The 259,888-nt window shown below is 48.9% G+C and overlaps 5 protein-coding genes and 1 non-coding gene across 11 annotated transcripts; 2 read left to right on the top strand and 4 right to left on the bottom strand.

Moving 5' to 3' along the window:
* Positions 1-6,992: 6,992 nt before the first annotated feature.
* On the top strand, positions 6,993-29,939 carry CHRNB2 (cholinergic receptor nicotinic beta 2 subunit). The gene is made up of 6 exons (XM_033136023.1): positions 6,993-7,568; positions 17,488-17,633; positions 19,922-19,966; positions 20,539-20,648; positions 22,452-23,466; positions 29,705-29,939. Exons 1-6 carry the CDS (start codon positions 7,526-7,528, stop codon positions 29,873-29,875), a joined length of 1,530 nt encoding a protein of 509 aa, XP_032991914.1. The 5' UTR covers positions 6,993-7,525; the 3' UTR covers positions 29,876-29,939.
* Positions 29,940-41,340: 11,401 nt separating this feature from the next.
* Positions 41,341-79,767, bottom strand: ADAR (adenosine deaminase RNA specific). Of its 5 annotated transcripts, XM_033174279.1 has the most exons (15): positions 79,683-79,767; positions 62,510-64,124; positions 59,263-59,455; positions 58,066-58,223; positions 55,831-55,966; positions 55,412-55,623; positions 53,419-53,575; positions 52,985-53,156; positions 51,344-51,437; positions 50,521-50,640; positions 49,695-49,828; positions 47,762-47,944; positions 45,533-45,645; positions 43,326-43,453; positions 41,341-41,694 (listed from the first exon to the last, which is right to left on the bottom strand). In XM_033174279.1, the coding sequence occupies exons 1-15, from the start codon at positions 79,750-79,752 to the stop codon at positions 41,454-41,456; spliced, it is 3,726 nt and encodes a 1,241-aa protein (XP_033030170.1). In that variant the 5' UTR covers positions 79,753-79,767; the 3' UTR covers positions 41,341-41,453. The 5 variants fall into 5 exon arrangements, with proteins under 5 accessions (XP_033030170.1, XP_033030167.1, XP_033030169.1 ...); XM_033174276.1 differs by lacking the exons at positions 41,341-41,694; positions 43,326-43,453; positions 79,683-79,767 and adding an exon at positions 73,690-73,775 and having other exon boundaries at positions 45,502-45,645; XM_033174278.1 differs by lacking the exons at positions 41,341-41,694; positions 43,326-43,453; positions 79,683-79,767 and adding an exon at positions 73,695-73,769 and having other exon boundaries at positions 45,502-45,645; positions 62,510-63,927.
* Positions 79,768-115,079: 35,312 nt separating this feature from the next.
* On the bottom strand, positions 115,080-201,822 carry KCNN3 (potassium calcium-activated channel subfamily N member 3). The gene is made up of 8 exons (XM_033135821.1): positions 200,876-201,822; positions 184,419-184,514; positions 164,916-165,334; positions 142,250-142,391; positions 129,157-129,267; positions 120,876-121,003; positions 119,772-119,841; positions 115,080-116,076 (listed from the first exon to the last, which is right to left on the bottom strand). The coding sequence occupies exons 1-8, from the start codon at positions 201,662-201,664 to the stop codon at positions 115,780-115,782; spliced, it is 2,052 nt and encodes a 683-aa protein (XP_032991712.1). The 5' UTR covers positions 201,665-201,822; the 3' UTR covers positions 115,080-115,779.
* Positions 201,823-221,204: 19,382 nt separating this feature from the next.
* On the bottom strand, positions 221,205-231,096 carry PMVK (phosphomevalonate kinase). The gene is made up of 5 exons (XM_033174705.1): positions 230,897-231,096; positions 228,112-228,175; positions 224,820-224,972; positions 224,602-224,731; positions 221,205-221,507 (listed from the first exon to the last, which is right to left on the bottom strand). The coding sequence occupies exons 1-5, from the start codon at positions 230,980-230,982 to the stop codon at positions 221,371-221,373; spliced, it is 570 nt and encodes a 189-aa protein (XP_033030596.1). The 5' UTR covers positions 230,983-231,096; the 3' UTR covers positions 221,205-221,370.
* Positions 221,618-221,807, top strand: LOC117039334. The gene has a single exon (XR_004425755.1). It is a non-coding gene; the product is annotated as a U2 spliceosomal RNA (small nuclear RNA).
* A 3,269-nt stretch (positions 231,097-234,365) lies between the features above and the next one.
* On the bottom strand, positions 234,366-255,416 carry PBXIP1 (PBX homeobox interacting protein 1). Of its 2 annotated transcripts, none has more exons than XM_033135811.1 (11): positions 255,353-255,416; positions 248,664-248,807; positions 246,536-246,605; positions 245,804-245,865; positions 245,054-245,210; positions 243,533-243,766; positions 243,340-243,363; positions 242,067-242,137; positions 241,579-241,755; positions 236,554-237,599; positions 234,366-235,240 (listed from the first exon to the last, which is right to left on the bottom strand). In XM_033135811.1, exons 2-11 carry the CDS (start codon positions 248,724-248,726, stop codon positions 235,135-235,137), a joined length of 2,010 nt encoding a protein of 669 aa, XP_032991702.1. In that variant the 5' UTR covers positions 248,727-248,807; positions 255,353-255,416; the 3' UTR covers positions 234,366-235,134. The 2 variants fall into 2 exon arrangements, with proteins under 2 accessions (XP_032991702.1, XP_032991703.1); XM_033135812.1 differs by having other exon boundaries at positions 241,579-241,752.
* Positions 255,417-259,888: the final 4,472 nt, after the last annotated feature.

The raw sequence follows: 259,888 nt of genomic DNA, 5'->3' as shown, positions 1-259,888 counted from the left end.
AATAAAACAACACCATGGAAGGTTGGGTTGGAAATCAGCGGATAGGAGAGATTTGTTGTGATTGTGTTTTAAAAGGATTTGTAAAATTTGAAAAATTAATTTAAAAAGATTATTAAAAAAAATGAAACCAAAAGAAACGAGGGATGTAAAATGTGGGCACTGTAGTGCTGATGGAGAAAAGCTTCTCTTGGACTTGGTGGGACCGTGCTGTGGGTTTATTGATTTATTTGAATTTAAAACATTTACAAACTGCTTCTTTTTGTGACATATCGCCTCAATCTTCAAGCAGTGAGAAACTCCAGCAGTTCCACCACTTGCCCAGGGTTCAGTTTCCTTGGAACAAGAGGAGACTGTGATGCATTTGGGATAGGTAGATAGATATACAGGTGAAACTCAAAAAATTAGAATATCATGGAAAAGTCCATTTATGTAAGCAATTGTTTTCATTAGCTACTGGAGTTCAATGTATGAGATAGACTCATGACATGCAAAGCGAGATATGTCAAGCCTTTGCTTGTTATAATTGTGATGATTATGGCGTGCAGCTGATGAAAACCCCAAAGTTGAGATTGTTAATTTGGGGTTCTCATCAGCTGTACGCCATAATCATCACAATTATAACAAGCAAAGGCTTGACATATCTTGCTTTGCATGTCATGAGTCTATCTCATGTATTAGTTTCACCTTTTAAGTTGAATTACTGAAAGAAATGAACCTTTCCACGATATTCTAATTTTTCGAGTTTCACCTGTACATACAACCTGAGCGTAGGGTGGAGGGGGTCACAGCATTAACACCTCAGCAGATCTTGCTTTTCCATTGGTCACAGTTTTAGATCCAGGACAGAATGAAACACAGTCTCTCTGTCTGCAGCTTCTAGCATTCCACTTTTCAGCTCTCACACACAACGCTGGCAAGTACATGAAGCAGGGGGGGGGGGGGGTGGAAGCCCACTGAGTTGTTTTATAGCAACAGAGAGACACTTTGGGGATGTTAAATCGTGGCACTTAACTAGCCAGCCGTTAACTTGATAATGGACCTGGTTTGGCAAGCTTGCTCTTATATATTGGAAGGGGACCCCAGATGATATCCAGACTGAGCCCCAACCTCACCCGCAAAACACATAACAATTATTATTATTTTGAAAAATCTCAAAGATTGGTACACAGCATAAAAACGGGATCAAAAATATTATTAAAACTAAAACAGAAATACAGCATGAAACATTGAAAACAGTAGTGTAAAAATATATAAAAGCTTATAAAATGGGCATTCATATGAATTTATTAAAAAAAATATTTTGGGCCCAGGAAAGCTTGGGCAAAGAAGACTGCAAAATCGAAGAAATCGCAGATAGCTAAATGCAAGAATCACACCTATATGTATCACAGGATGGATAGCTTTTGAAGAACTAGAGGCCACTTCATCAGATGCATTATTATTAAATCTTGGTAATGCTTTCATGAAGAAATGGACATTTCTTCTTGTGAATTGCCCTGGGGTGTAGTTGTATGAAGGTGTGTAGATGCTTTCGATAAACTAAATGAAAACAAAGACCAGGCTGTTCATCTGGGTGGCTTCTTCGCTGATGTATTCTTGTGTCCTGCCTAACCCCCCCCCCTCCAGCAGCCAGCCCCCTCCCCAGGCAACCATCAGGCCTTGTTTGTGGGTTAAGCCCTGCCTGACCTAAATGGAGCCTGCTTTGAATTTGGCTGGTTTCAGTCTAGCTCCCCCTCTCCACACATTCCTCTTCCTGGCCAAACCCTAGGTGGTTTGGGGGACAGGGTTGAGTGCAATTTGTTCCAGTTGCCTGCTCAGTCAGGAAGGCTTCATGTTTGTAAACAAGACAGCACGCAAAATGGTATATGTGCGCCAGAGAAGCACGCTGAGAGATTAAAATGCACTGTTCTGCTGTCATGGTGTGCGTGTGTGTGTGTTAGGGATGTGTGAACATGTAAATTTTTCAGTTACAGGTAGGTAGCAGTGTTGGTCTGCCATAGCCAAAACAAAATAAAAAATAAACACACAAAAGCTCATACCAAGAACAAACTTAGTTGGTCTCTAAGGTGCTACTGGAAGGAATTTTTTTATTTTTTATTTTATTATGTCAATTTCTGTTTCAGTTTCTCCTTTCTCCAATCAGTTCTCCACATTTCCACATAAAAGCATCTGGAGTCCACTAAACACACAGACATATACCCAGTTACAGGTGGGTAGCCGTGTTGGTCTGCCATAGTCAAAACAAAATCGAAAATTCTTTCTAGTAGCACCTTAGAGACCAACTGAGTTTGTTCCTGGTATGAGCTTTCGTGTGCATGCACACTTCTTCAGATACACTGAAACAGAAGTCACCAGATCCTTAAATATAGTGGGGGAGTGGGGAGGGGTATTACTCAGAAGGGTGGTGGGAATGGGTGATAGGCTGATAAGTGTGGAAAACCTGTTGACGACTCTAAACGGCTGCAATTAGTCTTGCAGGGAAGGGGTGAGATGGCTAAAGATGGCTTTGTTATGTATAATGAGATAAGAATCCAATGTCTTTGTTCAAACCAGGTTTCTCCATGGTTTTAAGTTTGGTGATTAGTTGCAATTCAGCCACTTCTCTTTCCAGTCTATTTCTGAAATTTCTTTGTATTAAGACAGCTACTTTGAGATCTTTTATAGAATGTCCTGGGAGATTGAAGTGTTCTCCTACTGGTTTCTCTGTCTTGTGATTCCTGATATCAGATTTATGTCCATTTATCCTTTGGCGTAGGGTTTGGCCTGTTTGTCCAATATAGAGAGCTGAAGGGCACTGTTGGCATTTGATTGCATACACAATGTTGGAAGATGAGCAATTAAATAGTCCTGAGATGGTGTGTTTGATGTTGTTGGGACCAGTAATGGTGTTATCCGGGTTTATGTGGCAGCAAAGTTGGCATCTGGGTTTATTGCAAGCTCTGGTACCAGTGTCCATGTTGAGTCCTGTTTTTGTATTATTGTGGGTGAGGAGCTGTTTGAGATTGGGTGGCTGTTTGTATGCGATGAAGGGTCTTCCTCCCAGAGCTTGAGAAAGAGAACTGTCATTGTCTAGGAGAGGTTGTAGATCTCTGATGATGCGTTGTACTGTTTTAACTTGGGAGCTGTATGTGATGACTAGTGGTGTTCTGTTATTTTCTTTTTTGGGTCTGTCTTGCAGCAAGTTCTCTCTGGGTATCAGTCTGGCTCTGTCGATCTGTTGTTTAACTTCATCAGGTGGATATTTTAGTTCTAAAAAGGTTTGCTGTAGATCTCTTAGGTGAGAGTCTCTGTCTGTAGAGTTGGAACAGATGCGGCTGTAACGTAGGGCCTGGCTATATACAATGGATTGTTTGGTATGTTTGGGATGGTAGCTAGAAGCATGTAGATATGTTTGTCGGTCAGTTGGTTTGCGGTATAAGGTGGTGTCTATGTTTCCATCCTGTATTTTTATAGTAGTGTCCAAAAAGTGTATTTCTTCCATAGATTGGTTCATAGTTAGGTTGATGGTGGGGTGAAAGTCATTGAATGTCTTGTGGAAGGTGTCCAGGGTCTGTTGACCATGTGTCCAGATAATAAAAATATCATCAATGTAACGCAGGTACAAGAGAGGTTTGAGTGGGTAGGAGTTTAGGAAACGTTGTTCTAAATCTGCCATGAAGATGTTGGCATACTGTGGGGCCATGCAGGTGCCCATTGCTGTGCCGTTGATCTGAAGGAACAGGTCCTCACCAAATTTGAAGTTGTTGTGGGTAAGGACAAAATGACAGAGTTTCGTAGCAAAGTCTGCTGTGGTTTTATCTGAAATGGTGTTCCTTATAGCTTGTAAACCATCGTTGTGTGGGATGTTGGTATACAGAGATTCCACATCCATAGTGACTAGAATAGTATTGTTAGGAAGGTTATTCAAAGATTGTATTTTTCTCAGAAAATCTGTGGTGTCACGTACGTAGCTGGGAGCACTGATGGCATATGGTTTCAGAACAGAGTCCATATAACCGGAAACCCCCACTGTAATGGTGCCAATACCTGAGATGATGGGGCGTCCTGGATTTCCTGGTTTGTGTATTTTGGGTAGAAGATAGAAAGTTCCTGGTCGAGGTTCTGCTGGTGTGTTCATGAGGATCTGTTCTTGGATGTGTGGGGGTAGCTCCTTAACAATCTTGTTCAGTTCTTTTTTGTATTCTTCCGTGGGGTCTGAGTCCAATTTTATGTAAAAGGTGGTATTGGAAAGTTGTCTGTGAGCCTCCTGGATGTAATCAGTTTTGTTCATGATGACAACAGCTCCACCCTTGTCCGCCTCTTTAATTATAATGTCTGGGTTGTTCCTGAGATTATCTATGGCTCTCCTTTCAGCATGGTTTAGATTTTGTTGTAAGCGATGGTGTTTTCTGGTCACATCTGTTTGGATTCTGCGGCGGAAGCAATCGATGTACAGATCTAGTGTGGTATTGCGTCCATCAGGAGGGGTCCTGTATACCCTGTGTGCAGCTAACTCCACACAAAGGCTCACACAACTCAGACACATACACTCTCTCACACATAAAGTCATACTTGAGTTCCCCCACCAGAAGCACAACCATACAATACAAGAAAGGAGTGTTGATACAGATTGTACAACCGTGGCTTATTCACTCATAAGAAGAACCCACTGAATCAGTCCAATGACCAATCTAGTCCAGCAGCCTGTCCTTACAGTGGCCAGCTAGATGCTCCATTGGGAATCCCGCAAGCAGGACCTGAATCACTCTGCCTGTGATCTCCAGCAACTGGCATCCAGAGGCATGGTGCCTCCAACAGAGGAGTGACCGCTGGCCAATAGCCGCTGATAGCCCTCTCCTCCATGAATTTGCCAAATCTTTTAAAGCCATCCAAGTTGGTGCCCATCACTGCCTCCTGCGGGAGGGAATCCCATAGTTTAGCTACAAAAAGAAGTCATTTCTTTTCATCCGTCCTGAATTTTCCAACATTCAGCATCAATGGATGGAAGGATGACACACACAGAACTATCATCCTGTTACACACACTCTCTCTCACTCACACACACAGAAAACGATGCATGTAGGCTTCAGGAATTATTGTGCAGGTACCCAGAATCACACTCATGGGACCTCTTGCACATGATCAAGTCAATACACTCATGCATGGCTACTGTACATACTTTGCCACAGCGAATACGTTTTCCTACAGTAAACAGGGAGGGAATCTCTCCCCTTCCACTTCCACTTTCTGACTCTCACACACTACAAGGTGGGAAGTATACAGTTCTCTCCAGTGCCTGCTTCTGCTTACATACTATGTATGCACATACTGTAACAGATTCTGCCCGTAGAGTGTTTGCACTACATGCAGGTTCAATCTCCAGTATCTGCAACTTGGGCTGGGAATGAGCTGCTATCAGTTGGAGCTGAGTAGACACTACTCACCTAGAGATACCAATGGTCTGGTACAGTATAACTGCGTGTCCCATCAGTGAAGGGCCTTAGTTCAGTGTTAGAACACCTGTTTTGCATGCTGAAGGTCCCAGGTTCAACCCCCAGCATCTCCACGTAGGGCTGGAAACATCCCCTGGGGGAACCCTTGGAGAGCGGCTGCTGGTCACTGTAGACCATTGGACTACTTGAATATTGCTCAACTGCCTTGGTGTATCACGTCATGAAATTTCTGCCCATTGTAGCAATTGAAATGGGCTGTGCTACTTGCTGTATGATTTCTAATTGTATCTCGGAATTAAAATAGAAAGGCATTAGAATAGAATACAACACAATTAATTTAAAAAGCAAGCTGGTTTTTTAAAAGCCTTATTTATAGCCACATCAGATAACTGACCCACCAACTCCAGGTTCTCAGAGTGTAAGCACACTCTTTGAACTGTTGAGTGGGTTTTTGTAGCTTACTTAAGGACACAGTCACATGGATGGCAAATGCCATCCAAATACGATTTCATCCGGCACTCTTTTTGATTATATGAGTTTTTGATCTGCTGTTTATGTCTTATCTTGTGATGCTGCCGTGTTGCCTCTTCTGTACAGGTTTCTTCAGGTATTTTTCTTTATACCTTTCATCTCCTTACCTTATAGCTGAGCGTGCTCAATTCCTTTCGTCTTTTGTTGAATCATTTGTATACCCTGTCTGTCTTGTTTGTTATACATTTAATTATATAACATAATTTTAAGAAGAAAAGGAAGGAAGGAAGGAGCAGTAAAAAGGCAATTTGAAACTCAATATGCATATTTAATGCAGCAATGCCTCGGATCACCTGAACAAAGCCTGCTAACCTTTGGCGGTGCACAAATCACAGTTTGGGAGCCCCTGATGTAGACAACACTGAACCGGATGGACCAGTGGTCTGACTCAGTATAAGTCAGCTTCCTACGTCTCTTTCCCTTGTTTATGCATTTTTCTTTATCTCTCTCTCCCCCCTGGAAGGAGTCTCCCCCGGACTTGCACAAGGCGGGGCAGAGGGTGTTTACAGAGCATTAAGACTTTGTCTCTCCCACTCCCCATATGCGTACCTTTATGTCTGCGTGACAAAGGAAATAACACACACAAAGAGAGAGCCATCTAAATGCAAGCAAATATCTTAGCTGTATCTTAGCCCATCTTTCTCCCATCCTTCAGATTTCTACTCTCCTCCATATCCTGAATATACACCAAGCAATGCTCTTCATCAGGAGCGCTCGGTATAGGCCAGTCCTAAGGATGCCGGCGTGGTCCTGCCCATCTTCATCTCCGAGCTTCTGAGGCACTCGCTTCCGCTCCCCTGCGCTGAGAAAAGGGCAGCTACCCCCCCCCCCGCCTCTAGCGGCAGACGGCGGATGGGTCCCCGCGGACCTGGATCGGCCCGTGTGTTCCGGGGACGTAAGAGCCGGCGCTCGCCAGCTCCTCAGGGGTGGCCTCTGCGTCAAGGGGAGCAGCCGGAGCCAAGGCGCTGGAGAGAGAGAAGACGCCAAATGTAGAGAGCCTGGAGCATCCTGGCACTTCCCTCTCCCCCCCCCCTCCCGAGCATCATCTCGCCGCGGCCCCTTCACAGGTTCTCCTGCGCATCGCCTTGGCGAGCCAGGCGAGGTCGGGGCGTGGGTAGGTTGGTAGGTGGGTGAGTGAGTGGATGGGGGCTCCCGGGTTTTTGCGCATGGCTCTCCGGCGAGGCTGACGGTCCGTTCAGCACCAGGGACAGCGGCAAAGCGCTCCAGCACCACGGAGAGCGCTCCGTTGCCCCAAAAGAGGAAGCGCCGGCTTGGACTTCAGCACCACGGACAGCGGCCGAAAGGTGGGGGGCGACTTAGAAGGAACTTGGGCTGGGTTAGAGATTGCGGTGCCCCCCAAAAAACAACTCAAAGAAGCCTCCATTCTCTGCAGTCTCCCCACCTACACACACACACACACCCCTCATTCAATCCTAGGAGCTGCCGGAACCGCCTGCACCACTTGGATTGTAACCCCCCCATATTGAAGTGGGGGTGGAACGCGAAAGGACAGAGGCAATGTCTTTATTTTGAGGGAGAAGATTCCTCGCCCACCCGCTTCAATGGCTCTTCTGATCTGCCTCTGCCTCCTTGGGATCCTGAGAAGTAAGTGTAACCCCCTCCTTTCCCTATAGCGTTTAGGGCTCCCTTTCCCCAACACCAGCATCCTACTCTAAATGAAAGCAGAGGCTTTGTTTGAATCAGACAGTGCGCCCTTCCCTCCTCTCGGCTTCCTAGGGAGGGGAGTCGCTGCCGGTCGCGAGTACGAGCTTCTATTTTTATTGTGTCTCCAAATGATGCTCTTGAAAAAATACGTCAGTTACTCAGCTGGGCAGAGATTTGACAGGCCGCCGATGGCTTAGCGGGGAAGCCAGCTCGCCCCGTCCAGCTCCTGCCTAACCAGGACTTAGGGGCGGGCAAGGCGACTTCCATCTCAACAGGCCAACTCAGGCTGAAGTTTCCCTCTCCTCAAAAAGAAAAAAAGAAAATAAAAAAACGGGACGGGGGAGAATCTGGGAAGGTCATTTATCTGCCCATCCTCCATCCGAGGAACCGCACTAGGAAAAGCGAAAGAGGCTGGGGAGTGGGGCGGCAGGATGGGGGCTGAGATTAGGTTCCCCTTAGGCACGACTGTTTACAGCTGGAGGATAGCCCCAGGGAGACTCCAGGGGACTGGCTCTGCCTGACAGTCCAGCTAGCTCCATCTGTCTTCCAGCAAGGGGCAGCTGCAGGAGCTGGAAAGTTCATAACCCCAGGCACGATGACGATGAGAGAGAGAGGGAGAAGGGGAGAACCCTCGTATGCAGGAAGATCTTCTGAGTGATATGAGGATGGAGGAGAGGTTGATATGAGCACTAGATGGTTATCTGGCGGTTATTGGCCTTGGTGGCTGGTGCCCATTGGGGCTGGTGGGGCGGAAGGCAGGGAGCCCGACAGTAGGCGGAGCCAGAGCCAATGACAGGCAGAGCCAACTGATTATAGATTAGCTCCCATCCTCCTCTTCCCTGCTGAGTTCTTCAAGGGGCATCACTGAGACTAAGGATGCCGACAGGCAGGGCCACCCCTGGCCTGGTTATGAGTAAAAAGGCAGGAAGGTGGGGGCACACTAAGCTTGGTGGGGCAGTGCCTCCGCTTGCCCCAACTGACTAGCCTCCACTGGGTATTGGGTACTTGCAAGACTTCTATGAGAGGACAGTTGTACGGCAGTTGAATAGGGGATAGGAGCTTGCAGTCCTCCTGACATTGCTGGACTCCAGCTCCCATCATCCCTAGTCAGCCTGGCTGATAGTCGGGGTGATGGGAATCATAGTCCAACCATGCCTTGATGGGCACAGGCTCCCCACTCCTGTTGCAGAAGGGGCCCTTTAATAAGTTTCTGAATGGTGCAGTTGCACAAGCCGGGCCTTATAGGCCTAGAATAATTTGGCTGTTACTGTGATGGGTTGCTTTTAATACATAATGTTCTGGTTTACTTGGTGGTTGTTGTTTTTTTAACTGCAAGCTGGTTTCAGGTGGATTGCAGGGGGAGTGAGATATTCATTTTAAAAAACAACAACACCCCACAATATTTAAAATGAGGGAGCATCCAGAGAGGGTAGACTCCCTCAAGGCAGCAGGTTTAACACCTGGGTATTCTGCAGCTTCCAGTAGATAAATTAGATGCCTTATATTTAGGTTCTTGCTGTTTTGTGTTGACCTGTAGATTCCCTCTCCTTATAGATGCCTCACACACAACATTTTCCAGCTAATGACCTGCCCAAAGTCCTGTTCTTCATGAACATGATCCATCTCCTATTGTGGAGTAGAGCAACCTTGACACTGGATTCAACAGAGAGGAACCCTGTGTGTCCATCAAACTGCCTCAAACAAAGGCACAGAGCAGAATTCAATAGATTATTTATTAGATCAGGAATGGGGAATGTCTGGTTCTCCATACATTCTTGGACTCCAACTCCCATCAGCGCCAGGCAGCATGGCCAACAGTCAGGAATGATCGGAGTTGAAGACCAGAAACACCTGGTTCCCCCTACCTGCTCTAAAAGGAAATCCAGCCATTTCTCTAAAAGGAAATGCCTAGCTAGCCCATTTCGAGGGATAGTGCTTTGAGGGAGGAGTGGTGGAAGTAGAGAGAGAGAAGCAGAGAGAGAGAGAGAGAGAAACATTTCACACTACATTCTCTTCAACATCACATCACTCCTGATCTTATAAACTTCTGTCGCATTCCTGAGGAGGATCAGATGATGCTCATGCAAGCAGAACTTTAAAAACATTGTGTAGGTAATTACGAATTTGCAATGCCTGTTCTGGCAGGCAAATCCATTCCGTGTGTGCATTGTAGGAGGGAAACTTAACATCCTTTCCTCTCTCATGCATGTCAAGAGGAATCACAGTTAATCATGTAGTTGTGTGTGTGTGTGTGTGTGTGTGTGTGTGTGTGTGCTGTATGTACAGTTAACTCTCGGAGGGAATTCCAGCCCTGTCACACAGGAGAGCTGCACAGAGCAGCAGCCAGCAGCAGCAGCAGCTTCAGCAAGGAAGAGGGACGAACCACAGTTACTTGTGAGTTACTGCTAGCCTCCAGCATCCAGACTCCAAAGGACTCCAGGGTCCCTGGTGGCTAAGCAGCTGAGTCCATTGTCAGCTCATCCACAGGTACCATTCCCCACCTCTCTGCTTCAGCACTGCCCCTCCCACCCAAGTCAATTAGGGGATATAACATTTTCCCTAGTCTGCCCTGCAAGACTGTCATAAGGATTGCTTTAGATATGCAACAGACTTTGCCCATGTGAAATATGCTATACACGTACTAAGTGACAGCAAGCATCATTATTGCAATGTTTACCCAATCAGTCCAGTGTTGGGTAGCCTTTGTGCTTCCAGATGTTGCTGAACACCCCATCAGTGCCATCCTGCCTGGCCAGTGGTCAGGGATGATGGAAACCGGAGTCCAATGGCGTCTAGAAGGCCACAGTTTCCCCATTCCTGAATAGATCAAGGTTATTTGTTTGTATGTAACTACTTTTTAAAACGTGGCTGATTTTACCAATGACCAGTAGGTGAGTGTCTTCATAGACACACTTCTCTGTCTTCCATTCAGCAAGGAAGAAGCATTATCAGAGGTCAAGGACACATCATAGCCAGGGGAAAAACCCCAAGCCATGCAGGGTTAGTGAGGGGTGTGGTATGGGTGGGTGTGCATCTTGAGGAGGGTCCCAGGGAAGCCCGGAGGGATGCATATGGCCCTTGAGCCCATAGTTCCCAACCTCTGCTTTAGAAGAGAGTCGTTCCTGAAGACAAGAGGTCTTTAGATCTCTTATTTCTCTTTTTTTTTTGCAGGGATGGGGAACTTGGGGCCCTCTGGATTCCAACTCCCATCAGGCCCAGATAGTCTGGGGTGATGGAAGCTGTAGTACAGCAACATCTGGAGGTCCACAGGTTCCCCATTTCCTGTGTGTAAAAGAGAGAGAAATATTGTATTCAAATGTAGAGCAATGAAAGGAAGACGGAGGAGAGAAGGGTGCTGAGTGACAGGCAGGTCTTCTATGAGTCTCCAGGGGTCTGGACTGCCCTTGCATGACCTTCCAAGCACCACTGCTGATATTCCATAAGCAACATTCTATATTTGCATTATTGTCCCTTTTCATATGATTCTTCAAATCTCTTTCTGCCTCCATATGATTCTTCAAATCTCTTTCCCCCACCCACCAAACCCCAGCCCCTATGCAGCAACAACTCATGACTTCATGGGCAAGCTTGCACCATTCGTTATGCATCGGGTGTGATGTGTTATGAAAGGAAGCAAGGAAATGAATCATGGACCACTCACCCAGTGGTTTCCCCCACAGCTTCTTCCAGGCACAAAACACAGAGATCTCATTTCTCTATTCTTGTTGTCTCTGCTGCCAATATTCTATTAGTGCCATCTCTCAGTGGTACAGCATCTACTCAGTGGTACAGCTAAGGTGAATCCAATGGTTTGACTTGGTATAAGGCGGCTTCCTCTGTCCCTATGTTTTAGGGAAGGGCCATAGCTCAGTGAGTGGGACGCGGGTGGTGCTGTGGGTTATTAAACCACAGAGCCTAGGGCTTGCCGATCAGATGGTTGGCGGTTTGAATCCCCACGACAGGGTGAGCTCCCGTTGCTTTGTCCCTGCTCCTGCCAACCTAGCAGTTCGAAAGCATGTCAAAGTGCAAGTAGATAAATAGGTACCATTCTGGTGGGAAGGCAAATGGCGTTTCCGTGCGCTGCTCTGGTTTGCCAGAAGCGGCTTTGTCATGCTGGCCACATGACCTGGAAGCTGTACACCGGCTCCCTCGGCCAGTAAAGTGAGATGAGTGCTGCAACCCCAGAGTTGTCCACAGCTGGACCTAATGGTCAGGGGTCCCTTTACCTTTATATCTCAGTGAAGAGTCACATCCATTGTTCTGCCCAATTTTCTCTTCGGCTCTAGCCATGGTCCTCTCCACCCCAAAGGCTGCCCATAGGGAATTGCAATCCTTGAGTTGGCGAACATTTCCTTCTCTCTCTGTTTAAACCAGGGTTGGGGAACATTCAACCCTCCAGGACTCCAGCTCTCATTATCCCTGACTATTGGCCATGCTAGGGATGATGAGAGTAGACCACCCAGCAGCAGTGTCAACCTCGTGGCTGGTTTAAACTAACCAGTGTTTCCCTACGTTCTGGCATAACAAGGAACTCTGGCTAGTTTAAAAGCAGAGATGGAACCTTCCCCACCCCAGAGGCACCATAAGAGGGAGGAAGACAGGAGCCTCTAGCTTATGCCAGTTCACGCCAGAAACATTTAGCATTGCATTGGAAAGTGCCCAGAAGGTTCAGGTGTAAAAAAACAAAAACAAGCCTTGTTTTGGGTGTGATGCTTGAATACAGCCAAAACTGTCAAGCAGTCTGCCAAGAATAGAAGAAGCAGAGGCAGATTCCACCTTGCCAAGGCAAAGCTAGCATGGTTTGCCAGGATGACTGGTCATGCCCACTTGCTGCCACCTGACACAAGTAACAAAAGTGGGGGGGGGGGAAGAGAGGGTGAGAGAGGAGTGAGCTCTTCCCTTCCCCATGAATTAAAAGATACAATTGATAGGCTACGATCAGCTTGGCAGGGTGCCACAAATGTGTGGGCTTTGTGTTACAGCGGTACCTTGGTTCTCAAACTTAATCCGTTCCAGAAGTCCGTTCCAAAACCAAAGTGTTCCAAAACCAAGACGCGCTTTCCCATAGAAAGTAATGCAAAATGGATTAATCTGTTCCAGACTTTTAAAAACAACCCCTAAAACAGCAATTTAACATGAATTTTACTATCTAATGAGACCATTGATGTATAAAATGAAAGCAATAATCAACGTACTGTACTATAAAATAAATAAGGCTATTATTGTAGGTGGTAAAAATTAAAACCATTCTTTTTTCTTCCCTGCACTGATGATAGTCATTGTTTGGTTGGGGGAGGGGGGCTTTTATCCATTTCCGCAGTCACACAAATCAATCAATCAGTAGCTGAGCTGGGTTTCACACAGTCACAAAAACAAATTAACCGAAAAAGCCTCAAAAACAAAAACGCAAAATAAATAACAAAAACCAAAGTGCCAAACTTAATCCGTTCCAGAAGTCCATTTGACTTCTGAAATGTTCGAAAACCAAGGCACAGCTTCTGATTGGTGCAGGTGCACCGGAAACAATAGCTGACAACCGCATTGAACGTTTGGCTTCTGAAAAATGTTTGAAAACCGTAACGTTTACTTCTGGGTTTTCAGAGTTTGAGAACCAAGGTGTTTGAGTACCAAGGCATTTGAGAACCAAAGTACCACTGTACAGCCATGGTGAGGAACCTCTGGCCCACCTGATATCTTTGGACCCATCAGCCCCAGCCAGCTTGCCTAATGGTCAGGGATGATAAACGTAGTTGTAGATGATGGTTAGTTCAAAAGCTGGAATAATAAAGTATGGTTTGATCCTGGCTTAAGAGTTTTTAATATTTAATTTTAAACTGTTGGGAGCTGTCCTGGGACCTGATGGTGAAAAGGAGGTAATAAGTTTAAATCATCATCATAGAATTGTAGAGTTGGAAGGGACCCCGAGAATCATAATTAGTCCAACCCCTGAAATGCCATAATATGCAGCTGTCCCATTTGGGGATCGAACCTACAAACTTGGCATTATCAGCACCATACTCTAACCAACTGATATAATAATAATAATAATAATAATAATAATAATAATAATAATAATAATACATTTGGAGGGCTGCAGGTTCCCCATCCCAACAGAATTGGTGTTAAAGGATAATTAAATCGAGTTTTTCAAAGTAAAATCATAGAGTTGGAAGGGACCCCAAGGGTCATCTAGTCCAACCCCCCCACAAGGCAGGATTCACAGCTAAATAATCTCTCACAGATGGCCATCCAACCTCTGTTAAAAAAACTTCCAATGATGTAGTCTGTTTCCTCTGTCAAATGGCTCTCCCCATCACAAAGCAAAACGCAATGCTCTGGGCTTAAGGGCACCCTTCCTCCAAGAATACCTTCATCCTCATCACAGGCAGGTAGCTGTGTTGGTCTGCCATAGTCAAAACAAAATTAAAAAAAAAATCCTTCCAGTAGCACCTTAGAGACCAACTAAGTTTGTTCTTCGTATGAGCTTTCGTGTGCATGCACACTTGGTATCTGAAGAAGTGTGCATGCACACGAAAGCTCATACCAAGAACAAACTTAGTTGGTCTCTAAGGTGCTACTGGAAGGATTTTTTATATTTTTTTATTTTGTTTCATCCTCATCCTCATCCTCATCCTGCCGCCAAGTGATGCTGCCTGCATGAGCCATGCTGACTCAAGGACAAAGTTGGCACTGAGATTTGCGGCCAAGTAAACATGCTCTCTCTCTCTCTCTCTCTCTCTCTCTCTCTCTCTCTCTCTCTCCCCCGCCCCCGGCCGTAAAATATATTTTCTGTACAGTACATTATCCTCTCACTCTCTCCCTCCTTCGATCGATCCTCCCAACGACCTCTTTACTCAAGTCATGCTTCTTGTTTTCCAACGCCTGTCAGCCACTTCCCAAAATTGCAATTAAGCTGTCAAGGGAGCAAGCAGAAGCGTTTGCATTCACAGCCTCAACGGCAGGGAAGGAAGGGAGGAGGGCAGATCTGGATGGCAATGCCCCCGGGGGCAGAGAGCTAAGGCCGTGGGTAGAGTTACACATTTCCCCCCCCCCACCTCCCCAGCATCCCTCCATGCCTTTTGCATGCACACGAAAGCTCATACCAAGAACAAACTTAGTTAGTCTCTAAGGTGCTACTGGAAGGTTTTTGTTTTTGTTTTACTTTTTATTTTGTTTTGACTATGGCAGACCAACACGACTACCTGCCTGTAACTGGAACTATTATATTTAAGAGAAAGATCACAGCTCAGTGGTAGAGCAGCTGCTTCGCAAGCAGAAGGTCCCAGGTTCAAACCCAGGCATCTCCAGATCTCCTGTCTGAAATCCTGGACAGCCAACTGCCAGTCAGTGCAGACAGTTCTAAGCGAGATGGCCTGACTCGGTACAAAGCAGTTTCAAATGTTCCAGTGCATGAAAATGGAAACAAACAAAGAACCAGTTTGGTGTAGCAGTTAGATTGTTGGGATTCAGTGATTGGGATGCAGACCTGGGTTCAAATCACAGCTCAGCCAAAGAGCATACCTTTAATAGCTTTCTTTTAGACACCAGACGGAGCCTGTCCCATTTGGCAAAGATTTTAACAGTAGTTAAGAACCACCAGGGTCCCCCCCCCACAGTCCACACTCAGTGTTACTTATTTAGAGCAGTTGGACTCCCCCTTTTTAAGCCAAAGGGCAGCTTGTGGACTACAAATTAAAACAAGGCATTCCCTGCCTGCAGGCCTAAAAGCGATGGCACAAAAGGAAAAAGCAACAAGGAGGGAAGAGGAAAGAAGTAAACCCAGGCACCGTTTCTTAAAGTGTAACAGGAACTCTGATAATGAGGAGCTGGAATGGAAGCAGCTCAGGGGTAGGAAGAGCCAGACAGAGCTGGCCTTTCAGACGATGGAAGGAGCCCCACTTCTCATCTCTCCCACTAACGTAGCCTGCTGGAATGACTGCTGTCTGGTGGCAGTTGAGGGAGAGGAGGCCGTGATGCAGCTGGCCTTTCAAATTCTATTTATACTGCCGTTTTAATGTATTTCTGATGGCTTCCTTTTAGCTGCGCTCATCCTTACGGCGTATGGTTTGGGTGGTTGTTTTTAAGTGGTCTTTGTGCGCGAGGCTAAAAGGGCTTTTGGAGTTAAAAGGCACACACACTCCACTCACCAAAACCCCAACCAACACCAAGTGTGGGGATATAGGCACACATACAGGACACACACATAGGCACACATACAAGAACTGAATATTTCCATGTTGAAGAAGGAGGTGCAGAGGAGAGTTAGCAACAAGATTTTTGAAATAGGCCTCCTTTGTGACAGCTGGGCAGAAAATCTGGCTGGTGGCCAAATTCCTCCCTTGCTATGTACCACCAAACCAGGCCCAGCTCTACCTGTTGGCTTTCAGCCTGTTATCCAGCAGCTAAAGGCAAAAGGAGCCCAGGAAGAAAGAAAGAAAAAGAGTTGATAGGTGGGACCTGACTCAGATAATGCTGCCGCCACAATGAAAGCTGGTCCATTCAGGCTTTACCTCAACAACTTCTGCCTGCCTTCCATCAACTCAACCACATGCCTGCCTTCTCACTTACTCCCAGTTCATAGGGCGACACTGTCTGTCATCTTCCTCCTCCTTAGTCTTAGGAGGAGGGTGAAGGGGACAGAATTCGAGCGAGCTGGCTCCACTTGCCATTGGCCCTGGTGCCACGCATGGATTCGGAAACAGGAAGAGCAAGACACACACAGCCCCCATGCCTGCTCAGCTGCAGCCTTGGCTCTGCTCAAGGGCCGCTGGATCACAGCAGACCGTAATTCTGAGCAAGCTAAGAGCCGGTGACATTTTAACAGCCTGCCAAAATGGGCTCATGAATGCCTGGGGATTAGTTATCCATCAGGAAGCTGGCTTGGAAACGAGCCTGTTTGAGAGGCTGTTGCTTGTGGTCAGGGGAGCTGGTATGGCACAGCAGCCTCGTGGAAAGGAGAGAGAGAGAGATTCAGGACGGACCCCTGAACCCCTCCCCAAAATAGTGCTTTTTCGTACAAATGTTCATTGGCTTAGGGACGTTTCATGTGTCTTGAGGAAAGGACACTAGTGTTTCCTAGTCTTGGGTCTCCAGCTGCTTTTGGACTACAACTCCCATCATCCCTAGCCACTGGTCCTGCTAGCTAGGGATGATGGGAGTTGTAGTCCAACAACAGCTGGAGGCCAAAGTCTTGGAAACACTGAACTAGAAGAAGAGATGGAAAGAAGAGAAAGACCCGACCAGAGAAGGATGGCAGATCAAGTTGATGGATTATGCGGAAATGGCTAAAATGACCGGAAGAGTCAGAAATCAGGAAGACCAAAATTTTAATAAGGAATTGGGAAATCTTACAACCTATCTTAAAAAAAAACCATTGTAAACAGTTAAAATTGTTAGTAGGATTGGAATATCACTTGTAGTTTAAGGGTGAATTTTGGACACAATGGAGATGTAAAATATATGGATTATCATAAAAGACGCAGGAGGAAATGATCAACAGTAGGACCCACAAAGGGGAGGAGGGAAGTCCAAGAGATTCCATGGAATCTTGTTTCCATGTTGCACATTTGATATGTGAATGTAAAGTTTTAATCTAAAAAAAATAATGCTTTTTTTTTTAAAAAAAAGAGGAAAGACTGAACTAGAGGGAGAATTCACTGATATTTAATACAGCCACGGTAGCTCAACGAAACCCACGTATTAATAGGCAGTCAACGTCTGAATACCAGTCACTGAACATCCTGATTTTGGAAGCTGTATGGCTCACTGGTGAAAAGAGATAGGTAGGAATGTCTGCCTTGTTGTGCGTATGTTCTGTGTTTGCTTTACCCTGCCTGCTTCCTTCTCCGCCACCACGCAGGGACCCTGGGCACAGACACGGAGGAGCGGTTGGTAGAACATCTCCTGGATCCGTCACGGTACAACAAGCTGATCCGCCCGGCCACCAATGGATCCGAGTTGGTCACTGTGCAGCTGATGGTATCATTGGCCCAGCTCATCAGCGTGGTACGTACCAAAGAGGGGGAAGTGGCCAAACGGGTCAAATGCTGCTCAAAGCAGGGGTCTTCTTTCTGCAAGTCTGGAGAAAGCTTCCTCCCTGGAGCTGCCCTTTTAGAACCATAGACCTGTAGAGTTCGAAGGGACCTCCAACGGTCATCTAGTCCAACCCTCTGCAAGGTGGGCGTCACAGCGAAGCAATCCCCGACAGTTGGCCATCCAATCTCTGCTTAAAAGGAGAGTCCGCCTTCTGAGGGAGCCTGCTCCACTGCCGAACAGTTCTCACCTTGATATTCTGCATCTAGGGTAGCTAACTTGGTATCAGGGATGAGGGAACGTGGTGTCGCCCCCCCCCAAGTTTGTGGTACTACAACTCCCACCACCTCTGACCATTGGCCATGCTGGCTGCCGGGAGCTAGAGTCTGTGTTCAAAGAAGATCGGACAGGAGCTATCAGTAGCAACTGCCACAATGCCTCCTCGACCGAAGGCAGCAATGCTGCTGAATACCTGGTTGGCGGTTCGAATCCCCGCCACAGGGTGAGCTCCCGTTGCTCGGTCCCAGCTCCTGCCAACCTAGCAGTTCGAAAGCACGTCAAAGTGCAAGTTGATAAATAGGTACCGCTCTGGCGGGAAGGTAAACGGCGTTTCCGTGCGCTGCTCTGGTTTCGCCAGAAGCGGCTTAGTCATGCTGGCCACTGTTGTAAGAATTTAAGAGAGTTATCTAGATAAAGGGTTCGATTCTGGGTGGAATCCTGAACCTCGGCAGGACCTTATTTTGAAACCCCTGCTTGTGCGGAAAAGACAGAGACCAGACCAGAGTTCTAATGGAAAGCAAGGCGGCTAGTAAGCTTGATATTTATTGTTCTGTTGTAACAGGGTCCTTTTTCTCACGCAGGAGAAAAAGAAGGAACCCAGAACCAAGGCGTGCTTGCTCTTTTATAGAAATTTGAAATTGCCCATGCTGCAGTTCAAGCCCACCCCCAGAAGCATCATGCATACATCACACAAAAAGGCAGTCTCCAACAAATTTCAACAGAAATCTGAGAAGTTTGTTTTTTCTCCTGCCTGCCAATTTATATGATAATGCCTTATCTGGTTGCCTTTTCTGGGTAGCCTGGCCATTCCTTTGAGGTGGTAATCACTGTAATTCCTGAGACAATGGGAAAGTTCCCTCACCCCCTTCTTCCTTGCAGAGAAACATTTGGTAAACATTTGGTCAGTTTTGAGAGTCAAAATGGTGTCAGGAGTCAAAATGGTGTCAGGAGGACTGTCTGCCTCAGACATGTGCGTAGCTGTCAACTTTTCCCTTTTCTTGCGAGGAATCCTATTGGGAACAAGGGAATTTCCCTTAAAAAAAAGGGAAAAGTTGACAGCTATGGACATGTGGCCTATACATTCATGTGTGTGTTTGCTTGGTACACTTATGAACAATTATTATTAGATATAAGATCTTTAAATTCTTATTACACCACATGACCCAGAAGCTGTACACCGGCTCCCTCGGCCAATAAAGCGAGATGAGCGCCGCAACCCCAGCAGTGCTGTCAAGTATCCCGTTTTCCCCGGGATTCTCCCTTATTTTAAGCAGTTTCCCACTGCTCTCCCTTATTTTTTATTTCCCTTAAATTTCCCGTTTTTAATGGAAGCAGCTCCTCCCCTGCTGGCCAGGGACTGGGTGGGAAGACCTCGCCTACTTGGAGAGAAAAGTCTCAGCCCTCAAAGCAAGTGGGAGCCGTTTCCCGTGCTTACAGGGGGGTGTATTCCTCCCCCTGCATCAGCCCCTATCCGTTGCCGCCGAGCCCCTCAGCCGGCCAATAGGGTTAGCTGGTGGGCGGAACCTGGCTGCCTTTGAGCAGCTGCTGCTTCCTGTCCTGTTTTGATGGGATCAGACAAGAAGACGATGGGGCTCCATCGCGCGGAGCACATGGCTGCCCTCCTCTTTGCTCCACTCTGAGCCCGAGCCCGCTTGGAGTTTACATTGCTGCTCCGCCCACTTTTTGCTTCTGACTCCGCCCACCACTGACATGTGACTGTCCCCGGGATAGGTGAGACTGCTGATCCCTTATTTTCAAATCCGAAACTTGACAGCTATGAACCCCAGAGTCGCCTGCAACTGGGTCCCTTCACCTTTCCCAGTGTTGCTGGAAGCTGCAGGAGGGGAGATGGCCCCTGGGCTCAGGTGCTGCTTGCATCTGGCTGGCCACTGTGAGAACAGGATGCTGGACTAGCCATTGGCCTGACCCAGCGGGCTCTTGTCGTCTTCTTCTGACGCCTTCTCTTTTTCTTCCGTTGACAGCACGAGAGGGAGCAGATCATGACCACCAACGTGTGGCTGACCCAGGTAAGATACCTGCCACCACCCCTCTTTTTTATTATTTACTCATAAATAGAACCAATGGGCCCCTTTTTAATAACAGTGGTTTGCTTAATCTCTTACCTTCTGCTGCAGTTGAGCACTCTGTGGGACACTCTCTAGACTAGAGGCTCCAGCTGTTGCGAAATGCTGCAGTGGGACTGTTGATAGGAACAATCACCAGCGCATCATTCCAGTCCTCAAAAGCTTGCACTGGCTGTTCCTGTTCCTGTTTCGATCCAGGAATGGCCCACTTTTCCTTAGGATGTCCCTATTTCCATTAAATCTCCCCTAGCTGGAGATTCAGGCCCTCCCCCTGCCACCTGGAAGGGGTGAGGTAGAACTGGAGACTTCAGGTCAGCCTTGGGGATCTGGCCATAGCCGTCAACTTTCCCCCCCTTTATTAAGGGAAATCCCCTTATTCCGAATAGGATTCCTTGCAAGAAAAGGGGAAAGTTGACAGCTATGGATCTGGCCACCCTGATTGTGTCAAGCCCCCTCCCCCCAATCTCTCTCTCTCTCTCTCTCTCTCTCTCTCTCTCTCTCTCTCTCCATTGCAGGAATGGGAGGATTATCGCCTTATGTGGAACCCAGAGGAGTTTGATGACATGAAGAAGGTGCGGCTGCCATCCAAACACATCTGGCTTCCAGATGTTGTGCTCTACAACAAGTAGGTGCACCTCGGCATTCTTTGTCCTGGGTCTAACCCTTGCGGATCTGGGAGGACAATAGCGAACCTGCAGTTCATGGGCCCGCCTGGAGGGGCCCGCCTGGCCCCATCTTCCTCCTTGTCACAATGCCACGGTGTCGGAAGAGCTTTCAAAGCCAGGCGTAGGGGACCTTTGGCCTGCCAAACGTTGCTGGACTACAAATCCCATCAGCCCCAGCAAGCATGACTAATGGGCAGCGATGATGGGAGGTGTAGTTCAGTAACATTTGGTGGGCCAAATTTTCCCTACAGTTGTTTTAAACCTTGCCTGCTGCTAGATAGGGATTGAGGTGGTGTAAAGGCAGGTTAGAATCTGGTGCATGCTTGTGTGTGTGTGTGTGTGTGTGTGTGTGTGAGAGAGAGAGAGAGAGAGAGAGAGAGAGAGAGAGAGAGAACATGTATGTTTGACTGAGAGTGAGTGCATATGTGTGAGAGACAGAGTGACTGTATGTTTATTGGATCTGAGATGATTTTTTTTAGAAAAATATGTGCCGGAACTCACCCCGAATGCTTCCCTTGTTCTCTTATTATGGCAATGGCGCCCGCCTGAGAGGTGCCAGAACTGAGTTCTGGCTAAAACAAAAGCCCTGATTTCCTCATGGAACTGTAGAGTTAGAAAGGACCACGAGGGTCATCCAGTCCAACATGAAATAGTTTTTAATTGTTTTTATACAGGGAAGCGCTTTTATAGACCAATTTTCTTCTTTTCATTCTTTCAACTGTGGAGGTTTCTACTGTGAAAGCGCTCCAAACTGTGTTAGGGGGCCGCGATTCTTAAACAGAATCGAACCAATAAAAAAGCAGGTCCGGGTGGCCTGCATTATGATGAACGTGTGGATGGCATGGGTAGGGCTATGCGTTTGTGCATGTGTGCACACGGTGCATGATCTCTGATCTGTGCACCTGCACCGTCAGGCTTCGGGGGAATCGGATCCCTCCCCTGGTGGCAGTGAATAAGCAGATTGAATGAAAGGAGCTTTCTTACCAGTTAGTTTCTTTAATAAACACAGCGAGAGACAAAGGAATGCATACCTCTCTAGAAATGGCGGTGCTCCCAGTAAAGGTTTACCCCTCCTCCGTCCCCATTAATCTGCGTCACTCCTGCGTCGGGTAACCTGAGCTTGTTGCTGCTGCGCTCTCTGTTCTATCACTCTCAGAGCCCATCCAGTCCTAGGCGACGGGGGGTCAGGAATGCTGTCCAAGGACGCTGAATCTGCCAGCTATCTCTCTGCTGGTGTTTCCTCTTCTAGCTGTTCCTCACCCAATATTTTCCAGCTTTCCCCCTCTGGACTATGCCCCTTTACAAACCACTGTTCTAAATCAATACTGTCCTCCTGCCCTTGGGAAGGTTCAGGAGAAGGGGGGGCAGCTCCCACCATTCCTCCTCAGTCCAGCCTCTGACATGTACCTTCTAGACCAGAGGTAGGCAACCTAAGGCCCGGGGGCTGGATCTGGCCCAATCACCTTCTCAATCTGGCCTGCGGACAGTCCGGGAATCAGCGTGTTTTTACATGAGTAGAATGTGTGCTTTTATTTAAAATACATCTCTGGGTTATTCGTGGGGCATAGGAATTCGTTCATCCCCCAGATAGATAGATAGATAGATAGATAGATAGATAGATAGATAGATAGATAATCCGGCCCACTACATGATCTGAGGGATGGTGGACTGGCCCACAGCTGAAAAAGGTTGCTGGCCCCTGTTCTAGACCAACAATGAGCATTGCTTCTCCTTCTCCCTTCCCTCCTTCTCCCTTCCCCCAGTGCCGACGGGATGTACGAGGTGTCCTTCTACTCCAACGCCGTCGTCTCCTATGACGGCAGCATCTTCTGGCTCCCTCCGGCCATCTACAAGAGTGCCTGCAAAATCGAGGTGAAGCATTTCCCCTTCGACCAGCAGAACTGCACCATGAAGTTCCGCTCGTGGACCTACGACCGGACGGAGATCGACCTGGTGCTGAAGAGCGAGGTGGCCAGCTTGGACGACTTCACCCCCAGCGGGGAGTGGGACATCATCGCCCTGCCGGGACGGCGCAACGAGAACCCCAACGACTCCACCTACGTGGACATCACCTACGACTTCATCATCCGCCGCAAGCCGCTCTTCTACACCATCAACCTCATCATCCCTTGCATCCTCATCACCTCCTTGGCCATCCTGGTCTTCTACCTGCCTTCCGACTGCGGCGAGAAGATGACCCTCTGCATCTCGGTCCTCTTGGCTCTCACCGTCTTCCTGCTTCTCATCTCCAAGATCGTGCCGCCAACCTCGCTGGACGTGCCGCTGGTAGGCAAGTATCTGATGTTCACCATGGTCTTGGTCACCTTCTCCATCGTCACCAGCGTCTGCGTGTTGAACGTCCACCACCGCTCGCCGACCACCCACACCATGCCGCCCTGGGTCAAGGTGGTCTTCCTCGACAAGCTGCCCACCCTCCTCTTCATGAAGCAGCCCCGGCAGAACTGCGCCCGCCAGAGGTTGCGCCAGAAGCGGCAGAACCAGGAGCGGACGACCGGGAGCTTCTTCCTCCGCGAAGGAGCCAGGTCCTGCACTTGCTACGTCAACCCATCCACGGTCAAGAAGTTCGGGACCGGGAGCGGCGGCGATGGCGGGGGGAGGCCCTTTACGGAAACGTCGGAGCCGGGAGTCAACGGTTACCGGGACAGGCCGGGCCAAACGGTGCCACCACCAGGCCCCTGTTGCTGCGGCCTGGAGGAGGCTGTGGATGGAGTACGCTTCATCGCAGATCATATGAAGAGCGAAGACGACGACCAGAGTGTGAGTGTCTGGAAGGGAAGGGGCTTGTGGGCAGAGTGGTGGTGGTGATGGGGTCTTTGTGGCCTTAAGTCAGACTTGTAAATAGCATACCCGCCAACATTTTTCTGAAGGACATCTCCACTCCCATCATTCAGCCCGGATGCTGAGGTCCAGCTCCGAGGGCCTTCTGGCAGTTCCCTCACTGCAAAGAAGTGAGGTTACAGGGAACCAGGCACAGGGCCTTCTTGGTAGTGGTGCCCTCCCATCAAATGTCAAGGAAATAAACAACTGTCTGACTTTTAGAAGACATCTGAAGGCAGTCCTGTTTAGGGAAATTTTTAATTTGATGTTTTATTGTTTTTTTTAATATTCTGCTGAGAGTGGCTGAGGAAACCCAGTCAGATTGGTGCTGTATAAATAAATTATTGTTGTTATTATTATTATGAAGAAAATAAGGACGTCCTATTCCAAAAGAATACTAATAATACCCCACCCATTTGACTGTGCTGCCCCAAACACTCTGGGCAGCTTTCAACATATACAAAAACATTTAAAAAAACATTTATACAGGGCTGCCTTCGGATGTCTTCTAATGGTTTTATAGTTACTGATCTCCTTCGCTCGGGGGTCACTCCATACCCTCCAACATTTCTCCGATGAAAATAGGGAATCCTAAGGGAAAGTGGGACATTCTGGGATCAAATCAGAAACAGGGACGGCTTCTGCAAATCCAGGACCGTCCCTGGAAAATAGGGAACCTTGGAGGGCCTGAAATAAGCCCACAAAAAGTTACTAGCTTGCGCTCTCTCTGCCACCGCTTCTCACTCTGTTCTCCAACCCACCCTACTTGCCAACCCCACTCCCCCCCTTACCCTTCGCCTATTTCCTCCCAGCTCCTCCAACTGTCCCCTCCCCTCCCAGCTCATCCAACCCCCTCTGCTCACAGTTTTCTGCAAGGCCCCCCAACGAAGTTTTCCCCAATGCCTTTTAAAGGAGGGTAGGTGCTTCAGAGAGGACCCAGGTGGCACTGTGGCTTAAACCACTGTGCCTAGGACTTGCTGATCAGAAGGTCGGCAGTTCGAATCCCCGCAACGAGGTGAGCTCCCGTTGCTCGGTTCCAGCTCCTGCCCACCTAGCAGTTCGAAAGCACACAAAGTGCAAGTAGATAAATAGGTACCGCTCCGGCGGGAAGGTAAACGGCGTTTCCGTGCGCTGGGTTCGCCAGAAGCGGCTTTGTCATGCTGGCCACATGACCCGGAAGCTGTACGCTGGCTCCCTCGGCCAGTAAAGCGAGATGAGCGCCGCAACCCCAGAGTCGTCTGCAACTGGACCTAATGGTCAGGGGTCCCTTTACCTTTACCTAGGTGCTTCAGAGAGTGGTCATCATTCTAGTCCAACCCCCTGAAACTCAGAAATCTCAGCTAAAGCTTCCATGACAGCATCCTTTAGTCTTAATTTATTTTTACAACATATACATACGGTGGCCGTGATCTCTGGGTAACACACCCAGTCCACCAATCTTTGACATAAGGAAATAAGAAAAGCCCTGCTTGATGGGCGGGATATGAATAACAAGATTATTATTAATTATTATCTAATCTTGCATCCTATTCTCCAGGGAACTCTTGAGAATTGTAGCCGTGTGAGGGTCACAGGAGTTTCCTAACAGTTCTCAGCACCCTTAAACTACAGTTCCCAGGATTCTTTGCAAGGGGAGGAGTGTTTAACGTGGTATCGCAATGTGGCCTTGGGGCCTAAGGTTACCAGATTTTTTTCAATGAATCCGGGGACACTTTTCAACTTCCTATTAAATAGATGGATTTTGTAAATCTGGAGACTGTCCCCGGGAAACAGGGACATCTGGTAACCTTACCTTGGGCTATGTAGAACTTCCTTGTTCAGGCAAAGTCTACCTCTGAATTTCAGTAGCTGGGGAACAAACTCAGTGGTTGCCTTTAAGGGTTGGATTTGGACAATTCTGCCTGAACACATTATAACTCGGCGCTTCGTTCTGATCAGTCAGGGCACTTTCCCCACCATATCTCGAATCATCACCTCCTGAAACATGATGTACTGTTTGTTTGGTTTGTTTGTTTTTAAAGAAAAAGGCTGTGGCAATTTCCCATCCCTTGGATGTTTCCTGGGGGAGACACATCTCTTCCTTGCTTCCTCCCCATCTCCCTGCCGCCTCTCCTTTGCCAAGCCATGAGTCAGAATATCCTGTCCTTTTCTGACTTGTTCCCCACCTCTGAGTGCCGGGCAGCTGTGTTCTCCAACTGAGACACCGCCGAGCTCCAGAATCAATATTTCCCTTCTGCTCGGCTGGATCCCTGTGCTGAAGGCGCATGAAAAATTCATGTGCAGTGAGATATGGATGTAAGGGAGGGAGAGACAGAGAGAGAGAAAGAGAGAGAGAAGTCGGGAGAAACAGACTTTTATTTCTTGGAGGTTTGCTGCTTTGCTGGTGTAATAATAATAATAATAATAATAATAATTTTATTATTTGTACCCTGCCCATCTGACTCTGGGCAACCTTCAACATACATAAAAACACAATAAAACATTACAAGGGATGTTGGGGCTATTTTGGGCACTTGTCCAAGTCCTTCAGAGAGCCAGTGTGGTGTAGTGGTTAAGAGCGGTAGACTCGTAATCTGGGGAACCGGGTTCGTGTCTCCACTCCTCCACATGCAGCTGCTGGGTGACCTTGGGCTAGTCACACTTCTTTGAAGTCTCTCAGCCCCACTCACCTCACAGAGTGTTTGTTGTGGGGGAGGAAGGGAAAGGAGAATGTTAGCCGCTTTGAGACTCCTTCGGGTAGTGAAAAGCGGGATATCAAATCCAAACTCCTCCTCCTCCTCCTCCTCCTCCTCCTCCTCCTCCTCCTCCTCTTCCACCATCCATCTGTGGCCAGAGAGAGCAATGGGTCAAAGCTAGCCCCTCCTGCCTTCCTCACCAAAGCAAATCATTCATCTGATCTGGTAGCCTTGCCAGAAACTATTTGCAGAAGGAGATGCTCTATGCCCACTGGACCAGGGAGGTGTCAGGTATGAAGCAGTTGCCATAGGAACCGAGAGGAAGGGGAACCTGGAATGGCAGCAGAGTGATGTCACAGCCCCAGGCTGCGCTCTGAGGCTGCAGGTTTGGGTCCAAGCCAGCTGAGCACTGATGTGGGGGGGGGGGGGAGAAGGAGACTGGAGAGACTCAGGACGCTCCCTTCGCCACCCCCAGTCGGAGGCAGGAATGTTTCTGAATACCAGTTGCTGGAAGCTACTGGAGGGGAGAGAGTGATTTTGCATTCGGGTTCCCCCCAGGCATCTGGCTGGCCACTGCGAGAACAGGATGCAGGACTAGATTGGCCTGATCCATGGACTACAATTACTCAGAATCATAGGATTGTAGAGTTCGAAGGGACTACGAGGGTCACATCTAGTCCGACCCTCTGCAATGCAGGATTTTTTTGCCCAACGTGGGGCTCAGACCCACAGCCTTGAGATTAAGAGTCTCACGCTCTACCGACAGAGCTATCCGGTACAAATATTGATATTTAAAAAAACAGCAGAGTTTCAGCTTAGATTTAAGGCGGGGGACAGGGGACGTACGTACCGCAGTTTCTAGCCCAGCGGTAGAGAACCTCAGGCCTCGGGGGGGGGGGAGAATGTGGCCTTTTTATCTGGCTGCAGAATTCTCCCCAGACCACACTGGCTCTTCTTTGGAATTAAGAGTGTTTTTGCCTGGCTGGAATGTGCCCTTGAACTGTGATCATGTCTCTTGTTCGCCAGCATGGAGGAGGACGCAATGGGGTTTGTGAGTGTGACTGTAGAAAGAAGTCTATAGTGCAAAGGTAAAAACTTAGATTTATCACTATGCCCAATTTTTGCCCCGCTCACCACTGGTGTGTTGTTGTTGTTCAGTCGTTCAGTCGTGTCTGACTCTTCGTGACCCCATGGACCAGAGCACGCCAGGCACCCCTATCCTTCACTGCCTCCCGCAGTTTGGCCAAACTCATGTTAGTAGCTTCGAGAACACTGTCCAACCATCTCATCCTCTGTCGTCCCCTTCTCCTTGTGCCCTCCATCTTTCCCAACATCAGGGTCTTTTCTAGGGAGTCTTCTCTTCTCATGAGGTGGCCAAAGTACTGGAGCCTCAACTTCAGGATCTGTCCTTCCAGTGAGTATTCAGGCCTGATCTCCTTCAGAATGGATAGGTTTGATCTTCTTGCAGTCCATGGCACTCTCAAGAGTCTCCTCCAGCACCATAATTCCAAAAGCATCAATTCTTCGGTGACCAGCCTTCTTTATGGTCCAGCTCTCACTTCCATACATTACTACTGGGAAAACCATAGCTTTAACTATACGGACCTTTGTCGGCAAGGTGATGTCTTTGCTTTTAAAGATGCTGTCTAGGTTTGTCATTGCTTTTCTCCCAAGAAGCAGGCGTCTTCTAATTTCGTGACTGCTGTCACCATCTGCAGTGATCATGGAACCCATGGAACTGGTGTGTTGGGCCCCCAAAATGCAGCCCTCAGGGTGAAAGAAGGCTCCCCATCCCTGAGCCAGCCTTTATGATTTGCATTTTTTAAATTACCATATGTCTCGCTTAATAGAATAGAACTCTCTGAGGTTTTAAAGAAACTCTTGTGGGCAATGAGAAGTGAACAATAAGCAAATACTCTTCCTGGCACAAAGTTTCCAGCCTTCTTGTTTTTCCTGGCAAAGGATTTGGGTCTCCCCCTTGAGAGATGGCATACTTCAAAAAATAAAACTTTAAAAAAAAACCATGTAAACTTGTATCCATGAGAGATTGCCCACTTAAGTATAATTGGAAGCTGAGCTGGAGTGGAGGAGGAGTACGGTATATCCTCTATGTACTCAGAAGAAAGAAGAAGATCAACAACAGCAGGTGGCGCCAGAGCCAATGACAGGCAAGGACAATTGCCTCTTCTCTTCCTTCATGCTCTGTTCGACAAGGGCAAAACTGAGACTCAGGAGGAGGAAGCTAACAGCCAGGGGTACCCATGGGACTGGCTGTAAGGAGGAAGCAGGCATGTGGGGCCTGACCAGGAGAGTGGTGGCAAATTCAGAAGTGCAGGATCCCTTCAAGATAGTCACAGAAATGCCTCCTCATGTGCCCCTTCTCGGTAGTGGCGCCCGCCCTGTGGAACTCCCTTCCACCAGATGTCAAGGACATAAACAACTACCTGACTTTTAGAACAAAATGAAATTAAAAAAAATCCTTCCAGTAGCACCTTAGAGACCAACTAAGTTTGTTCTTGGTATGAGCTTTCGTGTGCATGCACACTTCTTCAGATACACTTTTCATTTCACATTTCAGTGAAATACATATTTCAGTGTATCTGAAGAAGTGTGCATGCACACGAAAGCTCATACCAAGAACAAACTTACGGTAGTTGGTCTCTAAGGTGCTACCGGAAGGAATTTTTTTATTTTTTATTTTGTTTTGACTATGGCGGACCAACACGGCTACCTACCTGTAACTGACTTTTAGAAGACATCTGAAGGCAGCCCTGTTTTTAATGTTTGAAGTTTTACCGTGATTTTAATATTCTGTTGGGAGCTGCCCAGAGTGGCTGGGACAACCCAGGCAGATGGGCGGGGTAGGAAGGAAGGAAGGAAGGAAGGAAGGAAGGAAGGAAGGAAGAAAGAAAGAAAGAAAGAAAGAAAGAAAGAAAGAAAGAAAGAAAGAAAGAAAGAAGGCTGGCTGGCTTTTTGGGGAGGGGGATTGTTCTGTGTGCTGAAATAAAGTGTACTTTTTCTCAGGGAATATTCCCTGAATTTTGAAGGGTGGAGGATTGCGCTCAAGGCCGTCTTGGGCGCCGGGCTCTCAGGGGTGCCAGGCCAAGAGTCCGGGGCCTGAGAGTTGAGTCCAGGGAAGAGCCCGCCCGTCGGTTGCAGCGCCACGGCGGGCTCTTCTGCGTCGCAAGTTGGGGGGCGACCGAGCCAGCGAGACACTGAGGCGGCCAGCCGGCTCCGCCCTCCTACGCGCCTGGGACTGGGCAACCGGGGGGGGGGGGCGCCAGGTGGATCTTTGCACCCCGGCGCCGCATATGCTTAAGACAGCCCTGATTGGGCTTTCTGTGGAGTGTGTGTCTGCTATGTTTGCGCACCCTAAGATTTTATAAAACCTAGATCTGGCACCCGTTTGGTCGGAAGTGGGCACACACACAGCAGGATGTTGCCAAGCCAAAAAGGGGTCCGGCTGACAGGTGCTAACGTCCGTATCCTTGCCCTTTTCCCAGGTGAGCGAGGACTGGAAGTACGTTGCCATGGTGATCGACCGCCTCTTCCTGTGGATCTTCATCTTCGTCTGCGTCTTCGGCACCATTGGCATGTTCCTGCAGCCTCTCTTCCAGAACTATGCCACCAATTCCCTCTTGCAGATCAGCCACGGTGGTCCCGGCTCCAAGTAGCCCCTGGCCTCGCCCTTCTCCTTTGCCAACCTTTTCGGAGCGAGCGAAGAGAGGCAGGCAAAGGAAGATTAAAGAGAGAGCGAGGGAGGATGGAGGGAGGGAGGGAGATGAAGTGGGACAGAGAGACACCCTACCCGATCCCTACTTTTATGGATGCCGGCCTAAGGTGCGCTCAGTAAGGGACCGCGGCCCCTTTCCCCTGCCGTCTGCCATTGCCCCTGGCTCATGCTTCAGTACTGAGAACGGAGCCTTGCTTGGAGAGAAGCGGGCCAGAGCCAAAACGACAATACTGGAATAGGTTGGTTTCTTTCCGGGCCGCCAGGATGATGCGGTAGCACAACAGTAGAGCACCTGCTTTGCATGCGGAAGGTACCAGGTTCGATCCCCGGGTTCCCCACTTAAAATAAAAGAGGGGGTGGGGGTGGTGGAAAAGGTTGCAGCAGGGTCAGGCCTGGTTGTCTGATCTGCTTATTTTAGGCGGCTTCCCATTGATCGGAGATGTCAGTTTCACGCAGCCAGGAGGAGTCAGTCCCTTCCAAGTGGCTGCGGCAACACGTCAAGTTCCTGGGCGGCTGTCGGTATGTGTGATGGAGCACAGGGGGCGGTGGGCTGCTTACCGTAGCGGTGAGGGTGAGGGGAGGGTCTTGCAGCCTCGAGGGTGTTTTGGATACGGACTACAGCTTTCTCCCCCACCCACCCCATAACCCCTGGCTTGTGCCAATTACGGGGAACCAGCTCCCAACTCAGGGAAAAATAATAATAATCTATGTGTCTATATATAATTAAATATACACATCGACACCTTCCATCTCTGAGGAGCAGCGGCAGATTGGAAGGCCACCCTTGGGCGCAACCCTTGGCAGGGAGAGGTGTGGTGTGGGGAGAGATTGACAAAAAAAGGACATTTCGCAGGGGGGCTGCTATGACCACCCATGAGATTTGACCAATACACCCACAAGGTCGGGCGGCAACCCCTGCGCAAAGAAGGGACTCCCAGGATCTCTCAGGACAGACTGATGCCAAGACCAATTCCCCTAACAATGTGTGTGTGTGTGGCCAGAGGCAATGGAGTGCAGACTGGTGCGCCAGCCACCCATGGACCGGTTCAGGAGGGGTCTTCCACTCTGGGCCATCACCAGCAGCCTCGGAAGAGAGACCAGTGTCCCCAACCCCCACAGAGCCATTGGGTGTGTCTTCCTGGCCCTCTCCTCCTCTGCTCCTTGAAAAGCCAAACGCTGACACCGCAATACCAATAAAATAGGTCACATAGATGGGAAAGATTCCTTCTTTCGGTTCAGCTGGGTGCGAGTGGTTGTTTTTTAAGTGCATTTCAAGGTTGCAGGCGGGGGAGGTCCCCTATCCTGCAGGTAAATAATAATAATAATAATAATTTATTATTTGTACCCCGCCCATTGGACACGGGTGGCACTGTGGGTTAAACCACACAGCCTAGGGCTTGCCGATCCGAAGGTTGGTGGTTCGAATCCCCGCGAGTGGGGTGAGCTCCCATTGCTTGGTCCCTGCTCCTGCCAACCTAGCAGTTCGAAAGCACGTCAAAGTGCAAGTAGATAAATAGGTACCGCTCGGGCGGGAAGGTAAACGGCGTTTCCGTGTGCTGCTCTGGTTCGCCAGAAGCGGCTTAGTCATGCTGGCCACATGACCCAGAAATTGTACGCCAGCTCCCTCGGCCAGTAAAGTGAGATGAGCGCCTAACCCCAGAGTCGTCTGTGACTGGACCTAATGGTCAGGGGTCCCTTTACCTTTAAAAAAAAAAAATATTGGTTTTCCACATCAAAAATACAACAAATACAACAACAGCAAATACTAACAATCAATCTAAGAAAAAGAAAAAAAAAGAACAAATATTAAAAACTACAACAACCAAATAAAAAGGAAACAAATACATACCTCACACACAGGAACACCAACACTCCAATTATTAATTATACTCTTGTTTCAAATCTAATTTGGGGGACTTCCCCCGTTCTCTCTTCTGCGTTCAATACTAATTTACTTTAGTAACTTTTCAAACTATTTTAACAATTCTTTCACCAATATTCATACTCTTCATCTCAACATCTTATGTCTTTTAACTTCTAAATATAACAATACAACATCACATTACAAATCTAAACTTCTTATAACCTTATCTAACTCTTATTTCCATAAAACTGCTGCTCTTAACTTTCTAACTTCACTCTGGGCGGCTTCCAACAAAAAATGAAAAATACATTAAAATGTCAGACATTAAAAACTTCCCTAAACAGGGCTGCCTTCAGGTGTCTTCTAAACTGTGAAGGCCAAACCAACATCCTGATTAATCTACAGATAATAGTAACAAGGGCTACCTTTGAAGGTGACCTGCAAACTACAACTAATCCAGAATGTGGCAGCTAGACTGCTGACTGGGAATGGCCACCGAGACCTTATTACACCGGTACTTAAAGACCTACATTGGCTCCCAGTATGCTTCCGAGTACAATTCAGAGTGTTAGTGCTGACCTTTAAAGCCCTAAACTGCCTTAGCCCAGTATACCTGAAGGAGTGTCTCCACCCCCATCGTTCTGCCCGGACACTGAGGTCCATCTCCGAGGGCCTTCTGCCGTTTCCCACATTGCGAGAAGTGAGGTTATAGGGAACCAGGCAGATGGCCTTCTCGGTAGTGGCGCCCACCCTGTGGAATGCCCTCCCATCAGATGTCAAGGAAATAAACAACTGTCTGATTTTTAGAAGACATCTGACGGCAGCTCTGTTTAGTGGCTGGGTTTCTTCAGCCACTCGTTTAACTATGCACTGTGTTAAAAGTCACTTCCTCCCCTCCAGAACTGCAATTCCCAGAGTGGTTTAATAATCCTTCTCCCCAGGAAACTGCAAGAATTGAAGCTCTGTGAGAGACGACCAAGGACGTCTTAGCACCCTCAGCTCCCAGAATTCTTTGGGGTCTTGTCATTTATTTTATATCTTAGACCTTATAATTCTCATAACAGGGGAGAGCTGTGACAGTTTAGAGTGGCACCATAGTGCTTTGAATGTATGGTGTCTAAAAGCATTAATAATAATAATAATAATAATAATAATAATAATAAGAAGAAGAAGAAGAAGAAGAAGAAGAAGAAGAAGAAGAAGAAGAAGAAGAAGAAGAAGAAGAAGAAGCAACAGCAGCCACCCAGGGGCCTAGCAAGGTAAATTGGTATCCGGGGGCAAAAAAATTTTTTTTGCCCCCTCCCGAGGCATGGGAAGGTCAGGTGGTACCCGGTGCGGAAAATTTCTTGTCAACCCCCCCATTGATCCCCCCCCCCGCAAAAATGGTTTTACATTATTTCATATTTTCTTACAAAGGAATAATAACAAGTAATAATAAAAAAACTTTTATTTATATCCCGCCCTCCCCGGCCAAAGTCGGACTCAGGGTGGCTAACATCAGATACATAACATTGGTATAAAACCAAACAATAATTAATTTACCTCCTAAAAACATCTCAAAATAAAATTAAAGTCTAATTAGATGGCTTTCCACAGGGTTAGGGTTGGGAACAGTAAGTGTTCTCTGAACTGAAATTTCAGCCTTCATGACATAGGAAAACAGCCAAGTGAACAGCTATTTTGGTGGAGGAGGGTCAAGATATTAACCGATATGCATGAAATTTCATATATAGCTATATAATCCCTAGTATAGTAAGATAAGACCTTCAGAGCAGGCATTAAAAAAAAATTCCAAAAAATTATTTTTTTCAAAAAAAAAAATCCCAAACAAAACTGTTCCTTGATAATTTGTCACCCCCTCCATTATGGAACCCGGGGCAGCCTGCTCCCCCTGCCCCCCTTGATACTCCCCTGAAGCCACCCATCTCTCTGGGTTCCCCAGTCTAATCCATTCAGCAACTCCCCCCGCCCCCATTGCTGTCCTGCAAACCAAAATACGTTTGGATTCTCGCCCTGTCCTTTCTGAGTCTCCGAGCTGCTGCATTGCTTCCTTCCTTCCAGCTGGATCTGCATACATCACCCCAAACACTTAACATGTGGTCGGCTCTGCCAAGCTGCCTGGATGGTGTCCCACTGCCTGCCCCCACTTTCATCCTCAAGACAAGGCAGGAAGAAGCTCACTGCAGAAGCACAATCTCCTGGCTCCCTCTGAACTGCAGCAGATGGCAGGCGGGCTGGCGAGGCGGCTTTCCACTTCAGTTCCACCGGCTCACACACTCAACCTGGCACGGTGACCCAGCCGCCACCATGCCGGCCGATCTCTTTAGCTGAGAGCAGAGGGGCAGAGAGACAGGGGCACAAGGCTTTGAGTAGCATAGCAGAAACACCAGCCTTTAGGAAGGGCGGCAGCAGAGCGATGGAGCCCCTGCAGAAGTTCCCACCTTCGATCCCCAACATCTCCAGGCAGGGCTGGGGGGGGGGGGAGAACTCCCTGCCTGAAACCCTGGAGAGTTGCTGCCAGTCAGTGCAGACACCACTGAGCTAGATGGGCCAGTGCTCTGCCTCAGTGTAAGGCAGCTCTGCCTCTGTTCAGCATGAGACACGTGGAAGCCAGGCAATGATAGTTCGCTAACAGCAAACAAACAAATAAAACCTCTGTGTAGAAAGCAGTCTACCTTTCAGGACCATCTGCTGGCAGCAGCGGCAGGAGAGAGGCCAGTTGCTCTCATGCCTTGCTTGTGGAAAACAGGATGTTGGGTTAGGATTCAGTGGGGTGAATCGTGGAAGCGTAAGCCTACAAGAGGTGCAGATCACCTTTAAAAGCTGTAGGGAAAGAGGTGGGCCCATTGACGAACCAAAAATCAAAGCACAATAGGTTTAACATGCAATATTTATATTCAAGGCAGGAAAACGTTTGCAGATTGAGGGCCTGCTCAGCAGCCTCCCAGGGCCCTCATCCCAGGGGCAAATTGGGCCGAAGCAAAAAGTCAGCAGGGCAGAAAATGCACAAGTAGGCTAGTTGCTGCACAGACACACACTTTTCCCTCTCTTAGCTTTGTCTAAAAGGTAAAGGGACCCCTGACCATTAGGTCCAGTCGCGGACGACTCTGGGGTTGCGGCGCTCATCTCGCTTTACTGGCAGAGGGGGCCGCCGTACAGCTTCCGGGTCATGTGGCCAGCATGACTAAGCCGCTGCTGGCGATCCAGAGCAGCGCACGGAAACGCCATTTACTTTCCCGCTGGAGCGGTACCTATTTATCTACTTGCACTTTGACATGATTTCGAACTGCTAGGTTGGCAGGAGCAGGGACCGAGCAACAGGAGCTCACCCCCTCGTGGGGATTTGAACCGCCGACCTTCTGATCGGCAAGCCCTAGGCTCAGTGGTTTAGACCACAGCGCCACCCGCGTCCCTAGTTTTGTCTAGTCAAGCTAGTCATGGCCAGAGTTCAAAGACATATCCCAGCCAGGCAAAAACACTCCTGGAGGATGCAAAGCAGGAGCTGTGAGGGGGCGTGGCTTGTTGAGCAAAGGGGTGTGGCCTCTTGAAAATTCCAAGGGCCAAATAAGAAGGCTGCATTTAGCTGCAGGGCCTGACCCCAACCCCTTCTTCCATTTATACCTCCTATCTTTCTGCGTGAGGTCGGCAAGGCAGCCGCTGCAAAAATTAACACACCACCAAAATTATATTGAAAAGAATGATTTATGATGATTCGAAAAGGTTGGAGGAGGGGTGGGGGGAGAGACATAGATGTTCAAAAAATTGTGGGCAGGGAGGAGAAGGAAGGGGAGAAGATTGTTGCTGGGCATGGGGGAAGGCCTGTGTTGCATTTCGTAAAATGGAGGGGAGAAGGTTATGGTGTAGTTTTCAGTTATCAGACCCCCTCCCTTCAACAAATCATTTGAAAAGAGCAGGGCGGTGGGTGGCCATCTCAGCAACCCCTTCATTTCCCCCTCTGCAAATCAAAGCACAGACTTGTGTTTCAATAACTGTGAGCCTTGCCTTCGTAATGGAACGGAGGAGCTTCTTTTGGTTAGCAAAGTTCTTTGACGTCCGCTTCAGCCTCTGATAAGGGACAGCATTCCAAGCGTTCAGCCAGCTTGTTTCTGTGTTTGGACCCAGGAGCAAAATCTTGCCTTCTACCAGCACCGTACAGTATTATGAAAATCGCAGGCTCCAGGCCAGGTTTCTGCCAGTCTCTGTTTTGATCACCCTAGCCTTAGTCAAAAAGGCCTCAATCTCCGCCATCAGAAACAATAAATCTAAGGCATGACAGATACTCCTGACAGTTCTGCAGCCTCACTGGGAACTACCGTAACACTAGCATTGCCATATGTCTGGGAAAACCAGGACATGCCCTCCTTTTGGGGGCCAACATGCCCATCTGGGTGGATTTTTTAAAGGAAATGTCCGGATTTGGGGGATTTTTATTTGGGGGTGGGGTGGGCTTCTTTTTTGGGGGGGTGGCGGCATGCACCTGCTTGGGAGGGCACTACGTCTCAGCAGCAGAAGCGCTGCAGTGAAGCAAGGCCGTTGCGGCGAAGATCAGGTAGGAGCTGGGATCCTGTCTCCACTCGGGCCGGCAGCAGCTCGGGCTCAGGTTGTTCTGCACACACACCTCTTTTCCTGGTTGGGATGTCCCCTTTTTTGTGAATCAAGATATGGTAACCCTACGTAACAGAGTCCACAGGCCAGGGCTTGGGAACTGGGACCCCTGACCATTAGGTCTATTTGCAGACGACTCTGGGATTGCGGCGCTCATCTCGCGTTACTGGCCAAGGGAGCCGGCGTACAGCTTCCGGGTCATGTGGCCAGCATGACTAAGCCGCTTTCTGGTGAACCAGAGCAGTGCACGGAAACGCCATTTACCTTCCCACCGGAGCAGTACCTATTTATCTACTTGCACTTTGACGTGCTTTTGAACTGCTAGATGGGCAGGAGCTGGGACCGAGTAATGGGAGCTCACCCCGTCGCGGGGATTCGAACCGCCGACCTTCTGATCAGCAAGCCCTAGGCTCTGTGGTTTAACCCACAGCACCACCCGCGTCCCCTAAAGCCCTCCTTACAGCCTCCCAAATATAAAACAGCAGCAGTCATCCGGATTATTACATTCACTCCCCCACTTTCTCTATCCCAAGGAGTTCAATGAGAGGTAGGTTAGGCAGACAGAAAGTGACTGGCCCATGGCCTCTCAGTGCACTTTATGGCCGAGTGGGGAATTCTTCCAGGTCCTAGCCTGACACCATTCTGGTGTGTCCCTACTGTGTGTTACTACAAGGTGTGACCAGAAAGTTCTGTGAATGGTCACAGAAATTGGACAGCAATAAATATTCAAACCTACGTGCCTTACAGGCCTTCAAAGTAGGCCCCCTCTGATACAATGCACCGTTGACAATGTTCGTAGAGCTGTTGGAAACTTCTGGAGAAGTCCTCTTTTCGTACTGCTTTCAGTTCCCTCGTCACAGCAGCTTGGACATGTGGAATGTTGGAAAATCTGTGCCCTTTCAGTGCGGATTTCAGTTTTGGGAAAAGAAAGAAATCCGGTGGGGCCAGATCAGGAGAATATGGAGGGTGGGGCAACTCAGTAATGATTTCACGTGGAATATGCAATTCTTCTGCCACCATTCGGACGGACAAAGGCCGATCCTGTATCAATAACTCACAAACTCTGTTGACATTTGCCACTGTTCTGCTCATCGATTGTCTGCCAGACCAAGTGTGATCTCCTATGGTTTGCCACCCTTCACAGAAACGCTTAAAACACTCACACACTGTCTTTCGAGTTACAGCTTCATCTCTGTACACAATTGTGAGCATTTCATGGGTTTCCGATGCTGATTGTATGTTCGAATATTTCTCGCTGTTCGATTTCTGTGACCATTCACCGAACTTTCCAGCCACACCTTGTATTACAAGTAATAGTAGCATTTATATCCTGCCTTTCCTCCAAGGAGTTCTAGGTAGCACACAATTTATTCCCATTTTATTTCCTGAACAGCTCTGCAAGACAGCTTAGGCAACTGAGGCGGGATTCGAACCCTGGTCTTTCCTTGGGCCCTAGTCCGACACTCTAACCACTGCACTACCAGTGCCTCTGGATCCATCCCTTTACAATGAATATTTGGACCCCCAGACATTCTGGCTGGTTTATCACCGATAGGTTCCCTCTAATTTAAGCCAACTTAAAAAACCCACAGAAGTTGTGTGTAAGGGCAATAACTTTTTAAAGCCAAAAGATCACAAGGTTCTCATTCATATACTTTCCCAAGAGGAATGTCTTTTTTTTTTTTTAAAGATGGAACCTGGTGTCAACATTTTTACAAGAACCTGCATTTAAACAAAAAAACCCACAAAGAAACTGCAGCCCATCTAATTTGGAGGCATTATTCTAAAGGTCAAGCAGAGTTTTCAAGAGCTAATATAATCCATTCAATGCAACCGCTCCTTGCTCCTTCTTACAACCCCATTTCTCATCCATCTATACAAAACCAGCATATTCACCTCCAATAATATTTGCCAGAATTGGTTTTTCCTTACTGCACAATGCAAACAAATAAATAAATGCTTTTATCAGCTCCTCCGACCCTTGGGCCTCGTTTTTGACCCTGCTGGGTAAACGCAAGCGGCGCGGTCAAGTTTAACCAGGAATCGGCGCTTCCGATTGTGACCCAGGGCTTGAAAACCTTGCCAAGCCATCGTTTCTTTTACCGACAGCATGGCAGAAAGATCCTCGATTATGTGCCCAACACACACAGACAGACAGACAGACAGACAGACAGACAGACACACACACACACAGCCTACCCCAGGCAGATAAACAAGGGGAATGAAAATATCACGGTGTTAAAAAGAGAGGTTAAGTGTTACGTGGAAGGAGGGAGGGACAGAAATATGGTAATGGGTTGGAAAAACCCATCCAACTTCATACCTTACCTATTAATGTACATAGCAGGAGAGAAGCAGCAGCTATTCTGAACATGGACTTTATTCTGCCCAGGGCTGCGCTCAGTAAAGGCTGGTGCATTAGGGCAGATGGGGCAATGCCAGCCCAAAGCCTTATTTCTTACCACCAGTCCAGGGGGCAGCACTGCCCATTAGCTCCCTCTTCCTTAGCCTCAGAGTTGCCCCTGTAGACGTCAGCCATGGGGAGGGTGAAGGGAGCTAGGATCTGCTGGCTCTGCCTGCCATTGGCTCTCTGGCGCCATCTACCTTTGGGCTCCTTGCCTTCTGCCCTATCCTTTTTTCTCTGGGCACCAGTCTTCGCGAGTGGCAAGGTGGAGGGACATGGGCTGGCAGCAAGGGGGGCCAGAGCTGGCAGTGAGGAGGGCACCGCTTCTTTCTCTCTGCCACCATTCTTCCCTTCCAGCCTCCCCCCCACCCAAGGTGGCTGCTAGGGAAACGGTTGCTCCTGCCCAGTAACAAAGCAATTGCTTGCAGAGGCCTGGGCTCCCTCCTCCCCAGGGCCATTTCAGCTTCTCCCCCCCTCCTTCCCAAATGTATGAAATTAATAAGCACATAGATCCCCACTCCTGCCTTAGAGAATCTCGTGGGAGATGGTGCTCCCCCCTCCCAACAAAAGAGGAACAAAAAAACAAAAAGATGCTTGCTTTGCGCCCCCCCCCCCCGGAAAAGAAAAAGAATCACACCAGCGAAACCAATACAGAAAACCTTTTTTTAATTATTATTATTTTCAGGCGGAATGTGATGACTTCAGTTGTCAAACGATGGTATCTAGAGGGGCAATTAAAAGCAGACTTGCCAAAAAAAAGGGGGGGGGGGAGGGGAGGAAATAACCTGAATTACAACAGTGGTGGGAGAAGGATCAGATTTGCCTTGAATAAATTTACATCTGTTTTATTATTATTATAATTATTACTATTATTTGCTCGCCAGCGCCTTCGCGACTGAAGAAGGAAATGAACTGTGCGTCATGAGGGACAAAGTGGGGGGGGGGAGGAGGGTTGGAGGAGACGGCTGCCGCCTTTCGACAGAAAAGAGTTTGCATAAAGAGAGCTCCCCAGTTAATGCCACTACATCAACTGCCCAGACGCAACTGATGGGGAGGAGAAAAGCTGGTGGGGGGGGGGGGCAAAAAAACAAAAAAATAAAAATCCCAAAAGCCTCTCTGGGCTGGGATCCTTTGCATTTCAAATGCACCTTTAGAAAACGAAAAACAAAGGCTGCTTGGAACATCAGGGGGAAGGATTCCACAAATAATCGGAAGACAAACCACTGCCGACTCCATAGCAGCCAACAGCTCGGATGGGGATATATATATATGTGTGTGTGTGTGTGTGTGTGTGTGTGTGTGTGTGTTTAAAAATTGAGGACTAGTAACTTAAAAGAAAGGGGGAGCGTGGTAATTGTGAGGTGGTAGAAGGAATCAAGTGATGACCCCGTGTTTAAACATTCATAGAAACCCGGTGATACGTTTCTAGGCTGGGCCGCCACACAGACTGCAGCTAGGACATGCTTGCTTGCTTGCTTGACTGCTCCTCCTTGCCTTTTAATACAGTGGTGCCCCGCTAGACGAATGCCTCGCTAGACGAAAAACTCGCTAGACGAAGGCATTCGTCTAGCGGAAGGCTGCCCCGCTAGACGAAAAAGTCTATGGGGCTGCCGAGCAAGACGAAAAATTTTCGTCTTTTTTTTCCCGTTTAGCGAAAGCGCGGCTGTCATTGCCGCTTCGCTAGACGAAAAACCCGCTAGACGGAAATTTTCGCAGGACGAATTATTTTCGTCTAGCGGGGCACCACTGTATTAAAAATTAAGATGCGTCTGGCTGGCTCTCAGGACAGCAGGTGTCAACAGGGAGGAAAGGAGTTTGGGACAATGTGGTGGAGCTGTGCGGTTTTAGCTTAGAATGACCTCAGAAAGGCTGGGCTGCGTCGCTGGGAACAAGGCGAATTATTCATCAGCATTCCAAAGATTCGGGGAAAGGGGAAATGATCACACATACACACCCCTGGCAATAAAAAAAAAACCAAAATTATACCATAACCCGGCAGTGCGATGGGTAAATGTTGTAGTGGCCCCAAAGGCAGAATTCTGAATTAAACAGAAAGGTAATTCAAGTTGAGAGGGGAAATCTCTGGGGTGTTCCCAGAGTTCACCTTTACGCAAATCCATGAAGAGACAGAACTGCTGTGGAAAAGACAAGTGTGTGTGCATAATTACCAGTTCCTCAATTCACAGCTTTTAAAAATAAAATAAAAGGAGGGGTTCAAAGAATAGATTAAAAAAAAAAAAAAGCAAGAGGGGACAAGGAAGGCGGCCTTTTGACTAACCAGAAGGGGACAGAGATGGGGAGAGGGTGTTGTCACAGACGAGCGTTGATGCTGGTGGATCTCTCTCTTTCTATCTCAGGTGTGCGCACTTGGATCATGTCTTTGCAATGTTCGTTGATAGAGTGGGGGAGGGAATTAAAGGGGAGGAAGACTCCCCCCCCCTCCTTCCCCAATGCTGCCAATTTAAATCGGAAGGAAGGCCTCGCAGCAAATCCATAACCCTAAGTTAACATTCCTGCTTCCATTTAAAAAAAAAAAAAAAGAATACACACAACCTATGTTAATAAAAAAAATACCCCTTTCCTTTCACCCCTCCCCCCGCAGCCAAAAAAAAAAAGTAAAATAAAATAATAAAAATGCACAGCTTGCTAGACTTCGGACGGGCCAAAGGTCTTCTCCTCTTGGGGTTTGCAGATCCAGCTCCCGTAGCCCATCTCCTGCAGGGCCCAGAAGAATTGCCGCTTGGCACTCTGGTACGTGAGGGCCGCTTCCTTGGCCTCCGAGTACACGGTCAGTTTCTGCAGGGCCTTGCGATCCATCTTGGCACAGAGCGATTGGAAGAGTGCAAACAGGTTCCTCTTGGAGACCCGGGACACGTCCAGTTTTGGTCTGAGGGGAGGAAGGAAGGAATGTAAAGGGAAAGGACTCCGGGAGGCTGGAAGGGAAAGAGATGCCTGCCCTGCAGAGCCCAGAGGGCGGCAGGTCTGTGGGATGCTCTCCCCAGGGAGGTTCGCCTGGCACCTTCATTGCACACCTGTAGACTCTTTAGCCAGGCCTTTGGCTGACTGACATACAATGCCCTTTTAAAAAGTGCTGCGGAAGTGGAGGTTATTGGGTTGCCTTTGTTTTTATTACCATATTGGCCAGAATATAAGTCACACTTCCCGCCCCCCCCCCCAAATTCCGACCGTGAAAAGTTAAAAGTGCGGCTTAAATTTGCGACCTTACAAAAATTGGCTTTTATTATATCGCTGCTGAAACAGACACATGGTAAAACGGAACAGGTGTGAGTGCCTGCGGAATTTTAAGGAGCAGCTTATATTCGGGTATTGTCTCCCCCCCCCCCTTGAATTTTAAAGGTGCAGCTTATATTCAGGTGTGGCTTATATTCAGGTCAATACGGTATGTATTTTCTATTTTTTTAAAATATTGTGATTTTATGTTGTGAACCGTCCTGAGATCTATGGGTATGGGGCAGGTCTAAAAATTAGATAGATAGATAGATAAGTAAAATAATAAGGTTTTCATTTTATTTCAAGGGTGAGAAAAAACCTGTGGTTCCTCTGGATGTCACTGGGACTATTGACTCACATCCATCCCAGCCAGGATGGCCAACGATTGAGAGGGTTTCCCAGCACCACTTTTGGTAGCTAAAAACATACATCATATATCAAGAAGTTATGTATTAAAATGCACGACATCTATACACACCCGGGTATTCAAAACATTATAAAACAGTGATTAAAATCAACGCTAAGCTACAAAGCAGACTTGAAATGCACGTCGGCATTCTGCGTGTCCGGACAGGCCTGCCTAAACGAGAATGTTTTGTAGCAGACAGGGGGGAAAGGGGTCCTGTGAAGATGCCCGCCAAATGTCAACAGGCAAGGAGTTCCAAAGTGCGGTTGCGGTTGCCGCGCTAAGAGATTGATTTCTGACTGCGCACTGCAGCAATCCAATCTGGAAGCAACTTGCACCTGGTTTGCAGCTGAACCAGGGCAGTTTTCTACCCCGGCACTTGAGAGGAACACCGAAGTCTACGATGGGAGCCTAAGTGCTTCGTTGTCCTCCTGGCTTTTCCACGGCGGTCACCGGTGCTAGCAATTCAAACTGGACGACAGAAAGATAAGAACGGGCTTATCTTTCATAAGAACGTGTCAAAACTGTTGGGGCCGTCCAGCTCAGTATTGCCTACACTGACCGGCTGAAAGAATGTGCGAGAATGTGGGTGTGTTCTCTGCTCTGCCTGGAGATGCCCGGGACCATCTTCGTGAAAAGCAAGTGTCCCCCCACCCACCCACACCAGGCGGTGGTCCCCCCCCCCCCAATTATTCACTTTTCTTATATCTCATCCAGTGTCAGTTTCATTGCTGGCCCCGAGCATGTGGATGGAATATGCATGAAAACGAAGGCAGCCAGAAACCTGCTTCCCACACCCACTGGAAGCAGCCACCCAACCATGCCTGAAGTTACGGTTACCCCTCTGTGCCTCCCCTCCCATAGCTGTGCCCCACTCTTACCCATCTACTTTGCCTTTCGTGCCATCCAGGACTTCGACTTCAGAGTCATCGGGGAGGCACCAGTTGACGCTGGATTCCTTTGTTTTCCCCGTCTGCCTTGCGGAGTCGTAGACGCTGACTCTGCCAACCTGTGTTGGCAGAGAGAGAGAGAGAGAAAGGAAGAAAAAGATAGCAGGCTGAATATTGTGTGTGTGTGTGTGCACGTGCGTGTATGTCTACACACACACACACACACACACACACACACACACACAGTGTATCCAGTGGTTTTCACCAGGACCAGGTTTCAACACTGCGATATATCTCCAGCTAAACATCACAATAAGAGTGATATATCACGATCTTTGAAATAAGGTGGGTAGCCGTGTTGGTCTGCCATAGTCAAAACAAAATCAAAAATTCTTTCCAGTAGCACCTTAGAGACCAACTGAGTTTGTTCTTGGTATGAACAAACTCAGTATGAACAAACTCATACCAAGAACAAACTCAGTTGGTCTCTAAGGTGCTACTGGAAAGAATTTTTGATTTTGTTTTGACTATGGCAGACCAACACGGCTACCCACCTGTAACTGGAACTATGGAAGGCACCACATTGAGCCGCATGAAATGGAAGTCCATAAATCTCATACCAAGAACAAACTCAGTTGGTCTCTAAGGTGCTACTGGAAAGAATTTTTGATTTTGTTTTGAAATAAGGGTGGACCTAGGTAGAAGCACTGGCTGGCTTCACAGTTTTCCCACATTGTGATTTTGGCACAGCACACGCACATCAAGATTCACGATATATTGCCAGGTCAAAAATACCACACTATGGCCTTCAAACCACTTTGGGATGATACTTCAATATAACTCCCAGCCCTGGTTTTCAGCCAAACCTAAGTTCTCGTTTTCTGCCATATTTACATTTGGAAAAGAAAGCTCTAAATTTGCAGGGCAGGAGACACTGGTTGTTACCATTGCAATGTGCTGTGTTGCCCTTGATACGGGCTCTTTTTAGCAAAAACTCCTGCCAATCCCAAGTCTTAAGGATAGGGCAGAACGTGTAAGAACACAAGGAGAGTCAGGCTGCAGGATCAGGCCAAAGGCCCATCTCGCGCAGCATTCTGTTCTCACAGTGGCCAACCAGAGAGGCTTCAAGGGAAGCCCAAAAGTGGGAGCTGAGCCCAAGAGCAACTCTCTCCAACTTCGAATACCAGTTTCTGGGAATCACGAGGCATTCTGTCTCCAACAGTGGAGGTAAGAACATGCCCTAGCAGTCATTGACAGCCTTATCCTTCACGCATGTATTAATTCTCTTTTAAAGCCATTCAACCCGGTGGCCATTCCAAAGCAACTACTCTAATCCAAACTTAAAAATGGAAAGCGTAATGCTGGTGGTCAACAAAAGAGGTTTAAAGACTGTCTCAAGGCAATTTCTTTATTTTTAAAATGTAGTATAAACACTGACAACTGGGAAACACTGGCCTGCGAGCGCTCTGATTGGAGAACAGCCTTTACCAAAGATGCCATAGGCTTTGAAGACACTCGAACTCAGGACAAAAGGGAGAAACGTGCTAAGAGGAAGGCACGCTTGGCAAACCCTCACCGTGATGAATTCCCGCCCGGAAACCAATGTCCCCACTGTGGAAGGACGTGTGGAGCCAGAACTGGCCTCCACAGTCACTTACGGACTCGCCGTTAAAACAGTGTTCATGGGAGACAATCTTACTCGGCTACGAGGGAATCGCCAATGAAGAAGGATTCTGCCACATCTTGCGACAGCAAACTCAGCAGACCATTGTGCAGAAGTGCGTTATTTTGCCTGTCCCGAATCTTCCAAAATTCAGGTTTGTTGGATGGGCCCAGAGTCTGAATACTAAGGAGGGAGAAAAGACTCTCCTCCCATCAATCCAATTGTCTCCACAGCGTGCTTAGTTATCTATACCTCTATAACGTCCCCCACTTACTTGCTTTCCCTCCTCCAAACTAGAATGATAGCGTTGGGAGAGCCATTCCCCGAGGGTCGTCTAGTCCAACCCCCGGCAATGCAGGAATCTCAGCGAGATCGTATGTGACTAATATTGCAACCGCATAGAGGAAAGGTCCAGACACCTACGCTTTGAGCACGACTGAACTACGGAAAGGTGGCATACAAATAACTGATGAAGAAGAAGAAGAAGAAGGAAGACAAGGAATTAAAACTGCAACGGGAATCAAACAGCAGTTACCTCCGGATGATTGATAATATACGGCTCAGGGAGTCCGGACTGGAATGTGTTGCCGTCTCTTGACATGCGGCAACAGATGGCACGCGTCAAGTGACCTTGACTGTACAAGTAGCCTGGGAAAGGAACACAAAATGAGGTTGATGGTACAGGCATTTATTTATTTATTTTTAAAAAGGAGCACATATCAGCTGCTTCATCAACCTGGAGCGAGGGCACCACCATCTTTGGAAGGGTTAGCGGCAGCTGCATCTTGGCAGGAAGGACTAAGGTTTAACACAAGCCTTGAGCACTTTGCAGCCTTTAAGACATTTATAGCCAGGGCCTGCTATGTCCTTGTCATGAGACGGGGGCTTCCAAGTTCCCAAAATGTAAGGTTCACGTGATGGTGCTTACGAGTAACGAAGCAGGAGCCCAAACAGTCTTTTGGCAGTTTTAATGTGCAAAACTATTTACAGTGCAGAGCTACAAAAAGCATGTCTGTCTCAGTGGCTGGCAGAATCCGGGAGCGGCCCCTTCCGGCTCCTTCCCCAGCATGAGCTTTGGCACCCCAAATCTCCTCCTACCCTCTGCGCAATTGGGGCGCCGGAAATGGCGTGCCTCCCTCCTGACCAGCAGGACGAGGTGAGGTGCTGGGGCTCTCAGCAGCATCCCTGAGCCCTCTCCTCTCCCGGCTGGCCCCTTCCCCTTCCTCCCCACTGGAGGTGTGGCTGCTCTTCGCACTGGAAGAGGTGCTGCTGCTCCTCAAAAGGCTTTGGGGGTCTCTGTAAGCTAACGGACCCTCCGTTCCCCTCAGCAGGCCAGGTGGCAGTTCCCTGACACAAAAGAAGGAGGAGGGGAAAAAACATGCACCAAAATCCCAACAGCCTCTTTTGCTTCCTATAGAGCAGGGGTGGGAAAACTGGGCTATGTGGATGTTCTTGGATTCCAGTTCCCATCAGCCACCAGCCAGCAAGCCTAATGGTCCGGGTGATGGGAGTTTTAGTACAGCAACATTTGGAAAGCCCCACAGGTTCCCCAACCTCTGCCCTAAGGAGAGTCATTTGTGGCAGAATTGCATCTCTGTGCTCTCGAGTCTTCTCACCGATTGTGCCCAATTTTTTTTACGACTACTGCTAATCAGGTATTTTACTTGTGCTTTGCCATGCCAGGGCAGGTTGCAACAGTTTAAATGTGCCGCATTAAAACTGGTTAAACCAAAGATTTCTTGGGGGTCTCTCTCTCTCTCTCTCTCTATATATATATATATGGACACACACGCCCCACAAAAAAATTATACACCACTTAATTTTGATTATCTCTAGGCAGTGTATACCAAGCCCTACAAATACAATCAAGATAAAACCAGCTAACCAACTGTAAAATCAGAAATGGTGTAAGAATGGCTGCTGGGATTTTTTTTTTTAAGTCTCCAGCAGATGCCAAAAAGTTTAACATGGAAGGGACATCTCTGACCTCAGCCAGGAGGAAGTCCTGCAGAACTGGGCCAATCATACTGAATGTGCAGCGACGTCTCCAAAAACCTAAGTGGCCAGGCAGGGATAGAAGGAATCAAGCACTCCTAAGCTATTCTGGACCCAAGTCATTAAGGATGCTGAAAATTAATGTAGGAGCCTTGAATTCAGCTTGGTAGCATCCTGGCAGCCAGGGCAAGGTTTTTGAGCAATGCACTGGCGACAGTCTGCCCCATCAACAATAGGAATTGTTTCTCTGGTGTCAAAGCTGCAGGGTGGGGTGGGGGAGAGGTGTGCCTTCTGTGTACATGGAAAGCTACACAGCCAAGGCACCAGGGCACCTCTGCTGGGAGGGAATTCTCCCCCACCCCATTTTATTTATGCTTTGTTGTAAACACCAACAAAAATCGAAAAGAAAAACCATACATCTTCATCACTTGTTAAACCAAACACAAAATAAAAGAATACAATCATCTGTTTTGACAGTAAATCTTCTTAAGGTACAGTACATCTAACTTTCTGGGAGGGAATTCCACCGCTTGGGGCTGCCACAGAGAAGGCTCCCACCTCTCCCAGGCCAACACCGCCCTTCCCCTGCTGATCTTAACACCCAAGAGGGTCTGCATCTCTGTAGCGAAGGAACTGGCCTTTCAGACATCTTGGAATGGTGTGGGGGAAAGAAATAGGTGCTTTGGGGGGTCATAGCTGAGAAGGCAGGAAAAGGGAGAGATACGAGATCCCCACACCCAGCAACAGGGAGGATGGAGAGATCCATTACCAAGTGTGACTGAGCGGAGATAAACAGGCTGCAGGAAGTGGGAGAGCAGCGCCCCCTGTAGGCCCAGCACATTCCAGCGCAGGATCTTGTCGCTGCAGGACATGGTGCGGAGACGCTCGCCGTGCTGGATCCCGTCCCACGTTGGCACGATGTCGCTGGATTCCACTGGGATAGTGCCTTCCCCTGCAGAAAGAGAGGGAGCCAGTCGGGAGCTGCCTTTGCTGGAATGGCCCAAAGGCCACACCCACCCACACCCTCACTGGAGTCCAAGGAGCCGTCTCCAGCTGCTGCTGCCACCAGACAGATGCTGCCAGGTCCTCAGAGAGGGCATGGGGGCCAGGGCCTCTTCCAGCACCTGATGTGTTCAAAAGGTATGCCACCCCTGCACGGAGAGGTTCCATTCAGCTGTTAGGTAAAGGTAAAGGGACCCCTGACCATTAGATCCAGTCGCGGACAACTCTGGGGTTGCGGCGCTCATCTCGCTTTACTGGCAGAGGGAGCTGGCATACAGCTTCCGGGTCATGTGGCCAGCATGACTAAGCCGCTTCTGGCGAACCAGAGCAGCGCACGGAAACGCCGTTTACCTTCCTGCCGGAGCGGTACCTATTTATCTACTTGCACTTTGGCGTGCTTTCAAACTGCTAGGTGTGCAGGAGCAGGGACCGAGCAACGGGAGCTCACCCCGTCGCAGGGATTCGAACCGCCGACCTTCTGATCGGCAAGCCCTAGGCTATGTGGTCATCCCGATTCAGCTGTTACCGCAGCATAAAACAGGGATGGGCCTGCCAGCCCCAGATACACACCTGCAGGGCTCTGCACCTGACTTTCAGAACACCCTCCCTGCCACCCGCCTAAAGGACACACGCCTCCACAGCATTTCCTTGAGCATTTCGGCCTGCCTAAAATAGTGCCCTGGGCGGAGGGGCAGCCAGGGGAGCCTCACAATCCCACTAACAAAAACAAACAACTATATAAATAAGGGGCCTGCCCACGAGACACCAACATGAAAGCCATGCACAAACACTACGCAACAGAATGAGAAGACCACTATTCCCCCGGCCCTTTCCCTCCCTTTCCCCTCCCACCCCGAATTGAAAGTGGAAATGCTATAATAATAATAATAATAATAATAATAATAATAATAATAATAATAATAATAATTTATTTATACCCCACCCTTCCCAGTCAAAAATCGGGCTCAGGACGGCTAACACTAATTAAAATCACAGCAAAAACATAAAAAAACAATTTAAAATACAGATTAAAATACAAATTTAAAATTCAAAATTAAAACTGCAGTCTCATTTTCAAATAGCCCACTAATAAAAGAATGAAGCATAAGTATCAAACAGAAACCAACCCAAAGGCCAGGTGGAACAGCTCTGTCTTGCAGGCCCTGCGGAAAGATGCCAAATCCCGCAGGGCCCTGGTCTCTTGTGATAGACTGTTCCACCAAGTCGGGGCCAATACTGACAAAGCCCTGGCCCTAGTTGAGGACAACCTAGCATCTTTGTTGCTCAGGGCCTCCAAAAGATTATTATTTGAGGACCTTAAGGTCCTACACGGGACATACCAGGAGAGGCGGTCCCTTAGGTATATGTACCCTTCCTTGGCTATCTGTATCACAAAAACTTTAATTAAATTTTTTTTAAAGGAAAGGAAAAAGCCCATAGTGCAAAGGTGAAATTGCCATTCATCACCCTTCCGTATTGCAACGGGCATTGGGCTGCATACAATGAAAAGAAGTTATTGCTGCTACTAGACGGACAGACTGAGTCAGTATAAAGCAATCAGAAGGCTGGAAACTGTATCCTAACAAACAAAAACAATAAAAAAACAACCTGCATACCAGAATGGCCGGCTGCACATGTAAAAGCTGAAAAAGGGGAGCAACAAAACCGCGGTCACTGGGCTCAGTTCCCCTGGCACTCACCGTTTTCAACTTTTGTGCGCAGCTTCCCCTGCTTGGGATTCTCAAAGAGCGGCTGGTGCTGGCCTTCCCCGACTGTGTTGGCCTGGTCCGTGCAGGATTTGTCAAAGAGAGCCCCGTCCCCACAAGGCGCCGTGCTAGGGGGCAGAAGAACAAGGCACACCCTGAACCCGAGAGGCTATTAAGAAATCTGTGTGGGCTGCTTTTCAGCAGGTCCCCCTAAAACAGCGCTCAAGCAGATTCTTAAAACGGCAATTTGAAAGGCTGAAGCCATTGCGCTAAACGGCCCCTTCTAGCCCAAGGATAGAGAAGCTCAGGTCCTACGGCCAAATGCAGAACTCATCTGACCCTTGGGCAGTTCCACCTCCCTCACAGAGCTTGGGGGGGCAGCAGCCTTGGACAGGGCCTTTTCTGTGGCAGCCCCCAAGCTGTAGAATTCCCTCCTGAGAGAGGTGCGCCTGTCACCTTCACTAACATGGTTTTCATTGTATGCTGAAGATGCACCTCTTTGCCCTGTCCTTTGGACACTTGAACTGTGTGTTTGGGGGGGGGACCCCACCCTGCGACTGCGACTGCAATTTCTCCTGAACTGCTCTTTAAATGGTTGTGACCTGCCCTGGGACCTTAAGGGGATTCACACTGCCTGCCTGCTGTGTGGAACACTTATTTACCCCTACGCAACTCTCCCCTTCGGTGTTTTTTGGTTCCCCGCAAGCTCTTTCGCCCCTTTGCACTCAACATCCCCTGCAAAACGCAGCACAAACAGGCACACACAACCCTCAGCCACCTTGCACCGCTGCACGCAGGTCAGGCCCCGGCTGGTGCTCACCTGATGTACAGGTGAAAAGTGATGTCATCTTTGATCTTCAACTTGCCATCCTCCAGGGGCTGGAAGATGCTGTCTTCGGATGCCGAGGGGTCAAACTTCATGAGCTCGGTGTAGAGGAACCTGGAATAACACCACCACAATGTGAAGCAGCTTCTTGGCCTTGTGACCCCGTTCTGCGCACATTTACTTGGCCGTAAAGGCCCCCCACAGCAAGGCTGCCCCCCTCCCCCCACAAGTAGGACTGCAATGTTTAATCAATCAGTTGTTTGGCTGTTGTTCGGCTTTCCTTTCCCCCTCCTGCTCCTTGTTTAACTGCCATGTTTCTTTTTAAACAGGTTTGTTGCTTTGAAATTTTAACGCAGGCTTTGGGAGGCTCTGGTGGCCTCGAAACTGGGATGCGTTAAAATCTAAATAAATGATGAAAAGGTGCTTCAAACCACCAGGAAGCAGTTTATAAAACAACGCATGCAACAATTTCACAGTGTTAGGGTTTTACTGTGTATTTCATCATTTTAAGGTATCATTATTCATACCTGCCAGTCACCACCCTGTAAAGAGGGGTAGACGGAGAAAGAGAAAAGGGGGTGCCTCACCCTCCACTAGCCTCTCTGTCCCCTCCCAAAATATTATCCCTCAACAGATGCCCCTGTGTGATACAGATAAAGGTTGCCATCATTAAATACTCCGTTCATTCACAGTATCGCTCACAACCACCCTGCCTAGTGTTCTCCCCTTGAACAGGGGCTGGGCACTCAACACATGCCCCATGCTGGGCAGAGCTCTGCTAAATGGCCTTGCTTGGCCTCCGCTTCCGCCTCCTCACCTTATGAAACCCCTCCTGGAAATGATCTCCGCATGGCAGTCATTGACCGTCTCCCCTTTCAGGCTCAACTCCTCCCCTTTCACACAGCGATTCCCTGAGAGGCAAGGAGGAGAAAGAAAGCGGTCAGGAAAATACTGCGTTAACAGACCCCGTGTGGGTGCTTGGTGTGGACAAAAGGAGAGCTGGGTTTGTTTACTTCCTGGTTGCTGTTGTTGTGTGTTTTTTTAACAACAGACCAAGGAATCCTTGGCGGTTTGCTGGGACAAAGAGTTGTCACTCGCAAGCCATCACTGAATATGAGCCTGCTGTAGAACCTGATGCCACGCTAGTTTATGTAACGCACTCCACGAACTCACCTTGAAAAGCTGCACAATATGGACTGCGCTTGCAAAGCCGTTTTACAATGAGAGCAAATCTATACGGCTTGACCTTCTGCAGCAGCTGAATTGCATTCCAATTGTTCTAACTTATTTATTCTTTACTTTGTTGTTCTTTACTTAATTATTTAGGGACGCGGGTGGCACTGTGGGTTAAACCACAGAGCCTAGGGCTTGCCGATCAGAAGGTCGGCGGTTCGAATCCCCGCGACAGGGTGAGCTCCTGTTGCTCGGTCCCTGCTCCTGCCAACCTAGCAGTTCAAAAGCACAAAGTGCAAGTAGATAAATAGGTACCGCTCCGGCGGGAAGGTAAACGGCGTTTCCATGTGCTGCTCTGGTTCACCAGAAGCGGCTTAGTCAAGCTGGCCACATGACCCGGAAGCTGTACGCCGGCTCCGTCGGCCAGTAAAGCGAGAGGAGCGCTGCAACCCTAGAGTCATCCGCGACTGGATCTAATGGCCAGGGGTCCCTTTACCTTTATCTTACTTATTTATTTATTAAACGAAAAGGTGGCTGAGATTAGTTTCCAACTTCATTCTGGGTTTGATTTTAAAAAGCAGCAGAGCATATTTGGAACCAATAGTGGGAGGAAAACCCTCTTCGGGGAAGAAAAACCACCCAAAACGTAGGGCACTTATTCCCAGAGGAACAGGCAGCCAGTAGTTTGTACATGGTTTGCCCTGGCACCCTTCCATGCCCTGCCCCTGTGGTCCTGAGGAGATGAGAGAGGCTGCTCTTTCCTCCACTGAAAAGCACATGGAGCTGAAGGAGGAAGTTGGAAGAGTGATACTCTTCCCCATTTCCTCTTTCAGCTTTATGGGATTTTCAAAGCTCATATTAATTCTGCTGGATCTGATTTCACTCAAGATTCCATTAATAGAACAGCAACAAGAAGGCGGGATGCCTGCTTACTCCATTTCCATCTGGCTTTTGGGGGGTGGAGAGCGAAGTGACCTGAGTGGGTGGTGTCCAAAAATAATCTGTTCCCCATGGCCTCTTTTTTTTTAAAAAGTATTTGTTTAGAGCAGGGTTTCCCAAACTTGGGTCTCCAGCGGTTTTTGGAGTACAACTCCCATCGTCGCTAGCTAGAAGGAACCGGTGATCGGGGATGATTGGAATTGTAGTCCCAAAACCGCCGGAGAGCCAAGTTTGGGAAATACCAATTTAGAGTCACTTAGCCGTGGCTAAACGGAGCTTTTAAGCAAGATTCTTCCCGGCTCCGATATGAGCAACCCCCCCTGCCTGGACCAGCAGCACCTCTTACCTGTTCCAATGCTCACCACGACCCCCAGGCCCTCTTGCCCTCGCCTCATGATGATGGCGGCCAGGATCTTGCGCCCGAGCAAGCTGTGCTGGATGCGTGCCGTCAGGGTGTTGAACCGCTGGTGGCTCAGCATAGCGATCTGGTCGTGGAGCGTGCTTCCGCTCACGGGGAGCTGCGAGGTGGAAGAAGAAGGGGAGGCCGGGAGTTTTCACAGCCGAAGAACAAGGACCAGGTGAGGGGGGAGAGAAGCAAACAGCAAGGAAGCCCCTCCGGACATCGCTGGACTCCAACTCCCATCAGCCCCAGCAAGCACGGCCAATGGCTCGGGGTGATGGGAGCGATAGTTCAGCAATGTCTATGGGCCCAAGGTCTTCCCATAACCGAGGCGGCCCATTAACAGCAAAAGGAGAGGCAAGCGAGGGTGGCAGTGTTACCTCTGTGATGGTCAGCCCTTCGGAGTTCTCCGCCTTCTCAGTCTCCCCGATCAGAACCCGGAGCGCCGCGTCGGCAGCCTCCTGCTTGCCTTGCTTCTTGCTGTGCGCCGTGACGGCTGGGAACCAGCGGCCGCCCACTTTGGCTTGGAAGACGAATCTGCCGGGGGGGAGGAAAGCCGGCAGAGAAGGTGCAGGTTCAGTAACCGAGGGGCCCTGGGTGAGGTTGGCGCTATAAAATCTAGAGCCCCAGCAGGAAAACAATGCACAGGCAGAGCGCTTGAGATTGGGAAAGGTCAGAAAGAACGCAGCAAGCTTGAGTAAATCCCGAAAAGTGACTGGCTGGGTCCTACCTGCCCCCCTTTGTTCTGTTTTTAAGATTAGCCTGCTAAGAGGCTGCTGGACTTCCACCAAGCAGGCTGGATCGCTACATCTCTCCGAAGGGGACACCTGAGGCCATCCAGGTGTGGCTGGACTCCCATTGGCCAAGCCGACTGGGACGGATATGTGTTGGAAGCCAGACCTCGTCTGGAGGGCCCCAACAGGTGCCCCATCTTCAGCTTACAGTCCAGGGCAACCATGTGGTAAATAATAATGGTAATAATAATTCAATTTCTTGCCATAAGGTCCCAGGGCAGGTTACAACGATTTAAAATACAATATTAAAAACAGTTATTATAGCCACGAGGACAGAGCAGGACATATTAACAGGAGAAAGCGGATCGAGAAACCTTTTTTTCTCCCTCTCTTGTAACACTAGAACTCAGGGGCATCCAAGAAAGCTGGATGTAAAAGGACTTCTTCAGGCAGCAGTGACAGAACTTGCTTCTGCAGGAGAGGGGACGGCCACTGGCTTGGATGGCTTCAGAAGAGGATTGGACAAATTTATGAAGGAAAAAACCATAAGAGAGGGTTCCCCCCCTTTCCATTTCCCTCTTTTTCCTTCCGTTCCTTTAGATTAGATTAGATTAGTGTTTCTTTTGTTCTGCTGCATTATAAAAACATACTTTGATATATGAATGTTCATATATCTCTGGACAAGTATCCAGAAAAATAGAAGAAGAAGATGATGATAATAATAATAATGAAAACCACAAGGGAGTTTTTCTTCTGCTTGGGTCCTGCTTTTGGGCTTTCCTTTGTGGCGTATGGCTGACCACTGCGAGAACAGGAGGCTGGACGAGAGGAGCTGCTGGCCTGATCCTGCACCCAGAATCACTGGCGGAGGAAGCCGCTTTGCTGCCCGGGGCAGCAAACCCAGGGGCACCCGGGGGCGTGGCTTCCCCCGCGGTGCGCATGCGGCGTATGGGCTGCAGGGCGGGGTGGCCTTGCTCCTCGGCTTGCCTCTCACCGGCTCTTCAGCGGCGTGCTCCGCAGTGCTTCTCCGGCAGACTTCAAGGAGAGCTGAAATCACTAGTCCTCTCCTCTACCTGCTTTCAGCCAGCAACCAAGTGCTCCGGAACGCTGAGAAGTCGCTTCAAGGAGCCACCTGCTTTGCTAGCATCGCTTGTAGCTAGCATCACTTTTAGCTTCCAGGGCCGAAAAGCTGTGAGCGGGGCGGAGGGCGAGCTGATTGTCGCCCCCTCCAGGGCGGAACCCGGGGTGCCCCGCCCCCATCGCCCCCACCTTCCTACGCCACTGGCCAGAATCTTCCTATGTTTAATGGCCATCCTGCCTACAGCAGTTCCCTAGTGGACCAGGAGGACTTATCAGCGATGCAGGAGAGCCCTTTCCGTAACAGACGTTCTGTAGCTCAGCAGCAGAGCTCCTGCTTTGCACACAAGACTCCAGTTCCCCCCCCCCCAAGGGTGTCTCCGGCTAAGAGACATTAAGCAGCAGGGTTTGGGAAAGACCTTTAGACAGAACAGCCCCTGCCAGCCACAAGATGACAATCAAATTGGAGACTAAGGGCTGAGCTTTGTTTTCTATGTTCTGCAAGCAACGCAAGGAAATTACCCTCTGGCTGGCTGGGCAGAGCGCTGCTGCGCCTACTCACTTAGGGTCGTGGGGTGGCCCAGTCTGATTGATCAGCTTGAACTCAGCAGCAAAGCCATTGGCCCGGGCGTACTCCAAGAGGCCACTGACTGGGTTGGAGTTCAGGTACTTAATCAGCTCGCCGACACCCTTAGCACTCGCGGCTTTTGTGTCTTCCAGATTTGCAGGCTGGCCACCAGGCACATCCACAGGCTGGTCGCCCTGGGCCTCTGTCTGAAAAAGTCACCAAGGAAACAAAGAGAGAAAGAGGCTGATGAGGAGGCTGGAACGAAGCCAGGGAGGCCGGGAGACCTGTTTCCGTTCTCATTTTCATTCCGTACTAAGCGTTTTTCACATTGTGATTTTATGTTGCGAACCGCCCTGAGATCTATGGGTTACGGGGCGGTCTATACCTTTAAGAAACAATAAACAACAAGGTACCTGTTCAGGTAAGCTGCTGGCGTCCCCAGTGAGGCCCCTCATGGCGGCCTCGGCGGCCATCTGCTTCGCTCCCTTTTTGCTGTTCGATACCACAGCAGGGAAGACACGTTCGCCCACTTTCACGCAGTACTTGAACCTGATCAAAGGAAAAGGAGAAGGCACAGAGTTCATGGGCTTATTGAGACTGAAGGTAGATCACACAGAAAGCGGCTGCAGCAGGAAGGCAGGTGGGGCTTGGGTCATTTCCAGAACCCCCCACTCCCTCTGAATGGAAAAAGGGGTGAAAGCCTGACCCCCCCCAAAAAAAAACAATGTTTCTTGATTTCAGTTCCTTTTAGACAAACAAGCCACTGGACAGAGCCAATATCTTCCTCTGCATTTTGTGCAGAGCCCAGCACGCTGCTGAATATTATAACCTAGACCAAGCTAGTCAAATATTATAACCTAGACTGCCCCCCTTTTGGGGGGGGGGGCAAAGGCAAGGCTGATTCCAACCTATGGCCCTCCAAAAAATTGGAGGCCTACAATTACCATCATCCACGACCCGTGTACCACACTATCTGGTGCTGATGGGAGTTGGAGTACAAAACACCTGGAGGGTGTCTCCTGAGAAATCTCTATTTGGGACAAGAAGCTACAGTTAGAACTGGATATGGAATAACTGATTGGTTCAAAATTGGGAAAGGAGTACGACAAGGCTGTATATTGTCTCCCTGCTTATTTAACTTATATGCAGAATTCATCATGCGAAAGGCTGGGCTGGATGAATCCCAAACCGGAATTAAGATTGCCGGAAAAAATATCAACAACCTCAGATATGCTGATGATACAACCTTGATGGCAGAAAGTGAGGAGGAATTGAAGAACCTTTTAATGAGGGTGAAAGAGGAAAGCGCAAAATATGGTCTGAAGCTCAACATCAAAAAAACTAAGATCATGGCCACTGGTCCCATCACCTCCTGGCAAATAGAAGGGGAAGAAATGGAGGCAGTGAGAGATTTCACTTTCTTGGGTTCCATGATCACTGCAGATGGTGACAGCAGTCACGAAATTAGAAGACGCCTGCTTCTTGGGAGAAAAGCAATGACAAACCTAGACAGCATCTTAAAAAGCAAAGACATCACCTTGCCAACAAAGGTCCGTATAGTTAAAGCTATGGTTTTCCCAGTAGTAATGTACGGAAGTGAGAGCTGGACCATCAAGAAGGCTGATCGCCGAAGAATTGATGCTTTTGAATTATGGTGCTGGAGGAGACTCTTGAGAGTCCCATGGACTGCAAGAAGATCAAACCTATCCATTCTCAAGGAAATCGGCCCTGAGTGCTCACTAGAAGGACAGATCCTGAAGTTGAGGCTCCAGTACTTTGGCCACCTCATGAGAAGAGAAGACTCCCTGGAAAAGACCCTGATGTTGGGAAAGATGGAGGGCACAAGGAGAAGGGGACGACAAAGGATGAGATGGTTGGACAGTATTCTCGAAGCTACTAACATGAGTTTGGCCAAACTGCGGGAGGCAGTGAATGATAGGCGTGCCTGGCGTGCTCTGGTCCATGGGGTCACGAAGAGTCGGACACGACTGAACGACTGAACAACAACACCTGGAGGGCACCCAGTTGACGAAAGCTGGTCAGTGGGCTGGGTCCTCTCATAACCTTTGGCCTCTAGAAGTGGCTGAACTGCAGTTCCCATCATCCCTGCCCACGAGTCATGCTGGCTAGAGCTGATAAGAACCTTGGCACAGCCACACCTGGAGGGCCAAAGGTTTCCCACACCTGCCCTAGTGAATGCAGGGGCTGAGGAGAGGCAATTAAGAGAGATCTAGTCAGACCGCTTGAAGCAAGACCTCCAAGAATGTTTTTGATCTTTAGCAGTGAGCCCCGAGAGCTTTGTCTCTCGCACGGTCAAGAAACAGAAGCCAGGGCACTGCTGAGCCTCAACCTGCACTGGCTGGGGCCGAGAGCAGCAGGCAGCAGAGGAAGACCCCACATGGCTTGCCTTTCACTTGGAGCACCAGAAGGAGAAACAAGAAGTTTTCCTGGTGGTGATGACGTGTGTGTGCAAACATCCTCAGAGACTCTTGCAATAAATAAACAAGCCCGCCCTCCATTCTCACCCACCCACCCCCAAAAAGAAAGGCAGTGCCTGTGTCCTCGTCTATTCCCCAGAGCGCAACGGCAGCCTAGGGCCCCGCCACGCTGCGAGCTTCACACGCTTCTGAACGCGAGTCGCGACCTACTTGGGATCGTGGGGAGGGCCATCCTGAGAGAGCAGCTGGAACTCGCAGACGCTCCCCGACTTCTGTGCGTATTCCATCAGGGCGCTGACGGGGTTCTTCCCAGAAAGCACGTTCAGCTGCGGCGTTGTAGACAAAGACTCTGACTCCGTCTGCTCAGGCTGAGGAGGGAAGGAAGGAAGGAAGAGAGGAGGAAATAAAGAAGGGGCTGTACCAGTACGCTGCAGAGTGGGGCTCTTTTCTGCTGTTTCGTTTCAGTAGCTCTCTCACTGAAACGCCATGTTGGTTTGGCAACTCGGGGGGGGGGGGTTGACCAATGGGAAATTATGCACCTGGTGCCCAGAAGAGGAAAGGATGGCTGTAAAAGCCAGCTGACCACCACCCTCAACCATCTTCCACTGACCCCAACTTCTCCCCAGAGGCAAAATTTTGGCTCACATGGCTGCAGTTTCAGGCAACCTAGCCTGGGGGAGACCCTCCCCCACTGACTAGCCTGTTGCAGAACCCCGGGGGCTTGTGGATAATTTCCCGTGGGGTAGGGGAGAGTCTACAGCAGGGGAGACGTCAGGCAAGACAGATCTACTTTGCTGTTTACTACAACCCCAAGGTCTGCCAACCAGAGCCAGGTGCGAAAGACCGACAGTTAAGAATTAAAAGGACAGGGTGCCTCTGACCTCATGCTCACGACCTAAGGATATGTTTTCAACAGTACTGAACTCGGTTCAAAATCCTTTCACACCCGAGTCCATACCTGGCTAGCTTTCTTTGTTTTTGCAGCCTAATTTAAGGAGGAGGGGGGAATCATTTCGCTGTTGTTATCACTAAACACACCCTTTCTGGGCTAACCCTGATGGCTATGTTCTCCATTGACAGAGGCAGCATTCCCAACAATCGACTAAAAGGTAGGGGGGTGTGTGTGTGTGTGTACCGCAGTTTCTCAAGAAACATCAAAGTGGTTTACAACAAGCATTAAGAAACAAAAACCATACCCCCCCCCCCAAAACTAACACAGATCTGCCACCTAACTATTACGGTTCAACAACAAGTAGAAGAAGAAGCTGGGCTACTTCCATTGTGAGAAAATAAATGGATATGGAACTCGGATTGTGGTGGAGCCACTTTTCACAGGACGGGCAGCTCCAGAGAGCTCCACTTTCGGCCCCTGGCTGCTCCTGGGGTGGGGTGGGGAGCTGCTCTCACCAGTTCTGCTTCGCTGAGAGAACTGTCCTCATATAAGGATTTCTCCACCTCCATGCCGTCCTCCCCTTCGTGCTCGACTTCGCGCAAGAGGATCTTCATGGCGTGGGCAGCCGCTTCCTGCTTGGCCAACTTCTTGCTGCCTGCTTCCGCTGGGGGGAACCGGCGACCATCGATCACCGCCTGGAATTTAAACCTTGACCAAAACGCACAAGGTACAAAACGGTGAGGATGCACGCTAATCAGTGAATCTGGCATCATTAATTATCACATTTATCTCCAAGGAGCTTCAAGGCAGTGCATGTGCCCCCCCCCGACACCCAATTTATCCTCAAAGTGATGACCACACAGTTAGGCCTCGAGAGTGTGTGATTAGCCCAGTGGACGTCCCAGATGAGCAGGGATTTGAGCCTCGGCTTCTATGGTTCCAAGTCCGATGCTGACCACTACAGCACATTGGTTCTCCTTTCCAAACCCTCTGCCTCTACAAATAGGTTTTGTTAGGAAGGAGCTATTGGTGCAGCACTTCCGCCAGGGGTGGCAGAACCAGCATTCGAGCATTGGCCATGCTGGCCAAGGCTGTGGGGAGCTGGGAGTCCCAATGAAAGCCGGAAGGCCAGAGATGTCCCCCACCACTGTCTCACGCCTTTAGAGAACTCCTTCTTCCTTGCCTGATCTGTGGGCACAGCAAAGGATTGTGGGGCATGCTCTAAAAGCTTGCTAGCCGGCTAGGTCTCTCTCTCTGTTCTAAGGAAGAGCACCCTTAAAAGAAGCCCAGCCCTCTTCTGTGGCTATGCACTGCCAAGACAAAGAGGCTGCCAGGTGAATCGTAGAGTTGGAAGGGGGCCCCCAAGGCTCATCTAGCCCAACCCCCTGCAATGTAGGCATATCAACATGCGGTTCCCCCGTCTGATTTGAAACCATACTGCAGCCTGCTTTGAGAACTTGCTAGCAGTACTCTTTCAGGGAAGCTGGACTGCCATTACAGATTTTCTCTTTGGAAGAATCCCCATCCCACCCAAAAACTAAAACTCCCAAGGAACCTAGTTTCAAACTGTGGCAGCACTACAAGCAAGACAAGGAAGAAAAAGGCCCAGGGGTTGTTGGTGGCGGGTGCTTGTTGGGGCGACGCCACCCAATTCCTGCTTTCCCACAGCCACCCTCCCTGCTGAGGTCTACAAGGGCAACACTGAGGCTAAATGGGAGGAAGTGGGCAGGCAGGGCCATCCTCTGCAACGGATGCAAGAAAGAGGGGCAGGCAGGTGGGAGCTGGCTGAGGGGGCAGAATGAGGTTGGCGGGGCAAAATACGTTCCAGTGGACCAGCCTCCACTGGCCCAGGTAGCAACAGAGACTACAGAGCCAAACACCCCCATAGCGGTTTCAAGCTCCCCGTCCTCACAGCTTATCTTTTCCCGCTCCTTTGCTTGGGACGAATCTGCTCTCAATCTGGTCTCAAGGAAAAAAGTAGGCCAATTTTCCTGTCTAGCGGGTCCATTGATGTACCAGAGGGTGGCACTCACACACTGCTGGTGCTTAGAAAAGGCAAGGAGTGAGACAGAAAGAAAGAGACTATCTCTCTGTGTGTGTTTTTAAAAACACAGCGGCTATAAAGAGCAGCCAAGCAAGAACGTAAAAATAAAATCCAACCCACCCAACTGTTCAGAGCAATGCACCAGAGGGAGGGAAGAGGAACGCTCCGGGTCCCCCCCCCCCCACACACATGGCAACAGATGCTCCCTGCCAGAAGCAGACAATGTGGAACTCCTCCAGCCATACAGGAACTTATGGGGCATAATATTTGCCTAGTGCAAAACTACTAATTAGCCACACAGCAGGCTTACTGCCCCCCCCCCCCTTTGGAACGGCAGCTGAGGATTCGCTATTCTAAAGCCGAGGTGGAGGACCTCAGGCTTGGGGGCCAAATGTTACCCTCCAGGCCTCTCTATCTGCCCCCCAGGACACTTTCCCAGGCTACACCCCCCCTCCCCAGGCTGACCCACACACCCCCTTCCATGCACCCTCTTCAAAGTCGGGACAGAATGTGCCTTTGAACTTCAACAACGCCTCTTGCTTGCCTGGATGATGTTGTAGAAACGCCTCAATTTTTGCATGCCTTTTCCCTGCTCACTTTCACCTCTGGATTCACCCACTGCTTGCACGCGGTCCCTGGAAGGCTGCCCAAGGTGGAATGTGGCCCCCTTGGGCTGAAAAAGAGATTCCCCACCCTCCGCTCTAAAGGGACACGCAGAGCTCATGCCAAGCACCGCTTTTCAAATTTGGAGAGAGAGAGGAAGGGGAAATTACATTCAGCATGCAGGTGGTTTGGTTCTCCATTTTACTCTTTCTTAGCTGAGTCTTCCTCCTTCCCCCTGAGGCTTCCCCTGCCTGGCAGTGGGAAGCGATTCTTAAATTGCAAGCGGCTGTTTTGCAGGCCTGAAGGAGGAGATGCAGCAAGCAGAAACGAAACCTTCCTCACGGGCCACCATTGTTGCCCGTTCATGCTCGTTCCTCTGTGCTGCGCTTCCCCAACTTCAGAGCCCTGAAGGTGGAAACCGATCGTCACACACGATGATCAGGGTTTCAACACCAGCATCTCAGCATTATGTGGAGCTTTTAAAAGACAGTGAGTCCTTGCTCCATGGAGCTTACCAACTAAATTTAGACAGACTTGGGGCTGTGGGACATTGTTAGATTATTCAGCAGAGACTGCTGTGTCATCACTCGGATTGCTAATATAAGAAGAATGTGTTTTGTAAAAGAAGGAAAGAAAGAACAGAGATCCCTGCATTTAAAGTGTTAAAACAAACAGTCTTTTCTTTCCTTTTTAAGGGAAGCCTTGAAATATATCTCATCTGCCTGCTTATTAAGAGGCTTTCGTAACCTACAGGGCAGAGTAATACACAAAAGCAGTTGTGAAAGGAAGAGGGACAACACACAATCTTAAACCAGTTGCAATCACGCTAGCATTTCAACCAATTCACATCTCTCGCTTTAAAGAAAACTGCTCTTTTTAATGTCTGCAGTGACTTGTACAAGCCGGGGCAAATGCACTGAAACGTAACCTGAGCAAAAGTAATCCCCTTCCCCAAGAACCTATCCTTTCGGAGAAAACTTCTTTTTTTAATGTTATTTGCCAATGACCTGCACGGTCCGAGGCAAATGCATAAACACTGGACCGGAGCAAGCGCAATCCCCTTCCCCGATAGGAGCAACCAGAGAGCGCTCCCTCTCCCTTTCCCTCTCTCTTACCGTGGCTCGTGTGACGGCCCGCTCTGCTTCAGCAAGACGAACTCACAATGCTGGTACGTGTACTGGGTGTACTCGATCAAGCCGCTGACGGGGTTCTTCTTCTGGCATGCCATGAGCTTCTCCAAGGGAGTGCACAGGAAGGCTGTGTCGAACTGGGCCGCGTAGCTGGGGGAGAGGGGGGATTCCATGATGCACCGGGACTCCTCGTCCTGGTTGTTGATGGCATTCAGGTCCTCCGGGATGTCGTCAGTGGCCCACTTGCCGTTCTCGAAGTTGTCGTAGTTGGGGAACCAGTGGTACCGGGGCCGCTTGCGAGGAGGGGGGGCCGCCCGGGGAGAACAAGCGTCTCCCTGCTCCGCTGGCTCCGACGACACCTGCTGCCCGTTCTCGACGTTATCCTCGTCACTCTTTAGAAGTGGCGGCGGCGGCGGTGGAGGAGGAGGCGGGGAAGGGGAAGGAAGAGGAGGAGCTGGCACACTGGCTGGCAGCTCCGGTTCCGCGCATGGCGTCGGAGGCTCGGAGTCCGGTTTTAGAGCAGGGGTGGCCATTTCCCTGACCTCTTCCGCCTTCTGCTTGTTCTGCATCCTCTTGCGCTTGTTGTCAGTGAGGGACCACTTGGGGGGGTTGGCGTTCTCCTTGCACACCTCCCCCAACTTCTCCAAGGACAGCAGGGTGGAGTTCACGTTCCGGGCCTTGGAGAGGCCGATGTTTTTGGCAAGGTCGTGTGCCGTCGAGTCCGTGACGCTGAACAGGTAGTTGCAGATCTTCTCCCTGACCTCGGCCATGGCGGCGGAATCGGGATAGTCCTCCGGGTCAGAGGCAGAGCTCTCTCCTTCTCCTCCAAACCCAGGAACTGGGAGTCTGCACTGGCCCCTCTGGATGGCGGGGTTCCCTTCTCTCAACGCTCCCTGGGGCCTAGGGCTGTCTGCTAACCTCCACAACGGAGGGTGCTCCCCTATTTTGCACAACTGGCCTCGTGCAAGAAGCCTGTAGAGGTGATGGTTGACCTCCTTCTTCTGCACTTCGAGTTTACGGGCAAGACAGCGAGCAGATTCGGCCTCCCCAGGTCGGAGCTGCCCCAGGATCTCCAAGAGCCGTTGTTCAACTCCTTGGCCAGAGACCGCCAGGTGCCGTATTCCTGTGATGAGCCCGTCAACTTCCCTCCTTGAACTGCCGCTGTACCTCGGCCGGGGGGGCTGGGGAGGCTGCTTCTGTTCCTGCCAGCTACTGTTGCAGGGAAGCCTCCTGGCTGTGCCCCAACTGCTGTGCTGGGAGCTCTGGGGAGGGGAGGAGGTGACTGGACCTCGGCGGTAGCCCTGGTACAGTTGGGGTCGCTGCGCCCGGGGCTGCCACAGTGGGGCTTCGGCGAGCTGCCCGTTTAGGAAGAGGACCTGCTGCTGCCGAAAATCCTCGCCTCCCTGCGGGACAAGAGGACCGTTAAAGAAAGCTGGGTTAGAGAGGTCGCTATGTTTTGGGGGTGCCTGATCTGAACCTCTGCCGCGAGTGACACCTCTGCTCATAGCGTGCTGATGGGGCGCAGGGCTGGGAGTGGGCACATGTGCACCAGACGAGAGGCAGCTGCGGTTTGCTCTCACGGGGGCTGCTGCGCAGAGGCCTGGCAAAGAGAAAACAAGAGAACAGGGCACGTTTCAGACCTCGGACACATGCTTGGGGGAGCCGATGCAGTTCTACCGAACCAGTCCCTCTGCCCCAGTTCCCAAAAGGCAACACCTGGCAACGGAAAAGGGGCTCCCGTCAGATACGAGTGGATGCCTCCTTGGATATAACACCAAGCTACTGAAGACCTGCGCTCCCTTATCAGAGGAGGAGATTGGCTTAAGGCACTAAGGTCAGGGGAGATCTACAGATGAGCCTGGGATGGAGAACGAGTCTCCCAAACACAGCTGGCGTCGCTTCAACGCAAGGTATGTTCAGCTTGATTCAGGGTTTCTTGGGCAACCAAGGGAGAGTTGTGCTACTTTACTTCCCGGCACATAGTAAAAGAGATTCAGGGGGAAAGAACGGAAGCACTTCTTCCCATCAGTTCAGAGTTAAACTATGGAATCCACTCCGCCAGGTGGCAGCGATAGCCACCACCTTTGATGGCGTTAAAGGAGAATCAGACAAATTCAGGGAGAATGAGGCCATCGGTGACTGCTAAGTCTGTTGGAGGCAGCATGCCCTGAGTTAGCAGTTGCTGGAAACTGCAGCTGCAGAGCTTTGCTAATGCGCTCGGGTCCTGCTTGTGGGTTTCTCGTCGGCATCTGTTCGGACACGGTGTGAACAAGATGCTGGACCAGGCAGGCCGCTCTGAGCTCTCCTCATGTTCTTAAAAGGAAAACCACCCCATAGCCCAGCCTTCCCTGTATAGCCATATTGCCTGCGTTTGTGGCGATATGGCTGGGGTCAGATTAAAAGTGGCTTCATGGTAGAATGGCAATTCCTAGGAGACCTTTAGAAAATAGTTGAGAGGAGGAGCAACCCCGGGGCAGAGTTAAGATTCCAGGGTACCAGGATAAAATACTTGCAAACCAAAATGACTGGGATTTCCCCCAGCCTATGCATATGAGAGACTTTTGTCATTAAACCCAGCTGCAAATTGGGTTTGACAGCAGAGTCTGTCTACATGGTTTCAAAGTCTATTTGGCTCAGTACAGCTGTAAAATTGACCACCGCCTGGCCTTAAAAACTCTTCTCTCCTAGAGGCATATTTGGAAAAAAATCTATGACTGGTGTTGGAGAGCCAAACTTTTTTTAAAAATAAAAACAACCACTTTGTTCTAACCCACAGAACCAACATAAGTTACATCTTCCCTTCAGTCGATGAAAAAGAAATCCTTAAGAGGGGTAGCCATATTAAGGCAATCCAAGCCGGGTCTATCCGAAAGCAAACTTCACTGAGTTCAACGGAACTTACTCCCAAGCAAGTGCTAGCAGGACTGCAGCCTGGCAGTGCAATCATTTTACATTCCTAGACGTACAGGATCACATTCAGCACGCCCCACCAAGTTCACAGGGGCTTCGTCACCTGGAAAGCAGGTATAGTATTGTGGCTTCAGTCTGTCACAGTACCCACACACAAAGAAAGAGACCTGTGATGTTTTCAGACTCACAAATTTACTATGGTATGGAGCCATGGTATGGGTTATCTTTCAAGGCACCACAAGACTCTTTCTGCAGCAACCAAATTAAGTGTCTTCTGCTCTCTGGGAGAACAGGAAGTTGCTTTATGAGAAGTCAGAACATTGGTCCAGCTAGCTCAGTAATGCCTACACTGACTGGCAGTGGCTCTCTGAGGTTTTGGCAGTTTTGAAGCCCACAGAGAGGGAGCTATATTCCTTTCCAGAATACATTCTGTTCAAACCCTAACTACCTCAATCTCAGGAGTTACAAGGGAACAAGGAAGGTGGGGGGGGGTGCAGAGAGAATCCCAGACATTTCAAAGGGAGGCAACTGGTAAAACAGGTATAGATAAGGGAAACAGGATAGTCTTACCTCTTTTTGTTCCACGCCAGTAAGAACCAGGCATTGTATAGATAGCAAGAAACAAAAAAAGGGGAAAGCTCTGCGAAGAGAAGGCCTTCCCCAGAACAAGGAGAGGGCAAGGGAAGAGAAGAAAATGAGGTGTGCCCCCCCCCCAACTATGAGAGACACAGACAACTGTGCACGGTGGGGAAGAAGGAGAAGCTCGCTACAAAGCAAGGACTCTGCAAGAATTACACAAACACCCCACTATCCTCCTCCCTTCTCCCTCCACAGTACAGCAGGCAGGCTGGATCACTCACTTAACAAAACTGCCAGATAAGTTTCGCTTTCAATTCTCCGGAGGTCCAGCCTCCCTCTAAGCTGTTCCGCCCAAGGCGCATCTAGTTACAGCCAGAGGGATGGGCCGGAGGTAAAGGCATTAGCATTAGGGTTGGGGGGGGGGCGTCTTTAGGTGGGGAGAGAAACCGATGTGTGCTTCCTCCCCCTCTCTTGCAAGCTCATTGCAGCATTGCCTAGAAGTAAAAAAAAACATTAAAAGGGAAAGCCCCACAGCCACCGCCACTTACAGGAATATACTTTTGGTTCCTTTTCATCACAGGCTGGTGGGAGGGACTATTATCTGCGAGGCAGAAGGGAAAGCACTAACCAGAATCTCATGCTTCTCTAACTGGGAGATTTGTTCACTTCTAACTCTTCTTTCCTTTATCCCTTACCCAGAGCTGCCAGACCTCAACTCGACAAGCTCAGCCTTCTCTGTTCGGGACCAGCTTCCTGCAGTTTGGGGTATCTTTCCGCATCTCCTTAACAATACCTTTGGTCATTCTTAAACCAGCCTCACTACCAAGTTCACACACCTCTATCTGCTTGCTTGTTTCGCTTGCTTCCTTTTTTTTTTTGAAACAAGGGTGAACAGGTGAGTGGTTCAATGAAGGGCAGCCTAAGCCACCAGAATCAAAAATTCATTTGCCGAAGGTTCCTGAGACACACACACGCAATCTTCCCATAACAGCAACTGCCCATTTGCCTTCATGGAGTTGGCTCTTTTCAGTCATTGCTCACTGCTCAGTAACTTCCAGTACAGAGAGTATGGAGGAACCTGCCTAGTGCAACTCTGTATGAATGACTGCTCTGGCTTCACCTCCTACGGGTGTGTGTCATCTTGACAAATTACAATACACACACAGCTACGAGTGGCTTGACAATCAATTCCTTTTCCCAGGGAACTGGCAGTGGAAGATGGGTTTCCTAACTCTCAGCACCGCTAACAAACAACAGTTTCCCAGGATTCTTTAGGGAGAAGCCACAACTGTTTAAATAGTGCTTTCAATGTATGGTGCAGATGAGGCCTGGATATTTTCAGAAGAGACAACTGAATGGAAGTGACCTGCGCCCGCCCCCCTCCAACTATCTCCTCTTAACACATCCATAGGCCGATCCGCCGTGCCCTCCAGATATTTTGGACTACAACTCCCATCAGCCTGCATGCTGGGTTAACACACATAAGTGATATCTACAGATCTCAGACAGCCAACAGAGCAGAGGCGCCAGAAGCCATCCTAGAACCCCAAGTGAGAAGCATTAAGCCATGCAGGAGCGTATCTCAAAACCGGGTCAAGGGCAGGTTGCAAATGGCACAGCATAAACTTTCCTCCTCGGATTGGTTAACAGGCTCAGATAACCCGCTCGCCTCTCCAGGTGCAAAACGAGACATGCACAGGGTGGCTGTGGAAGAGCTTGCGGGTCAGTTCATTGGGGGGGGGCAAAGCTGCACAGCTGTTGCATGAGCCGAGGAAGCACCTGGCCCATCTTTGGCAAAGAAGCCATCCGAAAGAATTAACAAAAACAAAACAGCACTGAATTACGCATCATGCATTTGTGACATGAACGTGAAAGGATTTTAAAACCTCACAACGAATAGCTCTATGGCCAATAAAGCACCCAATAACAACCAACACCGACGTGATATTTATATACAGTGTCTGCCCTTCAGAGTGAAGTCACAAAGATCGTTGGGTATTCATGCATACTCTATAGGACTCATTCTTGTAAGTTATGAATGCATGGATCAAGAACCTTTGGGCCCTCTCCTCAATTCACCAAGGTTAAGATTCAAAGCCCACCAGCGCTCTGCCCCATTAAAACACAAGTTATCCCCCACACCCACCCACAAAAATATATAGCGGCCTCAAGATACACCGGAAAGATCGGAGGCAGGTCTTCCGGGAGGAAGGAAAGAGCTTAACTCTGGATCAGGTTAACCGAAAGGTGCCATTTCCCACCACTGCTTGGTAAGGGCATTAAGACGACTGATTTTGCCATAGCCTGATGATCATCTGCTTGTGGTAACACTGAGGTGGGCTTTCTCAGTGGTGGCACCTGTGCTGTGTAATGCTCTACCTGCTGAAATACAGGAGGCCCCATCAAGCACTGGCCTTCTGCCGGCTCTTGAACACACACCTGTTCAGACAAACACTTCCCCGCTTAAGACTCATGTTTTAATTGCAATGCTGCTTTGATGGGCTTGTTTACTATATAGTTTAATCGTGGATGTTTTAATGCAGTTGTTTTACAATGCATTCTAATTAATTGTGGGCAACCGTGTCATTATTGGTTTTGTTGTCGTCGTTTCGCTGCCGTCTGTATCTTTTTGTGAACAACCTTGGTATTTTCTGCTTCAAATGAAAGGTGGCGTATAAATTCTAACATCATCATCATCATCATCATCATCATCATCATCATTCTGGTTTCAGCCAGCAGCCTTCTCTCAGGCAGCTGTGACACATCAAAAGGAGATCTAAGCTTTTGCATGTGTTTGCATCATGTTCTTGAAACCAGCTAAGCATATGTTGCAGGGGGGGGGATCTAAGTTACAAACGGGGAGGAATTCACACTCCCAGTTTGCCCCTGCCCTCTTCTAACACCCAGGGGGCCTAAACAGCACCACATAAACTTACCAGCCACAGTTCAACTCACCTGCCTAACCTGGCACTCTGAGAGCAGCTCCTCTTGGCTCTGTTCAAACAGCCTGATCACTTGAGCTGGGGAGGTGAAATTTCACCCCGTGAGCGGCTGCGCCTTGCAACAAGTTTCAAGGGAGGTAACTTTATCCCAGAGGGAAGGTATGTGCCCAATATTCATGGCGTTGCCAAACATATTTCAATTATTTGGAGCCAACAACATCTCTTGTAGCAGCCAAGTCTGCAGTTCACACATATCCCATTTCCTGCCCTATTGAGGATACACTTTAAAAAATAAAGGAAAAAGCTTCCTCCTTTGGATCCTTAAATGAGGAAGGTCTCGGGCAGCCTGGACCCCGACTAAAGTGAAATGCACATCTCAACAACTTTCAAAGCCAAACTTAACAGTCTGCAAAACGCCGTAGCTGTTGACGGTAGCAGAGTCCAGAGGCTTTGGGCAAAATAAAATCAGCGATGCAAACAAGCCTACACACAACTACCAGGAAAGAACTCTCTCAAGGGCTCACAACTCTGTGGCAAAGAACTTGTGTTGCATCCTGAGGGTTCCAGGTTCCGTTCCCAATATCTCCAGTTAAAAAGGAATCACAGAGCTGTAGAGCTGGAAGGGACTCCAAGGGTCATCCAGTCCAACCCCCTGCAATGCAGCAATAACGGGAGCTGCTGCCTTTAAAGTGAGAGGCCAATGGCCTGACTTGGGATAGAGGCAACTATACTCTTCAGCTCTCTTTTTGATGTGCATAATGAATGGGGCGCCTGCCTCAGAGCACTATCTCATCTCCAACGCTATTTAATTTCTATATGAAGCCGCTGGCAGCAGTCATTAGGAGTTTTGGGGCAAGGTATGCTGCTGACACTCGGCTCTATTTAACCACAACAACCGAATCAGGAGAGGCCATGCAAGCCCTAGAACAGTGCCCTGAGATGGGATGAGGAGAAACAAGCTGAGCTTGAATCTTGGCAAGGCGGAGACACTGTGTGCGAATGGTTCCCAGGCCCAAGCAATTGGTCAATTCTTTTCCTGAAGGAGCAGGTTCACAGTCTGGGGTTGCTTCTGGATCCAGCTTTGTCCCTGGAGGTCCAGGTAACATGAATGGCTAGAAGTGCATTTTACCAACTGCAACTGGTTACGACAGCTGCAACCTGGGCTGGGAAAGCTGAGCTACAGTAGTTCAGGCACTGGTTACTTCAAACCTGGATGGTGGCAATGAGCTCTATGTGGGGCAATGCACTTGATCCAAAAGGTGCAGTTAGTTGCTTTATGGTCGCTGATAGGAGTGAGACCCTCCTGGGCGGCTGATGTAGCAGGACAGATACAGATACAGATTCCATGATATTCCCTGATATTCCCACCATCCAGGAAATTAGCCTGGTCCTCTACTTAACATGGATAAAAGCTACTGACAAAAATTATCCCACCAATTAAGACTGCAGGGGTGGGAAGATTGAGCTCACCGCCTCCCCACTTGGCACAGCTATTCTCAACCCCAGCAACAAACACTTGTGTTACATGCAGCGAGGCAACATCTTATTTATCTGTAACACACGCACAGAAACAAAAGCAATCATACGTCAGATATTTAGTTGAAACTTGCTAGAATATAAATGACCCAGAAAAAGGGAAGGATCAGCACTTACGGCAGCTTCTGAACAACGTGATAGAAATCATGATATTCAAATGGAACCTCCATGTTCAGAGGCAGTCTACTTCTAAAAGGGTATTGCTGGGAGACTGACAGTGAGAGAAAGCTGTGGCTCTCCTGTCCTGCTTGTGGGCTTCCCTAGATGCATCTGGAGGGCACTATGAGGGACTGGGGATGCTAGACTGCCCCTTGGGCCCAATCCACAATGGCTCTTCTTAAATTATGATTGGCAAGTAGAGGGCCAAGATCCATCTCCCCAAGCAGCATCTTGTTGCAGTGCTAACGAAAGAGGTGCACATGGTATGGTAGTTGCTGCAGCAACAGGTCTTGCTACCAGCCTACTTAGGAGGACCGGGGGAAACCATCCTCCATCTTTCCCATGGAAGGAACGGTCTCTAGCTCAGTGCATGCAGAAGGGTCCCAGGTTCAATCCCCGCCATTTACAGGCGGCACTGGGCATGTGCCCTGTCTGAAACCCTGGAAAGCCACTGTTGCCTATCTGTGTAGACCAGTGTTTCCTCAAACTTGGGTCTCCAGCTGTTTTCAGATTATAATTCCCATCATCCCTGACCACTGGTCCTACTAGCTAGGGATGATGGGAGTTGTAGTCCAAAAACAGCTGGAGACCCAAGTTTGGGAAACACTGGTGAAGACAATACTGAGCTAGATGGATTACTGGTCTGACTTGGTGTAAGACAGATTCCTGTGTTCCTAGGCTCTCTGTGAAGTGGCTTTCCTGTAAAACTGATGGTTGACCAGGTTCCCATACCTACAGTGTTTTTATTCTCCAGTATATTGTCTTTACTGTCTAAATGTGGTTTGTATACTCTTTCTGTAACTGCTTAATGCAGGTTTTTGTGCTTGTTCTGTGTTAATTTTTATTTAGCTTCTCTTGTACCAACAGCCGACAGTGATGGCTGTTGGGTTCCAAATAAATTAAATACCATGCTTTGGCCACATCAAGAGGTAGAAGTGTCTCCCTACAGCAGTGTTTTTCAACCTTTTTTGGGCAAAGGCACACTTGTTTCATGAAAAAAATCACGAGGCACACCACCATTAGAAAATGTTAAAAAATTTAACTCTGTGCCTATATTGACTATATATAAAGTAATTCTCTTGAATAGGAATCAAATAAACACAATTTTTCCCACGGCACACCAGGCAACATCTCGCGGCACACTAGTGTGCCACGGAACAGTGGTTGAAAAACACTGCCCTACAGCTTCAAACTGCTCTTACAAGACAATCACCCCCCGAAAGCCAAGAAACAAGCATGCACACATGTGCTTTTTAGCAGAGGAACTCTGCTGCAAGTGGTGTAGGGCAACAGGAGAGACAGCACAGCCTAAAAAATGCCTAGAAGTGTGGTCATTGTTGCAACAATTATTTATACCCCACCTTTCAGGAAGCAATTCCTTCCACGGTGGCTTACAAACAACATTAATGTCGCAAGACAATGATCAATGTGTAAAAGAGTTTTCAGGATCCTTGCCGCAGAAAATTGGTGGTCAATACTTGTGTGAGGGGCGAAGGGAGCTGGGACAGGAGCCAGCTTTGCTGTCTTCTTTGGGCATGTACACTTTAGTGGCTTAAAACACAGTGGGGGGTAGTTCCTCCTGTGCTTCATGTTGCTTTGTTTAAGCTGCTGTACACACCACTGCCAGGTTTGTTTCCCCGTGCCTGCAACTCATGCACCCCAAACTGCTACTCAATGAAGCTGCCAACTGCACATATGCTGTCATCCGCACATGCACAAGAAATGTCTGAAAAGTACAGTATACACCTCAGCATAGCAATAGTTTATGTATTCAAATCAGATGGGAAATGCATCAAGCAACAGTTTTCTCAAGGAAGCACAGGATACCTATGGACGTCACACCAGTGGTGGGAGAGCACTGGAGTAGGAGTAAATGGTAATGTGTACGAAATCTTTGTCTGCCTCCGTGTTCTCACAGAACCTTTCCCACAGGACAGCCACTGGTAGACACAGGGTTGTGGGGAGACTTAAAGGGGGGGGGGTTAACACTGCATGGAGTGGACTATAGCAAATGCACCATGCAGTGGATTAAAGCAAGCACAGGAGACACACTTTTTAATGTGTGCTTGGCCACTTTGGATTAATCTTTAGGAGGCAGATATAAACAAGTCAATGTAAACAATCAAAGATGCATACCACACAACTATCAATGAGATACGCAAGATCCAAGTCCAATATAGTGAAGCTCATAACAAAAATAAACGGAACTACTCAGAATTTATATAGAGCACTTTACAATACTCAAAAACAACCCTTTAAGGTGGGCCAGGATGGTTATCATCCTATTGTGTGTGTGTGTGTGTGCACTTAACCTTCACCGCCCCCTTTTGCTCCAACATACTGAGACAACACCTGAATGGGGTACTTCCTGGTTCACAACCCAGTCTTTTCACCATTAAACTACACTAGTTCTCTAACATAGCCTACATTCTTTCCCCAAACTACGGCTGATCTTGTTAGCAACTAGTGCAAACTGCTGTTTAATGGGTAGCTGCCCTGACCAGACCAACAGCACCCCCTTTTCTTCCAACAAGGGCTGACGGGGTGTTTCTTCTGCGAAGCCTTCAACAAGGCAGAAAAACAAAAATCTTCCCGATTTCCGGGGGTTGCTCCCTCTCCTAACAGCTGATGTTCAAAGGTATACTGCTTCTCAACCCGGACGTTCCATTTCTCAGATCACGCTGCGATCCTATGCCCCTCTCCGACGCGGGAGTTAATCCCACCGAGCTCCGCGAAATTCACTTCCGAGTAGGCATGCAACTGGATCGGGCCCGTCAAGAGACAGGCAGGTTGCATGCATGGCATTTACTGGTGCAGTTCTACGGAGGGGCACTGGTGCAGCCCCAGAGGAGAGGGGGGAAAGGGGGCTGGAGAGAGGCTTCTGCGGCCCTTGTGTTGCATGCATGGGAAACGGGGCGCTTCTTCCAAGTCGGTGGAAAGCAGGACTTTGCACGCACGCACGCGCACACACACACATGCACCCCCCCCCTCCGTGCCCCAATCCCCTTCCGAGCGAAGCTTGCCTTGGCCTGGCCTTACCTTACCTCCCCCCAAAAAACTACCCTGCGGGCACCGTCGACTGAAGCCGCCTCTATTGTGCGGGAGGGTCGCCGGCAAGGGCTGATGACGAAGAAACAGCAGCGCGGCGCCACCAAGCACGTGATACGGGGGGGGAAATATGGGGATGAGGAGGAAGTGAAGCCGGAGCCGCCTTCTTTGCAGAGGGCAGAAAACTCTCCGCCTCCAGCCTTCGAAGCCCTTTGGCGGAAGAGAGGAGGAGGAGGAAACCTCGGCGGAGCTTTCCCTAACCTCCCTCTTCCCAGGTATAATCTTTTTGAAAAGGAGAGGGAAGGGAAGTTCAAAGAGCAGCATCAGGCATGGTTTAAGTTGCTAACACCAACCTCCAAGGTAAAGCTTTCGTGTGCATGCACACTTTCTTCACGAAAGCTCATACCAAGCACAAACTTAGTTGGTCTCTAAGGTGCTACTGGAAAGAATTTTTTATTTTATTTTGTTTTGACTATGGCAGACCAACACACGGCTACCCACCTGTAACTGGATCCAAGGTAAAGGTAAAGGGACCCCTGACCATTAGGTCCAGTCGCGGACAACTCTGGGGTTGCGGCGCTCATCTCACTTTACTGGCCGAGGGAGCTGGCGTACAGCTTCCGGGTCATGCGGCCAGCATGACTAAGCCGCTTCTGGCGAACCAGAGCAGCGCATGGAAACACCATTTACCTTCCCGCCGGAGCGGTACCTACTTATCTACTTGCACTTGCTTTCGAGCTGCTAAGTTGGCAGGAGCTGGGACCAAGCAACGGGAGCTCACGCCATTGCAGAGATTCGAACCGCCGAACTTCTGATCAGCAAGCCCTAGGCTCAGTGGTTTAACCCACAGCGCCACCGGCACCCTTGGCCTCCAAGGTACATGCCTATAAATAAACCTTTCCTGTTAAAAACACGTGGTGGTGATGAACGACACGGGTATAGGTGGCTTTAGAAATGGATGGGACAAACTGTAATGGGAGTTGGGGGTGTCTATCAAGTGCTATTTGTTTTTATTTCTAAAAATAATGGGTGCCATCTAGGGTCTGGAATCAGAAACCTGGAGCACGTGAGGGTTTGTGTTCCTCGTTTAACCCAAGTGTATCCTACCACTGCATCGATTGAGTCTTAATTTAGCCGCATCCCTTGATTTCAGGGAATCTACTCTGGGCATAATACTTAGTTGGATACAATCCAATGCATTTAGGGTCAGGTTTCAAAATTTAAATCAGGAACTGTTTTAACTCTTCCCCCATCCAAGTTACAATCTGCCAAAGTGCACTCACACTTGGGACAAGCCTCATGTGACAAGAGGGGTTCCCCCTGCCCCATATCGACACCAGAGAGCAACCCGTCCTCCTGGGGGCTCCGATTGGGACCTAGAGGAGCTAAGCCCCTTGTAATGCTTGGGACAAATCCTGGAAACACCTGGAGTCTGGCCAAGGAACCCAGAGAGCAGGACTCATCAGAATGTAAGGGAGCAGCTTTTATGAATTTGTTTAAGAACATCAGAGGGGCCCAGCTGGATCAAACCAAAGCTGAATCTTGGTCAATAATTCCTTCCTTGCAGCAGCCAACCTGGTGGTCCAAGGATAGGAAGCTGCCCTACGCTGAATCAGACCATTTGTCTGTCTTGCTCAGTACTGTCTACACTCGTGGTTCAAATAATAAATAAATGACTACTTTGAAGTTGCTGAGGGGCTTGGCGAAACTGCTTCATGCGTGTTGTAGCATTGTAATGTGCTGTGCTAGATGCTGTGTGATTTTTAATGGCATTTTCTCCTTATATAATTGTATTTTAGTCTATTCCACAGGATTCAAATTGCAATACAATATAAGAAATAACGAAGCCACAGAAACACAATTTAAAATCAACTGTGAATACTTAATGTGATGGATGTGCCGCCCTCCCATTTTCAACCACAAGTCCACATGCATGCCACAGACCACCTGAATGAAGTATGCGGACCACTGGTAGTCCATAGACCACAGTCTGCAAACTCCTGGTCGACAATGACTTGCAGTGGCTCTCCAGGATTTCAGACAAGGTTCTCTCCAAGACCTACTTGGAGAAACTGGGGATCGAACCTGGAGCATTCACAATGGAAAACAGATTTTTCAGCACTGAGCTGCAGCCCTTCCTTCTCTGGGAAGCACAATATGCAGTACCCTAATGCATCTTCTAAATTTATTTATTTTTACACACACACACACACACACACACACACACTGATGCACACAGCATCTTACATCCAGTGGAGCAGAGGGCCCATATAGCAATCAGAGGGCTGAACTAAGTTTGGAGATCTATCAGGAAAGTCACAAACAGGGAATGAAGGCAATTCCTCGCTGCTGCTGCTGCTGCTCCCCAGCAGTGGGTCACCAGAGAGCCTACTAACTCTGAATGTGGAGATCCCATTTGATTCAGTTAGCATAGTACAGATAGCTTTCACATGTGTTTCATCCACTTTTCCAGCCACTGCCACAGTACCCCCCCCCCCACATCAAATTTCACACATTAATTAGGTGCCATATTTAAAACTACCCATTCGCACTCCGTCTGGCACTCTGTAAAGATCTGTGTACATAATTGGTGCTACGTGTGAAGCAGGCGCAATAAAAGGAAAGCTTCCCTCAGAGGAAATGGGAGGTCAATAGAATCATCGCTGTATCCCATTACACACACTCTGCAGGTTAGTACGATTGAGGCTTGTAAGCAGCCACCTGCTGGTCTATCTGTTATGAGCCAGAAGCCAACAATATAAAACATTCCAAAATATCGAAACAAAATAGGAAACAAAATAGGAAATTCTTTCCAGTAGCACCTTAGAGACCAACTGAGTTTGTTCTTGGTATGAGCTTGGTATAAAGCTCATACCAAGAACAAACTCAGTTGGTCTCTAAGGTGCTACTGGAAAGAATTTCCTATTTTGTTTCCTATTTTGTTTCGACTATGGCAGACCAACACGGCTACCCACCTGTAACTATTCCAAAATATAGCAGCCTTCGCCAACTTGGTGCCCTCCAGATTGACAAGGCGCGTTTTTACAAGCAGTTGATGCATTTTTAAAAAATAGCATACATTTGCATGTTATTCACTTTTGATATCTTTGTCTGACGTTGCTGTTTTAGGAGACAACATGCAGGGAAGCCCAGCAGGAGGAAGCTTGGCTGGTTCCAAGGCACAGTAGCCCATTGACGCATCTAGAACCAACACAGAATCTTAAGGCTCAGAGAGGAACCAACGAGTGAAACTCAAGGCATGTTCCACAGCAAAACAAAACAAGCCACAGAGCTCTTTACCATTTAGCCCACCGAGAACAGGAACAACTGAGGCACATGGCCAACACCAAGGGGGATTAGAGGCTGCAGTCAGTATCTGTTTGGGAAACTCACACAAGCCACTCAAAGTTCCTCAGAGGGAAGGTAAGATGGAGAAGAAAGTTCTAGCTGACATATGAGCAAGCCACCATGGAGAAAGGTTGTCCCCACCCACACCGTGGTCCTTGACCAATCACACTGGGAAGTAACTCTGTAGGATTTCTCCCCTGATTCTCCTCTTCCACAATTTCAGTTTGCTTGATCACACACCTCTTGCTCTGGCCAGAGAGGATAAGCAATCAGGAACATTTCAAGCTCTCCCATATGCCTACCAGCCTACCTCTGAAGTGAAATGGAAATAGGAACAGAAAGCTACACATTTCAGCGACAGACGGAAAACCCCAAGGCTCTCCATGCAGTGGGATGAACACTGAGAACCAATCAGTCATTACTACCACCCTAGACTATTTATAGTCACCAGCAAAGAGGCCAGTCAAGTCCTGACCCAGGAGCAAGCAACACATAATAAGAGTTAACACATCCGGGAGGTGAGGGGAGACCTATTAAGCAAATGATTGTTGGTGAGCAACACACACTGTGATTCAGAAAGGAAGGTGGAAAGAAAAGGCAACCCCCCCCCTTTTTTTGCTCAAAGACATACACACTTAATGTTATTGCAGAGGCTGACAATTGGGAAAAACAGCATGGATTCCAATTTCAATTAAGCTCTGATCTGCAGGCAGGCCTCTCTCATGAAGCATAGATATGCAGAAATGAAGGTGATTAATTCAAAATATACTGGGGTGGGGGTAAGAGGGGGCCATTAAAGAACAGGGGTGAGCATAGTATAGCTTTTCAGGGTATAACATTTCAACTGCACACATTTGCAATATATATGAACTACAGCAGGTGCGGTTGAACTACAGCTCCCCGCCTCCCCCCTCCGCCTATTAGACATACTTGCTTGGGCTGATGGAAGCTTTATTTACTTTTAAACTTCTATCAGGCCCTTCTTCCCAAAGAAGCTCAGGGATACTCAGCAACAGCTGGAAGGCCAAATGTCCCCCACTCCTGAACTGCAGCCTGATTAAATCATGCATGTTTGCACCACTCTTTCATTTTGAACAGTTTACTGCGGCTCGCTCAGCCTTGCATTTAACCGCTGGCCTGACAGCCAGAGGCAATAAGGAATTCCATGCAGGCAGATGAGCCAGTTGGCAGAGAAAGACTGGAGGGCTCCGTCCCTCTCCAGAGCCCAGCACAGAAACCAAGTGGGCCAACACACACCAAGCCTCCTTCTCTGCACGCAGTGCAGAAGTGTAACATGCTGTTGTGAGAGCGATGGAGTTCTCTGTCACTCTTTGCCAACCCCTAGCATGTTACTAACTTTGGTGGGCTGGATTTGCTAGTCACAAAAGGGGCAAGTCAGGCATGGACCACTGGACATCTTATTTCACACTGCGCTGGCTTCAGAGATTTCACCAGGTACCTCCTGGGGGTTTCCATGCAAACCTCGGCAACCATAAGGGCTGGAAACTTTTACTTTTTAAACTGAAGTCCAGATGCTTGCAAAGTTGAATGCTGCAGCCTGTACCACAGTCTGTACTCTCAAAGAAATATGAGGCACACAGTCTGTTTTTTTTAAAGTTTTATAAAAAAGTTATTATATTGTATTATATTATGTATTATAAAAAGTTCTAAGATGGTGGTATGCACAGACGCAGAGGCTCAGTGCTCTCCCTTTTTCTTTTCGCATTTCGTAATGGCTTTTATTGTTGTTGTTTTATTGTTGTTAACTTGTTACTTGTGTGAGTACATTTGGCGAACCATTAAGGTTTCTGGGCTTGGTGAGCAGCTCCAGTTTTAAACTACTGTACTGTACTGTATCTCCTTTACATTTTCTCTAGTGAGGTGAGGCGAGAAAGGCATGCAACACTGCATTACCCACCCCACTCTCACCCGCGGTTTCTCATTTTATCTGTAGCGCCGAGCGCTAAGGTATAATGAGCGGGGGGGGGGGGCAGTTAAGGTGCAAAGAAGGACAGCAATACTCATGGGGAAGATCCACACCAGGCATAGGCAAAGTCGGCCCTCCGGATGTTTTGGGACTACAACTCCCATGACCCCTAGCTAACATGACCAGTGGTCAGGGATGATGGGAATTGTAGTTCCAAGAACATCTGGAGGGCCGAGTTTGCCTATGCCTGAGCCAATGCACATTTAAAGCACATGACTCCCAACAGTCCTGGGAACTATAGTTTCCCCTCACAGATCTACAATTCCCAGTACCCTTCACAAACTACCATTCCTAGGGTTATTTGGTGGGGGGGGGTTGTCATGTGTTTTAAATGGTGTGGCTCTGCCCTCGAATAGCGCAACCCTGTGTGTGTACACTCTGAACTCAGGCCCACTGAACTCGGGTAAGGAAATGCAGGATTGCAAGCTAACGAACTGCAATTCCCCACAGGAGCAAGCCTCGCTGAGTTCAACGGGGCTGAGCTCCCAGGTTAAGCGTGCACAGGATTTGCTGCCTGGATTTCTCTGCAGGGCCACGATCCCCACCCCACCCACCCCCCAAAAAATAAGGAAGCGCAAGGCAGACAAGAGATGACAACGCGAGACAACCCCTTCCGCCCTTTTCTCTGCCTCTCTCATCTCCCACCCACCTCTGCCATCCTCTCCTCTTGTGCAACGCGAACCTCCGCCTTCCCCGCCCCTTTTGCTTACTGAGCGCATCGTCGCTTAAGACGCAGAGAACACCGGCCCGGAGTTGGCGCGCATGCGCGAATCACAACGCAGCCGATTCTATCGAGGGAAAAGCGGCGCACTGTTCGCCTGGTAAGGGGGGGGGCGGGGAAGCATCGCTCGGCCGCGCATGCGCGCCAGGCGCCAGGAGGCGCTCGCTTCCTCTCTCACCAGGGCAGTGCGCACGCGCGGGACGAACCGCCGCTTTCCCGCCCAGCGCCCTCCGCTTTCCCCCTCCCGCGCTCTCCTCTTGCTCCTCTTTCCTCAGCCGGAGGCTTCTCGGAGGCTCCTTACCCGCTCGGCCGCTTCCGCCCCGGAGCTCGTCCGGCCCTAAGCGGCGACTGTTGGGCCCGCCGCGAACTCCCCCCCTCAGCGGTCCGCTTTCTCCTTTTTTCTGCTCAGCGCCGCCGTGCTGGGCGCAGAGTGGTGCCGTCACGCGCGGCGCGACCGGCGGCGGCTGCAGCGACGTCACGTGACCCAGGCTTGCCCTGGCGTCACGTGACAGGCCCTTCACCTGGACTGGGGAAGCTGACGAGGGTTTGTCTTCGCTCGCTGTGCGTATGAGAGAGAAACCTCCATAGTCAGAGCCAGTGTACCTTTGTGAAAGAGTGGAGCGAGAGAGCAGGAGCTATTTTTTTAAATGTATTTTTTATAAATCTCCCCCACCTTATTTTCCTTTTTTTAAAAAAATGAATCATCTTTATTGGTTTAAAATACAAACATATACATACATTCATATATAAAATCAAGAAAAAAACGAGGAAAAAAACAATTCAACATACAAAACCATGTTCTACAATAATAAGGAAATAAAGAAAGAAAACTTCCCATTCTTATTGTATTTGTATTCTTTTTTTACTTTATACTTAGCGCACAACTTTCTATTATTTTGCTTATTCTTGTGTACTCTTCTCGTATCCATTATATATTACATTCTACCCCACCTTATTTTCCAAGGATTCTCAAGAGGGCTCACATGCCATTGTATCTAAACTGTAGTCTTTAGAACCTTTGAAAGCAATGGACAGGATTAATTTAGGCACAGTAATTTCAGTGGGTCTACTCCTGTAGCACCTGCATAAAGGCAAATATAATTGGTTATCATATATAACACAGGGGAGAAGAAAAACCTTTTTAAAAGGCTTTTATTTAAAAGGAGAAGGAAAGCACCCCCTTCCCCTTCAGCTCTCTAAATGCATATTGCTCTTTAACTCTGTACTGCAAACAATAAGCTTTTAAGAAACTTTAGAAGCTTTCAGAAAATACTACTAAAATCCTTTATAGCGGGGAGCATAGAGAATTACCCTTTATAATTTTCTTTCTTTGGAGTCTAAAGGATAAAATTAAATATATTTCTAAATAGTCTTTGCAGCTGCATGTTATCTAGGTATGCAGGCTTAATGTTGCAAACTCGCTTTTGCAGCCTTGAGGCTTGGCGAGAGGTGAGCATTCCTTTCTTCCAGCCAGTATCTTAGCCTTGAATATCTGAGACTATACATTCCATACTTCAGAGGCCCCTTTCATTCTTTCAAGAAAAAGCTGTAAATGCTGACTCTCTATGCCTGGAAGAGGGGTGAGCATTTATACCCCATATAATTACCCCCAGCAATCAAACTGGGCACTATACACTTGAATTGATCATTTACTAATAGCAGGCTGGTTTAAATGATAAAGAAACACACAGACATTTGCAAATATATATTCAAGCCCATTCTTAAATGCAGGCTTTTAGATCAGATGCCTCACTCCGGAGTATGATTTAGCTGGGTACATACCAAGCCAATAATGAGAGTAATATATAAAATTGTTACTAGGCTGCAGCACGTTTAATTGAATTATTGGTTGGACTTCTTTCCTTTGGTTTTTTTTTAAAATATCCCTTTATCTAAAAGCTTTCACCTTTGCCCAAATGGATTTCAGAAGAGTTCACACAATTAAAATTGTCTGCTTGTTCATTTGTACATTCCCTCCCAAGGAGCTCACTGTTCTCCTCTGTAGTGTCGTTAATAACTGGAGGCGAGAATCAGGTACAACATCTCTTTATTTCGGAAACAGGGAAGAGCCAGCGAGGAATGGAGAAAACGGGGGTTTACTGTATATACTTGAGTATAAGCGTAGTTTTTCAGCACATTTTTTGTGCTGAAAAAGCTGCCCTCGGCTTATACTTGAGTGAGGCAGGCGGTGGGGGTGGTTAGAAAGAAGCCCTTTCTCTCCACTCGTGCCGCTGCCTCCCACTCACCCCAGTCAACCATTCCTTAAGAAGCGTACAAGAATGGCAGTTCTTTACTCTCCCCAGGCAGCTTGTTCCATTCCTGAACTGCTCACATAAATGCAAACTTTAGACCCCAGAAGACAGAAAGCCTATCACCCCCATCCTTCAGCCCGGACACTGAGATCCAGCGCCGAGGGCCTTCTGTCGGTTCCCTCACTGCGAGATGCAAAACTACAGGGAACCAGGCAGAGGGCCTTCTCAGTAGTGGCGCCCGCCCTGTGGAACACCCTCCCATCAGAAGTCAAGGGAATAAACAACTACCTGACATTCAGAAAATACCTGAAGGGAAGTTTTTTAACTGTGATATTTTAAATGTATTTTAATGTTTGGTGGAAGCTGCCCAGAGTGGCTGGGGAGACCCAGCCAGATGGGCGGGGTACAAATAAATTATTATTATTATTATTATTATTATTATTATTATTATTATTATTATTATTAAAACCCCACAGGTGCTCATTTTCCCTGGCTCCTGCTTAAAAAGGACAGGATCCCAGCCTTCTCTGTATAACACAAGGGAACATCGCGCTGTGGGTTAAACCACAGAGCCCTAGGGCTTGCCGATCAGAAGAATGGCGGTTCGAATCCCCGCAACGGGGTGAGCTCCACAGCGGCAAAGGAGGAAGAAGAAGGAGCAGCCTGAAGGGCTGCTTTCGGGCTGCTTGTTCCTCTTCCTCCTCCACAGCAGCAAAGGTGAACCGGCTTATACTCGAGTCAATAAACTTTCCCAGGTTTTTGTGGGAAAATTAGGTGCCTCGGCTTATATTCGGGTTGGCTTATACTCGAGTATATAGGTATATAATAACAGTCATCTAGTAGGGATAAGATACATTTTGGCGGGAACCAATGGCACGGATTCCCTCCCGTGGAAACCAATCCGGCAGAGGATCCAAATCCTGCTCCCTGAATCAGCAAATGATTGCCGTTCCCGCTGTAACTTGTACATTCAAATAAGGTCTGTAATACAACACAATACTCTATATTAAACATCTTGACTGTGTTATTGCTTAATACACAACATCCTCCCTGATGTTATCCTCACAGCAGCCCTGTGAGGTTGGTTAGGCTGAGAGGCAGCGACTGGCCTGACCCAGTGAGCTACATGGCTGAGTGGTGGATTTGAACATTTGTCCGAGAGCATGGAAAAGCCTGTTGGGTCAGGCCAATGGCCCATTTAGTCGGGCATCGTGTTCACAAAGTGACTGCCCAGTCTCTCCCAGGTCTCGAGTCTTCCCTTCCAACCACTATGCCACACTGGTGTATCACAGTGTTCAAAGCAATATCATAAAAAACTTTACCTCTATAAATTTAGAGCATTTTCGCCTTTGTTCTTCACTCTAAAAAGCTCACGGAGCTGCTTATGTAAAATCAATTAAAACAAGACAGGTTCTGCCCTCGGGCTTAACCATCTTTTAAGAATAATAAAACGGAACCATTGGCAATATTTCAAAATGCCCTGAACTTAGAAGCCTTTAAAAGCCAGAGGTGGGCAGGGTGGGGAAGGCAACCTACCTAATTAATTGGGGCAGATTTTTTTTTAATTGTTGTTAGTTTGGGGTCTTATTCTGTATGCTTGAGTCCCTTCTAATCCCCGGGGTCCTGGATCCAGTCAGGGTTAAAATGTAATGGAGGATTCCATTGCAGAACTAGTCAAGAAAGTTTGTGAGTTAATGGCCCTGGCCCTAAGGATGGCTCTCTGCTAGAGGGCAAATGGGGTGGGGGGTCCCTTCCCTTCCATGGCTGGTACTGAAAAAGTAAAAAGCCAGATTGTGTGTGAACCAAGAGCAGGCTAGAAGCAGACAGAAGCTGGGAGTCGGAGGCAGGCTGGGCTTCTGCTAGACTCATAGGCTTGACAACCTGGATAGCTCAGTTGTTTAGAGTGTGGTGCTGATAATGCCAAGGTTGCAGGTTCGATCCCTGTAAGGGACAGCTGCATATTCCTGCATTGCAGGATCTTAGACTAGACCAGGGGTAGCCAACCTTTTTATACCTACCGCCCACTAATGCATCTTTCTTGATGGTAAAATTTCCTTACCGTCCACCAGTGCTCGATGGAAGGAGGATTCAGCTTGTGCCGTAAAACCCCCTACTGCCCACCTAGAATCCTGAAACGCCCACTAGTGGGTGGTAGGGACCAGGTTGACAACCCCTGGACTAGATGATCCTCAGGGTCCCTTCCAACTTTACAGTTCTGTGAACTATGAACTATAGGAGAAGCAAGACGATTTGGCGTGTTGTTGCTGTGAGCTCCTCCGCCGTAGGCTCAGGTTATATATATGTGTGTAAATAAACCGTATATCATAAAGACACCACAGTCTCTGCTGTGCCTCATTCCAAGGAAATCAAACCCTGGGTAAGCGCCCAGAATCCCTGAAAATTGTGGTGAGCTGCTGCTGCCTGTCAGTGCAGACAACACTGATCTATATGGACCAATGGCCTGATTTATGGGTTTCCTGCAAAGCTGCTGGGTTTCCCCCGGAGCTTGCAAGCACATCCTCCTAATTGCTTTCAGTGTTGAGATGAGCTGCTGTTCATTTCAGCTCATTCCCGATTTAAATTCTCCTCATGCTGCTTTCCAGGAATGTGAAGGTGGATCCATCTATTTTAATTTTAAAATGGAAGCTTGAGTGGCGGCAGGGAAAGGAGCGGGGGGGGGGGAGAGATGGACAGAAAGGACTTCGCCTCCAATTAAATTGGATCCGCCATTCTTTCTGCCTATCTGTCTTGTCTCCCCTCCCTCCTCCGAGGTAAATCCCTTTTAATTTGATTAGGACAAAAATTCCTGGCACTAAGCAGATTGAGCTTGTCAGCTGCTCTGCTGCTTTCCCCCCTGTAACTAAGGGAATGTAATTTACCATCTGGCAAGGAGATCAAAATGCATTGAGGCAGCCCACTGCTGGCAAGGGAGAACAGCATCTTTGGGACAGCATCTTTTCTGGCGTGGTAGACCATGCAAAAGGATGGGCTCCCTTTACAGCATGGGTGGGAGACCTTTTTCTACAGCCCAAGGGCCACATAATTTCATGGGGGGCACATTCCAGTGGCAGGCAGGGCCATTGGGCAAAGTGGCCAAAGTGATGGATGCAAGGTTGACCTCTCTGTCCACCATGCAAAATTTAGTTAAAACCAAGGCTGTTTTGAAAGGTCCAGTCAGCCACCTGTTGTGTATTGATTCAAGGGTTATCATATCTGTATTACTATTGTCTGTATTCACATTAGGGGAAAGTAACTGCCTTCCTGTTCCAGAAGGAACAGCTACTATTGGTTCATTCAAGTTGCTGCATTTGGATCCTCAGTCTTATTGGTTCCCACCAAAAGGCAGCTTTGTGACTGCTTGAGATTGTTCCCTCCAAAATGTATCCTTTCTAGCCAGTCTTCGGTCCCTATAAATGTAGCTTCCCTCTCCTTAGTTCCCCAGTCTTGTTTGCCTGAATAAAGAGTGTTACATGAAGAAGCTGTCTCCTGCCTGCTATGTCAGAGAGCTGAAATCACTTGCTGAATCACTATCCCCATGCTACAACACCACCTTGATTCAAAATGGCGCCCGGTTGTATCAAAACGTTGACAAAACGCCTACTCTTTGATCTCAGGAACCATCCTGCCAAATCTGGATATCTAAAGAGGTGTCAAGCTTGCATAGAAAACGGATGAAAAACTTTCCAAAATATACAGTCGACTCCAAAGTCGCGCACATTTAACTTGCGCGGTTGTGACTTTGCACGGTTGATGGACGGACAGTTGGAATGACACAAATTAGATGCACGCAAGACAGGGAACTTAAAAGCTGTCTCTGTGCTGGGTTTTCCCAGTGCCAAAATAGCTTTTCAGCTCTCTGCCTGGCTTAGCGAGCTTTGGGATGAACTCACAGACCCTCCCAAGTCCCCCTATTTTCCAGGGGCAGCCCCAGATTTACAGAAGCCATCACAGTTTCTCATTTGAATGTCCCACTTTTCCTTAGGACGTCCTTATTTCATCGGAGAAACATGGGAGGGTATGGAGTTCTGTGACCCCCGAACCAAGGAGGTAAGTAACTATAGAATCTTTAGAAGACACCTGAAGGCATGTATAGGGAGATATTTTTTTTTACTGTTTAATTTTTTACTATATTTTTCTATATGTTGGAAGCTGCCCAGAGTGGCTGGGGCAACCCAGTCAGATAGGCGGGGTATTATTATTATTATTATTATTATTATTATTATTATTATTATTATTAAATAGGACATCCCTATTTTCATCGGAGAAATGTTGGAGGGTATGCACTCATGAGATCAAGATCTTGTGAGAGCATCTCAGAAACCAGGTAGGCAAGGCTTGGAAGATAAAGGTGGCCATGTGATGGTCGTAGGAGCCAACTCCTAGGGGCCATGGGTGGGGGCGGGTTCCGGTCCCCGCAATAAAATATTTGAGGGGGGCGCTGTGGCGTGTGGCGGAATAAGGCCTGGTTCATCATGGGTTAACCTATCACTCCCATGTTAAGTAGGTGTTCCCTGGGAGGCGGAGCTAGTTGGCATTCTAAAAGGAGGGGGAACAACCTGGAAAGGCAGTTGGGGGTTTGGCAGTTGGGTGTGGAGGTTTAGAAAGAGAAACTGCGAGGTTAGGCTTTGGGGAATGGGAGGAAAGGTCATTACCATTGCTAACGGGATGCAGGAAAGATTATAACTGAGCTGAATTATATAAGAAGATTTGTACCAGTAACAACTCAAGACATCCATGTTTTCACGTTACCTTAATAAAGTTAAAAGTGTTTAAACGTTTGCTGACTGTGGCAGTGCGTCAGTGCCTCAAGAGGTGTGGCTGAGGGGAAAAGCACTAGAGGTTTCCTGAGGAAAAGGGGACGGGTGGCTTAATTCCCTAACACACAGAGGACTGGGCAGGGAAGCCAAAGGTGCCACGCAGTTGCCTAAAGTGAAGGCAAGCTGCAGTAGTTTGGGAACCCAGGGCGGGAGATCCCCAAAGGTGGCAAGAGTTGTTTTGAACGTGAAGCACTGAGGTACCCCAGAGACAACTCCCATATAACCACTGAAGGATTCATCCTAGTTGGCAGAGAAACTTAGGGAGTGTCTCTGTTGGGGAAGTATCGAAAGGGGAGGGAATAGGATCCCTCACAGGCGCCCCCCCAAGTTGATGGGCATCATCACTCAAATGGCGTGTGTGCACTACATCATGTGATCGATTTTGTGGGGCGGGGCTTACCTGGGCCCCCCACAATATTTTATTCAAGTCGGCACCCCTGGTGGGGGCGGTTCCAAGGTGTGGTTCGGGTATATGAACTTTCGCGTATGCACAGTACCCCCGGAATGTACCCCCCCACACACGCAAGATGTGAATGTATTGTACTGTCTGTGCTACATGGGCGCGTAAAACCACCTGTCGGAAACGGCTCTCTTCCTTTTGATCACCGATCATCATTGAGCAAACACGCCTGGGGTTGGATATTAATTTCCTTACCGTTCCCGAGAGGCTCTTCCTGGCTGAGTCGTGTATCTCTCCGAAATTATCTGTACGGGGGCCTTTATGAGGCTGTATTTCATCCTTGCACGGCATACAATGCTCCTCCGTGCGGGGATCCAAGTAATTAAGGCCAGCTTACAAGTCTCCTGATTTATGGTAACCCAGGCCTGCTCTCCAGCGCCCGTCAATACGGAGCGAGCAACACGGAGCCCGGAGCCGCCCCCGACACTATCTGTTTCATTAAACAAGGAACTGCCACAAAAGAAACAACAACTTTAATATCCTCTCGGCGCTGCCAAGCATTAATAGCGTCGGCACTTATTCCCCGGGACTGAAATTGGCAAGACGCTTGTTAATATATCTGACGGACAGAGCTATTGCCAGTGCCCTGTTCTTCAAACTCATCTATTTGCGTGCAAAGTTATAGATACTTCCACCTTCACCGGCAACTCAGGGTGGTTTAGACCAGGGGTCAGCAAAGCAACCCCCTGCCAAGCAGGAAACACCATCAAAGCATTCCTGACAGATGGCTGTCAAGCCTCTGCTTAAAGACCTCCAAAGAAGGAGACTCCACCACACTCCTTGGCAGCAAATTCCACTGTCCAACAGCTCTTACTGTCAGGAAGTTCTTCCTAATGTTTAGGTGGAATCTTCTTTCTTGTAGTTTGAATCCATTGCCCCGTGTCCGCTTCTCTGGAGCAGCAGAAAACAACCTTTCTACCTCCTCTATATGACATCCTTTTATATATTTGAACATGGCTATCATATCACCCCTTAACCTTCTCTTCTCCAGGCTAAACATACCCAGCTCCCTAAGCCGTTCCTCATAAGGCATCATTTCCAGGCCTTTGACCATTTTGGTTGCCCTCCTCTGGACACGTTCCAGCTCGGCCACATGTCCTTGCCCTCCTGGTGCTCTCTTACATCTTCTCAGTGGCTGCGGCAGCACAGCAAAGTCAGGGCTCCCCTCTTTCTTCTCCTTCCTCTTCCTCTCTCTTCCTTCTCCTTCTCTCCTCCTTCTCCCTGTGTCGGCTCAGGGGTTTTTAGTGGCCCCGGAGCGTCGCTGGGCAGTCGGCTGGTGGGCCAGGCACTCTCGCTCCCAGCTCGATTTGGGTCGCCGGGGTGTGTGTGTTTCAGTGGTTTCCCCAGTTGATGCGCTGGGCGCCCCCAGTTCCCCTTCGCCAGTGGCAGTGGCAATCTCAGCAGCCCGGAGCCAGCCTGGTAGCGCAGTTGGCTCTGGCTGGCTCCAGGAGCTGCTCTCTGCCCGCCATTTTGCCTCGCCAGAAGTCCCCACATGATGTGTCTTTTGCCGTTGAACCAAAAACGCAACATTCATTCCCTACTAATAAATCTACAACACTTAAAATATAAATCCGGGGACATTAAATGAAATCCGGGGACATTCCGGGGAAGGATTTTGTCCGGGGACCGATATGTAAATCCAGGGACTGCCCCCAGGAAATGGGGACGTCTGGTATGAAATGGGGATGTTAGGATCCCAGAATCCCCTGTGAAGAGGGATAGTTAAACCACACTGGGAACTGTAGCTCTATGAAAGGGATAGGGATAGCCTAACACAGGGGTCAGCAAACTTTTTCAGCAGGGGGCCGGTCTACTGTCCTTCAGACCTGGGGGGGGGGGCGGACTATATTTTGGAAAAAAAATAATGAACGAATTCCCATGCCCCACAAATAACCCAGAGATGAATTTTAAATAAAAGCACACATTCTACTCATGTAAAAACACCCTGATTCCCGGACCGTCCGCGGGCCAGATTTAGAAGGTGATTGGGCCACATCTGCCCCCCGGGCCTTAGTTTGGGGAGTAGATAGATGTTTATTCGGCATTTGCGCCCATCTTACAATACAAAACAGAACAAACAAAAGAGAATCAAATAAAACAACGGCACTGTACAAGCCGCAAATAAAAACACAACTCACAAGGACCAATATTAACATTTCCATAAAAGCATATCTCAGAGAAATTTTAAAGTTAAAATTTATGCATAAAACTAAAATCAGTGACTAATTTCATTTTGGAAAACATATTTATAATTTCATTAATCAGCTAACATCCCATTTTGTCTCTTATACGCAATAACAGCTGTTAGGAATCTAGCAACCTGTAGGGTTATGTAAGGGTCCACATCTTGTAGAACCCAAGCAAGACGTAGGTCAACTGGCTTATCAGCAATAGACTGAATTATCGGATTTAATATACTGGCACGGATCGTACTGTACATAGGGCAATTGAACATTACATGCTGTAGAGATTCAGTTGATTTATTTTCACAGGCACACATGGGGGAAACTTGGCCCTTAGTAAATCTGTGACTCAGCACGTTTGATGGGAAGTTTGGGGACCCCTAGCCTAACAGCTCTACCACTGTGCTATAGTCCATCTGCTATAAATCCAATACGATTCCAGACCTCATGTTTCTGAGAAAAGGGATGGTTTGAATAGAAACACAGGAAGCCACTTTCTACTGAGTCAGACCCTTGGGTCCATCTATTGCTTGCACTGCCTTGCAGCATCAGCTCTCCAGGGTTTCAGACGGGGGGGGGGGGTTCTACACGGAGATGCCGAGGACTGAACTTGGGACCTTTTGCACGCAAAACAGATTCTCCACTACTTACTATTCTTCAGATGCTGCTGGACTACAACTCCCATCGCCCCTGGCTATTGGCTGAGGCTGATAGGGGTTGGAGTACAACAACATCTGGGTTTCCATCCACCTCTGCTCTGAAGGGGCCCCATCTCACCTTGCTCCCAGTTAGGTACCATCTCATAGAGGTGCGATGGGGTGGCCTGGTCCTTTTTTTCAAGACAAGAGCTGCACATACCTCGCATGGCCATCAGGTGGCAGCATCGGAGAGGCCTTGAGGGCCAGGCCAGTGACTTTTTCCCTACGAAACAAAAAATAAAATAAAAATTTCCTTCCAGTAGCACCTTAGAGACCAACTAAGTTTGTTCTTGGTATGAGCTTTCGTGTGCATGCACACTTTTTCAGATACCTACGAAGTGATCACCTTCCTCAGGATTCATTGCTCTCCCCCCCCCCCCGATCTTTATTGCAAGTTTTTAAAAAAATTAACAGGAAAAAAGGAATCGATTAATCCTAAACCACATATACTAAGAGAAAAAAGTAAAAAAAAATACATAAAAGAAAATTTTAGAAATTTAAATTAAATTATAAAAAAGAAGAAAAAACAAAGAGAGATATTTATCAAATACACAACATTATTTAAGGAGTACAAACCTTAATTTGAATATTCTGTACACAAAATTCCTAAAAAGGAGGTTATTTTCATATTTCTTCTTTTCTTCTTTTCTGGTTTGTGTCCCTTATATGTTTGTTGACTTCCCTCTATCTCTTTGCGGCTTCATCACAATTATTACAATCAAATAATCTGTATTCAATTGCTTTTAAATAAAAGTAATAATTCCCTTATATCTGTCAACTTAATCTAGGCGCAACCAAGTCTTACTGTTGGAACCATATTTTGTCAGGTAGTTTTTCAAGCAATCCCATTCTTTTTTTAACCTTTTCACCTGAGGATTCATTGCTTACCTGTTTGTTTCATGGATCCGTTAAAAGTCATAGAATAGAATTGTAGAGCTAGAAAGGGCCCCCGAGGGCCATCTAGTCCAACCCCCTGCAATGCAGGAGTCCTACCCGCAGCCGTCGCTGGTTGGGCTTGAACCACCAGCTTCCTGCTTAACAGTCAGATGCACGGATCCATTGTGCCACTCGATGGATTGTACTTGACCCCTGAAGCCCTAATTTGGGGGTGGGCAGCACCCAAGCCCAGCCAGTGTGTATGGAGGTCCTGGGCTGCCCAGATGACAAGACCCCCCTCTCAGCCCCACAGATGTGGCCCAAAGGTAAGCAGAGCAAGACGTTTGACACCAGCTTGGCTGCAGGAATTGCCAGAAGGAGGCACATAAGACACCATCTAACTGTCTTAGGGACTCCACTCTGGATTTGTGCAGGGTTTACTCCAGGGGCCAACAAACTTTTTCAGCGGGGGCCGGTCCACTCTCCCTCAGACCTTGTGGGTGGCTGGACTATATATATACATTGGGGGGGGGGGGAATGAACGAATTCCAATGCCCCACAAATAACCCAGAGATGCATTTTAAATAAAAGGACACATTCTACTCATGTAAAAACACGCATCCCAGACCGTCCGTGGGCCGGATTGAGAAGGTGATTGGGCCTGATCCGGGCCTTAGTTTGCCTACCCATGGTTTGCTCCTTAGCCCAGGGGTAGGCAACCTAAGGCCCAATCACCTCAATCCGGTCCGCGGACGGTCCGGGAATCAGCATGTTTTTACATGCCCTTTTATTTAAAATGCATCTCTGGGTTATTTGTGGGTCCTGCCTGGTGTTTTTACATGAGTAGGATGTGTGCTTTTATTTAAAATGCATCTCTGGGTTATTTGTGGGGCATAGGAATTGGTTCATTTCCCCCCCCTCCAAAATATAGTCCGGCCCACCACATGGTCTGAGGGATGGTGGACCGGCCAATGGCTGAAAAAGGTTGTTGACTCCTGCCTTAGTCTTTTCTTCTCCTGGAAATATCTTGCAAGGCGGCAGAGGTTTAGCACCAGAGTTTTCCTTCTCCTAGATGGGCTCCTTTCCCAGGTGGACAAGCCCCATCTCCCTCTACCAGGGTATTAGACAGGGGACATTCTCATCTCTACCTGGAGATGCTGGGGGTGGAACCTGGGACCTTCTGCATCCAAAGCAGATGCTCTACAACCAAACTACAGCTCTTCTCCAACATAATGCATCTCAATGAATATCCAAAATTCAGAGCACACCCCCCATCTAGTACTGTATTGTGAGTTCTGACAGGCAGCGCCTCTCCAAGGTTTGAAGCAGACTCCGGTCTCTCTCATCTTTAATTCATTTTATTATTATTTTTCCAAACTGGGGATCACAGGAATCGAACCAAACAGGTGCCATGATTTAAGTACGTTTGAAATTTAATTTAAAATCTCATCATCGTGGGTAACATTCTTTTGTGTTCTGTTCGCTTCTGTTAATGGTTTTTCGGCCGTAATTTTGAATTGCTTCATCAATGAAAAGCAATATATGTTTGTTTTTTGTGTTTTTTTTTTAAAGGAGGTTGCTGGAAAACCCCTCTGTACCCTAGCTCTCTCCCCCCTGCCCCTCACCCTTTAACTCAGAGAGGAACTAGGATTTTAACCAACTACGTAACTGACAAATCTCATGATCCCCCATTTATTGCATCTTAAATCTTCTGAGCAAACAAAATGAAACATTTTATGGGCTCGTGACTCAGCTCAGAAGAGGGGTGGGGGAGCGAGGCTCAGCTGGAAGCAGCAGGCTGTTTCTCAAAGAGAGGGGTGCTGCGGCTTATGCCTGTGTGCATAATTTGAAACCTCTCCTCCTTCCAGTTCTAAGCATTTGAGTGAGGCACAAATGCAGACTGCGCATGCCCAGAGGCAACCTCTTCTTCATATGCACTTAAGACATGCTCCGTTTGTTTTTGACAGGGATTAAAAGCCTTGATTGGGACTCCTCTCTTTGAGAACTGAGTAACAGGTAGGTAGCCGTGTTGGTCTGCCATAGTCAAAAAAATAAAATAAAAATAAAAATAAAAATAAAAAAATCCTTCCAGTAGCACCTTAGAGACCAACTAAGTTTGTTCTTGGTATGAGCTTTCGTGTGCATGCACACTTCTTCAGCTCATACCAAGAACAAACTTAGTTGGTCTCTAAGGTGCTACTGGAAGGATTTTTTTTATTTTATTTGTTTTTTTGTTCTGAGAACTGAGTCACTGTTTCCAGCCGAATCTTACTGCCCACCCCTTTCTTCCTAGCTGAGTCCTTGCTCCCCTCATTGGATGAACCAGAATCCCCCAAATCTCCACTTCCGTGTTTTGTTTTTGTTTTTAAAAAGGTCACTTTCCAGCATTTCTAGAACCTCGGCTATGAGACAAAATGTACAGACAGTATCCTCAGCTGTGTGTGAGAGAGAAAATAGCGTGTTGCACCGCACTGCCAGTGTTTCATTTTGTTCCCTCCTCCCCTCCCTGGAAAAATCCATGCAGCTCAGGCTTTTCCTCTTCAACCTCCATGAGGGCTAGAAGCTTGCCTTCTGGGAGCCAAAGATGAGGCTTGCCAAGAAACCAGCTCTTGTCATCATGCTGGAAAGGAGTTCAGCTTCCAATTCTGTCTCATTTTCAACACAGAGCCTGTGAGCAGTTACATGAGAGAGTTCTTTGATCTTCGGTTCTTATGAATGAGACACCCTTAGAGACCTGAGCTGGTTAGCTGTGGTCTTTCTGCAGCATGCCCAGGCAAGCTCTTTCTTAACCCACAATCCTCTGCCAACCTACAAAAGAATCGCAGGCCTTTGCTGGGCTCCAAACCCATTAGCTGACTTAAAGACAGCCCCAGGTGCAGATGGTGGCTTCTTTTGATCATGTCTCGCCTGAGGCAAGATCTAGGCAGCGACATTTTAAATACCAAGCGCTGGCTGTTCACTTCCTTCCTAGACTCGCTTTCCCCCTGTTAACGGAGAAATCTGAGGGCTCCCTTGGACAAAAACACAAGGACACCAGCCAGGAATACCAGAGCAAAACAGCAGCCACTAGGCTTGGTCTTTATTGAAGACTGTCGCGACAGGACCCCCACCTGCCACCAGGTGGAACAAGATGGGAGCCCCGAACAAACGGAGACCCCACCTTTGAAGCGAGAGCTGGACCATAAAGAAGACTGATCGCCGAAGAATTGATGCTTTTGAATTGTGGTGCTGGAGGAGACTCTGGTTCTGGCTATGGTTCGCCAGAAGCGGCTTAGTCATGCTGGCCACGTGACCTGGAAGCTGTACGCCGGCTCCCTCGGTCAGTAAAGCGAGATGAGCGCCGTAACTCAAGATTCGTCCTTGACTGGACCTAACGGTCAGGGGTCCCTTTACCTTTACCTATTTAAAGGCAAGCATGATTGACACCTTCCAAAGCAGGAAGTGGACCGAAACGCAAATATGGTACCTAGCAGTAGGTGGCGCTAGAGCCAATTCAATTCTCATTTGTTTGTTTTTGCCCCCATCTTCTTCCTCCTTGATGAGCTGTACAATGGGGCTAGATTAACCATTAAGCAAAACAAGCATGTGCTTAGGGCATCCAGGAAAGGGGCACCACATAAATAAATGTTCCATTGCTGGATTTACCATGGACTTTGCAATTAGAAAAGGGGGGGATTTCAAATATAAAGTTATACAAAAATAAACATTATTTTCTATCTTACTGATGGTTTGGTTTCAAAAAATAAAAATGTATTTTTACGGGTTATTATTGCTAATATTCTGAATTAGATATATATGGGGGCACCAGAATCTTTTAAGCGCTTAGGACTTCCAAAGGTCTTAATCCGGCCCTGTTCTATAATGGGCAAATACAGTGGTGCCCCGCTAGACGAATGCCTCGCTAGACGAAAAACTTGCTAGACGAAAGGCATTCGCCAGCGGAAGGCTGCCCCGCAAGACGAAAATGTCAATGCGGCTGCCTCGCAAGACGGGAAAAAATATTTTCGGCGCGAAAACCTCCGCGGTCCATTGCCGCTTTGCTAGACGAAAAATTCGCTCTACGAAGACACTCGTAGAACGAATTCTTTTCGTCTAGCGGGGCACCACTGTACAGAGACTGGTGGGCATTGGAATGGGTTGGGCGCAAGGAAGGGAGCCTGGCAGTAAGTGGCGCCAGAGAAACTGACCAGCAGAAGCGACTCATTCAAGTTTTAGTTACAGGTGGGTAGCTGTGCTGGTCTGCCATAGTCGAAACAAAATAGAAAATTCTTTCCAGTAGCACCTTAGAGACCAACTGAGTTTGTTCTTGGTATGAGCTTTCGTGTGCATGCACACTTCTTCAGATAGTGTATCTGAAGAAGACTCAGTTGGTCTCTAAGGTGCTACTGGAAAGAATTTTCTATTTCATTCAAGTTTTGTCCCTGCTGAGTTCCACAGGGGCTATGCAGAGAGAGAGGAGCTGGAAGCTGCCAGGCAGGGGCTCCCTGGATGGGTTGTTATTAAGGAAGGAGGCAGGCAAGTGAGGGGGGGGTGGCTGAGGGGCAGAGCGAGCTTTGTAGGGCAGTGTATCCAAGGCCCCAACTCACCCAGCTTCCCACAACAGCAGCATCTGAAGGGCAGCACATTAGGAACCCCTTCTAATATAATACGATTGTGGGCAAGCTGAGCTCTGGTTGGTGGGAAAAAGGGAGTCACAACTATTCTCTCTCTGTGTGCTTGTACAGGAATCCATGACTCTCCTGATGTTGCTGGACATGGGTGTTGATGAACATGCAGAGCCTTCTGGATCAGGCCCACCTAGTCATAGAAGAGTTGCAGAGTTGGAAGGGACCCCGGGGGTCCTCTCGTCTAACCCCCTGCAACGCTGAAATATGCATTTGTCAAACTTGCAAGCTTGGCACCATTCTCTAATCAACGGAGCTATTTGTTCAGCGTCCTGTTGTTATATGGGACGCGGGTGGCGCTGTGGGTTAAACCACAGAGCCTAGGGCTTGCCGATCAGAAGGTCGGCGGTTCGAATCCCCGCGACGGGGTGAGCTCCCGTTGCTCGGTCCTGCTGCTGCCAACCTAGCAGTTCGAAAGCACGTCAAAAGTGCAAGTAGATAAATAGGTACCGCTCTGGCGGGAAGGTAAACGGCGTTTCCGTGTGCTGCTCTGGTTCGCCAGAAGCGGCTTAGTCATGCTAGCCACATGACCCGGAAGCTGTCTACAGACAAACGCCGGCTCCCTCAGCCAGTAAAGCGAGATGAGCGCCGCAACCCCAGTGTCGTCGGTGACTAGACTTAATGGTCAGGGGTCCCTTTACCTGTTGTCACAGTAACCAGCCAGATGCCTCAATGGGAAACCTGCACCCAAGCCTTCTCCCCTCCTGGGGCTTCCAGCAACTGGTATTCAGAAAGATCGCCGCCTCTAAACGTGGAAGCAGAGCTGAGCCATTATGGCTAGTAGCCATTCATCGTCCTTTGATGAAGAGAACACGGCTCTTGGGGCCTCGGCTGTCCAATCACGGCTGCTGGCTCCCATCTGCTGACGCTGGTTGCCAGCCAGACAAAGGCTCCCCAAACCCATTTGTCTTTCATATGAAAAATGCCACAGTACTTTTCAGCCAAGCAAAGGTGGCTTGTGTGTGTGTGTGCTGGGGAAGGAGCCCGGCTGCCTTTTTGCTTCCTTCTCTTTCCGCTCACCTCGAGACACCAGTAATTGCTGCTGACATTTCAACCAAGAATAGATTCAACACCTGCTTGAGGGGTTTTTATCCCCCCCTCTCCTTTTTCATTTTCAAAGCCCGGTATCCATCACTCATTCCTTTCAACAGCAATGGAGAAACCAGAAAGGACTTGGCTGATCTGTGCCATCGGAAAGTGTTTTATAGAATCATAGAATTGTAGAGTCGGAAGGGGCCACGAGGGTCATCTAGTCCAACCCCCTGCAATGCAGGAATCTTTTGCTCAATGTGGGGCTCGAACCCATGACCCTGAGATAGAGAGTCAATGCACAATGGGAGATAGGCCATCTCTCACTTATTCTGGTTTGCCTGGAAGCTCCATGTGTTAAGAGGGGTGATTCTGAGGGTCGTGTACTCAAACGTGGCGGGGCCCAAGTGGACCCCTGGGAGAACATAAGAAGACCCTTGCTGGATCAGGCCAATGGATCATCTAGTCTAGCATGCTGTTCTTGTTGGTGGCAAAACAAATAGCTAAGGGAAACCCACAAGAAGGACCCAAGGACAAAAGCCGTCTCCCCTCCTGTGATTTTCAGCATCTTGTACTTGGAAGCATTGCTGCCTTCAGCCTTGGAGGGAGAACATAGCCATTTTGGCTTGTAGCAGTCGGTAGCCTTCTCCTCCATGTGTTTTGTCTAATCCTCTTAATCTAAGTTGGTGGTCACCACTGTCTCTTGTGGGAGTGAGTTCCACAGTCTCACTCTGCACTGTGTGAAGTTCTTTATCTGTTCTGAACCTTCCAACATTCAGCTTCACTGCATGTCCAGGAGTTCTAGTGCTACAACAGAGGGAGGAAAAAAAATGTTCTCTGCCCTTTTCCTCCTTGCCATGCCTAATTCAAACACGCCACCCCCTATCCACCTTTTCTCCAAACTAAGAAGTCCTGGCCTCATAAGGGGGTCGTTTCATCCCCTAGATCGCTTTGGTTACCCTTTTGTGAACCTTTTGCAGCTCTATCCTTTCCAAGGCGAGGTGAAAGGGGTTGGGGGCAGGGAACAGGCCTGGAACAGAAGACAACCAACAGCAAGCATATGCTTGTAGTAGCAAGCTGATAAAAACAAGAGCTTTGGTTACAAGCAGCAACTATTTCAGTACCAAGGACAGCTCCCTAGGGATGCAGATGTTGCCGCAGCCAAGGTTATACTTTGACCAGCTTCTTAGATCACCAATCAGGATCCAATGATGACCAGAGCTCTACCCCTCTAATAAAGCTGTAAGAGATTAAAAGGGGAGGGGCTCTGACAGCTGCACACCTCACGTCATTGGTTGGCGTTGAGTTGCATCTTTTTGGCCTACGTTTCCAAGCACAATTCAAAGTGTTGGTGCTGACTTTTCAAACCCTAAACGGCCTTGGTCCTGTATACCTGAAGGAGCGTCTCCACCCCCATCGTTCAGCCCCGACACTGAGATCCAGCGCCGAGTGCCTTCTGGCAGTTCCCTCACTGCGAGAAGCAAAACTACAGGGAACCAGGCAGAGGGCCTTCTCGGTAGTGGCGCCCGCCCTGTGGAACATCCTCCCATCAGAGGTCAAGGAGATAAACAACTACCTGACATTCAGAAAATACCTGAAGGCAGCCCTGTTTAGGGAAAAATTTTGTTGGAAGCCGCCCAGAGTGGTTGCGGAGACCCAGCCAGACAGGCAGTGTACAAATAATAAATTTATTATTATTATTAAATATTACTCAGTAGAGATGTGGAGGACAGCAAGCAGCTCTTGAGTGATGGGTGGAATAATCCAGTGTCCTTTCTTAAAGTGCCCACTTCCTGATTAACTAACAGTTCTCTTCCACAAAGATCTATGGCAAGTGGTCATCTCACACCATTCCTGTCTGGGACTGATGGGAGCTGGGGAGTCCAACAGGTCCACTCTTGGTCCATGGGGAGCCCTCTTTCTACGTCTATTGAGAGAGGAGATGTCAAGGTGGGAATTGGGCGCAGGTCAGCAATAACTCACAAGGCGCTAGTGAAGTTAACTCTTTATTCAAAGAAACAGAACAGCTCAGGCCTAGTGAGCACAGCAACTCTTCCCCCAATGAGGCACTCGCGAGGACTTATGGTCCCTGCCTTCCAATAGCTCCCTAAGTCTCCTCCTCCCCCAGATCCTTCCCTTGCAACCCAAGACTACTATGCCTCGTCTCTCTTTGCTTTGCCCCCTTTATAATACCTCTGCAGGTTCTAGGAGACGGATGGACCAGGGGGGGGGACACTGGTCGTAGCAGGAGGGGGAGACTCCCTGGCTTCTTCAGCAGCCTGCCTCTTGGCCCCTCTCCAGCCTCCACTTCTTCCTCCGATTCTGGACTGCTCTCTGCCACAGCCTCTTCCTGCTCACTATACCCTGTTGCCTCTTCAGCTTCCAACACCTCCTCCTCCCAGCCTGCTCCCTCTGACCACCTATCGTCGTCCCGCCACCAATCCCCTGGCTCCGAGTCTTCTTCCCTTGGGGATTCCCCAGCTGGTTCCTCCCATCACTTCACTCCTCTGCATCCAGACAGTCCATGACAGGAGATGACTCTTGACTAGAGAATATTTGCAGAGGGGTCACAAGTACTCAGCGCTGGAACTCTGCGTATTCCCAAGAGACATGCTGTTTCATTAACACGTCCAAGTACTGAGTGATGAGGTTCTGCTCATTGTGCGATGGGAGCAAAATAGCCCCCCTTTCCCCTGCAGTTGGCCATGCTGTTACGACCTGGGCTGCGGAACTTGTGACCTTCGTCCAGATATTGCTTCCAACTCCCATCAGGCCCACAGCCCAAGTCCAGCATCTGCAACTACATTAGACAGCGTGAGATGATTGTCTCAAGCAGATGATTTCGGATATCGTGAATGGGCAGCAAATTGTCAATCCAAGGCTGCAATCCTAACCTGTTAGCTGGGAATAGGCACCACTGAACCCAACAGGATTTACATCTGTGGAAACATAATGTACTTTGCTCTAATGTGTGTGGTTGGGGTCGTGTATGTGTTTGTGTGCCGGGGAGGGAGGGTCGGTTGATACTGTGAAAAGCAGATTAGTCTCTCCTCATGACTTCCATTCCTGGTGCAGAGGTCCCTCCCCCCCACCCCCGGGCAAACCAGTGCGATGAATGAGCTTCCCATAATCCGACATCTCCATTCAGCCTTCCCAGGCGAATCGGCTCACCGCAGCGGTAATATTCCGGTTCTAAATTTATTACAGTCTTAAACATTCACGTTGTCTCCCTCACTCTCCCTCCCTGCCTGCCTGCTGCCTGATTTAATTTTAAATCCAGTTCTTCCTGAGCAGAGGCGTTCCTTTAGTTTTGGAGAGACAATGGGCACCCCCAAACTCTTGCTGTTTTTCCAGGTGGGATTCAGTCGTGGGCCATGAATATCGGGTTCTGTGCAACTGAAGTCGGCTGGGAGGTCTTGCATGTCACACCTGCTCCCCCACCCCAGATGAAAACACTTCGTGCTATCTATACCAATGTTATTAACTCAGATCAAACCAGGACTGCAGCAAAGTAGGGAGATTGTTTGGCATCTCCATCCAATATCTAGGTACCCTTGTTTCTGCAGCACTTCAGCAGTTGGACTGTTCATCAGCATTCCGTGACTCCCCCTCCACTGATTGACAGCCAAGGCAAACTTTCTGCAGTGAGGAAAGTGACAGGGAATATGCACTCAAAAGTGCGAGACCTGCCTCAATGCAACGCTGTCTAAGCTCCCCACAATCTCATCTGAATGGGTGCTGCTTAAGTAGCAAACATCATCTACGGTAATCTCCTGGCAAACAAATCAGTTTAGTAGTCAATAAAGGTGGTCATCTGGAAGGGCCCATGAAGGTCTTGGAAGGGGGGGGGAGCAGGGAGATATTTGGTCTGGCTTGTTTTGCTAGAGCTGCCTGGTCCACCTGCTTGCTATGTTCCCCCTTTCCCTTTCAGGGCGGGATGTCATTCATCTATCGAGGATGCTCTGGATTGCCTGAGCAGGGGGTTAGACCAAGAGGGAATAAGTAGCAGAGGGAGGGATCTTTCCCAGTTCAAAGGCCCCATCCTCCTGGACTAGGGAGCAAAAAGCAGCAGCAAAAAGCAGGCCAAGCAAGAGATAGGCATCAGTTAAGCCAGGCAAATGCCAGACGTTTCAATAGCTCTCCAATCCAGGCAATCAAGAGGCACTATATGGCACTTCAAGGACACATTTCAGCCAGGCGAAAGCGCTGGAGGGCTTTGAGTAAGTCTGGGGACAGGTGTGGTCTGTTAAAGAGCCCTGGGGGTCAGGTAGAGAGGCATAAAGGGCCAAACCTGGCTCCCAGACCTGAGGTTCCCCAGCCCTTCAACCAAGGCCCTTCCCACTCCACAAAGTCTCAGCTTGTGAAGATTTAAGCAGCAGTGTCAGAACAAAGAGACTAGTGAATGTTTTACTCTGCAGTCGGAGTAGTTCAAGCCTCGAGGAGGCACAGGCAGTGGTTATTTCCAAGTCCCCGGGGGGACCATTACTCCTTTTTCTCCATCCCACACATGCCAACCATTATTTGCAGCCTGGGAAATCTCTTTTTTTTCATCTGCAGAACCAGGATTTGCGCACAGGATCTTTGGGGAGGTTTTTCGCAGAGCCAGTTCTTGGAGAGATTCAAGATTAAATGGGGGGGGGGGAGAGAGAAGGGGAACAGGGGCTTCATTTGAAAATACTTTATGCTAACGACACCAATGTTATTAAGCCAGGTGGTTGAAGTGTGGAGGGGGTGGGGAGTTTGACACGTTTACCCGGTATCTAGGGACACTTCTTCATTTCCGCAACACTTCAGAAGTTGGAATGTGCATCAACGTTCCGTGACTCCCCAGTGAAAAAGCCAGCCGCTAAGGTGGGCTCATTTTAATCAGCTGAAGGCACAGGTCTTGCGGTCAAGCTATGGCGGTTTCAGAATCTGCACCTGGCCTTTGACTCGAGCTATTCGTTTACTCTTTTTTTTTGAACTGCCTTCTTTTATTTGGCTTATCTGATTTTTGAGGGACGCATTCCAAAATGACTGCGGCAGTGTCTGCACTGGAAATTTATGGTTTGCAATTAAATTTGATCCTTCCCTCATCTCTGGATGATCCTACCAACACACCCAAAGGCAGGGTTGATGTAGCATGACATGGTGTGTTTTTTATTTATTTATTTTTTAAAAAACTTTTTGGGCAATTGGAATGTTTGCAAACACTCCGTAGCCCCCCTGACAACCACCGAGACCTCTTTTCCAATCAACTGACAGGTGGAGCTCTCCTAGCTCTGCAGCTTTCAAACACCCGCAGCCTCCCTTTTGACTTCCCTTGTGTCAGGCTTATCTTGATTTTTCCCCCTCCAGGTAAAATTAGCAAGAAAAAGAAAAGCGGGGGGCGGGGGGGGGGAGAGCTATTCAGCTGCTTTTCTGTGCAACGCTGCCGCATGCTCCTGCGATTTGTCTCCCCACGAGCTCAGCGAGAGTGCGGAAAGATTATCTCAAAGCCGAGCAGGGTTGAAATTGCAAATAGATAATGGATTGAGGGAATACTTAATAAAAAATTAGAGGAGAGAATGGGCCCGAGTAATCTTTTGATCTGGGAAAGGAATGAAAGAACAGAGAACACACAGAGAAAACACAAGGGTTTCAAAGCCTTTTATATCAGGACTGTCTAACACGTATATGCTGTGTCCGTGTCTCTCTATGTAGGTATCTACACAAATTATATACCCGCATAGGTGAAGACATAGAGAACGACCTCTTGAGATTCAAGTCCAAGGCACTTTTTTTAGTTTTACTTTTTTTGATTCTTTACAGTGAACAGGTTAAAGCCATTAGTTTGGATTCAGACATGATTGTTTCTGGGTACAGAGCCGATTATTATTTTTCGAGTGGTGGGGGGACACGGTTGTTGGAGACTGCTAATCGCCCCCTCCCATCTCCTCCTTTCCCCCTCCTCCTGTGCCATCCCCTCTGGTTAAAGACAACCGGCCCCCTGCTCTTCCTCAACTCAGGCATGGCTGCTTAAGGTTGCCAACTTTCCCTGCTCGTGCCAGCTCCTCTGCCACAAAGCAGCAGCACGGCCTGCAAGCACACTGTGGGGTGGGAGTGGCGGAATAGCCACACCTGCCGTTTACTCTTAAAAGGCACAGGAGCAGGCTGGTGATTGGGTCAGTTGGCAACCTTACTAACAAGCCCAGAGGGGGCGGGGAAGACAGCGGGGAACAGACACATGCTGCTTCCTCGTTCTCCTTCAAGCTAGCTCCCAAGGCCTGCAAGCCGCGTCCAGCCACTATAATTCAGCCCTTGGCCTCCTGCATCAGTCCTCTGATACTTGAAACTGGTGAAAGACATCACAAGTAGGGCTGGGCGGTATATCAAGGTATTGTCAAAAAACCACTTTGAAGTCCATTATCGTGATATCCATTTCCTAGTTTTTGACCTGGCAACAGATGCATGTTAGGGCTGGGTGATATACTGCCCAAAACCGGTTTCATGATACTGGTTTTTTTATCATTTTTGACCTTGCAATATATTGCAAACCGTAGGTGTGTGGGTGGGAGCTATGCAAAAATCACAATGTGGGGGAAAACCGTGAAGCCAGCCAACGCGTCTACCTAGCTAGCTCCATCCTTATTTCAGGCCTCGTGGTATATCGCGATGTTTAGCTGGTGATATATCATGAAGTTGAAAACCAGGTATCGCCCAGCTCTAATCACTAGTGCAGGGAGCGGGGGGGGGGGAACCTGTGTTCCCCTAGATCAGGCATGCCCAACCTGCGGCCCTCCAGATGTTTTGGCCTACAACTCCCATGATCCCTAGCTAACAGCACCAGTGGTCAGGGATGATGGGAATTGTAGTCCAAAACATCTGGAGGGTCGAAGGTTGGGCATGCCTGCCCTAGATGCTCTTGGACTGCAACTCCCATCTTTCCTGACCACTGATCGTATTGCCTAGGGCTGATGGGAGTTGGGAGTCTAGTGCAGGGATGAGGGAACTTGAGTCTAGTGCAGGGATGAGGGAACTTGAGGGCCACAAGTTCCCTTATCCCTGCACTAGACTCTGTTGCTGCTTTGCCGGCCTATTTTGTCCCTCTCGAGCTTCTGTAGAGGCCCTTCCAGGAAGGTTGTACGCAGGTGACCAAGCTGAATGAGGCACACTGCGCGGCGGTGGCCGCAGTGCCAGTGTCCAAGAGACATCAACACTAGGGTTGCCAGCTTGTCAAGCGGCCACTTGCTTCTCTGCCTTTCACAGCAGCGTTCTCCGAAGATGTTCCAAAGTGACAACGGCAAGTGGAGCACCTGTTCAAGGCAGAGCAGCTGGACAAGGCAGGGAAGTCAGGTGGGATCTCCACGCAAGAGGTACTCACTCGCATCCCCCAGCGCTGCCAGTCAGAGAAAACAGAACTGAGCTAGATTGACAAGTAGCCAGACCTGGTATAACAAAGGCAGCTTCCTGTGTTCTGAAGGCAGGACGGATGCTCACTGAATAGACCAGCTGCTCTGCATGCAGAAGGGGGAAACTATGGCCCTCGAGATGTTGTTGCCTATCATCCCAGACCGCAGGCCTTGCTGTGGGGCTGGTGGGAGCTACAAGTCCAAGAACACACATTCTCCCTGAAGCATGGTTGGGGGCGGCACGAGACACGGCCTTTTCTGTGGCTGCTCCCATATTGCGGAATCCCCTCCCGAGAGGTCAGACCGGCTCCTTCTGTGCTTTTTAAAAGAGAAACTCCCTTTTTTCCGAATAGGATTCCTCGCAAGAAAAGGGAAAAGTTGACAGCTATGGCCTATTCAGACGGGCCTTTGAAAACTAAGCTGCACACGAGGCCCGTTGTGGGCTGCTGCCAGGGCGGGCTGTATTTTAATTGGTGCTTCTCGGTGAATTTTAACTAGTTTGCGCTTCATGTTTTTGTATGCTGGAAGCCACCTTGAATCCCAACTTAGGAGAAAGGTGGGATATAAAAACGTTCATAGAATTATAGAGTTGGAAGGGAGCACAAGGGTCATCTAGTCCAACCCCCTGCAATGCAGGAATCTTTTGCCCAACATGGGGCTCGAATACATGACTCTGAGATTAAGAGTCTCGTGCTCTACTGACTGAGCCAGGGTGTGGGTGTGTGGACACATGCACACTCTACATTTGAAGCACTAGGGTGCCAAATCTTGAGGCCCATGGCTTCCCCCAAAGAATTCTGGAAGCTGTGGTTTGTTATGATCGCTCAGAGCTGGTAAAGGTAAAGGTACCCCTGACAGTTAAGTCCAGCCATGGACGACTCTGGGGTTGCGGCGCTCATCCCACTCTATAGGCCAAGGGAGCCGGCATTTGTCCGCAGACAGCTTCCAGGTCATGTGGCCAGCATGACTAAGCCCCTTCTGGTGAACCAGAGCAGCGCACGGAAACGTCGTTTACCTTTCCGCCGGAGTGGTACCTATTTATCTACTTGCACTCTGAGCTGTTAGGAGACCCCTATTCCCCCCAAAGAGCTACAATTCCCAGAATTCTCTTTGAAGAGGGTTTGTTAAACCACTCTGGGAACTGCAGTTCCCTGAGGGAGGAAAGGGGGTCTCTTAACAACTCTCAGTACCCTTAACAAGCAAGAGCTCCCAGAATCCTTTGGGAGAAGCCATGAGTGGTTGAAGTTGTATCATAGTGCTTTAACTGTATGGTGCGGAGAGAGAAAGAGAGAGAGAGAGAAGCGGAAAGAAAGAGTGTGCACATGAGGGAAGGAGGGCAAGAGTGGAGAGTGGGTAGCTGGGCGAGCGAGTTTTAAAAACATTTGATGGCAATGAAATCTGAGTCAAGTCACACTTCAGAAAACAAGAGCCAGCTTGGTACAGGTCCAACGCGGGGAAGATGGCCAAACTGGCAATTAGCCACGGGAGGTTTTAAACCCACAATACAGCAAAGTGGGTGTCCAGCTGTGCCTGGCCTTTCCCAACAGCCATCCCATATTTAATGAAAAACAAAGAGCTGGCAGAGTTCAGGGTGGCAGCGGAAGCCCTCCGCTGAACGGTGGAGGCCGGGAGAGAAAAGACCATGCGGCAGTTAATGAGGATCCTATTCAGCTCGCGAGGCAGGGGGGTAGCTATAATCTGCTTTTGTGCCTGCTCCCTGCTCCTAAAAGACCTTCAGAGGAGTGAGTGGTTTGGGCAAAGCACAAGCCATTGGAAAGAACCCCCCCCCCTTTCCGGCCTTCCCTTTCTTGTTTCAATGAAATCCTCCTCCTGCTATAGGAACGCAGAGTGAACGTGTTTGGAAGGTGTGGGGAGAACGCACGGAAATGGAACAGTGCAAATATCCACCAATCGCAGCACCCAGCTTCCCACAGGTAGGCTGCCTCTGAAGGTAGGGGTTCCATTTAGGCATCACACCTAACAGCCGGCATCTGCGTTTATGCCCTCGCTCCCCCTCAAATGCCAGTGCATCATTGCCATTTTCATGGGAGTGGGGTGGTCAAGAGGCATTAATGTGCCTCTGAACACCAGCCGCCGGGAATCGCAAATGGGGGAAGAGTTGCTCTTGCCCCCCAGGCCCTGCCTTCAAGCTTCCCCAAAGAAGCACCTGGGTCAGCCCTTGTGAGGATGCAGGGCTGGATGGATCATTGGCCCGATTGATCTGCGAGGCTCCTCTTAAGAGTCTTAGGAAGCCCGGGGGTCAATTCTGCAGCTCTGCAAATAAAATGCTTGTTCGCTTCGCCAGAATCTGCGGCCTGCCCATTTTTGCTTTGATGGCTCCAAAACTCTACTGGGAGAGAAAACAATCACCTCTGCCCCGAACTGTCCACCAAACCTGAAGGCTGGTGATTTGCAGAACTAGTTTCCTGGTTGCTGGTGGAGAACGTTTTGTTTTGTGGGGCTTAGGAACATATAAACACAGGAAGATGACTTATGGCGAGTCAGGCCACTGGTTGATTCAGCTCAGTATTGTCTCTGCTGACTGGCAGCGGCTCCCTAGGATTTCAGACATGGGGGGTTTCTCCCAGCCCTATCTGGAGATGCCATTGGGGACTGAACCTGTGAGCTCTCGCATGCAATGCAGATGCTGTCCCACTGGGCTACAGACCTTTCAAGCCTTACCTTCAGGTGCAGAGAATTTCCAGCAGAGATCTCTCCAAGCCCAGTCTCAGGCTTCATCTCCTTGGGTGGTGGGACGACGGCAGAAGACTTCAAACCAGCCTGGAACCAGTTGGAAACCTTCCGCCGTGTGTGCCGATGCGCCACGCCACGTCCCCTTTGTCGGCCAAGCGACCCGTGGCCCCAGAAACAATCACACGAGCGAGCAAGGGCAGGCAGGGCCGCCCTCACCAAACTGCCCGTCTATAAACTAGCTCGTCAGATACAAAAAGAGTACTTTGAAAGTTACAATATTATCCTTTATAATATAGCAATATATTTCATAGGTAAAATAAAACTATGGTTATGCTTTCCCCTAATAATCTTTTTTGTTTTTTTTTTTTAAAAAAGAAAGAAACAAAAAGAAAAGAAAAAAGAAAAAAAGCGAGCTTTTAAGTGCAGCTTCCTCATCGAAGCTCTATCGTCTCGAGAAACGCATCAAGCGCCAGGCTAGGTCAGACGCAGCTGTTTTGTAAAAGTGTGCAGTTGCCCCGGCTGTTTTGGCTCCTTTCTGATGGTGGGGGGCGGGCAGGTAGACACTTGTGGGTCAGACCATGGTGGTTTTGCTAGGGTGACATTAGGACCGTCGTTGCCAACACCTTCTCGGTGGTACCAGTGTCCCCTATTCCTCTGCCTCCGCAGGCATTTCTAGATGATGGGCGATTCTTAGCACCCCACTCTTAGTAGAGAGAAGTTGTGGGAAGGTGGCTGGATCCTGAGCCCACAATGGCGAAGTCCAGAGAATGAGCATAGGGAAGAGCCTGCTGCGCCGGACCAGTGGCACATCTGGCCAGGCACCCCGTCCTCCCAGTGGCCAACCGGAAGCCCGTGGGAAACCGGAAAGCAGGATCCGAGCACAAGAGGAGTCTCTCCTCCTGAGGTTTCCCGCGGCTGGTATTCAGAAGCGTAGCAGCCTTCAAAGCCATGGTGGCTAGGAGCCATTGGTAGCCCTCTCCCCCATGAATTTGCCTAATCCTCTTTTCAAAACCATTTAGGTGAGTGGCCAACGCTGCCTCCTGGGGAGCAAGGAATGGGTCAGGCAGAATTGAGTTGGGGCACATCCACACCCTGTTTCAAAAGCAGTATGCCATTTCAGGAGTCACAGCTTTACCCCCCCCCAAAGAATCCTGCAGTTTAAGGATGCTGAGATTTGTCGGCAGACCGAGCTATCCCTCTTCCCGGGAGACTCCGGAAACTGTAGCTCCGAGAGAGGAATAGTGGTGTTTCCTAACAACTGTCGTTGCATTTAACAAGCCACAGCTCCCAAAATTCTTTGGGGCGGGAGGGGGGGGGAGCCGTAGCTGCTGAAAAGGTATCGTAGTGCTTTAAATGGTGCAGGTATGACATTTATCTTGTGCTTGGCATCTCATTGCTTTGCCAGATGGTTAGCTGAAGGGGACATCTTTGCCGAGACCTGTTGTCCCATTTTCCCACCCCACCCAGAATCAGGTTTGTATACCTGGTTGTGTCGCCTCAGTGGCGGAGATGGCTTGTTTACGTTTTTGTTTTTTTTAAGGTCCGGGAGGGGGGCCTGCTGCTGCTGCAAGGTGTCTTAAGTGTCAAAAATACGCTCCAGAGCTGATGCACACATTCAGGAAGTAAAAACGAAGCACCTGATACGGCTCTGCTGAGACTGTACCACTCTGGAATGTCAGGGTGCACCACCAAACTGAATGCTTCAGCACTTTCTCATCATGTCATAAATGACCGGAATGCTAGAACATAGGAAGCGACCTTGTACTCAGTCAGATGAGCTCAGGCTTGTCCACACTGACTGGCAGCAGTTCTCCCGGGCTGGCAGACGTCTCCAGGTGTCTATCCCCTGCCCTATACCTGGAGATGCTGGGGATTGAACCTAGGATAATTGGCATGCAAATCAGGGGTTGGGCTCTTCCACGGAGCCATGGTGCTCCCTCCCTAAGCTAAGATGCGATCTCTCTCTCTCGTGAAGATGGCGACTTTCCGAAAAAGGGGTTCTAAATGGAGGGGGGGCGCCATCAATCCTGCAATCTTCTCCCCTTCCCCAAAGCGGTGTAAGAAAAGCCCCAGACAGCAGCATTTCACATGCTCTTTCTAAAAACCAAGCCCCTCAAAACTGCTAAGGCGTTGCAAGATTGGTGCCTCCGGCTGCACAGAGTGTCTCGGGCTCATTTCTGTTTAGTAAAAAGAAAAGGGGGGTGGGAATGCTCTCTGGTGAGCGATGGAGTTACTAGGATGGGTGTTAAATCTGATCCTGCAGTCTGTAATCATTGCCTCCCAAAAAGAACCTTCAATTTGTAGTTAATTGCCTAACAGCTGCCCTGGAACAGGCTGCTCCATGAAACTCATTTAAACGTTCGTTGTGGGCCATTTCTTCTTTCTAGCTTCCGGTCCCAGCGCAGTTTTGACGGGGCTCTTCTCATTTCCGGTGAAAGACAGGTGCTTTGAGCGATGGTGGGCGACACCAGGAAAATAAGGGGCCTGACCCGGAGAGGCGAGGAGGGGCAGATGGGGTCTGCGATCCTGCCAGCCAAACAGATAGGGTGTGGCGCTCCCTTCTCTGGATCCCTGTCAGAAGGATGGGGTAGGCTTTGGGAACAGGGGCTCGCCTGGTCGCCCAGGATGAGCAAAGAGGCCCTCCAGCCGAGCAGCCAGCAAATTTCCTCTCCCTAGACTGGACCAAAAAAAAAAAAAAATGTTCTTGCCCCCCAGGCCACTGATATGCCAGAAATGATCAACGTGGGGGCGGGGGGGGGGAGGCTAGTAACTTTTCCAGACGTAACAGCCATTGGAGATCCGAAATGGCTCAAGGGAGTGATCACTCAACCCTTTCCTACTGTGAAGTTCTCCCATGATAGAAACCAGCTGCTAGGAGTCCTGCAATGTGGAACTGAGTCTGCATTCCCCTGTTTGCCGATGGATATACAGCTTTTTAACGGACAGGAGGCAGCAGGTGAGGTTGGGGAAAATTATATCGAGCAACAATACCATCAATACCGGTGCTCCCCAGGGGTGTGTCCTTTCCCCACTTCTTTTCTCTCTATACACAAATGAATGTACCTCAACTGATCCATCGGTTAAGATCTTGAAATTTGCTGATGACACAACAGTTATTGGGCTTATCCAGGAGGACGATGAATCTGTGTATAGGCGGGAAGTAGACCATCTTGTTTCGTGGTGCACCGAAAATAATTTGGTACTAAATATCCAAAAGACAGTAGAAATGGTAATTGATTTCAGAAGGCACTCTTCTGTTCTGCCACCACTTTCCATTCTTGGTAACATGGTTGTAATAGTAGAGTCCTTTAAGTTCCTGGGCTCCATAATTTCTTATAACTTAAATTGGTCAAGCAACATCAATAGTATTATTAAAAAGGTCCACCAGAGGCTGTATTTCCTGCGTCAACTAAGGAAATTTAAATTGTCCCAGGAAGTGTTGATTCAATTCTACAGAGGCATCATTGAAACTGTTCTCTGTAATTCTATAACAGCTTGGTACGGTGCAGCCTCTAAGAGAGACAAGAAAAAGCTCCAACGAGCTGTAAGAATTGCAGAAAGGGTAATTGGTGTTAGCTTGCCTTCAATAGAGACAATTTATGCTACCCGAGTAAGGAAGAGAGCAGAGAGAATTGTAGCAGATCCTTTACATCCCGGTCATCATCTGCTTGATTTACTTCCATCTGGACGTCGCTACAGGACTTCATATACAAAATCGGCCAGGCACAAGAATAGTTTTTTCCCTTGTGCCATTAAATTGTTAAATTCGTAGTTGTATAGCTTAAGGGGAGGTAAAATATGGGTGGGGTTTCTTTACTTCTTTGTATTGTGAGAGGAACAGTGTCTGTATGTTTACATTGCAATGTAGCCGAAACAAATTCCAAGTATGTTGGAAAATGTACTTGGCCAATAATAAATTATTCCTATTCCTATTCCTATTCCTATTCTGAGTAACTTGAGGTAGAGGCAGGCTTGCCTTGAGAACTGGAGAGTAGAGCTGTCCAGGGTGCTGAAATGGAGCGCGGCTCTTTCCATGCCAACTGTGTGGGCTGCCGCTGCTTCTCTTCCTGGAATTTCCCCTGCCCACCGTGCTACCCCCCCCCCCACCAGAGTGGCTAAGAGGAACTGGGAGGGGTTGGGTGTGCCTCCGAGGAGCCGACCTTCTCTCTCTGAGCCTCCGTCTTCACATCTGCCGCATGGGGGTCAGAAGACTTTTGCCTGTCTCACAGGGCTGCCAAATGAGGATTTACAGCAAAAAGAAACATGCAGATGAGCGGAGGTGCTAGGCATGAAGAGAAAGGAAGCTGCTTTTCCACCTAGCTCAGGGATGTCGACACAGACTGGCAGCAGCGGCTGTCCTGGGTTTCAGGCAAGGGACATTCCCATCCCTAACTGGAGACGCCAGGGGTTGAATCTGGTGCCTTCTGCTTGCTAAACAGATGCTTTAACAATGAGGGGGCGGCCCTTCCCTTCAAAATAAAGATTCTAGTCCTCATAGATGCTAGAGATAAGAGGCAGCGTGAAGCCAGTCTCGTATCTTCCTTTCCTCATGGTGGAGGTGCCCTAACTCGCTTTTATGTAGCTAAAGGAAGGCAGGGAGGGGCTGCCTTATACAGAGTCAAACCATTGGCCCATCTAACTCAGCATTGTAGACACTGACTGGCAGCTGCTCTCCAGGCGGGGGGACATTAACAGTCCAATTGGAGATGCCAGGAACGGAACCTGGGACCTTTTGCATGAAAAGCAGATGCTCTAGTCCTGAGCCACAGCTCCTTTCTCAACAGGGGAAGCTGCCTTATATTGAGGCACCATTTGGCCCATCTACCTAAGTGCTCTGGACCCTGGCTGGCAGGCGAAATGTCCTCGTCCTGATCTCTTCAGACAAATCCCAGCTTTTCTGGGAGGCCGGGGGACTGACCAAGAAGACTCAGAGTGGCTCGCACCGTATATAACCCTCCTCCAAATATTTCCTGGCGAAGCAGGGCCTCTCAAAAGCCCCAAACTGGCATGGGGGGGGGGAGAGAATCCAGTGGGCGTTGTAAGGATCCTGCCCTGAAGCTCTGCTCCGTTTCCTAAGCAACTTCGATTGCAAGGAATGCGGGCCACCTACCATCCTCGCTAAGTGGCAGGTTCCCTCCCTCCCTCTTCCCCGCTTAATGCTTTCTGGCGCTGTGATGTTCGGAAAAGCCACACGCAGCTGCTGAAGGGGAGTTTTGACAAAAGACCGCGCACCCCTCCTCCCCCCCGAAATAAAACCCCACATGCTGGGGGAAAAAATCGCTGAAAGCACTTAGATCTACCTGGGGTGTTCTCTCCCTCCCCTTTCTTCGCTCGCAATTAACCGGAGGCGTGGGGCGGCACGTAATTAATATCGCCGAGCAATTACACGCTTGCTTTGCCTGTTCAAAGGGAACATGAAGAGTCACCTGCTCGGCTCTCGGTGGAACGAGCCAGCGGCCTCCTTGCGGGGCTCAGAAGCCGAGCCAAGGCCTCTCCTCCCCCCCCCCCGCCAAACAGCCTGAATGTGGAGCCATGCCAGAGGGAGGCATTTGCCTGACAAAAAAGCAGGTGGCAGCGGAGGGGTGGTGCCAACAATCGCCTTGACAAAAGGGAAGGCAGGGTTCAGAGCAGAGGGCTGTGGCTGTTTTGCTCCCCACTCCCAGGGGTCCCATCACCTCCTGGCAAATAGAAGGGGAAGAAATGGAGGCAGTGAGAGATTTTACTTTCTTGGGCTCCATGATCACTGCAGATGGTGACAGCAGTCACGAAATTAAAAGACGCCTGCTTCTTGAGAGGAAAGCAATGACAAACCTAGACAGCATCTTCAAAAGCAGAGACATCACCTTGCCGACAAAGGTCCGTATAGTTAAAGCTATGGTTTTCCCAGTAGTAATGTATGGAAGTGAGAGCTGGACCATAAAGAAGGCTGGTCACCGAAGAATTGATGCCTTTGAATTGTGGTGCTGGAGGAGACTCTTGAGAGTCCCATGGACTGCAAGAAGATCAAACTTATCCATTCTGAAGGAGATCAGCCCTGTATACTCACTGGAAGGACAGTTCCTAAAGCTAAGGCTCCAAGACTTTGGCCACCTCATGAGAAGAGAAGACTCCCTGGAAAAGATCCTGATGTTGGGAAAGATGGAGGGCACAAGGAGAAGGGGTCGACAGAGGACGAGATGGTTGGGCAGTGTTCTCGAAGCTACCAACATGAGTCTGACCAAACTGCGAGAGGCAGTGGAAGACAGGAGTGCCTGGTGTGCTCTGGTCCATGGGGTCACAAAGAGTCGGACACGACTAAACAGCAACAACCCAGAGGGAGTGAGGTGTTAAAAACAGGCAGGGTAAAGAGTGAGCTTGGGTCCCTTCGGCAAAAAAAATGAGAAACCCCTTTTGACCAGAAGCAAGTGACACCAAACTGGGAGGGGTAGCTAATGCTGCAGAAGACAGAATCAGGTTGCAAGACGGCCTTGACAGATTGGAGAACTGGGCCCAAACTGACAAAATTAATTTTAATAGGGACAAATTACAAGAAATGAGATTCTGGCTAAACATTAGGAAGGACTTCCCGATGGGAAGAGCTGTTCAACACAGAAGGTGGTGGATTCCCATTTCTTTGAGGTTTTTAAACAGAGATTGGGTTAGACACCTGTCACGAGATTCTTTGGCTGCGATTCCTGAATTACAGGGGGCTGGAGTAGATGACCCTTGGGGTGCCTTCTAACTCTATACTATGACTCTAAGCACAAGGCTGCTGGGCTAAGCATTAAGGCTTCATACACAGAAAAGCTGGATCGAGGCCATTGCCACACCTGTGTGGGGAGCGTGGGTTACTTCTCTGGATTGCTCTCAAGGCCACATAGTTACTCGGGGAGGGAGGGAGGGAGGGGAGAATTTAATAGCCTCCCCCGAAAATGTGTGCATTCTTGGGGCTACATTCTCACCCCCAGCCTTCAGGTAGTCTCCGGATCTGAGCCCGTGGTGTACGGAGGAATTTTAATATCCAGAAATGAATTATTTGGAAGGCCTTACATTTCGCACACTGCAAAATGGTATCCCGCCTTTTCTCCAAGGGAGATCAATGTGGCATGCACACACTTCTCTGCCCCTCTCTACTTTATCCTCACAACACCCCTGCGAGGTAGGGTTAGGCTGGGATATGCTAACCGCGAATGCGAATGGTGGCATTTTATGCATTTCCGAATGGGCTGTAGCCGAGTGGGAAGAGCTGAGCCTGGGCTCAATGAATCAATGGTAGGATTCAGACATGACTTAGGCAGTGGTGGCGGGGAACCTGTTCAGTCCCTGGTGTCTCCAACAGAGCCTGGAAATGCCCCCTTGACTGAAACTCTGGACAGCTGCTGCCAGTCAGTGTAGACAGCACACAGCTAGATGGACCAAGGGTCTGACTCTGCATTAGGCAGCTTCCTAATGATTCCTAGTAATTGTTTTTAAAATGAGCTGTGCACTCCACACCCCTGAAAAATCCCAGGGCTTGTACACCTTTCAAATGCAAGCCAGCGGCATTTCAAACCAGGCTTGGAACCGATTTGATTGCCAGTGGCAATTCAGTTCAACCACTTTGACTGCAGTTTCATTAACCAGTGTGCAGCCTAATTGTCTATACGGCAATTCAAAGCGGGAGCAAACCAATTTAAGTGCCAATAGCAAATTACATTAAAACCGGGTTCAAACCAGTTCAATCGCCAATGGCTGTCAGCCGCGGAGCCTTTGAAAGTGCAGAACTACCCACCACCATAAAAAAACTACAATTCCCAGGATGCTTTGCGAGGGAGAGAAGCCCTACTAATAATAAAAGCTGATGAATCTGGGAAGCCCAGATGAGAGGTTTGTAGAGTGGATAGGCCCTTGGAAACTGCAGTGGCAACGCAATTCAGGCTGGTAACCGCAACGTTTAAAGAAGGGCTGTGGCAATATGGCCCGCAGGGATGTGATTTTTCAAAGCACCACTGGCGAGCCAAAGGGGATCGGGGAGATTCTCTCAGGAGGACGATGGAGAACAACTTCTCTTTTGCTTTGCGTTTCTTGGAGTGCTCAGAATCTGAGCAAACCCAGTTCCTGGGTGGCAATCTCCTTGCCCATGGCGAGGGGAGGGCAAACGCCGGCCCACCTGGATGCGTCAGAATCGCTGCTCCGTCTCCGCAAGGACGCGCCAAGAACAGCTTTAGTGGTGGAAAACTTCCGATCTCTCCAAGTCAAGGTAACTCTTCTTAGGCCTCAGCCAAAGGTGACACCTGCCATTTCCCCTTTTTCTTAAAAGAACCAAAACAAAACAAAACAAAAGACCCAACACAGAAGAGGCCACAAAGGGTACCTTTACGGCGGTCTCTTTGGCAAAACCAATTCTGAGGGAGCTGGAATGATACCTCGAGACCTTTGCCGAGATTCGGCAGAGGAGGAGGAGGAGTGGGGGAAGGGGGGGCACCTGTGTTTCGGCCAATTCGCCACCTCCCCGGTCGCCTTTTGACTTTCTTCGGCAAGACACTTAATGCGCGGAGGGGAAGAAGGAATAATAATGTTTTTTGTAAAAAAAATAAAAAATAAAAACAACCAGGGAAGAGAGAAGGAGATGAACAACCCCGTTGCCAGTGGCTTGGGGGGTCCAACACAGTGGAATGGTCCCCCTACCTTGCGCCGTTGCATCGATGCCCTTGGAGTTGGCTTGTTTTTCGATTTTTGAAGACCTGAGATTGAACGTGGATTCCTAGGGTCCACCGAATGCCGCTGCGAGGGGCTCTGCCGAAAACGCCCGTTTCACCCCACCCCACCCCACCCCGACAACAGGGGGCGCTACCACCGAGCCGAGCCCGCATTGTTTCCAGGCGACCCCACAAGGCGGCGGCTGGGGTCCTCTGCTCTCCACACCCCCCCCCCATCCGGGGCCAGGATTGACACCCCCACACGGATAACAAAGACCCACGTGTGTGCGTGTTGTTGTCGTTTCCCCCTCACGTCCGGCGGGGCTCAGCAACTACTGGAGCTGGTATAAGGGGTGGGGAAAGAGGTTGAGCTGACCCCCAAGGGGCTGTCCGAGAGCGGCGTCTGGGGGGCGCCCACGCCCATGCTCACCCCCCGGGCCTCGAGGATGGTGGCCAGGAGCTGCTGCTGCTGCTGGCACAGAGCGTCCGTGATAAGCAAGGGCAAAGAATGGAAGCTGCTGTTCAGCTGTTCCAGTTTGGACTCCAGCCCGCCAATCTGCTTCTCCAGGTCTTCGCTCCGGTCGTTCAGTTCCGTGATGAGGTCGTACATGACGTTCTGCATCTGTTTTTTAAAAAAAATATTTAAAAGAATAATAATAATTATTATTATTTTTAAGAAGAGGCAAATTAGCAGGCTACATTCGGGTCACTTAGGGTTGCATCCCACGAATGCAACATTCATTTAAAGCACTACGATACCACTTCAAACAGCAGTGGTTCGCTCCTGCAAAGGATTCTGGGAGCCGCTGTTTGTTAAGGGTACAGAGAGTTGTTAGGAGAGGTGAGATTATTGTAATAACCTGCAGTTTCATAAGGGTATATATTTGAAGTAGATGAATATATGAACAAGTTAAGTTACCGTATTTTCCCGTGTATAAGACGCCCCTATTATTTTTTAACCCAAAATTAAGAAAATGCACTATGCATTATCAGTGTATAAGACGACCCCTTATTTTAAACTTCAAAAAACTAGGGGGGGGGGAATAGTCTTATACAAGGAAAAATACGGTAATTTGGATACGCAGAAGGTATTAAAAATGAATTTAAGGAACCGCAGAAAGAGAGGGAAGTAAGTCGAGTTTTGAAACGTTAAAATGGCTGTAAAATTACTGAAATGTATAAAACTGAAAGTCATAAATAATTTTTTTTAAGGGGGGGGAAGAGTTGTTAGGAGACCCCCCCCCCGCATTCCCCCTGGAGAGCTACAAATTCCAGAGCTCCCTGCGAAGAGGGATTAAATGCTAAACCATTGTGGAAATCAGGGCTTTTATTCAGTTGGAACGCGGCGGAGCTCAGTTCCGGCACCTCTCAGGTGGGCGCCATTGCCATTGCAAGAGAACAAGGGCGAACAAGTTCATGGTGACCCATTTTTCTAGAAAAATAGCATTGGTGGAAATTGAAGCTCTGTGAGGGGAATGAGGGCCTAGGAACCAACTCATAGGGGCCGAAAGGGCATCGCCCCCCAATAAAATATCTGAGGGGGCTTTCCCCCGCAAAAGTCAATGGGCATTGCTATTCAAATGGTGTGTGTGCAGTGTCATGTGATTATGTGGGGCGGGGCTTACCGGCCGCCTCCAATATTTTATTCAAGTTGGCACATGACTCTCAGCACACTTAACAGTCGGGATTCCCCCGGAAGAATCCTGAGAACTGTAGTTTGGGCCCTCCAGCCCTCTCTAACGAGCCCTGGTTATACCCCCTCTCCTCAAGCCACCCGTCTCTCCAGGCCGCGCCCCTTCACCAGCCCTGATTTGCACCCTCCTCAAGTGTTTTTGCCCGGCTGGAACCTGTCATTAAAACCAGCAAGGCCTCTTTGTTTGCTTGCTTGGATGGGAGGGAGGGCAGAGGGGGGGGGTTAAGCGTGTGGGCCTCAGTTCCACAGGGATGGTGTCCGCGGAGCCTCCAGAGGCGGCAGAGTGCCGGCTGGGGTGGAGGGAGGCACCTGGGATGCTGAAAGTACCCAACGCCGCCCGAGGAGCCCAGAGACTTCCTGTGGGAGTGACAGGCAGGGAGAGAATTCCGTGGTGGAAGGGGAGTCAGACGCTACAGGGTCCCAACACCAATTCAGCACTTCAGGGATGGAGGGGGAAATGGTAGTCCTGTCACCCCATTTACGTAGGGGGCTCAAACAGAAAGGGGAAAGGAGGAGACTGGGGGTCCCAAGGCTTTTTTGTTGGAGGCGCCATTGGAAAGCGCCACTTCCGGAATCTGAGAGTGACTAATACAGTCGTGGAAATTTGGAGCTCTGTTTTGTACATACAAGTGAAACTTGAAAAATTAGAATATCGTGGAAAGGTTCATTTCTTTCAGTAATTCAACTTAAAAGGTGAAACTAATATATGAGATAGACTCATGACATGCAAAGCGAGATATGTCAAGCCTTTCTTTGTTATAATTGTGATGATTATGGCGTACAGCTGATGAGAACCCCAAATTAACAATTTCAACTTTGGGGTTTTCATCACCTGTGCACCATAATCATCACAATTATAACAAGCAAAGGCTTGACATATCTCGCTTTGCATGTCATGAGTCCATCTCATATATTAAACTCCAGCAGCTAATGAAAACAATTGCTTACATAAATGGACTTTTCCACGATATTCTAATTTTTCGAGTTTCACCTGTAACTGAATAATAAAACTGATGTAAATATACAGATCCTGAGTCATCGCCTTTTACTCGTGAGGAGCACCACGAACCCTTACAGATGGCCGGCAACCTGGACAGTTTAAAAAGAGGCCCGGCAAATTCACGGAGAATAGGGCTATCGACAACCACTAGCCACAAAGGCTAGTTGGAGGCAGCAGTGCTTCTGTGGAAAACACAGGAGGGGAGAGAGCTCTCAGGCTCAGGCGTTGCTTGTGGGCTTCCCATGGAGGCACCTGGCTGGCTGCTGTCAGAGGAGGATGCTGGACTAGATGGGCCATTGGCCTGATCCAGCGGCCAGGCTCTTCTCGATGTTCTTAAGCAAGCAAGCAAGCAGTGAGCGCCATCAGGTAAACACATTTCTTTCCCTGCTCCACGCACCGCCACCCGTTGCAGGTCTGAGCCGAGAAGAGAGTGTGTTATCACTTCCTTCCACAGGGTTGCCTGGCAACCAAACGTTCGGGGAAGCCCCGCATGGAAGGTGCCAGATCGCTGCCTCCCACCTCCGCCACCACTCCCTGACTCAGAATCCCCATGCAGTCGAGAGAGGCTGGAGGGAATGTATTCCGGGCAAGGGGGGGGGGGACTCAGCCTTGTCGAGGACTGGAGCTGGCTCGGAAGAAAGATCATGGCTGCAGTGCGGGGTACCCTCATCTCCCTTTTGGGGATCCTTTGGTGAGCATCTTCAAATCAAACCCAAGCAGCCGCAGATGCAATTTTGGCACCATCCTGAGATCAGGCATGGTATAGTCCAAGCCGGTCCACAGATACGTCCTGTAGGACTCAAATCGCCTCATCCTATCCCCCCATCTCCTAAATCAGGCATGGGGGGGACCTCCAGCCTGGACCGCAGGGGTCCATGCACTGGCAACCTGACGGCTGGATTACTGCAATGAGCTCTCTGTGGGGCTGCCCTTGGGGTTTGGTCTGGAGGCTGCTGTCGCAGAACCCAGTGGCTATGTTGCTTGTGGGGGCAAACTCCTGCTAGCGTATGACACCCCATGTGCAGGAGGAATTTGCACTGGCTGGCAATCTGCAACCAGGCCAAGTTCAATGTGTCTTTAACTGTTCTATTTGTTTTGTGTGTAAAAATAGCCTGGAGACGGTGGTTTAGAAAGTGAGTAATAAATCAATGGAAATAATAATAATAATAATAATAATAATAATAATAATAATAATGTGGCCCTCCAAGCCTCTGTCTGGCCCCCCGGACTCTCCCCAAAGCACTTCTCTTCCCCAGGCCACACCATTCCCTGGACCTGCCTCCTTTAACGTTTCTGCCATTCTTCAGCGCTAGATAATGCCTCTTAGGGTGAGTGCATGTGCAGAAACTACTGTATTTTAAAGTTTGGTGGAAGCCGCCCAGAGTGGCTGGGGAGACCCGGCCAGATGGGCGGGGTACAAATAATAAATTATTATTATTATTATTAGTATAGAGGTAAAATCTGCATTGGTTGCTCCACCCACTTTTGCTTCTGGCCCCGCCCATGCCAGGCATGTGGACCCTGGAAAGTTGCCCAGAAGGGAATGTGGCTCTTGGGTTTTGGGAAAAGGTTCCCCACTCCTGTCTCAAATCCTGGGGGGGGGGGGGGGGAGAGAGCTGGTTACCTTAGAAAGATCGACCAGGGTGTTGGCTTGGTCACTCAGCTTCCTCTGTTCCATCTTCACACCCCTTAGCCTGGAAAAGGGGGGAAAAGAGCAACCAATCAGCTTGCGGGCATTAAAAGGTGTGTCCCGCCTGCCCAACCCAACCCAATCCAAAGCCCAGAGCTCTGATTCCATCAGCCCTGTAGCCTTGCTGGGTTCCCAATGAGGACTAGAACCTTGGCAAGCCGGGCCTTTGCCTGGAGGTCAAACACTGCCGACGGCGCTACCCGTAGATGAGCCCCTTTCCATTCACCTGCACGCCATCCTGGGTTAATCTTCTGCTGGCTAAATTTGCACCCGCACCAGGACGGTTTATCTACCAGGCCCGAAGCCAGTCGTTCCTAAGCCATGACTGAACCGCTAGAAGCAGATGACTAAACAGACTGGAATTGGCCCAGATTATTTCACCTGCCTTCGAGGAGAGAGAGTGTGCCGCTCAGTACGAAGCCAGAACAGCACTACCCCAGGGTGCCTGAAGGCCAGAACTACAAAGAGCTGTCTTTGACTGAATCAGACAATTTGCCCCTGGAAACCAGTAGTGCTTGCACTGGCTGGCAGAGGCTCTCCAGGCAGAAAGAGAATGGCTGTAGCTCAGTGGCAGAGCGTCTGCCTTGCATACACAAGGCCTCGGGTTCAATCCCCAGCATCTCCAGGTAGGGTTGGGAGAGACTCCCCTTGACTGAAACCCCAGAGAGCTGCTGCCAGTTAGTGCAGACACTACTGAGCCAGAGGGACCAATGGTCTGACATCTTCCCTGTCACTTGCTAACTGACCTTTTTTATTTTTTACTTTTCTTTCCCAAAACAGCAACCTGGAGATGCTGTCGACTCAACTCACAGCATTCTGTGCGCAAGGTGGCTGCTGTTCCACGGACCCACAGCCTTTCCTCAGCTGCCTTAGGACGGAAGCAGCCCTTTGCTGCACCTAGCGCAGACAATCCCTGCTCCAAGTGGCTACAGTGACTCCTGACGTCCCAGGAGCAGCTCTCCGCAGGCTCTGCAACCTGCAATCCCTTAGTTGGGAGAGGCCAGCATGGCAGAACAGGGGAGAAACAGCCCAGCTTACTGGTGAATGGCTTGGAGGAACTTTCTCTGGTGCTTCCGGACCTTGGCGTGGTCGATTTTCTTCAGCAGTTTGGTGTGTTTGTAGATGAGCCAGGTCTCCCGCAAGACGTTGGCAGCGGCGTTTTTGATCTGCAAGGGGAGAGCAGAAAAAGCCGGGCCCCGGGGGTTAGCTCACCTGCCCAGGTGAAGTGCACCTATTCCTTCCCTCTCATCCTCCCCCAAAACAGCACACAGCCAACAACTGATCTTGCGCTCTATGAAGCATTAGGCAGGCTCGCAGAGCAGAGGGCTCTCACCAACCCCTTTATTTCCAATTTTCAGGTAAGGTAAAGGTAAGGGGACCCCTGACCATTAGGTCCAGTCACAGACGACTCTGGGGTTGCGGCGCTCATCTCACTTTACAGGCCGAGGGAGCTGGCGTTTGTCCGCACACAGCTTCCGGGTCATGTGGCCAGCATGACTAAGCCGCTTCTGGCGAACCAGAGCAGCGCATGGAAACGCCATTTACCTTCCCACCGGAGTGGTACCTATTTATCTACTTGCACTTTTTGGCGTGCTTTCGAACTGCTAGGTTGGCAAGAGCTGGGACCGAGCAACGGGAGCTCACCCCGGGGATTCGAACAGCCGACCTTCTGATCGGCAAGCCCTACGCTCAGTGGTTTAACCCACAGCGCCATCCGCGTGGTAAAACGTGCCAGTTCTTTCGCAGCTGACATTTTGTTCCTTCCAGGCCCAAGGAGGAGGGATCAGCAGTTTGGGATAAAAGTTCAACATTTGTATAAGAACATCAGATCTTTATTTGCAAAAAAAATAATCCTAAAAGTGGGGGGACAACCCCAAAACAGTCCAATGAGGGCTGAGTAGGCCCTCTTACTCATATCACACACACACACACACACACACACACACACACACAAGCAGTCCCTGGCAGAGGTAGACTGCCTCTGCCCAAAGAGGTTCCATTTTGAAAACCACAGCTCAGCGCCACCGACAAGCCCAACACTCCATTTGTCAGGTCGGCTCCTTCCCAAAAGCCACCCTGAGCTAGCGGCTACTGCCGTGAATTTTCACAACTGCAAATAAGTGTTAAGAGGTGCAGAGGCTGGCTGTGGTTAACCCAGAACACATTCACGCCTTGCCTTCAAAGAGCTATGATATCTCTTTTAATTCGCTCAAAGAATGACTGGAACTGTAAAGGGTGCTGAGGGTCCTTTGGGGAACCCAATTCCCTTCGGGAACTAAAATTCCCTGAGCCTCATGGGAAGAAGAACTGGCTGTTACAACCTCTCTGAGAAATCAGGTCTGTGAGGGGAATGGCGGCACGGGGGTAGGGGGCTCTTCCAACAGCTCTTGGCGCTCTTAACAAGCTACAGCTCCCAGAATTCATGGCGGTTTAAAGAGTATCATAGCACCAATATATGGTGTGAAGAGACGGCATTCTGCACGTGCTCAGAGGAACGCTTCCTCTTCCCATGGGCCTGAGGTAGAAGTTCACAGCTACAGAAGTCCCACAATGGAAATGGCCAGCTCTTTCTGCACGCGTAGGGTTAAAACAACGCTACAGCCTTGGCTCCAGGGCAACCGAACAATAATCCTTGATGCACAACTGCAATGGGAGGGGAAAAGGATGGGGAAGATGGTACCAAGTGCGACCGGGCTTTTTGTGATGCTATGCAAGGCTAGCCCTCCGAGGTGGTGCCCTCCAAATGAAGCTAAATTGTAACTCCCAACATCCACGGTCACATTATTATTATTATTATTATTATTATTATTATTATTATTAAGAACTAAGGCTTGCAAAGCACTTGTGCACGTGCGTCATGACGCAAGCACGCGACGCCCTGCCCCCGGGGGTGCCGGGCGGCGGATTCGGGAGTCTCTGCAGCCCGCAGAGACACCCTAAGCTGCCACCCGGGCTCCATTGGCAGAGTGCAAGTTGGGGCAGGGAGAGGGACGGGCCAGCAAGGAGGGGTGTCACCCCTCCTCGCTGCCCCGCCCCTCTCCATGCCCCGGCTCCGCAAGCCAGCCAACGGCGGAGCTCGGCATAGAGGCAAGGGGCGAGCCAGCGAAGAGGGGGTGGAACCCCTCCTCGCTGGCCCGCCCCTTGCCTCCATGCCGCGGCAAAAAAAGCCGCTGGAAGGGGAGACTATTTTCGGCACTGCTGGGGTGGAGCCGCAGGGGTGGCCAGCAAGGGGGGGGGGTGACACCCCTACTGGCTGGCTGCCCCTGCGGCTCCACACCAGCAGTGCCAAAAATAGCCTTAAATTTTTTTTACAATTAAAAAAAGCCCAGGGGGCGGGGCCACCGCCCGAAGTGTCACCCCCCCCTCCCAGCAGGGTGCTGCCCGGGGGCCCCCGCCCCCCTTGCTACGCCCCTGGGCCTGGGTTTGTCGGAATCAGGAGAGGCATTCCAGGAGGTATTGGGGTCCTGAGCTGTAAAGAGCTTTCTAGGTCAAAACCAGCACTCTGAATTGTGCGGGGAGCCAATGTAGTTGTTAACAGAATTGGTGTCATGCGATCTTGTTTGTCTCGAAGCTGTCAACAAGTCGGGCAGCCGCGTTCGGTCCTGAGGCTTCTGAGGCATTTTGAGAGCGCACTGCAGTAGTCCAACCTTCGAGTTGCCACCAGGGCCACAGATTCCTCTAGCCAAGTGACCCCAAGCCCCGGTCTGGTTGCAGCTGGGCCACCAACCCAAGCAGATCATGCATGAGAGCATGTTGGCTGGGGTTGGGTGGCAGTTATACACAGCCTACCCCTGTCTATTAGTATTTATAAATTTTAATTATTATCATATTAATGATTAATGCATTCACATTTATATCCCAACTTTCCTGAGGAGCTCAAGGCAGTTGCATGCTTCTCCTTCTCCCTGTTTTAAGCCGCACAAAAACCCTGGGATGTGGGCTAAGCTGAGTCAGAGACTAGCCCAAGGTCACCTTCACAGCCGAGTGTAGACAAGAACCCAGGTATCCCAAAACCACAACCCTAGAGAAGGTGTGGGGAATGTTTGGCCCTCTGGGAGTTGGCGAACTACAACTGCCATCACTCTCAGCCGTTGGTTATGCTCTCTGGGGCTGATGGGAGTTGTAGTTAAGCAAAAATAAGATCTGAACACCTCTTCTAACTCACGGGCATGGAATCCTTGACCCTCCAGATCAGGGGTAGGCAACTTAAGGCCCGTGGGCTGGATGCGGCCCAATCGCCTTCTCAATCCGGCCCGCAGACGGTCCGGGAATCAGCATGTTTTTACATGAGTAGAATGTGTTGTTTTATTTAAAATGCATCTCTGGGGTATATGTGGGGCATAGGAATTCGTTCACCCCCCCCCAAAAAAAAAAATATAGTCCGGCCCACCACATGGTCTGAGGGACGGTGGACTGGCCCCCGGCTGAAAAAGGTTGTTGACCCCTGCTCCAGATGCTGCTGCTGGATGATGGCTCCTGTCTGTCCCTGAACCCTGGGCCTCTCTGGCAAGGTCTGATGGGGGGAGCGACAACATCCAGAGTGCCACAGGGCCCCTGCCCCTGTTCTAACAGAGGACGCTGAGGAATCAAGCTGTGACATTCTACATGCAAAGCATGTGACCTACCCGCTAAGCGGCACAGCCCCTCCCTCTCGAGGAAGGGAGCTTCCTTCTGAATCCAATTAAATTATCTGCAATGTGTGGTTAAGCTAATGCCAATAACAACTCAATTTCCACTTTGATTCCCCAGCCCTGGAGATGCCACATGGAGCAGCTAATACCTTTTTAATTTACAGGGCTATGGAGACGTTTGCAAAGGGGGTGGGGGTGGCAACTGGCGGAAGGGAGGGGGGCAGGCGGCAGCTCACACAGGCAGCAATGCTGTTTCCTGCCCACAAAGAAAGAGAATCTTGCCTGGAACCTGGGAAGACCGCTGCCAGTCAGTGTAGGCAGTACTGAGCCGGTGGTCTGACTCAGTCAATTATTATACAGCTTTCTGAGGACCTATGAAGGGAAGTTTTTAATGTCTGGCGTTTCGTTATGTTTTCTGTAATTCTGTATTCAGCCAGATGGGTAGGTATAAGCAGTGCTTTTTTTCCTGGGGGGTATGCATACCCCTGAACATTTTGTAAATCTAAGTTTTGCCTCATTGAGGGGCAGTATTTCAATATGAGTAGGAAAATGAGGGTACGTTTTTTAAGAGAGAGAAAAAAAGCCCTGGGTATAAGTAATATATCATTGTCATTGTGCCTGGTCTTTGGCCATGCTCACTAGGACTGATGGAAGTTGTATTTCAGAGACATATGGGGGGGGGGCAAAGGTTCCCCACTTGTGGCCTACACAGGCTGGCAGCAGCTCTCCAGGGTTTCAGACTGGGCGGTGGGGGTCCCTCCCAACCTCTAAATCAGGGGTCAGCAACCTAAGGCCCATGGGCTGGAAGCGGCCCACGGAGGTCGTTTGACTGCCCCACGAGCCGCCCCCAAGCTGAGTTGCCCGCTCATGCGCTGCGCTAAACCGGTGCAGTGCAGCTTCTGTGGCGCTGGAAATTGCGTCTGCACACTCACAGATGCCGGAAATCACAGGCACGCACGCTCACACACACACAAAATCCAGCACATGCAGGGATCTCTGCGGGACCGATCTAGCCCAGCCAAGAAGAAGAAGAAAAAGAAGAAGAGTTTGGATTTGATATCCCGCTTTATCACTAACCGAAGGAGTCTCAAAGCGGCTAACATTCTCCTTTCCCTTCCTCCCCCACAACAAACACTCTGTGAGGTGAGTGGGGCTGAGAGACTTCAGAGAAGTGTGACTAGTCCAAGGTCACCCAGCAGCTGCATGTGGAGGAGCGGAGAAGTGAACCCGGTTCACCAGATTACGAGTCTACCGCTCTTAACCACTACACCACACTGGCTCTCATAACCTTGCTGACCCCTGCTCTAAATGCAAGGCACATTCTCTACCACAGAAGCTGATGGAAGGCACTCTGTGCCACTGAGGCCACCTGAACCTCAAATGACAGCAAAGGATCCAGAAGCTCCCCCAAGCTATGTACCCGGTCTTTCAGAGGGCAAGGCTCTCTTGCCACCCCCATGTCTAGGGAGATGTGAAAAAGCAAGCCTTGCTCTCTCCATTCCCCCTTCACACTTTGTCTCTCCCCCCCCCCTTTCTTTTCAATGAGCTAAAAAGGAGCAGCTTCGAGACGGGGAAGGCCGGCTCCGTCCATGAATCATTCTTGCTACGCACAAGGGGTCCTTCGGAAAAACCCTTGAAGAAAATGGATTCTTGGAATTAGCAACCCGGGAGGGCAGCAAACCCACCATGCATGTGTAATATAAAACTGATGTACTGGGAGCTGTGCTTTGCTCATCACCTGTTAAACTTATGTCCGTGCCTGGGTGGAGCTGGAAAAGGAAGAGGCTGGATGATTGCATGTTGCATCTCAGTGAGCGTAAAAAGGAGGATGGGATTCCTCTTACTCTCCTGGGATGATCTTCTGTAGATTTGGTATTGGGTTTAGTTTAAGGGAGAGGTTTTCTTTCCTTACTACCTGAAAGGCTGTCTGCCCCTTTACAGATCTGTCAGATTGTTTGGATTTTCTGGGGAGTTTCTTTTGGGGGAGTTATTTCCTTGTTGTGGCTGGTACAACCCACTTTTAAATAAAACAAATAAATCATTTGACAATTATTAACAAAGCCGCTCCAGGGGGAAAAATACACCAGGTCGTAGCATTCTGCAAGAAAATATTGTTTAGCATAAAAATGCCAGCATTTCTGTCATTTTAAAACCCTCAAAACCTACTTGAATTTGCTTTCATGGGTGTTAATCATTTTCTTGATGGGACAAACAGTTTCCCCAGAATTTATTTCTATAGGTAAAGGGACCCCTGACCATTAGGTCCAGTCGCGGACGACTCTAGGGATGCGGCGCTCATCTCGCTTAATTAGCCGAGGGAGCCGGCACACAGCTTCCAGGTCATGTGGCCAGCATGACTAAGCCGCTTCTGGTGAAACAGAGCAGTGCACGGAAACGCCATTTACCTTCCCGCAGGAGTGGTACCTATTTATCTACTTGCACTTTGACATGCTTTTGAACTGCTAGGTTGGCAGGAGCAGGGACCGAGCAACGGGAGCTCACCCCGTCATGGGGATTCGAACTGCCAACCTTCTGATCGGCAAGCCGTAGGCTCTGTGGTTTAGACCACAGCGCCACTCACGTCCCTAATTTATTTCTATACTGACTTGCAATTCTTGCTTGTAGATGATGTGTGGGGGGGGGGGGGTTGTTAGGTTCTCCACTTCTGGCTGCCTCAGGTGGCCACTGGCCCAATCTTAAAAGCTTTCTGCAAGCAATCAGTTCAGGTTCCCTCTGAAAACAGCCAGTTCTTTCTCCCCCAGCATCCCACCTGGTGGAGAGTAAGATGGGAAGGATGTAGGGAAGAGAGAAAGGGGGGGTGGCCCTGCCCAGGTTTGGGTTTCACCTTGTCTGCCTCTGACTCTGGCCCTACCCACAATCATCATGCAGCCCCCAAAGGATTACCCCCAAGGGAAATGAGTCGTTTGATGACACCCCTTCGTCCCAAAAATGTTGAATGCTTTGAAAAATGTATCCTGCTCTGGGATCTGATCCTATTAAGAGTACTTAAAAAAAACAAACCAGAAGAAACAAATACATAAATAAAATACATTGGCACACAAAGAGTATGTGGCAGACATCTGGAGGAAAAAAAAAAACCTTATTAACACCTTGATGCTGCCTTGCCGGATAAATCTCTCTCCCCCTCCACTTGTCTGATGTGCACGAGATCCGGGAGATCTTCACGCAGGCTTGGAAGTGTTGGGGAACTTGTCATGATACGCGGCCTCTGAAGAAACAGCTTCTCGAATCATTAATTTGCTCTAGTGCTCCCCTGACGGACACGCACACAGCCCCCGCCTGCTCCGAACAAGCCTTTCAGCCTCCTTATTCAGGCTGTGCTCCTCTTTTTCTCACTCCCCTTCAAAGAGAACACCTCTGACATTTTTCCCCGACTCCAACCTCGGGCAGCTCGGGGATCTTGCAAAACCTGCCCCTGGGGACCAAGAGCTCCTGTTCTGCGCCTCATCTTTAAAAAAAAAAAAGCCTTCCATAAGCAAGCGAGGGAAATTATCCAGAGAGGTCGGAGAGAAAGCAATTTAGATAATGAATCTGGCTGAAGGGGGGGGCAGAGAGAGGTGGCCCCAGAGGACCAGAGGGGAAGTGCGAAGAAGTTGCTAGGCAAAAGGAACAGCCTAAAAAAAGACGGTTCTGATGCAGCCTTGTCCGTTCAAGGGATGCCAAATCCAAGCATAAGGATGAACGAAATATATTTTAATGCAGTGTTTTTCAACCACTGTTCCGCGGCACACTAGTGTGCCGCGAGATGTTGCCTGGTGTGCTGTGGGAAAAATTGAAAAATTACTTTATGTATAGTCAATATAGGCACAGAGTTAAATTTTTTAACATTTTCTAATGGTGCTGTGCCTCGTGATTTTTTTCATGAAACAAGTGTGCCTTTGCCCAAAAAAGGTTGAAAAACACTGTTTTAATGTCTACAGTGGACACGTTCCATTGCCAATTAACATTGCTGTAATATCAGGGATTCAACTCCCAGACTGGACAACTTTGTGGAATGTATGTCTATCGGCAGCTATTAGCCGTGATTTCTTATGAACCTCCAGCATCAGAGGCAGTCTACCCCTGAATACCAGCTTTTCTTAAGTGAACCTGGGACCACTGTCCACCCAGCTCTATATTGTCTACGCGAGGGGTTGGCAAGGTTTACCGGCTATGGGCCGGATCACTCCCACGGAGATCGTCCGTGGGCTGGACTGGCGTAGCAAGCCGCCAGAAATCGCGGCTGCACATGTCCGTGACGCTAGACATCACTTCTGCGCATACCCAGATGCCGAAAACCGCGCCTACGCAGAAGCGATTTTTGGCGTCTGCATGTGCACAGACACGATTTCCGGTGCCACTCAGTGAGTTCCTGCACCATGATGCACCGGTTTAGCACAACATGTGGAGGACTCGCCAAGTGGGTGGCTCGGTTCAGGGGTTGCTCATGGGCCGGTAAAACGGTCTTTATGGGCCGCATCCAGCCCATGGGCCGCACGTTGCCGACCCCTGGTCTACACTGACCGACCGCAGCTCTGCAGGGTTTCAGGCACAAGGCACCCCCAGCCTGACCTGAAGATGCTGGGGCCATAACCTGGGACCTTGCGCATGCAAGGCAGATGCCCCGCCACTGAACCACAGGGCATCATGCGGGAGGGTCTCCTGCCACCCGCTCGCAGGCCGCTTACCCGTTTGGTGAGCTGCGTGTCCATCATGAAGTTGTGGACGTGCTTCTCGGCTTTGGTGAGCTCCAGCTTCCGTGCCACGACAGCCACTACCAGGGCGGTGCAGCCAGCCCCCTGGCAGGTGAAGGAGAGAACCAAAAACAAAACACAACACTGAGAGTTAGCCAGAAATCCAACCCAAATATTAACTCAGCTTCCTATTTGCGCTGCCGCCACAGCCTGCTTGAAATCCCCGTGGCTGCTATTTTGAATTCCCCCAAGGACAGAAACCCTTGCCCTTGTGGCTACTACCGTTAGTATTTTTGTTTTCTAGCCCATGGTTTTGTTTCTGGCTGACACTCCCAACCATTTTGTATAGTGAGGAACCTCAGGCCTGGGGGACCAAGGTGACCCTCCAGGCCTCTCCATCTAGCCCTCGAAACTCTCCCTAGGCCACATCCCCTTCCTCAACCCCACCTCTATCCCCAAGGCCACACACTCCTGCTGGCCTTGCTCTGCACCCTCCTTGGGTGATTTCTCTTGCTTGGACGTGTCCTTAAACTCTGATACTGCCTCTGGCTTGACTTGAGGGGAGGATAGAGAGGGGAACAGGTGTGTAGAAACAAACCTATCTCTGCCCACTCTCGCCTCTCTGTCCCCACCCCACAGACATAAAAGATTCTTCAGCCCTGACTGATTGATTGATTGATATATCCTCCTTTATCAAAAGATCCCAGGGCGATGTACAACATCAAGAACACATTTTACGAACCATAATAATAAAAACACAATGCAAAGCGTAATAGTAGTCAGCACAGGGCGGCTGCGCTGTGAAATGCCCTCCCGGTCAGATATCAAAGACAGAAACTATTATACAGTACAACCTTCCATAGAAATCTGACAGCAGTCCTACATTGGAAAGTTTTGGATGTTTTGTGTGTTCTCTTATATTCTGTTGGAAGCTGCCCAGAGTGGGTGGGGCAACCCAGTCAGATGGGCATGGTACTGTTGTTGTTGTTGTTGTTGTTGTTGTTGTTGTTGTTAATATTATTATTGTTGTCATCAGCGTCCAAGGCAGCTGCAATGTTTTGGTTCCCTCCAGCCCCACCATTTGGCAGGTGAATGATCAAGGGGGTGGGGGAGGGTGTCAGACAGAATATGCCACTCACAGTTGTCCTGGGACCTCAACTCCAAGACTCCCCAAAGCCATGTAGCAAGGAAAAAAATACAAGCATATACAACAGCCTCTGTCCTAAAGACATGCATCTGAGCCGCTATCCATGGTGCTGAAACAGCACCTGCCACCCCGCTGGCTCCAAAAGTGGAGTGGTGCCTGCTGTTCACCCACAAGCCCCATAAAGCAAGAAATTGCCTTAAAAGAACTGGTTTAAAAAAACAAAACACGAATTTGCTTATTAATGAGAACATTAAGGATAAACGACTTTTATTGGTACTGTTACAAGCAACAATAAGCACCTAGGAACTGTAAACCAACACAGTCGGGCTAGACCGCAGGCCTACAACCTAAGGCAGCCCTCCCTGATCAAGGGCATTACGGAAGTGCCTGGGACTCCAACCCCCATCAGCCCCCAGCCAGCAGGGCCAATGGTCAGTGATGATGGGAGTTGTGGTCCAACAACATTTGGAGGACCACAGGTTCCCAAACCCTTTGCTGCCATGACCTTATCACAGCCACCTGCATGGGTGGTGGTGGGGAACTTCACACCTGGGGGCTGAACATGGCCTCTAGGCCTCACTATCCGGGGCCCCCAGTCTCTCCCCAGATCGGCCCTGCTTTTCTCACCCTCCTTGAGTGTTTCTGCCTGGCTGGAAGTTGCCCTTGAGCTCTGTTTGTGGACCTTGCTTCCCTTGGCAAGAATAGAGAGGATGCGTGAGTGAACGCTGGAACTAACCTGTTGTGCAAAGGTAAAACCGGGTATACGTTTTGCTCTGCCTGCTATTATCCAGTGGCCCTCAGAAGGTGGACCAGAAGAGAATGAAGCCCTCAGCCCCTCACAGGCTCCTCATCCCCCACCCTTCCCCTTCACATTTGGCCCACTGGCCAAAGGAGAGGAAGCAGCAAAGCCGCCACAAGCGCAAAGTGCCATGTAAAGAGTGAAGTGGTTCTTAAGCTCTAGGCGATGGGTTACAAAACAGAGGCCCGGGGGGGGGGGAGAGATTGTAGCATGTGCCTCCCTGCCCGCCTTCCCCCCTTGCCGGCCCAGAAGAATGACAGCTGGGCTGTGTCTTTTCTCTTTATCCGAGTGATTACATCCCAATCAGGACCTGCTGGGGCTGCAGAACGGCACATCTGGCAGAGGGACGGTGGGCAGAGGAGCCTCTTCCTCTGCTAAACGCAGACAGCTGCCAGTCCTCCAAAGAGTTTAGGGAGAAGCGTTGTTTTTTAGGTGTCATGGCGCGTGTCTGTGTACATGTCCACAGCAGGTGTTTGGCATATGAACGCATGTCAAACTTGACAGAACCACACATCTATTTTTGCCCTCTCTCTTTCTCCTTCCCCCCTGCCCTGCCACCACCCTGGAGATTAGACACTCCAGTAAGCCCATCTCAGTCTTTAATTAACAAGCCTGGTCCGATCTCAATTCTGAAGCATTCCCATAAGCCCTGGCCTGGTGGGGTTTAGGGCTTTTGCTATCACCAAACACACACACACATTCACACCACACTCCCTCCCTGAATATGCAAAGGTTTTTTGTTTTTTTTAAGGCCAAATCCTACTGCAGCAAAAGAAAGAAACCCAAAACCAAAACGGTGTGGAAAACGGTGAGCCTGCTGCTTTCTAGTGATAGTAAACGACAAACCTCTTGAGCTTTGCTCAGGAGGGAATCACCTTCGGAGAGACCCTGAATGAACAGCCACCTGGGGTGAGCTGGATGCAAGAGGTGTCAGCTAAACTGGAGAAGCCCTCAAAAAAACCTGGGGCCGTCCAGATGTGGGACTTCCAACTCCCACCAGTCCCATCCAGCAATGCCATTGGTCAAGGGTGATGTTGGAGTCTGAACCCATGGCCAGGGGGTCACTTTAAAAAGAAGGCATCTCTCCAATTGCCAGGAGATTTGGTAGCGAGTTGTAGGTGCCCACTGCCATGTGTGGGTAGACTGATGTGGTCCAAGAGCTGTTAAGTACATGAACTGCACACATGCTGTTGCACAATAGACTTCAGTTCCTTGTGATATGCAGCCCCACTGAGACCTTTGAGTATGAAAATGAGAAAGCTAAGCTTGCTAAAGGAAATGCAGGCTTGATAGAAAAGGTTCTAGTTCTATCCAAGGGAGGAAGAGAATAAGGACCTGCTACAAGAAGAGATCCCAACGAAAGAAGAGTGGCAGATGAAGTTAATGGACTATGAAGAAGTTGGCGAAACTAACCGGGATAATTTGGAACCAGCAGGACCAGGCCTTTTTGAAAGACTGGAATAAATTTACATCATATTTGAGAGCCAATTGTAAAGAATTGACATCGTTAGTAGGGCTACAAGAAGTTTTGTAAGGTTAGAGAGATCAATTATTATCAATATGATGTTTAAATGTTGTAGTTAAGATTTGGGTTTAAGGGTAATAATAATAATAATAATAAGCAATATCAGAGCATAATTAGGAAAACCATTAGTTGAGGAGGAGGGAAGTCTCAGGATGGCCAAGTGGTCTGTATATATTATATGTAAGGTGTATGTTTTGTCAAAAAAATATTTATAAAATTCAATAAAAAATTATATATATAAAAAAAGAGAGAATAAGGACCTGCTAGATCAGGCCAATGGCCTCTCTAGTCCAGCATCCTGTTTTCACTTGGCCAATCAGAAGCCTGTGGCGAACCGGCAAGCAGGACCCGAGCACAAGAGCTCTCTCCTCTCCAGTGGTTTTCAGAAACTGGTATTCAGAAACAATGGTGCCCCCATCAAAGTCTACTAGCCATGGTGGCTCTGCTCTGCTTCCACTGTTGGGTGCCCACGAGTCCTCTAGAGTTCTCATGCCATGCATAATTTTATAAACTTCTATCATGTCGCCTTCGCCTTTTCTCTCAACTAAAAGTTCTCAAATGCTGCCAGTTGGAGATGCAAAGAACCACGCTTGCTCTTTGATATCTGCAGGAGGGAGAAACAAAGGAAGGAGGTCTTCTCTCCCAAGGTGGTGATGAGAAGGAGGAAGTGAGGTCAGCAACCCTGAGAGCATCCATCCAACAGCAGAAGGAAGGTCAGCACAGGTTAGGTCAGAAACACAGTCTAGGAAGATGGGAGGTTATCCTCTCTATCACCTTCCTTCCAAGGCAAATCCCATCAATACAAGCTGAGTTGCATCCCAACACTCCCAACAGGAAGCATACTTCCAACTCAGGAAAAATCTTAACACTCCCAAGTGTCATTCCACATATTAAACCTAGGTTTGCTACCAGCTGCACACTCAGCAGGGACGTGAAAGCTATCCCTGCTCTCTGAGAAGTGGGGGGGGGGATTAATTCACCTTGCAAACCTACCAACTGTGCCCTTCTTGAAACCAGTGCATGAACCGAAACACATTTATCCTCTGAAAAGCTGCCCTGAATTTTGAAATGCAATTCTCCAGCCAAAAATACACATATTCGTGAAAAGAATCGTCAATGATGCATCATCTGCTAATTGGAATCTGCGGGAGAGATTCTCTGCCAAGTTCCAAAGATTTCAGAAGCCTGCTCCACAGTAACTCAGAACCAGTGTTAGAAATTGAGATATAACAAGCTAGGTGCCAAACGGCTCCTTACACCAAGGTTACAGTCGCCGAAACGGAACGCCCAATTGCCATTTTGGGGTCAGACGGCTCGAAAGTCGTATTTTTCAAAAAAGGCTTTTTGGTTCCTGAAATTCATTCTGATTGTGCAGATAAAATATAACTGGTGGAATTCTGCAGGATGTGTGGCTAGTGTGTGAAAGCGGTCAAGATCCAAGAATCCCCAGGCATCCACCTTCAGATGGTGGAGACTTCAGACGGCATCCTGCCACTTGGGAATCTTCACTAGGTTGCAAAAGGCCGATAGCTATGTGCAGAATGCACCTTGCACCCGGCAAATTTTGAACGTTGCTTGGAATAATGCTTTTTCATTCTGAATAATTCTGAATGCTTTTTTTAAGGTTAGGGGTGAGTATACGGCACAAAGGGGGGGGTGGCGGCCCCCCAAAAGTTTGGGAAACACTGGTCTAACTGCTACACCACTGCTGGGAAAGCACTTGCAAAAATGTAAACATTAGGGTCACAGGGATTTGAAGAAATACGCCCCAAAATGCAAGCCGATGCACACACAGAAAAAGCTTGTGGAAATGGGGAACAGAGAGAAAAGAAAATTGACAAACTTGGCCACCCCTACTAACTGGACCCAATGGCCAGGGGTCCCTTTACAGGGACGCGGGTGGTGCTATGGGTTAAACCACAGAGCCTAGGGCTTGCCAATCAGAAGGTCGGCGGTTCGAATCCCCGCGACGGGTTGAACTCCCATTGCTCGGTCCCTGCTCCTGCCAACCTAGCAGTTCGAAAGCACATCAAAGTGCAAGTAGATAAATAGGTACCGCTCCGGTGGGAAGGTAAACGGCGTATCCGTGTGCTGCTCTGGTTTGCCAGAAGCGGCTTTGTCATGCTGGCCACATGACCCGGAAGCTGTACGCTGGCTCCCTCGGCCAATAAAGCGAGATGAGCGTCGCAACCCCAGAGTCGGACACGACTGGACCTAATGGTCAGGGGTCCCTTTACCCTTTACTAAAGAATGAGCTGGTGAGACCCACCCATTACTCCTGGAAATGCACTCCTAAGATTTATCATTCTTCATTTAAGCATTCACATAAAAATTAACTTGCCAACTGAGCCCTGGTTTTAAATATTAAGCAGAGCCCTGCTGCTCTGGAGGAACTCTGCAGTTATCCGCTCCCTCCCTCCCTCCTGCCCACTCGGCCCTGAAGCAGCAGGATCCTACTTAGCAGGAGATTTTGTGGTGTTTTTTTTTTATACCTCTGTGCTCAGAGATCTGCCAGCCATGGCAGGGAAGAAGCCTCAGGTGCTAAAAGACTCATTTTCTGGATGAATGGCGTAGAAAGGTCACTCTTGCCAGGTCTGGGGGGGATTTCCTCTCTAGCTCAGCTTGAGCTCTCCAAGCAGCCAATGCGCCGCTCCGGCTGTGTCTCCATTACTACCCTGCCTTGCTGCTGCTTATCCCTGGCTGCGTCCCGCAATCCCACAAGTGTTACCGTGTAAGAGCGGAATATTGCATGGAGCGCAACCATCGGGCGTCTTGAAAAAAACTCAGCTTATAAATAAAATAAAAAATAAAGAGGCCGGCCCTTAAGGTAGGCATGAGGAACTGGTAAACTGCAGGCCAAATGCAGGCTTATTTTCCCTCCCCTGATGCAATTAGGTTTTTAAAAAGCTTTCACAGCACTTCCAATAGAAGGCTCCCCCCCCCATGCCTAACTGCAGGGCTTCGAGGGGCTTGTGATCGTCCTGGGAAGGTTAACCGATCTCTCCCCAGCTGCTGCAACCTGCAGGAAAATTCATTCATTCCTTCATTCTCTCACACACACAAAATTTGGCTTAACAATAGCTAATTACAAGCCTGACAGCTGGGTGTGTCTGTGTTCATGAGGTGTACTGTGTACTCTGTATGTGTGTGTGTGTGTGTGTTTGTGCGCACACACATACCCACATTAATGTGGTGTGTCCATTACTTTTTAAACTGCATGTTTAAAATAATAAGAATAACTCTTATGTGCGCCTCTTTCTATCTATTGCATGCTTAGAATAGACCTCTTGAAATTAATGGGCATGATTTGGATTAAGGATAATGGTGAATGAATGATAAAATAGTTACAAAGTTACTAAAGTAAATTAGAACTGAACGCAGAGGAGAGAACGGGGGAAGTCCCCAACTAAGATTTGGAATAAGATTTAAATAATAATTATTGCAGTGTTCCTGTCTTCGTGTGTTAGGTATGCATAAGGTTTTTTTTTCTTTTTCCTTTGTTGTTGTTATTGTAATTGTAGTGTTGTTATATTTGTATTTGTATGTTTTGCTTGTTGTTTAATGTGGAAATTCAATAAATTCTTTTTTTAAAAAAAATGAAATTAATGGGCATTACTTAGCTTTAGGTTTTTTGCCACCTTTTTTATTAAAAAAGAAATCAATAGTTCTACTCTGAGTAGAACTTAGCTGGGCAGGATTGGAACCAATGACTGAAAATAGCGGGGAAGCAGATTTCAGCTTGAAATTTGAAGCAATGTAACGGTAATTGGCCTATATGCCAATCTTGGCTCAGCTGTCAATCAGCTGATATCACCGTCGGTCGGCCGTCATTCTCCATCAACATATGTAGCAGAACAAGTAAATAAAACGAATGGCACCATTTCGGACTGCACCACTTCAGAGTGCTCTTCCGGATTTAAAAACTCCATATGTTCCTGCAATGTAATTGCAAATTTTGTTGTGCATGTGGTTCCTATCCACATGGGATACCCTGCAAGCATAAAAGGGGAAGGGGAAGCAGAAATCTGCTCTAGCTATAGAAGAAATCACTGTATATAAATAATATACTGTATTGCATTAAGTCCAAGAACCATGAGTTAATGTTGCTGTTTATAGTATTTATCATTTCCTTTCTATAAAATTATTCCATAATTTGCTTTTTGTGTATAAAAGTAAAACTTAATAAATGTTGTTAGGTTGTTGTTGTTTTAAAAGCTTTACAAGTAGGGGACGGGGAACAGCTAGGACAGGCATAGGCAAACTCCAGCCCTCCAGATGCTTGGGACTACAATTCCCATCATCCCTGCCCCCTGGTCCTGTTAGCTAGGGATGATGGGAATTGTAGTCCCAAACATCTGGAGGGCCGGAGTTTGTCTATGCCTGAGCTAGGACATGTATGCTGGCTCACTATTTGTAGGGAGCTTTTTAAAGGCAAGAGAGCATCTTTTTTTTAAAATAAAAAAGAGGGGGTAACATTTCCTCTTCCCTTGCAGTCTAAAGTGGTTTAATCCATTTCATCATTCTGCTCCATGTGCAGATGAGGACTGGAAAGAGATTGGCGATCCTGGGGAGGAGCTGTAGCTCACTGACAAAGCGGCCGCCTTGCATACAGAAGGGCTGCAGGTTCAATCCCTGGAATCACCAGTAAATGGATCACGGAGAGGAAAGGCTATGTGTGAGAGAGAAAAAGCTGAGCTGACTCAGTAAAGGCCGCTCCTTTGAGTTAAAAGTGTGCACGCACACACACACACACACACACACACACACAAAACCTACATGACTGCAGACAACAGGGCTGTTAACCAGCACTAAGGGAAAATCGATCTGCGTTAAGAGATCCCAATTATTTGCCCCCAGGAAAAGCACACGGCTGATCAACCCTTTCCAACGGTGGGTGTTCAAAGGAGGATTAGCGACAATAAACATGAACAGGTGCCAAGCTCAGAGGGATGGGAACCTCGGACAGCAAACGGCAGGTCTTGAGGTGGGGTGGAATTGAGCTTCCAAGGTTTCCAGCGGGGCAGGAGGAAGAGAAGCAGCTGTTTTGTCTCTCATCCCCGCTTGGTGCGGGTCAGAAAGTAGCAAGAGGCAGCCACCAGTCAGAAAGAGCTGCATCAGAGAGGGGAGGGACCCTCTGGTTCAGTGAGATGGCCCACCAATTGCCCCTCTCAGGAATGCAGAAAGTCCCCTTATGCTGCAACCAGAGACATCTAGCTCAGTATTTATGGTGTCGTTCTTTATCTTGGGTCCCCGGATGTTAAAAACGTAAAAGCTCTGCTGGGTCAGGGCGATGGCCCGCCTAATCTAGCATCCCGTTCTCACGGCAACCAACCAGGAAACCTGCAAGCGTGTGGGATCCAAGCACATATTGCTGGACCACAATCTCCATCATCCATGATCATCGGGCTAAGCTGGCTGGGGACAATGGAAGTTGTATAGCCTAGCATCACCTGGGGGACCCAAAGCTGAAGGACACCTGGTCTACCCGGCACCACTGGGCTCCAACTGTTGGGTTCATAGAATCATAGGAGAGTTGGAAGGGATCCAAAGGGTCATCTAGTCCAACCCCCTGCAAGATCTCTCAGGGCGAGAGGTGGGAGAAGAGAGGGATGCTCCCAGGTGAGAGAGGATATTGCATTCTTCTGTCCCTTCTGTTTCTTTTCATTTAATTTCTTCCTCTTATTTTTTTTTAATGTAGATTAGGTTGTCTTTTACCGCGTTGTGAAACGTGTTAACAAAACACACACATCCCAATACTGTATTTTATTCAAGTTGGCAACCCTGCCATAGACCCTTACCAGCTCCTAGAAGTGAATGTGGCCCCCAGGCTGCAAATTGTTCCCCAGCTCTGCTAAAGTTCAAAAGGAAGCCAGGTTGAACCCTGGAAACTTTAAAGAAGCTGGCGTGTGTGTCTTCCCAGAATCCATCCCAACACGCATCAAGAGGTCACACCACGATTATTTGGGTGTTGCTGAATTAATGAACCCTCTCCAGCTGCAATGGAGATGATCCTCGAAGGCTGCCGTGCCAGAGCACTGATAAATTGTGTGGAAACCTCCCTAGTCTCAGATTAATGATGGGTCTTTAAAAAAAGAAAAGAAAAGAGCTCCCAAGATGAAGAAGAAAACAGGTCAGGACAGAAGGAAAGGTTCTACGCTGGCCAAGCCCTTCCAAATAAAGTACGTGGTATTTATTTATTGACGGCGAAGAATTGTCAAGGCACCGCTGCACATCCCAGAGAACTGACCTCTGGGGAGTCGGTGAAATGGTGTTCTTAAACATTGTGCTGGCAGGCTCCTGAATAGTGAAATAAATAAACAGGAGGGGAAGGCCAATGCTTACCCATTTGCACAAATCGTTTTCCTGGGTTTTGCTCACAGGAAGAGACCGACTCCTGGATCAGGCCAATAGCCCATCCGATCTAGCACATCCTGTTCTCACAGTGGCCAACCAGATGCCCGAAAGGGACGTCCACAAGCAGGAACAACAAGAGCAACAGCAATTCTTCCCACCTCCAATTCCCAACAATGCGGCCTCTTACAGTGAAAGCAGAAAATAGCCATGAATTTCCTCCATGAATTGTGTCTAATCCTCTCTTGAAGCTACCTAAACTGGTGGCCGTCAACACACCTTGTGGAAGAGTGTTCCACAGAGTAATCATGTGCTGTGTGGAAAAGTGCCTTCTTTTAATCTGTCCCGAATCTTCCGACATTCAGCTACATTGGGTGGCTCCAAGTATCATGAAAGAGAGAAGCTTCTCTCTATGCATTTTTTTCTCCACGCCGTGCTTGCTTTTAGATTCCTCTGTCATGTTGCCTCTCATTCCCCCTTTCCTCTAAACCCAAAAGCCCCAGATGTTGTAACATTTCGGTTGCCGTTTTCCAAACCTTTTCCAGCAAGGGAAAAATGTTTTCAAGCAACCCTGCTGGGAAATCTTTATTCAGCTGCCTTTTCTGAGATGTAGGCTGCAATCCTCTATCCCCTGACCTGGGAGTAAGGTAAAGGTAAAGGGACCCCTGACCGTTAGGTGCAGTCGCGGATGACTCTGGGGTTGCGGCGCTCATCTCGCTTTACTGGCCGAGGGAGCCGGCGTACAGCTTCCAGGTCATGTGGCCAGCATGACTAAGCCGCTTCTGGCAAACCAGAGCAGCGCACGGAAACGCCGTTTACCTTCCCACCGGAGCGGTACCTATTTATCTACTTGGCAGGAGCAGGGACTGAACAACGGGAGCTCACCCCGTCAAGGGGATTCGAACCGCCAACCTTCTGATCGGCAAGCCCTAGGCTCTGTGGTTTAACCCACAACACCACCTGTGTCCTGGGAATAAGACCCACCAAACTCCACAGAATTTAGGCCTAATTTACACCATTCATTTAATACCTCATGATACCACTTTAAACAGCCACGGTTTCCCCCAAAGAACTGTAGTTTGTTAAAGGGGCTGAGAGTTATTTGGAGAGCCCTGTTTCCTCCACAGAGCTACAGTTCTCTTGAGTGGTTTAATAATCAAACCCTCTTTACAGGTAACTCTGGGAGTTGTAGCTCGGGGGGGGGGGCACTGGGGTCTTCTCTCAGCACCCTTAACAAGCAACTGCTTCCAGAATCCTTTGGGGGAAGCCACATAACACTGCGCTTTAAATGTATGGTATGAGTTGATCCTCAGTTCTTGGTAGACACATACTGTATAGGAATGGTATCCAAAGCAGGCAGTTCAAGAGCTTCTTCTCCATCATGAGGCCTAGAGGCATGGTTTTTAAATTAAAGCCATGCCTCTCAGGAAGCTGGACATTGCCGCAGAGCCTGTGCTCCTTTCCTGAACCCGTTGTTGCATGCGCACAAGTTTTGGACCGTCACTCGTTGACTCATAAAGCTCTGGGATTCTCACCAGGCTTCCGAGAAATAAATCTGGCAAAGGAATATCTCCACCCGGTTGCAAACCTTCAGCAACATTCGGAAGGGGAGAGGAAACAGGACTAGCCGCCGTTGTATATTTCCCCTGGGTGGGGTAGGGCAGCCAAATCCAGCTCATTAATTAAAAGAGAGATAAACAAACAAGAAATGGTGCTGTGTGTAAGTAGCTTGGATTAATGGAGTGGGCTGGGGGTGGGCAGGCAAGAACGCTCCACAGCTGGCCCCCGGAAGACATCTGGGACAACTCTGGAGAGGTTGGAACCACGGCAGAAAGTGCTCAGGAAGAGCCTCGCTGGATGGGACAAGTAAAGACCCGTCCAGCAGTCCAATATCCTGTTTCCCACAGTCGTGGGCCAGATGCTCTTGAGAAATCACACCCCGCAGGGCGCGGGGGCAACAGCCCTTCCTGCGCTTTATCCTCTACAGCTGGTAGCAGCTGGGTATTTAGAGGCAGGCTGCCACTGGACATGGAGGTTCCATTCCTAACCAGCAGAGCCTACCAAAGAGGCTCTGCCGGTTCAGGTGAGAACGGCCATCTTCATTCAGCATCCTCATTTCCACACACAGCAGCAAGCAGTGGAGGCTGCTGCCAGGCAAACCCCACTTGCCTGCATTCATTCATTCATTCATTCAATATGTATACTGCACAACGGCCACAGGTCTTAAGGCGGTTCACCACATAAAATCACAACCGGAAAACACTAGGTAGAAATATAATAAAATAGAAACAAGAACAACACAATAATGTCCCCTCCCCAACACATTTTTAAAAGGATGTTGGATGCCAATCAGCCAAAGGCCTGGTTAAAGAGGAATGTTTTTGCCTGGGGCCTAATGGTGTATAATGGAGGTGCCAGCCAAACCTCCCTGGGGAGAGCATTCCACAAACAGGGAGCCACTGTTGGAAAGGCCCTGTTCTCGTGTTGCCACCCGCCTCACGTGAAAGAGGCACGCAAAGAAGGGCCTCAGAAAATGATCTCAGGGGCCAGGTAGGTTCATATGGAGAGAGGCGGTCCTTCAGGTATTGCAGTCCTGAGCCTCATACAGTGGTACCTCAGGTTCCATACGCTTCAGGTTACAGACTCCGCTAACCCAGAAATAACGCTTCAGGTTAAGAACTTTGCTTCAGGATAAGAACAGAAATCATGCTCTGGCGGCGCAGCGGCAGCGGGAGGCCCCATTAGCTAAAGTGGTGCGTCAGGTTAAGAACAGTTTCAGGTTAAGAACGGACCTCCGGAACGAATCAAGTACGTAACCAGAGGTACCACTGTACTTACAAGCAGCCCAGAAGGCTCCAACACCCATCAACCTCTTCCTCCTTAGTCTTAGGCCCCACCTGTCCTATGCAATCCCCAAAGAACCCTGGGAAACTAGTTTGCTGCAGGCGCTGAGAATTGTTCAGATACACCTGTTCCTCTCGTAGAGCTACAATCCCCAGGTTTCCCTGTGAAGAGTGAATGGTTGTTAAACCACTCTGGAAACTGCAGTTCTGCGAGGGGAATAGCAACCCTCAGCGCCCGTAACAAGTTTCGACTACAGCTCTAGGAATTGTAGCTCTCCGAGGGGAATGAAGTGCCTGCTGGGGCTGGTGGGAGTTGGGAGTCCAACAGCACCGGGAGGCCGCCAGCCCTGAAACGGCACTTCAGACGAGAAAACAGAATGTTTAATCTTCCCCCAGGACTGCCCCACGAGGTTCGCTCTTACCATAATGCCTGTGAGCAAGCAGACGCCTTTGCCGCAGTATGTGTGTGGAACCATGTCGCCGTAGCCGATGGACAGGAATGTGATGGAGATGAGCCACATGGCACCCAGGAAGTTGCTGGTAACATCCTGCTGGTCATGGTACCTGTCGAGGAGATACAGGCACGGGTAAGGAACTCTTTTTTTAAAAAAATAGATTTTTCATTACATTTTCTGTTTGTTGTTGCTCAGTCGTGTCCGACTCTTCGTGACCCCATGGACCAGAGCACGCCAGGCACCCCTATCCTCCACTGCCTCCCGCAGTTTGGCCAAACTCATGCCAGTCGCTTCGAGAACACTGTCCAACCATCTCATCCTCTGTCGTCCCTTTCTCCTTCTGCCCTCCATCTTCCCCAACATCAGGGTCTTTCTGTAACATTTTCTGTTACACAGTTTAAAATACTCATTTTAACATCCTTAAAATATCAGTGATTTCCTTTCTTCTCCTTCCATTGTTCGTTTTGCGTATCATAGATTCCTGCATATTTTTCAAAAACGGAACCATTCGGTATTCCATTATTGCACCCATCAAACCTTATTTACACTTTCGAATCTATCTTAATGCTGCCAGCGTTTTCAGGTGTGCACAATCCCCCCCCCCCCGCCAGATATTCAATAAACATTTTCCAATCTTCTCTATGTTCTTCTTGTTCTCTAATTCCATATGTTAAATCTGCAAGCTGCGCATATTCCGTCAGCTTAAGTTGTCATTCTTCTTTAGTTGGGACCTCGCTCGTTTTCCATTTTGGGGGCTAACAAAACACGGGCCGCAGTAGTAGCATACATAAATAACCTTTTTCAGCCCAAGGGCCACATTGCCTTTGGGGCAATCTTCGGGGGGGGGGGGGGGGCACGTGGCAGCAGGGGGAGGGGCCAGAAGCAAAAGTGGGCGGAGCAAGAAATGCAAACTTTACCTTCCTACAGTAGGCTGGTTTCTACACACAATTCTCGCTAGACTACATCCAGGGAAGCAAGAGGCATTATATCACTGCGAGAAGCAAAGCTACAGGGAACCAGGCAGAGGGCCTTCTCGGTAGTGGCGCCCGCGCTGTGGAACGCCCTCCCAGCAGAGGCCAAAGAGATAAATAACCACCTGACATTCAGAAAATACATGAAGGCAGCCCTGTTTAGGAAAGTTTTTAACCTATGATATTTTAATGTATTTTAATATCTGTTGGAAGCTGCCCAGAGTGGCTGGGGGGACCCAGCCAGATGGGCGCGGTACAAATAAATTATTATTATTATTATTATTATTATTATTATTATTATTATTATTATTATTATTATTATCATCATCATCATCATCATCATCATCAGAGCTGAAAGATGCAGAAACATTCAAGGAGGAGTCAAAACAGGACCAGGGAAAAAGGTGGGGCCTACAAAGAGTCCCATGGGCCAAACAGAGAGACTATGCCTGGTGTATTATTATTATTATTATTATTATTATTATTATTATTATTATTATTATTATTTATTAGCTTGTACCCTGCCCATCTGACTGGGTTGCCCCAGCCACTCTGGGCGGCTTCCAACAGAATATAACAGAACACAGCAAAACATCACAGGCATTAAAATCTTCCAGACACAGGGCTGCCTTCAGGTGTCGTGTAATTGTTTAGCATGTACAGAATCAATCTTTTACTCTCTGGAACAACCTGCCCATTGAGATTAGGCTGGCGCCTTCGCTTTACTTTTTGCTTAGGCAAGCCTGCCCAGCTATGTAAAACTGATATGCATTTATATATATATATATATTTATCCAATTTTAATTATATTTGGAGGTGGGGGGCGGGGGGTAAGGTCAACTTGGATTGTAGCCAATGCTAGCCCTACTCAGAGTAAACCCATCAAAATGAATGAATCTAAGTTAACCATGTCTATTAACTTCCAATGTGTCTATTCTCATAGCTGTCAACTTTCCCTTTTTGCGGGAAATTCCCTTATTCCAGCGCCGTTTCCCATTACAAAAAAAAGGGAAAGTTGACAGCTATGGCCGTTTCCGAATGCAAAAAAAAAAAAAAAAGGAAGGCTGACAGCTCTGGTCTATTCTGAGTAGGACTAGCACTGAATACAACCCTCAGCTTTTAACTTCTGACTTTCATTGGCAATTTTAATCTATATTATTACATTTTATGTAAACCCGTTTAGAGGTCTTTTTAAAAATAAAATAAAATAAAATATGCCTGCGGTGAGAATGAACAGGAATGGTGAGACAGTTTCGGACTAGAGCAGAGCAACCTCCAGGAACCGTAATCAACTCTTGCCATTCTGCAAAAAGTACCGCTGCATGTTAGACAGGGACCATAAAGCATTTCAAACTGAAAAATGGGTACTCCATTCTCAAAATATTCCCAAGAGGAAGCAGCCCAGGACTTTTTGTTTCCAAGAACGCCAACCAGACATCAAACGTATCATTCTGGGGCAGCAAGAAAACGTGCAGCTGGAAAAGGACATTTCTGTGAATCAAAGGAACCCACAAAAATGGCCCTGCCGAGAATCTGGGAACTGCATAAATGTTCCTGTAGTGATGCATATCCACTGAACCCCACCCCAAACGGCACACTTTGTGTCTGATTGCACTAAAAAGGGGGGGCATTGCAAGAGAGGGTGCTTACAATCATTTTATTTTTAATTACAGTGGTCCCTTGGTTCTCAAACTTAATCCGTTCCGGAAATCTGTTCCAAAACCAAAGCGTTCCAAAACCAAGGCGCGCTTTCCCATAGAAAGTAATGCAAAATGGATTAATCCGTTCCATACTTTTAAAAACAACCCCTAAAACAGCAATTTAACATGAATTTTACTATCTAACGAGACCACGGATCCATAAGATGAAAGCAATAAACAATGTACTGCAGTCACGCATTCAATCAATCAGGAGCTGAACTGGGTTCCACACAGCCACAAAAACGAAACAAAAAAAGAGCCACAAAAATAAAAATGGAAATAAATAGCGAAAACAGACAAACCTCAGCGTAACACTCAAAACGGAAGTGTGGCACTCAAAACGGAGCATGTTCGGCTTCCAAAAAAAAGTTCGCAAACCAGAACACTTACTTCCGGGTTTGCAGTGTTTGGGTTCCAAGTTGTTTTGAGTACCAAGGCGTTTGAGAACCAAGGTACCACTGCACATCTATACCCCAACTTTTATACCCCACCAAAGATACAGATTTAGATGAGGGTTTTCCCAAACTTGGGTCCCCTGCTGTTTTTTCCACACTACAATTCCCATCATCCCTGGCCCCTGGCCTCGCTAGCTACGGATGATGGGAAGTTGTGGGCCAAAAACAGTTTATGAATCCCCTCCTATTTATGAATCGCCGCCTCAAGGCAATTTGCATATGGCTCTATGGCCGAGTGGGGATTTGAACGCGCGTCTCTTGGGTCCTGGGTCCAGCGCTCTAACCACTACACCCCACACTGATGTGCCACCTCTCTTCTCTGGAACCGAACAAACTCAAATCCCGCAGCTTTTCCTTACAGGGCTTGTTCAAGAAAGTCTCACCGAAGGATCAGAGCCTTCCGTGCTTTGCTACCACAGTGAAGAGCGAGAGGCAATTGTGGCCGGTGCCTGTCGGGGCTGGTAGGGCAGAAGGCAAGGAGACCAACAGCAGGGGGCGCCAGCTCTGTCCCCCATTCTCCTCCTTCTCCCTGCTATAAGTGCAACACAGCAACTAAGGAGGTCAGTGCAACCCACTGGACTGGGGTTTTTTTTTAGGGGAGCGGGGAAGTATTTTTATTAAAGGTTTCTCGATTTACAAAAGTATGTGCAATGTCTCTCTCTCATATTTTTTACATGTATCATTTTTACAAACCAGTTTCATTTGTTGAGACATTGGGAAGAAAAGGGGGGGAAGAGGTGGGCAGGGGTGGGATCGGGTGATGTCAGCGTTGCTTGTGCAGGTTCTCTACTGTTCGCTTATGTTCCTTTGATGGTGAGAGAGGTTGGGTTTGGCCATTTCATGTTCATTTGTGATTGGCTGTGGTGGTCTTCGTTTTCATGTGTGAGTGGGGCGGATGGGTGTTTTGGGTCAGGTTAGCCATATTGATTTCTATGCTGCTGGTGGATTTTTGTCGTTGTCTTGTTGGGCTGTGTGTGTGACAAAGGGGAGCCATACTGGGCTGAAGGCGTCTTCTTCTATTTGCCCCCGTGTCAGTTGGTTTTAAGTATAGAAACGCAGGCAGGTATCGGTGGAGAGTTTGAAGCAGTGCCCTGTTTGCCCTAAGACAGGGGTCCCCAAACTAAGGCCCAGGGGCCGGATGCAGCCCCATCGCCTTCTAAATCCGGCCCGCGGACAGTCTGGGACTCAGCGTGTTTTTACATGAGTAGAAGGTGTCCTTTTATTTAAAATGCATCTCTGGGTTATTTGTGGGGCCAGCCTGGTGTTTTTACATGAGTAGAATGTGTGGTTTATTTAAAATGCCTCTCTGGGTTATTTGTGGGGCCAGCCTGGTGTTTTTACATGAGTAGAACATGTGCTTTTATTTAAAATGCATCTCCGGGTTATTTGTGGGGCCCGCCTGGTGTTTTTACATGAGTAGAACGTGTGCTTTTATTTAAAATGCGTCTCTGGGTTATTTGTGGGGCATAGGAATTCGTTCATTATTAATTTTTTTCAAAATATAGTCCAGCCCCCCACAAGGTCTGAGGGACAGTGGACCGGCCCCCTGCTGAAAGAGTTTGCTGACCCCTGCCCTAAGAGACTGGCCACCACTGGCTGGAAGTGTCTGAGCGGGAAAGAAGTGGGAGGGAGCCGAGTTGAAGACTGGCCTTCAGATTCTGACAGGTGATGACGACCCGTGAGAACAGCAAAAGTGCTGTTGGGCAAACCCAGGCGCCGGGCTGCCAATGCCACCGACACTCTTTTAACGCTCGGCCACCGCATTTGCACAAGCACACTGGGACAGTCAGCTGAGAAGCCGGCTTTGCCTTGCAGCGGGATTGAAACTAAGCCCCCAAAGGGATGGGTTTTAAAGAGGATTGGGGAAACTCACGGAGGGGAATAAGGCTCTCAGGGGCTGCTGACCACCGTGGCTACGCTCTGCCCCCACAGCCAGAAGCAGCAATTTCCCCCCTGAATTATCAGCTGCTGAAAACAGCAGAGGGGGGAAGAGGGCTCTTGTGCTTGGGGGTCCTGCGTCCAGATCAAGGGAAGTAATAGTACCACTGTATTCTGCTCTGGTCAGACCTCACCTGGAATACTGTGTCCAGTTCTGGGCACCACAGTTCAAGAAGGATACTGACAAGCTGGAACGTGTCCAGAAGAGGGCAACCAAAATGGTCCAAGGCCTGGAAACAATGCCTTATGAGGAACGGCTTAGGGAGCTGGGTATGTTTAGCCTGGAGAAGAGAAGGTTAAGGGGTGATATGATAGCCATGTTCAAATATATAAAAGGATGTCATATAGAGGAGGGTGAAAGGTTGTTTTCTGCTGCTCCAGAGAAGCGGACACGGGGCAATGGATTCAAACTACAAGGAAGAAGATTCCACCTAAACATTAGGAAGAACTTCCTGACAGTAAGAGCTGTTTGACAGTGGAATTTGCTGCCAAGGAGTGTGGTGGAGTCTCCTTCTTTGGAGGTCTTTAAGCGGAGGCTTGACAGCCATCTGTCAGGAATGCTTTGATGGTGTTTCCTGCTTGGCAGGGGGTTGGACTGGATGGCCCTTGTGGTCTCCTCCAACTCTATGATTCTATGATTCTATGATTCTATGAAGGTTTCCCGCAGGCATCTGGTCACCACTGCAAGGACAGAATGCTCAACTGAATGGGCTTTGGCCTGATCCAGCAGAACTCTTCTTATGTCCTGACATCCACTCTCTCAACCTTTTTTGGGGGTGGGCTCCAATCATGAACTGGAAAAGGCAGGGTGAACAATTATTGTCAACGGGGAAAGTCTTGCACAACAAACCTGCCTCCCCCCCCCCCCAAAAAAAAGAAATTGGACAAATTACAATAAGGAAAGTCATAGAGGGGAGGAGATGCAGTGAAAAGGCAGAGTGTCATCGGATTGTGGAGTTGGAAGGGACCACGAGGGTCATCTAGTCCAACCCCCTGCAATGCAGGATCTTTCGCCCAACGTGAAGCTCGAACCCACAACCCTGAGATTAAGAGTCGGCGATCCCTTTATTTGATACACCGTTGCCTGATCTCCTTGCAAACCAATCAGGAGCGCAGGCTCGTTTCTGCACATGCTTTTGCGTCCCCTCTCTATCCTTCATCTGGCCGTGATCACGAGTTCAAGGACAAATGCCAGCCTGGCAAAAACACTCCAGGAGAGTGCACAGCAAGGCCAGAGAGTGGGTGTGGTCTGGGGAGAGCCCCCCAGGGCCAGAAAAGGGGGTTTGGAGGGCCAGAGTTTCCACACCCCTGGCAAAAAAACACTAACGCTGCAACCCTGTTCACTCTTATTCCATAGGAAGATGGCAAAAAATTTATTTTTTTCTGGGGGACGGGGGACGGATGTAGGAGTACGCATACCCCTAAAATTTTTGTGACTTTTTGTACTTTTGTTCATTTACTTCATTTATTTTTCACCATTTTGAACTATAAAATGGTGATTTTCTTGAGTCAAAATGAGAGTACCCCTAAACTTTTTTTTTTTAAAAGCACTGCCAAAAATCATTTGCATCCTGTTAACATGCAGGAGAAACAGTACTGTAGACTTGTACTCCGATGCTCCAGAAGGCAGGATTAGAGAACCAACGGGTTAAAATTGTAACCGGGAAGGTTATTGGCTAGAAGGGCACATTTTGGCAACCAAGGAAGAAAACACTGGTGTGGGGGTGGCGCCTGGAGAGAATTCCAAGGGCCGGGCAGAGAGGTCTGGAGGGCCACATTCAGCCCAAATGCCTGAAGTCCCTCTCCTCCCCGCTCTAATTCAACACACACCCAGAAGCACTTGAACCAGGCAGGAAAAGACAGGGCTCCCCACACGCCCACCCCTATCAATACCCGGGGGCCACGGCCGGACAACAGCCACATAAAATCAAGTTGCCGTCCAGTTGACAACGCTGGACATTCTCATCTTAAAGATGGGATTCGTCTTGCTTTTGGAGGAGGACAGAGGGCCCAGCTGTCAGCAACGGGATCCCCCACCCTTTCCCAAAGTACGTCTCCCTCCTCTTTCGCAGCCTCTCTACCAGATCGTTAAACAGGCAAAAGCCAGATGGGGTTATTTTGGCTTGGTTTCTGAGTGATCAGTTGGGTCCAAGTTTCTCAACCCATCACTCTCAGAATTATGGGGGCTTTGACATGCAATTTTTCCCCCTTCTTCCCAAAGAAGGAGAAGGGGGGGGGAGGAAATCTAATTCTCAACATCTCCTGGATGTGAAGAGGCTCATGAAGTATGGGAGCATAAAAGTGAAATACGATGTACGTATACAGAGACAAACAGGCCCATCCGATGTTCGCCTGAAACACTTGCCTTCCCCGAATTCTATTTTGCAGAAAGTGTAGGAAGTGTGGGCAGGGGCAATTCAACCAAAAGCTCAGACACCCCATTTACTAAGATAAGACTCAACCCAGGGAATTTGAAGGATTAAAGAACACTTGAAAATCTCTCTGTGTTTTTAGATTAAGTCTAGGACTTTGTCCAGGTTGAATGGTGGGGGGGTAGTTTAAAAAAAAAAGTCATCTTACATGTTACACAGAACTCTTAGAATACACAAGGTTTGAAGTTACACAGAGCTCTGCATCAGGATGAATAAGGCTAACGCCTTTGACTAGGAGGTCAGGACTCTTGCCCCAGCTTAAGGCGACTCATGTCAACAGCACTAAATTGTGGAACTCCCACCCCACAGAGCTGTGTTGAACATCTTTGTTGCAGAACATTTGCTTTATGTTAAAGACCTCTATGCACAGGTCTTTGGGAGTTAAGGGGTGGCTGGTTTGGCAATGGGAATTTGCCAGCTATCCTACAGGGAGGGAGGGAAAATTTGCCCATCATTTGACTTCAAAGTGATCCCTCCTGCAAATTAAAACATTAGCTGCCAAACTGTCGAGAAAACGAGGTCCCATGTTAAAGGTCGGAGCTAAATAAGGAAGGGAACTGAAAGGTCAGAGATGATTTTATGACAAGGCTCACGCAAAAAGGGGTGAGGAACGAGAGTCGTGTCCTGCGTCCCCTGTCGGAGGCAGCGTGCCTCTGAATTATCCGTTGCTGGGAATCAGAAGCAGGGACAGCTGCTGTTGCTCTCAGGTCCTCATTGCAGGCTCCCCAAGATATATCTGGCTGGCCACTGTGAGAAGAGGATGCCGCAATAGACGGGCCACTGGCCTGGTCACAGCGGGGCTCTAATTATATTCTTATAACCTACCTCTCTCGCCCTGATCTGGCCACAGTGATCCATGCGACGGTCACCTCCAGGCTTGACTACTGTAACTCGCTCTACGCAGGGCTGCCCCTGAAGCTGACCCAGAAACTCCAGCGGGTGCAGAATGCCGCGGCGAGGCTCCTCAAGGGGTCTTTGCCGCGGGACCACATTCATCCAGTGCTTTACCAGCTGCACTGGCTCCCGGTGGAGTACAGGGTCAGGTTCAAGGTGCTGGTTTTGACCTTTAAAGCCCTATGCGGCTTAGGACCCTCGTACCTAAGGGACTGCCTCTCCTGGTATGTCCCAGGTAGGACCTTAAGGTCCTCAAATAATAATTTGCTGGAGGTCCCAAGCCACAAGGATACTAGGTTGGCTTCAACTAGGGCCAGGGCCTTCTCAGTACTGGCCCCGACTTGGTGGAACAGTCTGGCACAAGAGACCAGGGCCCTGTGGGATTTGGCATCTTTCCGCAGGGCCTGCAAGACGGAGCTGTTCCACCTGGCCTTTGGGTTGGTTTCAGTTTAACCCTGATGTTTCGTTCTTTTGGTGTGATTGGTGGGCTACTTAAAAATGAGGCTGCAGTTTAGATTTAATTTTAAATTGTATTTTAATCTGTATTTTAATTGAATTGTTTTATGCTTTTGTTGTGATTTTATTGGTGTTAGCCGCCCTGAGCCCGGTTTGGCGGGGAAGGGCGGGGTATAAATAAAAAATTATTATTATTATTATTATTATTATTACGAATAACAGTGAGAGAAAGGCTGTTTCCTTTATGCTCTGCCTTTTGGCTCCCTGCAGGAATCCAGATGGCCCCTGCGAGAACAGGATGCTGGACTAGACAGGGCTTTGCAAGGCTGTCCAATCCTATCTGGAAATGTTATTAGGATTTGAACCCAGGCCTTCTGCATGCAAGGGAGACACCATGCAGTGCCCCTTTCTTTTATATATATACATACAAGCTCCCCTGGAAACTGCTTTCGATGCATCCCAGAGGAGGTGGGTGGTTATGCTGTCCACATCGTTTTCTTTAAAGTAGTTTCGGAGGGACGTCAAGAGACTCTCTCTTGTTGTTTGGTCTGTGGCCAGTATGGAGTGTTTGAAGGACCATGATGGGGTGGTTTGTATTTCCTCTCCTAGTTTGAGGGTAGCTTCTACTGGAGCATGGCCTGTGATCTTAACGTTGCTGATATCTGTTGTTTCGGCCAAGGGGACCAGGCCTGGTGCGAGCAGGATCCTACCTAGTCTAGACCATGGCGGTCAGACTAGTACCTGTGGCTGGTGTCACCTGGGTTCTCCCCCATATATCATAAAGGCCTCCACCTTTTAGTATTTTTTAGTAGCCTGTAGGAATCTTTAGTTTTTCTGGGTTTCCCTTGGAGGAAGGTTGCCCATGGGTTTGTGGGGTGCCACTCCTGGGAGGTGCCGCTCATGTTTAGGCTGAGGTCATTGTGTGCCCCTTTCCTTAAATATGACAGTAAGTTTCTAGTCCTCATGGTTCTGAACCAAGGGCTGATTAAAACAGGGTCTTAGGAAGCTGCCTCCAGCAGAAGGCAGCTTCTGGTGTTCTTAGCTCAGCGATTCAATGAAAACCTGGACAAGGAAAGATTCTGTGCATATAAGGAGGTCTCACTTTTTAAAATCATCTATAGTTAATTAGGGTTTTCACATTATTAAAACAGAACAGGACCTGACAAGTCAGAAAGCTGCATCCACCCTAATGTGACGTGGATGACTTATCCAAGCCTTTAAAAAGAGGTTTTTTGAAAAAATAAAATAAAATAAAACTTTGCTGTGATTCCCAGCACTGGGGTGGTGAGGCAAGCAACAAGGTCAGGGTGAGAAGACTCGCTAGGGAGAAGGTTGCTATTATGGGCCACATGGAATGCACTGGCAAAGCACTAGAGCCCACCACTCATTATAAGATAAAGGAAACGTCTCCTCTCTGAAGAAGACAGACAGGAATATTGCAGATCTCTGGCTGTGTTCCTTAAGGGAATTAGAGGCAGGCAGGTGTGTGAAAGCAAGCAAGTAAGGAAACAAACAAACAGAGGTTTACATTGAGAAGGAGGAGGAGGAGAACAGCTCCCAGTACCGCAATGAGAAAAGGCTGCATTTCCTTTGTTCAAGAGGGCAGAAAATCTGACACAAGCCTTTTGATGCTGGAGGAAGGCTTCACGGCCCAAGAATGCAATAAGAGCCTGGCTGCTGGATCAGGCTAAAGGTGCATCTAGGCCAGCAGCCTCTTCTCCCAGAGGTCAAGCAGATGCCTCTTCCAGGAAGGCCGGCAGCAGGAACAGAGGGCAATGGCAGCTCCCTCCCTGGTGGTGACCCCCAGCAGCTGGCATTATTCGGCTTCAATTCCCCGCATCTCCAGTTAAAAAGACCTCTGACAGCAGCGGAGTTTAACAGGTCAGTGGCAGAGCATCTCCTTTGCATGCGGAAGGTCCCGGGTTCAATCCCCGATGGCATCCTTCCAGGCAAGGCTGGGAGAGAGACCCGTCTGAAGCCCTGGAGAGCCACTGCTGGTCAGTGTTGATAGCGTTGAACTAGATGGGCCAATGGTCCAATTTGCAACGAGGCAGCTATTCAAATCCCTATTTAAAGCACCCCTTCGTTCAGAACCATGAGAACCGCAGTCTCGCTACAGTTACAGGTAGGTAGCCGTGTTGGTCTGCCATAGTCAAAACAAAATAAAAAATAAAAAAATTCCTTCCAGGAGCACCTTAGAGACCAACTAAGTTTGTTCTTGGTATGAGCTTCCGTGTGCATGCACACTTCTTCAGATCCAATGGCACTGGAAGGGAAGAGAAGTACCAGTAGCTCAATCGTAAGAGTGTCCGTATAGTTAAAGCTATGGTTTTCCCAGTAGTAATGTACGGAAGTGAGAGCTGGACCACCAAGAAGGCTGATCGCCGAAGAATTGATGCTTTTGAATTATGGTGCTGGAGGAGACTCTTGAGAGTCCCATGGACTGCAAGAAGATCAAACCTATCCATTCTCAAAGAAATCAGCCCTGAGTGCTCACTAGAAGGACAGATCCTGAAGCTGAGGCTCCAGTACTTTGGCCACCTCATGAGAAGAGAAGACTCCCTAGAAAAGACCCTGATGTTGGGAAAGATGGAGGGCACAAGGAGAAGGGGACGACAGAGGATGAGATGGTTGGACAGTGTTCTCGAAGCTACTAACATGAGTTTGGCCAAACTGCGAGAGGCAGTGAAGGATAGGCGTGCCTGGCGTGCTCTGGTCCATGGGGTCACAAAGAGTCGGACACGACTGAACGTCTGAACAACAACAACAACAACAAGAGTGTTTGCAGAAGGACCCATGAAGGGTCCTGCTGGATCTGGCCAATGGCCCATCTAGTCCTGCATCCTGTCCTAACAGCAGCCAACCCAATGCAAGCAGAACCTGAGCGCAAGAGAGTTCTTCCCTCCTGAGCTTTCCAGCAACTGGCATTCAGAAGCACTACTGAATCATCACGGCTAATGGTCACCGGTAGCCTTATTCTCTATGGTAAGAAAAGCCCTGCGGGACAAGGCTAAATAAAGGGATCTGTCTACCGCAGCATCCCGGTCCCACAATAACCGACCAGATGCCCCAACAGGGAAGCCGGCACAACAGGACCTGAGCACGACAGCACCTCTCCCTGCAACCGGCAATCAAAGGCATTCATACAAGCAGACTCCCTATGAGAATAACCTGGCAAAACATGGAAATCCAAGCACCCCGGCTCTAAGGGGTGGGGGTGGGGGTAGCAGTTTCGTTAGCACTCTGTACATGCTCAGGAGCTTTCTGTGCGGCTTGTTTTCAAGTCACAGCCCCGCCTGGCATCAGAAGTGCTCTCCCGGCTTAAAAGCCAGCAAGCTTAGCAGGAGTCCCTTTGGAAAGCAGCACCCCCCCCCCAAGCAATCCTCTGTGGCTGATAGACTCTGGCTAAGCGGAGGAAAGAGACAAGGACTCGGCAGGTGGCGCCCAAGAGTCAAATAAACTCCCTTTATCCATTTCAAACCAACCCACGGCATCTGTAGAAGCAGAGAAGGAAGGATTGCTTGCCTCCCCGTCTGAAAGAGGCCCAGGGGGTGTAATCCTACTCACAAGTAGGCACAAGGGCCTCAGTTTGCTTGTTCATTTCAATGGGTCTAACTCTGAGGAGGGCAAGCATAGGATACAACCACCCTCTCCCCCAAATATTCTGATCCCACAAGGAAGCCAGTCATTTTCCAGAGGGGAAGCATTGATGGTTTCAAGTGTGCTTGGAAACGCAGCTCCCAGAACCGCTAGCCGCCCACCCCAAACCAAGCACAGGCGCAAGGCGGTCTGGTGTGGCTGCTCAGCTGTGCGCTCTGCACATCCTCAAGAGGCGCCCGCGACTGAAAAGAGAAGTCTCAAGGTTGTCTGCCAGCACGTCACTGAAACTGAGCCCTTCACAGAGCTGGGAAATAGATCACGGATATAACGTCAAAGGCGGGTGTGGGTGGATGTGGAGATTATAAAACTGTTGTGGCTGGCCCCGGCTACAATTTACAGGTGAAACTCGAAAAATTAGAATATCGTGGAAAAGTCCATTTATGTAAGCAATTGTTTTCATTAGCTACTGGAGTTTAATATATGAGATAGACTCATGACATGCAAAGCGAGATATGTCAAGCCTTGGCTTGTTATAATTGTGATGATTATGGCGCACAGCTGATGAAAACCCCAAAGCTGAAATTGTTAATTTGGGGTTCTCATCAGCTGTACGCCATAATTATCACAAATATAACAAATAAAGGCTTGACATATCTCGCTTTGCATGTCATGAGTCTATCTCATAGATTAGTTTCACCTTTTAAGTTGAATTACTGAAAGAAATGAACCTTTCCACGATATTCTAATTTTTCGAGTTTCACCTGTAATATTGTTTTATTTATACAGTTACAGGTAGGTAGCCGTGTTGGTCTGCCATAGTCAAAACAAAATAAAAAATAAAAAAAATCCTTCCAGTAGCACCTTTAGAGACCAACTAAGTTTGTTCTTGGTATGAGTTTTCGTATCTGAAGAAGTGTGCATGCACACGAAAGCTCATACCAAGAACAAACTTAGTTGGTCACTAAGGTGCTACTGGAAGGAAATTTTTTATTTATATTCATTGAATTGCCCATTTTTGCCCTGGTCCTGACCGTCAGTGGGATATGGCCCCCAGAATGTTGCCCAGATGGAAATGCGGCCCTCCAGCGAAATAATACACTGGGCTATAGGGAACGAGCATAACATCGAAATCAAAGCCTAGGAAAAGTTCTGGAACAAAATCAGAAACTTTTCAGCCTGTTATTTGATAAAGGGAAGCATACAAAAAATGCTCTGTAGTTGGTACAGTATCTGACGCCCAGTCAATTGGTTAAAATATACAAGAGAGGGTCCAAACTGTGTTGGAAATGTGAAGAAAGTGAGGGATCTTTCATACATAAAGGTAAAGGGACCCCTGACCATCAGGTCCAGTTGTGTCCGACTCTGGGGTTGTGGCGCTCATCTCGCTCTATAGGCCGAGGGAGCCGGCGTTTGTCTGCAGACAGCTTCCGGGTCATGTGGCCAGCATGACAAAGCCGCTTCTGGCGAACCAGAGCAGTGCACAGAAACGCTGTTTACCTTCCCGCCGGAGCGGTACCTATTTATCTACTTGCACTTTGATGTGCTTTTGAACTGCTAGGTGGGCAGGAGCTGGGACTGAGCAATGGGAGCTCACCCCGTCGCGGGGATTCGAACTGCCGACCTTCTGATCGGCAAGCCCTAGACTCTGTGGTTTAACCCACAGCGCCACCTGGTACCCAGTCGCTATACATAGGTGGTGGCAAATACTATGCCCCCAAATACTAAGAGATGGTCTATGGTGAGCTTTTTTATTTTTTTATTTAAAAAAAATGCATTTCCAAAGAAACCAGAAACCTTTCCATTAGCGATAACTGGTGATGAGCTCCCCTCGAGGGTACTCAATTCATTTCTTTATGCTACAGCAGCGGCCAGAATAGTGCATGCTGAAAGTTGGAAAGGAAAAGAAATACCAACGAAAGAACAACGGCTGAATAAATTGACAGAAGTCGCTGAACTCACGAGCAGGACAGCCAAAATAAGGAATCAGGAAGGAAAACAAATGAAGGGTGAATGGGGAAACTTTTCGGGAGTTGATGCTAAAGCAAAACTACAAATAGGGGTATCCCTCTGAACAACAAATACAAAGGAGGAATGGAAGGGGAAAAGTAGGGTGAATTAATATATGGGCATTGCAGCAATAGTGGATCTTTTACGAATGCCTTGGAAGGCTATACGGAAAGAATATTTGACAGTAAAGTATTATTTGTAAATAGAAAAATGGAAAATGCATTTTTTAAAAGGGGAGGGGGAATGCAGCCCTTGGGCTTTGGAAAAGGTCCCCCCACCCCCACTGCTATATATTAATAAGCAAATTCATTCCGCCAGCTGTATCCTCATGTAGCTAAAGCAGCACTAGGTGCAAGGGAAACCCCACATTTTGCAACAGTACAAAAATGAAATTGGAAGGAATTCTACAAGGAGGGGAATCCCCCCCCCCAAAAAAAGCAAACCTATGAGGACTGAGCATGTCCAGCAGGCACATAAGACTGATGGATTCATAGGGGAAAGAGGAGAGAATAAAATGGCAGCGATAAGTGGCTGGCACCCTGGGCAGGAACATTTCCTGCTGAAACATTTTGTTGCAGCACCCACTGCCTTTCTACCCTTTAAAAATGAGAGGCAACCAGAAAGCTGGTCAGGATCCAAGCTACTTCCCCCCCACCGCCCAGTACACGCTATTCACAAGCCCCTTCCCTATACAGATACCAGTCCTCGTGTTTTTGCACCAACAGCTGATTTTAAAGAGAATCGGAAGACGCTTTATACTGAGTCCATCTAGCTCCATGCTGTCTACACTGACCAGCAGCAGCTCTCCAGAGTTTCAGAGGAAGGGCATTCCCAGTCCTACCTAGAGATGCTGGACCTGCAACCAGCTGGCGCTCTACCGCTGAGCTACAGTCATGCACTACGCTGTGTCGGAGGACTGGTCCATGCAGCTCAGCATGGTCCGCACTGACCGGCAGCAGCTTACCCGCGGTTGCAAGCAGGGTTTCCTAGCCCTACCTGGAAAGGCCATTGGGGACTGAAGCTGGGAGCTTCTGCAAGAAAAGCAGACGCTCTGCTACTAAGCCATGATTCTTCCCCTAGCGAGTGAGTGGGTGGGGGGGGGTGTTGTGCATGCCTGGGGGGAGGCATAAGGAAATGCCGTGCCAGAGTACCACCGGCCAGTGCGAGTCGCCTACAGTCACTCAAAAGATAGATCTCTTGAGCAGAACAGGTTTTTTTTATAAAACCGATCAACACATGCCTTTTTGTCCCCGCTTCCTTCCCGCCGCAACCCTGCTCATTCCCCATTTTCTAAATTAAAGTTACTCTGCCAGGCAAGTGGTTACTCCTGGCTCCCTTCCCCGGTTGCCAGGGAGTCCCGCCTGCACCCCATGTGTGTGCTATCTCCCCCCCCCCCACTCCTCCTCCCAATTCTCCCCCATGCAACTCCTGTACAAGGCTGTTTGTGAACACCAAGGCTCCAAGTGTGTGAGAAAGTGTGAGTGTGTGCGAGTGTGTGCGCGCGCATCTCTCTCTCTCTCTCTCTCTCTCTCTCTCTCACGCACACACACACACAGCACATTTATTCCAAGCAAGGGGTGCTGGTTCCCAGCTCCGTATCTGCTGAATAATGCTATAGCACAGCAGAAGGGTATTTTTAGTAGAGGAAAAACCCGCAGGCAGGAAGGGGGGGGGGTGGCTAACTAAACCCTCTCCCTCCTCCCTCACCTGTTCGAGTGGTGGTTAACTTAACCCATGGGTAGGCCGGATCCGGCCCAGTCGCCTTCAAAATCCGGCCTGCGGACGGTCCGGGAATCAGCGTGTTTTTACATGAGTAGAATGTGTGCTTTTATTTAAAATGCACCTCTGGGTTATTTGTGGGGCATAGGAAATTCGTTCCTCCCGCCCCCCCCCAAAAAAATATATATATAGTCCGGCCCCCCACAAGGTCTGAGGGACAGTGGACCGGCCCCCTGTTGAAAACGTTTGCTGAACCCTGACTTAACCCCTTCCCTCACATACACCTCTTTGGCGACCTAAGGCCCAATTGCCTTCTCAATCAGGCTCATGGATGGTCCAGGAATCAGCGTGTTTTTACATGAGTAGAATGTGTGCTTTTATCTCAAATGCATCTCTGGGTTATTTGTAGGGCAAAGGAATTTGTTCATTCTGCCCCCCCCCCCAAAAAAATATAGTCCGGCCCACCACATGGTCTGAGGGACGGTGGACCCTCGTAACCCTTTCTCCCCACCCCACCGATTCGAGTGGTGTTTATCTTAACCCCTTCCCCACCGCACCACCCATTTTCTATGCCCTATGTTCCTTTTTTTAAACACAGAACAACGGGCAGTGACAATCAGAACAGAGGCCTCCTCAACTGAGCCAGCCTTGCCCTGTTTAGCAGCACTTAGCAGATTCATTAATTTGGGGTACCACAGCCATGGAAGGAAACTCCCTCCCCTCCCCTCCCTGCTCCTCCCTCTTGCTGGGTGTGGGGAGGAAGAGGGGAGGACAACCGAGAAAAGAAATAAGACTGGGTGTCCACAGAGAGCAGATGATATCTGCACTTGGCACCAGCAGCCAAATTTCTGTTCCATCCCTTTGGGGTTTTTTTTTCGGGGGGAGGTCTGGTTGGAGGCCAGTTGTTGCTCTCATGAGAGCTGTTCCTGCTTTTGGTGAAAACATCTGGACCATTGGCATGCGCATGTATATTCTCACGCACAGGCACACTTTCTCACTGTCAGCCCCCAACAAATGGTTTCTCTCCACCCAGCTCCCAAGAACTGCATTCAGTGCCTGTCGAGTGGGTGGGGGTTCCTTTCCAAGGGAAAAGAGGAAGGCTTCTGCATGCTAAAGGGATGCGGGTGGCGCTGTGGTCTAAACCACAGAGCCTAGGGCTTGCCGATCAGAAGGTCGGCGGTTCGAATCCCCACGACGGGTGGTTGAGCTCCCCTTGCTCTGCTCCTGCCAACCTAGCAGTTTGAAAGCAAGAAGTACAAGTAGATAAATAGGTACTGCTCCGGTGGGAAGGTAAACGGCGTTTCCGTGCGCTGCTCTGGTTCGCCAGAAGCGGCTTAGTCATGCTGGCCACATGACCTGGAAGCTGTATGCCGGCTCCCTCGGCCAATAAAGTGAGATGAGCGCCACAACCCCAGAGTCGTTCGCGACTGGACCTAATGGTCAGGGGTCCCTTTACCTTTACCTCTGCATGCTAGCCTCCTAGAGCTAGGCTGTCCTCACACCCTTTTGCAAAGAGGAAGAAATGAGGGTCAAGTTAAACACACACCCCCGACCACTGAACAGATCGACCCATTGCAAGCAGAGAAACAGAGGCAGAAAGGAGTGACTGTGTTTAACTTGACCCCTTCCCTGGATCTGCACCTCTGCCTGTGGTACAACATCTGCCTTGCATGCAGGTCCCAGGATCAATCCCCAGCATCGTCAGGTAGGGCTGGGAAGTGTCCCCTGCCTGAAACCCTGGAGAGATGCTGCCAGTCAGTGTGGACAAGACTGAGCTAGGTGAACCAAAGGTCTGACTCAGTAGAAGGCAGCTCCCTATGTTCCTCAGAAGGGGTGTAGCTCAGTGGTGGAGCATCTGCTTCCAACCAGATGTAGTCCTGATTAAAGATTGCTGTTTGTTCACCATCAGGAATGAAGCCTAAATGGGCGTCCTAACAGCAACGACAAGAAGACAATGACAAAAATCCACCAAGAGCATACAGATCAATATGGCTAACCTGACCCAAAACACCCCCCCCCCACTCACACATGAAAACAAAGACCACCGCAGCCAAGCACAAACGAACAGCCACCACCCTAGGCCAACCCCAACCTCTCTCACCACCAAAGGAACACAAGCGAACAGCCGAGAACCTGCACAAGCAACGCTGACACAAAACCCCACATATATTAACTAAAATAGAAACATCACCACCCGACCCCAGACCCACTCACCTTTCCCCCTCCACCTCTTCCCCCCTTTTCTTCCTAATGTCTCAACAAATGAAACCGATTTGTAAAAAGAAAACGTTACATGGGGGAAAAAATACAAGAGAGAGACATTGCACACACCTTTGTAAATCAAGAAAATCTTTAATAAAAATACATTTTAATACAACAACAGCACGTGCCCATGAATTGCATCTGCAAAATGACTGTTGTGTTGATGTTGACTCTTAAAAGGTTTCATAAGAACCTAGATCAGCTCTTCTGGATCAGGCCAATGGCCCACCTAGTCCCAGCATCCAGTTCTCCCAGTGGCCAACCAGTTGCACCTTGGAAAGCCCGCAAGCAGGACCTGAGGACAACACCCTCCCCACCTGTGATGCCCAGCATACCACTGCCTCTTACAGCACAGGTAGACGTTATCCACTGGATAGCCAGCATGGTGTGGTGGTTAAAGCATCCGACTAGAATCACAGAGTTGGAAGGGACCCTGAGGATCATCTAGTCCAACCCCCTGCAAGGCAGGAACACGCAGCTGTCTCCCGCGGGGATCGAACCTGCAACCTTGACGTTATGAGCACCACGCTCAAACCAACTGAGCTATCCAACCTGACTAGGACCTGGGAGACCAGGGTTCAAACCTTCATCTCATCCACAAAGTTCACTGGGCGCAACTTCAGGGCAGTCCCTGTGTCCCCTCAGCCTAACCTACCTCAAGGGGTTGTCACGGAGATTAAATGAGAAGGGAGAGAGCCACGTACGCTCTTTGGAGAAAAAAGGTGGGATACAGATTAGATAGATAGATAGATAGATAGATAGTTGTGGAGAATGAGTCTTTATTTCTCCTTCTTCTTAAACGCACACACGTGGAATTAGGGTGGACCGGATTACTCAGCGTGGAAGGCGAAGGGGGAGAAAAAGAAGCTGGCAGCTAGGGAATTGTTGGCATCTGGCGTTCCGCAGGGCACCCGCTGGCATCCTGCCAACCTCCCCCACCTTGGCAAAGATCCGCCGCTCGCTGAGTCTTTCATTCTTCTCTCCCTTCCCCATCCACTTCCCAGGGAGCCTGGCTGCTAGAGAGCCTGGCAACGGGGGTATATTCCACCCTCTAAGCCGCTCCCATCGCTTGCCAGGCAGTAATGAGGCCGTGGGCGTTTGGGGTGGGGGCAAGGCTTAGTCAGTCCTTTCCCTTAATTATTATTTTTGCAGGAATGCCCACCAGTGGTGACTCTTCCCTGGCACCCAGCCTCGCAAACGGTTTGCAGACTGGCACACACTCTCACGTCTTAGGGGGTTTTTTTTGTCTTCTTCAACTGCGGGTTAACTTTTGCCCGTGGCAACAGGTCTTTTTGGGTGGGTGGGTGGGTGGGTGGGTGGGGGGTTTTGGGGACGGGTGAAAAGAGCAGAAACGCAGTTGCCGCTTTAATCCGATCCCCTGTCAAAACGGAACCGGGCTGATGGCCGCAGGCGGAGGTCGCCTGTCTCATGCTCCGCTCGCCAGAGGCCTCTCCTGCCAATCGGAGGCAGCTGGTTCGTCCTGAGTCATCTGTCGCCGGGCAATGCCACCTCTCTTTGTGGCAGAGGTTTTGTGACACGAAGGTCTGGCCAACGAATGCTACCCAATTGGGGCTGGGGAACCGATGGGCCCATGAGTGGTTGCCGGAGGAGAGGGGCTAAATCTGGATAAACACAAATGTCATTGGACTCCAGCTCCCGCCAACCCCAGCCAGCACTGACAAGGGTCAGGTATAATCAGAGTTGCAGTCTGAAACATCTGCAGAACACCAGGTTGGCTACCCTTCACCTGCATTGACTGACAGCTAGCTGCTCTCCAGAGCTTTCCCAAACAGGAGTCTTTTCCAGCCCAACCTGGGAATGCTGTGCATTGGACATGGGACCAGCTTTAACCACTCTCAATCAACCTGATAATTGCCACCTGCCCAGATTTTAACTTGTCTGAATTAATTTTAATAATGTATTTTAATTAATGGATGTCTGTTTTTATGCATGTTGTGTTGTTTTTATGATGTTAGCCGCTCTGAGCACGGCTCGGCCAGGGAGGGCAGGATACAAATAAAATTATTATTATTATTATTTCCACAATGGTTGTGCTCTGCCTCCACGGTCAGACGCAGCGGTACCCATTTATCTACTTGCACTGGCGTGATTTCGAACTGCTAGGTTGGCAGGAGCTGGGACAGAGCAACAGGAGCTCACTTCGTTCCGGGGATTCGAACCGCCGGCCTTCCAATCGGCAAGCCCAAGAAGCTGGTGGAAGCCACAAAAGCTCAGAGTGCTACTGCATTCGGGTCCTGCTTGCATGTTTTCCCCAGGCATGTGTTTGGCCACTGTGCTCCACCCATGAACCACAGCTCTTCCCTTCTGTGCCCTTGTCACTTTGTGAGTGGCAAAAAACCCCAGCAGAAATTATGCAAAGCAACGAAACAAAAGGAGTGCACAAATGTTGCCTTTTTTGTAGTTTATTTAATGCTGGGTGGCTGAGCTGCATGCTGGCACACACAGAACCATATCAATAAAGCACTGGTACTAGTCATGGCAGGACGCAGGTGGCGCTGTGGTCTAAACCACAGAGCCTAGGACTTGCTGATCAGAAGGTCGGCAGTTCGAATCCCCACGACGGGGTGAGCTCCCGTTGTTCGGTCCCAGCTCCTGCCCACCTAGCAGTTCGAAAGCACACAGTGCAAGTAGATAAATAGGTACCATTCCGGCAGGAAGGTAAACGGCGTCTCCGTGCGCTGCTCTGGTTCACCAGAAATGGCTTAGTCATGCTGGCCATATGACCCGGAAGCTGTCTGCGGACGAACGCCAGCTCCCTCGGCCTATAGAGCGAGATGAGCACGCAACCCCAGTCGTCCGCGACTGCACCTAACAGTCAGGGGTACCTTTACCTTTTTACTAGTCATGGCTTCCCCCCCAATGAATCCTGGGAACTGTGCCAAGTGCCTAAGAGTGCTGAGAGCTGTTAGGAGAGCTCCGTATTCCTCTCACAGAACTACAATTTGCAGTGGTTTAACAATCAAGCCTTCCTCCCAGAGAACTCTGGGAACTGTAGCTCGGGGACAGGAATAGGGCTTTCCTGACAACTCGCAGCATCCTTAACAAACTACAGCTCCCAGGATTCTACAGGGAAAGCCACGGCCAAGTGGTATCATAAGAGTTTCAAATGCCCAGGGCAGGAGAGTAAGACCCCCATCGGCATTACGCATTTAAAGCAGTATCGTACTACTTTGAACAATCATGGCTTCGCTGAAAGAATCATGGGAGCTGTTGTTTGTCAAGGGAGCTGAGACTTAGGAGGCCCCTTATCCCACCCGCATGAGCTACAATTCCCAGAGTTCCCTGGGAAGGACGGGTGGTTAAAACCACTCTAGGAACTGCAGCTCTGTGAGCGGAATAGGGAACTCTCAGTGCCCTTAACAAATTGCAGTTCCCAAAAATCCTTGTGGGAAACAATGGCTGTCAACATGCTTGAACTGTATGGTGCAGATTGGGCCAGGTTGGGGAGGAATGATTTACTCTCATTCCTGAGCCCACCAACATCCATCTTTTCAGCTCATAGAAGAACCTCTCCCCTCCCCACACAAATATAGACCCTTGGCTCCCAGATGCCTATGGCAGGAGGGGTCGCACCTATGGGCCTCCAGATTTCACTGGAGGCTGATGGACTCCGACTCCCATCAGCCCCAGGCAGCACAGACAATAGAGAGGGATGATGATGGGAGTTGTAGTTCAATGAATATTCCTGGATCCCAACTCCTATCAGCCCCAGACAGCACCGCCAATAGACAGGGATGATGGGAGTTGTAGTTCATTGAATATTCCTGGATCCCAACTCCCATCAGCCCCAGACAGCACCACCAATAGACAGGGATGATGGGAGTTGTAGTTCACTGAATATTCCTGGATCCCAACTCCTATCAGCCCCAGACAGCACAGCCAACAGACAGGGATGATGGGAGTTGTAGTTCAATTAATATTCCTGGATCCCAACTCCTATCAGCCCCAGACAGCACGGCCAACAGACAGGGATGATGGGAGTTGTAGTTCGTCGAATATTCCTGGATCCCAATTCCCATCAGCCCCAGACAGCACGGTGAATAGACAGGGATCAAGGGAGTTGTAGTTCATCAAATATTCCTGGATCCCAACTCCCATCAGCCCCCAGCCGGACACACACAAGAGGCACCTCCCTACGGCACATCCCCTGCGTCTCCGTGCGCGACTCGCGAGCTCACCTCTCACACACACGCACCGTCCAGGCAGCAATGATCCACAAGGAGATGCTGAAGACCAGAAGGACAGTCCCAGGGCAGATGGTCATGAGGGTCTTCATGACGAAGCGGGTGTTGAAGTTGATCTTGTTGAGGGCCCCGATGCTGCGGGACGAAGCGTCCGTGAAGAGTTTGCTGTGCAAGAGCATGACCCGGGCGATCAAGTAGAGACGCAGGAACATGGGGATGGAGAGGATGATGTCCACGTCCGCCTCCGCCCGCGAAGGCGTGTACGAGAAGGCCAGCCGGGCCGTCCAAAAAAACTTGTACTCCCCGGGGATGGGGTGAATGGCGCACACCAGCATCTCCAGGCTGATGTAGAGGATACGTTCGTAGGTCATGGCGATCCGCCAGTCGTCGGCACCATTGTCGATCACGAAGAGCTGGCGGGGCGGGGAGGGGAGGGAGGGGAGAAAACGGCAAGGGTTAGAAGAGATGGGCAGGTGGGGCTGGCAGAAGAATGTCGTCGCAGTGTGGGGCATTCCTGTAAAAGGATGTCTGCCAGTCACCCAGCCGTGCCCCCTTCCATGATACTCCATTCCGTCCTGCCCCAGTTTCTCCCCAGCAGATGCTTAACACTGAATGGACATTGAGCATGATGAATCCTCACTGAGTTTAGGATTTTATTTCTCGAAAAGTTTTTTCCTCTCTCTCTCTCTCTCTCTCTCTCTTTGTTCTTCTGGAGATTCCCTCAAGATGTGCCAATACCTCTCCTTTGTGATTGGATAGGTTTGAGCAGTGCTTTTTTTCTGGGGGGAACGCAGGGGTAAGCATTCCCCCCCTAAACATTTTGTGAATCTTTGTACTTTTGTCCCATTTGCTGTATTCATTTCTCCCGATTTGAACTATAAAATGGTGATTTTCTCGAGTCAAAATGAGAGTATCCCTAAACATTTTTAAAGAAAAAAAGCACTGGGTTCAAGCATACGTGACCTTAACTTAGGGCTTATTGTTATTGTTATTTACACCATTTCTATACTGCCCCATATACATATATATATATATATATACACACACACACACACACACACACACACATATATATATATATACACACACACACACATACATATATATGTACATGTATATATGAACACACACTGCCTTTTTTGCATGTCAATATCCCGACCCCCCCCCCCCAGTGGTAAATAACGACACAGGACACAATAAGTAAGGTTAATGTTTAGGAGTACTCTCATTTTCTTACTCATATTTAAATATTGCCCCTCAATGAGGCCAAAGTTAGATTCACAAAATGTTTAGGGGTATGCGTACCCCTGCGTACCCCCAGGAAAAAAGCACACTCTGTGTGTGTGTGTAATTCTAAGCAATGTACCGACTAAAGCGACAAGAGACAAACTGAAACAACAAGTATTAAAAATTGCATAGTTAGCTTATAAAAATGTTACATCAATACAAAATTACTCATAACTAGAAGCCAATATTCAGTTATCGACTTGGGACGCACCTTCCCTCTCAACCTCCTGGCTGTCACTCATAGTCCCCACCCTTCTACCCCCCATCCCCCCCACCCCGCTCTCCACAGAAGTCTCATAGAAAGAAGGGCTGCTGCTGACGTCACCCTCGTCTTTCACTCTAGGCAGGCCCAAGGTGTTTGGAGAGCATCTTCAAGACTGCCCATAGCCGTGTCCCATTCAGCAGGCAGCCGCACAGCCCACACCCAGTTCCAAGTACCAAATTTTGGCGCGTTTCCTAGCGCATACTGAAGAAGATGGAAAAAGAAGACACCCCTTTCCCAACTCACAGTTCCCTCTCCGGCCTCTGCCCCCTTCTTCTTCAGCTCAATAGTCTCCACTTGTCCATTTCCTGGAGACATCAGGCCGGGGGACCAGTGTGAGAAACAGGATGCTGGGCCAGAGATAGCTTCGCCTCGATTCAAGTGGGCTCTTAGGCAACCTTTGTCCCCACAGAGCCGGGAGGATGCCCGCTGGCCAATAAGGTGGAGATCTTCCATTGTGTGTATAGGAAACCAATGCTTAATTACAACCTGCATTTCTCACAGATAATAATAATAATAATAATAATATTTATTATTTGTACCCCGCCCATCTGGCTGGATTTCCCCAGCCACTCTGGGCGGCTTCCAACAGAAACCAAATACAACAATATCAAACATTAAAAACTTCCCTAAATAATCACGTTAATACACCTGCAGGAAATATTCCCCATTGGGGAAGGGTGGGGGTGGAGCCAAGATTTCCTGCAGGTGTATTAATGGGATTGTGTGTGAGAAATGCAGACTTCCCACCCTCCGCCATCATCCAGCCCCGATCGTGACCAAGAGGCGCGCCTGGGCTCCTCGCTTGGAAAGTTTTCATGCCTGCCTATCTGAAAGGCAGCTGTAGTCTATTTAAAGGGAGCCAGGGGCCTTGGGACAACCGCCAGCCAACAACTCGGCCCTTCCTGCCTGGGGCTCCATTACATACACACAGAAACACCCACCGGGGGGGGGGGAATGCCATTGATCTCTCTTTACACCCGTCCTCCCTCTACCCCGAACAACAACAGAATGGATCTATTTCATAGGAGACGGGCTCTCTCCTGCCCCACCCAACAACATGCGAGCGTTACCACCGGGTTTCCATGGCAACCCCATCCTAAGTCCAGAGGTACCTAATTAGTCTTCCCTGATGCTAAGTTGACAGCAGGGGAAGAAAGGGGAGGGAGGAGAAGAGTGGAAGGCCACATCTACAACATTCATTTAAAGCACTGCGATACCTCTTTAAACACTCATGGCTTCCCCCAAAGGATTCTGGGAGCTGTAGTTTAAGGGTGCCGAGAAATGTTTAGACACGACCCCCCCCCCCATTTCCTCTCCTACAGCTACAGTCCCCAGAGAGGTTAAATCATAGATCTTCTCTTCATCCCAGATAACTCTGGGAATTAGGGCTCTCCTAACCTGAATGAAGGGGACGCGGGTGGAGCTGTGGTCTAAACCACAGAGCCTAGGGGTTGCCGATCAGAAGGTCGGTGGTTCGAATCCCCACGACGGGGTGAGCTCCCGTTGCTCAGTCCCTGCTCTTGCCAACCTAGCAGTTTGAAAACACGTCAAAGTTCAAGTAGATAAATAGGTACCGCTCCGGCGGGAAGGTAAACACCGTTTCCGTGCGCTGCTCTGGTTCGCCAGAAGCGGCTTAGTCATGCTGGCCACATGACCCGGAAGCTGTACGCTGGCTCCCTCGGCCAGTAACGCGAGATGAGCGCCGCAACCCCAGAGTCGTCCACGACTGGATCTAACGGTCAGGGTTCCCTTTACCTTTACCTTTAACCTGAATGAACGCCAACTCCCAGAATTCTCTGGGGGCAGCCATGGCTGTTAAGGGTGTGGAAAGTTGTCAGGAGGCCCCTATTCCCATTACAGAGCTATCACTTCCACAATGGTTTAACAATGGTTTCACAGAGAACTCTGGGAAATGTAGTTATGGGAGAAGAATGGGGCTTTTCTAAGGACTCTCTGCAAGCATAACGAAAGGCAGCTCCCAGAATTCTCTGGGGGAAACCATGACTGTTTACAGGAGCATTATAGTGTTTTTAAAGTGTATGGAGCAAATGTTGCACTATAATTGCACATACATATTTTCTGGTTAGGTTAAAAGTTGCCTTCCAGGAAGGCCAGGGAGAGCTAGGCCTTCTCTCAAGGGTCGCTAAGACTTTCCTCCTGAGCTGTGAGCTGCTTGGGCTCCCTGCCTTCCACCCCACCAGCCACCACTGGCTCAAACTAAACAAGGGCGTCTCTGGACCTCAAATTCAGACTCATACAACAAAAAAGAATATTTAGAACTTTGTTGGAGATGTCATAGGGATAATGCTTCTCTAAAACATACGTTTTTACAATATTGTCTCATATCGATAAACGTTTGGCAGAAGGTAACAGAGACGATCAACACGACCCGTACGGAATAATCTTAAATTTGCAGAGGAAAATATCCTTTCAAATTATACACCCAATACATGGAACCTAAACAAAGGGACAATATGAATGGACTCTCCCTACTACGGCAAAAAGACAGGTATTGATCAACAGGGAAAACAAAAAATGCAGGTCCCTTTAACAAATGGACTGAAGGTATGTATAAACTCACTACACATGAACAAGTTGCAGACAAATGTGGACTTTCCATGGACAAATTCAGCAATAAATAGGTTAAGGTCTGCTTTAATGTATATATTCACCTTTCTCTGTGTGGGTCAAGTTAAGATTTACCTGTGAAAAATGACTTTCTATTACTCTTTCCCCTCCCCACTTCATATTTTAGATTAGTTTGGTTTTATATTGTATGTTTTTTTTATTTAAAAAAAAATCTTATTAAGGGGGAAGGTGATTAATAATAATAATAATAATAATAATAATAATAATAATAATACAGAGGAGGAGGGACTACCAAATGCATCATACTCAATATCACCCACCTGCCCCCAAAGCATAATGGAAGCCAATCAAATCAAGGACAATTGGGCACCCTCATGCCCCCATCAACAACATCCCCCCCCCCTCGTTGCATAAATAAATACACACCACACTCCATGCCAGAAGCTCAACTGCCTGGCTTTCCCAACCACAAACACTCCCGTTTCTAAGTCTCTCTTGGGGCTGTGGTGGGATTGCATTGCAATTCAGAGAGGAAACCCATTTGGAATTGCCCAGAGTGAAATGCTAATTAATGAAAGAGTGAAAGGGGGGGGGAGAAGAGGGAGGGAGTGCCGTCATGCATGGCGAGGATTCCCTTGCCTGTTAAGGAGCTTTAACTCAGGCAGGTGTTAACTCCAGAATCCGCCACTCATTGCCAGGGACAGCTGACCCCAGAAATATGTACCGCTAAGTAGCAGTTACTGAAAATGACAAGTAGAGAGAACACTATCGCGCTCAGGTCCCGCTTCGCATGGAAGCATCTGCTTGACCATTGGGATAACAGGATGCTGGACTAGGCGGGCCTTTGGCCTGAGATTATCAAGGAAATATCACAGAATCATAGAGTCGGAAGGGACCACAAGGGTCATCTAGTCCAACCCCCTGCAATGCAGAAATCTTTTGCCCAACACCTGATACAGCAGGGCTCTTTGGATGTTCTTAATGTTTATACTAAATCAATTGAGTGGGAGGAGAGGGTCCTGATCCCACACACTTCACATGCAGCGCTGAAGGGGGGGCACCCAACAAAGAGTTCCGGGGTTTAACTTCAGTTTCAGCTTTGGCCCAAATTAAATCCTGCATGCTCTGGCTGAGGCTCAGGGCTCCTATGTGTGCCCCCCCCCAACCTTCTGCTGGGAGCCAAAACTCAACCCAGCCTAACCCCACCCTCTCACAAACAAACCCAGTCACCAAACAACCCACTTGACTTTTATTCATTTACAGTGATGCCTCCGTTTAAGAACAGCCCTGTTTACGAACTATTCAGTTTACGAACTCCGCAAAACCAGGAGTGGAGTCCTGGTTTGTGAACTTTACCTCGGTCTACGAACGGAATCCGAACGGTGGAAGGGCACCGGCGGCGGGAGGCCTCATTAGGGAAAGTGTGCCTCGGTTTAAGAACGGTTTTGGTTTAAGAACGGACTTCAGGAACGGATTAAGTTCGTAAACCGAGGTACCACTGTATTTCATAAAATTAATAGGCCACTTAATTGTGTGTGGGTTTTTTAAAAAACAAAACAAAACCCAAAGTGGTTTATAATCAGTGTTGTACAATGAAATTATCAGTAAATATTTAAAAACAATTGAAAACCCTTTTTAAAAGTTAAAGTCAATGATGAGCTAAAAGCCACAGGGCGGTTGCCAGATTTTGTGTCCAAATTTGCAGATATAGACCTTCTTCTCAGCCCATCTAAGTTTCTCCTCAATGGAATCCCGAGCGAGCCGGGCTCAGCTTTCTGCAGCCACTACCGGGTATTTTAAATCTTTAACATTGTAATGCAATTAATAATTTTCTTTTAAATCTTGTTCAAAGAGTTTTATATATGTAACATCCCCGGAAACTGTTTCGTCAAAGGGATCCGTTGTACTTATTTTTATTTTTACTTTACCTCCTTCTTAAGAGCTGGTCTTTGACCGTAATAAAGAATGATGATGAGCTAAAAACCAGCTGAAAACCTGTATCTCCATGCTCTACATGTCTGGATAGGCTTTTGCTTTTAATAAAACAAAAACACGCTTTTAGTAGGTGCCAGAAAGAGTACAGCCTGGTGTCAATAGGCAGGGAGTTCCAAAGTCCAGGTGCAGCTACACTAAAAGATCAACTGCTTACAAACATGGAACACATCCCTTGCATGAGCAAAATGGGACTTTGGAGAAGCTATAGTGTCTGAAGTTTGGAGTACTGTATACCTGAGACCTGCGGGTATACAAATTTAATCAACAGCAACAACAACAACAACGCCAGTTCTGGAGTTTGGAGAGGTCCAGCAAGCATAGATGGGGTTAGGAAACCTTGCAGACTTGTAATGACCCCACAACCTTTCCAAAGCTAATCCTTGGCTTTGTGCAAAGCCCTGAGTCTGGAAACACACAGCCTCCTAGCCAAGCCCTTGTAGATAGATAAAAGTAACTCTCTGAGCAGGATTCGCAGAAGCTGGCAAAGAAGCCAAGATGAAATTGCTTCTCACAGTGGACACCTGTCACTAGAAACGTCCCTAGTGCAAACTAACACATCTTAAAAGGTAGCACAGTTCATACGTAGGAAGCTGCCTTATAATTGTCGCAGACCCTTGGCCCACCTAGGTTAGTGTTGTCTACACTGACAGGCAGAGGCTCTCCATCATTTCAGGCAGGGGACATTCCCAGACATCCCTGGAGATTCCAGGGACTGCACAGGGGCGTAGCAAGGTAAATTGGTACCCGGGGGCAAAAAAAATTGTCAAACCCCCCCCCCCAGGCATAGGAAGGTCAGGTGGTACCAAGTGCGAAAAATTTCTTGTCAAACCCCCCCCCCATTGATTCCCACACACACACAAAAAAATGGTTTTACGTTATTTCATATTTTCTTACAAAGGAATAATAACAAGTAATAATAATAATAAACTTTTATTTATATCCCGCCCACCCCGGCCGAAGTCGGGCTCAGGGTGGCTAACATCAGATACATAACATTGGTGTAAAATCAAACAATAATTAAATTACCTCCTAAAAAACATCTCAAAATCAAATTAAAGTCTAATTAGACGGCTTTCCACAGGGTTAGGGTTGGGAACAGTAAGTGTTCTCTGAACTGAAATTTCAGCCTTCATGAACAGCTGTTTTGGTGGAGGAGGGTCAAGATATTAACCAATATGCATGAAATTTCATATATAGTTATATATTCCCTAGTATAGTAAGATAAGACCTTCGGAGCAGGCATTTAAAAAAAAATTCAAAAAAAATTCAAAAAAACTTTTTTTTCAAAAAGAATTCAAAAAAACCTTTTTTTTCAAAAAAAAATTCCTTGATAATTTGTCACCCCCTCCATTATGGAACACGGGGCGGCCCGCCCCCTCGCCCCCCCCTTGCTACGCCCCTGCTTCTGCATGCAGGGTAGATCCTCTACCTCTGAGATATACCCATTCTACAACAATAAAAAGATCTGGAGGTGGGAAAACTCGTTTGCAGTGGGGGGGGGGGAGGAACCAATGAGCACAGAATGCTAAATGCTGGGGAGGTCAAGAGTGGAAAACCAGGGAGAGGAGGAACAGGGCTGCTGAACAGAACGCAGCAACATTTTGTTGCAGACTTGTAAATACACAGTCATTCATCCCCCCTCCCAGCCTTCTCATATTTCTTCCGCCAACTTTCTATACCAACCCGCAATAATTTCAGGTTCAGGAACACGAGCAGCATCGCTACGCCATGGGCGTTTTTGCAGAGTGCCAGAATGCAATCACATGTCTCTTGCCTCCTCTCCCCCAGAGGCTTGACCTTTACCTGAGACACATCAATAACATCTGCATCACCTGGAGCCAAGCAGGGAGGAGCCCCTGGGGAGAAATTCCACCTGCATTTCGGCAACCTCCACACCATCCACCAACAGTCTACAAAGCAGGTTCCTTTTGGGATAACACAGAGCATTGATGCAACGGCCGTATAAACACATTAAAACACACACAAACCAGTGTTCACACATTAACTACCGCAGACAGAAGCTCAAGTGATCTACGCCAGATCAACGAGAGGGTCTTCCGAATTCCAAGCATCTTGACCCAGTGTTTCCCAAACTTGGGTCTCCAGCTGCTTTCAGACTACTATTCCCATCATCCCTGACCACTGGTCTTGCTAGCTAGGGAGGATGGGAGTTGTAGTCCAAAAACAGCTTGGACCCCCCAAGTTTGTGAAATACTGGTCTAACCATGTATTTACAATGGACGTTCGGGTTGCAAACGCGATCCGTGCGGGAGGTGCGTTCGCAACCCGCAGAGTTCGCAACCCGCGCCGCCGCGTCTGCGCACGCACATGACGCAATTCGGTGCTTCTGCGCATGCGCAAAGCGCGATTTAGCACTTCTGTGCATGCGTGAGCCCCGAAACCCAGAAGTAACCAGTTCCGTTACTTCCAGGTTTGGCGCAGTGTGCAACCCGAAATCGCGCAACCTGAAGCGGCCGTAACCTGAGGTATGACTGTACTTTATTTCTATCCCAACATTCCTCTGGGGAGCATGGGTTCCTCCACCCCTTCCCATTTTATGTTATGTTGTGAACTGCCCTGAGATTGTTTGGAGACCGATCCATAGAATTTTTTGGGATCCTAAAGAGCTGCTGCTTTCCCCTCCCCTTTGGTTTCCCCTTTCCTGCTTCTGTCTTATTTAATAGTCCTTGTTTGCCCCTTCTTTCTCCCTAGCAACCAGGAAGCATTTTCCAGTGGGGGGTTTCATCTGAAATCAGGTAAATCCATAGCAATAGAAGTTACTTTCTGAAAATACTACTATATGATAAAGGTAGTAGAATGATTTTTTATTATTGTTTTAAAATCCCCCTCACTCACCAAAAAGCAAATCTGAAAACTTTACAAAGAGGCTCAGGCATGCCTTTTTCTGTGCAGGAGCTAAACAACAGGCACTGTTTCAAGAAACTTGTGTTACAAAGGTATGGCATGTCTACTCAGAAGTCTCTTTGTGCTTAATGGGGCCTACCCCCAGGTAAGGAGGTGCAGGATGGCAGCCTAGGCTTTGGTTGGCACTGGGGGGGGAGGGCTCTTGTGCTGTATAGCAGGCAGAAATTCAACAGGTTAAGTCTCTTCTGGGGAGACAGGGCTCTTGTGCTGTATAGCAGGCAGAAATTCAACAGGTTAAGTCTCTTCTGGTACAATTATGGGAAGGTGAGCCAGGATCCTCCTGTTTAATGCTTTGTTGGTTTTTCCTGTGTATTTTCCTTGTACTCCTTTCTATTCCATAAAGACGGTTAAAAAATTTGCCAGCCAGCACTGAGTTATGCCTTTTCATTTGTGGCTCTGCATATTCTGGCTGGCTGCAGTAATTCAAAATGATTCCTGGGTTCGGGGGGGGGGGGGGAATGATTTCTAACCTACAGCAGCAGCACACCAGTGACAGGTGATATAATAACCAAGATGGAACAGTGCAGAGAAAAGAAGAAAGGGTTTCAAACATGTTCCTTTATGAACAACAACAACAACAACAACAACAACAACAACAACAAATGAATAGATTACCCCCTCCCCAACCACTTTACGTTCCTTTCTCTTTTCTGCTATTTCGGTGTGAGGGCAGCCATTTTGCATTAAGAGTCTCACCCCCAGCCTGATCTAGAAGGGCTCTTCTTATCTTTGTATGTTCTCTGCCTTCCCACAGCATCCACTATTCAGAGGTAGACTGCCTCTGAAGGGGGAGGCTCCATTCAGAATTCACCCCTGTAAGATAAATAATGGCGAACAACTTGGATAGCTTTTGGACAAGATTACATGAGTTCATGGAAGAAGAGGCTATGTTCTCCTTCCACTGTCCAAGGCAGCACGCCTCTGAATACCAGCAGCTGGGAATTGAAGGGAGAGTTGCTGTTGCACTTGGATCTTGTCCGTTGTTGTTGATGATGATGATGTCCCAGGGCAGGTTAAAACAATTACAGTGGTGCCCCGCTAGACGAATGCCTTGCTAGACGAAAAACTCGCTAGACGAATGCATTCGTCTAGCGGAAGGCTGCCCCGCTAGACGAAAAAGTCTATGGGGCTGCCTCGCAAGACGAAAAATTTTCGTCTTTTTTTTTTCGTTTAGCGGAGCGCGGCTGTCATTGCCGCTTCGCTAGACGAAAAAACCGCTAAACGAAAATTTTCGCAGAACGAATTATTTTCGTCTAGCGGGGCACCACTGTAGATGGATATTACATAGCTCAGAAAAAGGACAACAAAATGATCAAGGGGATGAAACAACTCCCCTATGAGGAAAGATTGCAGCACTTGGAATTTCTTAGTTTTATAGAGAAAATCTGAGCAAGACGAAAGCAGTTTATGTAAATATGCATGGCATCGAGAAAGGGGATGGGTTTTCTCCCTCTCCCATAACCCTAGAACATGGGGACATCCAATGAACATTGGAAGATTCAGGACAGATAAAAGGAAGTTCTTCTTCACACAAGGCGTAGTTGAACTATGGAACTCCCAGCCACAAGATAAAGGGGTGGACACCAACTTGGACGGCTTTGAAAGGGAATGAGGCGAATATGCAGAGAAGGCCTGATAGCCACAATGGCTAGGCTCTCCCTACATTCTCCCTCCACAGTCAGAGGCAGTAGTTTCTGAATCCCAGTTGCTGGAAAACACAGTGGGGTGAGCAGCTCCTGAACCCGGGTCCTGCTTGTGGGCTTCCTGTTGAGGCATCGAGTTGGCCACTGGGAGAACAGGATACTTGACAAGATGGGCCTTTGACGGTCAAAGTTTGACCCGATCCTTCTGGGCTCTTCTTCTGAAATGCTTCCCTGACCGACAGCAGAGCATTCTGCGCTGAAATCTCTGGGCATCTTTTTCTTAAAAGGAGGAGGAAATTGCCAACAAGGCAAATTCTCCTACTTTCTTCCTGGCTCCCACCAGTATCAAAAACGCCAAACCAAGCCGTGTCTTGGGGTTTCGGGTGCCTGGGAAAAACTGGGAAGGGAAGCTCAGCCTTGCAGAGCGGAAGAAAGCAGATGTTTTGCGCAGGGCGAGTAGGTGGGATTAGCACCCTCCGCAGCTGCCGGGTTCATGCTTAGTTACACGAAGCCGATTTCTCTCTGTGTACTCAAGGTGAAAGGGCAGCTGGGAGCGGCTGTGTATTGTCACAGCAGCAGCAGGAGGAGGCCATCTGTGCACTAGCGTGCAAGCCATCCCAGCCTCAGGCTGGATGGATCATAGGCTCCTGGCCACACCGGGCTCTGCTAGATGCAGCTGCGTCGTACGCCCTCTGAACCACTCACGGAATCGCAGAGTTGGAAGGGACCCCGAGGGTCATCCAGTCCAACCCCCGGCCATGCAGGAATCTTTTTTGCCCAACATCAGGCTCGAACCCCTGACCCTGAGATTAAGAGTCTCTTACCGACTGAGCTGTTCCAGGGATTTAAAGTCTCCTACACAACTTCAAGGAAAACTGGCATAGCATGAAAGCAATCAGGGGACAAGCCATATACCATATTTTTCCATCTATAAGACGCCCCCATGTATAAGACGCCCCCTATTTTTGGGGACCCAGATTTAAGAAAATGGGGGGAGATGGCTCAGAGTATAAGACGCCCCCCTAATTTTTTACCTTATTTTTTTAGGGGGGGAACCTAGTCTTATACACAGAAAAATATGGTATATGTTACATTGCCGGACAGTGTTGGGATTTTTATGACTTTCGTTAATGATAAAACTAATGATTTATCTCCTGCACATTATATGAGGGTTTGGGTGTCTTGCAGGAAACTGCTCTTTTGACAGATTTTATGTATTTTGGTACGTGTTATTCCAAAACTGCTGTTTCTTATACCTCGCCACCCACGCCTAGAGCACATCCGACTTCCATCCCTGCAGGTAAATCGCCCACGGGGGTCCATCAAAGGCACATTGTTTTATGTGTCGCCCTGACAGCTCATTCAATAATCAAGGCAGCCCCATTCACAGCAGTGCTAAACAAAGCTGTCCCCATGCTACGACTGTATGACACTGTTGTAAGAATTTTAAGGTATTTTATTTTTATATATAATAATTGTTATTAATGTACCAAAACAAATAAGGCCACATGTCTGAAAAACAGCACAGACAGGCCTCACTCCATTTTGACTCCAAACTGACCAAGTATTTATTTGTCTCAGGAACAAGGGGGGGGTTGCCCCTCCAGCTACTCAGCAGCCCTCTGCCTGAGTGATAAATCTCTGGCATCCTGATACCTGAGTGTCAGACAAAAAGGTGTGATTAACTTGGCTGGGATATAGGGAAATGTAAATATATTTTGTTTCACTTGATAGTTTTTTGGTGGAGGGCAAGAGGGATGGGGGGCAGGGTCCAAGATGCTCAGATCATTGCTACCAGACCCTCCCAATTTGTGATGTAATTCTAATGTATGGAGGGGTGGTCTTGAGCTGGAGGGGGGCAATTTCAAAAGTCTATATACCCTGTTTCTCCTAAAATAAGACATGGCCATAAAATAAGCCATAGCAGGATTTCTATGCATTTGCGAAATATAAGCCGTTCCCCAAAAATAAGCCATACCCCGAAAATAAGCCATAGTGACGTGGTACCTCCCATTAAAACAGCCTGGGGAGGCGTGGCTATGCAGCGTACCGATGCGACACGGTTAAAATAAGACATCCCCTGAAAATAAGCCATACTGTGTTTTGTTGAGCGAAAAAAAATATAAGACGGTGTCTTATTTTAGGAGAAACACGGTAGGAGCTTGCGCGCCTTTGTTCGGGGGTCTTTTGCTTGCAAGACACCCTGCTGCAGCAGTAACAAATAAAGGGCTATCGCCTTGCCTTGGGAGATTCTGTATTGTCTCTATTTTATTCATAAGTGCTCTTGAGAGGAGGGGAGCCCTACTAAGGATCTCCCCCGGGTTTGTGGACTCCCTTCTGGGGTTGAACCTAATTTTTATATCAACACACCCTTTTGAGCATGAGGGCCGCATTCCCTCCTGGGCAGCCTTCTGGGGATATGACAGTGGTGGGTGGGGCCAGAGGCAAAAAGTGGGCAGAGCAACTGATGCAGGTAGAGTCCCGAGGGTCAGATAGGGAGGTCTCAAGGTCTGTATTTGGCCCCAGGATGGAGGCTCCCCACCCCTGATTTCCAGATCCTTTAAGCTGAGGGGACTGGGGACTGCCCCACTGAGACTTTCTGTATGCAGATCTATGGTGTGTGTACAGTGGCACCTTAGTTCTCAAACTAAATCCGTTCCGGAAATCTTTTCCAAAACCAAAGCGTTCCAAAACCAAGGCGCGCTTTCCCACAGAAAGCAATGCAAAATGGATTAATCCATCCCAGACTTTAAAAACAACCCCTAAAACAGAAATTTAACATGAATTTTACTACCTCTATTGTTGTTCTGTTAATGGTTCTCTTGGCTTTGCAGCTTTTATCCATTTCCGCAGTCACACAATCAATCAATCAGTAGCCGAACTGGGTTCTACACAGTCACAAGAACAAATTAACCGAAAAAGCCAAACAAAACGCAAAAAATAGCAAAAAGAAAAGCACCAAATATAATCTCCAAATACCTAATCAGAAGTGGGGGACTCAAATTAGAAATGGAACACTCAAGCAGGAAGAGGAACGCTCTAATCGGAAGCAGAATGCTAAAAACGGAGCAGGTTCACCTAACAGGGAAAAAGTTCGCAAACCGGAACAGTCACTTCCGGGTTTGCTGCGTTCAGGTTCCAAGATGTTGGAGAACTAAGCTGTTCGAAAACCAAGGTACCACTGGAGAGAGAGAGAGAGAGAGAGAGAGAGAGAGAGAGAGAGACCACCCTAAGTGTCAGAAGTGAGCCAGCAATAAACCACATGGAGTAAGTGAAGACAACTCTTTATTAGAAGAAACAAGGTCTGCTCAGGAGGGCCAGGCCTAATGAGCACAGCAACTCTTCTCGGTAGGTCTTGCCCCTACGAGGCAGTTGTGGAAGCTGAAGATCCACCCCCTCCCTTCCCACAGCTGCCTTAAATCTACTCCTTCCCCGGTCCTTCACAAGCAATCTAAGACTATGCCGGCACATCTGCCTTTGCTCCTCCCACTTCATACCTCTCCTGGTCCTGGGAGACATGGGGAGAGGAAGCTAGTCACAGCAGGAGGAGACACCCTTGTTTCTTCGCCAGCCAGACTCCTCTCTGCTTCTTGGCCTCCCTCCTGCTACTGCTTCTGTTCCTGGGCTCCTCTCTGCCACAGACTCTCCCAGCTCACTAAACCCTGTTACCTCTTCAGCTTCGGTCACCACCTCCTCCCAGTCTTCTCCCTCTGACCACCTATCGTCGTCCCACCACCCATCTCCAAGCTCTAAGCCTTCTTCCCTTGGGGGTTCCCCAGTGGGTGCCTCCCACTTCTCCTCTGCATCCAGCCAGTCCATGACGTCGAGGGTTAACTCTGCACTCCCTACAGTCTTCCACTTCTCCATTAGGTCTTAGGACTGCTGACAGCTGCCTGACAAGGGGACAAATCCCCCCCACCGACACGGGGAAAGCATTTACAAGGGACTGAAGCGAGGGATTGATATGGAAAGCCCACTCCCAAACAGAACACGTCCCTCTAAAGAGCTGCAATCCGTTAACAGGCATCAGACTAGCCCCGAGGGAGAGCTGGTGGCAGCACTGAAACAGGAGAGGCAGCCAGGGGTTATTGGAAAAACAGGTTTAGAAGGGCACAAGAGCAACTGGTATTCATTCAGAAGCATTGCTGCCTCCGGTCGTGCAGGCAGAACACAGCCACTGTCATGGTTGGAAGCAGAGGAATGCTGGGAGGAACCAGCCGGGGAACCGCCAACGGGAGAACCCAGCGCCAGCCCAAGGCATTTTGGCACCTGAGGCAGACTCCAAAATGGCACCAGGAAAGAAGGGGGTGAGGGAAGATCTACATCAGGAAAGAGGAGAAGAAGGAAGATAGGCACCAGAACCTGCTTATCCCTGCAGATCCTGCCTCCAATTGCCTCGCCTTCCCTTATGGGTGGGCTGGTCCCAGATTAGAGAAGGCTCAAAGCCCAGATCTTAGAGATGTGATGGTTCTGGAGACCCCATAATTGCAAAATGCTGGCTTTATACCAGATGAGTAACTCCACATCCAGAAATATCCAATTTCCTTCTTTGTTTCTTAAAATTATGGTTCTAGACCTCAAGATAGGCGTTTTAAAAATGCACGGGCCAAAAGTTGAAATTTCAGAAGCGAGAGTCCCGAGAGAAGTAAAATAACGTATGCCAATGGGGCACATGCAAATTTGGGTCTATTTATTTATCAAGGCAGCTTTTACTAGATATACAAATTTGGGTTGGTTGGTTGGGTGGGTGTGCTTAATTTATTTAAAATGTTACATGCTACCTTTCCCAGATTCGTTGGCTTATGTAAAAATGCATTCTAAAAATAAAACCATCAGCAAGACAAGCACACAGAAAACTCAGCAATGACAACAGCAAAAAGGAGTTCAGCGGACAAAATATCATTAACTCCGAGAAGCCCGAAAGACGTAGGCAAGTGTGCAGGCTCATCACAAACAAATCTCTCAAACACAATTTATTTTTAGTGTCTGACAGGCTGAAACTCAAAATCAGAAGCTTCTCTATAGAGCAGCAGCGTTCTGAGTTGCTACATTTGTTGAATGCCTACCTGCCATGAAGCAGTTGTATAAGTACAGAAACAGCAGGCCACAATTCTGTTGGAGAGCACGGTGAGCCCTCCCTCTCCTTCCAGCCTTGGAGCTGTACGAAAGGCTGTTGCCTTTGGACATCACAACAAACCATGGTTTTATCAAAATGAGAGCAAGCCCAATTTCCACCCTGTGCTGATGCACTTTCTCTTCCCCACCTCACTGCTGGTCTGACCAGGAAAAGTTTCAAAGTTTCCTCTTCCGTTTTTGATTAACTACAGTGTGTCTTGTCACCCAAAGCTGAAAAAACTGTGGTTTGTCTGAAACAAGCCAACTTCAAACCACACTTTACAAAGTCAGCTTGTTTCAACCAAACCACAGTTAAGATTGCACCCACACCCTAAACTGTGGTTAAACTGTTCAAAAATGGAGGTGAAAAGGGAGGCGGGGCATGCACAAGCCCAGTAGAAGCTAGGTTCAACCCCAAAATGACAAACCACAGTTTACCATGACATCAGAATGCAGCCGATTTCCCCAGTTGCTTTGAATCCACTTGCAGTGGTTCAGAGACACAATTCCATTGCAGGATCAGTCCCCCAAAACTACCTCCCCGGCCCCAAGCCTAGAGCTGGGAAAAGGAGTAGGGGTGGGGGTTCTGGAGATCACCTCCAACTCTGTGCTTGATATCTGGAGGCACAGGGGCAAAACCTCACCCCTTTTGGAGTGCCATTTTGGCTAAAGTTTGGGGGTATAAATGCTATAAATCAGGCATAGGCAAACTCGGCCCTCCATATGTTTTGGGACTACAACTCCCATCATCCCTAGCTAACAGGGCCAGTGGTCAGGGATGATGGGAATTGTAGTCTCAAAACATCTGGAGGGCCGAGTTTGCCTATGCCTGCTATAAATCAACAAAATAACATTGAAATGCACAGAAACAATCGTAATTTGCAATAGGGGAAGTCTCTGTGAGAAGGGGGTGGTGCGATGGAGAGTGGGATTTCAAAAATGCCAGTTGCCTAAACCCTGCAAACACCTAGCCTGGACCCAAAGACCCCCATGAATGCTTCAAACCGAGAATCAGTTCCATCTGGCAGCGGTTCCTGTTTAACAAGCAAGGAAAACACACAAGCACACACAGCTGAAGGAGTATAATTCCTTCTCCCATTGCTTTCCTGGCACGCTGCGGTGCTAATAAAATCTGTGGGGGAAGGAGGAGATGAGCAATGGGGTCAGGGTGACCCCAGCAAGGGTAGATTCAGAGGGAACCACTGGGTATACTCGTTTGTGGAGGGGAATGGGGTGGGTTTTCTAAGCCAAGGCCAAGCAGAATACAGAAAGAAAAGAAAAACAGTGTGAATTGTTCCCCAGCTCCTCTTTCATTGCTTTTAAATAGCAGCAGCTGGGGGGGGGGATGTAAAGGAGCCAGAGTCACGTCGTGGCTGGACTAGGGAACGTCCAGCCTACAGATCTTAGTAAGCCCAACACGGCTCCTAATTTGGCCTGTGAGACTGTTTTCTGCAAAAAAAGAAAAGGCACTGTTCCAAAGGAGCATTGGAAAGGTTCAAGAGAGCTCCCGAATGTTCCTTTCAAAGAGGGGCTCGCTGATCAGTGCTGTCAACAAGCCCGTCTGAAGCTGTCTCCTGGCGTCACCTCACTAACAGTGAAGGGCAGGCAAGAAATCTAATAATTTAATAATAAAATCCCCTCTTCCACCCAGCTATCTTCGTATATACATAAAAACGTCAGGTATCGCCACCCTCCCAGCCCACTTCCATGCCTCTCGCCCACTTTGGTTTCTGCACCGTTTGAGAGGAACTCTGCACATGTTCAGAGGCAAGACCTAAATCCACACATGTGGGGTCTAACTTTTTTTTTTTAAGGAGGAAGAGGAGGAAATGCCTCACGGGAAAGATGAACCTGGCATGAAAGAAAGGTTGTGGGTTTAGTTTAGTGCCCATACCACCACCCCAACGAATAAACCAAATAAACCCAGAGCCTGATTGTGAGCACCAGATTTAAGCCTGCTGGAAGGGGGCAGGAGGACATGCAATGAGCAAAAACAAAAATGCCAGGAAGCAGTGTCAATTGCTCTGGTAACCTTGGCAACCCACAGCCAGACAGTGGCAAGGAGGAGGCCTAGCTGTCACCCATTGGGCTATCCCCCTTCCCCCAAAAAAGGATGGGATCTCAAGCCATTTAGGTCCATGGAACATTTCCTACTGATCACAAAACATTTTGGGGAAGGGGAGAAAGGGGAAGCTCCTTCCCCCAACACATCCACACATATTTTTTTTACTAGCACAGGTGCAAAAATCAGCTCTCTAAAGCAGGGGTAGGCAACCTAAGGCCCAGGGGCCGGATGCGGCCCAATCGCCTTCTCAATCCGGCCCGCGGACGGTCCGGGAATCAGCGTGTTTTTACATGAGTAGAATGTGTGCTTTTATTTAAAATGCATATCTGTGTTATTTGTGGGGCATCGGAATTCGTTCATTTCCCCCCCCCCAATATATATATATAGTCCGGCCCACCACATGGTCTGAGGGACAGTGGACCGGCCCACGACTGAAGAAAGGTTGCTGTTAAAAAAAAACCAAAATTTGAGGGAGAGGCAGGGAGGGATCTGGTTTTACTGGCAGGATGGCGTCAAAGGGGCGATAGGGGGAGCTGCACAGCAACACCTAAACCCCAAAGACAAATCCCCTCCCCACACTTATTGACCGCCCTGAGACCTGCGGGTATAGGGCGATATATAAATTTAATAAATAATAACTGCCCCCTCCGGGCTGTTCCAAGTTGCGAGTTGTCAGGCCTCATTCCAGTCCCCCTTCCTTCTATGACTTGGGGTTACTTCAAGTTGCACCCACAGAACTCTTCATTTAAAGCAGGTATTCCCAAACTCAGCCCTCCAGCTGTTTTGGGACTACAATTCCCATCATCCCTGACCACTGCTCCTGTTAGCTAGGGGTGATGGGAGTTGTAGTCCCAAAACAGCTGGGGGGGCCGAGTTTGGGGATGCCTGATTTAAAGCAAGGGTGGGCAGTGGCCCTCCAAATGTTGCTACCCCCAAACTCTCATCCGCCCCAACCAGAATGGCCAATATTCACAGACGCCACCTTGAAGACCATAGCTTAGCCGCCCTGCAGCTTCAAATCTTTTAGCTGCCGTTCCTCAGACAGAGATTCCAAGGTGGCGTACAGATAAGCGCGGACGAAACTCTTCACCGAAGGATAAAGAAGAAATGTTGATAGACTTGTTTGGGGTTTCGAAAGTCTACTCGGGGTTTCTAGTCCTTAAGAAGAGCTGGCGGCAGCACCCATTTGTTCTCTAGTGAGAGAAAGCTCTCTGCGGCTGGTGTGATTTTGCTGTCTTCCTGCTTTGTTTGCTGACTGATTAATGCCACTTTTATCACACCCTACTGTGTATGTATTTCGTTTTAATATGCCATTCCTTGCATTCGGGGTCCCTTTAGGCTAAAAAAACAGTATATGAATAAACTGCGTTAAATTAAAAATAAATGAATGCACAAAAGTCATCACCAGCATGGGTGCCCTCTGGGTGTTTTTGGACTACAAATCCCACCAGGCACTGCCAGCTGGAGAAGACTGCTGTTCTGCTGAAACCTCTAACTTCAAGCAACTGGTAATAATAATAATAATAATAATAATAATAATAATAATAATAATAATAATAATAATAAAAGAGACATTGATCTAACATCAACTCGTAGGACGGCAGGGGCATTACCTGAACTTCTCGGGTGTGATAGGCAATGATGAGTCCCAGCAAGATGATGGTGGAAAGGCTGATAAGGCATTTGAGCGCCAGTGAGAACATGGAGCCCTGTCAAACCGAGAAGGAAGGGAGAGGTTAGCTGTAAGGTTTAAAGCAACACACACAATAACCCTGCAGTGCAGGCCCTTCTCCCTTTCGCAGGCGGTGTGAAGCAGCAGGGTATTTTAGGGCGATGGATAATAACAATAATAACAGGGTTGCGATCTATGCTAAGGGACGCGGGCGGCGCTGTGGGTTAAACCAGTGTTCCCCAACCTTGGGCCTCCAGCTGTTTTTGGACTACAGCTCCCATCATCCCTAGCTAGCAAGGCCAGTGGTCAGGGATGATGGGAGTTGTAGGCCAAAAACAGCTGGAGGCCCAAGGTTGGGGAACACTGGGTTAAACCACAGAGCCTAAGGCTTGCCGATTAGAAGGTCAGTGGTTCGAATCCCCGCGATGGGGCAAGCTCCCGTTGGCTCAGTCCCTGCTCCTGCCCACCTAGCAGTTCGAGTGCAAGCAGATAAATAGGGGTGAGCTCCCATTGCTCGGTCCTAGCTCCTGCCAACCTAGCAGTTCGAGTACAAGCAGATAAATAGGTACCGCTCCGGCGGGAAGGTAAATACCGTTTCCGTGCGCTGCTCTGGTTTGCCAGAAGCGGCTTAGTCATACTGGCCACATGACCCGGAAGCTGTACGCCGGCTCCCTCGGCCAGTAAAGCGAAATGAGCACCACAACCCCAGAGTCGTCCGCGACTGGACCTAACAGTCAGGGGTCCCTTTACCTTTAATCTATGCTGGTCCTACTCATGGTATATTCACTGAAATCAACATAACTGTGACCGCTGTCTGCACCATACATATAAAGCAGTATCATACCACTTTAAACATAGAATCATAGAACTGTAGAGTTGAAAGAGACCCCATGGATAATATTATTATTATTATTATTATTATTATTATTATTATTATTATTATTATTAATACACCACCCATCTGGCTGGGTTTCCTCTGTTTGGCCCATGGGACTCTTTGTAGGCCCCACCCCTTTCCCTGGTCCTGTTTTGACTCCTCCTTGAATGTTTCTGCATCTTTCAACTCTGATGATGATGATGATGATGATTATTATTATTATTATTATTATTATTTATTTGTACCCCGCCCATCTGGCTGGGTTTCCCCAGCCACTCTGGGCGGCTCCCAACATAATATTAAAAACATGACAAAACATCAAACATTAAAAACTTCCCTAAACATAGTTGTTTATTTCCTCGACATCTGGTGGGAGGGCGTTCCACAGGGCGGGCGCCACCACCGAGAAGGCCCTCTGCCTGGTTCCCTGTAACCTCACTTATCGCAGTGAGAAAACCATCAGAAGACCCTCGGGGCTGGACCTCAGTGTCCAGGCTGAACGGTGGAGGTGGAGACGCTCCTTCATCCCATCTGGACTATTTATTAACTTGGACCAGAATCCTAACCATATGTACTCAGAAGGGAGTCCTACTGAATTCAATGGGTTTTACTCCCCGGTAAGTGGGGTGAAGATTGGAGCCTCATTTATTAGTAACTAAGGACAGCTTGAGCTGGGGAGATCATTTTGGATGATTTTAAAACAGCAGCGGGCCGGGGGGGGGGGGGCGGCTTTACACGCTTCCCCATCCTTGGGTGTTTTGATGTCAAATAAAAGTGATCCAGTCGTGTCTCCTTACCTCCCCCTCCAAAAAAGAATAAGAAAGAATAAGCCACAAAGAAGTGCAAAGGCATTTCGATTTCTTAACAAGCATTTTGTTCCATCAGTTGCTTCTGCAAGGGGTGCAGTGTCCAAAAAGGATGCGAACCCCCTTGCCTGCTGTTTCTGGAGGGCAAAATAAAGCTTGGAACGGAAAATAATCACCATTTTCATTCATGCCCTCATTTACTGAGCACACATCCCTCACTGATTTTTGTTTTTCAATGGTAATTGCGTCCTCAGTGGCCCCAGTACACTTTCCTGTGCACATACACTCATTAGTTTAGGATATTACTTGGGTAATAACTGTGTCCTTTCCATTTCTCCACCGTGCTTGCATTGGCTGTTGTATTCCATTCTCCCTGCCCTTACTCCCTCCGGCTTCTTTCTGTTTACTGAAAAAGAAATAAAGATTTATTCTTTTTCAGGATGCAAAAAGCAGAATAAATATCTAGCAGCATTTCGCTGCTGCAGCTGCTACTTGCCGTGAGATGCATTTATGAGGGCTGCACTCGGCATGTGCTCAGGGGCACCTCTCGTTTATTATTATTTTTATTCATCCAAAAGCAGCTCCCTGTCAAAGGGAAAGAAGAGTTGAGAGCCAGGTACAGAAGGGCTCTGTTAAGTGGGAAGAAAACTTTTCAGTCAAAGGCAGCTAGCTTTTCTGGGGCAGGGTCCTCATGTTGGCAGTAGGTGTGACTAAGAAAGCGGGAACAAAATAAAAAATAAAAAAATTCCTTCCAGTAGCACCTTAGAGACCAACTAAGTTTGTTCTTGGTATGAGCTTTCGTGTGCATTTCGGGGTTCACAATGCACCCCACCCCTCTTTATTGCTTATTCAGCTGTTTCCCGACCCACTGGGCAGTGGTGGGGATCTTAGAAAGGGGGTGGTGTGAACCTGTGTTATCTCCCTCCCTCCTGCAGAAATTCAACAGGGCTGACAATGGGGAGAGGTAAAACATGCCTGCTGGATTTTTGCAGCTGTTAAAAAGGTACAGGAGCCCAGCACAGCAAAGGACTGTTGGCGGCCTCTAGGAGAACTTAAAGGAGAGGCCCTCCAGGCAGTGGAGAACCCACAGTTATTTATCAGAACGATTTCCTTCTGATCCTCTCCATTACTGTCCATCGATTTCTCTCTCCCTCGTTGAGGAACAGAGGAGTTAGCCCTCCGTTGGAAAGAGCCCCTTCATTTACCAAAAAAAGGCATTAAAGCCTCATTATGCTTAGTACCATCCGCAAGGAGCACACACTCCTGCCCTGACCCTCTCGAGGCTTTAGATATTTCTCATCCGAGCCTGGCGCAAAACCCAATTAGTGTCTCCGGATGGATCGAAGCGACCTGAAATTAGCCACTTGCGAATCGTTCGGGGAAAGAGCAAATGGCGGCTGTTACCCCCCCACACACACACACACACGCACCTGCCCATCCCACAACTGCTTTCCTCCCAAAACCCACAGGCTGCAATCTAGAACATAGCCAATCCCCACTGAACGTAACAGCAGCCTGCTAGATCAGGCCAACAGCTCATCAGTGTGGTATGGTATGTCCCGGGTAGGACCTTAAGGTCCTCAAATAATAACTTTTTGGAGGTCCCGAGCCACAAGGGTGCTAGGTTGGCTTCAACTAGGGCCAGGGCCTTCTCAATACTGGCCCCGACTTGGTGGAACGGTCTGTCACAAGAGACCAGGGCCCAGGCATCTTCACTTGGTTGCAAGTGGTCAAAAGCCAGGTGCAAAATGCGCCCGGCGCCTGGCTAGTTTCAAACACTGAAAGCCAGGAGTGTCATACACGTAGCTATGCTGGATCGCAAGGTCTGAGGTAAAATCCTCCTGCCAGAGAAATCAGGGAAGGGTTTCATTTTTTTATTATTATGTTAGCCTGGAATACTTTTGGACTCGCTAGTGGAGAACAGGCAAGGAAGATGTACAGAAACTGGGATAGGATAGTTTGGCCTTGCTGCGTTACGTATTTGAAGATGGCAGAGACGAGAGAGAGACCGAAAAAAAATTGATACTCTCTTTGTTAAACGCTACCTGGATCAAATCAACTAAACATGAGCAATCAGACCATTGGCCACGGCTGCTGTGGTTGATAGGATTTGGGAGTCTAGCCACATCCATTCAACTCAAGCCAAGTGCCTTACTCATGAAGTGAGCTTCGCGGCTGAGCTAGGATTCGAACTGGCGTCTCCCAAGTCCTACCCCAGCACTCTAACCATGTGGCATAGCGGTACAAGAGTGTCAGTCTGGGGTGGTAAATGGACACAGTCAAACCCACAGTCAGCCACAAAGCTCACGAGGTCAGCTTGGGCCGGTCACCATCTCTTGGGCCTACCTCACAAGACTGTTGGGGAGAACCCTTGCCATTATTCCACACCTTGGGTCTGAGGATGTGAGGGAAACAGGCTTAACCTTTTCCCCCTCCCCATTGTTGTTTTATGTCTAGTTTCAGACCTTTCACTCAAGCAAGAGGAAGATAACAACCCCATGAAAATACAACCACTCACATATAAATATGGGTTTTTTTTGGGGGGGGGGTTGCGTAAGATCTATTTTCACATGGATTACTTTAAATGTTGCTGGACTACAATTCCCATAATTCCCTGGACATTGGCCACACTGACTGGGGCCCTAAGGGCCCGGTTCTAAGGCAACAAAATAGCCACAATCTCTCAACCTATCCAACCTTCCAGGGTTGTTGTGAGTTTAAAATGGAGGGAGAGAAAACCATGTGTGCCGGCTGGAGGTCCCTGGAGGAAAGTGGAATAGAAATGTAATAACAGGCAGTGCGGTGCAGCATTTAGGTTGTCGGACGACGACCTGGGAGACCAGGGTTCAAATCCCCACTCGGCCATGAAGCTCACTGGCCTATCCTACCTCACAGGGTTGTTGTGGGGATTAACAGAGGAGGGGGAGAGTCATGCAAGCCACCTTGAGTACGGGGAAAAGGTGGAATATGCATGCAATAAATAAACAGCTTGAAGCCTCTCCTCTGCATTCAGCCCCCCTCCAAAAATAAAAACTCTGTTCCTCCCACTCCACAAAATAAAAAGGCATACCCCAGTTGGGAGACCACGGGGGGCTCAAAGCAGAGCAGCGAGAGGGAGGAACTGGCAACGGTTTCAGCACAAAATGTTGCCCATTTCAAAGAAGAAGACGACAAAGACTGCAACACGCAGATTTCTAAGGATAAAGGCAAGCTGATTGGCATCCCTGCAGGGGCACTGCTGGCAAGGCGCCACCCGAGCCCAGCCCTGGTGGAAGGGAATTCTCTGCCCGCCCCTGCTCACAGCTGTTGGTTCCCCTCTTTCCCCCCCCCCCGCCCACGCAAAGGGTGCCCCTTGCCAACTCAGCTCCAATTTCCTGAACACAATAGGATTGGCCGGGGAAGGGCAGGGGGAAGGAACTGGTGCTTTTGGGGTGGGGTGGGGAAAGGCGCGGGTTGCGGAGCATTATTTATAGCTCCCAGGAATCTCCAGCTCCCACCGCAAAAAGCGGGAAGCAAGTGGAGCGACGTGCCACCCTCTACTTTGAGCCAAACGGCATGGAATGGAGGAGAAAGCTGCCAAGCTGTCCCCTCAACAGTGGATGCTGCCCCCCCACCTCCTCTGCCCTGGTCCGGCTGGCACAGCAGGTAACGACAGCCCTGGCAGGGCAGAAAGAGATTGGTCCCATCTGCAGTCTGCATGTGAACCAGCATCATACCACTTTGAACAGCCATGGCTTCCCCGCAAAGGATTCTGGGAAACAACATGTGTTAAGGGTGGTTAGAAGACCCCACTTCCTCTCGCGGTGCTATAATTCCCAGAGGAGAAGGGGCTGTTCCTTAAACCACTCTGGGAACTGTAGCTCTGTGAGGGGAAGGGGAGGAGGTCTCCTAAGTCTCCTAACTACAGTTACAGGTAGGTAGCCGTGTTGGTCTGCCATACTCAAAATAAAATAAAATAAAAAATTCCAGTAGCACCTTAGAGACCAACTAAGTTTGTTCTTGGTATGAGCTTTTGTGTCCTTTGGTATCTGAAGAAGTGTGCATGCACACAAAAGCTCATACGAAAAACAAACTTAGCTGGTCTCCAAGGTGCTACTGGGGGAAAAAAGTTATTTTATTTTGTTTTTTCTCCTAACTACAGTTCCCATAATTCCTTGGGGTAAGCCATGACTGGTTACAGCACTCAGTGCTTTAAATGGAAGGTGTATGTGACCATTATTACCACCACATCCGTTTGGCAGGGTCCTATACTTTAAGTTGCCTCTGTTAAGCCATATTCACACCCTCGTTTAAAGCACTATGGCAGGCACAGGCAAACTCGGCCCTCCAGATGTTTTGGGATTACAACTCCCATCATCCCTAGCTAACAGGACCAGTGGTCAGGGATTATGGGAGTTGTAGTCCCAAAACATCTGGAGGGCCAAGTTTGCCTATGCCTGCACTGTGGCACCACAGTCATGGCTTCCCCCAAAGGATTCTGGGAAGTGTTGTTCTTTAAAGGTGCTGAGAGTTCTTCAGAGGAGGCCTACGTTCCCCTCACAGAGCTACAATTCCCACCATTCCCTGTGAAGAGGGATCAATTGTTAAACCACTCTGGGAATTGTAGCTCTGTGAGCCGGAATATGAGTCCCTGACAACTCTCAGCAACCTTAACAAATACAAGGAAATGTGCAGGGACATCCTAAGCAATTTCTGCAAAGTGAGAGTGATTGTGGCCCCCTTGCATGTTTTTCCTTGTACCGAGGAATGCTGCTCCCTGTTACTGTTAGACACCAACAGCATCGGTTTGTGTGTGTTTAAAATATATATATATATATTGTGTAATCGCCACAATCTTCCCTATGGTAAGAATACAGTTGCATGGGGTGGCTGTCTCTGTAATTTTGTGTCATGCTGCAGCCATTTTGCGTTAGGCCGTGTCCTTTACCCTAAATGCAGCTGTTTTGTGACAGCCGCCCTCAGTGCTCTCTCAAAATTCAAAATGTGCCTGTTAACTGTGCCTGTTAACTGAGCTTAACCATTGCATATCACTTCCTTGTTTACCTAGGCCTCCAGTCTTCTTCTATTGTTTCACCTGTGGTCAAATCTGTAAGACTGTAAGCTCATAGGGGCAGGGCCCTGTCCTCTTGGACTCTGTATAGCACCAGACACACTCAAAATAACAATAATGTGTTCTTATTTTTGTTTACAGTTCCCAGCATTCCCTGGGAAGAAGAATTGTTAAACCACTCTGGGAACTGTAGTTCTGAGAGGGGAATGGGGGGACCTCCTAACAACTCTCAACACCCTTGACAAACTACAACTCCCAGAATTGTTTGGGAGAAGCTATGATGTATGTTGTGAATGTGGCCTTGATGACAAGCTGGGACATGTGCAGAGAAGCGTGACCAAGATGATCTAGGGTCTGGAAACCAAGCCTTATGAGGAATGTTTGAAGGAGCTGGGTACGTTTAGCCTGGAAAAGAGGAGACTGAGAGGAAATCTGAGAGCCATCTTCAAGTATCCACAAGGTCGCCACATGGAACAGCAAGATTGCTCTGGGGGGTACAACTCGAACCAATGGCTTCAAGTTACAAGAAAGAAGATTCTGACTAAACATCAGAAATAACTTTCTGGCTATAAGAGGTGTTTGACGTGGAACGGTTTCCCCCGTGGAGGTTGTGGACTCTCCTTCCTTGGAGGTTTTTAAGCATAGGTTGGTTGTCCTGGATGCTATAGCTGAGATTCCTGCATTGCAGGGGGTTGGACTAGATGACTATTGGGGTCCCTTCCAACTCCACAATTTTATGATTCTATGGCAGGGGTCCTCAAACGAAGGCCCGGGGGCCGGATGCGGCCCAATCGCCTTCTAAATCCAGCCCATGGACAGTCCGGGAATCAGCGTGTTTTTACAAGAGTAGAATGTGTCCTTTTATTTAAAATGCATCTCTGGGTTATTTGTGGGACTGCCTGGTGTTTTTACGTGAGTAGAATGTGTGCTTTTATTTCACATGCATCTCCGGGTTATTTGTGGGGCATAGGAATTTGTTCATTTTTTTTTTTCAAAATATAGTCCGGCCCCCACAAGGTCTGAGGGACAGTGGACCGGCCCCCTGCTGAAAAAGTTTGCTGACCCCTGTTCTATGGTGATCTTTAAGCACTATTGGATTCCTTTGAGAAATTTCACACAGTGCCTACGGCCTCTCTCACTAAACAGACAAGATTAACTGCGCAGTCCTCAGTCTACTTAGAAGGAAGCCCCACTGTGTCCAATGGGATTTACTCCCAGGTAAAACAAAAAACAAAACAAAAAAAACCCCAAAGTGAGGATGACAGCTTTCAGGAGTGCTTAAGTTTTTCCTTGCAGGATCTCACTTGTCCCATCACCCCTCCTAAAAATTTCACAGTTCCTAGATTTCAGCTCAAACTCATAACAGGCACAACAGCTACGCTCCAACCAGACCTTGGGCTGGCAAGATTTATTTACACATCAGCAGGGGAGAGAGAATAAAAAGTCGATTTGGGAAAGGAAAGGAGGAAACCTAGCTCTGACTGTTGCATCTCTGCAGTTTCATTTTGAATATTCAGAACCTCACAGACAGGGCCTGCAGGGCCCAAGGAAAGTAACCCTCCAACAGTGGCAGGACAGTTTGATAAAATCTGGTATGTAGTAGCTTTGATTCAGATGACAAACTTGAGCCATCTAAACAAGCAAGCAGATACGTTTCTGGGAGGTCTGTCTATTTTCATCTATTTGGAACAATATCCAGGTACTACATAATTTCCTCTGTATGAAGTATTTAAAGATTAACAAAAAAAAATGAAACACAAAATGCACTGATTAATGCTTTTCTAAGTAACAAAGGGAATGGTCAGCTCAGTAAATGATAGAATCATAGAATTATAGGGTTGGAAGGGGTTCCAAGAGTCATCTAGTCCAACCCCCTGAAATGAAGGAATCTCAGCTAATTCAAAGGTCCACAACCTCCTGAGGGATATTTAGTCAGAATCTCCCTTCTTGTAACCTGAATCCCATTTCTTCAGGTCCTACACTCCAGAGCAGGAGAAAACAATATTGTTCCATCTTCCATGGGACAGCCCTTGAGATATTTGAAGATGGCTATCCTACCGTCTCTCAATCTCCTCTTTTCCAGGCTAAACATACCCAGCTCCTTCAACCGTTCCTCATAAGGCTTGGTTTGCAGACCCTGGACTCTGGCAACTTAATCTTCCTAGTTCCTTTTATTTTCATTTCCTTTTCCTGAAAGTTGTTATTAAAATTCAACTTGGGGGGGGGGGGGTTGAAAAAAGCAAAATTAGAAGGGAAGGATTTGCATAAAACAAGGGTGCCCCTGAGGACGCGCAGATTACCCCGCACAAAGTAGTTCAACTCACAAGGAAGCAGGGATTTGGGGCTGGGAGCTCACACTGCTTAGCTGGCTTGATCTCCATCACCTCCTTAATATATATATATATTTTAAAAAGATACCAAATGCTGCTCTTCCTCAGAGCTGGGGAAAGAGTGAATGCAGAATCAAAGGGGGGGGGGAGAGAAAAGGCAAGAGATATATTTAGCTACCAACTGGCATGAGAAGAAAGCAAAGAAACGCTTCCCCCAGCCTAACCTTGGGACCTGCTATTGTGTTGCAACAAGGGGCAGGCTCCGGATCACACCAACCCCAGAGGTGGCAATGTGCCAGCGTCACACATTCTTCATGGGGTTTTGTTTTGTTTTTGGTTTTTTTTTTCGGGTGGTGGGAGGGAGAAGAGTGTGAGGGTGTGTGATTTTCCTTGGCAAGTCCCCAAAGAGCAGCCCTGCCTCCCCGCCACGCTTCTAAGGCCCTGTAAAGAGTTCCCATGCCAACGTTCCCTTCCCCGCAGAGAACTTCACTCCTTCCCCCAGCCTTCTAAATGCAGACACGCAGGTACCCAAGTGCGCCTGGCAGGAGAGCGGGGAAGGCGGTGTCGAAATCAGAAGCAATCAGGGCAAGGGAGAATATCTTAGCATTGATCCCAGGGATTAGGGGGGACCCAGTGCCCTGTGGGGGGGGAGGCGTTTGGACTCCAGCCCCCAGATAGCACAGGGGTGATGGGTGTTGGAGTCCAGCAACACCTGGAGGGCTTCGGCGGCATCCTAAACACATGTCCCAACCAATCAGGGACCACATATTAAATGCACTCACAGAGGGATGGAGTGATGTCTCCTGGACTCCAGCCCCCAGACAGCATGGCCAATGATCAGGGATGATAGGAGTCGGAGTCCAGCAACACCTGGAGGGCCTCGGAGGCATCCTAAACACACGTCCCAACCAATCAGGGACCACATATTAAATGCACTCAGAGGGATGCAGCGATGTCTCCTGGACTCCAGCTCCCATCAGCCCCCAGCCAGAATGGCCAATGATCAGGAATTATGAGACCTGCAGCATCTGGGAGGGCCATAGTAGTGTGGTGGTTCGAGTGTTGGACTAGGGCCTGGGTGACCAAGGTTCAAATCCCCACCTGACCAAGAAGATCATGGGGTGACCTTGGGCCAGTCGCTACCTCTTGTTGTGGAGATGAAGAGAGCCACCACGTACACTGCCCTGAGCTCCTTGGAGAAAATGGTGGGATATAAATGCAATCGGGGGGGGGGGGGGGGAATCACAGTTTTCCCTAACCCTCATTTATGCATCACTCCACAGAATCCTCACAACAACCCTGCAAGGCAGGGCAGTCTGAGTGTTGTCATAATGCAGATAGGTTATCGAGGCAGAGAGCTTAAGGAAGGGGGTGGGGAATGCAGGAAGCCACAATCGGGAGTCCAAGGGACACAGTCCAGCCTGGGAAAAATAATCAGGGCGCAATGCAGAACCCGCGAGGGGTGTGGCGTGGAGAGCCGGACAGAGAGGTCCAGGGGGCCACATGCTCACCCTCAAGATTACCAATCCCACCCACAACTTTGCAAGTCTTACGTGGTGTGCTTGCTCTCTCCCTAGGCTAGGATGCAGCACTGGAACAAGCAGATTAATTAATGGAGGAGAAAGCCTCTTGCGCATGTGCACAGCAGCCGCGCTTTGCCAGCTGACAAACCGTCTCACACCCAGCCAGGAAGGTCTATTTATCTGTTTTATTTCTTGCATTTCTCCCCACCTCTTCCTCCAAAGCACTCAAAAGTGTTGGTGCCCTTGCTTCCCCCAGCGCTTCCTCTCTGTAAGGGAAGGTTATGTGCAGAAAGAGCAACTGGTCCCCCCCCCACCGCCTACCAGATTTTATTGCCACACAACAACAACCCTGTGAGGTAGGCAAGAAAGAGCAATTAGCCCAAGGTTGAGACAGATTCATTCTGGCAAATGAGGCACTGCCTCGCCAGCCTCAGTCTGTCCTCAACCTGCCCTACCTACTTGCCTTTTTAACTACAACCAATCAGGGAACGGCTCAGCCTGCCTTTGGATCTGGCTCCACCCACTGCTGGGCTGCCTGCCTTCCGCTCTGCTACGCCCACCCCACTCCCTCCCCCCTTTACCCTCACAACAACCCTGCAAGGTAGGTTAGGCCAAGAGATTGTTATTGGCGCAGATCCCCGTCGCCCATGAGCATAATTGGCTGGGTGGGGATTTGAACCCACATCTCTACCAGTCTGAGTCTGGCGCTCTAACTGCCACACCACTCTCAGTTCCCCCTGTACTGTATTCAGCTCCCAAGAGTTTGCAAGCCCCTAGCTGCTGGACAGCTCAGTCAGTAGAGCATGAGACTCTTAATCTCAGGGTTGTGGGTTTGAGCCCCACATTCGGCAAAAGCGTTGCAGGGGGTTGGACTAGATGACCCTGGTGCTCCCTTGCAATTCTACAGTACTATGATTCCTCTCTGAATCTGAGCTTAAAAGTCCCGTGGCACAAAGGGGTCACAATAGCCGTGCAAATGCACGTTCCTCAGGTGTCAGAATCTTAAAGGGCACCTTCACCTTGTCTGCCTCAGACTCTTGATGGAAAGGCAATGGCGAGGGGGGTCTAAATGAAATTCAGAATGAATAGGATCTAGGGCAGGTGAATGGGTCCATTCCCTACCCCTAAAAACACATACAATTTCAGACCCTTACCTTACAAAGCAAGAAAAGAGCCCCCCATGGGGACATGACACCCCCCCCCCCACACACACACACTATCTGTGTTTAGCAAGAGGCCAGGAAGAAGCAGAAAAATTAAAATTAAAAAAACTAAAATTAGTATTTTCACCTGGGAGAGTCTTTAGCCCTGCAGGTTATTGGTTGGACTACAGCTCCCATCATTCCTTGCTGTGGCCATGCCAGCTGCTAGGGCTTCTGGGAGTTGGAGTCCAACAACACCTGGAGAGTTGCAGCCTCCTCAGCCCCCTGTGCACCCATATAGCTCAAGCCCTGCCCATCAACCCTGCTGGTCAGATGCTCTCCAGCTAAAGGACCGCAGCCACTTTCTGCCCTCCCAGAAGGAAAGGCACCTTGAAATGCTGCAGAGCGTTATTGTGAAAAGAAAAGCAACGGCATAGATGTCCCCGCAGGGAGATTCCTAGAGGGGAAGCCAGGTCTCAGCCTCCATGGAGCTTACAGTGCCAAACACACAAATGGGGGCAGGGGCGGAACAGAGGGAGACGGGACATGCTCAGTGATGGGAGGAGCAGAGGGGACTTTTTCCAGTCTGAGGGCCACACTGCCTGTTGGGGGCCACATGCCAGGTGTGGGCAGGGCCAGAGGACAAAGTGGGCAGGGCAACAGATGCCCATTTTTACTTCTGTACTTCTGGCTAGTTTCTACATTTAGCTGAAATTCCTGCACTGCAGAGAGTTGGACTACTAGATGACTCCGAGGGTGCGTTCCAACGCTACGATTCTACATTCCCACGACATCTTCATCTTCCCTCCAAGGAAAACAAGATGCATTAATCAGAGTTCAAGAACGCATTCCAGCCACACAGAAACATCCATGGAGGATACGAAGCAGAGATTTTAAAAAGCGTGGCTGGGGAGTGGGGGGGGGAGGTGGCCTAGGGAGGGAGGGAGTTAGAGAGGCTTAAACCCCAAGACTAATATTCTCTACCCCACTACTGTGGCGTATGCAACAATTTTTCTAAACGAGTTAGTTCAGGGGGCAAAATCAATCCACCTGTGTTTTTTGTGGATGGCTAAATATGAACTTCCATGTCCGGTGGCAGTCTATCTCTCCATACCAGGCCCCTTGGAGGGGAGCGAACATCAAGCAATGTCCAACCACCGTATCTTGCTTCCCAATTTCGTCCAGCTGTCTGTTTTTTTAAGATATAATTTGTATGCTACTCTTCCTCCCTAAGGAGTGGTTTAACAATCAATGCCTCTTAACAAGGAACTGAGAATTGTAGCTCTGCGAAGGGAACTGGGGTTTTCCTAACAACCCTTAGCATATTTAACAAACTGCAGTCCTCATAAGTCTTGGGGGGGGGGGGAGCCATAACTGGTTAAAGCGGTATTGTGGTGCTTGAAATGTATGGTTGGTTCAAATGTGGCATAAAACAGGGCTGGTAACATCTGTCACCCTCCAGGTGTTGTTGGACTACAACTCCCATCACCCCCAGCCAGCACTGGCCTGTTGAGATGGGAGTCGGAAGCCAGCAATATTGGAAAGGGCCACTGGATTCATCATCCTCGGGTTAGAAAATAAGGTGACTGATTTGGGGTGGGTGGGTGCATAACAGGAACTTATGAAAATGGGAGTGGTGTCAAGGGGGTGGGCAGACAAAGCTATTGCCTTTTCCTCCTAATATTGAAACTTGGGGAATGACCCAATGACATTAATTGGCAGCGAGGATTCAGAACAGATACCACCCTCCCAAAGGATCATATGCACAAATGATATTATAATTTATTATTATTATTATTATTATTATTATTATTATTATTATTATTATTATGAATTACATCTGTATCCCACCTTTCCTCCCAAGGAGCTCAAGGCAGCTGACGTTGTTCCCCTCCAACCCGTTTTATCCTCACAACAACCCTGGGAGGTAGACTAGGCTGAGAGTAAGCGATTGGCCCACGGTCACCCACTGAGCTTCACGGCTGGGTGCGGATTCAAACCCTGCTCTCCCAGGTCTGAACATAGCTGTCAACTTTCCCTTTTTGCGGGAAATTCCCTTATTCCAGCGCTGTTTCCCATTGCAAAAAAAGGGGAAAGTTGACAGCTATGGCCGTTTCCCAATGCAAAAAAAGGAAGGTTGACAACTCTGGGTCTGAGTCTGACATGCTAAGCTCACTTGTATATTAAGATTGTCTTTAAAATACGCTAATATTTTAACTGTTTTTAAACACATGCGGCTGTTTGAAAGATGCTTTCATGATATTGCAAAACGCTTTGGGACGCCCGCTGGGAAATTATTTGTAAATGAAATTAACGATAAATAAATACGCTTTAATATCATGTCAGTTATTGGTAGCAGTATCTAGCTGTCCACGCAACCGAGGACCGTCATTCTTTAAACATTCGTTCCTCCAGCACCACTCCCTTAACAATGGATGGAGAACCTGCGGCGGAATTCCAGCTCCCACCACTCATGACCAATCCATCGGGAGTCCAGCAACATCCAGAGTGCTTTGAGTTTCCCCATCTCCACAATCAATGAGCTGAAACATGAGGGGAGTTTTCGGCACAGAGTTCGCCTCTGGAACTCCATGCCACAGGGCAGCACAAGGCTAACTGAGCTCAGATAGGGAGCCGACAGCCCCCAAGGGGAAGGCAGCTCCAAAGCAATACAGTGGTTACGCACTTAATTCGTTCCGGAGGTCCGTTCCTAACCTGAAACTGTTCTTAACCTGAAGCACCGCTTTAGCTAATGGGGCCTCCCGCTGCCGCTGCGCTGCCAGAGCAAGATTTCTTATCTTATCCTGAAGCAAAGTTCTTAACCTGAAGCGTTATTTCTGGGTTAGCGGAGTATGTAACCTGAAGCGTATGTAACCCGAGGTACCACTGTAAAAGCTCATAGCAGATACTGAGCCAGAGCAACACCCTTAATTCTGCCCCCCCCCCATTCTGGTACCCATGAAGCTCGAATGTCAGGTTAAACAAGGGGGTTGAGGAGTTGTTTCAGCCCCCAAAGCCCTTTAATTCCTGCATAAATCTAGTGGAGGAAAAAGTGGTGCCCTACTGAGAGCAACATGTTAAGCCAAGCTTTTCTTGGGTGCTTTTTTTTACTGAAAAGGGCCAGTAAAAAGGGAACAAATGTAAAGGGAACATGGGGAGCTGCCTGAGTTCAGACCACTGATCACAATGTTGTCTACACAGGCTGGCAGCAGCTCTCTAGGGTTGCAGGAAAGGGACCTCCCTACCTGGAGATGCCATTGGGGATCGAACCAGGTACGTTCTGATGCAAAAGCAGATGCTCTGCCGCTGAGCTACAGCAGCAGCAGCAGCGAGGAAGGAAAAAAGAAGCACTGTACTGTGCATTTCAGATTCAGAGGGGGGGGGCATGAACCCAGCAGCATCAGGGCCCGGAAAGGGGGCGCCTCATGTCTCAAATGATTAAGGGGTTTCCTGTCCATCATCTTCCTCTCTCTCACACAACACACTAGTCAAAATCACATGATTGCAAGCTGAAAAGCAGCTGCTGCAACCCCCAGTAGCTCCCTACAGGAATCAACAGCCGGATTACCCCACAGAAAACCCCAACTGAGGAAAGAGGGGGAACATGGAGGACAATCTTGGCTCTAAGTCAGGGGGTGGGGGAGCTCTCAAAATGCAACCCATCACACACACACACCCCCGCTATGATGTACTACAAACCTTAAACGGCAGTCGCCAATGCCCCCCAACCTGGAATATTCTCCTAGGGAGACAGCAGTAGGGTGTGCATGCCAAAGAGTCAAGTGGGGTGGGCGAAAAATAAGAGAACACTGTGAGCAGAAACCCACTGGCCATTTTTTCCTGCTCCCCACCCCCAAGCATCTTCCGATAGCAAATAGAGATGGAAGGTGGCTAGGTGGGGAAATGAACTCCAGACTGCATGCCCGATCCTATTTACATGCGAGTAAGACCCGCCGGGTTTAATGGGATTTACTTCCGAGTAGGCACGGTTAGGATTCCACAGCAGGAAAAAAAAAGCCCTGTGACCCCGCCCTTCTCTCTTTTTCTCTATCTACCGCCTCCCCCCCCCCCTTCTCTATACCACCTGTATCCCTCTCTTACTGGAGAAGGGGGTGGGGGGGTCCATCAAGCCTTCTTTCTGAGGAGGTAAGGGAGCAAATTGTGCGGAAGAAGCCACCAGAGAGTCTTCCCTCTCGCCTAAGCATGCTATCCCTTCCGCCGCCGCCGCCCCCCCGCCAAAAAAAGAATCAACCGCAACTGTGAATGGAGGGAGGGGGAAACCCAGGAAAACTTCAATTGGCGCTAACGTTACCATGGGGAGCACATTCATGCGCGCAACTTCGGTTGCTATTGGCAGGAGGGGGGAGCAGTTTTCCATCCCACCCTCGTTACGATTCAGATATGTTAACGTCGCCACCTCCCACCCACCCACCCCGAAAAGGATGCTAGATACCCTCACCAATTTTTGGACGTGGCTCCCCTTTTTCCTTCCACCCCCCCCCCCTCCCCAACGAAGTCACACGTCGCGATTCAGAAATTGCCTTCTTGGTTTGGAGAGCGCTGGTGCGCGCTTTTTGGAGAGGTTGCAAGCCGCCTTCCAGGACATCCCCACCCCACCCCATAAAACCACACACACACGCCTTCCGAGGATCGGGGGGGGGGTCGCCTACCTTGGAGTACAAGCCCCACGACAGCTCCGTCTCGATGACCATCACGACGATACCGAACATGCCGAAGATGAGCGCGTAATCGCTAAGCCTTTTCCGCTTCTCGAAGAGGGCGCGCCGGTGGCCCAGGCGGTAGCCGATGTTTTGGTTCTTGCGCTTGGGCGCTTTGGCGAAGGAGGGCCCCCCGACGGGCGGGTGCTTGTGGGGGGCTCCGCCGGTCCCCGACAGCCCGGCCGTGTTGGGGTGCAGCCCTTGCGGGGAGTGGTTGTCCTCCCGGGAGATGACGATCTCCGGCGGGTGAGCCCCGGCGCCCAGAAGTTGCAGCGGCTGCGCTTCGGCGGCGGCCTCGGCGTCCAGCAGGTTCCGACGGGAGGCGCTGAGGCGGCTGAGCGGCTTCATGACGCCGCCGCTGTACTTGCACGAGCTCATGGCGATCTCGGTGAAGGGGTTGCTGTCCCGCCGGTGCGCCAGCGGGCTGGCCTGCCGGTGCTTGCCGCCCGTGCCCGCGCCTCCGCCGCCGCTGGAGCTGGGCGAGTGGCCCGGGGCCGCCCAGTGCTCGCCGCTTACATTGGGCTGGCTCCCTTGGCGGGAGGAAGGGCGGAGGGCGGCCACCGGGGGAGGAGCCCGCAGGGGACCCGCCGCCGCCGTCGCCGCCGCCGCCGCCGCTGGAGCCAAGCTGGGGGGCGCGGCGGACGGGCGCGGCTCGTCCCCCGAGGGCGGGCAAGGCGGGCGCGACTCGTCGGCGTCCAGATCGCCCACGCCGGAGTCGTGGAAGGGCCCCGACGGCTCCATCTCCCGGCCCTGGCTTGCCCCTGCCCGGGCTCAGCGCGCTGCCTCCCCCAGGGCAGGGGCATCCAAGCGGCCCCCTCGGATGCCCAGCCTGCGGGGCGGGGTGGCGAGGCGGCGGCGGCGGCGGAGAAACGACGGCCCAGAGCTGCCGGCGCCAGCTGCTGCAGCCGAGCCGCGAGCGGGGCTTCAATGGACAGCCAGCTAGCGCTGCCTCTCGCGCGCGCCGCCAGCCAAGCCCACCTGCCGTCGGAGGCCGCTCATTGGCTGCCCGAGAGCAGCCGCCGGGCTGACATCACCCCCTCCCCCGCCCGCCGCCCCCTCCCCAAAGGCACAGGCGCCCAGTGCGCCTGTGCGCACCCCGCGGCACCACGGGAATTGGAGTCCGCCGCGCCTTTGCCCTCGACTGGGCGTACGGCTAGGCTGCGCTTTTGGCCCCCTCGGGATCGCCGCGTGCTGATAGGCTATGCGAGTCCAGGCAGGAGTTCGTGGCAGGGCTCGGTCGCACCGAGGCAGGTGGGAAGATCAACAGGTGAAGCTTTGCACACCGGCATCCGCTACGAAGCGGATTTTCACCCGCCGACGTGTGTCTGTCTTCGCTCTCTCCATCTGAACTATTATCTTCCGTTCCCTGATCTAATCTATTCCTGTCTGTCTATCTGCCAGTCATTTCTCTCCCTCCTGAGAGCAGGTGGAAGGATGGAGTGAAACAACTCCAAACCAAATAAATATGCTTCTCTTTAATCTATGTATGTTTGTTCGGGTACATAACAAGAGCCTTGCTGGATCAGGCCAGGTCTGGGATAGCTCAGCCGGTAGAGCGTGAGACTCTTAATCTCAGGGTCATGGGTTCAAGACCCACAGTGGCCAAAAGATTGTTGCATTGCAGGGGGCTGGACTAGATGACCCTCGTGGCCCCTTCCAGCTCTGTGATTCCAAGATTCCATCTAGTCCAACATTCTGTTTCCAAAATAGCCAACCAGAGGCCTCTGGGAAGCCTAGTATGAGGATGTAACCGTAGTTTAGGGTAGGTCATCTGATTTTCATAAAGAAGTCCCAGGTTCAATTCCTGGCAGCATCTCCACGTGATGCTGGGATAGATTCCTATATGAAACCCTGCAGTCAGTGCAGACAGATCTGACTGAATAAAGCCGTATATAGAGACATATAACATACAGTCAAATGAGAGTTGATTCCTGGAGTGAAAAGGGACATGGTGTGTCACAGGAATAGGCAAACTGGGCCCTCCATATGATTTGGGACTACAGCTCCCATCATCCCTAGCTAACAGGTCCAGTGGTCAGGGATGATGGGAATTGTAGTCCCAAAACACCTGGAGGGCTGGGTTTGCCTGTGCCTGGTGTATCATATGGTTACCTAAAGCACATACTATGAATTTTGTTTCCAGGAAAGAGAGAAATGGCCACCGATCTGGAATGCCTTCCATAGAATTGTAGCGTTCGGACCCCGAGGGTCATCTAGTCCAACCCCCTGCAATGCAGGAATATCAGTGAGATCATACATGACAGATGGCCATCCAACCTCTGATACTCCGTATCAGAGATGGGCAGGGTACCACATGGTGGCCATTTCTCTCTTTTCTGGAAGCAAAAGCTGCAGCTGAACTGCCAACAACAAGAAGGAAAAAAAACCCAGGGGTTTCATGCACATGGTCAAATGTGTAGCTAATTGTGTGTGAAGCCCCTGTTATTTTGTTGGTTGTGGTTCAGCTGTGCTACTTGTGCAACAAGGTTGGCCTCTTCTCTGAAAAAGAAGCATTTTTAAAGAAAAATGATGGTGCTGGGAATGCCACATTTGAACTACACTAGTATTTGAAATCATGGGGTGGTATTCAAAAGTTTTACACAGAGTAGGCCCATAATAATGAATGGGCCTAAGTTAGTCACGTCCGTTAATCATGTCAGTCTCAGCCAGCATGACCAATGGTTAGAGATTGTGAGACTATAGTGAAACATCTGGAGGGCCGCAGAAAAGCCACTGGTCTACAGTATATGGCAATTTCCTGAGAGGTTCAAAGAACTTTAAAAGCTGATTGCAGGAGTAGTCCCTTCCAGCTCTACAATCTGTGGTCCTATGATAGACAAATTCATGAAGGAGGGGGCTAGGAATGGCTACCAGCCATGCATGTTCTGTCTCCTCTGCTGGGAATCCCAAGGAGGGAGAGTTGCTGTTGCTCTCTGTCTTGCTTGCAGGCTTCCCGTTGAGGCATGTGGTTAGCAACTGCGAGAAGTGAATGCTGGGTGAGAGGGGCCTTTGGCCTGCCCTCTCCAGATGTCCTTACCATTTTCCTCATTCCCAAAGTGACTATTAAAGGTAACGGTAAAGGGACCCCTGACCATTAGGACGACTCTGGGGTTGCGGCATTCATCTCGCTTTACTGGCCAAGGGAGCCGGCGTACAGCTTCCGGGTCATGTGGCCAGCATAACTAAGCCGCTTCTGGCGAACCAGAGCAGTGCACGGAAACGCCGTTTACCTTCCCGCTGGAGCGGTACCTATTTATCTACTTGCACTTTGACATGCTTTCGATCTGCTAGGTTGGCAAGAGCAGGGACCGAGCAACGGGAGCTCACCCCGTCGCAGGGATTCGAACCGCCGACCTTCTGATCGGTAAGCCGTAGGCTAAGTGGTTTAGACCACAGCGCCACCCGCGTTCCAATAAAGTGACTGTTATGCTCACCTAAACTCAGTACAGAGAACAGGAGCGGAGTCTGGATGGTTAGACCTGCTCAGACACTTTGCACAAGACATTGTGAAAAGCTGGGGTGAAGGGAAACCACCTGTAATCTTTGTGCACACACAGGCTGGCCTCTTTGGCTCTGTGAACCGGACTGGATTGAATCAGTTTTCAAAAGAGAGTAAGGATCTTCTTTAGAAGGTTTTTTGAGTCCACGGCTCCTTTGACCAACTATATTTTTTTCTGTGGCACTCCTGTGGGGCTCAGGAGCCCATTTATGTCCCCCCTTGCCTGCAGAACTGGCAGCCTCTCACACTTTTTCCAACACCCTCCCTTGGGGAGTGTTCCCTCGGCCTCCTCTCCTCTCCCCTCTCCTTGGGGGTCCTCCAGGCGGCAGCGGCTGCCACACATGATCTCTGATCTGCACCCCCCCAAAGAGAGGTGCCTCCTCACACTGCCCCACAGGGGCCTGGGAAGAAGATGTCCCCAGCCTTAGTGGTCCCATGGAGAGTTGCCAAAGGTGAATGTGAGGCCAGCACCTTACCTTGAGAAGCAGCAGTGGGCACTGCCAGACCAAATGGCAGAAAAGTTTTTGTTTTGTTTTGTTTTGATTGATTTTTTATTAAGAATTTTATTACAAAGTAAACTAATAAACAAAATAATACATAACAAAACAATGTGTAAAGTTGATATTCAATATGAAAGTTCTATATATCACAAATTATAAAGCATATTCTTATGTTACAAAAATAAACATCATTATTCCAGTTACAGGTAGGTAGCCGTGTTGGTCTGCCATAGTCAAAACAAAATACCAAATAAAAAAATCGCGTCCCGACCCTTCCGCCTGCGCAGGCCTTCGACGTCGCGTTCCTTGGACTCCTCTTCCCCACTGCTGAGGGCCTGGGAAGGGAAAGGAGAGAAAAGAAGAAGGCAAGGAATGAGGATCAAAATATTGCGTCAGCTGGAGAATCAGGCTCATCTGTGGCCGCTCGGCTGTGGCGAGGGTGAAATTGCTCCAGGTGACCAAGCAAAGAAGCTTTTACAGTCCAAACAAAATAATAATAAAAATTCCTTCCAGTAGCACCTTAAGAGACCAACTAAGTTTGTTTTTGGTATGAGCTTTCGTGTGCATGCACACTTCTTCAGAAACATCATTATATCACTCATCATGGCTTGTTGCTCTTTGTCTTTCCCCACACATTTATTAATAATATACATACCGACTGAACCCCCCAAGAAAGGTTTTACGGAATGATATTCCAAAATCATATATATACTACCACAATTTGGACTTCCTTTTAATCCCTTATGTATATTTTTATATTACACTTGAATGTACTCTAATTATTCTATGCTTCTTTACCTAATTATCTCATTCCTACATCAGTTAGTATCCTTGATTCTATCACTCAAATCCTTCTCATTCCAAAGTCATTCAAACCCTAGCATAGACAGAGAACCTTTACTATATTTTTGAACATATATCTTATACCTTTCCCATTTCTCCATATATTTTTTTGTTTTGAATTGCCTCTCAAACTGTTTGTTAATTGAGATACCAAATGGCAGAAAAGTACCCCTTCAGCACTGGGGCACTCAGCTCCCAGGCAGGCCTTACACACAGCAAGCACAAGAAAGGCCAGCAAGCTCAGTGCCTGCAGCCCTCCCACTAATCTGTCCATTCCCAACAGCAAGGGCTGGTGGACTGGCTGACTGGGCTCCCTCACCCACCTGCTTGCCTACTCCAAATCTGCAACCCCTGGCCAGCCCCAGAGGCACCATTTGCCTGCAGAGCTTCTAGCCAGGACCACTGCAAAAAACAGAGACGTGAGAGAGGGCAGCAGAGGAGGGAGAGAAGGAAAGAGAGAAAGAGGCCAGTGTTGCCCATGGCACCCCTGGCCATCATTCAAGGCACCCCAGTGTGCCACTATAATGCACACTGGTTGAAAACCCCTGCCTTAAGATGACACACCCTTAACAGGGATGGATATAGCCCTCCAGATATTGTGGCACTACAACTCCCATCAACTCCAGCCAGCCTGCCTGCATGGGTGACATTGAAGGATAGTGGAAAATCTGGAAAGGCCACTGGTTTCCTTATTCCCAGACCCTCCAAGTGTCCCTATTTTCCAGGGACAGTCCCAGGTTTACAGAAGCCATCCTGGTTTCTGATTTGATCCATGAATGTCCAGCTTTTGCTGACGACGCCCCTATTTTCATCGGAGAAATGTTGGTGTGTATGGAGTTATGTGACTCCCCGAGCCAAGGAGAAAAGTAACTATGCAACCTTTAGAAGACATCTGAAGGCAGCTCTGTGTTCTTTTATATACAGGTGAAACTCGAAAAATTAGAATACCATGGAAAAGTACATTTATGTAATCAATTGTTTTCATTAGCTGCTGGAGGTTAATACATGAGATAGACTCATGACATGCAAAGCGAGATATGTCAAGCCTTTGCTTGTTATAATTGTGATGATTATGGCGCACAGCTGATGAAAACCCCAAAGTTGAAATTGTTACGTTGGGGTTCTCATCAGCTGTACACCATAATCATCATAATTATAACAAGTAAAGGCTAGACATATCTTGCTTTGCATGTCATGAGTCTATCTCATATATTAGTTTCACCTTTTAAGTTGAGTTACAGGTGGGTAGCCGTGTTGGTCTGCCATAGTCGAAACAAAATAGAAAATTCTTTCCAGTAGCACCTTAGAGACCAACTGAGTTTGTTCTTGGTATGAGCTTTCGTGTGTCTGAAGAAGTGTGCATGCACACGAAAGCTCATACCAAGAACAAACTCAGTTGGTCTCTAAGGTGCTACTGGAAAGAATTTTCTATTTTGTTTCTTTTAAGTTGAATTACTGAAAGAAATGAACCTTTCCACGATTTCTAATTTTTCAAGTTTCACCTGTATATTGGAAGCTGCCCAGAGTGGTTGGGGCAACCCAGTCAGATGGGCAGAGTATAAACAATAAAGTGATGATGATGGAACAGGACATCCCTATTTCCATTGGAGAAATGTTGGAGAGTATGTATTCCCACCTTGGAGGGAGGAGAGAAAGTGGATGGGATGAGTTTTTCGCCGTCTCCTCTTACTAGGACATTAGGTCATCCTATGAAGCTTGGAAGGTTGGAAGATTCAGGCCAGGAAGAAAAGGAGTATCAATCCTGATGCATTTTACATCCATTAACACAAAAAGCAGCTGAGCGTTTGCAAAAGACTCTTCTCTGACCAAGAGGCTCACCTCCCTCAGGGGCAAAGTTAGAATCTGTTGGCCTGGCCTCTCATTGGCTCTGGCGCCACCTACTGTTGGGCTCCCTGCCTTCCCAGCCCCAATGGGCCCTACCCATCACTGCTATTTACCTGTTCCTCCCTCCCCGAATTGTAACCTCCTTGGGGCAGGGACTTGCCCTTAGGCTTGCTCTGTAAAGCTGCCTCACTCCGTGTCAGATTGTTTGTCCATCAAGCCCAGTACCACCAGTTACGACTGGCAGAAGCCCCCCCAAGGCAGAGAGTGGTATATTCCATAATCTCCCGGTCATTTTAACTGGAGATGGCAGGAATTGAACCTGAGACCTTTTGGGTGCAAAGTGGGTGCACTACTGAGCTATCGCCCCTCTCCAAAAACCAGGCGTTCCGATGATGCTCTACGAATTAAGATTCTCTCTCTCTCTCTCTCTTTTTCCAGTGTTCGGGCTGCGAATGAAAGGGAAGCCAAAAAACAGTACCAACCAAATGCAGGGGGCACCCGAATTTAGCAGAAGTACCAAAAGTGGCGGTGGAGGGGACTAGGAGAGATGAAGGAAGCTCAAAACCAGACCAGTGAGGACTATAAGAACAGAAGGGACCTGCTAGATCAGGCCAGTGGTCCATCTAGTCCCACATCCTGGTCTCACAGTGGCCAGCCAGATGCCTATTATGGGTAGCAGCCATTCACATAACCCTCTCCTCCATGAATTTGCCCACTCCTCTTCTAAAGCCACCCAATTTGTTGGCCCATCACAGCCTCCTGTGGCAGTGAGTTCCACAGCTTAACGATGCGCTATGTGAAGAAGCACTTTCTTTCATCTTCCAACATTCACCTTCGTTGGATGCCCACCAGTTTGAATGTTAAGGAGAGAGGAAAAACTTCCCTCTGTGCTATGGATATTTTTTATATACCTCTCTTACTCTCCTTTTCTCTAAAGTGAAAAAGTCTCAAATGAGGCCCCCTGAGCCTGCTCTGTAGCCACAGACTGCTGGCTGTCGGAGGACGATTATTTAATTAGATTATTAAAAGGGGGGACTGTTGTGTAACGCTGGAGGTTAAACAATTTGGGCAGCGGGATGCGGAAAGCCCCCTGAAGACAGAAGGCAGTAAACCCGCTTGATAGCTGGCCTACCAAAGAGTAAAATGGCGCAGGGCACCAACTGTGCAGTTTGTGAAAAGTGCGCTTAGATAGTACACTTAAAGGTTCCTGGGCTTTAGCCACCAAATGGAGCACATTAATGCTATTTCTGAAGCAAGGATGGCGGTTGGTGCCATACGCTTTACACCTCTCTGCCCGCGTCCTGCTTGCCCTAGGCAGCGGGACGGGTTCGTTTAAGAAATATTGCTTTTAATTTCACATCCCGTTAGGCAACGACATCAAATGCAGGAGGAGCAGCGCAGCGGGGGTTCCCCTCTCCTCCAAGCTCTCGCGAGCGAGGCGTTTTGAGCTTTGCATTAAATGCAAAAGTTGCCTCCGGCCGGCATGCAAGCATCTGAATTGGACGCTTCCCGAAGGAACTGCAGGGTGCCGACTCGAAATAGCCCGTTAGTGAAGAGTTACTTGGAAAACCAACAGACCCGTCTGTCTCGGAATGGTCTTAGGAAAATATCGACGCCGAAAAAGAAAGAAATCTGAGCTCTGCAACAAGATTCTGCGGTTGGAGAGACATTGGCCCAGCTGGGCGTTTGGGGATGGGTCTGCGCACTGGCTGGGGCCCACCTCTAAGAGCCTCCGGGCCCTCCCCTCAAGAAGTGACTTTATACTCAGTCAAAACGTTGCTCCCCCTGGCTCAGTACTGTCCACACTAACTGGCAGCAGCTCTCCAGGGTTTCAGGCGGGGGGGTGGTCTTTCCCCAGCCCCGCCTGGAGATGCTGGGGAAGGAACCTGGGGCTCTTTTGCATGCAAAGCTGCTGAGTCAATACACTCTCCCTCAAAGCAAAGTAAGAATCTAGTCTTCGTTAGTCATAGAGCCGTAGAGTTGGGAGGGACTCTAAGAATCATTCTAGTCCAACCCCCTGCAATGCAGGAATATGCAGCTGTCCCATACAGGGATCGAACCTGAAAGATTGGCGTTATCAGCACCACACTGAGAGACAGTGTGGTGTAGTGGTTAAGAGCGGTAGACTCGTAATCTGGTGAACTGGGTTCGTGTCTCTGCTCCTCCACATGCAGCTGCTGGGTGACCTTGGGCTAGTCACACTTCTCTGGAGTCTAAACAAAATAAATAAAAAATCCTTCCAGTAGCACCTTAGAGACCAACTAAGTTTGTTCATGGTATGAGCTTTCGTGTGCATGCACACTTCTTCTTTGAAGTCTCTCAGCCCCACTCACCTCACAGAGTGTTTGTTATGGGGGAGGAAGGGAAAGGAGAATGTGAGCCCCTTTGAGACTCCTTCGGGTAGTGATAAAGCGGGATATCAAATTCAAACTCTTCTTCTTTTCTTATCTCTGTGGCTGCAATCTCCTGGGTGATGAGGACGGACACCATTAGGCAGCTGAATGCGCATGCATACTCTGTCTGTTTCCCCCACCCCATCCCCACCCCTCAGTGCGGCCCCAGGCACTGGCAACCAAAGCTAGGCCACTGGTCCAGCATCCTGTTCTGCTGATGGAAGGCCCCCAGGCAGGGCACTTAAAGCATCCTTGATTGTTTCTCCCCAGCATCTAGTGTTCAGGGGTAGACTGCCTTAGGAGATAGAGGCTCTGTTTTGAATTATCCTGGCAGTTAGCATAAGAAGAACTGCTGGATCAGGGCAAATTCCGGGGTTCAAATGAATATCATCATGGCCTCTTCCTGGAGCAAACTTTCGTCTATCCTTTTCTCAGTCCTTCCTTTCCTCAGTCTTGAATCTAGGAAGTTCACAAGCGGGATCTGAGTGCTACTGAGATTCAGAGGTGTCCTGCCTCCAAGGATGGAGATTCAAGGCTGCCGCACGGCCACCTCTGTGAGGATGAAGAGGGCTGGGGGTTTCCAGCTGCCCGCCGCCACTGAGCATCCTGGACACCGTTCTCCAGATGTTCTCTTGTAATCCTGGCCTCGCCCCAGCTACTTTCCTCTTTTTGCCAAATAGGGCAGCTTGAGATTATTTGGGGAAGGAGGGCTCTTACGTAACTACAGTTGCATGGGAATGTGTGGGTGGGGCTTTCTTAAAGCCTGTTGTGGAATTAGGATTGCCACTGTTTACACACACACACACACACACACACATGCACACGCACACAAACCTGCTCTGGTTTGGGGCTACGAGAAATCCTGGGATGCCAGAGGCCAAGGACCTTGAGTACAAACTAATTTCCAGAGTCTGCACACACAGGTTAACTGTTTTCTTCAGTCTTCACCTATACTAGCAGAAACCTTTTGTGTTCTGTGTCAATTGATCCAGGTTATCTCTCACATCCTGACCCTGTGTGGACAGTGTACCCAATATTCTCTGCCCGCTATCGTAGGATCAGTATCATACAGGGTTGTAGCCAGCTAAGTTTTATACAGAGTAGAACCATTGACTTTGCTGAGCGCCACTAACTTAGGTCTATTATTCACAATAGGTACACTCTGCCCATTCCCAACCATCATCACCATCTTTTATTATGCTGGGGGTAGCTCAGTTAGTAGAGCACGAGACTCTTAATCTCAGGGTCGTGGGTTCAAGCCCCAGGTTGGGCAAAAGATTCATGCATTGCAGGGGGTTGGACTAGATGACCCTTGTGGTCCCTTCCAATTTTACAATTCTATTTTTTATTAATTGCATTTATATACTATCTCCCCCACCCACAAGGAGCTCAAGGTGGCATATGTTGTTCTCCCCTTCCTCATTTTATCTGCACAACAACCCTGTGAGGTAGGCTAGGCTGAGACGCACTGACTAGTGCAAGGTCAGCTAGGTAGCTTCATAGCCGAGCAGGGGTTTGAACCCTGGTCTCCCAGGTCCTAGTCTAACACTAACCACTACACCACACTGCTTCTGAATAATATAAATTTGTTCATTAATAACAAATACCAAACCTGCTGCCCAGATGGCTGCAGTTCAATGCTGCAAATTTTAAAAAATAAATTTATAAATTTATAAATTTTGCAAAAATAAATTTATTTATTTGAGAAACCTGCTGTTTCCATCTGTGGATTTTTGGGTAGCTAATTTTTTTAATTGTTCATTAATTGTTCTCCTTGTTCATTTTACTGGCAGTGGTGTTAAGTGGCTTTCTAATTTCATCAGTGTATAAGAAATATTTTTATCCTCTATTAGCTCCAGCAGATCCCGGAAGTAGTACAGGTGGCTTTTAACCTTGACCTTCAGGTGTGCTGGACAAATGTGAGCCTCTCCGGTGTGGGGGACAGGCAGTGGGGGGGGGGTGTCACTTCCCCGGTTGCTTTGTGATTTGCAAGGCTATCGAGTCCCAGGCTTTACTGGCTGAGGCAGAGCAGGAAGAGAGGTACTGTACCTGGATGCTGTGTCCATGGCAACCTGCCACCATCAACCTTTGGAGGAAAGACAGTGTGTGTGTGTGTGTGTGTGTGCGGATGGGAGCCTCTTAGAGAGCAGAAAGCGGGAGAGCGGAGTCAGGGTGGGGCGGGCGGGGGGGGGAAGCATTTCCCCAAGATAAGCAGGTGGAGTACCAACAACTCGTATGTTAGGAAACCCATTACTTTCCCAATTACCAGTGGCTGATGATCAGGGTGTGCCTGTGCAAAAGGAGGTTCCTTATGAAGATCAAACCCGTGCCTATTATTATTACCTATTCTTATAACTCACGCCGGTGGCGCTGCGGGTTAAACCACAGAGCCTAGGGCTTGTCGATCAGAAGGTTGGCAGTTCGAATCCCCGCGACGGGGTGAGCTCCCGTTGCTCGGTCCCAGCTCCTGCCAACCTAGCAGTTTGAAAGCACAAAGTGCAAGTAGATAAATAGGTACCACTCTGGTGAGAAGGTAAACGGCATTTCCATGCACTGCTCTTGTTCGCCAGAAGCGGCTTAGTTATGCTGGCCACATGACCCGGAAGCTGTACGCCGGCTCCCTCGGCCAGTAATGCGAGATGAGCACCGCAACCCCAGAGTCATCAGTGACTGGACCTAATGGTCAGAGGTCCCTTTACCGTTGATGTTGTTGTTGTTGTTGTTGTTGTTGTTGTTGTTGTTATTATTTCCTTCCTTTTTAATCCAATCCTCTCTTTCTTGTCTTTTTGATTCTATCTGTTCTAGATATTACTTTATCGCATTGTGAAAACTTTAATAAAAATTGGGTTTTTTTAATTTAAAAAAGTTGCATACTGTTACAGCAAAAGAACACGTTATTGGTGAACTGGTGAGCTGGATTCTCCACATGGGGCAGAGCAGGACTCCCCATTTGAAGCCCTGCAGAGCTTTTTGCCAGTCAGAGTGGACAATAGTGAGCTAAATGGACCAAGGGTCCAACTCAGTGTGTTTGTGTACTGTATGTATGTTTGTGTGTATATATATATATATCAATCTTTTAATCAATTTTAATTATAATCAATCTTTTAATGTTGCAGCCCCAACATGTTGGAACTGCCTGCCTGTTGACCTCAAACGGGCACACTTTTCAGAACCTGCCTAAAACATTTTCATTCTTGCAAACCTGTCGAGACATGTAGAAGTCACGTGTGTTTTACTCTGCTTTTGTTGTAAATATTAATTATTCCCTTTCTTAAAAATAATGTTTTTTAACTCTATCTCTTATTGACAATGTCAGTGTGGAGCAGTGGTTAGAGCACTAGACTCCAACCTGGGAGACCAGGGTTCAAATTTCCACTCAGCTACGAAACCCACAGGGTGAATCACTGTCTCTCAGCCTTACCTACCACAGGGGGTTGTTTTGAGGAAAAAATTGAGAACTATGTACCGGTACATCCCCTTGTGCTCTTTGGAGAAAAAATAGGATATAATTGTAATAATAATAATAATAAAAATTTGTAACCCACTTAGATGTTCTATATACAACCAAGCAGTATGTAAATTTTATTAAATAACTGAAAATAGACACCGGCTCCATCGTCATAACAACCACTTTCCCTTTGAGGCCTGCCAAACCATCCCTAAAGTTGCGATTTTCCCAGAAGCCACCAGGTTTGCTTGTGGTCTTTCCATCTTTTTTTTTTTGGATTCGTTTGGGATTCCACTTGGGACTCTGTCTTTGGCAGATTGGCTGTTTCTCTTTTCTTTTTGTAAGGCTCATGGATGAAAGAGATTTATTTCTCAAAGGCAAGGACTTCAACAAGAAGTTGTGGGGGGGAAGAGAGAGAGAGAGAGAGAGAGAGAGAGAGAGAGAGAGAGAGAGAGAGAGAGAGAGAGAGAGAAAGAGTTTGGCTTTCGGAACAAAGACTGCAAATGTTTCCCATGAAATTACAATGGGCACTTTTATTTCCTGGCTTCCATGGCAATCACTCCCGGTTATGTAACAAGTTTGGACTCTTTTGCAGAGGACAACTGGAGGGAGATGGAAGTGGCCAAAGGGGCAGTGTGACATTGGCCGGCTGTCAGCTTCCAGAGCGGTCATCTGGGGTGGGAGCAAGCCCAAACAAAGGGGGGGGTCATATGGGCCACTTGGCCCGGGCCTCCGATTCCAAAGGGGGCCTCGGTCAGCATATTCACAATCGCTCACCATTATTTAAATGTAAATACTTAAAACAATCCTTTTCCCTTTGTATTTTTAAAAAGCACTATTGCATATTTGAATTATGGTGCTGGAGGAGACTCTTGAGAGTCCCATGGACTGCAAGAAGATCAAACCTATCCATTCTCAAAGAAATCAGCCCTGAGTGCTCACTAGAAGGACAGATCCTGAAGTTGAGGCTCCAGTACTTTGGCCACCTCATGAGAAGAGAAGACTCCCTAGAAAAGACCCTGATGTTGGGAAAGATGGAGGGCACAAGGAGAAGGGGATGACAGAGGATGAGATGGTTGGACAGTGTTCTCGAAGCTACTAACATGAGTTTGGCCAAACTGCGGGAGGCAGTAAAGGATAGGCGTGCCTGGCGTGCTCTGGTCCATGGGGTCACGAAGAGTCGGACACGATTGAACAACAACAATTGTATATCTATATTTTCCATTTTGTCCTTATATGCAGATACGGTTCAAGCCTTGAAATAATTTTTTTTTAAAAAGGGCCACATTATCTACCTGGCCCGGGCCTCTGCCTGGCTCTGCAAGGGCCTGGGTGCGAGGGGACGCAATGGAGAGAGACTGTTGTGCAGTGGTCAGTGGTAAAAGGCTGGGTCCAGGCAACATGGAGGGGAACTAGGGAAAGTGTTGGGAGAAACGAGGGGCCTAGATTGGAGAGAGAATTGTTCCGGGGGGAAAGGAGAGCTCAAGAGATTTATTTGTGGTCTTTGTTTTTTGTTTAATTAAGAGTTTACAAGTGGGAATTGCAGCAAAAACGCTGCAGCACTGAGTGATCCTGTTCAGGGTTCCAACTGGCCAGCCATGCCCCCACTTGGGGCTACTCCATTCCATACCCTCTCTACCCAGTTTCCCCAGTTTCCTTTCCCAGGGGACACTTAAATGTTCTGTGGCTCCTTGGGCCTCACTGGCATGGCACCCAATAAAGGACATGCGTCACCAAGAGAGGAAAATGTGGCTGTGTTTAGAAAGAATTGCTACAATTGCAATAGGAATACAATAAATCTCACCCTGGTGGGGAAGACAGCCCTGTGTAGCTGCTGCGGTCTAAGTGCTCATTGTGAATGGTCCACTTCAGGGCTCCCTCCTGCCCTCCTTATTTCGGGTCTCAAGCACACTAGACAGCCCTTCAGGCAGAAGATACATTCAAATAAGGTGTTCATATAATTTGTACTGTTAAAACGGAAAGGGTTCGAATCATTGCAAGAGGTGTTGAAATTCTAGGAGGTTGGATAGTTACGATGGAATGGTCTCGGGGGTGGGGTGCACATTTTTATTCCTAATTATGTCTTATTATTACTTTGTCCAACAACAAAAAAATACCTTCAAATAGAGGACTATCCTCTGTAAAGGACATACAACACATACATATAAGAACATGAGCCAATGGTCCATCTAGTAATAGAATCATAGATTTGTGGTGTTGGAAGGGACACCAAGGGTCATCTAGTCCAACCCCTGCAATGCAGGGATGAATCTCAGCTAAACATCCAGTCTAGCATCCTGTTCTCAGAGCTGGCCACCCAGATGCTTGTGGGAAACCCCCAAGCAGGAACTGAGCACAAGAGCACATCCCGCAGTTTCCAGCAACTGTTATTCAGAAGCACGTCTGTCTCCAACTGCCAAGGCAGAGCATCGCCATCATGGCTAGTAACCAATGATAGGCCTCTCCTCCGTGAATCTCTCTGATCTTTTTTTAAAGCCACCCACGTTGTTGGCTGTCCTGCAGGTGGGAGTTCCACAGTTTAACTCAGCGCTGTGAGAAGGTCTTCCTTTTATCTGTCCTGAATCGTCCAGCAATCACTTCATTGGATGTCCCCAAGTTATAGGGTCATGAGAGAGAGAAAACGGTTTTCTTAATCCGCTCTCTCGATGGCATGCATAATTTCATAAATTGCTTTTGTGTCACCTCTCACCTTTTCTCTCTAAACTCCAAATGCTGCAATCTTTCCACATAGAGGAGTTGATTCATCTTGCCCTTTTCTGAACTGTATAATACCCATCTAATTGTTGTAACCTGCCCAGGGACCTTAGGGTGAACAGCAGAATGGCCTCGGTCCAGTATACCTGAAGGAGCGTCTCCACCCCCATCGTTCAGCCCGGACACTGAGATCCAGCGCTGAGGGCCTTCTGGCGGTTCCTTCACAGTGAGAAGCAAAGCTACAGGTAACCAGGCAGAGGGCCTTCTCGGTAGTGGAGCCCGCCCTGTGGAACGCCCTCCCAGCAGAGGTCAAAGAGATAAATAACTATCTGACATTCAGAAAATACCTGAAGGCAGCCTTGTTTAGGGAAGTTTTTAACCTGTGATATTTTAAATGTATTTTAATATCTGTTGGAGGCCGCCCAGAGTGGCTGGGGGGACCCAGCCAGATGGGCGGGGTACAAATAATAAATTATTATTATTATAGAGGAAGAAGAAGAAGAAGAAGAAGAAGAAGAAGAAGAAGAAGAAGAAGAAGAAGAAGAAGAAGAAGAAGAAGAAGAAAGGGCCTGAGTGGATATTTTTGTGGGGAGGGGATGTTTTTGGTACTCTTGCAAACTTCATGTTTCCTTAATCTAAGCATACAGAACACACACACACACCCAATTACTCCCTTTTGGAAATATTTGTGTTGGCACTCACCACCACCTGATGTCACTTATAGAAGGAACAAAGAAAATTTATACACACACACCATAAATCTACAGTATTCCATTCTCAAAGTCATTCAAAAGACACGAAACCGTGATCGGAACAGAAGGAACAAAAATCTGCATCAGCCACTTGGTGCAGCTGTTGTTTGAGCCAGAGCGAACTGCGAGGGAGCAAGGTTGTGAGAGGGGCCTTAGATCAGTCGGCGGAGCATCAGACATAGGAGAACCAATGATATGACTACACTTCTACAATATTTAAACCAGGCCTTTATTAAGAACGATGAGGAGTATAATAAAAAAAATGGGGGAGGGAAAGTGCCATAACTCAGTGGTAGCACATCTGCTTTGCTGGCCGGAGGTCCCAGATGCAATCCTTGGTGTCTCCAGATGGGACTGGGACAGACACAACTAAGCTGAGTAGACCAGCTATCTTAGTTGATAGGCAGCATCAGACATTCCTATTTAAACCAGCCTTTCATTTAGACTTGGTTAGAGTGTGGAGTTTTTGGATTTGATATCCCGGTTTATCACTGCCCGAAGGAGTCTCAAAGCGGCTCACATTCTCCTTTCCCTTCCTCCCCCACAACAAACACTCTGTGAGGTGAGTGGGGCTGAGAGACTTCAAAGAAGTGTGACTAGCCCAAGGTCACCCAGCAGCTGCATGTGGAGGAGAGAGGATGCGAACCCGGTTCACCAGATTACGAGTCCACCGCTCTTAACCACTACGCCACACTGGAAGCTGTTCCATTGTCTGGAAAAGTCACTTCCTGGTTTGCACCGAGTATATTGAGGCAGCACCGGGTGTTGAAATTTTGTGACCCTAACAATTTTGCACCCGGGGCAACTGCCCAGTGCACCCTCCCCCCCATGCTATGCCACTGTATGGACCTATATGGGCCCTATGTTCTAAATAGGGTAGAAATGAAATAGAAACTCAGTTGGGTTAAAGACCCTTAACCCCAGGAAGAATAGCATCTTCTTCAGCTGTGGAAGAATCTCTGCCCCGGCCCCCAGTAAAAGTCCCAACCCACATTCCTGAGGGATCATACATCTCTCTTACACTTCTAAAAGCCAAACATCAGGTCCCCGGCTGTTAGAGAGGGTATTAAGAATCATATCCTTATACTTAGAAGAGGCGGATAATCTCCCAGGCTGCTGAAAAGCATTAAGCGGAGAGCAGAGAGAGAGAGATTCTCAACTGGTACAACTCTGAGCCCATGTCAGTGCTTTGAGCATCCCCACAGCAAGGTGCAGGGAACCTCAGGCCCAATTGTGGCCCTCCAGTGGTTTCGTTATAGCTCTGCTTTCCTTTGGACCACATCAGCGAGGATGAGAGGGAGCGGTTCTTGTCATCTGGGCACTCCAGGATCTCCATACACACTGCCCAGGCTTGTGCTCTGGGGAGGTCACGTCAGTGCTAACACAGAAATAACACAAGAGAAGGCAGCAGTTACCGGTCTCTTGCAGCCACAGCAGGCAGTGCGATTTCTCCAGTGGTTTGCCTTCACCCCTGGAAGCGTGCTCCATTGTTTCTTGAGACATGGACGCCAACAAAAAGTAGGCAATCAACAGCCCTCCGATGGTACAGCATTTGACTGCAGATCTCGAGGTCCCCAATTCATCCCCACGCTCCCCCTTTCTTCAATGGAAATAAAGGCAATGCTGTTTATCTGAAACGTCTGGTTTCCAAAGCATGCTGTCTTTGATGAGAGCCAGTGGTGGTGCTCTGGTGAGGGCGTTGGGACTAGGAACCAGGAGAGACCAGGCTTCAGACCCCTACTTGGCCATTAAGCAAGCAAGTCACTGCTTTTCAGTCTAACCTACCTCACAGGGTTGTTGTGGGGATTAAATGAGGGGAAGAACCATAAGCAACTCAGGAGGAAAAAGGTGGCATGCAAATGGAATAGATAGATAAAGGTAAAGGGACCCCTGACCATTAGGTCCAGTCGCGGATGACTCTGGGGTTGCGGCGCTCATCTTGCTTTACTGGCCGAGGGAGCCGACATACAGCTTCCGGGTCATGTGGTCAGCATGACTAAGCTGCTTCTGGCGAACCAGAGCAAGCGCACGGAAACGCCGTTTACCTTCCCGCTGGAGTGGTACCTATTTGTCTACTTGCACTTTGACGTGCTTTTGAACTGCTAGGTTGGCAGGATCTGGGACCGAGCAACGGGAGCTCAACCCGTCGCGGGGATTCGAACTGCCAACCTTGTGATCGGCAAGCCCTAGGGCTCTGTGGTTTAACCCACAGCGCCACCCGCGTCTCAGATAGATATACAGACAGACAGACAGACCGGGGGGGGGACAACAACCTCAAATCAGCTCCAGCCAACCAGGCCAGTGGTCAGGGGTGATGAGCGATGTAAAGGCCAGCAACCTCAAATGGGGGAAACCTTGAGTTTGGCTGATCCCTGTGCAAGAACTATCCTGACCGACTCCACGTTCTGCATCTGAGCAAACAAGACTCCAGACCCACCCAACGGAAAGTGGACTATTCTAGACAGACGAGAGCCAGAAACTGTAACCAATCCAAAGCTTTATTTTGAGTACAACAATCTTCTTCCTCTCCAGAGGGGAAGAGAGGAGATGGGCATTTGGTTGAGCAGTGAGTGGCATTAGCAAGAGATTATACAGCCGCCCATCCAGTTTGCGGTGCAGGGTAGGAAGTCAGGTGTGCTGAAAGGAGCAGAGAGAGGACCTCGTCCCGTGTACCTGGGCTGTGTTTGCAAGTTACACTCAAACCACGGTTTAGTGCAGCGTTATCGAGCCTCCCCCATGGCCCTCACCCTCCTGTGCAGCCAGGACAGTGTCAGAAGCTGTTGCAAGCTTGCATCTGAATGAGGCATCACGGCTCGACTATGGTCTGTTTCAAAAGGTGCCAAATGCAAACCATGGTTTCATGAAGCTGCCTTGCTGAAATGAGCCCTTGCTGTGATGAAACTGGGATAGGACATGGCAAGTTTAAAGGAAAGGGGAAGGGGAATCTTCCGAAATCCTCCTTTTCTGGCTGTGCAAGAGGATAAGGAGAGGGGAAACGCACGACTCCTAGAGGGGACTAGGCTCATTCGCGTGACACTAAACCATGACTTGGCATGATGTGCAAACATGGCCAGGGAATATGCTAGGTATTCTGTAGCCCGGGGGCAAATCGGGTTGCATCAATTGCAAACCTTCACCCTGTCCCTAGTTTTGCTCCCAACACCAGCCCACATGACTTTCTCACCCCAGCCCAAGAGCTCACAGTTTGGCCACCCCCTCTCCTCTTCAGCAGCAAAGGCCTGTCCTGCAATTTCTCAGCTTAGAACCCATTTTGGTCACGTTGCCAACTACTTTCCCCATCATGGCTCCTGCGTCACTCAGAACTTGCCAAATAACGTTCCCGTCCGAGTAAAAAAGCCCTGTGTCGTTTATGTTCTGGGGATTAATCCAACAGGCTTAGCTCTCCCACTCAGGCTTGATCCCCACCTGTTGAACTTCCGTCCCCTGCCTCTTTCCCGTCACGCAGCAAGGAAAAGGCAACAGGAGCCTTTGTCGGGGAAGACGTTGGTGAGATGATTCCCAAATTAAGGATTTGCCTTGGGAGTTGGGCAAGCGAGGAGAACAGGAGGAGCTCAGCACTTTTAAGAATAAGGCACAGCGATTCCCAACCCACCTTAGGGAAAGTGTGTGTGGTCAGTCATTAGCAGAAGCAGCTAAAAGTAACACTCAAAAGCGTTCCTGGTCTCAGATAAAAATCAGCTTGAATCTGGGACGAGGAGCAGGACTAGAAAATGCCCCCTGAAAATAACATGCATATAATTCAACCCGCCGAGGGGACCCTATTTTGCCGGATTCAGGTGGACAGGATGATTGACAGGCACAGAGCTAGGCAAGAGTTACGAAATAAGATTTGTACTGGGAGCTGCAGAAGTGTTAAGCTTGAGGTTATTCTGCCCCCTGGTGGCCGAAAACTGTAAAAGTCTAAAACTGCAGCCCAAGATGGACTTGGGAGGGAGGAAGGAAAACCCGAAACGGACCGGAAACCGCCCCATCCCACAGCACAAACATACATTTCCTGCGAACATCAGCCCCCACCTGATGCTAGGTGGGGAAGGCGCCAGTGCCAGGAACGAGTGCAAAAAAGAACAGCCCGCGGAAACGACACACAAGAGAGCAGCTGGCGAGGATGGAGATGCACACCCTGCCTGGAATGGAGTCACGGGGAGGGAAGAACTGGCACTGGATTATGGCACTCGCTGGAATGGGCCCTCCAAAATGAAAGGAAGAGAAGGGTGGGGTGGGTGTAAAAAACAACCCTCCACCCAGAAATGCCCTGCCTTGAGGCGCAACTGAGCGCAGCCCAGCGGCATTCTGCAGATTCTCTTTCTTTGGTGATTCAGCCAAACCCCAGCCCAGGTCCCGAAGGAATGGAGGGTGGGGTGGAGGGAGACAGAGAGAGAGAGAGAGAGAAAGAGAAAGAAGTGGAGATAACACGAGGGGCCTGTTGTTTCGCTACAGCTTGCTGTGGATAAGCTGAAGCAGTTTCTCCAGCTGCGCATCCAGGGAAAGCTGGTCTCCGTCGTTGGTGATGACCCAGTCATAAGGCACGCCCTGATCCAGGCCGCATTCGGATTCCGCGTCGTCAATCCCTGGGGTGGAGAGGAGCAGAAAGTCAGGCAAAAGTTGGCAGTTTGACTTGCTGGCGCTGAATGGTCTCGGTCCTGTATAGCAGGGGTGGGCCAACTCTCAAGAGACTGCGATCTTTCTCGGCCTTTTGGCTAAGATCAAGTGTAGTATCTGTTCTTATCAGTTTAATATCTGATATGTCCTCTATTTGAGGACTATATATTAAATGGATTTTTGGAGCTGGGAGATGGAATAGGGGCTTGCTCCGTCCACTCCATGCATCGACCTGGTATTGCAGTACCTCCAGGAATGGTGCACAAAAAAAATAAAATAAATAAAATTAAAAAAAAAGAGACTGCGATCTACTTTTAAAAATTGGCAACGATCTACCCCCGTTTTGGGGGGGGTTCAACGTTGGGTTTGTTTCTTTAGGGGTTCAGCTCAAAGTTTTTAGGGGTTTAAAAAAAAGCTTTTTTGGGGGGACAAACTTCCGTTTTGGGAGGGGGGGTTAAAGGCAAGGGAAAGGGGTAAAGTCACTCACAAAAATATAGCTATGGATGAAAACAGCAGCACAGAACAAGCTCTGTCTTCCCTTCCAGAGATCAAACAACAATGGAAGGCAGGGCAAGGGGGCAGGGCAGCAATCAATTTTAGCGACGCTAAGGAAAGGGAGCCAGAGATCGACCACAATCTACCAAAACCTCACAGGGATCTACCAGTAGATCACGATCGACCTGTTGGACATCCCTGCTGTATAGTGATGTTATATTCTCTAGAATAATCGTTTGGATAATATTCTCGATAATATTCTTGATTAACGAGAATATTGGAGAATTTTCATTTAAAATAGGAGAATGTACATGTCATAGGACAAGTCAAAAAAATACAATTGGTGTGTTAAGGTTTGATAGAAGTAAATTCAGTAATAGGCTATCTTCTGCTTCTAATAGCTCTAACACTTGTTTTGGTGACTAAAACACAGCTTGATAAACAAAAGAAGCCATTAACATTAAATATATTATCATTATATGATAATATATTTCAGTATGTCAATCTCTGGTAAATGGCACCATTGAATGGCACTGCAAAAACCAGTTACTGGCACTCAATAAAAATATAGAAGTGTCAACTGTTTAAATCAAGGTCACCTCACATGTTGTTACACATAACTGTATAGCCCTAAGTATTTTAAGTGTATAAAGCATTAAAGCTACTTTCTGTAAAAAAAAAATGTTTTCTGTAGCTCACATTTCAGAACTGTCCATGGTGAATAACACAACGCCCAGTAACATAACTGGATCAAAAAAATTAATAATCATTATTTATTACACTGGCAATATCACAGCTTGACTTATTATTTACTAGATTTTTAAAATGTGGATTGTAAAACTGGTTCTTACATTAGAACTTACAGTTTGTGGAGAATATTCTCCGGAGAATTTTCTAGCAGAGAATATTCTCACTTCATATCTCACCTGTATACCTGAAGGAGCATCTGAAGGAGATCAGTAAATATGACTTTTAGAAGACATCTGAAGGAAGCCCTGTATAGTCATACCTTGGAAGTCGAACGGAATCCGTTCCGGAAGTCCGTTCGACTTCCAAAATACATTCGAATGCCAAATCGCTCCTGCAGCCAATCGGAAGCTGCGGAAGCCCCGTCGGACGTTTGGCTTCCAAAAACAGTTTGCAAACCGGAACAGTCACTTCCGGGTTTGCGACGTTCGGGAGCCAAAACGTTCGGGAACCAAGGTACGACTGTCTAGGGAAAATTTTAACATTAGATGTTTTGTAGGGGTGGTGGTGGTTATATTTTGCTGGAAACCGCCCAGAGTGTCTGGGGCAACCCAGTCAGATAGGCAGCATATAAACAATAAAATTATTATCATTATTAACACAAGCTTCCCAAATTCAGGCAGTGGGGCAGGGTGGATAGTACATAAGAATGCAAGGAGAGCCAGCAGGATAAGGCCAGCATCCTGACCAGAGATGCCAGGATAGCTCCGTTGGTGAGAGTGTGGTGCTGATAGAGCCAAGGTTGCAGGTGCGATCCCTGTATGGGACAGCTGAATATTCCTGCCTTGAAGGGGGTTGGACTAGATGACCCTTGGGGGTACCTTCCAACTCTACAATTCTATGATTCCATGCCTACCGAAAGCCCAGACAAGCAGGACATGAGCGCCAGTCCCCTCTTTGGTTCCCAGCAACTGGTATTCAGAAGCATCGTCAAAGCGGATTAGCTTTGACTCGATTGCTGACTTAATACTGTATTTTTCGCTCCATAAGACACACTTTTTCCCTCCTGAAAAGTAAGGGGAAATGTCTGTGCGTCTTATGGGGCGAAGGCTCTCTGTCAAGCAAGCGGCGAGGGGGGGTGGCGGGCAGCGGGGGAGATGCTGCTCCTTCCTCCCCGCCACCTCCATTCACAAAAGCAGGCTTGTTCGACTCTTTGGCACCTTACCTGTGCAAATTAACCACCTCAAAATTCAGACGTGCCTTTACTCTAGCTAGACTGGATGTGTTGCCCTCTGCCGTACTTGTGGGCAGATTTCAAAAGATTCCAATCGAAAAGCGACTCTGCCCCTGTGGAAATGGCAACTTGGAAACAGTAGCTCAGTCATGTCCTCTTATCATGCTCCCTCTATAAGGATTTGAGATCCGAATTTATCACACCACTCCTACTTACTATCCCAGGCCGCCCACCTGCGGCCACGTTGTTCTTTCTTTTATCAGATCAAAATGATCTGATAATGACAAAAGTTGCTAGATTCATCGCTTCTCACCTCCCCAACCCCATTTCTTCATGCAAATCCAGGACTGTGATGAGGCACGACAAGCCTTCCGATGGGGGCTGCGTGATGACAGCCTTGCCTTTCCATGTATATAGGGGGGAAAGGTTGCCATTTTATGTTCAGTCTTATTTTCTCGCAGAAAACATTATGATCTGAACTATTTTATTGGAGCAGGGGCTATTCTCTAATTACTGCAAAGAACTGTCAAATGATTAAATGTGGGTTTTTGTTTTGCAGTGAATTTTAAAAGCCTAATTGCACACCGAGCCCTGCATTGGCCAATGAGCAGAGAAACGAGAGGCAGGCGTGCCTGTGGCTCACTCACCCATTACGAACACCCAGGCCCGTCTCTTTCGCGTCTCCTCCGTGGCTACGACGCGCACCACTTTCACCAGATCCCCATACACGTCCTGGAACCACTCCACGTCCGAGATGCGCCTCGTGTCACTCACTATCTGTGTGGGAAGACTGGCGGGTTAACATCCGGGGAGGTGGGTTCTAATCATTCCTTGCCATCATCAATTTGCCACCGCTCAGCCTTACCCAGATGGGCTGTGTGACGCCCTCGACCACAATGCGGCAGAAGAATCCCGGGTCGGCCTGGCGCCGCTCCTCTCCCCATCGGATCATGTCCTGCCGATACGTCTCCTTATAAGAGCTGGAGTCCAAGAGGCGCTGGAAGTCCAAGCCATGCTCCTACAGGCGAGGTCAGAGAGGCGAGCCAGTTATCAAAGCTCCCGGATGAAACTGACTTGTGAACAAGACCGATCCAAGGGTCTACTCCTAATTAACTTGTGGGACTCACTTCCTCGTGAAATACTGTCAGGAGCTGGAGTCAGGCGTACGCCAGCAATGAACCAATAAGCCACCTGAAGTCAGTGACGTTAACTCTTTCTACAAAGAGACCATATAACACCGGTCCTGAAAGATCTGCATTGGCTCCCAGTACATTTCCGAGCACAATTCAAAGTGTTGGTGCTGACCTTTCAAGCCCTAAATGGCCTTGGCTCAGTACAGTGGTGCCTCGCAAGACGAAATTAATTCGTTCCGCAAGACTTTTCGTCTTGTGGAAATTTCGTCTTGCAAGGCACCGTTTCCCATAGGAATGCATTAAAATGTAATTAATGCGTTCCTATGGGGAAAAAGTCCGGGGGCCCCTTCTGAACGGCACCGGAGCTGCGCCGTGCGGCTCCGGTGCCAGTCGGGAGTGGCGCCGTCGGATCGCGCCTGCCATCTTGGGTGGGCGGGCGCGATTGGACGGTGCCCCTCCCGACCGGCACCGGAGCCACGCGGCTCCGCGTTTTAAGGCTGCAGCGAGCAAACAGCAGTGCTGCTGTTCGCTCGCTGCAGCTTTGAAACGCGGCGCGGTCTGGTGCCGGCTTACAGTGGTACCTCGCCAGACGAATTCGTCTTGCGAAAAACAGCCATAGACAAATTCGTCTCGCGAGTCAACTAAAAACTCGCAAAACCCTTTCGTTTTTTTGCGGGGTACCACTGTATACCTAAAGGAGTGTCTCCACCCCCATCGTTCAGCCTGGACACTTAGGTCCAGCTCCGAGGACCTTCTGGCAGTTCCCTCACTGCGAGAAGCCAAGTTACAGGGAACCAGGCAGAGGGCCTTCTCGGTAGTGGCGCCCTCCCATCAGATGTCAAGGAAATAAACAACTATCTGACTTTTATAATATGCCTGAAGGCAGCCCTGTTTAGGGAAGTTTTTAATGTTTGATGTTTTATCGTGTTTTTAATATTCTGTTGGGAGCCACCCAGAGTGGCTGGGGAAAACCCAGCCAGGTGGGTGGGGTATAAATAATAAATTATATTATTATTATCAGCAACTCTTCCCAGCAGGTCTTGCTCGACCCAATGAGGCAGTTGTGACGACTGAAGGTCCCTGCCCTTCCCACAGCTGAGTCCTCCCCAAGCAATCGGAGACTCCTCAGTGTGTCTGCCTTTGCTTCGCCCTCTTCATACCTCTTCTGGTCCTCGGATACAAAAGGGGAGATGAGCTGGTCGCAGCAGGAGGAGGAGACTCCCTGGTGTCTTCAGCAACTTGGCCCCTCTACCCCTGGTCCTCCAGCCTCCACTTCTGCCTCTGATTCTGGGCCTCTCTCTGCCACAGGCTCCTCCCCGTTCACTAAGCCTTGTTCCCTCTTCAGCATGGGTAGGCAAACTAAGGCCCGGGGGCCGGATCCGGCCCAATCGCCTTCTAAATCCGGCCCACTGATGGTCCGGGAATCAGCGTGTTTTTACATGAGTAGAATGTGTGCTTTTATTTAAAATGCATCTCTGGGTTATTTGTGGGGCATAGGAATTCGTTCATTTTTTTTACCCAAAATATAGTCCGGCCCCCGCCCAAGGTCTGAGGGACAGTGGACTGGCCCCCTGCTGAAAAAGTTTGCTGACCGCCTGCTTTTCAGTTTCTGCCACCTCCTCCTCCTGGCCTGATCCCTCTTCTCGCTCTGACCTCACATTGTCGTCCCGCCACCACTACCCTGACTCTGAGCTTTCTACCCCTGGGGGTTCCCTTGGGGTTCCCCAGCTGGTAATTCCTGCCACACCTCGGCATCCAGCTAGCCCATGACAAATGCATGTGGGCAACTGTTTTTAAGACAGGGTTAAGACAAACCCACTAATAGGAGAAGAGAGGGAATCGATCCGAGGCTGTCAGCAAAGCTATCCGAGAACATCAAGAGAGCCTTCCTGTATCAGGCCAAAGGCCCATCCGTTCCAGCTTCCTGTTCTTACAATGGCCAACCAGATGCCTCAATGGGAAGCCCACGGACAGGACCCAAGCACAAGAGCAACTCTCTCCCCTCCTGCGATTCCTAGCAACTGGTGAATGGAAGCATTGCTGTCCCTACCTGTGGATGCAGGGCATAGTCATCATGACTAATAGCCATCACTAGCCCTCTGCTCCATGAATTTTGCCCAATCCTTTTTTAAAGCCACTCAGGGAGTTCCACAGTTCTACTTTTTTAATCTTTTATTTGTCCGCAATCTTCCAGCATTCAGCTTTGCTGAGCTTCCACGAGTTCTGGTGTTATCGGAGAGTGAGAAGTACAACTCTCCAAGACACGCGTGATTTTATAAACTCGGATCGTGTCTCCTCTCGTCAGCCTTTTGCTGCAACCTTCTGTCACAGGGGAGTTGTGGAATCTCTCTCACCCCCCCCCCCATTCTAGTCCGGTCGCCAGGGACGTCTCATCCATTTGGGCTGGTGGCGCGGCGCACCAGGGCGCTGGGTCCCCAGGGGCGCCCCCCCGGGCGGGTGGGCACTCACGTGCCGGCGGCACAGCCCCGTCTTCGGGCACAGCGAGCAGGGGGGAGTAGCACGGCCCCGCCAGCGGCCGGGTACTTGCGCCGCCAGCACTCTCCCCTGGACGGCCCGGACGCATGGGGGCGCCAGAAGGATCGAGCCCACCGGCATACCGGCCGTCCCCCTCCCCAACCCGCCGCTGCCCCCAAGAGCGGGCTGTCGGCCGGGCGCTTGCGCAGCGGCGGCAGTCCCCGGCGGGCTGCGAGCCGGTCGCCCTCACCTCCCATCCCGGCAGCACTGGAAGGGCGCGCAGAGCCCCGCGCCGCTCCAGCGCCATGCCCCTCACCCCCTGCTCGCCCACCCCCCCTCCTGAGGGGCAGCAAGCGCGAGAGGGAGGCAGAGGAGAGGCGGTACGCCGGGGGCGCCGGAGGGATCACTGTGCCACGGGGGCCGATCTCCTTAAGACAGCCCTGCCGGTCGCTCTTCTCTTTTCCAACTCTCGGCCTAACTCAGCGAGGATGCTATTATGCACACAACAGGAAAGATAAAAGGGTACAAATTGGGGGAGGCACAACCTACCTTGGCATACTGCTCTTTGAGGGGTTCTGACAGCCGCAGGATAGTGCAAACATCAGGGCCCAACCTGCCAGGGGAGAAAATTTTTTAAAGGAAGCCTGAGTGCTCACTAGAACAGTGTTTTTCAACCACTGTTCCGCGGCACACTAGTGTGCCGCGAGATGTTGCCTGGTGTGCCGTGGGAAAAAATCACGTTGGCGCGCGAGCGGGCGGTCCGGTCCGGTCATATGGCGCCTCAGCTGGGCCGAGGCGCGCCAGAGGAGGCGGAGGCTGCTGCTGCTGCTGCTGAAGCAGAGAGGGCCGGTCGGGGCTGCTGGCAGGCGCCTGCTGACGAGGCGGACGCTGCGCCGCGAGCGCGCAGGAGGCGCACGGCGAGCTCCGAGAGCGCAGCCGCCGCCACCAAATGCTGTGCTTGGTGATCGCCGCGATGAAAGGTGAGCCGCACGGCGGCGCCTGATCCGCTTGGGCTGCGGCGCTGCTTTCTCCGGCTCGACGGGACCCACGAGGAAAGCGGCGCTCTCGAAAGCCCAGGCGCCTTCCGAGCGCGATCAGGCTCTCGCAGCTGCCGGGGGTCGGTGCCTGCGGGTGGGGGCGCAACTGCCTTTTCTGCCTGCCATTTATGGGTGGCTGGGTGGGGGTACATGAGGGGGGCGATCCGGGGTGCCAGGACGGGGCGTGGGAGAGGCAACTCTGTGTCGGCGAATCCGAAAGGGCTCTTTTGCATTACGTAAAGTAACTGCTCGGAATCTACTTCCCGAAGTTGACTCCATCGTCACATGACACCCCTTGGCTCGTGGTGCAAGCCTGTTGGCAGAAACGTCTGAAGGGGCCTCTCGCCCGCTTGAGCTGACCTCTGGGCAGGTGCCCTATCCTCGGAGAGGGTCGGTCTGCCCTTGGCAGTGAGTCTGCTTAATTTTTTGTGTTTTTGTGTGCCACTAACCCAGTTGTGGTCTGAAGTCTGCAGAGTGCTGGACTTTTCAAGCCACATGGACCCCCCCCCAACTTTCCAGACCTAGACTCTGCACAATAAGAGAGGGCACTTGAGGTAGAAGGACCTGTAACTTATTTATCCTTCAGAGTTTGAAGTCTTTAAAACGTGATTGTTCTTTTAGATGTGATCATTGCCTATTGTTAAATATTGAGGGGAATGCATAGTTTCAAAAATATTCTCCTTGCCCAGAACAGACAGAATATTGAACTGAGGGGAAACTTCGAAGCACATATTATTTCTGTGAGGTGGTGATGGAGAGATACACCAGAGGCATGTGCCCATCTGCAAAGTAACAAGTCCTTTGCTATAAAAACTAAATACAGAGAGAGACTGAGAGCTGTTGACGAAGAGCTACGTGTGTGTCTTTCTTCGATTCCAGCCAGAATATCAGCTTTGTGTTCAGCCAAACAGGCCCTGGTTGCGCACTGAATAAAGTATTTTATAATTTTTCATATTTCTGTTTACTTACTATTATTTCATAATAAAGTAATTATAAAATACTTTCTTTGTGTTTATTTGATTCCTATTCAAGAGAATTACTATATAGTCAATATAGGCACAGATTTAAATTTTTTAACATTTTCTAATGGTGGTGTGCCTCGTGATTTTTTTCATGAAACAAGTGTGCCTTTGCCCAAAAAAGGTTGAAAAACACTGCACTAGAAGGACAGATCCTGAAGTTGAGGCTCCAGTACTTTGGCCACCTCATGAGAAGCGAAGACTCTCTAGAAAAGACCCTGATGTTGGGAAAGATGGAGGGCACAAGGAGAAGGGGACGACAGAGGATGAGATGGTTGGACAGTGTTCTCGAAGCTACCAACATGAGTTTGGCCAAATTGCAAGAGGCAGTGAAGGATAGGCGTGCCTGGCAACAACAACATCCAGACAAAACATAAGTGTCTGTCCTCAAGGACCCTTTAGGGGAGAAGGGATATAGCTCAGCGGCAGAGAGTCTGTTTTGCATGCAAAAGGTCCCAGGTTCAAATCCCAGCATCTCCATGGGGACAGTCAGTCACCCACTGTGAGAGCAGGATCCTGGGCTAGCTGGGCCATTGGCCTGATCCCAGCAGCCAGGCTCTTCTTATGAACTCCGTCTTGGCTTCAACAAGGCCTAGTATCTTCCCACCAGGTGCGCTGCAAAGTTTGGGAACCTCACCTCCTTCCAGGGAAGGGCTTGGCAGATTGTGGATCTTGCCTGCTTTCCCGTCCTTCCGTCCCCCAAATGCTTTTAGGATTACACCCATTAATTCTCTCTGGGTAGGACTAACGTTGGATTAAACTCCGGCTACTCGTGGCCTTCCCTCTTCCCTACACCCCTGCAAGGTGGGTTTTTTCCCCACAGCTGCCCATGCCAACTTTTCTACACTTCCCCGCAACCTTCTCCCATCCCCGTCGCGTGTTGCGTCACGTGTGAAGGGGGAGGAAGGAAGCAAAAGGAGGAAAAGACGGAAGATAGCCTTGCCCCACACCCCGCCCCCAAGCCCTGGGGTGTCGCTTCTTTCCCCTCCTAACCACGGGGAGAGGGGAGGTCGGGGCCGATCTCGCGTGCGCTCGCGCTTCAGACGTTCGCTGCGGACACGGGAACGGGATTGAGAGAAGTTTTGCTTGAAAATTTTTTAAAAATGGGGGGAAATACAGTTTGGGAAGGTCTCTCCCCGCCGGATCCCGCGCGCACGTGGAGCGGTGGGTGGTCTTTCGCCTGCATCCCACCCACCCCGCCACCCGCCATCATGCACGGGGGGGGGGGTTAATGCTTCCTCCCGCCTGCTGTTGTGCAATCCCCGCGGCGCTTCTTACTGGCTCTGGATTTCCTCCGCCACGAAGTCCTTGCCCGACTTTCTCTTCCCGCTGAAGAGCAAGATGAGCTTCGGCGTCTGGGCCATTGCAAGAACTCCGCAACACCACCAGCAGCAGAAAGCAGCACTCAACAACGTCTCCCTCCCTTGCCGGCGTTAATGGTCTCGTCCGGAACTGAGCATTCCGTCCCGCCGCCCTCCGTCCGCCTCGTACCAATGGGGAGGTCTCTGGCGCCGCTTCCTGGAAAGCGGGCGCTACCACTGAGGAAACAAAAAAAGGGGGGGTTGGTGGAAATACGATAGACGGAGAGGCGGGACGAGGAAGACCGAATCACGCGGCGTGGGAGGAATAGAACGATCTGAAAGTGGGAGGGGCTATCTTTAAGCCACGCCCCGCATGGAACCTGAGTTCTGGTGTGTGAGGCGACAGGCGTCATTTGCATATTTAAACATGACTTTTTTAAAAGAAAAAATAATAATCTCAGTTTAGGCACAAAGGACAGAAAGGGATCATTTGGGAGGCTTATGGCGCAATACATATATTCCATTTTTTAAAAAATGTTTTTTACGTTTATAAATATTTTTTGAGTGTTGAGTGTCTGGAAATACAGTAGTTAAAAAATAATGACTTTTGAAAGGGACTATTAAAAGGGTTTGGTTTTTTTCTTCTCTTCTCTCCCCCACCCCAGTTATAGCTGATTTACAGCGATACTAAAACAATTCTACTGAATTTAAAGTATTTTAGATTTCACTCTTAATTTGAAAAAGTGTAATAAGCATGCCCATTTAAAAATGAGTGATGTATACTTATTAGTATTAGAAGATATTCCTTGAGAGAAAGTGAGGGAGTAACTTGCCAAGGATGGTCCAAAAGAAATAGTAACATTTTAGAAAATTCAGATTGGTAGCTAGGTTTGAATATGTAAACCGCAGGTGTGTACAAACACACAAAAATAGTTCTGCTGGCTTAAGGTACAAAACAAAGTATTTTGGAAGGGAAACTCTAAAGAGGGGGAGCCCCCCCCCCCAAAAAAACCTGTCCACTGAGGTTCTAGCATGCTCTAGTAATGGAATAATAACTGATCTGGAGTTGGCAGATGCAATGGAGTACCCAGGAAGTGGGCATGGCTGGCCAGCCTCTTAAACAAGAGGCCCCCCCATCCTGTCGCAAGTTCCACTTCTCATGACTAATATCCATTGAGAGAAGTCTCCTCTTCCATGAATTCACCTTTAAAAAACAAACAAACCACTATTTAAGCAAGGGGCCAGTGGTCACAGGTGCCCATTTGGGGATGATAGGGCAAAAGGCAGGGAGCCCAACAGAAGGTGGCGCCAGAGAGCCCAATGACAGGAAGAGCCCCCCCATTTCTAGTTCCTGTTTCCCCACGATACTCCTCACTGCTGCCTTCTACAAGGGCAACATTGAGAGGAAGGAGGAAGAAGCGGATGGACTGGTTGTAAGTTAAGAAGAAAGGCAAGTGAGGGTTTTCGGGGCCCTGCCACATCTCCCCTAGTGAACCAGCCTCCACTGGAGTGGGCACTGCGATCTCTCGCGCCAGTCAATCTCCATCAGTTAATTGTGTGACATGTGAAGAACATGTGGCTTGAAAAAAGCTTCTGCCACAACGGACTCGTTCGGCCTCCTCAATTCCAACAGCACGTTCAGCAACTTGGGCGCAACTGATGTGAAAAATTGCTTCTTAGTCTTGCAACAATGACATCCCAGCTCGGGCCGGTTTGAAGTATGATTCTCCTGCTCTCGAGGTCATCAAACCCACCCAAACCTCGCAGGGTAGACTACGCAGCCAAAAACGTAGACAACTAAGGCACAAATACAGGATGGGTGACACCTGGCTTGAGAGCAGTACATGTGAAAAGGATCTAGGAGTCTTGGTAGACCACAAACTTGACATGAGTCAACAGTGTGATGCAGCAGCTACAAAAGCCAATGCAATTCTGGGCTGCATCAATAGGAGTATAGCGTCTAGATCAAGGGAAGTAATAGTACCACTGTATTCCGCTCTGGTCAGACCTCACCTGGAATACTGTGTCCAGTTCTGGGCACCACAGTTCAAGAAGGATACTGACAAGCTGGAACGTGTCCAGAGGAGGGCAACCAAAATGGTCAAAGGCCTGGAAACGATGCCTTATGAGGAACGGCTTACGGAGCTGGGTATGTTTAGCCTGGAGAAGAGAAGGTTAAGGGGTGATATGATAGCCATGTTCAAATATATAAAAGGATGTCATATAGAGGAGGGAGAAAGGTTGTTTTCTGCTGCTCCAGAGAAGCGGACACGGGGCAATGGATTCAAACTACAAGAAAGAAGATTCCACCTAAACATTAGGAAGAACTTCCTGACAGTGAGAGCTGTTCGGCAGTGGAATTTGCTACCAAGGAGTGTGGTGGAGTCTCCTTCTTTGGAGGTCTTTAAGCAGAGGCTTGACAGCCATCTGTCAGGAATGCTTTGATGGTGTTTCCTGCTTGGCAGGAGGTTGGACTGGATGGCCCTTGTGGTCTCTTCCAACTCTAGGATTCTATGATTCTAACTCTATGGTAGGGCGGGTGGCTGGAGGACCAGTTGTGTGCTGCTGAGCCACAAAAGGGGGTGAAGGTTGAAGTTCCCTTGTGAATCCATCTGTCTTTGATGCTCACCCATCCATTGATGGCAAAGGCAGGTGGCACATTCTTAACGGTGGGTTTTGTGACCTGTGGTGCGATTCCAGCTTTGCAACGGGAGTTGGTGCACCTGTCTTGCAAGTGAGATGCTAATTTAGGGTTGCCATATTTCAAGAACTGAAAACCAGAATACAAAAGTTGTTGGTGGTGGTGGTGGGGGAATCACCTGGACATTTTGCCGATTTTTCGAAATTCCCCCCGGATGCTAATTTTGCCGGGAAATTCCAGGCGTATGGCAACCCTAGCTAATCCCAAAGATACTGGAGGTGGGAAAACACTTTGCTTATGCTCAGAGATAAAATTCCTCCTTTACACACACTTCAGTGAGGCAGTATCCTGCATGCATTGTTGGGAAAGAGAGGAGAGAGTTCGAACAGGGACAGGAACACAGGGAGCTGTGACAGATGTTTGGTCCATCTAGCTTGGTGCTGTCTACACTGACTGGCAGCAGCCACCCAGGATTTCCCCTCACCCAGTGCTACATGGAATCGAATTTGGGACCTTCTTCCGGCAAAGCAGGGGGTTGATCACTCAGTGGTGGTCCTTTCCTCAAACTCAGGAATCACTCAGACACACAGGACGGAAGATTCACGGCGATATTCTTAGCAGGTGTCATCGTTGTGTTAAAACAACAACAACAGCAACGACCGAAAGCTGTTGCCATGGCAAAACAAAAACAGGATATGTTGTTGGAAGGATAGTTCCACCCTGCCAGCATCACGCCCCCCCCCCACCACATCCACCTTACGGCCTTCAATAGGCCACTTAATCGGAGACAACCTTTGAAAGAAAGAAGGAACAATCAATGCCTTTATTTGGTTTCCGACACACTCACAGTGCAAGAAATTGTGTGGGAGTAGGGAGGGGGTTAATGTGGGGTGGGGAAGAAGGGAAACGAGCCTCCCCCCCCATGTGACTCAACCCTTCTCCACCCCCACCAGGTGAGGAAATGATTTCCCCATTTTCGCCATTCCTTATTAAAGAGGGCGGTGAGAATTTCGTGAGAATTTCAGAGTTTAGAAGGGACAACAGCAAGGTAATGGCGTCCGGTACCGAGAAGCAAAATCTCGACAGCATCGAATTTCTAATTTGGGGTTCCAAACCATTTCCCCTTTGACACAATTGCTTATCCCGAGCCGAAAGAGAGGTGAGCCAGGACTCCCTGGATCTGGGTGGGAAGGCCCTATAGAGAGACCCTCATCCACCCCCAGCAAAGATCTCTCTCAACAGGAGGGGGCATGGGGTGAAAAAGGATTGCTTTCCTGACGACAACCCAACCGTCCAAACACCTCTAATAATGGCCATTACTGAGTGGAAGCAAACTTGGGGTAGGGTGGGTTGGGATGGAGGGCTCTGAGTGGACTTGGTGGGGGGGGGGAGAGGACAATGTATCTGGGTGATCCCACACATCAGAACTTGGCATGTTGATAAAACACTTTCCTTCCCTGCCAAGGAGTAAACGGTACCAACCCCTCCACCGGGACATCAAGTAATCCTTGATAGGCCCAACTCCTTTACCCTCCCCACCCCAAGCCAGATTAGTACTGGAGGGTCTCGACATCCTAGCCATGGGGCCAGCTGGTGCTCTCTCGGCCGTTCTTGCGCCCGTGCCCCTCGGGGTTCCTCTCCTTCGGGTGGCGCTGGGTGCTGCTGTCTCGCTGCGTGAATCTGGGGAGAAGGCAAAAACGTTAAGGCTGATAACGCAGAACCACACAGATGCAGAGCACACCGTTGGCAATCCGCTGCCCCCTTCTCCATAGCTGCTTTCTGATTTGTCGCTCCCCACAACCAGGAACGTCTCAGAGCCTCGTATGACATGGGAAAAACATATAAATAGGAAAATAAGAAAGAGTCTGCCGGATCAGGCCAATGGCCCATCTAGTCCAGCGTCCTGTTCTCACAGCGGCTCCCCAGATGTCCCCGTGGGAAACCCACAAGAAAAAAACCACACACGAGCAACTCTCCCCTCCTGTGGTTTCCAGTGGTTGTGTTGTAAACAAAATCTGACCTTATTCCCTTATGGGGTACACAAGAGTCCTTTGTAGGTTCTCCATCGGTAGGAGAAAATAACAGAGGCCAACCAGAGAATATTGAGAAGCAAAGCATCTAGTAAGCCTGATCTTTATCAAAGCTGTTGCAAAAGGGTCCCCCACTGACCCCACGCAGGGAGGGAGGAGAGGAACCCAAGAACAAAGGTGTGCAAGCCCTTATATAGACTTTTGAAATTCCCTGCCCTGGAGCTCAAGACCACGCCTCCATACATCATACATACATCACAGAAGGGGTGTAGCCCAAGTCACACCCCCCCCCCGATACATCATACCTAAATCACAGAAGAGGCAGTCTACAACAGAAATCTGAGTGAGTTGTTTATCTCCTGTCTGCCAGGTTATATGGTAATGCCTTATCTGATTGCCTTTCCTGGTAGTCTGGCCATTCCTTTGATATGGTAATCATTTAATTCCTGAGACAATGGGAAGGTTCCCTCACCCCCTCCCACCTTGCAGAGAAACGTTTGGTCAGTTTTAGGAGTCAAAATGGTTTCAGGGCTGTCCTCTCAGACATGTGGCCTATACATTCATGTACATGTTTGCTTGGTATAATTATGAACATTTATTTTATATATAAGACCTTAAAATTCTTATAACAGTTGATATTCAAAAGCATGACTGCCTAAGACTGGAGGCAGAGCACAGCCACTGTGGCTAATAGTCCTCTCCTCCATGACTTTGTCTCTGAAAGACATCTAGGTCGGGGGTCATCACTGTGCCCTGCGGAATCGAGTCCCATAGCTTAGCTAGGTGAAGGAATAAATGTGAGACCCAGTGGTGGCATAGGCGGTTATAGCATCGCAGTAGGACCCGGGGGACCCGGGTTCAAATCCCCCACTTGGTCACGATGCTCAGTGGAACCGCCTTCAAGCCATACATTTAAAGCCCCTAGATTGTTTCCCGCACCCACAACCTCGCAGGCTCTCTCACCTGCCCGCAGGGGCTGCCCCCAGCTGCCTCAGGATCACCTCTTCAAAATTATCCGCTTCCTCTTCGCTGCCCCCCAGCTGTTCCGCCAGCTCCTCCAGCGCGTCCTCGACTTCATCCAGGAGCTCCACGAAGCTTAGGCGGTCGTGGGCGAAGGCACCGTCGCTCCCAAAATAGCCGTCTAGGGCGGCCACTAGTCCTCCATAGTGCTCGGCCCAGCCCAGCCCAGCCAGGTAGCTCTGGAGCATCAGCAAGAAGCGGGGCTTCTGCACTGGCTCCAACCCTTCCTGCCGGGCGCACTCGCCAACGCCGGCGCAGCCCTGAGGGGGCCGGTACGGATGCTTGGCCAGTGCTTCCCACAATGCACCGGGCTCGGCGGGCTTCTTGGCCTTCCGGTGCTCCCCGTCTTTGGCCGGCTTGGCATCTCGCGGCCCCTGGTGCTTCCTGGGACGGTGCGGCCCATCGTTGGCCATCTTGGGAGCCTTGTGTGGAGGACGCTGTTCCTTCTCCGGGCCTTCGCCATGGTGTGTGGGCCTGCGCTCCTCATGGCTGTCGTGCCTCTTGTGCCAAGCCCTCTCCTTCCCTCGCTTGGCTTTGTGGCCTTCTTTCCAGGACGGCTTGGCCCCCTCTTCCGCCCCCTCCAGCTCCTGGGCCACCCTCCGCTCCACGCCGTCCAGTTCCTTCCGGAGCCCTTCAGACACGTTGCCAGGCGGAACTTTCTGGAAGGCTCTCCCCAAGTCACGCTGCACTGACGCCAGCAAGGAGCGCAGGCGGCGGATTTCGGCCTCGGGCCTCTCTGCCTTTTCTCGCTGGCGTTCCTGCACAGGTAGTTTTTCCGGGCGCGGCTGGGATTTGGAGTCGCCCGCCTCAGCCAGCTTCTCCCGCAAAAGATGGAGCTCGGCTCGTGTGGCCAGGAGGGAGGCCGTCTCCCGCTTCAGCGCCTCTGCCAGCCTGGAGTTCTCGGCGGCCAAATTCTGCCGCTGAGAGGTGAAGTCCAGCGCCTCGCCTTCCGTCTTGCGCAGGAGCAGCTGCAGTTCCTCCTTCTGCGCCTGCGGTTTTCCAAAATAAAATAAAAATGGAGACACGTTCGTTCGCTGGACCAAATACGTGAGAGGAAATCCCGATCCCAGGACGCAAGTGACGAAACATCACCACACCGAGGAACCTGGAATAATTATTTAGGGCCTCTCCCCAAAAACTGTTTGTGGAGCATTCGTTTCAGCAGTAAAATTCAGGACGGAAAGGAGTTATTTTGTCATTGTTGCTGTCGTTAAAAACGCCTAGTCCCGCATTCTATTCTCTTTATTTATTTAATTTAACCTTTTATTTATACTTTTATTAATTAATTTTACAATCATTCTAACAATTTCAAAGTTTGACTTCCTTCCCCCTCTTTCTGTGGTTCCTTAAATTTATTTTTTCATAACTTCCGCGAATCCAAATCCGTTTAATTTACTCATTTAATTATCTACTTTAAATACAAACTCTTATAAAACTGCAGGTTATTACAATAACCCTGCCGATGTTTTTATCTGTTTGCAATTTATTTGTAAATATTCAATAAACCATTTCTATTCTTTTATTTAAAAGTTTGCTATCTATCTCGATTTCTTATTCTTCCGGTGAGTTTTGCCATTTCTGCGTATTCCATAAGTTTTTGTATCCATTCTTCCTTTGCTGGGACTTCTTTCCATTTTGGGGCGAGTAGCATACATACAGGTGAAACTTGAAAAATTAGAATATCGTTGATAGGTTCATTTCTTTCAGTAATTCAACTTAAAAGGTGAAACTAATATATGAGATAGACTCATGACATGCAGAGCGAGATATGCCAAGCCTTTATTTGTTATAATTGTGATTATGGTGTACAGCTGATGAGAACCCCAAATTAACAATCTCAACTTTGGGGTTTTCATCAGCTGTGTGCCATAATCATCACAATTATAACAAACAAAGGCTTGACATATCTCGCATGTCATGAGTCTATCTCATATATTAAACTCCAGTAGCTAATGAAAACAATTGCTTACATAAATGGACTTTTCCACGATATTCTAATTTTTAGAGTTTCGCCTGTAAATAAATTTCTATACAATCTAGGTAGTTTTGTCCCTATAATTTCGCATTCCATTCTCACAGCCCCCAACCAGATAACTATGGGGAGCCCACAAGCTGGACCCGAGCACAAGACCCTTCTTCCCTTCTGTTTTTTCCGGCAATTCAGAAGCATCTCTGCCTCCAACCGTGGAAATTCTTTTCAGTAGCACCTTAGAGATCAACTGTGTTTGTTCTTGGTATGAGCTTTTGTGTGCATGCACACTTCTTCAGATACACTGAAACAGAAGTCACCAGATCCTTCAATATAGTGAGGGAGTGGGGAGGGGTATTACTCAGAAGGGTGGTGGGAATGGGTGACTTCTGTTTCAGTGTATCTGAAGAAGTGTGCATGCACACGAAAGCTCATACCAAGAACAAACACAGTTGGTCTCTAAGGTGCTACTGAAAAGAATTTTCTATTTTGTTTCGACTATGGCAGACCAGCACGGCTACCCACCTGTAACTCCAACCGTGGAGCCATTCAAGGCCTTATTTACCTCCCCAAATTTGTCCAGTTCTCTTTTAAATCCACCCAAGTTGGTGGCCGTCACTGCCTCCTGCGGCAGCGAGTTCCACAGTTCAACTGCGCTGCGTGACGAAGTACTTTTACCCATCCTGAATTGTCAGGAAACCCCCCTCCCCGCAATCGGCGGTTGCAATATAGGGAACCTCCAGTGCATTTTACCAGTTCGTCCTCGCCCTCCTCTGCCGGAAGCTCCCATTCCTCCAGTGGGGAGGGGGAGTTGGAGGCAGGAAGGCAGTGCAGGGGCTCTGACAGGATCGCAGAGCCTCAGCGCCAAGGGGAAAGTGGGGAACGGGGTCAGGTTCCCACGCTCCGAGGGCGCAGACCGGAAGGACGCGGAAGGGGGAGGCGGGGGTTCAGAATCCCGCGCCTCTTTTGCTGGACAAAGAACAGGAAGGGGTCATTCCTGGACTCTGCAGAGTGAGGAGATGGACGTTTGATCTTTTGCTCCACTGTATATAGCTGTGAACAATAAAGAACTTAGTCTTAGAAGTTCTGCATCTGGCGCTTTACTCATGAGCAACCACTGAACATCCTTACATGAACTTTCGATCCTTCAGCTTCCTCGGATGTCTGCAAATTCTACTGTTAGGGATGACCAACTAAGGAGGGACGGCTTATGAAACTGCTGGATTAGAAGACGCATGAGATACCAACCATAGACGCACAGCAAATGAAGATGATGGGCTTTATGGAACTTGCTGAACTGACGGGGAGACTGCGCGACCAGACAGAAGATGCGGTGGAAGAAGATTGGAAGAAATTCAAAGCTTATTTGAAAAAGTATTGCAATATATAGAAACATGGACTCGTAGAGGAGGCGTTATAGGCTTACAGCATGAAGGTTGAATTTAGTATAGAACTTTTGTTTTATGGTGAAGTAATAATATAGGTAGCTACTCGAAGCTACTAGCATGAGTTTGGCCAAACTGCAGAAGGCAGTGAAAGATAGGCGTGCCTGGCGTGCTCTGGTCCATGGGGTCACGGAGAGTCGGACACGACTGAACAACAACAATAATATAGGTCAATAATAGCTAAATTGGTAATTATTATTAATATGTGAAGTATGATGATAATCCCAACTGCTAATGATGATTTAACAATGAATATCAGATGGGAAGGACCGAGGGAAGTCAGCTAACACTGTTAAAGAAAGAGGAGAAAAAAGAATCTTTTATATTTTTAATGTTTTTTTAGGCTTTTGTGTGTTTTTTATGTTTTTGTATGTTATATTTTTGTATGCTTATTTTGAAAAAGTATAGATATTATTTGGGGGGGGGGGAAATGAAACTGCTGAAATATGCTGAAATGGCAAAATTAACAGATGAGTTAAGAGGACATAAGGCAGAGTCGCCATACATCCAGAATTTCCCAGACATAGCCGGAATACTGCACTAGGAAGCAGCATCCAGGAGGAAATTGCTTAAAAATGTATGGGGAAATCTGGATGTATGGCAGCCCGTGTTGGCAGTGTCATTTAACAACTTTGGCCATGATTTTCACTTTTTGAAATATGGCAATCCTAGCATAAGGACAAAGTATTTAAGAAGGAATGGAAACCGCTGATGGATTATCTATCAAATTATCACCAATATATGAAGGATTTGAAATATAAGCAGCGGATTACCGAAAGATTTAACGGTAAGAGGGGCTTTATAATAAACACGTATCTGTTATAAAACAGCTAATGAAAAGGAGTATAAATCAAACATCAGGAAAGGAGAGGCGGGAAGTCAAGAAGAAACATTGTGTGTTAAAAATTTTTGTATATGATGATAAATGCTTTGAAATATTATGGGATAACTAATGAAAATGATATGAATGGGGGGGGGGGGACGGACAAATTCTACTGCTATGAGAGGGAAGAATCAGGTCCAGACTTATTAAGGTAAAGGTAAAGAACCCTTGGACGGTAAAGTCCAGTCAAAGGCGACTATGGGGTTGCGGCGCTCATCTCGCTTTCAGGTCAAGGGAGTCGGCGTTTGTCCACAGACAGCTTTCCAGGTCATGTGGCCAGCAGGACTAAACCGCTTCTGGCGCAATGGAACACTGTGACGGAAGTCAGAGCGCATGGAAATGCTGTTTACTTTCCTATTTATCGACTTGCACAGGCATGTTTTCGAACTGCTAGGTTGGCAGGAGCTGGGACAGAACAACGGGAGCTCAACCCCGCCGCGGGGATTCGAACCGCCGACCTTCTGATCGGCAAGCCCAAGAGGCTCAGTGGTTTAGGCCACAGCGCCACCTTTTACCTAACTTTTTACTGTCTCCACCAACTGGCAGCATCTCTCCAGGATTTCAAGTTCCCCCTCCTACTCGGAGATGCCCCTGGGGAGTGAACCGGGGACCTTCTGCATGCAAAGGAGCTGCTCTGCCCTCCTTCGCTCCACCCAGACCCTCCACGCCACCTGCAGCTCCGCTTGCATCAGCCGGATGTCTTGATTCTCCTTGGCCAGCTTGTCTAGCAAGAGTCCCATGGCGTCCAGGCTCTGGTGGTCACCGTCTGATGACATCACCGCTTCTTTGGCACTCTGAAGCTCGTCGCCAACCGGGGGTTCCCGCGGGGGTGAAGCCGGCCAATCCTGCTGGGGTGGGGTGGGGTGGGGAGTCACAGTGAGCCGCAGCCTTGTCTGCAAACATCAGGATTTGAGCATCACAGCCAATGCAAGGGCGAGGCAGGTGTTGGTCCCCGAGGGGGCCCACGTGGCTCCGCCTTCCCGACCCTCCCAAGGCATCCCATTGGCTGGAATCTTTGGCTGGGCAGCAAGCCAGCAAGAAGATTCCATATGCTGACCCAGACCCAGTATTGTCTGCACTGACTGGCAGCTGCTCTCCAGAACTCCAAGCAAGAAACCCCCTGTTCCCTCTTGTGTCGGCACAGAGATAAAAGACTCACCACGCCAACAGAGCCAGGATGGGGCTCTTCGCTGTCTGAGCTTGACCAGGCGCTGAAAATGTCCACTGGGCCTGCAGGAGACAGCCAGGGCGGTGTGGGGGGAGGATATAAAGGAGAAAAAGGGGAGAGCTGAAAAAAATTAAGAGCCTCTTTCATATATATATACACACACACACACACACACACACACAATTTTTATTAAATCTTGTTTTACAAATTCAGAATATTCATTTAAACATCTTTAAAATATCAATGACTTCCCTTCTTCCCCTTCCATGGTTCATTTTGCATATCATAAATCCCTGCATATTTTTACATAAACTAAACCATTCAGTATTCCATTATTACATCCATCAAAACTTATTTACCCTGTTGAATTTAACTAAATGCTGCCGCCGTTTTCAAACGTATACAGTCGCCCCCCCCCATATATTGAGTAAACATTTCCCAGTCTTCTTTAAACGTATGTTCTTCTTGTTCTATAGTTCTATATCAGGCACATTCAACAGGTAGATCGTGGTCTACCAGTAGATCACTGGACGTCTGTGGAAGATCACTGGTAGATCACTGGCTCCCCTCAAAGAAGCTCAACAACTTTGACTCCCCTAAAAAGAGTTCAACAACTTTGATCTGAACCCCTCCCTAAAAAAAAAAAAAACCTCTACAACCTGAACCCACCAAAATGGGGTAGATCACTGCCTGTTTTTAACTCTGTGAGTAGATCGCAGTCTCTTGGGAGTTGGCAACCCCTGTTCTATATAATAATAATAATAATAATAATAATAATAATAATAATAATAATAATAATAATATTATACCCCGCCCTTCCCAGCCAAAAACCGGGCTCAGGGCGGCTAACACTAATTAAAATCACAGCAAAAACATAAACACAATCAATTTAAAATAACAGATTAAAATACAAATTTAAAAATTCAATATTAAAACTGCAGTCTCATTTTCAAATAACCCACCAATAAACTGCAGTCTCATTTTCAAATAACCCACCAATATCAAACAGAAACCAACCCAAAGGCCAGGTGGAACAGCTCCGTCTTTCAGGCCCTGCGGAAAGATGCCAAATCCCGCAGGGCCCTGTTCTCTTGTGATAGACTGCTCCACCAAGTCGGGGACAATACTGAGAAGGCCCTGGCCCTAGCTGAGGCCTCTTTCTAAGACATATAGAGCCTCTTTCTATGACAGCAATATTGGGGGGGGGGGGTGTTTCTGTGGTGGCTCCCCACTGGTGGGGAATGGGAGTTAAAACAAGACTTACCATCATCTTGGTCAAATATGACCCCTGTAGAGGGAGACAGAAAGAGGCAAAAAGGCTTTATTATTACTTGTCATTTGATTTTTTTTTTAAAAAGCCCTCACCTTTTAAGTTTGCAAAAAGGTTAACACAAGAGGTTAAGACTGTTACAGGCCCAACCCAGAGTTAGCCCCACCCCAGCAAGGCCACCGCTTACCCAAGGATGCCAGCAAGGCCAAACCCAGGAGGGCAAGGAACCCGAACAGCCATTTTGTCCTGGGAAGGCCACCGTCGTCGCCCTCGAAGGCCCCCGCGCCTCGATCTCTGCCGGCCCCTGGCAGAACGGGGGGCGCGTCCCGACCCTTCCGCCTGCGCAGGCCTTCGACGTCGCGCTCCTTGGACGCCTCTTCCCCGCTGCTGGAAGTGTTCCCTTCCTCCTCCCCCAGAGGGCCTGGGAAGGGAAAGGAGAGAAAAGAAGAAGGCAAGAAAAAGGAGGGTCAAAATATTGCGTCAGCTGGAGAATCAGGCTCATCTGTGGCCGCTCGGCTGTGGAGAGGGTGAAATTGCTCCAGGCGACCAAGCAAAGAAGCTTTTACAGTCAAAAAAAAAAAAAAAATTCCTTCCGGTAGAACCTTAGAGACCAACTAAGTTTGTTATTGGTATGAGCTTCCATGTGCATGCACACGAAAGCTCATACCAATAACAAACTTAGTTGGTCTCTAAGGTGCTACTGGAAGGAATTTTTTTATTTTGTTTGGACTATGGCAGACCAACACGGCTACCTACCTGTAACTAAAGCTTTTACAGGTTGCAGATGGAGAGGTGGCGAGTCACCCTCTTTGCTCCTGAACCCTGAGCTCTCTTTATGGAAATTCAACATAAAGGCAGAGCCTACCTCTGAACCTCACGGTTCCTGCTCCACATCCTCCTCGAGTGGAACCTGCTCTTGAACTGCAATAATACCTTCTGCATGCCAGGATGAAGTGAGAGTGAGTGAAAATGTGTAAGCAAGTGTGTCTGGCAACCTTACAGAGCTAAGAGTTTCGTCTGCTGTTCCACCTACTGTTGCTTCCTGGATACGTCCACCGCTAGAATGTGGCCTCCTGAAAGCTGCCCACAAAGAAATGCGGCCCTCAGGAATCTCCACATCACCTAAGTCCTTAAGCACACCTGTCCAGACACGAACTTGAAGCCTAAAACACATGCATTTGCTTGCATTCCGTTTCCTTGCCCTCTGCGCTTCCTCTATTGCCTCTTCCAGCAGCAAAAAATGTACAGGTGAAACTCGAAAAATTAGAATATCATGGAAAAGTTCATTTATGTAAGCAACTGTTTTCATTAGCTACTGGAGTTTAATATATGAGATAGACTCATGACATGCAAAGCGATATATGTCAAGCCTTTGTTTGTTATAATTGTGCTGATTATGGCGCACAGCTGATGAAAACCCCAAAGTTGAAATTGTTAATTTGGGGTTCTCATCAGCTGTACGCCATAATCATCACAATTATAACAAATAAAGGCTTGACATATCTCGCTTTGCAGCTCATGAGTCTATCTCGTGTATTAGTTTCACCTTTTAAGTTGAATTACGGAAAGAAATGAACCTTTCCACGATATTCTAATTTTTCGAGTTTCATCTGTAGATGTGTAGGCTGCTTGGGGCAGAGATCTGTCAAACGCCTCCGCATTACCTGTATTCCACAAAGTACTGCCTATGTTGATGGCGTTAAGTCACCTGCTTTGTGGATGAAGACAGTTCCCTGCGGGATGGGCACAGATCCTTCCTCAGCCTCGTGGGTGCTGGCCTCCTTTGCATGTGACAGGACGGGCTCTGCGGTCTTGACTAGCGTGGGGGTTTCTTCAGAACTGGGGCCCACCACCACCTCAGGACCCTGGATGGCGAGAGAGAGATAAAGATGCTTGTAAAATTGGCATTGTTCCCGAATTGTGAATGTGTGTGTGTGTGTGTGTGTGTGTGTGTATGCGTGTGCGCCTATTTCCTGACAGCCTCATATCCAATATTGCTTGGGAGTTCTAAGATTGTATCAGTGCAGCTTTAAAAGGTTCAGTCTGCCATCTTGGTTCAAAATGGTGCCCAACTGTATCCAGGTAAAAGGAACCATCGTGCAAAATTTGGTCAGACCAGTTTCTTTGTACGATAATGGCTTCCGTTGGCCAGTTAATTACCGCCATTGACATGTCCAAAACACTGCCGCCAACTCCAGGAGGCCCTGGGTGCCTGGGCACCCACAAAAGTTTCGCTGTGGGTGCTCGGCCTCTGCTGTCGCCCGCTGCCTTACCTCCGGGGTGCTTCCGGGGTGCATCTGCGGCCGCAGAGGGCCCCAACAGAAGGGGGCCTGTGTGAATCGTTTGCCTAATTGCCAAATGGAATCGAGTTCAAAGAGGAACAAAGCCCCGAGGCTGGAGAATTCTCACATACATGGAGAGATCCACACCCCACACACCCCTTAAGCAAATGCTCTACCTTCTGAGTGGCGCCATCGGCATCGGGGCGGTCGACGAGGGTTTTGCTCTCGCCGAGAGGGGCTGTCCGAAAAGATGACTGTGTTAAAGCTAGCAAACGAATGCGTTTATTATGTTCATCTGCATCCAGGGTGGGGAACTGTTTTCAAAGCCAGGGGGCCGCATTCCCTTCTGGGCAACTTCCGGGGGGGGGGGGGTGAGGAGCATGCCAGGGGTTGGTGGGTCCAGAAGCAAACCTGGACGCAGCAAAGGGTATCAGGGTCCAAGGACACATTTCAGCCAGGCAAAAACACCCAAGGAAGGTGCAAAGAAGGACTGGTGAGGGGCGGGGCCTGGTGAAAGGGGTGGGGCATCATAAACGGGGGTGGGGCCTGGTGAAAGGGGGTGGGGCCTGGTGAAAGTTCCAAGGGCCAGAGAGCAAGAGGGCTAGAAGGGCCGCATTCAGCCATCAGGCCTGGGATTCACACCCACACCCACACACCCCGCTGTAACCACACAGGGTCTGACGAAAATACCAGGCATCCTCCATCACTGAAAATATGCTTCCCTCCCTCAGAGCAGTGGGGTGAGCCGGACCCCATACACAAAGCAACTTCCCCATTATATACTGAAGTCCAGCCTGCAGGGGATTGCAAAGCAACCGGGGCAGCCAGGATATGCCAGGTGGGGTTAGGAAAGGGCATGGAAGGCAGATAAGGGTCGGGGGCCAAGGGCCTCGTCCATCACTACATACCTTGTGCCTCTCCCTGGGCCAGCTCAGACTCAGCCTGCGTTTCCAAGCCAAGGTCTTCTACAGGTAGAGCCTGGAGGGGCAAAACGAGTCGAAAATATAGGTCACAAGATTTCCCCTTTTTCCTCAGAGTGGAATGGGGGAGGATCTTTCCCTGGCCCTGCCCCCGTGGGCCAACTTTGGCAGGTGAGTGGGGCAACCCACTTGTCAATCACCCAACTTCATTATGGGTGAGTGTGTTTTTTGTAACTGTTTTTATTGATTGATTGATTGATTGATTGATTGATTGATACAAACAAGAAAAGAAACAGCTGTGATAAAATATCAGAAACAGATAATTTTATTTTTTTTGTTCTTAAAAGCAAAATACCCAGGCATGCAGGATGAATTCAACTGCCCATGGTTGATCTGGGAAGAGCGGCTGGGGAAATTCAGCCAGATGGGCGTGGTACAAATAATAAATTATCATCATCATCATCATCATCATTACATTTGAGGTTGGTCATTATATTTTTAACACCCACCTTATTTTTCTGACTGAAATTTGTTTTAAAGTGTTTGTAATATTGTGTTTTAATGTTGCAACCCACCCTGGGACCTTAGGTTGGAGAGTGGAATAATAATAATAATCATAATTATTATTACTATTATCATAATTATAATAATAATTATGAGCCCCCTGCTAAAATGAGAAGGGGCAAGCTCCCTTTCTGCAGAGGTTTCCAACAGAAGCCACTTGGTGCTGCAAGAGAAAAGCAAAGGGGTCCCTCTCTTGCCCACCAGCTGCCTGGCGGAAGTGGGAGAGAAGGTGACCAGCTTTGAGCTCCTGACTGTCTCTTCACGGTCACCTGGGCACCCGCCCCACATATGACACCTTGCCAGGAGCAGGTGGGCATGGTTTAGGCGGGGAAACGGTCCTGTGGGCCAAAGAGTGGGTGATGGTGGGCGAGATGCAGCCTGGTGAAGAAGGGAAGGGATCATAGCTCAGTGTCTACTCTGCATCTCCTTGTCTTCGGAGGGGCTGCATGTCCCAAGTGGGTGGGGCCAGAGGCAAAAGTGGGCGGAGTAACTGATGCAAATGCTGTATGTACAGTAGGCCATTTAATAAGCATACACACATCCCTCAATCATCCATCCATGCAAGCAAGAGCCATTGTCAAGAGTTCAAGGGAGCACCCACCCCCTCAAGAGAGTACGAAGCAATGCTAGTGAGGGGGTGTGGCCTACGGGGAGAGGGGCGTGGCCTGGGAAGATGGGTGTGGCCTGGGGAGAGTGGGTGTGGCCTGGAAAGAGACGGGTGTGGCCTGGGGAGATTGGGCATGGCCTGGAAAGATGGGTGTGGCCCAGGGAGAGGTTGTTGCCTGGAAAGATGAGTGTAGCCTGGGGAGAGTGGGTGTGGCCTGGAAAAGACAGGTGTGGCCTGGAGAGATTGGGCGTGGCCTGGAAAGATGGGTGTGGCCTGGAAAAAGATGGATGTGGCCTGGGGAGAGTGGGCCTGGCCTGGAAAGATGGGTGTGGCCTGGGGAGAGTGGGCCTGGCCTGGAAAGATGGGTGTGGCCTGGAAAAGACGGGTGTGGCCTGGAGAGATTGGGCGTGGCCTGGAAAGACGGGTGTGGCCTGGAAAAAGATGGATGTGGCCTGGGGAAGAGTGGGCATGGCCTGGAAAGATGGGTGTGGCCTGGGGAGAGTGGGCGTGACCTGGAGAGTGGGCGTGGTTTGAGGACGCCCTCCAGGTCTGAGGTTGCCCACCTCTACCTCAAACCATTCTGCAAACATCAGGGATGGGACATCTTCCAAGGGATGCTGATGGACTCCAGATCCCATCAGCCCCAGGCAGCAAGGACAACAGTCCAGAAGGATAGCCACCGCAGCCCCTAAAACCTGGAGGGCTGCAGGTTTCCCTACTCCCCCCCCCCCGAGAAAAGAAGCAGGTTCTAGGGCCCACCACTGACCCTAACTAGCGTCCTCCTCACAAGAGGTCAGCCTGATATAAAATGAGGCCTGGGAGACCCAAAAGCCTGCGAGCAGAGGGCTTTCGAGGAGTTCCTTATGCTGCCCCACCCCTGATGTCTCGCCCCTGCCCCACAGAGCCTTTGCCCCTCTCCCCAGTTTGCTTTCGGCTCCTGCTCACCTCAGAGCCAGCAATCACCCAGCTGTTGTTGTCCGACTCCCGGGAGTCTGAGTTGTCAGTCATTTTGGCTCATGCCACGGGGCGGGGGCCTCCTAGGGATGCAGACCCCCAATCGGATGGGGGGCTGGAAGGAACAGAAGACGTCTGAAGAGAGAGAGAGAGAGAGAGAGAGAGAGAGAGAGAGAAAGAAAGAAAGAAAGAGGAGGTTCTTTATCAGCCTCAGAGTACAAAGCAGGCAAGGCTGGCTGCTTCACGTCGGGGGAATTTGACTGGCAAATTAATTTGGGCAGAGAAATTGGGACACAGGCTGCAGATGAGATGGAAAAACCTGAACAGGCCAGCCGGCCTCTCTGTCTCCCATCCCAGCACGGTCTGCACTGGCTGGTAGCAGCTACAGTCTCTACCCCTATGAATAAAGATCCCAGGCCTCATGGTTTTGAGCAAACGGCTGGTTTAAAATGGGAGCATAGGAACAAAATCAGGCTGGTGGGTCCATTTAGCTCAGCATTGCCTACACTGACTGGCAGCAGCTCTCCAGGGTTTCAGGCAGGGCGCATTCCCAGCCCTACCTGGAAATGGCAGGGATTGAACCCAGGACCTTCTGCATGCAAACTGAGCTAAGGCCCTTCTCCATACCTGGCTGCAGAAGCCACACCCTGAACACTTCTTGTTGGGCTAAAACCACCCTCTTAATCTCTGACAGCGCACCAGCGCACTTGCTCAGAGGAAGCCTATTGAAATCAATGGAGTTGAGTCACAGGGTTGTACCCAATGCTGGTCTTCAGAGCAGACCCGTTGAAATTGAATGGCTTTGACTAACTTGGGCTGTATAAACACTGTACATTTAAAGCACCCAAGGAATCATGGGAACTGTGGTTCACCCCCTCACATTCCCAGCACCCTTAGCAAACTACAATACCCAGGATTCCTTTGAGCGGGAGGGAATGTGCTTCAGATGCCTGGGGTCTACCAGGGGTCAGCAACCTTTTTCAGCAGGGGGCCGGTCCACCGCCCCTCAGACCATGTGGTGGGCCGGACTATATTTTGGAGGGGGGAAATGAACAAATTCCTATGCCCCACAAATAACACAGTGATGCATTTTAAATAAAAGGACACATTCTACTCATGTCAAAACATGCTGATTCCCAGAACGTCCGAGGGCCGGATTGAGAAGGCGATAAGGGCCGCATGTGGCCCACGGGCCTTAGGCTCCCTACCCCTGGTGTATACACAGCCTTTGAGTAGAATGTACCCTTTGAGTAGAATGTAGAATAGATAAAACTCATTTATCTCATTGGGTCTACTCTGAAGTGGATTGAGTTGGAGCCAACCCAGAATAGACAAGAGAAGAGCATCTTCCCTTATTAGCTTGGAAAGGAGGGGGGGGAGGGTTTGGCAGTTTTAAAAACGTCTTCCAGGCAGAGCTATTCTCGCCGGAAAGAGAATGTGGAGAATCCAAATTATGCCGGACTCTGAACGAGGTCCGATTACCAGCACTCCGAAAGCAAAGAGAGGAAGGGGAAATAGCAAGTTATCTTGCAAACACAAAAATGCAAATCTGTGGGGCTCTGGGACAAAGTTGGTGGGCTTTTGGAGGGGGGACACACACAGGTGTCAAAGGAATAGGTACTCCAGACCTTCCCCCCCCCAAAAAAAGAGGTGCCCACACATCAAAACCTCTGTTTTTCTTTTCTTCTTAAATATAATGAAAATAAATTGAACAAAGAATTTAAACTTTAAACCATAAAGGTTTGCTGCCTGGAAGTACAAAGATCCAATGCCGCTCCAAAGGGATAATAAAGTATTAACTCGTACAAATATTCCCTTTTATTATTGGTAAGGATAAAAGCTTTCTCCACTCGTGAACTCGCTTATTGTCGAGAATCGAGGTTCTTAAATGAGCCAGGTGTTTGCATATACTGGTGGCGCTGAGTGAGCCTGCAACTCAATATTTTGTAGAAGAGGTAAAATCATGGCATATAATGAAAATTTAAAAAGGTCGTTTGAGCTCTGCCCGTTATGTAGTTTTAGTTTATGAGACATCTCTTCGAGCAGGGCAATCTGCCAACCCTTAAACACAGCAATCGCGATGATAAAGATTAAAGGTCTTCCAAGATTTAGCAATGCAGCCGGCCGGGTCTGCTGTTAAGAGATGAGAAGTAAGTTTTTTTTTTTTCAAGACCTCTTTCTCTCCCCTCCCCGCAATACATTCTTGTTAAATATCTCCCCCCCCCACGCCCCTTCCCTGTAGGGAACAGCTGTCAGAACAAGAGACTGACTTTGGGGGAAAGGAGGGAGGTATTTTTAGACGCTTTTAATACACTTTAGCAGGTGGAAATTGCTGAGCAGACCAGCCCAGACTGCTCTGGAGGGACATGGCAAGATCTTTCATGCCTCCCGCCCCAGAATCCATTTAACTCCAAGCTTTTCTACTCCCTTAGGGATCTCCAGAAGGGAAGTAATTCCTGCTCCCCCCACAACAAGTAACTCTCCACTATTCCTTTTTTGGATACAGGATTTTAAACAGCCTTGCTGGTTTGCTCCCCCCCCCCACTAGGCCCCCATGGTTATACGATGGAAAAGCACCTTTTTTGCAGAGAATTCCTAATCTGGAAGTTTGAGAAAAAGAAGGAAGAAAAAAGGCTGCAATTTTAAATGTTATCTTATTTTTTAATTTAAAAGCATGTCCCCTCGGATGTTAACACTCTCTGCAGGTGCATGTAACGTTTGCCATATTCAGGGTATAGAAAGGTGACTAAATTAGACCCATTTCAAGAATAAAACTGTGTTGGAGACAACCCTTTCGAGGTTGGAAACTGTTAGTCCATTGGTCTATCTAGCTTAGCGCTGTCAACACGGACTGGCAGCTCTCCAGGGTTTTCAGGCAGGACACATGCCCAGTCCTAACTTGGAGGTGCTGGGGATTCGAACCTGGGACCTTCTGCATGCAAAGCAGATGCTCTGCCACTGTGCTACGGCCCTTCCATTCCATTGGAACTGGCATAGGAAACTGCCTTCTAGTGAGTCAGACCCGTTAGTCTATCTGGATCAGCACTGCTGGCTGGCACTGACTGGCAGCAGCAGCTCTCCCTGCCGAAAATCAGACTTGGGAGAAAAGAGAAAAGTTTTGGGGCAGGATCCTTGGAGTGAAATAGGCAGTATTATTCCTCTTTCAGAAGCCTAATCCTGTGGGACAAAGCTAATTCCCAACACCACACAATCGCACATCCCCATGTACATATATTTCTGTGGCTTCTACTGTGTCCTCTGCTCCTGATCTCGAGTCTCGACATACAAAGAGGCTGTGGTTTTACAGCATCCACCAGAAGATGCAAGCAGGAAACGGCCTTGTTTTGTCGCTCTCAACTTCTGCCCCCCCCCAGCTCCGATGCCATAGCAACCCTGGCAGGGGTGCCCTTAATAGGAGATTTATGTGGGACAGCGGAACCTAGATGGCCCAGATCCTTGGCGGCAGTGGCTACAGGCAGCCAAACACCACCCGACACAGGCAGGGACAAAAATGGTCCTCTCTATACAACAACACTTTTTAAAATTTTCATAGGACAACAAGAGAGCCCTCGGTGGTGTGGCGGTTAGCATGTCGGACTAGGACCTGGGAGACCCAGATTCAAATCGCCTCTCAGCCAAAAAACTCACTGGCTGTGACCTCGGGCCAGTCAGCCTGACCTCTCAGTCTGACCTACTTCACAGGGCTGTTGTGCAGGTTAAGGGAGGGAGGGAGAGAGCCACGTACACCAACTTGATCCCCTTGGAGGAAAAAAGCAGGATGTAGCTGCAATAAGGGGGTTGGACTAGATGACCCTTGGGGTCCCTTCCAACTTTACAATTCTATGATTCTACATGAGGTCCCGGCAGCCTTCAGCAGGGATGTGAGAGGGCTTGTTGGGGGGCAGGAAACCGGAATGGTGATTCCATCGTACATGAGCTGCCTGGTATCTTCTCATAATGTGTTATAGCCAACGCGGAGCCCTCCAGATGTTGCTCAACTACAACTCCCATCATCCATGACCAACTGGGCTATTCCGATGTGGGCTGATGGGAGATGGAAGGGCTTCGTACCTCGGATTAGACCCTTCGTGGGTTTCGATGCAACCCATTAACAAAGCTCTTCCCCCTGGGAATGGCGTGAGTTGTGGGTGCAAAACGCGCACCGCTGCAGTTGTTGGCTCCAGAGCAAGTGGGGAGAGAGATACAGCCCTCCAGAGCTTGTTTGGACTCCCATAATTCCTCAGCAGTTGGGGTCCTTGGAAGGAAGGGCAGGATATAAGTTTAATTTTAAAAATAAATAGCAATAAGCATGCTTGCTGGGGCTCATGGAGAGTTGAAGTCCTACAGGATCTGAAGGGCTTGTCCGTCCCTACCCTCTCCCCTCAGTCATAGATCATAGAATCATAGAATCCTAGAGTTGGAAGAGACCACAAGGGCCATCCAGTCCAACCCCTTGCCAAGCAGGAAACACCATCAAAGCATTCCTGACAGATGGCTGTAAAGCCTCCGCTTAAAGACCTCCAAAGAAGGAGACTCCACCACACTCCTTGGTAGCAAATTCCACTGTCGAACAGCTCTTACTGTCAGGAAGTTCTTCCTAATGTTTAGGTGGAATCTTCTTTCTTGTAGTTTGAATCCATTGCCCCGTGTCCGCTACTCTGGAGCAGCAGAAAACAACCTTTCACCCTCCTCTATATGACATCCTTTTATATATTTGAACATGGCTATCATATCACCCCTTAACCTTCTCTTCTCCAGGCTAAACATACCCAGCTCCCTAAGCCATTCCTCATAAGGCATTGTTTCCAGGCCTTTGACCATTTTGGTTGCCCTCTTCTGGACACGTTCCAGCTTGTCAGTATCCTTCTTGAACTGTGGTGCCCAGAATTGGACACAGTATTCCAGGTGAGGTCTGACCAGAGCGGAATACAGTGGTACCACCTGGCCTGCCTTGCAAGGCTTGTGAAGCAGTGGTGAGGAACCTGTGGCTCTGGATTTCAAATCCCATCACCACACCTGACCCAACCAAAGCAGAAGGGGTGATGGGAGTTGTAGTTCAGCAACTTTCGGAGAGCTTCCACCCATCCCCTTTTTACAGGCCGCTTAGCAAAAGGACACACATTCACATTCAAAATAAGGGCATAAAGGCTTGTTATATTAGCAAACAGGGCAAAGTAATAGAACAAAAACTGGTAATAATATTGGCCGGCTCTTATGGCCAGGGTTTTGGGACCTGTTGACCTCTGGAGATGTCGCTACATTGGAATACCCATCCTCCTTGACCACTGGTCATGCTGGTCGGAGCTGATGGGAACTGGAATCCCTAAACGCCAGTGGTTTGCCACTGGTTTGCCCAACTGCCATAAAGTTTAGGGTGCAATCCTGTAAGCACTGACCTGGTAGGAAGTCCCATTGAACTGAATGGGTGCTTACTTTCCGGAGTAAACATGTGCAGAACTACTGAAGGTGTGAAGCTCTTGGGTGTTCAAGAAGTGGTGTGTGCGAATGTTGAGCATGACAGCCAAAAAAACAACAACAAATTAAACAAATCCCCTCAATCGCCAGGAATAAATCACCCTGTAGCACTGGCAACTTGGAAGGCAGAAAAGATGGACCCCCTACAAGCATTCCTAGCGTTGAAGTGAGGATTATATAGCCAATTAAGATCTCACCTCTCCATCAAAACACAACCCTTAAGGATTCCAGGGGCTTGCAAACTCAAGAGTATACAGAACCAGTGAATAAATTCTTCCGGATTAACTCATGCAGGGTATGTAGGCACGATTGTGTATGCGGGTGGCAATCGGGTACAATATATGGGCACAGGTGGGCTTTTGTGATGGGACAGAGGTGGTGGAACCTCTCCAAACTCCAGCATCACCCCTCTCAAACCATGCATAAAAGGATCTGGTCTAGACAAGGGGTCAGCAACGTTTTCCAGCTGTGGACCGGTCCATCGTCCCTCAGACCATGTGGTGGGTCGGACTATATTTTTTTTGGGGGGGGGGGAATGAACGAATTCCTATGCCCCACAAATAACCCAGAGATGCATTTTAGATAAAACCATACATTCTACTCATGTAAAAACACCAGGCAGGCTCCACAAATAACCCAGAGATGCGTTTTAAATAAAAGGACAGATTATACTCATTAATGGGCCACATCCGGCCCCTGGGGCCTTAGGTTGCCTACCCCTGGTCTAGACCCTTCCCTTTGCATTGATCGCTGGGCGAAATGCCACTTCTCAGTTTTGGAACCAAAGTTACCTGCAATAGATCCAAGGCAACGGTGGTTGGGGGAGGGGAGTACATTTGGAGGAATCTCAAAAAACGAGTCCCATCGAAACTGCAAGCCTTCTCTCTCTCTCTCTCTCTCTCTCTCTCTCTCTCTCTCTCTCTCTCTCCATATATATATATATGAAAAAGCAGCAAGTCCCTCCCAGAAGGCAAGGTGAAATCACAACCAACCCACCCCCCTAAAGGGGCAACGGGAGAGCTGATGGGGCTGTTGCCATGGTAACCCTGCATCAGCGACCCTCGGGGATTCCCTCTGCTGGACCAAATCATGCCGCCGCCCCCCTCCCCTTGAGCTGCTTGCCCTAAAATTGTGGGGGGGGGGCTCTCCGGGGACCCATACTATTACCCCACAACAATCCCCTTCCTCTTTCCACCCATCCTTACCTTAGTCTAGGGGGCTCTCAGATCTGGAAGTTTTTTTAGAAGCTGGAGAAAAGGATGGCTGCGAAAATGCCTCTTAACTTTGTATAGGAAACTTCGCAGCACTTTACCCGGCGGGGGGGGGGAGGAAAGGGGCGGGACGTCGGGGGCCAGGCAGCCTATCCCAGGGGTTGGGGGGAAACGAGTTCCGCCAATGAAGGAAAAGCGAGGGCAGGACGGGGGGGGGGGGCGTGGAGGACAGCACTGTTTTGGGACATGCAATGCAAAATCCTGAGGCCGGGAGATAAATGTGTAGGAAACCCCCTAAATGGGGAGAGGTCTGGATCGGGAAGGAAGAGCACGCTTTACGGACCCCCCCCCAATAAGATCAGCCTTCCTAAGGCTTCTGGGGGGGTGTGCAGAGGGGGGTCCCCCCCCGTCAGCCGTTTAGGATCCTAGCGAGCAGGCATGACTAAGCTGAGCGAGGCTGGAGAGAGACAGCAACAGCTGGGAGTCGAAGCAGAGAGGCAGATTCTCCTGCCCGCCCAAGGACACTTTATATCAGCCCTGGATAGCTCAGTTGGCGAGAGCGTGGTGCCGGTAACGCCAGTCGCAGGTTCGATCCCCGTACGGGGCACCTGCGTTGCAGGGGGCTGGGCTAGATGATCCTCAGGGTCCCTTCCAACTCTGGAATTCTATGGTTCTGTGGAAGGACCGGGGGACCTGTCGCCTTTGCAGGCTGGCTGCTAGGAAACCCTCGCTGCTGACGAATTCCGCGAGACTCTGTCTAAAGCCAGAACGTCGGAAGAGCGAATGGCCCATTGATCCAGCATCCTGTTCTCACAGTGGCCCGCCAGGTGCCCCAATGGGAAGCCCGAAAGCAGGAGTCCCACTTGCTGGTAATAACTGGTATTCAGAAGCATCACTGCATCCAATTATGGAGGAACAGCCACCGTAATTAGTTGGTCTCTCCCCCACGGATCTGCCGGCTTCGTTAACGTGTAACCCTGAAATTTTGGGTCCCCTATGATGGGAGTAGTCAGGATTTATGTTTGGGGGGGGGGAGGGCAGGACACCCACCTGCCATGCTCCATCTAGCAGGTTGGGAATGAAATGTCTCAACAAGAGTTGTTTTAAATTACTTTCTTTTGGCCCCAAGTGCTCAGAAAAATCTTTCAAAAATTTTCCTACAATTTCTAATTTTATTTAAGTATTTTTATTTATTTACTTCGATTTAAGGGGGGGTTTACCCCCTGGCTACTATGCCCATGGCCCCTTCCAGAGTTTTGAACCGTTTTGTACTGCAAACCCCATGCCAGTGTGGTGTAGTGGTTAAGAGCGGTAGACTCGTAGTCTGGGTAACCGGGTTCGTGCCTCCGCTCCTCCACATGCAGCTGCTGGGTGACCTTGGACTAGTCACACTTCTCTGAAGTCTCTCAGCCCCACTCACCTCACAGAGTGTTTGTTGTGGGGGAGGAAGGGAAAGGAGAACGTGAGCCGCTTTGAGACTCTTTCGGGTAGTGATAAAGCAGGATATCAGATCCAAACTCTTCTTCCTTTCCCCCCCAACTGAGTAACTGATGCTCAAACTGGGGGCTGTAAGTAACCCCCCCAACCCAACAATGTCCATCTTGTGCCACAAACCCCGTGTTTTGTTTCCACTATCACTTACTCAATTGTTGGGTGGCACACAACGCAGGGTTTGCAGCACAAAACTATTCCGAATTTTTGGCACCAGTTTGGAGTGAATTGGAGAAAGTTGGGTTCTGCTCAGGAGTGGACCTGCTGAAATTGAAGAACATGGCTGTTAAGTGTATTGATTTAAATATGTCTACTCTGAGTATGCAGGTGGCACTGTGGGTTAAACCACAGAGCCTAGGGGCTTGTCAATCAGAAGGTCAGCTGTTCGAAGACGGGGTGAGCTCCCTTTGCTCAGTCCCTGCTCCTGCCAACCTAGCAGTTCAAAAGCACGTCAAAGTACAAGTAGACAAATAGGTACCGCTCCTGCGGGAAGGTAAATGGTGTTTCCGTGCGCTGCTGTGGTTCGCCAGAAGCGGCTTAGTTATGCTGGCCACATGACCTGGAAGCTGTACGCCAGCTCTCTCAGCCAGTAAAGCGAGATGAGCGCCGCAACCCCAGAACCGTCCTTGACTGGACCTAATGGTCAGGGGTCCCTTTACCTTTATTCTGAGTAAAACATTATTGACTAGCACCCATTGGGGGGGACAAGACAGGCAAAGGGAACACAAGACCTTTTAAAAAACATGATTTTGATATCTAAAGAAGCTACAACCTGCACCCCAAAAACAATTGTCTGGGGGGGAGCCTTTTTCAGCTTGAGGGCCAAATTCCCTTCTGGGGAACACATCTGAGTGGTGGGTGGGGCTAGAAGCAAATGTGGGTGGAGCAACAAATGTCTCTTGAGCAGGCTTGTTCTCCCCCCAAGCAAGCAAGAGGCATTGTCAAAGTTCAAGGACACATTCCAGCCAGGTAATAACAGACAGCCTGGGGAAAGTCCTGTAAAATTCCAGAGAACTACACCCCACACTGTTCCTCTTCCCTGGCCCAAAATTATTTCCCTGCAACACTGCTTCTAAGGAGTGTAGAGACTTCCGCTCTCAAAAAGAAACCTGCAAGGCATGCTCAGCTAAAAGATGCTGACCCTGGATCATCAGGTGAGCTTTGGAATTCCGGAGGGATTGAACCCAGGGAGCAACCTCTGCAAGAAAGTGAACAGGGGATCCCAGATCTGATCAGCAGCCCCGATACCTGATCTGCATCCTACAGCATGTTGGCTCTGTAACAGGATGGTTTCTGGCTTCAGAGATGCATTTGGCTGAGAAAGCAAAACTAACCCTTCAGGCCGGGCGATTCAGCCTTCGCCATCCTGAGAAGGGTGTGCAGACACACCTGTCACACCTAAATCTCTGCAACATTCACCTCCAACCCTTTCAGATTTCAGCAATACATGGGACATTTTGATAAGCCAGCAGGATAAATCTCAACCCAGATCACCTGCACCCAAGTGAACAGTTAGCTTTCAATATATATGTCTATTAGCATTCATTTATGTAAGGTTTTTGGAGTGGTCGCAGCACTCACAGTAACAGGGAATGGGAGGTCAATTTTATCTCATAAAACCATGTTGCAGTCTGTCTCCTGGAAGCAGAGGAAGTTCTCTAATCCTCTCAGCAACCTTGTAAAGGGAGGTAGATTTTATCTCAGATGCACACCTGCTGCGGAATCAGACGAGCGCCTCTTTGGCCATGACATTTCGCTTGTGTTCTTTTCTGTACTGTGGAACTGGTTCACTCTGTCCTCTCCCTCCCACTCCCCCCCTTAACTTCTCCTCTACTGTTGGAAGGTTTCCCCTAAAAGCACCGCAGCCAGAAAAAAAAACCCCAAGACCAGAGATTTTGCCTTTAGATTTCTAAGTCCCCTGCCAGCCTCTTTCTTGGCAAATCTGAGCAGTCCAGGCTTGTCCTTGGCAGCTGAGTGGGTTTGAGGCTTGTTGCTTCAGCAACCAGCTTGGGGGGGGGGGGGGTGCTTTGAAAGGAAGCAGAAGCTGAGAGGTGACACTTTGTCAAAGAAGCAAACAAGAGAAGGGGGGGGAATGCCTTTTTGTGCGGGGTGTGTGTGTGTTTGCATCTCAGTAGACTCTGTTCTTTCAAGTCTTGGATTGGCCAAATGGGCATTTTTGTGGCTTTGGGATGTGGAGGGGACGCTCAGCCAGCATGTTTGGGGTCAGAAAAATAGAGCAAGGGCACGAAGGTCTGGTTTGTAAATTACTTTTGTGTGCTTATTCCAACAGGATCAGATCAATCGTCTCTCTAATCAAGCATCCCGTTTTCTACAGTGCACAAAAGGAGTTGCCGTCTACGAAGGCAGACCACTGGCCTATTTCGTTCAATACGGCCCACACTGGCAGCGGCTCCGAAGGGTTTCAGAAGGGGGAGGTAGTATATGCCTAAGAATACCAGTTGCCAGGAATCACAAGCAGGGAGTGTTGCTGTTGCACTCAATTCCTGCTTGCGAGCTTCCCGTCGAGGCATCTGGCTGGCCACTGGGAGAAGAGGATGCTGGACTAGATGGGCCACTGGCCTGATTCGGCAAGGCCCTTCATATGTTCAAACACAAACCACCAATTCATACACACATGAACGTATAAGCAACCGGGGCATTGCTCCCTCCCACCAGCTTTCAGATTGAGTTTATAACAGCACGGTACAAAAAATTTCTTTTAATACGTTCACATAAAAACCAAGAGAGAGAGAGAGAGGCTGTGTGTGTGTGTGTGTGTGTGTGTGTGTGTGTATGTGTATATCTCAAGAATTCCCTACTCTCCCAGATTCCCTTCTTTTCAAAAAGTCCAGCAGGGCAAAACAGATTTTTTTTTTTAAAAAAAGAAAACAATTATCAAAATCACACCAGTAACCACTTGACCAAAACACACACAAGTACAAAAATGGTCTGGGGTCTAAGGGAGAAAACAAACAAACAAACCCACCAATTTGTTTTTAAAAGTAAAAATTTAAAAAACCAAAAAGATGTCCAAGAGTG

The sequence above is a fragment of the Lacerta agilis genome, chromosome 17 (assembly GCF_009819535.1).
Source record: "Lacerta agilis isolate rLacAgi1 chromosome 17, rLacAgi1.pri, whole genome shotgun sequence".
NCBI lineage: Eukaryota > Metazoa > Chordata > Lepidosauria > Squamata > Lacertidae > Lacerta > Lacerta agilis.
The sequence above is the reverse complement of the archived record's forward strand: the minus strand, read 5'-3'. Positions and strand labels throughout refer to the sequence as shown.

Bases quoted from the DNA above. Each gene is read 5' to 3' on its own strand.
- KCNN3 (XM_033135821.1), bottom strand. From the start codon at position 201,664: ATGGAGCCGTCGGGGCCCTTCCACGACTCCGGCGTGGGCGATCTGGAC. The intron at 119,842-120,875 runs GTAAGCTGGGCT...CCCCTTTTCCAG, and splicing joins TTCCTCCAAGCCATTCACCA to GCTAAGGGGTGTGAAGATGG. The intron at 116,077-119,771 runs GTAACCAGCTCT...TTTAAAAAACAG, and splicing joins CCCTGGTCGATCTTTCTAAG to ATGCAGAACGTCATGTACGA.
- PBXIP1 (XM_033135811.1), bottom strand. From the start codon at position 248,726: ATGACTGACAACTCAGACTCCCGGGAGTCGGACAACAACAGCTGGGTG. The intron at 245,866-246,535 runs GTATGTAGTGAT...CTTTTCGGACAG, and splicing joins GGCCCAGGGAGAGGCACAAG to CCCCTCTCGGCGAGAGCAAA. The intron at 243,364-243,532 runs GTAAGCGGTGGC...CTCCCTCTACAG, and splicing joins GGCCTTGCTGGCATCCTTGG to GGGTCATATTTGACCAAGAT.
- ADAR (XM_033174279.1), bottom strand. From the start codon at position 79,752: ATGCGCTCAGTAAGCAAAAGGGGCGGGGAAGGCGGAGGTTCGCGTTGC. The intron at 55,624-55,830 runs GTACCTTGTTGT...TGACTTTTTCAG, and splicing joins CCAGCAGCTTACCTGAACAG to ACAGAGGCCCAGGGCGACCA. The intron at 53,157-53,418 runs GTAACACTGCCA...TCCACCTCGCAG, and splicing joins AAGGGCTGACCATCACAGAG to CTCCCCGTGAGCGGAAGCAC.
- PMVK (XM_033174705.1), bottom strand. From the start codon at position 230,982: ATGGCCCAGACGCCGAAGCTCATCTTGCTCTTCAGCGGGAAGAGAAAG. The intron at 228,176-230,896 runs GTAAGAAGCGCC...CTCCCCTGGCAG, and splicing joins GCGGAGGAAATCCAGAGCCA to GTTGGGCCCTGATGTTTGCA. The intron at 221,508-224,601 runs GTGAGTGAGCCA...TCTCCACCCCAG, and splicing joins GGCCTGGGTGTTCGTAATGG to GGATTGACGACGCGGAATCC.
- CHRNB2 (XM_033136023.1), top strand. From the start codon at position 7,526: ATGGCTCTTCTGATCTGCCTCTGCCTCCTTGGGATCCTGAGAA. The intron at 19,967-20,538 runs GTAAGATACCTG...TCTCCATTGCAG, and splicing joins CCAACGTGTGGCTGACCCAG to GAATGGGAGGATTATCGCCT. The intron at 23,467-29,704 runs GTGAGTGTCTGG...CCCTTTTCCCAG, and splicing joins GCGAAGACGACGACCAGAGT to GTGAGCGAGGACTGGAAGTA.